The following is a 288358-nucleotide window of genomic DNA, read 5'->3' on the forward strand; positions in this document are numbered from 1 at the left end:
TTTTCAAAAATTCTGCACAGATGTGAAAGGGGAGCACAATGGGGCAGCAGGTAGTGTGGCTGCCTCATGGTTCCAGCAACCCAGGTTCAATCCTGACATCTGGTGCTTTATGTGTGGAGTTTGCACATTCTTCCCGTGAACATGTGTGTGTTTCACCTGGGTGCTGCAGTTTCCTCCCACATGCTCTTTGTTCAGTTAATTAGCTACTGTAAATTACCCCTAGTGAAAGGGTGGGGCAGGAGCATCATCATGAAGTTGATGGTCATGTTGGAGAGAATAGGTGACTGGGAAATAAACAGGGGAATGGGATGGCAGGGATTGCTCTAAGAGTCTTTGTACTGTTGTTACATTAATGCACTTTGTACTAACTCAATGTAACTGCACTGTGTAATGAATTGACCTGTACGATCTGTATGCAAGACAAGTTTTTCACTGTACCTCGGTACGAGTGACAATAATAAACGAATACCAATATCAATAAGATATGAGATAATCTGCGTATTATTGCAAACCTCTGCTCCCCTAGAGAGTTATGAGGTCCGGCTACCCCCCCCCCCCCCCCCCCAACCTCACACAATTTTAAAGTACAATTTCGGACAAGCTTTGGAGGTGCATAGGAGATTCAGTGAGCTGCCGAGATACAATCTCACTCGGGTCTTAACCAATGCAAAGTCTGAGTGAAGAGACTGATCTCTCGCCAGGATCTTGTATCCTTGGACATGTTAACATGCAGTATACTGAAATTAACTCAGGGAATGCCTTCTGATTCGCGGTCACTTGGTGGAGAGCTTGGAAGCTGCACTTCATGGACTGAAACTCTCTCATCAGGTAGCTTCGCCTGACCTTAAGAGTTGATTCGCCTCCAAACTCTAGATTTACGTGAGAGTAAGAGAACGCAGAAGCCACATCTGCAGCCGTGATAAATACGACGTGGAAAAGCGCCACAATGGAGAACCATTATTGATTCTCTCACTTCTATTGTCCGAGTCATTTTTCCACTGCGCATTTTGTTCAACGCTGCGTTTACAGTGGTTCGATAGAATCTGGACCCAATCTGCTCTCTGAGATGTCGCCATAATCTTCTGTAAATGTTAACCATCAAGTTCCAAGACGACAATGTTCTTCCACTAATAGAAAACAATTTCAATATCCGCAGTTACTGAATCCACCGTGATATCATTTGTTTCTACTCATCTCAGAGTTATATCTGCTGGTTTAACGATGTTTAATCGCTGTACATTTGGAGATACTGAATTTAGCAGTTCGTTGTTTCTGCTTATGTGGAATATTTGAACATAGTAAAATATTTGCTCTGTCTCAGCTGTATACATTGCAGAAATCTGTTTTAATTTTATAAAAGCAATCAAAGCAATGAACAGGGTAAATATTTTAGCATTGTTTTTCTTCGTGCTAACGTAATAAAGAAAATGCAATAAGCAATTTTCTTTCTAACCCCAAAGACCTTTGCGATTATTGTAATATCTCCAACCTATGTCATACATTTCTTATCACGTTCTTGACATCGCCGTGCTTTTTATTTGCGCCAGAAACATTAATGCTAGTTGACTCTCGGTGTACAAGAACGATACTTGACAACAGTCTAAGTGCCGCCCTGAACGACAAATGAATTTCATGGCTTTGAAAAGAAAGCTTAATCGGATCTTTCAAAGCAAAGCGAAAGATCAATCCTGCAATGTAATTCGTCTGAAGTTGATGGGAAAGTGTGAAGCACTTATCACTAAATCTCAAACTCTATCTAACTGACGATTTTCAATGCAACAATGCCTCTCCAGTGGATTCTGGAAACTGGTGTTCGATCTTGGAGCCAATTGTTGCACAATATTACAAATCATCAGGATGTTTTTTATGTGTGATACACATAAAACACTGAAAACAGATTTATTACATCGAGTGACACAGCACAGAAGGCCAATCGGTCCGTCTTGTGCGTGCTACTCCAATGAAGTTTTGCAATTCCCATTTCCCCAATCTCCCGCTACAAGCCTGCTTTTGTCCCTTCTAAGTGTTTATTCAATTCCCTGATGAAAAATGCGACTGAACACGCTGCCACCAGGCGACAAGGCAGCGCATTCCAGACCACAGCGATCTGCTGCCTCATTTGCCACACGCTGTTGCTAGAGAATTAACCTTCAGAGTGCAGCGGCTCTGGGAGAAGGGTGGGTGGTACTTCCTGCCGTCAGGCTGAATGAGCCGCCGCTTCCTGAGTAACGTGGAATGGAGATGGAGTGTGGGCGAGCCCAGCGAAGGTAAACTGCAGCGGTGGAGTCGTCCCCGTACAAGCGCAGCGCTCGGCCGTTCACTGCCCGGCGCTGCTGCTGTTGGTCCCCGCTGCACCGGGACTGCAGAAGCCGCTGCGTCTGTCCGGGAGGCCGACTCCATCCCGGGACGGGCCTGGTGCCGCCACATTGTTGCTAATCTTCCCACTTCGTTACCGTTCGCTTTAAACGGGAGGGAGTGGGGCAGCGGCCGGGCTCCCGCACCTTGCTGAGCGTTCATTCCGGGTGACGGAGCCCTGGGACGCATGCAGGGGCGGGAGAGAGCTCTGAGTGGCTTTGGTGGGTGCATTGTAGGGAGGGCTGTAAACGTGAGAACATGAGAAATAGGAGCAGGAGTAGGCCATCTGGTCCGTCGAGCCTGCTCTGCCATTCAATAAGATCATGGCTGATCTATCCGTGGACTCAGATCACCTACCTGCCTTTTCCCCATAACCCTTAATTCCCCCACTATCTATCTAACTGTGTCTTAAAGAAATTTAATGAGGTAGCCTCCACTGCTTCCCTGGGCAGAGAATTCCACAGATTCACTACTCTCTGGGGAAAAGCTGTTTCTTCTCATCTCTGTCCTAAATCTACTCCCCCGAATCTTGAGGTTAAATCTCCTAGTACTAGTCTCACCTACCAGTGGAAACAACCTTTCTGCCTCTATCTTATCTATCCCTTTCATAATTTTATGTTTCTATAAGATCCCCTTTCATTCTTCTGAATTCCAGCAAGTATAGTCCCAGGTGACTCAATCTCTCATAAACTAACCCCCTCATCTCTGGAAGCAACCTGGTAAACCTCCTCTGCACCACTTTCAAAACTGCAGAGGATGCTGCCAGTCACTGCAATGGTACAAATTCAAGTTTGTTGTTGTTATGGGCATACATACACAGGGTATAAATGCCATGAAAATTAGTTTTTTGCAGCAGCAGCACAGTATATTACGAGATGAAGACAAACATAAGTTAACATAAACTTAAATTAACATATATTTTACAATGGTACTAGGAATGGCAACTCTAGTTGGAGATTTTGAAAATTTGAAGTAATAACAGACCCAGGAATACTCAGGAGAACAGGCAGCATCTTTGGAGACGGAAACAAAGTTAATCTTTCATGGCCATTTAATGAAATGGAATTCATCAGAAAAGTCTGCCCTGAAATATTAACTCTGTTTTTCTCTCTCCACACATGCTGACTGACCTGCTGAGTATTTCCAACATTTTCTGCTTTTATTTAAAGAACAATTTGAGAGAGAAAATTTCTTGTACATTACTGGAATGGAGGCCCATGAGAAATTATGACTCAGGGAAAGGTCGTCTATTTAGGATTGTTGTAAGGAATGAGTGGAGTAGTTAGGATAAGTTTCTGTGCACAATGAAATTTCAGATGATGAATATGTCGTTGGAGGGATTAATAGAAGTCACTTGTGTTTTATTAAGGGAAGGCTAAATACATTTGGAAGATGTGCAGCTATGAGCAGGGAGTATGCAAATGGGACTGGGTTGACCAACTTTTCAAAATGCGAAAATGGAACTTATGCCATTAAAGATGGTGTTGATGGAGCTGTTTGTAATTGATGGGGTGGCTACGCACATTAAATGAGGTTAATTTGTTTTAAGCATTTTTTCCACTCTTTTCCCCCCCCCCCCCCAATTCACTTGCCCATCTATGTTATCCTGCTGTTGTAATTGCTGTCCTGAATTCTGTTTTTTTTTCCAGATTCCAGATTTAAAATGATTAATTGAGCTAATATCAAGTGTCCTTTGGAGAGGATTACACATTTAACCATCAATTGTATGAAGTTTCCTCACCTATCCCCATGACCTGGTTTCAATTTCAAGGTTTCTTCCCTCTTGTCCTCAATTGCTCACATCTCTACCCTTGCCCCCCCTTCAGTAAAATATTCTCTCTATCCCCCCAAAAAAACATTGATTAAATCACTGCTGAACATTCTAAATTGCAGAGGATGCAAGACTAGTTTATATAATTTCTCACTGTAATCTAACTCTTAAATAGACACATGAATGATAGAAAAATAGGGGGCTATGTGGGTTAGATAGATCTTAGAGCAGGATACATGTCAGCACAACATTGTGAGCCGAAGGGCCTGTACTGTGCTGTAGTGTTCTATGTTCCTTAGATGCTGGTTAACGTTCCGGGGTGCCCTGAATTGAACTCTAAGCTGTAGTGCCCAGAAATGGAAGCTGTACTATAAATGCGGTCTGCATGGTTTTGTACTGGGGGGTGGGGGGGGGGGGATCTTCTCTATAAGTAGTGCTTCCTCATTCTTTACACCACTGACTAACTTGGATATGCAGTTCTCTATTAAGCCAGTAATAAATGCAATAGCTGTGGGCCAGTAAAGATTCTTCTGAGAGAAGAGTTGTTGAATCGGCCTTTTGGCTTGTAACTTCATTTTGATCTCTCTAATGTCATTTCTAACATTGACTCTTCCTGGCATTTGGTCTTTATCCCTTGAAGTTTATTTTGTTTTTTTTTCCTCAAAAAGTAAGAAAATAATTAATAGGAGTATAAATCCATCATATGGGAAGAAAACAATCATTTAAAGGATGTGTTTTAAATACATTGGTCTTTAACTCCCATTCAAGATAACATACAGTTCCTCTTCTTTAATTTGTTGGAGAAGTTTCCAGTTTTCTCCAGCATTATATGTTCTCTCCTCTAAGCCAACCAATTTGGCATGGTGACGCAAAATGCACTTTCTTTATTGGATGATTCTGGTTAAAACCCATTTGAGCAAGCCATCCATTCCCTTCATTATTACAAACTATTTCCACTTTTTATACAAAATGTTCTCGTTCCCATGTCACTTCAGATTATTTATATATCGAAGGACATGATGTGATATTTGGATGGGAACTGTTCCTACCAATCTTTTGTTATCATGTTCTTGGGTCTGTAGACTTGCAGGTAATCACATTTAACAAATGAAAAGCAGTGTCACACATGGATCATACTGTTAAAAGGAACACAAATAATTTACAATTGCCCATTTTAACTTTTCTTTGATTCACAGTCTTTTACAATGCCTTGGCAGGCAAATCTATCCATCTGCTTAGCTCTTGTGCTGCAATGGCACAATTTCCTAAAGCTCAATTTAATCAAAACCTGTATAAAAGTGCAACTGCAATTACCTTTTAAGACTATTTCATATTAATTTCATTGTAAAGTTGTGAATCCAAAATATTACTCAAGGGAAAAGCTCATTTTAAAACTTCTACTATGGCGAATTGCTTGACTTATCTCATGGCAACAAAAAATGAAAGGTCTATAACTGGAGTTGTTTGTCCAGTGGTACTCAGATTTGCTTACAGAATAAATGATAAGAAAAAAAATGACAGTAATTCTTGTCCAATCAGTGTCCTGAAATTGTAAAAGTAAGTTGGGGATTTAATGAATGTACACCTACCCCAGCTGGATGGAATGATCATCTCCACATTGAGGTGAATTTTGACATTGATACAATGATATAAATTTAAACAAAGAATGGACCTGCAGTATGTGCAAACTGTTAGTGCAGAAATTATCCTCCCAAGTGCTTGCTTTAAATTTGGGGAAGTTTCTCTGCCACCTATTGTTTGTGTGGCTTTAGTTCAAAACTTCCAAGTTAGTAATGCACAACTTGGTTGTTGTGGGTGGCCTTTGCTACCAGACTCTATAAGGTTTATAAAAACAGGAAAGGCTGGAAATATTCAGCAGGTCAGGCTGTCTCTGTGAGAACAGAAAGAGAGCTGATGTTTCAGGAGGAAGACCCTTCAGAATGATCTGAAACATTAACTCTGTTCCACTTCCCACAGATGCTGCAGACCTGCTGAATATATCCAGCATCTTCTGTAATTTTAGATTTCCAGCATCTGCAGTTTTTGTTTTATTTTTCTATAACCTTTATTGAAGATCATTAAGTTCCCTGTGGTTAAGCGGTGCCTTGACTTTGTTGCAAACTCTTGGTACAAAGGGAAACATGGGGAAGTTAAAGTTCATAAAGCCACAGAGGCTGTGTTGATGTGATTGTCAAGGGTAGCATTGTTGCAAGTTCATGGACTGTTGCACAGAAGGACACCTCCAGTTGAATCCTTGGTCAGTATTGAGTTGTCTGATCTCAGGGCAATGTTACAATATTACAGTTCTGCTGCTAAGGACCAGGAAAAATCAGCCAGATTTCTCCCTTCTTGATTAGTTCCACTTCCTGCTTAGTCTCTGGTGCAAAGCTGGAAAGTGTATGAGAGTAGGTAAGGACAGCTTGGGTGTGATGCTGAGCATGCTCAGCTAGACTCATTTTTCTATTATGTTCTAACAGCTCAAAAGTACTTCATGAGGCTGCAAAGTTCACTGGAGAATTCTTAGGGAATGAAAGGCATCAAATGAATCCAAGCCTTTTCTTATGTCAAAATTTCATCATTAGCCTATCCAGAAATATGGATGTGGCCCCCTACTAGATCAGATATTAATGTTTGGTAGGCTTGAAATTAATGATGTCACTAAATCTTTGCCATTTACTTTGAATGAAATGCAAATTGATACATGGGAAGATATTTTCTCTTGGTAAATCTGTGAAACAAGTATAATTTTAAAACCTGGAAATCAGAGGTACAATCTTATTTCACATCTGACTGTAAACCTTTTAGTATATATCAAAGAATATCATGCAGCAATTTTTACCTTTACAACTTATCCAAGCTCTAGGATTTAACACCTGCTGCACTAATATGGGGGTATACCTTCTTTGTTTAATATGACAAACCAATGGCAAATTACTCATCAATGTCATAAAATATGAGACAGAGTCAAATAGGTCAGCACAGGAAACTCTGACCCAGAGTGTATTAAAGCCAAGGTGTATGGATATGTGTGTTGAATTGTTCTGGGTCCACTAGATTGTCATGTAATTACTTCCATTAAGCTTGTTAAACAGCACTTAAAGACTAGGCACACAAATTCAGTTTATTGGCCCTGAGAACAGGAACAGAAGGAAGAGCAGAGATATTTAGTAAACTGAGGTAGGTAAAGTGGATCAGAATGGTATTGGAGTAATTCCAGGGAACAAATGGTGAAATGGACAGCAAGATAGAAAATGAAGAGGGAGGAGTAATGAATAGCCTTTTACAGTGGTGTTAGTTGGACTCAGAAACTATCTCTGCTGGGGCTATGGTTTACATTTTATATCACTATTCTAATGTAATATTTTAGAATTTAGAGTCAAAAACACAATGTCTCAATTTGGAGGTTAGTTCCTTAGTTTGGGAGCATCAAATGAGAACTAGAAAGACACATTAATAAAGTTTAAACATGGGCACATCATTGCATGAGTTTCAGTGGCTGAGATATTTCATAAGAGCAAGAAATAAAATGGCTGCTTGAATCTGCTCCACCATTGTACAAGATCATGGGAGATTGTCCACTCAGCACCATTTTATGGCTTTATCCCTATAGTGTATCCCTTGATTAAAGCTCAGAAATCTCTTGATCACAGCCTTGAATACCCTTCATGACTCAGCATCTACAGGCCTCTGGGTAGAGGATTCTAAAGATTGGCAAGAAACGAGGTTGCATCTAACTTGGCAAATACACATCTAAAATGATGTGAAAGAGAAAAAGGGGTCTGGGAGGAAAAATGCACTAAGATAGTGGCATATACAAAAGGTAAACCAAGCTCTAGGGATTATTTCCAGAGAATAATATTAAAATGAAAATAAGTTCTGCAAAACCTGCTTTGAATCTTGGTTAGATCACCCTTCAAGTCCTTTGTCATGAATCTGGTCTCCATGAAGAAATATGTATTGGGATGTTAGCAGAACTGCTAGGTTATTACTTTTGGGGAAGGATGAATGGACAGGGTGTCTTTTGAAAAGAGGGTGACCCAATAGACATACTTGTTAGAATAGGGAGAGTATTCTTCAGTTTTGGGGAGAACAAAATTAAAAGTGATCAATACAAAATGTTCACTAGGATATGAAATGTGAAATTCAGAAGAAACTTTACCTAGAGAGCCATGAAAATGTTGAACTTGCTAACATTGGGAGTAATTGATAAGTAATATGGGAGCATTAAAGGGAAATCATGGGGAGAAGGAATAAAAAGTAAAGCTGATCAAGTTAGATGAGGAGGGTTTGATCAGTGCATGGATGGCAGTGTGGTTGCTCTTTATTTTTTGCCATTCTAATTTTGTAATTTTTTTGTGCCTTTTGACGTGGACCATTTTGGTTTGTTTTGTACTGAATTTTGTATTGAAGCAACTTGTTAAAGAACATATCAGTTTGTGTTTCTTCAATTCGGCATGCATTGTTTGATGATTAAAAACTTGCAACTAACATTAAGGCAAGGTAATTTTCTGATTGTGATTCTTATACAATCAGAAAATAGTAATAGTGCAGGAGGAGGTCATTTGCCCATCTAGTCATTACTGGCTCTCTGCTAGAGCAAAGCAGCCAAGCCTGTTACCCCTGCTTTTCCCTTGGGTCCACAATGTATTCTCTCTAAAGTACTCTTATAATCTCTTGTTGAAATTGGTAATTGGCTTATTATTGTCTCATGTACCGAGGTGCAGTGAAAAACTTTGTTTTGCATGCCATCCATACAGATCATTTCACATCAGTACATTGAGACAGTACAAGGGAGCAGCAATAACAGAATGCAGAATATAGTGTTACAGTTACAGAGAAAGTGCAGTGCAGTCAGACAGTAAGGTGCCAGGCCATGACAAGGTAGAATGTGAGGTCAAGAATCCATCTTATTGTACAAGGGAGCCATTCAATAGTCTTATAACAGCAGGATGTAAACTGTCCTTGAGCCTGGTGATATGTGCATTCAAGCTTTTGTATTTTCTGCCTGATGAGAGGGGGGAGAAGAGAGAATACCTGGGGTGGGTGGGCCTTATCATCCATTCCGGATACTAATGACTTGCTGCAAGAAAAATGTTTTTCCTCATTTTGCCTTTTTTTTGGTTGTCTCTTTAAATTTGCATCCTCTGATCACACCAATAGTAACCGTAGCTCTCTCTCTAGATCTGTCATTACTTTCAACACTTCCATCACATCTTCCAAACTTCTGTGCTGTATGGAGAAAAATCCAAGTTCTCCAATGTTTTCCTGTAATATCCCTGGAGCCATTCTCCTAAACATTTTTGCATCCTCTCCATGTCTTTTGCGTCTTTTCTGGAAGAGGAGACAAATGAATGTTTTTAAATAAATCCTCGCTTTATTTATCCATGCCTCTGTGCAGGGATCCCAATAAGCAACTTGAGAGTCATGAGTTACAGGCCTATTCACACAGTGGCACATAGTAGTGGGAACTGAGGAAGATGTTGTGTGCATCACTTGAGAGTAGTATATTAGATTCTTTAAAATCGGTGGACTTTAAATGAATGCTGACTTTAGATGCCATGAATATTATTGGACCACATGCAAGTACGTTTCAGCCAGCCATTCTCCAATTTTTCTTTCTCTGTAGGTACGTACAGTGACAGGCTAAGACCAAAATACTGGAAAACTCTGCAAAGGACCTCCAGACAACAGGAAGAAAAATGGCTACAGAGTTTGATTTGACACCGCCAGAAGTACCCGAGCCCACCTTCTTTGACAATGTCCTGCGATATGGCTTGTTCCTAGCGGCAATTTTCCAAATCGTCTGTATATTATCAATCTTGCTGCCTTCTAAATCATCAGAACCTGTAAGAATTGCCTCCAATTACACTTTCCTTCTAGTCTCAGAATGTGGAAAGAGGCAGTGCCATTGTTGGCTTTTTTCAGTTGCTGTTGTTAACGGACCACCAACCAATGGCTTTGCCTGAGGTTTATTTAGTTTAAAAAAAAATTGTTTAGCTCAAAAAAAATCCCTGTTGCTTTAAATGTTCTTTGTGCCTACTGATTTACCACTTGGGGATCAAGTAGATAGCCACGGAAACACAGGAGACTGCAGATGCTGGAATCTGGAGCATCGGTCTGCTGGAGGACTCAATGGGTCGAGCAACATCTGTAGGAGGAAAGGAATTGGCGACGTTTTGGATTGAAACCCTGCAGGTTTGGACCCGAAATGTCAACAATTCCTTTCCTCCCGCAGATGCTGCTTGACCTGCTGAGTTCCTCCAGCCAGATTGCTTGTTGAAGTAGATTGTCATTGTAAGAAGGTGGCTGGGGTAAGGGGAGGGTGCAAGGTTTTCCTTGGGGACGGGGTACTGCCAGAAATATGTCAAGGTGTGATTTTTGCCAGATGTTCATGATTGTGATTTATTTTCCTGGGAATACAAGATGGATTCCCAGTAGAGTGTCCAATTTTCAGTGAGTGTCCCCTGTTACTGAGATGTATTGCTGTTCACCATCAGCAGTGAGCAGGGGCAGAACTCCTTGTATGATTTGGCATGAGGTTCATCGTTGGCCCATGGTGAGCCTAATGGCCAGATGACAGACAACCTGGGTGTTGGAGAGATGGAATGCATGAGGTTGGGAGCAGGCACGCTGCCCAGCTTTCCCATTTTGCAATCCATCCTTTTGCTTCAGTCCTTCTAGCACCTTTCTGCCGTGTCCTTCTTTCAGCAACAGTGGCAAGATGAGAATGGGGAAAACTTCAGCTCAAGTCCTGAACCCGTTTTTCAGGCAGTGGTTTATGTAGTGATGGGGACAGGGGAACTTTGTTGATCTTTGGGTGTGTTGGATCCGGTTATTTTCGAATCCACAGGTTCTTTCAGGAGTTCAGGAATGAATTGAAAACAACTTGGTGCTTCACAAAGTTTTATTGGAAAGTTTAAAACAAAGAAAGAGTCACAGAGCACATGGCACTGGCTTTGATCAGCCGAGACAAAAGGAACAAAAGATGAGCTAAGGCCAGGGGGGAGGAAGAGCAAGAGAGAGATTAACAAAAAGCGACACCTTTTATACTTGAGATAAGAGATGCTCTTTAGCTAACAATAGTCCAGTCAGGAAACCTATTAGAAACTTGTGGCCAAACCAACCAATGAAAAAACCACATACTCACCTGGTGGACGAACCGATAAGCTAGTAAATGGCCATTCCTTGTGCTGCCACTTGAGGTGTATTAAACATTATACATGTTTAAAAAACTAATTAAAACAGTTGAATCCAACAGGTGTAAGGGCATTGCCATTTTTCTTTGACTTTTAGCCTCAGGACCACCTGTCATTTAGTAATCAAAAGAGGAGGGTTTACTTTGCTTCACCTAATAATAAGGGGGAGACTCAGCGGTCTGCTTTCATGTTAGTGGTTAATCATTTTCCATTAGTGTGGTCAGTGGCTTATGATGGTGGGGAGTTGTGCCCGAACTGTTTATTGGATGAAAGCAGAATGTGGGGATTAAATTTTATCCCATTTCCTGATTCAGTGAGACAGAATGTAGAGGAACAAAGCAATGGGGAGACCTTTTGAATTGGTGTTTCTTTCGGAATCTGGCAATTCAACAATCCTCGAGTAATGGATTTCCTCATATGACCTATTCAAACATTTCAGCAATTTCCTTGCAAATTGGCACATATTAATTAGAAGTATTATTTTCAGCATGTTATTGAAGAAGATTTTAAGTTCTTAACAGTATACTTGGCAAGATGTAAACAATTTGAGTTTCCAATCAAGAAAAGCTGAAGATAAAGGTTAATTAATACATTTTGCTGGCAGCTAATTTCGGATCTTAGAACATTGCACGTAAGTATAAAGGACCTACATAGTCACAGGGCCTTGTTGAAGCTTTCTATTAGTAACTTGAAATTATATCTATACGGAAAAAGAAAGAAATTTTCTGTGAAGCCTAAAGTAGGATATATTTCTCCAGTGAGTAAAAAGAATTCCTGTGTCAAATATATCAGTATTATTACCTGTGAAGACATTCAAACCCAACACAAATCATTCAAGGCAACACAAAGGAAGGGTGCAGAGAAATGCTATTGCATTTTTCTCAATGTATTCTTGCTGTGAGCAGAATTTCTTTCTAAATGGAGTCAATGGATAGTTAACCTAGGAGTCATTGATCGGCCTGAGGAAATTAAGCAGAGAAAAGAAAATGAAGTGTTTATTCAAGGGGTGAATTATTGAATGGCACAGGGAAGTGTTAGCAATGAGTTTCTAAGAATGAAACACCTTTGGAAGGAAAGCTGAGCTGAGGTAATTAAAATGTAAACCCTTTTCCATATAGCTGGCCTATATATGATTCCACACCCACCTATGTGGTTGCTTCTTAAATATGACCTTCTTAAATGCCCTGGCAAGTCACTCAATTGTAGGTGGTTCACCCCACCTTCCCAAGAGAAATTAAGGATGGGCAATAAATGCTGGTCTTGCCAGTGACACCTAGATCCAAAAAAAATTAATGAGCTGTATACATCTTGCCTGTAAATATGGGTGAAGTCAAAAATATTTAACTGGCTTCGCGGTTAGTCTTTGAGGAAGAAATTTCTAGAACTGCAGTTAGTATGTATAAGCTAGATCATAATTTTATCAATGGGTGGGATCTGTACTTGATTACCAAATGCAGAATCAGCTTTGTGTTACAATGATGTGAAAATTGACCATCTGCTGATTACTATTCAGTGTGCACATATCTGAAGGCACTGAGTGAAGGCAGGATTGGTTCACAGTAGTCAAATTATTTGCAGTTTCATCTGGACGTGCATGAAGAGGGGAGCTTGGGTGGTACCCAAGGATTGCTGGCATCAGTGAAATTGTAACCCATTAAGGAATCAGTGGAGAGTTGCTTAAAAAAAGAAATTCAGAGAAATCAATACCCAAAAGGGAGAAACTGACTGCTATCTTGAAATAACCACTACACATTTTTTTTCCCTATCCAGTTATTTTCACACCATTTATACCAGGAACATTAATATCAACACAATTTGGCTATTCTATGCAGTGCATGTTAAAAATATAAGGTGTCAAAACAAACTCTAAAATTCTGTTTCTAGACATAAAATCAGGTGTTTTCCAGCTGTGACAAGTCAAAGGCAACAGCTGTATGAAGGGATGCTAACCACATGTCTGGATCAATCATGCATAATAATTTTGAGAGTAGATCTCGTGCTGGTCATTGGTCTTCACAAAAGGCTCAGATTGACACCTAACTACTGCAGATACTGGCATTGCATTACAAAGGCACTTAGCTCTTCAGATGAAAAAGTAACAGGACTTAATTTGACCATGAATTGCCCAAAATCACCAACATGTTTAATGTGTATGAGGCACCTTTGTAATTAACTTCAGTTTAAATGACATAGGGTTCATACCATTTGCTCATAAGTGGGCAGCTGACTGACATCAGTGCAAATGTTTAGTATCATACATTTAAAACCAAGTATTGTAACATAAAATTAGGGCATTAGTGAAGTGTTCTGGTGTTATAAAATACTGCATTTTATTGTTAATATACTCTGAAATCCATCCTTCACTTTACATTTACCTCTGCTTTGGCATCATTTTTCCTCATCTTGGCAACAGCATTTAGTGGGGTTCAATTCCTTGACAGATACTGCTGAATGTGACACTACTGATGGGGCTTTTCTCACAGAGTAATATTGTAAGTGTTGGTGGATGCTCAAACCTGCGTAGCTGTCAGAGTTTAGTCTGCTCTAATCCTCTCTTAATGCGGCATGGGTGCACTTCCAGCAATGACCACTGGATAGCGATCAGGAGCAGTTTATTTCCCAGTTTTATCTGTTCTTTTTGTCCCAGAACGCTGAAGTTAATTGTAGTGGCCATGCTATGCACTGGGTGTAATTAACTAACTCAACACAAACAAGATGATCAAATCCAGTAGCTTCGAGATCTGAATGACAATATTGAGCAACTATGAATGCATTTTAGGCATCCAATTTGAATGGTTTCAATTTAGTGCAGTCATATAAGCATTTCCTCTCTTTCCTGAGATTGCAAAGAAAGGAAATTTAATGTTGACAAAAAATATGTTTTATGAATATGTACTCTGAATTTGATATGTGCTTATTTGTGATTGACATATGTTTCAAAATATTTGCCAAAGAGATACTTGCCATAAAGATTTTATGTTGTTTGTACTGGAGTGAATGAAGGTTAAAGATATTTCAGTTTTCATGAATGCAATATTTAATTTTGTACATTGGATTGTGTTAATCCATTTTTGTTTCTCATTATTGTTTTACAAACAGAAGGCCCTGTGTTTCCGGCATCAAACAGAGGGCTTATCTCATGTCTCTATAAATAGTATTTCTCTTTCATTTCTCTTTCACTCCCCATACCACCTTGGGTTAGTAGATATGAAGAATTAGATAAAATGTACAGTCAGTTGTTGGGATGAATTGCTGATATCATGCGTAAAGTAAGCCTTACAGCTTGCTGCATCAGTTCTTGTCTGACCTACTGCTAGCACTACAGGTTGTCTTGCCATACATGTGTGTTCGAAGGTTGGTGGTTTAGCTGAGAGCCTGAATAAAGTGAGTACTCCTTGACGGAAACGTCTCTCTCTTAATTTCCTCTCACAAAACCTGTTCTATGTTGGACCCTAATGGGAACAGTTAGTTTCCCTCACTAGTTCAAGAGAAAAATATTTTCTGTCTTGCAGGAAAACCCCCATTATGGTTGCTCATGGAGTTTTCCGAGGAGATGCAGGAAAAACACCAAGTGCCACTATTCTATCGTACCGTGTAGTTGCCTTAAATGCCTGAATTAACTCAGTTTGACATAGAATGGGGTGCTTTTATTTTCTATTGTTGGTGGTAGTGGACGTCAGAGATCATTGTTGATCACTTTAAAAAAAAATCAAAATGGAGTCTTGGAACAGTAGAGTTATTCAGCACAGAAACGAGCCCTTCGGCTCACCGTGTTCCTGCTGACTTTTTTGCCCATCTATGCTAATCCCATTTGCCTGCATTAAAATCATATCCTTCTATGCCTTCCCTATTTAAGTGTTTGTCTAAATCCCCCTTAAATGCAGTAATATTTTTAGTGTTTGCTAATGTCACAGATAGATTTGCAAGGCGTTGGAATGCTGGTAAAATACTACCAGGATTAGAAAGCAACAAAAGGCTTACTCTCTGTCTTCAGTAGCAGTAATATAAAATAATGGAGTCAGTCATTGGTAGTAAGCATGGGGTTAACGGTATGGTTGTAATGTGGACTTGAGAAGAATCCAGTCAGAGAAAAGTTCTTGGCCTAAATTTTTCTAGGAAATATCAATAGATTTTTGTGTGTCTGCTGCAATTTCTGAATAATTGTCTGCAAGTTTAGGATTCCTGCACCAATATGGAAGTCCCAAAGCTGTGAGCATCTGTTGACAATGGTTTTACCAGTGACGTTGGAATCTATGGTGTTCATCTTGGGAGTGTGAAGCTGCATTAATTCTCCAGCATCTTTGATGGGGAATCTGTTTAAACAACTTTTGCAAGGTTGGACCAGCAGCGTCATTCATTCCATTGGAGGAATGTAGTTATGACAGACTACGGTATTAATATTTTTAGTTTTAGTCGATTTAGTTAATTATGTGCGTTGTTGGTTTTTCTTATTTTAATATTTTAACTGTTTTTAGAGGACTAAACAGGTCATATATTTGACAACTGGTTTAGCAGGGGGCATGTTGTCAGTTTACTTCTGTTCTGTGAGTGGGGGCTCTTTCAGTCCATCTCCTTCCCCCAGTGCCATGCCATTACATTGCAGAAGGCAGTATCATTGAGTAGTATCTTACCTTGAGGGCATTACATCACAGAATGCAGTATCATTGCACGGTGCACTATGCTGAGGGATTGAACAGGTTCTCTCAGCTGGTTCCTGTTGGGGGATCGCTCAAAGTAAATGGGAACTTTAGTCACAAGATTAGTGCTGGGTACAGGGAGTCACTGCTGACAGCAAACTGGGCCAATAACTTTTTGTCAAGTCAACTGTAGTGAATCTTACGACAAGATGTATCGATAAATGGATATTTCCTTCAAGTTTGAGAGGAAACTAATTTTCAATCACTTTATAATTTAAATGATAGTGAAATTATCAAGAAATTGGTTATAAACATTTATAATGCTTTCTGGAAGTGGTGATAGGATACTTGGGAAAAGAGAGGGGCAGTTAGATCTGGAAGTGCCCACAGGTACTGAGCAATGCTTGGAGCAAGCTTACTGAACCTTCTTAATAAGCACACAGTAATGAGTAGTTTATAGTGTGCCTATGAAGGATTATGATGATATGTCATTTCCTAAAGATATAATTAGTTTCTAGGTGGTCTACAACAGATGAAGCTTAATTTTTTTGGCATTTATGACTTCTGCATGTCTGTCTATTAAAATAAATGTCTCTCTGTTAAAGCATATTCTAGAAGCTGTGGTTCAAGTTTCTTTCCTTCAGCTAAGCTTTTTGACATATTCGGCATGTGCCTGACTGGAAGGATTGAGCCAGAAACCGTTTTTCCAATCATTTAAAGCTTGTTTCAAATGTAGTTGCTTGGCATTAAAGAAAGCATGTTCTTCAGTATTCCATTTTAACAATCATCCCTCAATTCACTTTGCTCCATTTTATCAGCCTCTTTAGGGTTAAATCCATCAAATAATACCTTGGATTTTATAATAAGAGCTTAGAATGCAAAAATTAAATGCTAAATACCTGCAGGTAATTGTGTAGATCCCAGTTAGAACATTGTGCGCCCTGTAATCATTGAGCCTTAGGATGGGTGGAGGATAATGACATTGAGAGATTAAGGAAAAGATTTACTGAAATGTTACCTGTATTGAGAAGCTTTAAAATGTGAGAATTGCCTAATAACATTGGAGTGCTGACTGAGATGTTTGATAAAGTTAGAAAGTCAAACCTCTGGTTCCTATAGGACATAAATTTATCATCACCCAAAGATGGGTGTATTTTTTTAAACAAGGAGCAATCAGGACTCTTAGGAACATTGGAGGTAGCAGCGTACATAATTGCTTTTGGGTAATTTCTTTAAAGTACATGGGAAAGGAGCAGATTAGTGGGATTAAATAGCTGGTTGTTTGACAGCCAGTGCAGGTGTGATGGATGGAGCAGCCTCCTGTGTTCTCTATTAACTCAATAATCAGGTTCCTTCCTTTCACCTCTCTCTCTTGTGACCAACAGTATTCTCCCCTATCTGGAATTGCTTTGAATACACAACACAGAAAACAGTCTCTACATCTATTTATCAAAACACTCCATCATTCTGTCCTCTGCTCTTGTGACGCTCCTTGACCTCTTTCCAGCATGGACTTCATAAAATCAGGAAAATTCTGAATGTTAGCCAAAGAGAACACTGAAGCTCACAGAAGGGAAATGGCATGGAGAGCGTGTTGTCAGCAAGGTGGTGCAGGGGAGGAGGAGAAATTTCTTCAACAAACAAAAGCGAAACAAGAGTTGAGGCCAGCGAAGATCATCCATGATCATATTGAATGATGGGGCAGGTTTGCAGGCCCAGAAGGCCTACACCTGCTCCTATTTCTTTTCCAGTATTGTGGAAAATACAAGGAAGGAAATAGGGATCTGAAATAAAAAACAGAAAATGCTGATAACACTTCACAGGTCAGGTAGCATCTGTGGAGGGAGTGGATTTTCTTGCTAGCATCTCTGCAGTATTATTGAAGTGACAGGGATTGAGAGGCATTATCCAGTATTTCAGTTAAGGATAAAAGATCTGTGTTCCTGCGTTGGCTCACCCTGCCTTTAAGTATTCTGATGTAAGGTTATCAACCTGAAACACTAACGCCATTTTTCCCTTGCTGCTACCTACGCTGCTGAGTATTACTAATATTCTCTGTTTATAATTGATTCATTGTGTTCAGAACTCTTCGCGAACCCTCAAATTTTATTTAGCTACCATCTGTTTAAAAGCTAATAATAATAATGACCTAGCACTTGGAGAAAGGCTTTGAGCCCATTGTATCTTACCCAGAATACCAATCCTTCTGTTTTCTTATTACAGTATCAAGCTGTTGCTATGGCCCTGGCACCTTGTTGCAATTATTTTGAATGTAAAAAAAGGAGTCTGACAAGTATACTAAATTTTTCTTTCACAGCCATGAACTTACTCTGCAGTCCTGACAGATCTGAAGGCATTGTCCTGGGTTTACTTTCTCACCATCATGATTATACATGGTCCCCCGTGTGACATTAGCAGTTGTAGATGAAGAATCCTAGCTTGTCCAGTTGTTCCTTTGTGCTCTTCTGATTGACACTGACACTGTGATGTGCTTTTAAACATCCGGAGCTATAATGAATTCAGTCAAAATTTGCACTTGCTCTTGAGGGAACTATTTCTTATTCTCATTAACTTTAAGAAAGGCGTGATAATTTTCCATTCAGTGGTGTGATACATGTATCAAACCACAGAACTAATCCTACATTTTGTCTTCCTTCTTCCTAGCAAGTCATATTATTAGGTATTCTCCAGAAAACGTATTTTAAACCCCTTTTTGCATCCTTTGGCAATGTAGACAAGTGTCATCCTTTCTCATAAGATTAGATTCCAGAGAATGTGTGGCAATCCATAAGTTTTCAACAGCATTACAGAGGGAGAAGAATTAAACTTTTGTAAAAATTAACTAGTTGGGGTGGAAAGGGGAGGAACGTGTGGTGCTGTCATAATGGTCTGGAGACAATCAAATATGCAACTGTTTATACAACCTTCCAAAAAGTATTTGATGTGTGACGTTCCAACGATTTGGTTAAGTGGATTGCATAGTGATTACAACCTCAGAGTGATCCATTCATTTCAACTAGGTAAGCAAATGGCTCTAATATTTAGCAATTTTAACTCATTTTCCTTCTTCTACCTATCCATTGAAGTTCTAAGTGTTTCAACTACTTGTTTTGAGTAAAATTCCATAATTTCACATCCATGAACAGAAATGTATCCTCTCCTTGGCTCTGGATATTGTTCATTTAATGTTGCATTTGTGGTTCCTCGTTATTGGAAGCCATTTGTTCCAATCTATCCTGAGGTATCACTTGCTTTGTGGTTAAATATTATATTGTCCATTGATGTGTGACTGAAATAATGCAGTTTTAAGGTGGGAATGGGCTCCTTCTCAAAATATCTCATGAATGTCTCAAAATATTTCTCAATATCTCAGAAATATTTCAAAATATTTCTGAGATATTTCAAAATATCTGAGAAATGTCTGAAAGTGGAATTTCAGAAGTGCCAATGCATCGTTAGGTGTTGTTACTAATGCTATCTCTTAAGAACACAGACCTCACTAAGGTAAGGTGAGGAACTGATCGAGCTGTATCAAAGCAGAATTGTACATCTTCTACTCTTAATGAAATGCTGATTAGTATCTCTCAATCAACCTGAAATGTTGATTCAGTTTTTCTCTTCAAAGATGCTGCCCAACCCGAGTATTTTGAACATTTTTCTGCTGTTATTGTAGGTTTCCAGCATCTACCAATATTGGCTTTTTTCCTCCAAATTACTGCCACTTTTATCAAGTCAAATCAAGTTTATTGTCATGTACACAGTACGGTTAGGTACAGGTACAATGAAAAACTCGCTTGCAGCAGCATCATAAGTACGTAGGTATAGACAACACAGAATATAAATTATACAAGACATTGAATAGAGAGAGGCAAAAAAAAGACTGCAGAAACAAGATCTTAGTGCAAAAACAAGACACAATCAGAACCAGGCTCATGGTAGTGCAAGAGGTGGTCCGTGGTGTTCCTTTGCTGAGGTAGTTATAGAGTCACACAGCATTGGAAACAGGCCCTTCAGCCCAACTCGTCCATGCTGACTATGTTGCCCATAGCCCTCTAAACCTCTCCTATCCATGTACTTATCTAGATGGCTTTTTTAAATGTTGCTAATGGTGCCTGCTTTAACCACTATTTCTGGCAGCTCATTCCAAATATGCACCACCCTTTCTGTGAAGAACCTGCCCCTGGCCGTTTTAAATCTCTCACCTCTGATCTTAAGCCTATGCCCTCTTGCTTTTAGCACCCCCTCCCTGGGAAAAAGACTATGTTCTGTCACCCTGTCTATGCCCCTCATGATCTTGTATACCTCTATCAGGTCACTCCTCAATCTCCTATGTTCCAGTAAATAAAGTCCTAGTTAGTGCAACCTCTCCTTGTAACTCAGGCCCCCAAGTCCAGGCAACGACCTGGTAAATCTTTCCTGCACTCTTTCTAGTTTAATAACATCTTTCCTATAACAGAGTGACCAAAACTGTACACAATACTCCAAGTGCGGCCTCACCAATGTCTTCTGTAACTTCAACATAACTTCCCAACTCCTATACTCAGTGCTCTGACTGATGAAGGCTAGCGTGCCAAGTGCCTTCTTCACTGTGATTGTGCATGTTGTATGTTTATAACATTGTGGGGATGCTGACAAGAAAATCTATTCCACTAAATTTCAGTAAATGTCATTATATTGGGGGGAAATAGATTTGTGTATTTATGGTTATTATTGAGAAACATCCCAATGCAAATGATACAGAACTGCATTGCACTGGGATGAACCAAATTGTTCTCCTCATCATTGGAATTTATTTGTGTGCTGCTGTAATTGAAAGAGAAGTGCTTTCATAGATTAATAGTCATTGGCACATTGCACTTCTGACTTGAAGACTGAATTTCTTTTTATTAAAGTTATTGCATTTCAGAAAGAGATTGCAAGTTCAGACCCATCTGAACATCATATCATGAATGTCAATGTCTTACAGCTGCATTTTCATACTGGGGCACTGAGGTGTAGGAGAGACTGCCAATTAAATTATGATACTTTTTCAATGGTTTGATGACAGTGGAATTATGTTGAAGGATAAACTAGAAATCACTAGGGCAAACATGGAAAAGTCTGTTTACAAAATGAACAGGCACTTCAAGCATATAGCATTTTTCTGCATTGTACTTTAAAAGGCTTTTGGCAGCATGTGTACATTTCCACAGTGAAGAATTATTTGACATGCACTATTTTGTAATAATAGTTTAACCATGTCCCAACTTGCACATCAGCTTATATAATCATTCATTGAGTTGGAATAAGATTAAAATTAAATCTTCCTTGACTTGCAGTGGTACCACTGGAGTTCTGAAAGAGTTAAATTAATTACAGCCCATAAAGCAATCAGGAAAACCTTTGCATGCCTTTGAAGTTGGATGCATGTCTGCTGCAAATTTAAACCTTGCCCTTGCCTTAATAAATTATTTGCTGAATGTCATGCACAAATATATATCCACATATCTGGATCTTGATTGCGTATGGAAAGACAGTTGTATTTTCAATCCTATTTGTAGTTTTCCTCTAGGTGGCAGCTGCCTTACATTTCCCTGTTTAGTTAAGTTCTCCCCACTCGATCTCAGTTGTATTCATTTTGAAATTATATTTCATCCTCTTTCTCCTTTTCCTTGACTTGTAAAATCGCATTGTTCAGTATATACAAGTTGTCTTCCTATACCTATTTTCCACATGATGGATATAACAATTGTTAGACTATTCAACCATAAGGAGCATTGCAGCTGTATCTGTTATTGTCTCTCCACAGGAGTCTTCCTGCAGGGATAAATGGATCCATTAAGTACTGGAAGTATTGCTTGATTATACCCCAAATCCTTCCTTTTATGTCATGGCTGAGGGACTGTTGTAATTAATAGTCATTGGTGCTTTGCCTTTATGAGTCAAAGATTTTCTTTCCATTTATTTCATTCCAGAAAAGGAATTCATTCCCATCATCGTATTCCTTGTTCCCCTTCAGATTCATTAATACATTGAACAATCAACCCAATTTTATTTAATTTGTTCAGTTGCCATCAGTGTTAAGGAATGTAATCTTGTCTCAATGAGATCTTCTTTGGTTTTGTAAGGAATTGCAAGCAAGGGCAGGCCCCCCTAACAATCATCTTTTCATAAAGCATGTGTGATTGTGAGATAATGGACGTGTGCATCTTTTCCAACCATAAAGTTATGGATTAGTGTCTGTGCCCCTCCAAAAGCTGGCAAATTTAAATTCCTGCACACCCTTCTGCTGAGTTGATGACATCCTTGGGTTAACAGACTGACAGTAAGATCAGCAATTTCACCCACTACCTTCCCAGCTCCAATGCAGGCATGAATATGGTGTAAAGCATAATTTCAACATCTTTCTCAAATCCCAGCTTCGGAGAACTACTGCCAAATCTCATTCTAAAAGAGACAAGTTTGAATACCTTGTGTTTATTTTATTTGCTGTCCCTGTTGGTGTAAGCTGAGAGAATTCCACTTCTTTCTCAGTTTAGTATACCGAAAACTAATCCACTCTCTTACTTATACATCGAAAGAATGCCCTTGTTCCCTCATCTCCAGATGTTCCATGGCCCATGATATATTTACCATCTGCTGGTAGTTTGATATAGAAAACCTTTGATGAGGTGCCCTTCATAGAACATAGAACGTTACAGCACAGTACAGGCCCTTCAGCCCACAATGTTGTGTCGCCATTTTATCCTGCTCTATTATCTATCTAACCCTTCGCTCCCACATAGTCCTCCATATTTCTATCATTAATGTGGCAATCTAAGAGTCCCTTAAGTGTCCCTAATGTATCTGCCCCCACAACGTCTGCTGGCAGTGCATTCCACACACCCACCACTCTGTGTAAAACAAAACTTACCTCTGACATCCCCCTTATACCTTCCTCCAATCACCTTAGAATTATGCCCCCTCGTGTTAGCCATTTTCGACCTGGGAAAAAGTCTCTGACTGTCCACTCGATCTATGCTTCTTATCATCTTATACACCTCTATCAAGTCATCTCTCATCCTCCTCCTCGCCAAAGAGAAAAGCCCTAGCTCACTCAACCTATCCTCATAAGACATGCTCTCCAATCCAGGCAGCATCCTGGTAAATCTCCTCTGCATCCTCTCCAAAGCTTCCACATCCTTCCTATAATGAGGTGACCAGAACTGAATACAATACTCCAAGTGTGGTCTAACCAGAGTTCATCTTGCCTCTGATTCCATGTTTGCACATCGCAATGCGAAAGGCAAGACAATACCTGGAGCATCATACCTCCCACTTTGTCGCTGAACTTGGCACTGAGACCAGGGTGGAACTTAGTCATGTTGAACTGTGGGGGTTAGGACAGGAGTTTATAGTGTGACTGCATTCATTTGAATAGGTTTGTTGGCTGGATTGAACAGATAAGTGTTTTATTTTAACTTATCTTAATGTTATTTATTGGTATGTCATTTAAATGTGTTTTAAGCGGATTTGTTCTTTTTTCAGATATTTTAGTTCTTTTGAATGCATCTAAGAGATTTTCAATAGCAATTCATAGAGTTATACAGCATGGAAGCAGGCCCTTCAGCCCAACTTGTCTGTCTGACCATGTTGTCTACATTTGGCCCATATCAATGGCCTTTGATAACAAACGGCAAGCTGGCAAGAGGTCATCAGGGTGGTGCAGGAGCAGGGCCTCCACATGTCACCCAGCTTCCATTTTCTCTGCATATTTTGACTTGCAGGACTGCAAAAAGTAAGTGCAGCCATGGGAATAGTGTGGTCAGTGAGTATGTCAAGCAGATTGGATGGATCACACACAATCCAGCTCCATCTCTTTTTGTGATTTTTCTGTAGTCTCAGCAGAGGATATTGCTTTAATTTTGGAAACTGATTTAATATTATCCACCCACCTCCACTCCACAGATCACAGTACAGCACAGGAGGTGACTGTTCAGATCTGTGCTCACTCCTCTGGAAGAGCAATCCAGTTACAGACAATGTCTTCACTTACAAGTCCCTCAGGACTGAAGATGACTTGATTCTAACCCAGTTCTGAGGTGGCTGAAGGATCCCCTGTGGATCCACAAACTCTGCCACAGGTAGGCCAGGTGCTGCTTCATCAGGTAATGGGATAGTTTGGGATGTTGTGCACTGTTTGCGTCTGATGTCCATGTGCTCTAGTTGGAGAGAGTGATGGTGAATCGTGGAAAGTTTATGACACAGAAGTAGGCTATTCAGCCCATCATGTCAGTACTGGTCAAGAAAGAACTATCCAACCTATCTTCCAGCACTAGATTTGTAACCCTCTATCTCATGACTGAAGTACTGTCTGGAGGTGATGATGGTCTATGCATCTACCACTTTTGTAGGTTGACCCCTGCCACAGACTGTGGGTGGGGCTGGTGGGGGTATCATCTCCCTCTAATCCTTCCACTCATTACTTGTCCCTGGTTTTTGCCTCAACTTGCAAAGGCAAGTAAGTCTTTCCTATTTACTCTGCTTAGGCTCCTCATAATTTAAATAAATGAATCTCTGCTCTGCCTTCCCTGTTCCAAACCCTGATTTATTCAATCTTTCCTCATAGCTACGATCTTCCAGTCTTGGTTACATCCTCATAAAACCCTTCTGTAATTTCTGCAGGGCAGGCATATATTTCCAGTGGTGACCAGACTACATGCAGTACTCAAGCTGTAGCCTAACTAGTGTTTTATACATTTCTAGTTTAACCTCCTTGCTCTCATAATCTATACCTCAGCTAATAAAGGAAAGTATCCCTTGTCTGCCTTTAACTGCATTGTTGACCTGTGCATCTTTTATAGATCTCTGGACCTACACTGCCTCTAACCTTCTACACTACTCAATATCCTCCCACTTATTGTATGTTTCCTTGTATTTTATGATGTTGTACCTTCCAAAATGCATTACCCTTCACTTCTCTGGATTAAAGTCCATTTCCCAGTTTTCTGCCCAGCTGGCCAAACAATGTGTGGCACAGCTAGTAAAGCTGCTGCCTTACTGCACAAAACACCCAGGTTAAGGATATTTGAAGTCTTAGTGTTCAAGCACTCATTACCTCAGTCAGCTGAAGACTGTGCTGGTGCACTGGAAGCAATAATTAATTTTAACACTCATATCTGCCCTAGCTTAGGGATTACTCCTGAGAAATGGAAGGTGATCTTGCTAGTCAGGGGGCAGTGTTGTGCAGCAGAGAGCAGCTTGTTTGAGAATCTTTTAAGTTACAGATGTTTAATGTAGGGCCCATCCTTTTGTACATTTCAATGATGGACTCAACAATGACTTGGAGCTCGGTCTCCGAATATAGGCATATGCTGCTGTCTCTGCGATAGATTGGACAGCTGAGCTAAGCAGGATCTGCGCCATGGAGTGGACTGGCGAAGACTGAATATTTTCCCATTTGTCTAAATGAATATAAAACACTCCAGTGTGCAGCTTGTACAGCGCAGGAGGTGACCATTCAGCCTATAAAGTCCGCACTGAATCCATTAATAGAGCAATCCAACAATCCAAAATAACTTCTCTTCAGTTATGTACTGCTAGCCAAAATGTGCTAGAGCCATAAACTAGAAATGTAACAGGCAAAACAAACTGCAGAAGCTGCTAGGAGGTGCAAATTTTTATTAAAGCTGGGATTTACTTTTCAATGTCAGCAAAAATCAGCATATTACAAATTTTCCCTGCTGCATTTGGCCAGATGAAGAGGAAAAATATAGTTGTTGCCCTGAGGTATACAGTCTAAAGGTACTTGGACTGAGAACTGTATGAGATGTATGTAGACCATACTGAGGTCCACCCTCCCCAGTGGAGAGGGTGTGGAGTGAGAATTTTGAACAGGATTTGGTATTTCAGCCAAGGCATCAGCTGAACTGACAAAATTTCATGTAACAGTATATCTCCTCAACAGGAATTCTTTTTAATTCCTTAGTCTTGTCTGCAAGAATAAAAAGAATTAGCCCTCACTCCCTGAGTTAGTATTATTTGAACCATGTGCAAAATCTGTTGCCCTTTAGTCTCCAAGTATCATTTATACAAGTCTCCCTGTAGTGTGTAATCAAGGCAGTCAATTTCTGGAAATATTTGCCCTCATTAGTTATCTCCAGTAGCAACCAGTTATTATGTCCCCGAATATACCAAAATGATTCTTGTTCTTTTGCTCTTAGACTGTGAATGAAAAAAATGCACCAAAATGTATCATTTCAGATTCATTTTTGTCTTAAGTATCAGTTACAGCTGATGATCACATACAAAGCAGTGATTACTTTATCAAAACAGTTGCAATAATAGAGGTTTGTTTGTGTTAAATACTTATTTTTCTTTCTGAATTTTGACACCTTGTGATCACAGGAATTGAAGTACAGTGCGTCCAGCTGAGAAACCATTTACAGTTTTAGCTGACTTGTGAATAAAACTTAATCAGTTTGTTGGCAGACTCTACAGTTATGACTAAGGTGGAGGAGTGGAAACCAACTTGAAGTTCCCTGGCTGCTTCTCATTCCAATCCGGTTACAATTTCGATGTGCTTGAGTAAAAAGAGATTTATTTTCATGCCCTGACACTTCTGGTAAAATATGTTCCAACAGAAAGCTTCTGTGTGCAGTTGGAGAATATCAGTTTGACATTAATTGACTGCTTGTTTTCTTTGCATATTTACTATTCCTTTCCTGATGTTTGAAGACGCACTGGAGAAGTTAGACCCCAGTGAAATGTTGAGTGTGCCCGGTGGTCTCAACTGATTTGGCTGAAGGTAAACGTGACCATTCAACTCCCAAATATGATCCCTGCTATGAAATGTATGCCAGATCAGAACAGTAGAAGCTCTTGGTATATCTGTAAGAATATGCTGTAAGTACTCATCAGCTCAGGTAGACTCCATAGTGAGAATAAATCTGATCTTTCATCAGAAAGATGATGAAAGATGCTGCTTTGTAAGAAAGGTGCAAGAAAGGCAGTAAATGGAAGGGGGGAAAATGTCATGATCTTTGAATGGATGGAAAGGTGGAGAGATTAAATTGGAAATAAGGAGATAGAAATTACATAAGTAAAGAAATAAAAAAGGGTGCCGAGGAAGTTTAAATGGCAACTATGGTCATCATTAACCCCCTCTGTCCAAAACAGATTGGAGCAGTGGTTATAACCAGAAGGTTGGAAAGTGCCTAATGAAGAGTTGAGAATACAGGATGCTTTCCAAAGCTGAATAAGCTTGATGTCCTTATTTGTGTGGGTGTATGATAAACTGGTGAGCCAGTCAGTGCAAGAATAATTCTACCAGATGGGAATCGACAGGACCAGGACTGGAGGCAAAAAAAGTAATGAAAAATTGTAAAATGAATAATACTGAGAGGTCAAATTTTTCTGTTGAAAAATAGAGAATGGAGTTTGATATAGTTTATTATTGAACAATGCTCATTTTAAAATTCCTGCATTTAAGACTAAATCCTGGTTGGTTAACCCCTGTCCAGGATCACTGCCCATAATCTACCCGACCCCCACCCCCGTGTTTATTTGGGCCAATCGTATTGGCCTTCCACACCCAGCAATGGCAAGGTCCAAACTATGGTAGAACTGTGAGCAGTGCAGCGAGGAAGTCCCAACAGCTTGTGTCACCTACCAAAGCTCAGGGTGGAGTTTTGCAGCTGTAGAAGTTGTAATTGACTTTAAAGAAATTTTAACTAAAATACTTATATAATTAAAATCTTGAAAATTATCATTTTATTAAAAAAAAGGAGTTTGCCTTTGCCATTGCTTCCTAAATCTATGCTCCAGAATCCTGAAAGTCTGGGATAGGATTGGAGGGGGGCATTTTCTCCCCCTCATCCACACTTTCTCTCATGTCCCCATCTCCCTATCCCTAAAGCATTTGGTCATTGACATCTGCCTGCAAGTCCCATGTTTTGCAGCATGTCCAGAAGTCCAGGATTTAATGCAGCTTCAGTGACTGCCATTAGTTCTGACTAATAGTCAGTAAGTCCTGACCAAGTTCCCCAGCCCCCTGCTTTGCCAGCTGTCAAAGACTGTCAGGAGTGCTTTGGAAGTGGGACTTCCTTATTGCATCGCCTGGGGCTTTGTCACCATTTGGTCTGTGCTGCTGGATTCCAGGATGTGGAGGGCCAACAAGGTTGGCCCAGGTAGGTGCCGGCAATGCGGGGGAGAGGTGGGGGAAGGAGTCGGAGGCAGTGATTTTGGAAGGGGGTCAGGAGGTGAGATCTGGTGCTACGGGTGAAAGTTTTGAATTAAGTGAAGTTCACTGTGGAAATAGTGTCAATAATAAATTACTGCCTCAACAGTCACACATGTAATAATTTCACCTCTATTATTCACTTGCATCTTTTTTTCATTCCTTTTTCTTCTCTCCACTGCTGAGTCCCTTGGGCAGAGTATAGTTGACAGTCTTCTTGTACCTCACCAGGCAATCAGGCTTCCTTATCAGAGATAGTAGTTAATTCAGCTGTTGTTTATATTTCTCTCTAAATATTGAATCTGGTAATTGATGTATCTTTTTTCAAAGGCATTGAAAATGAAAATGCATCCACTGCCATTCACTAGTTTTAGACTTCAGTATTAGGAGGTTAAGCTAATATGTTCTGCCCTCCATACAAAAGAGACATTGTCTCATTACATTAATCACGATGCAAACCTTCCTGATAGACTTTGAAATTTGGCCATTTGGATATGTGGTCTGTTTCCGTTGCCAGTTTTCTGATGTAATGTTTCTCTTCTGATCTCAGGAAGGTACTGACTTTTTGATCTACTGCTACAAGTTAAATCCTCTCCAGTATGTCATCAGATGCACTCCGTATAAACAAGTAGAAACTTCATTAGTTTCTAGTCCTTCCGATGAAATAATAATGGACAAGATAGAAGAACCTTGTGCCTGTTACAACATGCATTTCTATCACAGCTTAATACGCCTATTCAATGATTTTCAGTTTTCTCTAACTGCAGGATCCCAAGTGCCCTTTTCAGATGTTAACTGAATGAAAGAGAAATCATGTTCTGAATTCAGCTCCTAGTTATGGTCTTATGACAGAGCAGAGAGAACAGGAATAGATGAAGGCTATACCTGAAGTTATGGAATGTATAGGCTGGACAGTAAAACTGAAAACTCCTCTGATTTTAAAGTGTGCCCTGATACCTGGGAGCTTTCACCACTAAGGTTGGAATGTATGCACTCAGGTTCAACAAGGTTAGGCAAGATATGAACAGGAGAAAGGTGGAGGATTTAGAGAACTAATTTCTTTCATTGTCTTGAAATCATTATACCTGCTGCAAATAGAACTTGTTAACATAGATATGCAGCTGTTCATCAATTGGAGGAGGTCAGTGTTCTGAATTTATCCACTCCAGATTTAAAGGGCAGCTTTGTGTGGCAGTACACGGAGTGCTTGTATTTGAGTTCTTCAGTATTTTACCTTTGATTTGTAAGTAAGGTGAGGACAGGAAAGCTAAAAGAAATATACTGCAATCGCAGTTGCAATATTTTCACCAAAAGCAATAGAGTGCAGATTTTATGTATGTAAGGTCGCTATTCTCTTGGATTCATTGCAGTGGCAGCTGCAGCTCAGCTGTGATGTTGCCATGGAGCTAGAAGTTCCTGAGTTCAATCCCACCATCTATTGAAGCTTATTTTGAAAACTGTACTGTTATTTCATCTATTAATATAAAATAATCTGTCTCACCTCAAAAGATACCATCAGTATTTCTTATGACATAGCAGTGACTAGATTTCATTGGCTGTAAGAGTGCTGGAACATTCCAAAAAGGATGTGAAACGCTCTATGCAAATACGAGATTTTTTTCCATTGAGTGTCACAGGTCACTCCTGCAAATAGACCATGCATACTCAGTACTTTGACAATAGCTCTGCACTTCAGAAGTTCTGTTCAAGTTTATTGCCATGGGCATACACACCCAGGATATAAATGTCATGAAGGTTAACTATTTGCAGCAGCAGCATAGTGCATTACAAACATGACTAACATAAATTAACATAAACTTGAATTAACATAAATTATACATAACCCACGGGGCAAAATAAACAGGACAACATTAATGCAAGTTGAGTGAGAGAAAGAAGAAATATGGTAGTATTAGGGTATTTCAGGTCGGTTCAAGAACCTGATGGGGAAGAAGTTGTTCCTGAACCTTGCGGCTTGGGTCTTCAAGCTCCTGTACCTCCTGCCAGATGGCAGCAATGAGAAGAGGGCACGGCCCGGATGGTGGGGTTCCTTAATAATGGGTGTCACCTTCCTGAGACATCGCCTCTTGTAGATGTCCTCGATGGTGGGGACATCTGTACCTGTGATGAAAATGGCCGAGTCCACCACTCTCTGTAACCTCTTGCATTCCAGGCCATAATATAACCAGTCAGAATGCTTTCCACTGTACATCTGTAGAGGTGTGTCAGGGTCTTTGATGATATGCTAAATCTCCTTAAACTTCTAAGAAATGAAGTTAAACTTCTAGAGATGCTGGCACATCTTCTTCATGGTTGCAGCTATGTGCTGGGCCCAGCATAGATCTTCCGAGATGTTGGCACCCAGGAACTTGAAGCTGCTCACCCTTTCCACTGCAGACCCTTTAACGAGGACTGGTGCTTGTTCGCCTGACTTCCCCTTTCTAAAGTCTACAATCAGTTCCTTGGTTTTGCTGATGTTGAGTGCAAGGCTGTCATGACAGTGTCTTTTGTATGGGTCGGTAGGTTAACATGGGTGGAATTGGGTGGAGTGGGCTCGTTGGGCCAGAAGGGCCTGTTACTGTGCTGTATAGATAAAGTTTTTTAAAAAATGTCAATAAGTTTATGTCAATAGATTAACTAACAAAATGCAGTTTTCAGAATGAGCTTTAATTCATTATCCACCTTCATCAAAATCATCGCAACAATTCTGTTACCAGTTAGTGCTCCTTGAGCGAACTGGCAATAACTTTCTCTCAGATGGGCAGCTTACATGCATGTCAGCCTGCACTGTTTAAACACTGAGTAGAAACACATTTTGTCTCTGTGTGCCTTAGACGTTAAGGCATTGGTGGAGATGAAGGGTGAAAGAGAAGTAAAGCAGTTGCTTTGATCCTCCCTATGTGTGCTGTGATTCCAGTGAAAGTAACCAACTTGGAATGCAATGTCTCCTGCCCTCCCCTCCCCTCTGCAGATAGTAATGAACTCCATTGTCTTCAAACTAATATGTCCAAATGTAACTAAACAACTTGACGTCTATACTGATCAGTACCCTGGAAGCCAGCCCGGAAATAGAGTTGATGCTTTGTAAGCTGAACCTAACTTTGTAGCAATGTCAGGAAAAAGTAAAGAAAAATTCTTCCCAGCTGATTAGGTAAAAGTCACAAAAATGTTACACAGTTCATTGCCAAAATCATATGCTGGTACCTGGTAAATACAGGGTCCTTTGTGAAAAAGAGTCAAATTTGGCTTTTTTTCATTTAGAGAGAGAGTATCCACATGAGGAGAAATTTCTTTAGCCAGAGGGTCGTGGATTTATGGAATTCATTGCCACATACAGCTGTGGAGGCCCAATCATTGGGGGTGTTTAAGGAGGAGATTGATAGGTATCTAATTATTCAGGGTATCAAGGGATATGGGGAAAAGGCCAGGAATTAGGACTAGATGGGAGAATAGTTTAGCTCATGGTGAAGTGGCGGAGCAGACTCGATGCACTGGATGGCCTACTTCTGCTCCTTTGTCTTGTGATTAGCTTCTTTCCATTATTTGTGACATTGCCATTTCTTGGATGTAATGTATTTTGTTATGGTGCTTCCTTATCTCTTTCCAAGCGGTTTAAAGTGCAAGAGTTAATGAAGCTTTAATTTGCAGGGCTAAGGTGAAACCACACCTACAGTCCAGTGTATAATTTGGGCATCCTGTCAAATGGAGGCAGTACAACAAAGATTTACAAGATTGATTCCTGGGATGAAAGGGCCGTCTGTATAATGGGCCTATATGGTCCGTATAATGGTCCTTGTATGTCAGTATAATGGGACTATGTTCTTTGGATCTTGGAAGTACAAGTGGTGACCTAATTGATTCTGAAGGAGTGTTTTTTCTTAGCTTAAGAGAGTTTACAACTAGAGGACATCAATATCAGGATAAGGGGCAAGGTAGTTAGAGCAGAGGTTTCTCAGGGTAGTGAATCTTTGTTTATATTCTCGGTAGCTATTGATGTTTAGTTGTTAAATATAGGCTGGGAGAGATTCCTAGATTTTTTGGAATCAACTTTGATCTTATGGAATAGCTTTGCTCTATGCCCAATTCCTCCTCATTCCTACGTCCTTGTCTTGGTGTATTCTATGGAAGTGGAAAGATTTAAGATATTTCCTTGTTTTCAAACCATTGGATGTAAAACAAAATCAAAACTAATAATAATTCCGTGAAGTGCAGTGTAAATGAGGAAAGGTTATTGGGCAGAAATATGATGTTGCCTGACCTGTTTGTTTCCAGCATTGTTGTATTATTGAAGCTCATTGTGTGTGGTCTTATCTACTGGTACAGATTTGCTTCTCCAAATTGATTCTCAATCACTTTTTAAACATTAGGATGATAAATGTACATATTAGAAATTGTTTCTGACAATATTAATGGATGAATACATAACACTTGTATGTTCATCTGTTACAATGCAGGTATTTCAAAAAGCTTATTGTTTCCATTAAAGTTAATGGACATATCAATGACAAAATATGAGTTTTCTGTTTAATAATTCATGCACTAAATTCAAGTTTTAGTATATTGATCTTTTAAGTTTTAACACTCATCTCAAGTTGTCTGGTATATAATTGATGGTACTTGTTATATTGTTGCTTAGCTCATGATAGCATCAATTTTTGCTTCACATTCTGAGCTATCACCAGAAAATGTGTGAAAATATTCTCTTTGCAAAGCTTTCTGTTCTTATTTTCCAGGGAACTCTACATAGATTTATTAAAGCGTTTTCAGCTTAATATTATAAGCAACTTAATGTTCAAAAATGTTGATAGTATCAGCCAACTATACTGGTGTTTGGCTGACTCTTTCTTCCATATAATTGAAGAATAGAACATGTCTGCAGCACTGAAGGCATACTATGATTCCTTTGTTACAGAGGCAATCTTTGTTATGAAGTGTTTGAAGGTCAGTTCAGGGTTGCAGAGAGTGATATAGCTTGAGGCAGTGGTCACAGATGAGAGAGGAATTTGGACCAGGAGTCAAAGACAGATTCCCAGGAGTCAGTCGATGTTTCATTTCTTCAAAGAAGCTTTGAACATGTCCTTGATTCTTTTTGTCATCACCTGGTGATCTCTTCCTGGGACAGAGCTGCCAGCAAGAGACCAACCATAAAACAATAGCGCGATTTTTTTACTTGCTGGAGGGTTGTATTATGAGAAATGAAGACTATTGAATCTCCAACACAACGTGGAGAGGCTTTAAATATGTAGATCCCACATGATCATAACTTCAATAAACTGTCCACAAATTTTACCCACTACTGAGCCAGACCCTCTGCTTGGTGACTTCCTGGATCTCTTCGGGAGAAAATTGAGAATTATGTCTTTTCAGTTTGTAGACACCTCTAGTATTCAGTGTTTCTGTTAAATTTGTATAAGGGTTTCTACAAACTTATTGATTTGTTCTTTTGGGGTGGTTATATGCATCCAATTTACACATTTATCTTAAATATGTACAGTTGTTTAACTGTTGCTAGTCAGGTGGTCAGTGTCTGACTTATTGGTGTGCTACATTCTTTAGTTCCCTCTCCAGATCAACCAGGTTACACAAAGTGATCACTTTTGACATTGCAAGGACTTGGCAGATTATGAAGATGTGAAGCTGCCACACCTTAAGAGAATGAAGTCTTTCTGCACTGGTATAAATCTGGGTAAACTTCAAACAATACAGTACAGGACTAGGCCCTTCAGCACACAGAATTTGTGCCGATCATGATGCCAATTTAAATCAATCCCATCTGCTTGCACATGGTCTGTATAATCCATTCTCTGCATGTTCATGTGCCCATCTACGTGCCACTTAAACATTGCTGTCATATCTGCTTCCATCACCACGTCTGGCAGCGTGCTCCAGGCACCTACCACTCTGTGTAAAAGAAACATGCCTCTTGAAATCTCCTTTATACTTTTCCCTTCACACTTTCAACCTATTCACTCCAGTATTTGCCATGACTATCTACCCTATTTATCCCCCTCATAATTTTATATCAGGTGGCCCCTCAGCCTTCAATGCTCCTGAGAAAACAATCTAAGTTTGCCCAACTTCTCCTTATAGCTAATGCTCTGTAATCCAGGCAACATCCTGGTGAGCCTCTTCTGCACCCTCTTGAAGGTTTCCACCTCCTTCCTGTGATGTGGTGACCAGAACTGCACGCAGTACTCCAAATGTGGCCTAACCAAAGCTTTATACAAGTGCACCATGACTTCCGAACTTTTATACTCAATGCCCAGACCAATGAAGGCAAGTATGCTGTATGCTGCCTTTACCACCAAATCTACTTTCAGGGAGCTATGGACTTGCACCCCAAGATCCCTCTGTACATTCATGCTCCTAAGCGCCCTGCCATTTACTGTAAACGTTCCTCTTACATTTGACCTCCCAAAGTGCAAAACCTCACATTTTTCTGGTTTAAACTCCATCTGCCATTTCTCTGCCGATATTTCTACTGATCTGTATCCTGCTATATGCTTTGACAACCTTCATCACTTCCCACAGCTCTGTCAATTTTTGTGTCATATGCAGACTTACTAATCAGCCCACCAACACTTTTGTCCAAATCATTTACATATATCACAAACAATAGAGATTCCAGCACTGATCCCTGTGGAACACCACTGGTCACACCAGTCAGAATAACACCCTTCCACCACTACCCTCTAGTCTCCGTGGATCCCTTGTGCCTTAATCTTCTGGATCAGCCTACCACGAGGGACCTTGTTGGCACTTTATTGAAGATATTTCTATGTAGATAGTATTATAATAAAAGATAGATAGCATCCCACATTGTGATATTGAGCATCCCACAACATTAGATCACTTCTACAACGAGCTGGGTCATCGGACCCTATTTCAGAAGCTTACCTGCACGTCTCCTCCCTCTCAACCACTTCCAAATCTTGTGATCTGGCCACCTAATCTCAGATCCTCAGACCTTGATGCTATTGCAACAGACCCCATGAGCCAAGCAAATCGATTGATGTTTCCAGATTACTGTAATCAATAGCAAATTTGTTTTTTTCCTCCAATTTTGTCCATCTTATTCAAAAATCAACATGGAACTCGGGTCCTTTTTTTTTAACTTGACCCGAGAGCAGGTAGGACCTTAAAAAAAAGAAAGCAGTGGAAATCTTGGTCAGATTGAGTTTGGCTGATTTGAATGTGGTGCAGAAACTGCGGCATTCCTCCTGCAAGGAAGTGATTTTTAAAAAAAAATACAGTTGGCTAATAACAAAGGCACCATGTTTAAAAGCTTTCTGGCTTGGTTTTGAAATATCAAGCAACTCATTTTTAAAAAAAGGCGTGAAGGCCCTAAAGGAAAATGACACAAAAATACAGATTGAATACCCGGAAGGATACTGTGGAAAAAAAATACATCAGTTTGATTTGTCATTCTGATCTGAATATTTCAAGACGTGGTTAATAATAAACAGCATTTGGCTTCATCTAAAAAAGGAAAAATGAGCGATCAGCCTTTGAACAAGGGATTAGAGAGGGGTATCAAGTAACATTTATATATTAGATATTGCAAAAGCCCTAAACAAATAGGGGTTTTGGTAATTGGTTTATTATTGCCACATGTACCGAAGTACAGTGAAAAATTTTGTTTTGTATGCCATCCATACGGATCATTTCATCACATCAGTACATTGAGGTAGTACAAGGAAAAACGGACTGCAGAATATAGTGTTAGAGTTGCTGAGAAATTGGAGTGCAGGCAGACAATGAGGTGCAAGGCCATGACGAGGAAGAATGTGAGGTCAAGAGTCCATCTCATTGTACAAGAAGTCCGTTCAATATTCTTATAGCAGGGGATAGAAGCTTCCTTGAGCTTGGTGGTGAATGTTTTCAGGCTTTTGTATCTTCTGCCAGATGGGAGGGGGGAGAAGAGAGTATGTCTGGGGTGGGAGGGGTCTTTGATTATGCTGGCTGCTTTATCTACTTAATTGTGGGAGGGGAAGGGTGATTGTTGGATGGTTGGCCACTTTTTCACAAGGAGGAATTGGTAACATTTGATCTGGAGAGGACATGAAGTTGCAGCAATGAGTTATCACACTGATCACCTAATTGCCAATTTACCTGTTGAACAGGTGTGCATTTTTATGATCAGTAAACAAGATGATCTGAATATCTCCAAGGAACCAGTAGAGAAAATTGTAGGACTCCCAGCTGATCTAACACAGGTACTAGAGAAGTGTGTACAATCGTAATTGACAATTGATTCTCATTTTTCCCCCAAAAGAGATGCAGGAAATTTCAGACCAAAGAGACCAATCAGTTGTGGTTAAAGTTATGGATACTATTTATAAAAGATAATATGCTATGTGTATAGAAATAAAATCAGTTGGAGGAGTTTTCAATGTACTTGGCTGGTTGAAGAGGCAGAGGATCTTAGCAGTTGATATCATGCGCTTTAGGTTTTTGGAAAGGCCTTGATTACAATTCCCGTGGAAATACTGCGGTTAAGTATTGAAGAACATTGAGATATTTTACAAAGGATATGTAATTGATGGGCTGATAAAATCTTGTAGGGTTAATTGGTGACAGTGGAGTCCCATAAGAGTCTCTTTTAGGCTGTCTTGATGTTTAATGCCTTCATAAGTGATCTTGAGCTGGGAGTTACAAGGATATAAAGATAATGCAAAGCAAATGAAGATGGTAGTGTTCAATGCTAAGTGGAGTAAGTTACAGGAAGATTTAAATGTACTTTAATCAGTGGCGGGGAAAATATTCTCAAGGATAGAATTAATCTGCATTTAGAAAGGCAGGGATTAATCAAATCAGCATGGTTTTGTATGGGGAAAGATCCTATCTGACCAATTTGATTGAATTTTTTGAAGAGATAATAAAATGCATTGATGAGTGAAGTTAATGTAGTGTACATGCAGTAAGGCGTTTGACAGGGTCGAACATCAGAGACTGATCCAAAAGTTTAGAGCCCATGGGATCCAGGGCAAGTCCGCAATTTAGATCTTAAGGTGAAGACACAAGACACTGCAGATGCTGGAATCTGGAGCAAAAAAAAAACAAACTGCTGGAGGAACTCAGCAGGTGAGGCAACAAATGTGGAGGGAAGTAGACAGTTGAGTGGTTTGGTAACAGGATGCACCCTTTCACACAGAGCTGAACATTGTGCAAAATGGCCAGCTGTGCACATAAGAGCAGCTGTGGTTTGCCAGCACCTAACATTCCCCATTACCATCGTATTCCCAATTTTGGGAATTGTTAGACAAGAAACAAGGCAATCTAGTTCACCTACAATCCTAATACAGTAGTAATGGACATGTTGACTAAGTATTGGAATTAACCAATTAGTCTGCAACAAACCTAGCCATGAGGTGAGGAAAATGCTCAAGTGTTGACTGCTTTGGGAATCCTAGCTCTAAAGTTACCAATGCCTCCAGCAGGTGCCACTTACACTTGTGATACATCAGGTCTCAGATTACACACTTCCCTAAGTATTTTCGGGTGTGGATCTAATTTGCAGCTGAATGAATCAACAGTATCTGCTTTCATTGTACCCTAAAGGAACCAGTTCAGTACCCTTATCCCTTAATCACTTAAGATTAGTTTGGAACTTCCTGCTCCCATCCCTCTTCAAGGATAGGACACACTCAGTCATTCTACTGTTCTGCACAGGTAAAATAGATGGACTGTATTATACAGCCAGTTTAGAATCCCAAAAACAGAAGATGTGTTGTCTCTCAGCCACTGAGAAAATACTTCATTTATGTAATTCCATGTTAGTTATCTGTTCCTAGAGTCATAGAATTATACAGTGTGGAAACAGGCCATTTGGCTCAACTGATTCATGCCAACCAGTATTTATTAATACCATCACCCAGCACTTGGTCCATAGCCCTCTATGCCTAAGCAATTCAAGTGCTCATCTGGAAATCTCAAGGGTATCAGTGACCCAGCCTCAACCATACCCCCAAGCAGTTCATTCCAGGTGCTTGCCACTCAGATCCCCTCTAAATCTCCCCCTTACCCTAAATCTATGTCCTCTAGTTTTATCTATCACTGATATGGGGAAAGGTTTCCTGCAATCTACCCTATCTATACCTTCATAATTTTATGTACCTCCGTCATGTTCCCTCTTCACCTCCTCCACTCCATGGAGAACAGACCTAGCTCTTCTAGTCTCTCTTCATAATTGAACTGCTTCATCCCAGGCAACCTCCTGGTGAATCTCCTCTGAACCCTCGCCAGTAACATCACATCCTTCCTATACCTTGGTGACCAGAATTGCATACAGTATTCCATCTGAGGTCTGACTAAGGTTTCGTAAAGTTAGAGCATATTCTCCCTACTTCTGTATTCAATGATTCAATGCCCTGACTGAAGGCCAGGATCCCATATGCCTTCCACATTATCTACCTGCATTGCCACCTTCAAGGATCTATGGACATCTATGGGCAAATTCCCCCTGTTCCTCAATACTCCTTAGGACCCTACCAGTCATGGTCTATGTCCAAGCCTCATTAGTGCTCCAAAATACATCACCACACATTTGTCTGGATTAAACTCCATTTGCCATTTTTCAGTCCATTTCACCAACAGATTGATATCTCTCGGCAGTCGAAGACTACCTTCCACACTATCGACAGCTCCACCAATCTTTGTTTCATCCAAAATCTTACTGATCTTGCCTCTCACATCCGTATCCACATCCTAGCCATTCACATATATTACACACAACAAGGGTCCCAGCACTGATCCTTGTGGGACATTACCAGCCACAGGCATCCAATCGCAAAAATACCCCTCTACCTTCGCCCTCCTGTTCGTGCCCAGGGTCTGCACATAAACCCTGTCCGTCTACCTGGGGATCTTTGCAATCTATCACTTTTGAATCACCTTGTTTAACATAGCCCAATCACTGAATCAGAGTCTGCACGTATTGGTGTTATGCTGTCAATATTGCAATTATCTATCAACTGTTAACATTCGTAGAGCTCTGGGCATTTTACCAGAAATGTTTTACCCCCTGACTGAAAGCTAATCTGATTTAGAGTCCAATATTAACATCCTTTTTGGAGATTTCAACATTTTCTTTTGCTTTTCCTGTTAATACTTCTGAACCCTGGAGTGGTTCCTTGTATATTTCCACAATTGGGTAACTTTTCAGTGAATGTTAACTATTTTCAGCCATCCTCAGGAGGTCCTTTGTAAGTACAAATTCAATCTGTGTGTTCAGAATGCAGTGACGATAAGTATTGCTCCATTTCCAGCTGGTGGTGCCACTGATGTCCCTCTGAAAATTAAAGGAAGGGTTCAGCTGCATCAAGGATTATAGAATGTAAATTAATACTAAAGCTAGTTTGGTGAATAGATATGAAGATGAATAATTACTGCACCTTCATAGTACTTTAGTAAGACTTTACTATACAGCATGTATAACAAGAGGAAGGATATATAAAGTGCATTTTCAGTTTCATTGTGCTCGCTGCTTGGAGAGCCAATGGTAGGTTTGATTTCTGATGGTGTCCCAGTGAGAAACGAAACCTTTGAGGTTGCCATTAAAGTGGATATTAAAGTTGTAAGCAATCATGTTAGTAAAGTAAGTTTTATAGTGGAAATCTGGACTATTTTAAAACTTGTAGATCTGATTCTCCATGTGCTGGCATTATTTTCAATAACTTCTAATTTGCATGAACGGTCAGTTCATTTGTTCAGTCACATTTATGCTGATACTTTATTAGAAAATGCTAAAATGAGGAAGTTGAAACTAAATTAAATATTTTTGTTTTCATCTCAACCTTAACCTCACCAGGAGTGGGAACAATCTGAGTTGAAGCCTTCAGATATCGCTAAAAAGCAGAAGCCTACGACTCCTTCATCAGGAAAGAAAACAAAGAAAGAAAGCAAGAAAAAGAGATAAATGACTGGAAGTCAACCAGAAGAGAAATAGCAACAACGTTTCTGTCATGGTTCATGTTTTGCATTCATTGTTCCTGAATTTCTTTTTAATTCACTACTATTTATACATTAGAGTTGCACAGTTGTTTTTCACAAGTGTTTGAACTAAAGCTGTAATTTTCATATACTGTCTCTCCTGCAGCCTCTAGAGAATTAAAAAGATACCAACTTGTAACCATCTTTGTTATGCTAGTCACTTGAATAGTTACACATGAATCACTAAGTACTGCTACGGGTTCTTCTATATTTCAATTGCCCCATTCTTATATACTACAGTGCAACTGTTCTTTTATTATTAATAATCCCTGTATAGAAACAATGCATAAATTTACCACTGGACAACAATACTGCATCTTTTATAATGAGCAGGGACAAATCATCCATCAAGTCACTGTGGGCAGTGATACACTAGACATGACTTAACATTTTTATTCTGTAGGAACCATTAGAACTTCAAGACCTTAAACCTCCATGAGAGTGCTCTTGGTCTCCTGTAGTAGACGTATGACTCCTCACTGGAAAAGCCCTTTGTTTTGGTTCCTTCTCTAATAACGTCAGCACCAGAGTTTCTATTACTTAGAGAAATGAAATTTTTAACTTGATGTTCTGCTTGGCTGAATGGAACTGACGCATTGGTAGTGTTATCAAACACATTAAAATTAATTTCCAAATGTGCACAAAGCAGCCCAGCAATGTGTTTTAGAAGATGAAAGAGCACATTGGCTTTGTGCTTTCTGTTTTGGTCTATGAAACAGTAAACCAGTTGAAATCTATTTCTTATCCTCTCTGCTCCTTAAAAATCCTCCTGTCCATGGATTTAAAGGCAGAAACTTATTGGCTATTTTGTCTCTTGTTGCATTTGATTTTCATTGGCATTCAATTTGAGATTTCCCATTTATTTTGCAGCAGATGTTCATTGCACAGTTGTTCATATGAAAATCATAAATTATAACTAAACACGAGATGGAACTTTCCTCTGCATTTCCAAAGAAATTAATAAAATGGAGAGCTTCTCATCATCATGTTTATTTTTTCCGGTTTAATTAATTTACTATACTGAAATGGTTTGTTCATTGGATTGAAACTTATTTTACTTTTAGTTGATATTGTTGGTACTGTGGTGATGGGCTACGCACTGAGCTAGGGATAACAACACGTAGTCGGTGGGTTGAACTTGAGACTGGTTTATTCGAATCTTGCCGCGCTGGCTTTTAAGCAGTTAAGTTCCCGCGCTCGACGCGTGGCAATGACGTCAGAGGTGCGCCAACCAAACCTCTTCCTGCGCGTGGGCTTTCTCCCCTTGCTGTTGAAGAAGGCGGCTCAGTGCCATTTTGTGGCTGGCCTGTCTGCCGACGCGCGCACCGACTTCGGAGCCGGTTCGCTTGCGTCGAAGGTGGGTCGCCACATAAGCCCCCCCCAGAACTGGCGATAAACCCCCAAAGTCCACAGCCTGGATCAGTCGCTGTTTGGGCGGTCTACCTCTGCGCCACGAAGCCTGAACCTCGACCGGCTGCGCCAAGTCCACATGGGCCGGTTTGAGCTGGTCCACCATGAAAACCTCCTCTTTCCCCCCAATGTCTAGAACGTACGTGGACCCGTTGTGCCTGAGCACCTTGAGTGGCCCCTTGTACGGCCGCTGTAGCAGTGTCCGATGTGCGCCCCTCCATACAAATACAAACTTACACTCCTGCAGGTCTTTGGGTATGCAGGTGGGGATCTGTCCATGCTGTGAAGTCGGTACGGGGTCCAGGTTGCCGAGCCTCTCGCGTAGTCTGTCCAGGACTGCCACAGGTTCTTTCTCTTGCCCCCTTGGGGCTGGTAGGAACTCTCCTGGGATGACCAGGGGTGCACCATACACCAGCTCGGCCGACGAGGTGTACAGGTCCTCTTTGGGTGCTGTGTGGCTTCCAAGCAGGACCCAGGGGAGCTCATCCGCCCAGTTAGGCCCTATCAGGTGGGCCATGAGAGCCGATTTCAAGTGACGGTGGAAACATTCCACTAGTCCATTCGACTGTGGGTGGTAGGCAGTAGTGTGGTGTAACTGTGCTCCCAACAGGCTGGCCGCGGCTGACCACAGGCTGGAGGTGAACTGGGCGCCTCTGTCAGAAGTAATGTGGGCCAGTACCCCAAAACGTGCTACCCAGGTTGCGATCAGCGCTTGGGCGCAGGAATCGGCAGAGGTGTCAGTGAGCGGGGCCGCCTCTAGCCATCTCGTGAACCAGTCTACCATAGTTAGGAGGTACTGCGCTCCTCTCAACACTGGCAGGGGCCCCATGATATCCACAAGAATGTGGTCGAACCTCTGGTGGGTGGGTTCGAACTGCTGCGGCGGGACTTTGGTGTGCCGCTGCACCTTGGCTGCTTGACACTGCACGCACGTTTTGGCCCATTCACTGACCTTTCTGCGAAGGCCGTGCCACACAAACCTGCTGGAGACCATCCGGATGGTTGTCCTGATGGATGGGTGTGCCAAACCGTGTATGGAGTTAAAAACTCGCTGCCGCGATGATGGGGCGAGGTTGGCCGGTAGCCACGTCACACAGGAGGGTCCTCCTACCTGGGCTTACTAGGAAGTCCTGCAGCTGCAAACCCAAGACTGCAGTCCTGTAGCTGGGCAACTCGTCGTCTGCCTGCTGTGCCTCCGCTAGCGCTGCATAGTCCACCCCCTGGGACAGGGCCTGGATAGCTGGTCTGGAGAGTGCATCCGCCACGACGTTGTCCTTTCCTGAGACATGCTGGACGTCCATCGTGTATGCGGAGATGTAGGACAGATGTCGCTGCTGGTGGGCCGACCAGGGATCGGGCACCTTCGTGAACGCGAAGGTCAACGGTTTGTGGTCCGTGAATGCGGTGAACGGCCTGCCCTCTAAGAAATACCTGAAATGTAGGATGGCCAGATATAGTGCTAACAGCTCCCGGCTGAAAACATTACCTGAGTTCGGGTTGCCGCAGGTGCTTGCTGAAGAACGCCAGGGGTTGCCAGCGCCCCTCGATGAGTTGCTCCAGCACCCCACCGACTGCCATGTTGGATGCGTCCACTGTGATGGTGGTTGGAACGTCCGTTCTGGGGTGCACCAGCATCACGGCATCTGCCAAGGCTTCCTTGGCTTTGACGAAAGTGGCCTCTTCGTCCCAAGTAATGTCCTTGCCTTTACCCGACATCAGGGTGAACAAAGGGCGCATGACACGGGCTGCTGAGGAGAGGAAAGAGCGGTAGAAGTCGACTATACCCACAACTCCTGCAAGCCTTTGACTGTGTTGGGCTGGGTGAAATGGTGGATCATGTCTACCTTGGCGGGCAGGGGCGTTGCCCCATCTTTGGTAATCCTGTGGCCCAGGAAGTTGATGGTGTCGAGTCCGAACTGGCATTTGGCCGGGTTGATCGTGAGGCCAAAATCACTCAGGCGGGAGTAGAGCTGGCAGAGGTGAGACAGATGCTCCTGACGATTTCTGCTGGCCATGAGGATGTCGTCCAAATAGATAAACGCGAAGTCCAGGTCGCGTCCCACCGCATCCATTAGCCGCTGGAACGTCTATGTGGCATTCTTCTGGCCGAACGGCATTCGGATGAACTCGAACAGGCCGAATGGGGTAATGAGTGCTGTCTTGGGGATGTCTTCAGGGTGTACTGGCATTTGATGGTATCCCCGGATGAGGTCCACCTTGGAAAAGATGCTTGTCCCGTGCAGGTTTGCTGGAAAGTCGTGTATGTGCAGCACGGGGTAGCAGTCTGGGGTTGTAGCCTCATTCAGTCGACGGTAGTCACCGCATGGTCTCCGGCCCCCGGCTGCTCTGGGCACCATGTGTAGGGGGGAAGCCCATGGGCTGTCTGACCTCTGTACGATCCCCAATTCCTCCATCCTCTTGAATTCCTCCTTCACCAGGCGGAGCTTGTCCAGGGGAAGCCGTCATGCGCGGGCGTGGAGGGGTGGTCCCTTGGTCGGAATGTGGTGCTGTACTCCATGTCTGGGTATGGCTGCCGTGAACTGTGGTGCCAGAACCGATGGGAAGTATGCCATGATTCTGGTGAATTCGTTGTCCGACAGCATGACGGAGCCCAGGTGTGGGGCCGGCAAGTTGGCTTCGCCCAAAGAGAACGTCTGGAAAGTCCTGGCATGGACCAGCCTTCTCCCATGCAAGTTGACCAGTAGGCTGTGAGCTTGCAAGAAGTCCGCCCCCAGGAGTGGTTGCGCCACGGCAGCCAGTGTGAAGTCCCACATGAACTGGCTGGCACCGAACTGCAGCTGCACTGTGCAGGTGCCGTAGGTGCGTATCATGCTGCCGTTTGCAGCCCTCAGGGTGGGTCCTGGCTCCCTGTTGCGGGTGTCATACCCAGTTGAGCGTAAGACGCTGATTTACGCTCCAGTGTTGACCAAGAGGCAGCGTCCCCACTGTTTGTCCCAGACGTACAAGAGGCTGTCCTGGTGGCCAGCTGCCATAGCCATTAGCGGCGGCTGGCCTTGGCGTTTCCCAAGAACTTGCAGGGTGGGCGACACCGGCGGGCTTCTGCACCCCACCGCTGGTGGTAGAAACACCACTGTACAATGGCCTCCTCACTCCTGCCTCTGGGTTGTGTGCGTTCCATTGCCAGGCCTTGTCTGTCCTGGCATGGGGCATGTGGCTTGGTAATCTGGCCGACGGACGCCCTGCTTTCCTTCTTGGCCTTCCACAGCACATCTGCCCAGGCCGCTACCTTCCGGGGGTCACTGAAATCTGCGTCAGCCAGTAGCAGATGTATGTCCTCGGGCAGTTGCTCTAGGAACGCCCGCTCGAACATGAGGCAGGGTTTGTGTCCGTCAGCCAGGACCAGCATCTAGTTCATTAATGCTGATGGCAGCCGCTCCCCCAAGCTGTCCAAGTGCAGCAAGCGGGCACCGTGCTCCTGTCGTGAGAGGCTGAAGGTCCATATGAGCAGCGCTTTGAATGCCGCATACTTGGCTTCCTCTGGGGGCGACTGTATGAAATCCTCAACCTGGGCAGCTGTCTCCTGGTTAAGGGAGCTCAGCACGTAATAGAAATGCGTGGAATCAGAAGATATCTGCTGAATCTGGAACTGGGCCTCTGCTTGGTCAAACCACAGGCGTGGTAGCAGCGTCCAGAAGGGTGGCAGCTTCAGCGAAACTGCGTGAACAGATGAAGAGTCAATCATCTTTGGTCCAAATCCTGTTTGGACCGTCGGGGTCACCAATGTAGTGATGGGCTACGCACTGAGCTAGGAATAATGACATATAGTCGGTGGGTTGAACTCCAGACTGGTTTATTCGAATCTTGCCGCGCTTGCTTTTAAACAGTTAAGTTCCCGCGCTCGACGCGCAGCGATGACGTCAGAGGTGTGCCAACCGAACCTCTTCCTGCGCGCGGGCTTTCTCCCCTCACTGTTGAAAAAGAAGGCCCAGCGTCATTTTGTGGCTGACCTGTCTGCCGATGCGCACACTGACTTCGGAGCCAGTTCGCTTGCGTCGAAGGTGGGTCGCCACAGTACTTACTTGTTTTCCTTAGTGCTTTTTATATGTTTTGAAGTGTAGGAATTTTTTTTTAACAGTAGTTGTTTTTATTATTACAGGAATTTTCTTTATATTAAGAACAAAAGTTCTTGCTTTGCGTTTATTAGAACACAGCACAAAATTGGCACAATACCATTAGAGGACTAGAAAGTAATAGTACTAGAAAGGACCTTATTGTAAGCAATAATGGTTGAATATAGCTAAGGATAAAAATTAAAACCAATTAGCTGGAACATTTGGATCTGGTGCTTGAAGTTACAATTATATTGCAGCTCGCAGTCTCAAATTGGTAATTGTGGACTGTGGTGCACAATCTAAACCTGTGTAAAATGCAAACTGTGAATTGCCCTGGAGTCAAGAAGCTGCATGCATAATTGGTTGTTCAGACTGCTTTTCTGATTTCATCCAATTGTCTTTACATAAAATTTAAGCTAAAATGAAAATAGTTTTGCTGCATTTTATAAACTTATGGTGCATATTGAAGCCAGTGTTACAAGGGTCTCATCTATTTGTCTTTGGTGTACTTTGTGGCTAAATCCTAATCTGACACTCAAATCATATTTCCATTTTTGTGTTGACAAACTCTCATATCGTTTCACAATTTTGTAAAAGTACTAATAAATCTGCTCCATGTATTTCTAAAAATATAATCGCTTATGCTGCAGAATAGATCTTTAATTTTCAAGCTTTATTAAATGCCTTTCTCCTTTCAGGTTATTGTTTATAGAGAAACTAAAAAGAATTGATAGCTGCATTGTAAGTAAATTGATTCACTAATCTGTATGAAATATGTGTATCGCATTGTCTGAATGACAGCAGGCTCTCAAGAGATGAGTAAGAATTGAATCTGGGGCTTTTTAGGAGACTCCATTTTATTAAAACTAATCAAGTCCACCATTAGTAACAAAGCTACATTTTAAAATACATTTTGTAATGTTTAATTTCTTTTACCTCAATCAGATAAAGATGAAGGAAGGCTCTGCTTAAATTAAATAACACCAAACAATGAATAAGGAAAATGAGGAATTATTTCATTCTATATTAAGCTAGTTTGTTTTTCAAGTGCTTTTATTTATACAAAATAAACTGCTGGAATAAGTGAAGTTAAATGGCAAGGCAGTCTTTTTTTACATTCCACCTGTACAGCTAATATAGATTTTGTTGATTCACTAATAGAAGAGATTCGAAGCTGGACTTTTTGTCTAAAGCCTACCATCCTTCAAGAAAGTAGTGTCACAATACTGCTGGTGTTGTCCTAGCCTTCTCTAACTCTGCAGATATGAAGCCCTGTCGTAAGTCATATCTTTTAATCTTGTTATTCATTTTATTAGCAGCAGTCTCATGAATTCCAGATCAATAAATTGTGTAAGTGTGCAGTAGTCAACAGAGAGTCTTCTAGTTCCGAAAAGGAATTAAGGCAGTTAAAAGGTAGTCTTAACGGGGTTCCGTAAAATGCTTGTCTTATGCAGTGTTCTGTATTTGATTGCGTAAAGACTTTGGAAGGGAGCAGAGTCGAACAGAATTTTTGCAATCATGTCATAAGTCTGCTCCACCCATGATTCTGGATTTGTTTGACACCTATCTGTCAGATGCAAGTTCTGTTCAACTGCCTGAACTAGTGATATTTCTGAATGATCCAAATGGATTTTGAAGTTGGTACTTTGGATCTGACAGTAGTGCCAGATCTCGTCACACTGAGCTGAATGTGCAACAGATCAAAATGATCCTTGTCACCAAAGGAAGAAGAGAACATCAATCAAGGAATCGCTTTAACAGGATGATATTATTCATGTGTCTTTGCCCACACAGACCTCTTTGCAATATATGATTAAGTAGGTGCTGCAGTGCCTACAGATATTCTAATAGTTCCTGTCTGTAGTCTCAGCAAAGGACAGCTTGTTTTTCTGCATCCACTGAAATGATCGTCATTGATATTTGTGGAAACCCCCCTTTTAAAAAGAAAACTAAATGGTTGAGATGCTCGGATTAGTGGGAATCGTGTGTGACATTCTACAAATGTTGTTGCATATTTATTCAGGTACACTGAAGTTTCTATGCAAGCAAATTCCAGAATGGTACTGCTATTGTTTATAGACCACAAAATACATAGGAATGTATGTACACTGTTCATGATCAAATTGTTGCTGTGGTCTCCAGATGCCTATGCAAGCACCTTGAACGCTCAAACTCTGCATCTACACATGTGTATACACATATTGTGTATGGGGATACCAACTTTTTCTATAGATCTCTCAAAGTATTTGAGATCTACCTTTAACAGAAAATGAGGAAATATGATGAGAAGTTATTAAACAGTTTTAAGACCTTCCCCAATTACTCAGTTGCATCCAAAATGTGTGCCATTGGGCCATCAATTCCAGAAAAGTCGATTGCATCTTTTTTTTTCACTGAACTAGAACATAGTGGTAAAATCAATGTCAGATCCTTTCCAAACCTTGTGAGATTGGCCAAGGTCCATTGTGAAATAGACTTAGGGTGGTTTACATCCAGAAGGGAGTCAGTGAGATTCATGCCAAGAGAAAAGGTACTGTACTTGGAGAAGGCGCTGGGAACTCTGCTGGGCCCACTGTCAGTCAGGGCATTGAAGACAAGAGTTGGGATGGCATGTTATAGCTGTACAAGACATTGGTGAGACCATACTTGGAGTACTGTGAGTACTGTGTGCAGTTCTGGTCGCCCAGCTATAGGAAGGATGTCATTAAGCTGGAAAGGGTGCAGGAAAGAGTCACAAGGATGATACCAGAACTGGAGGGCTTGAGTTATAAGGAGAGACTGGGTAGGCTGAGGCTTTTTTCCCTATGCATAGAAGGCTGAGGGGTGACCTTATAGGAGTATACAAAATCAAGTGGGGCATTGATAAAGTGAATGGTCACATCTTTTCCCCAGGGTAAGGGAGTCTAAAACTAGAGGCCCTAGACTTAAGGTGAGAGGGCAACAATTTAAAGGGTACCTGAGGGGCAACCTTTTCCACCCAGATGGTGGTGGGAATGGGGAACAAGCTGCCAGAGGAAGTGGCAGAGGTGAATACAATTACAATGTTTAAGAGACATTTGGACAGGCACATGGATAGGAAAGGTTTAAAGGGATATGGGCCAAACGCAGGCAAATGGGACTAGCTCAGGGAGGCAACTTGGTCAGAATGGACAACTCGGGCCGAAGGGCCTGTTTCCGTGCTGTATAACTCTCTGACTCTCTAAAAAGCTGAAGGGACTGTAGCGCAGCTGGTAGAGCTGCCGCCTCCCTTGGGCCTCTGTTCAAGGAAGAAATGGATCATCCTGGTGTGGATGGAGGTGTGGAAGAATTGTGCGTCCATAGTGAAGATAAGTCGCTTGAGACTAGATAACTGGAACTTATCAAAGTGGTGAAGGCATCAGAGGTAAGTGGGAAAGGACTGGACCAGGGGCATCTATGAGATACAGGTCAGTTCACCTATCCACAATTCCAGTTGCCTGTCACTTTAATCCTCATTCCCACTCTAACCTATCTGCCTATGACGTCCTACTCTATTCTAATGAAACTTAATATAAGTCTGAGAAACAGAACCTCACCTTCCATCCAGGCACTTTGGGACTCAATATCAAATCCAACAATTTTGGATAACTCGCCTTTTTTTAAAATTAGAACTGGACAGCTCTGCTGGGAGGTAATCCACCTGTAGTACTGACTCCACTTTTCTCTCTCCACAGGTGCTGTCTGATTTGTTGGGCATTTCCAATATTTACCTTATGGTTTATTTCGGCAACAGCCTTAACCTGCATTTTATAGAATTAATATGTCCCTCTGTGTGTTTCTTCTCTCTTTCACTCTCTTTTAATCAGATGGCTTTGTAAACATTGGGATCACTTGGGCAACCCTGGCTTCAGCCAATCAGAGATGTTTCATTTGTCCATCCCATCCCTCTTGCATCTTCTCTGCAACCTAACACTAGCTTGTTTGCTCGATTTCCTAGTTCTGAGGAAGGGTATACGACCTGAAACATTACCTCTGTTTCTCTTTCCAAAGATGTTGCCTGTCCAGCTGGATATTTCCAGCATCTTCTGTAATTATTTCAGATTTCCAGCATCTGAAATCTTTTGATTTCAAAGTAGATGAAACCATTTATCTGTGAACAGGGTGCCTGGGTGACCTCTCTAAGGCAGCAGGGAACAAACAGTAAGAAATGCCAGAGATCTGCACTGGCTGTTTGGAAAGACCCTGGAGTGAGGAAGTTGAGAGCCAATGTGACCTCTGTCCATGGAGTGAGCAGTCCAGGTGTGGAGAACGTACCTCGACTGCTCGGAAAACCTGACACTGCAACTACTTTATTCATCAGAAACTTCTATATAGAGTGTGATGTACACAAAGACTTTCTGGGAGCACGTTCATTGCTGACAGGCATGTCTTTACCTCCAGCCTTGAGGTCCACAGCCCATTCTGAGTGCCAAATCATTTGTCGTAACCATTCCTCCGGCAATGGAACTCTGCCAGCACTGTCTCTACTGAGGCATCCGTGGAATGAATATCTTAGAAGATAAGTGCTGGACAAAGTACACTCTGAGGAAACTCCCCATTCTGATCTCCAGGTGTCCCTTGAAATCATGAGAAAACCAAAACATTAGCACGATGCACTCCTGCATTTACTGAGCCTGTTCCATGACAGCCTTAGTGTGCAGCTCTGAGCTTCAATGTATATAGAGAAGTGCAGAAATGAGCATTATAACATCATTAGCTGTGCATATAATGCCAGGAAAATGTTAAGCTCGATAACATGGCATAGCCAATCCAACTTCACATGACTTCATCCAGATATAATCACCTGCACTATCTACTCCATGTAAAATCAAATTGAGTGTTACGTGAATCAATTTCTCGACTGACGTTGGGTGCTAATTTAGTAGATGACAGCCAAAAGTAGCCAGGTGGCCTAGCAGTGCAGCTAGTAGAGCCACTGCCTCACAGTGCCATAGAACTGGGTTCAATCCTGACCTCATGGCGCTGTCTTTGTGGAGTTTGCATGTTCTCCTTGTGATGGTGGGGGTTTCCGCTTGTTTCCTCCCACATCTCAACGACACGCAGATTGGTAGGTTAATTGGCCACTGTAAATTACCCCTAGTGTAGGTGGGTGGCAGAATCTGGGGGACATTGATGAGAATATAGGCAGAATAAAAAATAGGATTGGTATAAATGGTTGATGGCCACAGATATGTGGGCTGAAGGGCCTATTTCCATGCTGTATGTCTCTGTTACTCTATGTAATACAATCGAGCCCTGAGTAATTATATTGGTTTGAACTATTTCTATCTCACTATTTCTAATTTGAAGAAGCCCAAAAGCTCAGGAAAATTCATTTTCAAGTGTATGGAGCTGGAAATTATTGCCACTTGGCCATTGTTTCCATTATTTTACTTCTGAATCAAATACTTTTTCCTCCATCCACAGGGGATAAACATTTCTTTCCATCTTGGAAATGGCATTATATTTTGTCTCTGAGGCAATTACAAGCTTATCTTTCATTTGAGTTTACTCCTGCGGCTATCTATGATTAACGGTCAGATTCCCTGCTGTGACGAAATAGCTCTAACCAGTATTTTCAATTTTTCATTTGATCACTTTGTGCAAACTGTAAAGGTATATTGGTTGTAGATCATGTTGAATCAAAAACATGATTTGTGTTTCATTGTGTCTTGACTGCTCATTAATCCCATGCATTAACTGGTGGTTATAAGTTTAAACCGTCTCTTTCTTTGTTACTGGCTTTTGTTTGACTCTGATGTTCTACCCGGTATTCATAAATGTGGCAAATATTCTTGATTCATGTAAAATTTGTTTTGTCTTTATGTTTAAATAACCACCAATGTGATTTTCTGTAAATAAATATGCAGACTCCCTCCACTGCTTCAATAGAGTTTACATATTTACATATTTTATGTATAGTTTAAGTATAATTTATATTCTGTGTGTTGTCTACACCTACATGTCTGTGATGCTGCTGCAAGTAAGTTTTTCATTTTACTGTACCTCACCTACTTGCACACATGACAATAAGTTCGACTTGACTTGATTTGACTTGATATGAATTAGTTTTACAGAACAGATTTTACAGGCAGTCCCCAGGTTACAACAGGATTCCATTCCTGAGAAGAGTTTGTAACCCGAACTATCTGTAAGTTGGAAATGAACAAAAACAGTGTGTGGGAGAAGATGATCGAAACAGCTGTGACAAGAGATCGAGCAGTGGTGGGAAAAGTAGCCGCCATCTGGCCTCACTGGCTCAGTTCAACGCAGCTGCTCGACTTGTGGCTCGGGGTGGAGGTGCTGGGGAGAGACGGCATGCAGAAATGCCCTGTTTCCACCTGGCAGAAGATGCCTGCAGCCTCACAACAGCTGGCAAATCCATCCCTATCCATCCCACTAGTCTCCCAAATGCTTATCTGTATGTCCAGGGTGTTCATAACCCAGGGAGGACCTGTAGTATATTTTTGTTATAGCTAAACTGTTATTACCAGCTTATTGATACATGGTCTTTTCTCACCACAATAGATTTTCAGTTCTATCTTTCTTTGAACTCCAATCCATCTGCATCAGTCCATCTTTTAAGGTACCTAAATTTCTGCTGACGGAATTATGGATATAAATGATTCACAGCCATATCAAGACCTTGTAGCTCAGTTAAAGTTTAATTGAAGTAACTTTCATTGTTCCCATGGGTGCTATTGAACAATAAGACTATAGAGTCCATTTCTTTTTGTAAACTATTTTATTGCAGATTCAAAATTAGACTGGTATTGTTAAAGGTTAATCCAAGCATCACAATCCCATGAAGTGGATAGTACAGTAAATGCCTGTAGTTTTTAGGATAATTGGAGTCTCCATCCTTTTTGACATCAACCACTTTCCAAATATTCTATCTGTTGGATTCAGGTATCTAAATAACTAATTCAGTTCACAGTTTAGTACACAGCTGTTCAATCTGTAAAAAGCACTTTGCCTTCAGAACCTTCAGGAACCTCAACCTTTTGAGCAGAAGGCTTTCATTTCCTGTCTTGTCAGCTTCCGTACACGGATGCACAATGTAGTTCACAGAATTGCTGCTGAACTTTTGTCGCTAGATATTCTACTCCTAAATCGTGGCTCATGTTTTGAATTTATAATACATTAGTAGCTACATATTACTGTAGTGTGTTCGAGAAAATAGTTCCATCTTTCAACTGACAGTTATGGAAGGGAAGAGTTATTGGTTCAGTTCAATTGATAAATTCACCATTTTAATGGCACAAGAGGCTAGAGGAAGGATTTAGTCTACTGAAGAATGGTACAGGTGTAGGTAAAGGGCTAAAAGGGTTATGGACAGGATGCTTGAACACATGCTTCAGCGCAGTGCTGCGTTGCTTGAAAAGCCATCTTACGGATGAAACATTAAAGATGAATATCAAAAAATTCTATTAATTTATTCTAGGAGAAGGGATCTCTCCCAGTACCTTGTCCAACATATTCTCTCACTAACATCACTAAAAAACAAATTGTTTGGTAATTTATCTCATAGCTGTAGGATTTTGTTATGACAAATCAGTTATTGTATTACTTTACAAATGAAGTTCAATTGGCTGTTAAGTGTTTTAGGGTGTCCAGCAGTTATGACACGTCCTATATACAATAAAATTCTGATAATCCCCATGGTCCGACTATTCAAAAGTCCTGATGTCTGTGGCTCTTCCTTCCTACTCAACAGGGCACTGATTCCCATGCTGCCTCCCACTCACCGAGGCCCTGGTTCATATGCTCCCTTTAAATTTATCTGGTTCACTGGAAAATTTATTATAATACTGTGTATCATCTATAAAATGTGAATTAAAAGTGTGTTGAGATATTTATAGAAATACTATTTAATAGTCTGGAAAATCTGCCACCAAAATCCTGATTGTGTTGGATTATCAGAGTTTTACTGTAACCAGTATGTCAGTGATACTAAATCTGACCCTGATTCAGTAGTTTGTGCTCTCCCTTATACTAAAGAGAGCAATGATATGCTCAAAGTGGTGGGGAATTAGCACTAAGCTCTGGCAGTGTTCTGAAATACAGAATTGCTCCTACTGCACCAGAGATGAGGAGCAATAGGTCAATTGGCCATGTCCCGCATTACCCGTTTATCTTTCTAATGTAGTAAGGAAAATTTGCAGGTAGGTGCGAAACATTCAGCTGACCCATTGAGCTGTTGCCCATTTGATGTGTTCAGTGACCTCTGGAATGAATACACAGGAGAGACATGAAGACATAACAATCATCACAAATATTCCTTTTTGCACTTGTCTCTCCTCGAAAGGAAGGAAAAATGCGTTTGTCGAGAGCCATACTAGATCTCAATCTCAGTTAAACAATCGTAGGGCTGGTATCTTCTCCTGGGTATTAGTAACTTGAAAGGGCTGGTCACAATTGTAGAGCTGCACACCTTAGAAGATAAAACAATAACAGTCACTTGAGTGGATTGGCAATTTGCTGGGATTCTGAAACAAGCTCTGGGAATCCAAACTGTTAATAGTGAAAAAGATGTTCGGCAGTGAGAAACAAACATGACAATTACTTAAGTGTTTTTTAATTGAAGGTCAGAACTTCAAAGGTTTCCTTGACTGTGTTTATATTGGGGATGTTGATTTACAGTGGCAGCACTTGCTTCTAGTGGATTTGAAAACTTAACAGGTTATCATTACAGTCGATCAAAAATACTAGAGCAAGCAGCAATTATCCCTGCAGAATCTATATAAGAATTACCATTTGATAGGTTTGTCCAATTGTGAGGTGCATTTTTAAAATAGTCACTTAACAGAGAATACCCTTAGTCCAAACTGTGTCAATAAACTTAATGGAATATTGCCATACTGTATTCTGAAAAGATGAAAGGTGAAATTAAAAGTTAATATATACGTCAATCATCTTTGAGTGGCACAGAAGCATTGCATCTGGGATTATACCAAGGCAGCTTTCAACTCCAGAGCAATTAGAGATGGGCAACAACTGCTGGTCTGACTGATGACAATCTTGTCCCATGAATGAATGATAAAAGAGGCCAAATAAACCCTCACTAAAATGAGAAAACCTTCAGGCATCTGACAAACTTCTGCATCAAATGGGTGTTTTTTCTTCATTCCATTTGATGTCGTCCTGTCAAACAGGACACAGTAACTCTTAGTTTTGTCATTAGTGCCCGAATGTTACACGATGCAACATGCTCTGATCTTGTTTGGTGCTGATGAAAATTCCCATGGACCCAGTGTACCATCACCCAGGTTGTGATCATGTTGGAGAGGGTGCAGAGGCAATTCACCAGGATGTTGTCAGTGATGGAGCATTTTAATTATGAGGAGAGACTGGAGAGGCTGGGTCTGTTTTCACTGCAGCAGAGGAGGTTAAGAGGGGACATGATTGAGGTACATAAAATTATGAGGGGTATATATAGAATAGACTGCAGGAATCTTTGCCCCTTAACAGAGGTGAATAAAACTAGAGGACATAGATTTAGGGTAAGGGATAAAAGATTTAGAGGGGATTTAAGTGGGACCTTCTTCACCCTGAGAGTAGAGAGTACCTGGAATGCACTGCCTGAGAGAGTGGAGGAAGCAGAGTTGCTAACAGCATTTAATAGGTGTCCAGATGAGCCCTTGAATTGCCTTGGCACTGAAGACTAGGGGACAAGTGCTGTAAAAGGGGATTAATACAGATGGTTGCATGCTGGTCTGTGTGGATGCCGTGTGCCAAATGGTCTGTTCCAGTGCTGTAGAAGTCTACTGAGATATTGGTCTAATTTTGTAGGCTTTTAGTCCCACTCTACCACAGAAAATCATCTCATTTCACTTCAGTTGTCTTCAAGTAAAGTCTTGATTGCCAAATTTAAGATCCACAGATTGAATATTCACTCTGAGGCTTAATCTTACAAGGTAGATTTCACATCTGTATATAACCTAAATGGTTTTCATTCCATTTAAACCAATGGTTTATACCAATGCTAAACTTGTAGTGGAATGCACCAAGGTATAACTGAATAAATGTTATGAAGCATCACACATTATACCACACCTGATAATACCTCCTCCATTACATATTTAGATCGAGTCTTTCTCCCAGGATGGAAATGTCAAATAATAGAGGGCTTTTTGGTAAGAGGTGGAAAGTTTAAAGGAGGTTTACAGGGCAGGTTTTTTTTTACACAGAGAGTGGCAGCTGTCTGGAACGTGCTGCCAAAGGAAGTGGTGGAAGCAGATATGACAGTCATGTTTAAGAGGCATTTAGACAGGCACATGAACAGGCAGAGAATGGAGGAATATAGACCATGTGCAGGTATATGGGATTAGTTAAAATCGCCATGGTCAACACAAACACCATGGACCAAAAGGTCTGTTCCTGTGCTGTACTGTTCTCTATTCTGTATTTGTTGAATTTCATGTTAAGGGCAACATGAGCTAATAAAATAGCACAGTGGGAAAATATCACCCAAATGGTGTCAGACTATTCACTTTGTTGTTTGCATCAATTTAGATTCAATTTATTGTCCAGCGGAAACCAAAGGAAAACTACATTCAAAAGGGAACTGGATAAATTCTTGAAGAGGAAAGAGAAAAAATGAAGGGATTATATGGAAAATTCTTTCAAAAATGTTTCACATGAATTGAATAATTTCCGTATGGTGCCAATCTATAGTTTGAAATGAAGATTTACGTTATTTTTTAATTTTATTTCCCAAACATGCAGCATACATAAAATGCAGAGTAGCTGCCTAGTCTTACTCATGGCACAGCCCATAACTGATTCACAAACTCTTAATTACTGTGTTTTCCAGACATTCGACTAAATCGAGGTATGAATCATATCTCATATTTCCTTATGATGCTTGGTCTCTTTGCACTTCATAACACTGATTTTAATGATAAATTTTATTAGACAACAAATGTGTGCTTTTGGAGATGGGACAAATATTCCATTTTTTAAGCCGTTCTCAATCAAATCAATTCCTTAAGTGCAGGTCAACCTCAAGTTGCAAATCCTATTAATTTGATTTTGTCATGTTGAATTAAAAAGAGAAAATGTTGGAAATACTCAGCAGGTCAAGCAGTATCTGTGGATAGAGGAATGTCAAAGGTCAATAGCCTTTCATTCTCATTATTATTCTTTCCATGTTAAAAATGAATTAATAATGTACATTGATTACTTACCGAATGCACGTTCTAATGGCAGATTATTGGCTAACCCAGGTCGTATCATAGTTACATACAGAGAGCATTTCTTGATCCTCCATTAATCAATTACTTGTCACCATTAATTTATTTAATTGGAAAGTACTACCTGTTATTTTTGCAGTTTAATAGTTTTTTTCTGCTAAAGCATCTGATTTCCTGACACATTTAAATTAGTATTTCTCAGTGCATGATAGCATAAAATCAAATCGTTTTGATAACTCTTGAGGATTAGCAGTGATTTTTATCAGAGCCTTGTCTTATCAAGGTTAAACAGACAATAATGGAACCAACAATAACCAAAGAAGAATTTACTTGTCAATGAGAATATAGTAAACTCTTGCAATTTTATTAATGCACTTTGTGCTGGATTATGCCTCTATTCTGTTTGAAAACTTGAAAAATAACCATATTTATTAATCTATTGACTTTATATAACCATTAAGAATATCTGTTATGTTTTGGGATAATAATTACCTGTTCTTTTTTACCATAGTTATAACTTAATGTGTAGAGTTAACATGTAACATCTCCAACATCTTCTCCTCGCTGACAATCAACACAGGCACACCTCAGTAATATGTGCTTTGTCCACTGCTCTACTCCCTTTGCACTCATGACTGTGTGGCTAAGCATAGTTCAAATGCCATCTATAAATTTGCAGATGACATCACTGTTGTTGATAAAATCTCAGACGATGACAAGGAGGCGTACAGGAATAAGATACTTCGGCTGGTTAAGTGGTGTCGCAACATCAACCTTGCACTCAACATCAGCAAGACCAAGGAACTGATTGTGGACTTCAGGAAGGGGAAGTCGGGAGAACACACACCAGTCTTCATTGAGGGGTCAGTGGTGGAAAGGGTGAGCAGCTTCAAGTTCCTGGGTGTCAACATCTCAGAGGATCTATCCCGTGCCCAACACATTGATGTAATCATGAAGAAGGCATGCCAGTGATTCTTCTTCATTGGGAGTTTGAGGAGATTTGGTATGTCACCAAAGACTCTTGCAAATTGATAAAGATGTATGGTGGTGGCATCACCACCTGGTATGGAGGCTCCAATGCAAGAGGCTGCAGAGGGTTGTAGACTCAGCCAGCTCCATCACGGGCATAACTCTCCCCACCATCGAGGACTTTTTCAAGAGATGTTGTCTCAAGAAGGCGGCAGCCATCACTAAGGACCCTCACCACCCGGGACATGCCCTCTTCTTGTTACTACCATTGGGGAAGAGGTACAGGAGCCTGAAGACCCACATTCAGTGTTTCAGGAACAGCTTCTTCCCCTCTGCCATCAGTTTCTGAACGGTCCATGAACCTATGAACACTGCCTCGTTATTCCTTTTTGTTTGCACTATTTATTTATTTTGTATTTATAGTAATTTTTATGTCTTGCACTGTACTGCTGCCACAAAACAACAAATTTCACGTCATTAAAGTCAGTGATAATAAATCTGATTCTGATTCTGAGTACACAAGTAGTAATTAAGAACTACTTCATGAACCTGCCAATAACTCATTCAAACTTTCTTAACTGGTCCATTATCCAGGCAATTTTTGAATGTATTCAATATTAATAACTTGCTATAAAATGATAAAGCATTTTAGAGTTGAATTTTGTAAATTATGATATAAAAGATATCTTCCATAGATGTTAGATAGAATGCGGAGTAATTAATAGCGAGTAATCATTTTCCCAAAGGGGCTAAAATTTTGAATGCTATTTCAAAGCCTATCTATATTGAAAACTACTTGCTTATTGCACTTGTCTTGTGAAGGCCTTGGCAGTCTATTAAAGATTAAGGTGAAGTTTACCTTCAAGAATATGAGAAGGAAAACAGTTGAAGGTGGAAATCAGAACTCACAAAACCCTTGGAAAATAAAACAGTGACAATTATTAATATTCATTCTAAGAGATTAAGCAGATATAGTTAACAATTTCCAATTGAGCACCAGCAATCGTTGACACATATGCATATATTATAACCGGAAATACAATTAACATGGCATATCAAAGTTATTCAACATTAATTGAAATCTTTTCACAAAGGATTGCATTATTATGGTCACAGCTTATTAAAACAGATAATGAATTAGTTGTAAGACTGAAGTCCACTGAAGTAATTTTTCTGATGCACTGAAAATGGGAAAAGACATAAGTAATTTATTATTATCAGTCACTCTGTCAATACTTACATATTCAGTATGTTAAATCATTAATTAGATTTCATTTTTTCCAGATTTTTTTCTCCTTTTGTGTTGTCTAATTTCTTTAAGGTGTTTTCATTTACTATCTTGGGCCAGCTGCACTTAACTTAAGAATCATGAATTTGGTTAGAACTCTTGCACTAAGCTGCAACAGAATTTAAAAATCAAGTGCTATGTGTATGAGAAGTTAGATGGAATTTTCAACCATGTTGCGGTTTTGAACCAGGCAGCCTAATCAGGCTGAAGACTTAACTCGAAGCATTTCTAGAACAAGAAGGAATAGAGGGACTATAGTTGAGGGTAGAGGAAGTTGCACTATAAAGAATAGTTTGGATTTAATAGCCTTTCCTAATAGTTTTATATTGCTCTATTGTGATACAGCGCCATTAATTATAAAAATCACTGTGCTACAATGTTAACAGTTCCAAATTAACAACAGGAATACTTTCTGTTTATTCAGTATGATTATTAGGGCAATTAATATTGTGCAGAGTGTAATAATATTGGTATACTTTTCTGTTTGTACTGCTTAGTATATATTCAGTCTTTCTTTCAAGGCTTCTGCTCTGAATAATTTATGCCAAGAATAAACATCCAGCAAGAAATATTGAATGCATTGGTTAGAATGTGTGAATAGTATCACAGCACAATTGATCTTTATTCTCCACTCTTTATTCACTTGTAATTAGGAGCCAGACTACAGGGTCAAAAATCATAGAATGAGTGTCATCAGTGGCTCAATAGATCGCTCAGCTTTTGTCAGAAGATTGAACCTATGACCTTCCAGTGACTTCAGCACATAATCTTGAGTGACAGTTGAGTACAATGTTGAGGAAGTATTAAATTGTCAAAGGTGTGGACTTTCGGTTTAAACATTAAACTGAAGCTCAATCTGCTCTCTCGGATGAATGCTGAATGCCCCTAGGCACTAATTTCAATATGGTAGATGCTAAACACCCCCATTTCAAAGAAGAGCAGGGCAAATCTTTCCATTTTCCAGGACAACATTTTACACTCACCAAATATCACTAAGAAAGATCATCTGCCCACTATCTCATTGTTCTTAATGAACCTTGCTGTGTGCTGATAGGCTGCTGCCTCTCAAAACTACAGCAATAATTTCAGAGCAAAAGTATGTTATTGACTGTAAAGCACTTTGGAATGTCCTGAGGTCATGAACAGCACTACAACAATGCAGGATGTAGGTGTCATTGCCATGTCCAGTGTTTATTGCCCATTCCTAATTGCCCCATCTTTAACAGCAGCAGTTCACGTGGTGAAGATACTCCCTCGTGGTGTTAACTAGGGAGTCCAGTGCCTGGTGTTGCTGGCCTGCTAGGTGGTAGGAGTTACAAATCTGGGAGGTGCTGATGGTGAATGGCAGAAGTTGATATAGGTGGCAGTTATGGAGCACTGCTGCTGAACGTGGAAGGTGGCAAAACGAGTACCAGTCAATTAGGCTGTTTTCTTCTGGCTGTTTCTAATTTCAGGTAACGTGCACACTCTGTGCTCCTTGCCCTCTCCTATTGATCCACACAGGTTCTCCCAGCAAACCCCCCCCCCCCCCAGTCACATTCTCCTCCCCCACCTGTCTCCATCTACCTGTCACCCACAAACTATACCTACTTGGTCTCCTGTTTCCTTCCCCATTCTGGCTCTATCATCTGCCCATTCTGGCCCTATCTGCCCATTCTGGCTCTATCTGCCCATTCTGGCTCTATCATCTGCCCATTCTGGCCCTATCTGCCCATTCTGGCTCTATCTGCCCATTCTGGCCCTATCTGCCCATTCTGGCTCTATCTGCCCATTCTGGCTCTATCATCTGCCCATTCTGGCCCTATCTGCCCATTCTGGCCCTATCTGCCCATTCTGGCTCTATCTGCCCATTCTGGCTCTATCATCTGCCCATTCTGGCTCTATCTGCCCATTCTGGCTCTATCTGCCCATTCTGGCCCTATCTGCCCATTCTGGCTCTATCATCTGCCCATTCTGGCCCTATCTGCCCATTCTGGCTCTATCTGCCCATTCTGGCCCTATCTGCCCATTCTGGCTCTATCTGCCCATTCTGGCTCTATCATCTGCCCATTCTGGCCCTATCTGCCCATTCTGGCCCTATCTGCCCATTCTGGCTCTATCTGCCCATTCTGGCTCTATCATCTGCCCATTCTGGCTCTATCTGCCCATTCTGGCTCTATCTGCCCATTCTGGCCCTATCTGCCCATTCTGGCTCTATCATCTGCCCATTCTGGCTCTATCTGCCCATTCTGTTACTGTTTTCTTTTTGTACTACCTCAATGTACTTACATATGGAATGATCTCTCTGGCACACAAGCAAAAGCTTTTCACTGTATCTCAGTACATGTGATGATAATAAACCAATAATCAATTACCCTCACTTATTTGGTTCCACTTATTACCTTCCAGCCTCTGTCTCTTCCTCCACCCTCGCCTGGTTCTATCTGCCCCTTTTTTCGCTTTTTTCTCTCCTTATCTACCTCTATCACCGACCAGCCACTGTCTCCCAATTCCACCTTTCCCCTCTCCTGCCTGGCTCCATCGGCCCATCATCTCCCTCTTCATCTGGTTCCACCTATCTTAGAGCCATAGACCACGGATACAGGCCCTTCAGCCCAATGAATCTGTGCCGACCACAGTGCCCACCCAGCTAGTCCCAATTTCCTGCATTCAGCCGATATCACTCAAGCACCGTCCCTGCATGTACCTATCCAAGTGATTCTTAAATGATACTGTTGTACCTGCCTCAACCACTTCCTCTGGCAGCTTGTTCCATATACTCAATACCCTCTGCATGAAAAGGTTGCCCCTCAGATCCCTTTTAAATCCTTCCCCTCTCATGCTAAATCTATGCCCCCTAGTTTTGGACTCTCCTACCCTGGGGAAGTGACAGCTACCATCCAGCTGATCTATGCCCCTCATAATTTTAAACATTTCTATAAAATCACCCCTCATTCTCCTACGTTTTAAGGAATAAAGACTTAGCCTGGCCAACCTCTCCCTATAACTCAGGCCCTCTAGTCCTGGCAACATCCTTGTAAATCGTTTCTGCACTCTTTCCCATTTAACCACGTCTTTCCTATAACAGGGTGACCAAAACTGTACACAGTACTCCAAGTGTGGCCTCACCAACGACTTATACAACTGCAATGCAATGTCCCAACTCCTATACTCAGTGCCCTATCAGCTGCCAGCTGTTCCCTCACCCCTCCCTCCCTCTCACCTCCTTATGCTGTCTACCTCTCCTCTACACTCTTAGTCCTGATGCTGTGTCTCAACCCAAAACAGTGATGAACCCTTTGACTCCTCAGATGCTGCCTGACCTGCTGGGTTCCTCCAATAGTTTGTTTTTTGCTCCAGATTTCAGCATATGTAGTTGCTTGCATCTCCAGACTCTTCTTTTAAATGACGTTGAGCATTTTAACATTTGAAACAGGTCTCATGGTCCCTATTGTCTGCTCTGCCATTCAATGAGATCTAATCATGGCCTCAACTCTATGTTCATGCCTGATCCACATAATCCTTAGTTCCTCTGAAAATCTCAGTCTTGTATCTATTCAATGACTCTACCTTCACAGTTCTCTGGAATAGAACCTGCCATAGATTTGTGAGCCCTTGAGTGAAGAAATTCCTCCCCATTTTCATTTTACATGGACAGTCCCTTATTCTGAAACGATGCCTTCACGAGGGGAAACGCTCTCTCAGTAACCACCCTGTCATTCCCCCTCAGCTCACCTTTCATTCTTCCCAACTCCAATGAGCATTGGCCCAAACTGCTCATAGATGCTAATCCCAGGATGCTCTGAATGGCTCTTGATGTTACCTTATTATTAAACAAGGAGGCCAAAACTCTATGAAATCGTGGAATGACCAATGCCATGTGAGGTTGCAGCAATTCTTTACCACTTTTGTACTCAATCCCTCTTTGCAGTTTTGTAGTCATCCAGACAAGTAGATAATATTGGTTTATTATTGTCACATGCACTGAATAGTGAAAAGCTTTCGTTTTGCATGCCATCCAGCCAGATCATGCCATACATAATTACATCAAGTTAGTAAAAAGAAAACAGAATGCAGAATATAAGATATCTTTATTAGTCACATATACATCGAAACACACAGTGAAATGCACCTTTTGCGTAGAGTGTTCTGGGGGCAGCCCGCTAGGGTTGCCACGCTTCCGGCGCCAACATAGCATACCCACAACTTCCTAACCCGTACGTCTTTGGAATGTGGGAGGAAACCGGAGCACCCGGAGGAAACTCACGCAGACACGGTTAGTGCTGCAGTTACAGAGAAAGTGCAGTGCAGGTAGACAAATAAAGTGCATGGGCCACGACCAGATAGATTGGGAGATCAAGAGTTCATCTTTTACGATATGAGAGGTCCATTCAAGAGTCTGATGACAGTGAGATAGAAGTTGTCCTGGAGTCTGGTGGTACGTGCTCTCAGGCCTTTATATCTTCTGCCCGACCAGAGGAGAGACTTATTGGGGTGGGAGGCGTCCTTGACTACGTTGGCTGCTTTCCCAAGGCGGTGGGAAGTATTCACAGAGTCAATGAAGGGGAGGTTGGTTTGTTTGATGGACTGAATGTTCCATCACACTTATCACTTCTTCCTTGTAAGAGCGGGGGAAGGCTTTTGAGGAATGTGGGGGTGACTCCTTTCGCTGCACAATATCCCACCTACCTGTTCGTAGATGGTGTCCTCATGATTACAAACCTGCCAGGGGCTGTAATGAGGGAACAGGTCACGAAGCAATGGATTAACAAAAAAAAGGTGGTCAAATAAAGGGGAAATGGGGCAAAGAAGGCTGGATCAAATTCGATGGGAAAACGTACATCTAAGAATGAGTCGCAAGCAAACAGGATGTAACCAAAGCCCGGTGCCCGGAGAATGAATGAATCAGACAACAACACAAAGAAAACAGATGATACACTGTCTCCGTGCTTTAGCTTATAGTCGTGACGCTACACCACGTCCTAAATTCTAGTGGATTCCGTCTCAACCACGAGTGGAGCTGTTTGCTTTAATTCCAAGGATCAAAAAAGGTGGTTTCTGCTGTGAAGCGTTTCCGGAGCAAGACTCGGCAATTATTGAACCGCCCCTCCCGCGGCTCTAACAGACTTGCACTGTGCTGAGCTGCAAAAGAGTAGTTTTCAGGTGTAGTGGCATGCCTCTTTTGCACAGATTCGACGTTCATTTACTTGAGGAAGAATGAATAATTAAAAGTGCGGATCGCGGCGTGAATCGGGGCGGCGGTCCTTCACAGACATCAGCTGGGACTGGGAGGAGGTTGGTCCTGTTCAGCTGCCGCCGTTTGGGAGAGAGGTCTCGCCCCCCTCCAGCACGGGCATGGCGTCTGGTCTGTGAACCTACATCAACTTGGCGTTTCAATGACCGTTTCGGTCAGCGGCTGGAAGCGGAGACACGTGTACAGAGCAGCTTCGGCGGGGAGAGAGGCGACGGTAAGTGACCTATTGTGGTAAAATTGATCAGCCCCTTGAACGGCAGCCAATCACACCCAGCGGCGGCGGACCGAGAGCCACGGGTCACATCTCCCCGGAACCCCGTTCACTCTCTGATCCGAACCAATGTCTGATCGATAGCCCCTCACCCAACCCCACCTCCCCTCCCAGCTGAGACCCAGACCCCGCTACTTCCATTTACCCCTTTGGCTCGCTAATCTGCTCTGATTCCGCAGCGCGGAATATTTCCTCGGATGTGTTGTGTTGCTGTAAAGTTTGGTGCGTTTCTTGCATTTTGGCTGCATCGGAATGCAGTTCGATTGACAACGGGAGAGGTCGGGCCGACTCCCCTCCTTTCTGCAGGCTTCCTCCTTATTCATTGACTGTGAGAAAAGAAGTCCGCTGGTTTAGCTCACTCCAAATAACCGAGCCTTTACCGTTAATTAAGTGGATTGACAAGAGTTAGGAGAGAAGGTGTCACAATATCCAAATCTTGCATTGAAACTGTCGGCAAACTTTCGGCAACCTTGCTTAATTTATCTTCCCGTTAACAATATGATTGTGAAGATAGATTTACAACGTGGGTATAATAGACTTCGGCACCATCTACTTGTAATCTTACAATATGGTATTTACCAGGATTGAGAGCCGGTGCGCGCACCATAGCCGGGAGAAATAGGCAAATCGATGTAATTATTCAGTATGAGCGAGTTTAATGATGCTTTTTTTTCCATGTTGGTGATACACATTTGCACCATCCAGGGTGTGACGTATCTCAGCAGGCACTCCCAGTATCCCAGCGCAACGGGCTGTGCCCAGTGTACATACGGATAAAGATAAACCAACGTGTTCATTTGCACAGATTCATGCTTAAGTACCGCAAGAATCTTGTTGAGTAAATGCGTGATAGATGTCCACTAAACTATAGCACATCATCCCGTGACGCCAGACACCGAAATAATCCCTCAGTGACTGTTAAATCCCAGTTGAGGTTGACCAGTTGATCATCTGCACCTGGTGTGTGTGTTTTCGGTCTGGGGATATCTGCAGAGGCACAGGATTCAAAACATTTGATAAAATGTCTGTTTCACGCCAATATTTCTGGATGTTCCTCCGTGGAACAAAGAAACTTGTGCAGTGATGGTGTTTATTTCTATTGGTTGGCCCACAACACTTTGGGGAGGTGTCAATGACTGCAAAAAGATCTTCCAGGAGAGAGGAAAAAATGAATTTTAAATAAAAAGCAGAACGTGTTGGAAACACTCAGCAGGTCAGGCAGCATCAATGGAAAGAGAAACCGTTCATGTTTAAGGTGGAAGGACCTTAGATTTTATTGGTTGACAGGCTCCCTATGTAAATCCGGGTGCTTTAGAGTCCAAAGTGCTGGGTCTCGATAATCACCAATCTCTTGGTATTTGCACAGCTGTGCCATCTCTGGTTTTCACTCCTATGTTGGGTATATTTTATGAATCAATATGATTAAAAGCCGCACACTTCTTAAAATGGAAAGAAATAAAAGCTACCCTTCTCATTTCTCTGTAACTTGTGAGTTTCTGAATGTGGGGTACTTTTACATGGTTAAATATAAGTTTGCTATTTTAAAGAAAAATACAACGTGAGAGATGTGGGTTGAAGCAACGGGGAAGTTGAGCTCATTGCTTGAAGTACCAGTTCCTGATTTAGGTACTTTAACAAAAATATATTTAAACAGGTTAAAAAATGAGAGCTGTGGGTTGAAGCAGGAGAGAAGTTAATACGTTCAATTCATTCCAGAAGAGGAACCAATAATACCAATGACTTAAATTTATAGCTAATTCTGTTTCAGAGCTTTGATTTTTTTCCCCCCCACCAACTTTGAACAATTGAGACACAATTGAGGGGTGATCACACTGAAGCACACAAAATTCTTATGAAGCTTAACAGGTTAGATGCAGGGGACAATGATTCCTCTGGTAGGGGTGTTTAGAACCAGAGGTCACTATCTCAAAATAAGGGGTCAGGCACACAGCTGAGATGTGAAGCAACTTCGTCTGAGTGGAAAAGCAAATTGCGCAGAGGATGCAGAGAAATACAGATAGTTCAAGTGAGTGGGCAAGGATCTGGCAGATGGAGTACAATGTTGGTAAATGCAAGGTTATCCACTTTGGAAGGAAAAATAGAAGATCAGATTATTATTTAAATAGTGAAAGATTGCAGCATGCTGTTGTGCAGAGGGAATTGGGAGTGCTTGTGCATGAATTGCAAAAGGTTGGTTTGCAGGTACAACAGGTTATCAAAAAGGCAAATGGAATGTTGGCCATTGCTATTATTGAATTTAAGAGCAGGGAGGTTATGCTGTAACTGTACAGGGTACTGGTGAGGCTGCACCTAGAGTTTTGCGTGCAGTTCTGATCTCCTTACTTGAGGAAAGATATACTAAGGCTATGCTTTGGTGGCGGTGCAGAGGAGGTTCACCAGAAGGAGATGAGGGGGTTAGCCTATGAGGAGAGATTGATTTGCCTGGGACTATACTCACTGGAATTCAGAAGAATGATAGGGGATCTTATAGAAACATATAAAATTATGAAAGTGATAGATAATATAGAGGCAGGAAAGTTGTTTCCAGTGGTAGGTGAAACTAGAACTAAGAGACATAGCCTCAAGATTCGGGGGAATAGATTTAGGACAGAGATGAGGAGACACTGCTTTTTCCAGAGAGTAGTGGATCTGGAATTCTCTGCCCAGGGCAATAGTAGAGGCCACCCCATTAAATCTATTTTAGACACAGTTGGATAGATTTTTGCATAGGAGGGGAATTGAGGGTTATGGGGAAAAGGCAGGTAGGTGGATCTGAGTCCACGGCTAGATCAGCCATGATCTTATTGAATGGCAGAGCAGGCTCGATGGGCCAGATGGCCGACTCCTGCTCCTAATTTCTTATGTTTGGAATTCTCTATTCAAGAGGCTGTGGAGGCTTGGTCACTGAGTATATTCAAGAGAAAGATCGGTAGATTTTTGAATGTTAAGAGAATCCACAGATATGTAGTTGGTTCAGGAAAGTGACTGAGGTAAAAGATCAGCCATAGGCTTATTGAATGGCAGAGCAGGCATGAGGGGCTAAAATAAATGGAAATTGCATGCAAACACATGCCTTTCTAATGGGTGTTTAGAGCTGTTCAGAAGTAAGTTTACTTGGCATAGTTAGTGTAAACTGAATTAGTTCCCAACAGTCTGTTTATGACACAATCATCAGACCTTATTCTAACATCCCCAACTGTTATACTAAAGGCAAGCGAGAGGTTTAACAGTGCAATCAACACTGTTGTATTTTTATGCTTTGGTATTGAAATTGTGGATCTATAATCTCCACTGTTTTGGGCAGACAGCATTTTGGACTGGGTAGCTGGATTAGTACTGGAGCAAAGAAAGTTGAGAGGAGATTTGGTAGAAGTGTATAAGTTCATGAGTAGTTCAGGTGAAGTAAATAGGAGGATGTTGTTCAAGAATCAAGATATGCAGGTATAAATTTTGGGCATACAAGATACAAGGGAGGATGTGAGGATTTTTTAAAATGGAGAGTGTTTATGATGTGACATTCACGACTTGCATGTGTGATGGAAACAGAATCAATCAGTGCTTTCAGAAGGAAATTAAATAGGCACTTGAGAGAGAATAACTTATCGGGCATTGGGGATAGAGTGCGAGAATGGAACTGATGGGACTGTTCCACTCAGAGCCAGCATAGGTTATATGGGCTGAATAGCCTCCTCTCTGTGCTGTTCTGTGATTCTGGTCACTTCTACACAAAATGAAGTTGATCCTCCTGACTAATGAAGTAGAACCTTTGCTCACATTGACTAGATGAGCTGAATAGCTTGCATCCTTTAATAAAAGGATGTGTGTTCTGATTTATGTTAGGAGCAGTTTATCAAGAGAATGAATCCTGTTGAGTCTTGACAGGTTATACAAAATAATAACTTTAAAATGTAGATCTTTATTCTTTGTTTTGAATTGATCATCCTGTACCTCTCCCTATCCAGAATACTTGTAATGGGGCATGGGGGTTGGAGGTGAGGAAGGAGATGCCATTTTAATGAAATTATGATTACATGATGCTTCATAATTGTGATTATTTTAGAGGTGTTGAGATAATCTTTCAGTTTTAATGTGAGGGTACAGATGGGATAACTAGATTCCTGCCACTAATTTCCTGACTTTATTAATTGAACCAAGCTGAAATCTCGTGAAAGGTTAAATGTTGATGATAGACATTTACTGAATTTAACAAAAAAAATGAATGTGTTTTGCTGGTGTCACTAGAAATTATTTTTTTAAGTAGCCTCCTTCTGAAGTTAATCAAATTCTTGCTATTTACATAGAGCCGGTGAAGCTGTGTATTAGATCCTAAAGGTGAATTTCTTCATTTCAGTGACCCTTCTACTCAGGTAGCCCTGAGTGATTGGAGATAATTTACTTCCAGTCTGGTTTTGTGGGGTCTGAAGTGGTTAATGAGGCCATTGTGGGAACTCCATACTCTTCCATGAGTGGGGTAGGTAGTTTGTATGGTGGGACACAGTTCTCTCTTCAGTAGGAAGATAATTTAGAAACCTTTGTGTTTTAATGCCGCATGGTCAATATCAAAGCTTGGAGTTTACTTTCATTCCATTCCAATATCAGTCAGAAAGAAGTGTAAAGAAAACCTGAGGAGAATAATGCACAAAGGGCAACATTTGCTTTAAAATTTAAAAAATCAAGATCTGGGACACTTGGAAAATTGTTCTCTGACTCCCAGACCTTTACTAGATAATGCAATATGTTTGCTGGATTCTTCATTCAAAGACATTGGTTAAAGTTGTCATTTTCAAATAGAATTTGATATTAGAGTTTTAAAATGCCATAAACATTTAAATCTAAGTTTCATCCATATTTTGTGGAAATAGAGCAATGATGTTCAGCAGTTAATTATAATGAAATTTGGAATTTATAAAATATTTTCTTCGTGAAAATAGAACAAAAACATTGAAATCTTGATTTGATGTTAGTGAACAAATCTTTACATCTTAATGAGCACATTGTAATAGTGCACCTTTCTCCAAATAATACAGTATTAGTGATCAGATTGTGCACTGTAAATGTTTAACATTATTCATGGATTTTTATGAATTACCAAAGATATTCAAAGGGTACAGGGCATTAATGAAATTAACAAGATTACAACTATTACTGGTGTTCTTAATGATTAAGGCATAAATGCAACTTTATTCAGTGAGAATTAGGAGGGGAAGGAACAACAGTGGAAGCATCATGGAGAAAATAGCAACTGAATGTTTAATGGTATTACAAATAACATCTTTATATAGTGATAGTATTGTTGAGTAAAATGACATAAAACACTTCACAGAAGAGTAATCTGACAACAACTGAGCAAAGGAGGAAACATTAGGTGACAGGGTTGCCAAAAGCTTGGCTTGGGAAGTAGATTATTTTAAAAGAGAGAAGAGTTTATGGAGGTCATTCCAGTGCAATGAGCTTGGATGGCAGAGCCATCAGTCACACTATTTGATGAGAGATGTCAATGCCAGAGATATTTCACCTGCAACATTAACTTTACTCGGCAATTACTTCCACGTTGGCGCTCATATCTTCATCTTTGATACTTAGCATTGGGATGATGTGGCCTTGTGCTTGAGTATACTGTGTCTTCTTGGATGGAGAGAGAATTCCAAGTTGCTATTTACTTAAATTTTGATGTACTAAAGATACTAGGGATGACCAATCACAATTCCCATTTAGCAAAAATAACTGTAAATGTCTGTGAGCCATAAAAACGTACAAAAACCAAAATATATGATCTGTTATGCTCACTTTATTAGAAAACTACGGGATGTAAAATCACTTTGAATATTTTTAACTCAAAGCAAATTACAAGCACCTATACTTTTATTTTAGACATGATAGAATTTGTACTATAACAAATTATTAAATAAACCAACATGTTAATTGGAAGTGCGAAATGGTTTCCCATATCTTGTTAGTAGGAGACATATTAGTTAAATTTAATGCCACTTCTGTACACATTTTAAAATAAATTTAACAGTAATATTGTTGCATTGAACTAATAATAACTCTCAGATTTATTTTAAGCAGTTGGTTATTTATTCCAGTTTTCCATTGCCTGGTTCTTAACTTGTCAAGATATGTTAGTGCTGGAGTTATCTAACAAACCTGATCAGTAATTGTCTCATCATAAGATTTCATTTTGTGAGGTAGCATGGAATAATTCTGTACATAATCGTAGCAAAGTACTGACCACTGAAGTGATGCATGCTGGCTGTTAATCACAGGCAGAAAGTTAGGTCTGGATTTTGCATTAACCATATCCATGTTGCCATCAGCATTACTTTCTTAAGGAGTAAGCTTACACATGCTCAGTTAACTTTGAAATCAAAAGGTTGCCGTCTGCATTGCACTCCTCTTTCACCAGCTGTACCTTGCTGGGAGATGAGAAATCAAAGCAGGGAATATGTGTAGTTGCGGTACTTGCACTCCAAATGTGCCAGGAGTAGGTAGGGCTCTTCTGATCAGTTGTAAATGAACTCTTAGCCAGTGTGATGAGTCTGTTAATTGCAGAGGTGTCCAGGAGGGCACCTGACAATCAAGCAACTCATGGGAAGAACTGAAGGAGGGCACTGACTATGAATTGCTGCCAAACAATCTCTCTGGTACTGAAAAAAAATTTCTTCAAGTGTGGTATCTCAATCCTTCAGATTTTAATTGTTGTTGAAGTTTTTGCAAATATTTTTATACTTTTAATTGCACCTTTCCCTTTCTTTTGCTTTTCACATATTAAAGTATTAAATGTAAAAACAAAAGTGCTTCTGGGTTTTAGTGAAGTACCTATAGGGTGATTGGTTGAGGAATCACACTTCTTCCTTTTTACATAGGTCCCAGGTCCCCTGTAGACGGTCTCACTTTGAATAGGATCTTAAATGGTAAAAGTTGACTTACAAAAGCTGCCAAAAAGACTTGCAGCTGGCCACAAGCACCATTCCTTTATTGTTGACCACAACACCTTAGCCATCGAGCAAAGGCAAAACTTTCCTCCCACAGAGACTTAAAATCAGAGGGTAAGTCACCCTTTGGCTCCACTACCAGGTTCTTGAAATGGCTGAAATCCGGCAGCTTAGCGTTGAGATAAAATTATTCTTCCCTGAATTTATTTGTATATCTATAGCAATTCCTAAACTCGTACTGATATAAATTTTGGAAAAGTTCTGGTTACTGAATGGAGTTTGGTGACTTCACTGAGATGTTTTAAGCAGCCATTAATTGAACTGTTTACGAATATATTCACAAGTAAACAATCTTTAAGTAAAGCCCTTTTGAGTAATTATAATTAAGTGTTTAATTACTAGTTTAATTAGTTTGACACAACATTGTGGGCCAAAGGGCCTGTTCTTGTACTATGTTTTATAAACCAAAATGTCAATATGCTTATTTTTTTTGTCATCATTTCTTGTCACTTTAATAATCCACTTATCCATTGAAAGCAATCTTCCAGATTTGAATTTTGTGTTTCAAGATTAAAATAGTTTCTGTACTACTGTACTGTACCACATGGTTAGATCTTTCAAGCTTGACTAGTTTTGAGGTGTTGCTATACGAGCAGTAGTTTAATAACCTAGCTGCACTCTGCCCATATTTGTTTCCCAGAGCTATGGTTTCGTAATCTAGAATCACTAATTCAATTTATGAAGGTCAAGATAGTTGACATGGATTTTGTCATTTTTGTTTTGAATGCATCTAGTGATTCAGTAATGATTGTCAGTGTTGAGAGCAGGTCTTGAATTGCAGAAACTTGCATTGCAACATCTGTCTGCTCAATGCCAAAATAGCTGCTGTGTTTACCTACATAACAACAGTAGGTATTGGATGTGAGGTGCTTTAGGATGTCCTAGGGACATGTTAAGGCAGAAATCAAGTGCAACCTCTACCCTTGCCAATTCTTTCTGTGTCAAGTCACTGTACAGATTCAGGACTTTAAAAGATGGAGGAGTTGTGGAGCCCTGAAATGGAGACCTGTGCCAGGATGCTGCTTCATCCACCCAGGATGGTGGGGGGGGGGGGGGGGGGGGCGGTGGGAATTGGAAGAGACTCGACTTGGATGCTTTTGTGGAGTTTAAATCGTGCAGCACTGATGACAAACCAGACAAGCTCACCCACTGTAAATAATGCTTTGCTGGGGGTTGAGAGGAGAGGAGGGGAAGATTGTCGCTGGGGAGGATGGCGGTAAGAACAGTGAGGTGATTGAATGGGAGGTGGTTAATGGAAGTGGTGCTCAAAAAGATGCTGAAAAGAACAGATGCTTTTATTTTGAGCATAACCCTTGGCCAACATTTTAGGAAGGGGAGGAAGAAAGGAATAGAAAATGAAATTGAAATGAGATGAGGGTGAGAACACTTGTATCTAACTAATAGATTTACCCAGTTAACTGGTTGCACACTAACAGGGTTTGATTGATAATTCCCATCAAACCTTCTAAAATCTTAATTGTTCTGATGTTAGATTTGGTTTTCCCCCAGTTAAATATATTTGGCTTGCATATCTTTTTTGCTTTTTACTTGGGGGAAAGGGTGGGGGGTGAAATGTAGTAAACGTACAGGTAGTAAAAAAAAACTTTAACTTTAGTAAATTCAACAGCAACTTGCATTTGTGTATGCTTTTAACATGGTGAAATGCTACCTTGTAGCACCATAATTTGACATTGATCCATGTAAGGAGATAATAGTGCAAATGATAAAAATCTTGGTTAGAGGTAGGTTTTAAGAAGCACCTTAATGAAGGAAAGTAATTTATGTCAAAATGTTCTGTATTGACACAGTAAGTTAGCGGCAGGCACAATTTTTATCATTTGATCATTTGTTCGGAAGTTAATTCTGGTTTAGAGTTATTACACAGAGTTCTGCCCACCTTGATTTAAATATTTAGACTTTTATTTGGTGTTGTTTTAATTCTTTTGTGGTGGTGAAATTTAACATTGGCTTTTAAAGTAAATAATTAAGAAAGGAAATAAAGCGATGTCAATTAGTTTGTTAATGATTCTGGGGAAAATGTGTTGACAGTGAAAATTGGTGCTCTGATCAAATTAACCACCATGGGGAGTTCCTTAAAGCAGCATTCGGGATGATCCCTACCTTATTCCTGAACAAATTGCCAACTTGTGGAGTAAGAACAATTAACTAAACAAATAAATAGAGATTGGTGTCATTTTAAACCACACACAGTATTAAAATAATTTAAATCCAAGGAGATGTTTGAATGATGATTTTTGGATCTCTTTTTCAGTTTTCTACCAGTGCTTCTAAATTATTGAAAGTAAAGACTATGCTTGCAGATCACAGAAACAGCATATTGTTTGATTTTGATCTGCTCAAAATATTATGAAACCTGATTCTATGTGTGGGTCTGCAGAAGCAGTACTCAGTTTGAAAATGTTGCTTTTTCAGTGTTGCTGTCGAGAGTCAGGAGAAGACTGATGTGCCACTTTTACTTGGACTTGAGCAAGAGGTACGTGCATCAGTGCTGAATACAATGCCCTAAGTATAGAGATACAGTCAACAAGTGGATGATGAGCTGGAGAAGGAAATGTTATGTTGAGTGGCCAGAGGAAAAAGAAAAGAGAGCACTTTTCAGAAACTTGAAATATTCCAGATTTGGCTTTGCATCCAATTTAGAAGTCTGTCCATTGACCTTAATTCCTGTACATAAGTATAGGATAGAAGATTTCCTTTTAACCTGATCTTGAGTATAATGGAGGTGGTAGGATTGTATATTTCTCAAATGATCTGAAACAGGAGTAATTTTCTGGTAGAAGTGCAGTTTCCTCAGTGATTGAAGTTGTTTGAACTCTTGCCAGGGCATTGAAGGTCTCTGATAATTGTTGGAAATGCTTTGGGAGAGAAAATCCTCTGCATTACTGCTGTAATTTAGGAACCAGGGAAGCCATTTTGGGTATAACAAGTTTTGCAAGCAACAATGTGGTAATGACCAGATAATATACTCTTCAGTGTTGGCTGAGGGATAACTGTCATCTAGATGAAAGGAAATATTACCCTTTACACCCACTTCTCTCTTGGCAAAAGATAAAATATCAAATGGGTCACTCTACTAGCACTGCCCCAAGTGTCAGCCTGGATTATATGTTCAAATCAGTTATTCAGTCAACATAGAATATACAGCACAGGAACAGGCCCTTCAGCCCAAAATGTTGTGCCAGATTAATTAAACTAGGAATTAAAAGTCTGCTAAACTAGTCCCTTCTGCCCCTATGCAAGTCCAAATCTCTCCATTCTCTGTGCACATTCATGTGCCCATCTAAGAGCCTCTTAAATGCCTCTTATTGTATTTGCCTCTACCACCACCCCAGCAGTGCATTCCAGGGACCCACCACTCTCTGTGCTTTTTTAGAAAAAACTTGCCCAGCACATCTCCTTTGAACTTTCTCCCTCTCATCTTAAATGAGACATTTAGTATTAGACATTTTGACCCTGGGGAAAAAGATACTGGCTGTCCACTCTATCTTTGCCCCTCATAGTCTTTTAAACTTCTATCAAGTCTCCCCTCAGCCTCTGCTGCTCTAGAGGAAACAAACCAAGTTTGTCCAACCTCTCCTCATAACACATGCCCTCTAATCCAGGCAGTATCGTGGTAAACCTCTTCTGCACCCTCTCCTCTGTGCTGCCTCACAGCTCCAGGGACCTTGGTTCCTTCCTGACCTCGGGTGCTGTCTGTGTGGAGTTTCCACTTTCTCCCTATGATCGCTTGAGTTTCCCAGGTCCTCTAGTTTCCTCCCACATTGCAAAGGCATGTCAGCAGGTGAATTGATGACTGTAAATTACCCCTTAGCATAGTTAAACTGCAAAAGAATCAAAAGAGAGTTGTTAGGTATGAGAGAGAATAAGTTGTAGGGATACAGGGAAACAAAGGGAGGGAGAATGGGATTATTCCCCTGGATGCCCAAATGGACTAGTGGGCCAAATGAAGGCCTCCTGCATCCACGTGAGTGAGTTCCAGAACTAGGATTTGAATCCAAAACCTCTTCTCCAAACATGGTCACACTTTACAGTTTTGACTGATGGTTATTGATGGGCAGGCACGGTAGTGTAGCGGTTAGCGTAACGCTATTACAGCACCAGTGACCCCGGTTCATTTCTGGCCGCTGTCTGCAAGGAGTTTGTGTGTTCTCCCCGTGTCTGCATGGGTTTCCTCCGGGTGCTCCAGTTTCCTCCCACGTTCCAAAGACATACGGGTTAGGAAGTTGTGGGCGTGCTATGTTGGCACCAGAAGCATGGTGACACTTGTGGGCTGCCCCAGAACACTACACAAAAGATGCATTTCACTGTGTGTTTCGATGTACATGTGACTAATAAAGATATCTTATTGCATGGTAGAGATGTAACTTACTTTTTTGACTATCCCTTCAGCAATCTGCCCATTGACCTTAATATGAATACTTAAGTATAGAAAAGGAGGTTCTCATTAATCAGATCCTGAGTATAATGGAGGTGCAGGAGCTGTGTATTCACCAAGTGATTTGAAGCAAGAGCAATTTTCTGTGGAAGTGCAGTAGCCTCATTGACTGAAATTGTTTGAACTTCTGCCAGGGAGTCGAGGGTCCATGATAATTAATGGAGTGCTTGAGGAGAGAAAATCTGCTGCTTTACACAGGCCATGAGAGGTGGTGCTCATTAATACTGTTCTGAATTGTATTGTTGGGATATGCAATCAGCTCAGAACTTAAGCCGCCTTCACTTCATTTTCTAATAATATAAATATTATGAATGTAACCGGTATTCTTAAAGGGGGTAAGTGACTGATGGATATAAAGGAACCCATGATATTTACTGGGCACTTCTGGGGCTTTGAAAGAAGCTTTTTTAAAGAGACACTGATTTATTTCTTATTGCCAAAAGATGAAGAAGCAATTGATCCTGTTGATGGTTTCTGTGTCAATACAACATTTAGTATCCATAAACAACAGATTGAAGGTTTGGTGATAAGTTACAGTGGCATGCAAAAGTTTGGGCACCCCTGGTCACAATTTCTGTTACTGTGAATAGTTAAGTGAGTAGAAGATGAACTGATCTCCAAAAGTCATGAAGTTAAAGATGAAACATTCTTTTCAACATTTTAAGCAAGATTAGTGTATTATTTTTGTTTTGTACAATTTTAGAGTGAAAAAAGGAAAGGAGCATCATGCAAATGTTTGGGCACCCCAAGAGATTTGAGCTCTCAGATAACTTCTACCATTAGCTTCTTAGGGCTATGGCTTGTTCACAGTCATCGTTAGGAAAGGCCAGGTGATGGAAATTTCAAAACTTTATAAATACCCTGACTCCTCAAACCTTGTCCCAACAATCAGCAGCCATGGGCTCCTCTAAGCAGCTGCCTAGCACTCTGAAAATTAAAATAAATGATGCCCACAAAACAGGAGAAGGCTATAAGAAGATAGCAAAGCGTTTTCAGGTAGCCGTTTTCTCGGTTCGTAATGTAATTAAGAAATGGCAGTCAACAGGAAGGGTGGAGGTCAAGTTGAGGTCTGGAAGACCGAGAAAACTTTCCGAGAGAACTGCTCGTAGGCTTGCTAGAAAGGCAAATCAAAACCCCCGTTTGACTGCAAAAGACCTTCAGGAAGATTTAGCAGACTCTGGAGTGGTGATGCACTGTTCTACTGTGCAGTGACACCTGCACAAATATGACCTTCATGGAAGAGCCATCCTGCGTCCTCACCACAAAATTCAGTGTCAGAAGTTTGCAAAGGAATATCTAAACAAGCCTGATGCATTTTGGAAACAAGTCCTGTGGACTGATGAAGTTAAAATAGAACTTTTTGGCTGCACTGAGCAAAGGTATGTTTGGAGAAAAAAGGGTGCAGAATTTCATGAAAAGAACACCTCTCCAACTATTAAGCACGGGGGTGGATCGATCATGCTTTGGGCTTGTGTTGCAGCCAGTGGCACAGGGAACATCTCACCGGTAGAAGGAAGAATGAATTCAATTAAATACCAGCAAATTCTGGAAGCAAACATCACACTGTCTGTAAAACAAAAAGCTGAAGATGAAAAGAGGATGGCTTCTACAACAGGATAACTGTCCTAAACACACCTCAAAATCCACATTGGACTACCTCAAGAGGCACAAGCTGAAGGTTTTGCCATGGCCCTCACAGTCCTTCGACCTAAACATCATCGAAAATCTGTGGATAAACCTCAAAAGAGCAGTGCATGCAAGACGGCCCAAGAATCTCACAGAACTAGAAGCCTTTTGCAAGGAAGAATGGGCGGAAATCCCCCAACCAAGAATTGAAAGACTCTTAGCTGGCTATGGAAAGTGTTTACAAGCTGTGATACTTGCCAAAGGGGGTGTTACTAAGTACTGACCATGCAGGGTGCCCAAACTTTTGCTTTAGGCCCTTTTCCTTTTTTTGTTATTTTGAAACTGTAAAAGATGGAAATTAAAAAGGTAATCTTGCTTAAAATATTAAAGAAATGTGTCATCTTTAACTTTATGCCTTTTGGAAATCAGGTCATCTTTTACTCACTTAGCTATTCACAGTAACAGAAATTTTGGCCGGGGTGCCCAAACTTTTGCATGCCACTGTATATGATTTTTGGTAATTTTATTTTAGCATTTTCAAGTGTGTTATCCCTGTGACCCAAGAGAAAGTGAGTGTGAAACATAAACGGAATGTTATTTACTGGAATCTCAAATGACAGTTGAATTGAGACCAATTTATAGCTCGTATGCCAAGAAATTGCAGGATTTGGATTCTGGTTCTGCTTCAATCAGTATTTCTATATAACTGGTGTGATAGATTAAAGTCTTGTGTTTAGATTGATGTCTGTTCAGGCACACTTTTGTTTTCAATCTTTCCCCAGCTTTGTGCAATCTTTATTAAATTTCAGCTTGGTTGTGAGTGTTTCGCATGTGGATGCACATTTGACAGCTGCTGCCTTCTGCATTCTTCACTGTCCCTTTGTAATATCCAGAAGGCTTGTGACCAATATGTTTGAGCAAAAAAAAAAATTTTGGTGGTGTTAAACTAAGTTTGTACTTAGATTTTGTCAGTTTTAACTACAGTTAAAGTTTTACATAGACTTCATTGTTGACACAAAAGGATTACAACTGAAAGCAGGCCTTTTAATTTCTGTTGATCAAGGTAAATAATATTTAGTCTTCCTGTTGTTTGGATTTCATTTGTTTATTTACCCATGTATTGGGACCTGGGCATTGACTATGTTTATTGCCTATCCTAAACTGTCCTTGAGTAGGTGATGATAAAGCCACCTTCTTAAAACCACTGCAGCTTTCAGGTAAAGGCATTCCCACAATACTATGGAGAGGGAATTCCAAGATTTGGACTCAACTACAATGAAGAAACGGCAATATGTTTCCAAGTCAGGATCGTATGTGTAGGTGGTGATATTCCTATTCATCTGAAGCCCTTGCTCTCCTTGGTAGTAGAAGTCATGGGTCTAGGAGATGCTATTAGAGTAGCTCGGGTGAATAACTGCGGTGTATTTTGTAGATGGTACAGCTGCAGTGTTGGTGGTGGATAGGGTAGCAATCAAGCACACTGCTTTATCTTTCATGATGTTGAGCTCCTTTAGTCCTATTAGAGCTTCACTCATTCAGTCGAGCAGAAATTATTCTATTCCGACCTGTGCTTTGTAGATGGTGGAAAGGGGCAGCATCTGACCCACTCTTGTATCCATGATGTTTACGTAGCTGGTCCACTTGAGCTTCTGGTTATTGGTGGTTTCCCAGGTTGTTGAAGGTGGGGGAATCAACAATGGAAATACCAGTGAATATTAAGGTAGCTGGTTAGACTTTTTTTTTGTTGGAGCTGGTCATTGTCTGTCAAGCTATCAGCCCATGCCTGAGTGTTTTCTTGTTGTGTTGCATGCAGGCATGGCCTGCTTCATTTTGTGGAGTAGTGGCAAACAAAGTTGAACATCGTGTGATACCTGTAGATGATCTTCGCTGCTGATCTTTAGGTGGGAGAAAGATCAGTGATGAAGCAGCTGAAGATGGTTGGGCTTCCTGGGAACCAACTTTCAACAACCATAACCGTTTTCCTTCGGACAAGGTACGACTGCAACCGTTTGGAGTGTCATCCTTTTGATGCTGATCGACCTGAATTTATCACCTTGATGCCAGACAAGGTGAAATGCTACCTTGATGTCAAGGGCAGTCACTCCCAACTCTCCTTTGGAAGTTGGCTCTCTAGTCATTTTTGTTTTGGACCAAGTCTGTAATGAGGTCTGAAGCAGAGTGGTCTCAGTGAAATCCAAACTGAGCATGAACGTGCAAGTTATTAGTGAGTAAGTGCAGCTTGATATCCTTGTCTTTAGAACTTGTATGGTGGGCCCAACTATTACTTGAGGACGGGGATGTTATTTGAGCCTTCGCTTCTCATCTCCTGTTTAATTGTCCACTAGCATTCATGACTAGATGGGGCAAGACCACATTTCTATCCTATTAAATGTTAGATGCATAATTGGATTACATGCAGACTATTGCAGTCAAGAAGTTTCAGATTGAGTAATGGCAGGTTTCTAAACTAGATACATCAAATTAATTTATTTCAGAAGGAATGAGTTGGACATGCAGTCATTTAATAGCTTTTTTCAGATTTGGCTCGTGTAGATTCTCGTAACATTTTGCAATGCTTTGTGTGTAATGTGATCATATTCATTTTAACTCTTCTTTGGGTGTGCTTTGCATATACAGTAAATGGTGACATGTTTTGGCTCTGTCAGAATTGGTGAAACTGATGCAACTTGCAGCTTAAACAGTGCCAGGTTTGAGAATTGTTACTGTACCCCATGAGTTTTTGCCCAAACATAATTACATCTCACTGAAAATAAAATCTGTCAGAAATCAATGTAGTCTTGCATGTTTAAAGATATACTATTTTTTAAGGACAAAAGTAGCCTAATACATATACCTTGCTCTAAATATAGCTACCAGACTCTGCTTAATCAACGCAGCTGAAAATGGGTTTATGTCAGATAAGGATTCTTAGTTACAATGTCAATCCCATCACCTGTCTGTACCCTGATTTTTTTTTAAATAACTGAAAATGAATTTTAATAATGTAAACCATTTCCTATTTATGGTGGGACACTGTAGTCAGTATATTCAACAGCTGTAAAGAACTAGAGCAATTTTTAGAACCTCGCTGAAGTCCCATAATGGACCCAACAAATGAATGCTTGTGGAAAATAATTTGATTTGATGTTGTGGCTAGTTTTGTGAGCACAACCTTCTCCCAGCATGATGTTTGTTAAATAAGCATAAAAGATTGTGAAACTCAATTTCTGTTGAATCTTATATGTGTTTAAAATTCCACGATTGTAACTGAATTACTGACTCTTTAAGGAAATCAACTGAATGAAAACTCCACAGCAGTATATTCTTTATTGTCTCTCATTTGAGGAAATACTTAACAAATCAGTTTCATTTTTCTGTTTGACTATAAGCTTGTTTCCTTTTGAGCTATTTCTACAAGGTTGGCTTGTTATCATCTTTGCAATGCAACAACTTGGTATAGAATCACACTAGGACTTCAGCATGTGATCTAGGATGATTTAGAAAGATGCCACTCTGCTGCAGAGATTAAGCCAAGGTCTATGGGTAATTCCGGTCCTCAGAAAACAACGAAGGCATTAATTGAAGAATATTTAAGTTCTCCCAGAACCTTGGCTGATGCACTGTCAGAGATTGCCAACTCTGATTCGGTTGGTTAAGTCCTTTGCATTGTCATTGCACTTGCCTGGATTAAAAATGACAATTTTTGTGGCCAATTAAAATTTTTCTGAATATTTTGTTACCACATATTGTGACAATAATTGACTTAGTGTGTTCAAGCTAAATCGCTTGAAGAGATGGCCTTATCTAGAAATTATCCTGCTATATCAGCCAAATTATCAATGTAAAGATGAAGTACATGCAGGATGCAAGCCTCCTTTTAATGGCCCTTTAATGAACTCTGTTGCATTAAGTACACTGAGTAAGGGAAATAGTGGGAGTGGTTGTCACAAGCCTGTTCTTGACTGTTGTTCACTATGTGACATTCTGAAAGTACTTTAAGTCTTGGGAAGAATTTTTGGTGGCAGCATAAATACTATCAGCAATTGCTACATGAATTCTAAAGCCTATCAGCTACTGTCCATGTACCACCTGTGTTCTAAAGGAAGTGTACAAATGATTGACTTGTTTCAACTTTTGAAAAAAATATTAGCCAACATGTACTTGCATACATATTGGAGCATGACTGCATTATGAAATGCAGTGGGATCTACTAAATGAATAGAAATAGATTTAAAGTTTGTATAGTAATGGGTTTGAAGCATTGATAGAACTTATTTCTGTGAAAAAGTATTATCCTTAAATTTGTAGTTTAATTTTTAAAATTTTACTTGTTTTAAAGATTTGGAGGTCATTACTGAAAATTTGAGAGAAGTATTTGAATTTAAGAGGGCAAGTTACGTTGTCCTTCAGCTTGAATGGGAGCCAGTTGGCCAAAGACTTTTCTCATTCCATACTTTGTTTTAATGGTCTTATGATTTCTAGCACAGTATTTAAGTCTTTAGTGAAAGCTTAGCCTGTGGAATTCATTTGGGGATTTCCAGATTTCTGTGGTACATTTAGTACAAAGGTTTTGCTTAGATAAATGACTTGTTCCAGTGATTGGATGCTTGTATATTTCTTGGAGCTGTATACTACACAAATTTTATAATTCTTATTCCTTCTGGGTCAAATAAACTGTAAATGGTATAAAGTTATTGCTCCAATGTGGAATGCAGCTGGCAACAGTCAAGAATACACACAGCAACTTGCTGCTTTGCTTGACTTAGATTGTTGCCCCCTAGCTATCCACCACGTGACGCACAAATGTGGTAGGAGTCAACATTCTTTCAGTCTTTTCCTTTAGCCCCTCTTGGATTCATAATAAGTTATTCTAAAGCCATGGAAAATTCTATAAAAGTTTTTAGGTTGACAAACACTCATTAGGTTACATTGCAGTGCTGCATTAAGCAATGGCTGCAGAGATAAGTTCCATATGTTTGGTCTTAAACCCACACTTTCTGATTGGAGGCATGGCCCCCAGCAGCCTGCTTTACTGTGTACAGTTTGTGGAGCATTGCTTGTTGTTGCCAACTACGTGGAATTTGCACTATAATTCTACCAGGGTAAACTCCCAATGACTGACAGCCAAGATAATAAGCTCCCTTTTAAACTAGTACTTGTTTAAGTTGGGAGTTTGTTTTCTATTTCTTGTATTTACACTACTAGACCTTTTCTCACTTATCAGCACACCCAAACGCCCCTGAAAACTTGGATCAACAGATCTGTCATTGACTTGAGTAAGCCAGATTTAATAAATTAAATGAAAGACTGATGCAAAGATGCTCGTCATTTGGAATCGCCTGACCAGGTGCTAGTGCAAAGGTGAGCATAAGAAGTAGAGACAGGAGTAGGACCTTCAGTTGTTTGTGTGGCTTCACCATTCAGTAAGATTGTGGCTGATCTTTTACCTTGGTGGTGCTTTCCTGCAGTAACTCCATGTCCTATGATTCTCTTAATATCTAAAGATCTATTGATCTCTGTTTGAATATAGTGACTAAGGCCCACCAGCCCTGTTGGGTAAAGAATTCCACTGACTTACCACCATCTGGGTGATGAAATTTCTTCTCATCACTGTCCTGAATGGCCAGCTACTTGTTTTGAGATTGTGACACCTTGTTCTAGAAACTCCAAATGAGGGAAACTTGAACTCTGCATCTACCCTCCAGTCCTGTAAGGATATTGTAGGGTTCAATGAGATCACCTGTGATTCTCAACTTGAGAGAGTGTTGTCCCTGTCTGCTTAATGTCTCTCATGTGACATTCTCCCTAACCCAGGATTCAATCTGGTGAACTTTGGTTGCATTCCCCCTACTGCAAGTATGCCCATTCTTAGGTAGGGAGATGATACCTGTAGACAATATTCTAGATGTGGACTTACCAGGGCCCTCTATAATCGGTGTATGACATTTTCAAACTTGCACTCAAATTCTCATGTAACAAAGGCCATCACACAGTTTACCTTCCTAACAGCTTACCGAATCTATGCAGTAACATTCAGTAATTTGTGTACAAGGATACCAAGTGCCTGTAAACACCAACATATTTCAGTATCTTACTGTTTAAAATACAATTGCTACCAAAATGCATAACCTCACATTTTGGCATTACATTCCGACTCCCTTGCCTGTTCACTTAGATAAAGAAATAGATAAGCTCAAGGCAGCTTTACATTTCAAGCAGAAACAGCTGTGATCTACCTGTGTGAATTACCTCTCTGTCAATGTCTATCCAAGCAAAATGTGACCATCACATTTCTGAAGTGTCAGGCTTTGTCCCATGTGGGATGTTTCAAATGTCAATTTGCATAAAACAGAAATTTTAAGCTGAGTAGTTGTTAAACCAGATGCTTCCAGTGGGTTGTACTAAATTTGGTCTCCTTCAAAAAGAGTACCTAAGGAATGATTAAAGCTGCCAATCTAGAGAAACTTCCCTTGGGAACACCAGTTAGCATCCACACACATCATTTCCCTAAGGAGCAGTGATGGTAAAAGGACAGGCCATATTACAAACAGTTCCACATTTATAGTGAAGGGCATGACCAGTGTTCCACAGCTGGAGTCTTGGACAACATCACATGAATTTAGCTATTTTGTAATAAATATTAATTATAAAAATGAACATTCATATCTTTCCATGCAATTCTGTGCAGCTTTTCACTGGTCATTATAACGTTGCATTGCTGCATTGAAATTGGCTGACTCATTTTTCAATATTACGGCAGTGACTACAGTAAACTCTGACATTTCACTGTATGATTGTTCATGAGTCCCAGTGAGTCAGCATCTGGCTCACTGGCTGCTGATTCATGTGCTCTCTTTAGCACTCTGGAGGCCCCAGTTTGTTCATCTCCTTTAAACTTCTCTGAATCATTTATTACATTTCTGTGTAACGTCTGCAAAAAAGTGAATTAAAAGTACTTGGGAATATTAATTGAAATAATATCCAATAGTGCAGAAAATCTGCCAGTCTGGCACCACTAAAGTCCTGAGCATGCTGGATTAACAAAGTTCTGCTGTTCTTTGAATTTGCTCTAGCACACTTTGGGACATCCTAAAAAGGATGTGAAAGGCACTATGTAAATCAATCTTGTCTTAGATGTTGAGATAACAGGTCTATGATTTCAAGGTTTGTGTATCAGCCTGTTTTGAATATTTGCCATTGCCCAGATTTGGAGTGTAGCTTCAAAATATGAATTGAAGTTCCACTACTGTGCTATTTTAGGACCTTAGCTAAAATATGCCTACACACTAGCAGTTGCATTCTAAATAAATTGTCAATGTAAAGCCCTGAGCCATTTCAATAATAAGGTTTTATTTCAATTTAACTTCAATCTACTGATGACTCCAAACACTAAAAGAAAATGAACAATCCCAATTTGATTTCAGTAATATTGTTATCAGAAGGATTCTGCTATCTCCCTGAAAAAGAGATGAGGCAGATAGTTCTCTGCCCCAAAATTGCTAGTCACTCATGCCTTGGGCAAAGCTATTTTTTAAATCCAAAATAAACTTTATTCATAATAAAAGACAAACTATATACAATAATAAAACAGTGCAAACCTTTATATTCGTGTACAGATCAATTATTAGTGTTACTTTTTACACAAGCCACAGCACCGATTCCACTTGTGTGGCTCACTGGGGTGATACCCCAATCCCATATTTACAATCTTTAAAGGGGCTTTCTCGCCTGACCCCGCCCCTCCCTCTCCTGTGGCAGAAGAACCCTAAACTGTCGTCCTTCCCCACCGAGCCCTTGCATTGGCTGCACCCAGCTTCAGTGCGTCCCTCAGCACGTACACCTGCAGCCTGGAATGTGGCAGTCGGCAGCATTCCCCTACGGACATCTCACAGTGCTGGGAGACCAACAAGTTTCCAGCAGCCCAAAGGGCATCTTTCACCGAGTGGATGACCTTCCAGCAGCAGTTGATGTCCGTCTCTGTGTGTGTCCCCGGGAACAGCCCGTAGATCAGAGAATCCTCTGTTCTGCAGTTGCTGGGGATGAACCGTGACAAAGACCCTTGTATCTTTCGCCACACTCTCCTCGCAAACCTGCAGCCCACAAAGAGGTGGGTGACCTGGGAGAACGGCTTTTTTGTTTCCCCTAGCTGTAGTCTTGCACAGCGAGGTTGGCTTCCTTTCAATGGATTCAGCCCAGGTTTGTGCAAGTCGTCTCTCAACGTAACTCAACATTCTAAATCATTCTGAGTATGTTTATAAAAGATCCATAAAAATAATGCTAAAAGATTAAAGTTATTTCAAAAAAATTACGTAAAAGACTTAAAAACATACACACCACACTAAAAAGAACAAAGCATATTTAAATTACCTTAATTAAATCAAGTAAGGAGTTTTTGCTTGTCTTTTTCATAGCAGTTTATTTCCCCTACTCATTCCAATGGGACTGTTGTATTTGTGCCAGGTATTATCACTCACTCAGTCATTTTAATCTCTTCCCCCTCCTGTGGTTTTGCAGACCTGTCCATGTGTTCTCTTTTCCCCCCACCCCCCGCATCTTAACGTGTATTTTATCTCCCCTTTCCCAACTTTGGTCAAAAGTCATTGACTGGAAGCATTAATTCTGTTTTTCTCTTCACAGGTGCTGCTTGACCTGCTGAATATTTCCAGCACTTTTCTGTTTTTAATAAATAGTTCAAATTTTTTTTGCAGATTCAGCATACAAGTCCAGCATTGAAGCAGATTTCTTAAACTCTTTAGCACTGCACTTTATATTTGCCTAGGATATTTCTTGTATTTTTTTTTGTTTGCTCATTTCGGCCGTGTTACTAGACAGTACAAATGATGCTTTCATGAAACATTTGCTGTTTCATACATTACAGTAATTTGCTTCATGGCTTGTTATAACTGTAATCATTTTGTGGGAAATCCAAAGCAAAGAGTGATTATATTTATCTCACTTAATTCTGAGAAGCCCTAGGAAGAGGATTATAGAATAACCTTCCCTGAACCCCACTGCATAATAACCACAGTAGTTTCCTAATACATTGTCAGACACAAATCTAATGATTGATTCTAGAGGTATGAATTTCCTGACATTTGTATCCTGCGCATTAAATATCTAAACATAAGTAGGAAAAGAATTATATTCAAATACAAAATTTGTGGATGCTGAAAATCTCAAAACGTTTGCAAACCTCGGATGGTCAGGCATCGTCTGTGATGGAAGAAACAGAGTAGATATGTTAGTGTATGATCTGTCATTTATTCTTATAGGCTACTTTCCTTTTAAGAATACAATGTCTTATTAACCTTTTCAATAATTGACAATATTTTTATATTGCAAACAATATTTAAGGAATGATGCACATTTGCTCTGAGAAATTTGCAATTTTTGTGCATCTGTGATAAACTGCCAGTTTTCACTAAGTTCCCAGGAAGGTGTAAACATATAGTGCAGAAATCTGTCAGTTGAACACTGGGCAAACAAAAATAGCAACACCATTCTGTCAATTCAGATTTGAGCTTCCTATATCTACCTTCCCCTTTCTTTGAGTTATATTGGTTAGATGCTGACTCTGGTCTTGAATACATTCCCTCTTTCCTTCCCACCACAAGTTGTGGCAGAGAGTTGAGCTCAGTTGTATCAGCCTTTTTTGGACTTCCCCACTGATCTCCAACCTCATTATTCTAAGTAGTTTATTTTTGATGTGCATCTTTTCAACAAAGCTTTTCAACATCCCTCCTTACTTTCCATACTACTCATTCCTATTTTATGGCAAAATATGTTATTGCTGGTTTGCACATTAAAGGCATTTAAGGAGAATCAGCAGCTGAAGGTGCAGTCAGCTTTGACCTCTATTAGACTGTGGAAGTAAGAAGAACATTTATAATTATAAGGGCTGACTGTTGGATGGGGTTCAAGCCCTGTATTTTGATTTCTCTCTTGCCACCTTCTCTTCTAGACTAGATCTTTCTCATTGCCTCTCCAGACTTCCATGCAGGCAAGTGAAAAATCAAAATCAAAAAAACAGATGCTGAAAATCTTAAAAAAACAGAAAATGCTAGAAATACTTAGCAGGTCAGGCTGCATCTGTGGGAAAAGAAAGTTAATTTTTTTAGGTTGAAGACCCTACATCAGAACTGGGAAGGAGAACAAAGAAGCTTGTTAAGCTGTAGGGTTGGGAGGTGAGGAGTGTCTGAGGGTAAAATGGGGGTGACCATGGGGATAAGCTGTAAACAAGATATCTAGTCATTGAGTGAATGGGAGCAGCTAGAGAGAACAACGGACAGAAAATGTGGGATGAGGAAGACGTGCCTGGCAGGTCAGGCTGGGCAAGTGCTCCATCCCTGAAGGGGAAAAACAAATGCAATTAAGTCTCAGGAGATTACAATAATCTTTAAATAAAAATTCTCCCAAATAGCATATTATTAGGCTGCCAATAATTAACCATCCAGCAAAATAAATTCCATCAGGAGTATAGCAATGCCTGAAATTTTAAACACAACTGTGCACTACTTCACCATGGAAAAATTTCACGTTACAAAGCCAGATATAAGGTCAATGACTTCTCTAATGTTGAAAAGGGCAGTGTTGGTGAAAGCAAAATTGAAGGGAGATCACCTCTAAATTGAAGTTAAAGGCAGAGAGTGGTGGGAATGGGAATTTGAACTCAAGTCAAGGAGTAGTAGTATTGAGATAATAACATGAAATGGGAAGTATCATTAAGAAATAATTGTTTTAAAAATAGAATGAGCACCTGAGGAAACGTATTAGAGAGCAAATTGAAGACGAGCTCAGTGAGATGCAGATGGATTGGGGATAAGGAAATGTTCAGACACTAGAGGACTGTAGCAAGTTGCCTGAACACTAGATGCTTCCAAAGATGCCAGACAATGCTATTAACATATCGAAAGCATAACTATGGAGGATGCAACAAACTGAACATACTATTTTTCTGGTACATCAATGACTACCTTGTTGCTCATTCAGAATACGACAATTTCATTACTTTTGTTGCCAATTTCCTCTCTGCTGTCATCTTCATGTGGTTAATCTCTGGCACTTTCCTTTTCTGGATCTCTCTGTCTCCATCTTGAGAGAGAAGTTAACTACTAACATCTATTACAAGCCTACTAACTCCCATAACTGTCTCATCTACTCTTCATCTCATCCAGTCTCCTGTAAGGATTCTATTCCATTCTCCCAGTTCCTCCATCTCCATGATATATGCTCCGATGAGGAGATTTTTCGTACAGGTGTCTCCAAAATGACTTGCTTCTTCCTGAATGGCAGCTTCCCCTCTACCATTGTGAATGAAGCCCTTGACTGCATCTCATTCATTTCCCACTCTTCTCCTCTGGGGCAGAACAAGGGCAGAGTTCCTCTCGTTCTCACCTTCCACCTCATCAGCCTCTGCAATCAACAGACCATTCTACTGTTGCACTGTTCAACCTCCTACAGACTTGTAAATTATTTAGTTAATTCACCAAAAAATTGACAGTATAACCAAGAAATAATTAAATTCAGAATGATTTTTGGGTCAAATATCAAGGATCTGGAGTCAGTCATATAACTTTAAATGTACAAAGTTCAAATTGAAGAAAATTTTAAACATGTTGATTCACAGCAAATCATCAAAGAACAGGACACCTTTTAATCGATTAATATTAAACAAGTAAGATCAGTATGCACTCTTCATGACAGACCCAAGTACACAAATGTGTCTCTAAATAGATTGTTGATGTAAAGATTCAAAAAACAATTTTGTGATAATTGCTGGGAGAATAGAGGAGAAATTCTTTAGAAAAATTTTAACAAAATGAAGAAACGCATTAAAATGTGTTCAGGGGACGAAGTGAAACTGGGAACAGGGGAATAAACTTGTATCTGCAGTAGCAGGATGCAGCAATAAGATTTTTACTGCTGCTCAAATAGGACGTCAATTAGAAAGAGGTGAAAGCCATAGGAAATGATATTTGGCTTGAAACATGGAATGAGCACAAGATTACTTCTGGTTAATATGTAATGAAAGATTTGAGAAATGTACCTTCCCCAAGCAAAAATGATATAGACAAAATTAATGACTTGGGCGTGAATGAAATGGAAACCTTGGACGAGGCAAAGCCTAATCCAAGTAAACTGCCTAAGGAATGAAAGTGACTGGGCAGGAGATTTATAAGGGATTGACCACTATTGTTGTTAGTCAATTGATACTTTAAACACTAACATTGTTCAGTTATTCCAAATATATGACCAACAAATACCATTATTAGATTCACTTCAATTCGTTATAAATATAACAGAATTGATTGAGATAAAATTTGTATGTTTAGGGAAACTACCTAGGATGCAGTAGCAGGCAAGGATTTAGAAGGGGATGAACCTAATTGACCAAACACTCTTCTTTATGGGGACACAAGGGACTGCAGATGCTGGAATATGGAGCAGAAAACAAATTGCTGGAGGAGCTCAGCAGGTCAGGCAGCATCTTTGGAGGGAAATGGACAGTCGACCGTTGAGGTCGAGGCGCTTCATCTGGATTGAAAGAGTGGAGGGGAGATGGCCAGTATAAAGAGGGGAGGGATGTAAATTAATGTGCAGTCTCCTTCAGATCCACCCAGGTCCTCCTACGCACACCTAATCTCCCCCACTCTTTTTCCCCTCCCCTCCCCTCCCCTCCCCTCCCCCAGAGAGCCCCAGTTTCTATCCCCTCCCCCACCTACTCCATCTGTCCATCACCAACACTCACTATGTCCCCTCCCCACCCACTGTTCCCATCTGCCTTATTTAGTTCTATGCCTCACCTTCCTTTCCTGTCAGATTTCATCATCCACAGCCCTTTGTTGCCTCCATATATCACCTCCCGGTCTCTGTTGCTATTTCCACCCTTCCCCCACCCCCAACTCCATCTGTCAATCACCCCTCCTCATCTGGATCTATCTATCACTTGCCAGATCTTGCCACATGCCCCCTCACCTCTTTATACTGGCTATCTCCCCTCTAATTTTTCAGTCCAGATGAAGGGTCTTGACCCGCAGTGGCAACTGTCTATTTCCCTCTACAGATGCTGCCTGACCTGTTAAGTTCCACCAGCAGTTTATTTTTCACTCTGATTTATGGAAAGCAACCTGAATCCAGGTAAGGCCCATCCTCTTGTACTATAGTTAAAGCATGGATGATGGCTTGGAACTCAGCTTCTGAACATGTGCAAATGCAAGCATCATCTACATACTGCAGCTTGACAATGGATGTTTGTATAACATTGGTTCTGGAGTGTATTTGCATCCTAGATGTACTACATACCTGAAGTGACTTCATTACACTTTACAAATATGTCACCAGTTAATACAACCTGTGAATAATAGATCGGTTTGTAGATTTGAAACAAACCAGGACAATGCTAAGTTTAAATGTTAAAGTTAATGTATAAAGTAAAAGGTAGAACTTAACATAATTGAGAGAGAACCCTTCATTTCCTGTTGAATTAAATCTGTGTGTTAGGTGGAGCCATTGATATTTACATGTCAACTACATCCACTGAGGACTTAGAAAATGCTCTAATGGATCCTTTATGGTGGGAAACTATGGACCTTGAAGGTGTAGAAGGATCACTGAAGGTTAGTGGACAGGTTTTAAAAACAAAATTAAAATGGTTGATGGAATGAAAGCTTACACCTTAAGTAGAGTGAAATTCAAAGTTGTGTAACAGTTATAAAAGCTGGGTTTAGACACCATTTAGAGTTTTGAATAATATTCCAGTCACCTCCGCTCAAGGGACTCATTGGGCTTGGATGGGTACAGTAAATGGTATCCGTGTTAGAAGCATTATATTGGAGCAGGTTGTGTAGATGAGGTTTGCACTTCCTTAGTGTCGAAGCTTAGGAGGTCCTACAGTTGTTTTTAAGATGATGAAAGATTTTAATAGGGTAGATGTATTCCTCCAGCGGGGAATCAAAATGATCTTTAAAATTCAAACTAAGCCTTATGGGCTGATGCCAGGAAACAATTCTTCTTGCAGTTCTGTGGAAATCTGAAGTTACCTCTGCCAATAAGCTGTTGAGGCTGGGTCAATGGAAGCCGAGGCTGCTAGCTTCTTGCAGGCAAATTTCATTACAAATTATTGGTATTGGCTTATTATTGTCACTTGTACTGAGGTACAGTGAAAAACTTGTCTTACAAACCGATCTTACAGGTCAATTCATTACACAGTGCAGTTACATCAAGTTAGTACAGAGTACATTGATGTAGTACAGGTAAAAAAAACAATAACAGTACAGAGTAAAGTGTCACAGCTACAGAGAAAGTGCAGTGCAATAAGGTGCAAGGTCACAACAAGGTAGATCGTGAGGTCATAGTCCATCTCATTGTATAAGGGAACTGTTGAATATTCTAATCACAGTGGGGTAGAAGCTGTCCTTAAGTCTGGTGGTACGTGCCCTCAGGCTCCTGTATCTTCTACCCGATGGAAGAGGAGAGAAGAGAGAAACCATGGTTTCCTTTCATTATAAAACCATTCATAGTGTCGCCATGCTTCTGGTGCCAACATAGCATTCCCACAACTTTCTAACCTGTATGTCTTTGGAATGTGGGAGGAAACCAGAGCAGCCAGAGGAAACCCACACAGACACAGGGAGAACGTACAAACTCCTCACTGACAGTGGCCGGAAATATCTTTGACATGTACGGTACATTATGGAAAGTAAATGCCACAAAGCTTCCTTTAAGGGAAGGACGGGGCCAGTTCCCTTGGGTCCTACCATATGGTAAATTTGATGGGTTCTGTAAAAGATAAGTATTTTAAATTGCAGGGGACGGCTTTTCTTTTGCAGCCCAGCCTGTCAAAACTGAGAGTAGTTGGCCTTCATGAGTTTTACTCTCTGTGAAGGAATAACATGTTTTTGCATTGCAGGGCTGAACATTATGTTGGCAGTTTTGATGCATTTTTGTGTTAGTGAGCCTACAGGATGGAATGATATATACTTGGGTGTCAAGGAAATCCAATTTGAGATGTGACTTATTATTTTTCGGTATATTTTCCTTTGTTTGCTTGTATCCAGGTTGCTCCAGTCTGAGTCACTATCTACAGAAGGCAAAACTTTCGGCAGTTTCACCAAAATTCTTTGAAGTAGTTATTTTTCTTTAAAAAAAAGCAGCTGCCTCTGCTGTTGGCAGGATGTAGAAACTCACTGGAGAAGTAGATTAATGCAGATGTTGATCAAAGGATACACTGCGTGAAAAGAATGCTCTGTCTCAATTGTTACAGTGTCAAATATACTTTCTATTGATTGGGAACCCTGCAGGGTCCTGAATCCAGGAGTGACAGAAGCGCTCTTAAATATTTTATGAAGGATTTCGCATTCTTTTGAATAGTTACATGCAGCTCTTGTTTTAAGATGCTAGTGGGAATTTTTTTTAATATCCTAGGCTATGTATCATTTTTGTAACAACTGAAGAGTTCTTTTCAAAAGTGGGCTAGGTATCAGTGGCTAGCAATTGATTTCTGTCCATAGATTCCTCAGACAGTAACCTTGATTTGGTTGTTCAATAGAAGGAATGGCCCCTATTGAGGGAAGAGGATGATTGAATTATGGAAAGAGAGCCAGCACAGATATGATGGGCTGAATGGCCTACTCCTGTGCTGTAACTATTCCCTGATTCTAATCCACTTGTACATTCGAGGGGAATATACACTGGAGATGTCTTGCAATAGGCTGCCTACCACCTCAACTGACGTGGGGCTAGTATCGATGGGGATAAAGACACAAAATGCTGGAACTGCTCAGCAGATCGGGCAGCCTATGAAGAGGACAAAACAGAGTTTGCATTTTGGGCCAATGACCATTTAGCAGATGAGGATTTGGGACATTTTCTGTCTTTTAGATTACCAGTACCTTGTGGTATTTTGCTTCTGCCTGATGTTGGAGGGAGAGAGGCAAATTGATAAAACCAATCTGCTGAGAGAGAATTTTGGGTACTTTCATTTGGATGAATAGCTTAAAAATGTGCATGTTTTTAGGAACCACATGCCTATGGAGTTTTGATCCTCCTATTCCTGGTTCTTTAGCATTTTGTGCCTCTGGTTATTAAGCCAAGGATTCTGGAAAATTTTGATCCATTTACAAGATAAGTGTTGGCTGCTAAGATTACAATTGACTGCAGACACTTGTGCTGCAAATAAGATTTGGAGAAAGCACGGCTTGGAGAAGAAGTTAGTTGCCTATTATAGAAAAAGGATTATAGTCCTTTCCAGACATGACATTGAAATAAAAATACAAGAGATTGAATCTTTGTAACGGGGGAGAGGCTGAGTGAATATACGGAAGATGTGTGAGGAACACACAGTAAAAACATATGTATCTCTCAATGAGCAGGAATTCACACATTCATTTGGTAAACAGATCATTGCGGCTTCTTGTGTAACAGCCTGGAGTCTTACTACATTATTTTAATGTTTGCTGGTGGTAGAGGAAAAACGACAATTATTTCAAAGACCTTTTAAAAACCAAATGACAGGCTGGAAAGGTTGCAAAAGGCATCTTTAACTGGAATAGCGGGCTATTTCCTGATATCAACTTTATTTTTTGTATCTTAATGCTTAAGGAAAAATATATGTAGTCACAAAACAGTTGCTGCGTCAGATTGGGCAGGGCAGGAAAAAGAGAATTGAATTTCAAATACGATTTAGTTACCTATTTTTTATGACACCAGCATATTGACTTTCTAGTGGCAGCTAAGTCTAAGGATAGCTTTGAAAATTCCACCAATATTCCTTTTATCCAAGTGCAAAAGGCTTTTAATTTTAATATCAATAGGGACATTGCATTTTGTTACTATAAATAAACTGGTCTCAAACTTTCCCAATGTGGTTCCTCCCACCCCCTTGTAGAATGTACAAAGGAAAGGAAAGGAAACTGGGCGCGTTTTGATAAAGAATATTGAGAAATCTAAAGCACAAGTCTAAGATATGTGGTTGGTCTCTTGCTTTGTGCAAGTGTGTTAAGAGATATTAAGTTCATTGCTGTCCATTTAATCCTCTACTCATTTTTGAAACTTATCTTGGTATAATGACTGTCTGTAATTTTTTTGACAACACACGGTAGCAAGCAAAAAATACCCAAATTGGAAACAATGTCACTTGGTTTTCCTTTTCACAAGGGAATTATAGTGGCCTTAATGGCAGTGTTTCCTAAGCGTGGAGTTCCAGCTAGTTTCAGTGTACACAAGTGTAACGTTTTTAGCAGTACACAATGAGGGGTTCAACTAAGACAGCAGTATCTGAGCTGTGAACAGGGCATCTGGGCTATTCTCTGTAATAAAAAAGTCTTGCATTTATATAGCACCCTTCTAGGCCACTGATCCAAATTGCTCTACGGTCAATGAAATGTATTTGAAGCTGTTGTGATGCAGGAAAATCAGCGGCCACTTTGCATATCTCCACAAGCAGCAGTGAAATGATGACCAATTAGTCAGCTTTAGTGCCTTGCTCAAGGTTCCAAGGTGAACTGTCTTGCTCTTGGCAAGTTCACAAGAGGTGCTTTCCGTACACCTGAGAGGTCAGCGTAGATCCATAAGTTAAGGCCCATCTGAAAGATGGCATACTTCAAAGTTGCTTTTAGGAAGTATTTCAGAATAGAATAGATGGCCACTTTTTTCCCCCATTATTATGTGCCTTACTGGGAGTACACTTCCAACCTTATTTACTTTTGTGTGTTTTCTTTCTCTTGCCAGCATGGGTTGGTCAGTGTTACACCTTTATTTGGTTTTCCACTGATATACTCAGTTTAGTTCCACTGCTAATGCTTGTTGTTGGAGATAAAATGATGGTGTTATGTTCACAATGTACTTGTGCCACTCCACTCCTTCCATCCCTACCTTGCGTACAGACCAGCAACACAGTTTCATTGTCATTCTTCCTTGGCCCTCAATGAAATAAATATCATTGGCAAAATATTAGCTTACAAGCACTGACTTGTATCTACAGATGGACAAATCCATATGTGAAGGGCCAGTCAATCCATTCTGATTTATTATGCTCGAGGAGAGGCTGCATTCTCGCTCCAGCATTTGGTTGTCTTTATAACTTAACATGCATCCCAGGATAAAGTTGCTTACCAATTTGTGTGTTAAATGTATTCTTTCGTGGACTGAGTGCAGACCTGCAGAATCACGGAAAGTAACGGCTTAAGTGTTAGCCATACAATTCTACAGCACAGAAACAGGCTCTTCATAGAACTCAGAACATAGAACGGTACAGCACAGGAACAGGCCCTTTGGCCCATGATGTTGTGCTGAACTAATTAATCTAATGACACCTAATCCCTTCTGTCTGCACATGGACCGCATCCCTCCATTTTTTTTTGCATACTCATGTGTCTGTCTAAGAGCCTCTTAAATGCCCCAATTGTATCTGCCTCCACCACCACCCCTGGCAGCGCATTCCAGGCACCCACAAATCTGTGTGTATGTGAATAGAAAAAAACTTGCCCTGCACATCTCCTTTGAACTTTTCCCCTCTCACCTTAAGTGCATGCCCTCTAGTATTAGACATTTTGACCCTAAGAGAAAGATATTTTATTCTTACCTCTCATAATTTTATAAACTCCTATCAGGTCTAAACTTCTTCAGCCTACCAATTCTATGGCGACTAATAAGCACTCCTTTATACTGAGACAGTATAAATCCCGTTTATATTCTTTCCACGTTAACGTCCACCGTGGAAAGAATAAAAACGGGATTTATGCAGTCTTACTGCACTGGAGGTCAGTGTCAAACCTGGGTCACTGGCTCGTGAGGCAGCAGCTTTATTAGCTGCACCACATTGCTGCCCGGATTTGGAACATGGAGGTCATTTTCATGGAATCTAAAACTTAAGCAAAGAAAATACAACAAAAGCAGTGAATTCCCTTCACTGTAGTACCTGAAGATCAGTTCCAGGTGTTGATCACTCCTGCAGGAAGAACTTAAAATATTAAGTTTGCCTTTGCTAGCATGGGCCTTTGCGCTGTGCTCCAATAATACCAATTACCATTTATTTATACTAATCACTATATTGCAGTTGTCATGAGGGAGTTTAACTTCCCCATAGATTGGGTGAATCAAGTTGGTCGAGGCAGTCTTGAGGAGGACTTCGTGGAATGCATTTGTGATAGCTTTCTTGAACAGCATGTTAGCGAACCTACAAGGGAAAATGCTATCTTAGATCTGGTCCTGCACAATGAGACAGATAAAATTAACAATCTTGTAGTTAGGGATCCTCTTGGAAAGAGTGATCATAGTATAATTGAATTTCTCATACAAATGGAGGGTGCAATAGTTTGATCTAAAACCAGTGTATTATGCCTAAATAAGGGAAACGACAACAGGATGAGGGAGGAGTTGGCTAGGTAGACTGGGAACGCAGGCTACATGGTGGGACAGTTGAGGAACAGTGGAAGACTTTCAAAGAGATTTTTCATGGTGCTCAACAAAAGTATATTCCAGTTAAAAGTAAGGACGGTAAGGGTGGGGAGAGCCAGCCTTGGATAAGTAAGGAAATAAAAGAAGGCATCAAGCTAAAAGGGGCGGCACGGTAGCGTGGCGGTTAGCGCGATGCTATTACAGCACCAGCGATCAGGGTTCGATTCCCGTCACTGTCTGTAAGGAGTTTGTACATCTTCCCGTGTCTGCGTTGGTTTCCTCCGGGTGCTCCGATTTCCTCCCACGTTCTAAAGACGTATGGGTAGGTTAATTTGGGTTTAAAATGGGCGGCGCGGACTCTTTGGGCCAGAAGGGCCTGTTACCATGCTGTAAATAAAATTTTTTAAAAAAATTTAAAAGCTCATGCATACAAAGTCACCAAGAGTAGTGGGAAGCAAGCAATAAGGAAAGGGAAGGCAGATTATGAAATTAAATTAGCACAAAATAAAAAAAAATCGTAAAAGTTTTCATGATTCTATAAAGCGGAAAAGAGTGGCTAAAGTGAACATAGGTCCCTTGGAAGATGAGAAGGGGGATTAATATTGGGTAATGTGGAAATGGCCGAGACTTTGAACGACTATTTTGTGTCAGTCTTCATGGTGAGGACACATCTGGCGTGCCAAAGAGAGATGTGATGGGAGGTGAGGACCTCAATACAATCGCTATCACTAAAGAGGTAGTGATGAGCAATCTAGTGGGCCTAAAGGTAGATAAGTCCCCTGGTCCTGATGGGATGCATCCCAGGGTACTGAAACAAATGGTGGAAGTTATAGTAGAGGATTACCAAAATCCTCTGGACTCTAGGCAGGTCCCGGCAGATTGGAAGACAGCGAATGTCACACCACTGTTTAGAAAAAAAAGGATGTAGGCAAAAGGCAGGTAACGATAGGCCAGTTACCTTAACGTCTGTAGTTGGGAAAATTCTTGAAGCTATCAATAAGGAAGAAATAATGAGACATCTGGATAGAAGTGGTTCCATCAGGCAGACACAGCATGGATTCAGGAAGGGCAGGTCCTGTTTGACAAACTTACTGGAGTTCTCTGAGGATATAATGAGTGTAGTGGATAGAGGGGAACAGGTGGATGTTGTATATTTGGATTTCCAGAAGGTGTTTGATAAGGTGCCGCATAAAAGACTTACCCATAAGAATGCATGGAGTTGGAGGTAATGTGTTAGCATGGATAAAGAATTGGTTACCCAATAGAAAGCAGAGAGTTGGGATAAATGGGTGTTTCTCTGGTTGGCAATCAGTGGTGAGCGGGGTGCAGCAGGGGTTGGTGCTGTGCCTGTAACTGTTCACTATATTCATTATAAATTCAAAAGAGGGGATTGAGTGTAGCCTATCTACGTTTGCTGATGACACTACATTGAGTGGAAAAGCAAATTGCGGAGAGTCTGCAGAGATATAGATAGATTAAGTGAATGGGCAAGGGACTGGCAGATGGAGTAAAATGTTGGTAAATGTGAGGTCAACCACTTTGGAAGGAAAATAGAAGATCAGATTATTATTTAAATGGTGGAAGATTGCAGCATGCAGTTCTGCAGAGGGACTTGGGAGTGCTTGTGCATGAATTGCAAAAGGTTGGTATGCAGGTGCAACAGGTTATCAAGAAGGCAAATGAAATGTTGGCCTTCATTGCTGGAGGGATTGAATTTAAGAGCAGGGAGGTTATGCTGCAACTGTACAGGGTACTGGTGAGGCTGCACCTAGAGTACTGCCTGCAGTTCTGGTCTCCTTACTTGAGGAAAGTTATACTAAGGCTATGCTTTGGAGGCGCTGCAGAGGAGGTTCACCGGGTTGATTCCGGAGATGAGGGGGTTGGCCTATGAGGAGAGACTGAGTCGCCTGGGACTATACTTGCTGGAATTCAGAAGAATGAGAGGGGATCTTATAGAAACATATAAAATTATGAAAGGGATATATAAGATAGAGGCAGGAAGGTTGTTTCCACTGGTAGGTGAGGCTAGAACTAGGGGACATAGCCTCAAGATTCGGGGGAGTAGATTTAGGACAGAGATGAGGAGAAACTGCTTTTTCCAGAGAGTAGTGAATCTGTGGAATTCTCTGCCTAGGGAAGCAGTAGAGGCTACCTCATTAAATATATTTAAGACACAGTTAGATAGATTTTTGCATAGTAGGGGAATTAAGGGTTATGGGGAAAAGGCAGGTAGGTGGATCTGAGTCCACAACCAAATAACCGATGATCTTATTGAATGGCGAAGCAGGCTCGACAGGCCAGATGGCCGACTCCTGCTCCTATTTTTTATGGGCCATCACTTGAAGTCTGAAACACCCAGCATCTTAAGATTGTTATGCTACCATTAAACTCAGATCAAGTGTTGAGGAAAAGTTACCCTGTGATGCCAATGTGAAGACTTCTATAGTACTGACAACTGTGAAACTGTTCTGCATTATTCCTGCTTTCCAAGCTTTTGGCCAGGGAATTCCAATTTGAATTCCAGCCATCGATGGTGTTCACACTCCACTTTTCTTTCCAGTATGTCTGCTAGTCTTGGGGTTCTTGCAGCCAGACTGAAAAACAGTTTTGTAGTCCGGTCATGTCAGGTCCAGTTTTTGTTTGCCTGCGTTGATTTTGTGTGGGAATGAGTCCACGTGGAAAATAGGCACAGCAGATGCACAACAAACCCGCCAATTGGCGCAGCAGCTATCTGACTGCTGGTATGATCTCCATATGTGCAGATTTGAGTCATTGACTAATATTTGTGCAGAATATCATTTTCCCTGCATTGTAGAGTGGCTGCCTGGGAGAAGGGATGATTTTTTTTCCTTCTGTTGCTTCACATTTTTAGAAGTCTTATTGGTAAGAATTGAACCTTCTAACATAAAGCATTTGCTGGCCCCAATCTGCCTTTACCCCTCAATGCAAGCTGAGGGAGCAAGCACAGTATGGCTGATGAAAAGTATTCAGTGCTGGATTAATAACAAATTGTTTTATTTATGTGGAAAAAAAAACAGCGAGCTAATTTGTGAGCAACCTTTGTTAAAGTAGGCCTCTTCTCAATAATTCTTTCCATGAAAACTAGAATGCATTATATCGGGAAAGCACAGTGAACATATCAGATGGATAAAACCATCTGAAGGTCTACAGCTCATTGACATTTACTGAGTACACCTGCCTTAGCGTATCCTTTTGAGCAGAGACAAAATATGTTCAACTGGGATTTTCCTCACATTGGGGAACCCTGCCGAAACCACCAGGATAATGCCTAAAATAACCAGGTTATAATCACATTTTGTGGTGGAACACTAAATCACACTTGTATTTAATAACTGAAGTATTGCTTTGTCAAAATGATGCCACAGAGTCGATCAGGAAGTCTATGCTATATAAGCACAATAAGATACTGTAAAATATCTACTGGACACAGTTGGTGAACACTTAAAGACTTTCCTCAAGTACACTGGAACTGGGTATATCCAGCTCTAAATATCCCGTTTTGTTTGAGCACTATATTCACTAACTGACCAATACAGAATTTTAAAGGATTGGTCACTATTGACAGAAGTACTCCAAGACAACCTTTCCCATTTCTCCTTTCTCTGTTTGCATTCTGATCCATCCTACTGCACTCTAGATTGTTAAGGGGCTTCCTGCCTTCCTCCATAAATGTGGTTTGACCTGTCCCCCTCTCCTCCCTGCCCCATCACTCAACTGTATTGCTGTCGTGTTTGACATAATTAGTAAGAGAGGCACTAATACAGGTCCTGGATCCCGCACTGAATAAATTGAGAATTGTATACCCAAAGTAGGACTAAATTGCCCAGCTATATGAACCTTTCCCTAATGATCTAATGCAATTAGAGTTTTGAAAATGCTTAATAATTTTATAACGCAAAATAAGTACTTCTTTGAAAACATTAAATAGATCTCCAACAGCTTCCTTTTTTGATTGATGCCTTCAGCATCTGAGATATGAAATACTTATCACAGGATGTGTCAGGACTGCAGACATTTAACTTAATCCATTTGTTGTGGGATCACACTGCTGTTGCATATGAAAGAGCATTGGTCCTGTGTCACTTAGCTCCTTTGCCACATTTGAACTGACGGTAAGAATATTCTTATGAATTAATGTGGTTACTGACCCTGGCTTTGGGGGAGCAGGATTAATGAAAGGGAGGAGAAGAGAGGAACTAAGGAGGGGGGGGGGCTGCAGAATGGTGAGAGCGTAATCTGGAGGAGCAAGGGAAGAAGCGAGAGGTGTGATGGAAGAGGTAATGGGCAGGACTCTGTGTGCGTCGAGACCATGCAGTAGACCCTGATCTCCAATTGCCTTGGCTCTCCTTGCCAGTGGATCAAAACTTCACACTGTCATGTCCATGTAGTAGTCTGTGCACAATGGCTACCCAAGTTAAAAGTAATCATTTGGAGGCCTCAAATGCTAGGGTGGAAGTGTCATCCTCAATCCTGAGGGACTGCTTACAAAGGTTAGTAAGATGGATACAAGATGAAGGAAGGATGAGAGAATAAAAGTGAAAGCAGCTTCAGTACAGAGATTTATGTCTGATGTACCTTTTTCCTGCTTGGGTTCATATACTTTCCTGACATTTTTTCCAATCAAGATCAATCCATTATTTTGCACTGTGAATTAATCTACCACTGTCTTCCCACCATTATTGAAACTGAAATTCCAGGTCCCAACTAGACTCATTACAGATGATGTCCTTGTTTGGCAACAATGAATCTTTCTGTGGATCTAAAGATGCAGATGTTGTCAGGTGGAAGGGAATTCTGATTAGGAGTGAGTTTCAACATTCTGACAGTGCCGAGATACTTCCATCAGATTAACTCCTAATTTTCTCATACAATCGAGAGGTTCCCATGATCAAAATGGTTTTGTTGAGTTAAATGGTTTTAGCTGGGGCTGCTACAGGGTGTCTATAATTGGATCAGCACATTTGGAAAAGGAAGTAGAAGACACTAATTGCAATCAACTTAGTACCTTTCTGTGAACTTCTCCACTGGCAAGTCACAGGCTGATAGCCTACAGTTCTGCTGCCATAACCCCAATGGATGATTGGTGGAACCTGCCAATTCCCATTCCTGAAACCTGGTAAAAATCAGCCAGTTTTCCAACTTGCAAAGTCCTGTTCTCTCATCACTCCCGTAATTTCTCAGTTACGTTAATTCCCAGATAAGCAACACATTGATTTTACAATTCTCAATCTTGTTTTCAAATCTCTGTGGTTTTGTTCCTCCCTCCCTTAATCTGCTCGAGTCCTTTCTTCCTCAGAGATATCTGCACCCATCCAATTCTGGGCCCTTCAGTTTTCCCAGATTTCTTTGCTCCATCAGTGGTGGCCTTGTTCTCAGCTGCCAAAGTCTTAAGTTTCCTTCCCTTCCTTTGTTCTATCCCTGCCTTGCTACATCTCCTTCTTTTTAAGCCACACTTCAAAACTGATCCCCTTGACTAAACTTTTAGCCATTTGCTATCAGGCCAAAAAAAATGAGATATTGGGACAATTTATTCTCAATTGGCAATACTCCAGTGCAGTTCCTAGGGATGTCATTTGTATAAAAGAATTTGTGTAAATAGCTAGTGCAAGTTACCTCTAAACATGGAACCGTTGCCTCAAACTTTGAGTCAGGAGTCCATGTACCTCAGGAGGGTAGCAATCTGAGGTGGTCTAGAAAGTGGCCTAGGCAGCCAAAGAAATAGCAGTTTATTTAAAATGGATTGTCTAGTTTACACAAGTGTCAAAGTTATTGTCGTCTGATTTGAGGGCATGGATAATGCCTTTCTTTCCTCCCCCTCACCTTGGTGGGTGAGTCCAGGACCAGAGGGCACAATCTTAGAATTAGAGGGTACCAGTTTAAAACAGAGATGAGGAGAAATTTCTTTAGCCAGAGGGTAGTGAATTTATGGAATTCTTTGCCTCTTTGCCATGTACAGAAGTGGAGGCCTGATCATTGGAGGCATTTAAGGAGGAGATAGATGGGTATCTAATTAGTCAAGGTATCAAGGGATATGGGGATAAAGCTGGAAATTGGGACTAGAAAGAAATAGTTTTTTTCTTTTTTTTAGCTCGTGGAGCAGACTTGATGGGCCGAATGGCCTACTTCTGCTCCCTTGTCTTGTGATCTTGTGATCTCTCAGTAAGCACTGGAGTTCCCAGTCACTTGAGACATGCCCATTTACTCTTCTTGTGTCTACAGGCTGTGGGCCTCTTTGGGAGTTTTGGACACAATTCTGACAGCTTATTAAGTCTTGAGAAATTTTGAAGGCCTGTGTGTTCAGACTGTAGTACGAAGAATGCCATGCGGGTAGACAATTGAAGGGCTTCTAATATCACAGTAAAACTACAAGGCAAGATGAGTGATTCAGAAAAGTCTGGTGGAGTGGATTGAATGCCCATTGTACACTTTGTTCACAGTTCATTCTGCTGAGAAGTCATTGATTTAAGGAAGGTTTTCCATTTGAGCAAATAATTTTCAGTGATATGTTTCACTATTACTTAGAAACTTTTTGAATTTGATGTGAAACTGAAGAGACACTTGATATTCACCACCTGACTGGTAATCTGGTAGAGAGGTTAATTTCACTGTGGCAAATATTGCTGAGGTTCCTGCGATAGATGGGTGACCATTCTCCTCTTGGTCACACCTAGTTACTGAAGTGGGAAATTACCTCAATAATGCATGTGTCACAATTCATGTTGCATGTAGTGCCTCTGGAGTAGGCCCTGAACACTATATTTTTCACTCCCAACTCAGAAGCACTGGTATTACATGGAACACAGCTGTTTTGTCAGGCAGACAGTGTTTAATACAGATTGGTCCAAACTAGCAGTCATCTTTTTAAAATCAATTTAATCATCATCTATCACAATCCTACTTGCAAGAATAACAAAATTGGCTATGAAATGTTGATTTGATTGCACTTGCTACTTTGAAAGGGAGTGAACTAATCACTGTCTTGAAAAAGGACAAGGAGTACAAAGGAGTAGAAACTGTATGTAATATCGATGGACGTAACAAAATCAGTCTTTTGATGTGGATTCAAGTTTTTATACACAATTCTTTTGTTTAAACAAAACAATCAAAATGTTAAACTTTATTAAATCAGATGTAATTGAGCTTTTAATTGGTTACCAGTAATAATTGCTCCTTCTTGAATGATTAGTTGTCCCTAGAGGGGCCTTTTGCAATTAAAAATATGAGGATTTTTTGAAATAAAATTCTTATTTTTAAAGTTTGCTTAATATTGCAGTGTCTCCCTTAACACTATGCACATATTCCAACCTTTCTTTTAGTTTCTTTGCAGTGATTACAATGTGATTTTATAATCCCTGCTTTTTACCTTCTACTTTGCTTCCTCTAATAATTCTTTAGGCTGATTTGGCTGATCGGTGCACAATGTAACTGTAGACCCAAATGACATCAAATTCATAGTCATATCAGAACAGATGAAATCTCTTGACGGACCCTGAGATATCTTTGCAGGCAAGCTTATTTCAAGGCTGGAACAAGTGCCGCCCTTTTACTGCTGATTGCCAATTCTTCTCGCTTCCCGTGAGCAAGATGGAAATTTCTCTTCCAGTGGTTAAAACCTTTTGAGCAAATCAGTTATAGAGAGTGGTAGGCACTAAACTCTTTTGTCAATATTTCCAGTGATTAGCACACAGAAAAAGGCAAAGAACAAGGGAATCCTAACTTGATGAATGATGGGGAGAAAAAGATTTTTTTATATTATAATGCAGGAACAGAAACCAGACAATTTGCGAGTAAGCCAAGAAATATAGTTGGAAATTGTAATTAATAGTGTGTGACTCAGTATTATGTGAAACAGCTGAAGAATGTGGTTGCCTGTATGTTCCTCATGATTTATTACTCCTGACAGAAGTTATCTTTTCTTTTAATGCATGTTGTAAACAACTAAGGATAACTTTTTTATTTTTTTTCCTTTGCACAATATTTGTAGGTATTCTTCGATTGAATTTGCAAATCATACCTTTCCAGTGTCACATGCTTCAAGAGTGAAAGTCTTTAGCTTCCACCCAGATGGCAATAACATGTCACAACATATGTGAACTGTTCTTCAGTATGCAGAATAGGAATGCTGTGAGCTGTCTTCCAACTAGCAAAATGAATTATCTTTCACCGCACTTACTTTATTGGTCACCTAAAATGCCATTGCTCCAATGATTACCATGTCATTAATCCTGGAGGATAAATGTGTTGCCTTTCAGGATTTTGCTAATGAGGAAAGTATTGTGTTGGGGGTGGTGATGTTTGGTGTGTGTGTGTGTGAGAAGCAATGATAATGTACCCTCAGCCAGGGGCATATTTTATAGATCTTGTGGATTGTGAGGAATGCAGGCTGATTGCTGTAAATGTTGGCTGTGAAAAGAAAAGACACACCCAGACATTTTAAATTGGCCTGGCATTGCAGGGAGCCTTGAGAAGAGCTGGCGTTCTGGAAATTTTCCTGCAGACCTTAATGAGGAATTATTTGTGCAGGAATAGTGCCTTGTTTCACAAGGAATGCTAATTTGCTAATCAGTGGCAGATTGCCATTTAAAGTGCAAAGTGTATGCACAGAGAATCCAACTGTATAATCAGCCACCTATATACACATTATCTGCTGCAGACCCCTTGACCAAGTGGACAACAATGAGGGAAGCAGATTTGCAAAACTCCCATAAACGTCAATGAAATAAGTAAGGGGTGAACCTGTTTTTGGTGCTGAAGTAGTGTGGTGGAATATTTTGCATCTAATCTGAACAGGGAGTTAATCTGAAAGATGAAAGTACACATCTTCTGGAATGTGTATTTTTTTAAAGAAAAGAGTATGTTTGCTGGAACAATCTCTCTGCAACAGACTTGTGCAGTGTAGGTAAGTGACTTACAAAGGCTAGTTGGTATACTTTAAACGATGATAAAAAATCATATAAAATACAAGTTATTTTATAAGACAAGATATCTTTATTAGTCACATGTACATTGAAACACACAGTGAAATGCATCTTTTTGCGTAGTGTGTTCTGGGGGCAGCCCGCAAGTGTTGCCATGCCTCTGGCGCCAACATGCCCACAACTTCCTAACCTGTACGTCTTTGGAATGTGGGAGGAAACCGGAGCACCCGGAGGAAACCCACGCAGACACTGGGAGGACATACAAGCTCCTAAAGACAGTGGCTGGAATTGAACCCGGGATTTCTTTCAAAAATAATACAATCAGTATATTCAGGAAATACAATACAATCAGTATATGTTGTTCTTTACATTCATAGTGTCATTAAATGAATACATTTATTCTTTCGTCCATCTAATAAATTCTATCTATAGTGCATCAAAGCCACTGGTGTTTTTTCCTCTTTGAGTAATGCACCTGTGAAGTGTTTGAGAGGCTGTTACACAGGGCCCAGCCCTCTGTGTCCAGTGGCAGCAAGATTTGGTGTGCTCCTTCCCCACAAAGCCTTTGTGGTGGCTGCACCAGGATTCAGTGCATCCCTTAGCATCTCCTAGACCAACAAGTTTTGGGCTATGAACGTACAAGAGTTTGTACATTCTCCCTGTGTCTGTGTGGGTTTCCTCTGGGTGCTCTGGTTTCCTCCCACATTCCAAAGACGTACGGGTTAGGAAGTTGTGGGCATGCTATGTTGGCGTCGGAAGCGTGGCGACACTTGCGGGCTGCCCCCAGAACACTCAACGCAAAAGATGCATTTCACTGTGTGTTTTGATGTACATGTGACTAATAAAGAGATCTTATCTTCTATCTTGTACCTCCTTCCCTCTTATTTTTTATATTACGATGCAGAAGGATCCCATCCAGCCCCTTGACATGCCAGCTCTTGGAGGAATCCATTCCCCCATTATTTCTCTGCAATCTATTCTTTCATATGTGCCTAGTAACACCTCCCTGATTTTTCTACCAGTCATCTACACTGGGAGTAATTTACAGCAACCAATTAATTTACAAGCCCAGGTTGCTGGAGTTATGATACAGATGCACTACCTGCAGTGCCAGTGCTGTTTAAGGTGAACAGAAATATCCAATCCAAGAATGCCTTGCATATGTAGTTACATAGCTCCTAGATCTCACATTGATTCCTGTCAGACCAGTCCTGATGTTTTCTGGCAGAAGAGCAAATTCTCTCTTGGGAGACCCTCAGAGTTGAGGATGATTTGCTTCCACGCTGGTGATGTGGTTTCTGAAGTGGCTAACGAGGCTAGTGTGTGAACTGCAGATTCTTTCCCTCTCCTACGTAAATATTGTTCCTTGAGGCCTTGGTCCACGTGTTTAGCATCAGCAGAGTATTAGTGCTAAGCATTAATATAATACAAATACTCAGTTAAGGCCCCTTGGATTTCAAACTGAACTCCATCCTCTGTGATATTTCATTCCTGTTCCTACAGTGGCTTTCTGCATTGCATTTATCTTGGATGAAAATATGTTGCTTATTTTTGTAGTGCAGGCTGTTCCCAGGTAATGAATGGGTCTTATTTTTACAGATGTCCTTAAGTCACTTTTGTCTGTAAATTGGAAAATACACAAAATTATGACATGATAACTATACGTCCACAGTATTAAAATGAATGGCATCAAAAGCTCACAGGACTGATAAGAAAGAACAATTACTAAAAGTAAAGAGAAAGCGGAAATTAGTTCTGCCGTTTACAGGAATGAAGGTATGTACGTACATCAGGCTTTTGTATTTAATAATATTATGGGAGCTTGTTCGTACGTAGGGGTGTCATTCAGTCGGATGTTCATAACCTGGGGACGGCTTGCACTGGTTTGGAATGGATTTTTACCAGTCACAGGTACCTGACTGAATTGTACCAAAGCTATATTTGTGAAGTGTAAGCCCTGATGTTATGCTCTGCTCTGGTGCCAATATGATGCACAATTGTGATGCACAATTTGACTATGCTCCAAGTAGACTCAGTAGACATCTCTTTGTGCACCCTGCCATTGAATTCAGGCTGCATTTAAACTGACTGACTTAGTCACCAAAACACAGAGATTTAGATTGGGAATTCCAGTGTTAGGGCCTGGAATATCACTCTGTTTGGTAGCACCGACTGCACTTTATTGTGTTCTCCCTCCATTAATGGTGTGTGATGAACTTGCTTAGAATACAGTGTTTTCAGTTGCAGCTGGAATTTTTGTTCCCTTTTCTTTTCCTCTTCTTTTCCTCATCTTTTTTACAGAGTTGGAGCAAACTGGGAGGCTGACCAGTCCAGTGCAGCAGGGATCAGTCCTGGGGACCCAGCTGTTCACAATCGATATAATTGATTTGGATGAGGAGATCAAGTGTAATATATTCAAGTTAGCTGATGATTGCAAAGCTAGATAGCAGTGTGGGCTGTGACGATGCAGAGAGGCTTTTGGGGGGGGCAGAGAAGGGGCAAGAACATGACAGGACTATAATGTGAAAAAATGTGAAGTTGTTTACTGGTAGGAAAAAAATAGAAAGGTGGAATATTTTTTAAATGGTGAGAGTTTGAAAAGAATTGGAATTCAGGGAACTGGGATGGTGTTGTATATGAAATCACTGAAAGATAAAATGCAGATTCAGCAACAGGCAGAATAGAGTGACAGACAGAATGTAGTGATGGTTTACCAGATTGATTCCTGGGAAAGCATCTTGGTCCTGTGAGGAGAAAATGTCTAGACAGGGCTTGTACTCGCTTGAGTTCAGAAGCATGAATAGTGATCTCATTTAAATGTACGATATCCTTAAGGGGCTTGATAATGTAGATGTGGAATTGATGTTTCCCTTGTTGGGGTATCTAGAACAAGCCGAAAAGTAAAGGGTCAGCCACTTTGGTTAGAGATGAGAATAGATTTTTTCATCTGGAGAGTAGTGAATCATTAGGCTTTACTGAGTATAATCGAGAAAGTTTGAAATTTTGGGTATTAACCGAATTGGGGATGTGGCACTGCTGCAGAAGGACAGCACTGAGGTAAAATATTAGCCACAATCTACTGAATGTTAGAGTAGGCATGGAAGGCTGAATGGCCTACTCCTTTTGTTATTTCTTGTTGCTGTTTTGTTTCTTATCTCTCTCTTTGTTTCTTTCCCTGTATCTTCCTCTCATTCTCCCTCCCTGTCTCTTCCCTCCTTTGATCGTGTCTCTGCCTATAGTCTTTCTGTCTCTTTATCTTGGTATCTTGTTCCACTTTCTATGCTCTCCATAAAATTAATCTTGATGGCAGTGCACACTTAAATGCATTTCCTTTTAATTATTTCAAGTCTATTTCTAGGCATTCTCTCTGGATAATATTGGTTGCCATGCGTATAAACCCCAGGAGATGCATTTTAATTCACAAACCCTTTTTGTACTGTAATGCAAGCTGAATTCATGCTTGTGTTACTTTGTAAAACTCTAGAGAGTTGGATGGATGTGGGTTCAAGTCCCACACCAGGACCTGAGTGCATAATCCAGGCCGACACTTTAATAAGGTGGTGCAGCAGTTACAGCAGCTCCAGGAACCCAGGTATAGTCCTGATCATGAGTGCTCTCGGTGTAGAAAATGCACGTTGTCTTTGTAACCTTGTGGGTTTCTGCTGGGTTCTGCAGTTTCCTCCCATGTGTAGGTTAATTGGCCACTGAAAAATACCCTTCTTGTAATGGGTTAAAAAATAATCAAAGGCGAGATGTTGGGCATGTGAGAGCGAGAATAAACTGCAGGGAAATAGGGGGAGTAGTGCTGATGGGATTGCTTTGTTGGCAGCTGGCATTGAATGGCCTCCTTCTGTGACATAATAAGTAAGTGTGGCACTGCCAGCTTTTAGATGAGACATTAGCCAATATCTTGCTATTATTTCTCTCCCTTCCCCTTCTGTCTCTTTTCCTTCCTCCCTTCCCTTTTATCTTTCTCTCGTTCTCCCTCCCTTTCTCTTCTGTTGATTCTTTCTCTCTGTATCTCACTGTTTTGGTTTGATGTAGAAGTTAGAGAAATTAATTACATAATCCTGGATTTTTATGGAGCATTTTTAACACCTAAAGATGCTTTTCGGGAATATTGGACATCAGCCACAGAGAGATATTAAGAAGATAACCAAAGGCTCAGTAAAATAGATGCATTTTAGGAGCAGCTTGCAAGAGGATGGAGCATTAGAAAGGTAAAGAGGCTTCAGGACTGGGGCTTGCACGTCGGCCATAGTGGAAGGATAGAAGTCGGAGAGGTACAAAAAATCAGATTCATTGCCTCATGATTTTTGTCTTTTGAACCATGTCTCCTAAAATGCTGTAATGTAGAATAAACCAATTCCAACCCATGAAGAATAGGAATCTTGGACAGGGTGATATAGTCTTTTTAAAAAAAAATTAGAGCCAAGCCTATAGGAATGAAGTTAGCAAGCACAGAGGATGATATATATTTGGAATGTTCTCTTCCTCCAACAACAATTTGTGCCTGGTCAGTTGTTAAGTTCAAGTCTGAGATTGAAATGCTTTTGTTAATTTTGGGTACAGAGGGATGTAAAGCAAAGGCAGACGTGTGTGGTTGGGTCACTGATGCACCACGGTCTCACTGAATGGCAAGGAGGGATAACGCAGCTTACCTTGATATCTGAAAGGCAGGCTGAAAATGCTGGAAACTCCTAGCAAGTTAGACAGCATCTGTGGAAATGGAAATGGTTCATGTTTCGGGTTGAAGAGCCCTCATCAGAACTGGGAAAGGGGGAAAACAGATTACTTAAGTTGAAGAAAGGTTGGGGAAAGGTGGATAGACAAAGGGAATATCTATGTTTTTATCAGTTAGTAATGGGGCGAGGTGGAGGGGCAACGTGTAGTAGAGTTGGGAGAGTGAATTGTGAGTAAAATCTTGGCTGGAATTTTTGTCCCTCTAATAGTAGGCACCAAAGATTTGTAATTCCAACTGCCATTTTGTTTCAAGAAATGCTTTCTTCTAGGATTATTTAAAACATGATTTCCTTCACATCTATTTGGAACTTGTTAAGTGCAATAAGTTTTTTTTCGTTTAACTGAATGAAATGCCTGGAGGCAGAAAAGTGCCCTGATTGTCATCCTGTCTTGTTGCTTAAAGGGTCCTTAACCCTTGAAGCCCTGAATGCTAATTTCGAGATACTATAATGATGAAGTTCCTAAGAATTAATTTGAATCTTTAGTCTGCAGAAGGATCTCATCCACTGTAAAATTCTAAATTTAGCTCATGGCTATTATATTTTGAAAACATTCAATGCTTTCCAGGAGAAAGGGTGTGCACATATGCCTATGGATGAAGTATGCCAAGTATTCACAGAAGGGAGAGTGACGGAGACAGCATTTGGAAAAGTTGAATATATTTAGTCTCCACATTCCTATTACTGAATGTTAATTAGCTTTCTTCCCAAAAAGCCATAATTAACATATATGAGCCTAAATGATGTTGATGACCAAGTCTCCCATGTAGACATCAACCTTTTCGCAAAAAAGGAATTATTACAGCATAATAGGAGGCCATTTGAGTCATTAAGTATGTGCCAGCTCTTTGTAGAACAATTCAGTCAGTTCCACTCCTGCTGTCTTTCCTCATTCTCCTGCAATGTTTTTTTTAATCTTCAAACATTTATCCAATTCATTTTTACATTTAAATTTGCATTTCAGGCAGTGCTTTTAGATTGCATCCACATTTTATAAATATGTGATTTTTTTTTCCTTTGTGTTACCCCTGCATGTTTAATGAGACGGTTTAAGTCTGTCTCTTCCAGCAATGGAAACTATTTCTTTCTATTTGCCCTACTTAATCCCGTCAATATTTTGTACATGAAAATCAAATCCTCCTCTCGCCCTCTTCTGCTATTGAGCCTCTGCTATTGACAGCTGTGGAGGCCAAGTTATTGGGTATATTTAAAGTGGAGGTTGATAGGTTTGTGATTAGTAAGGGCGTCAAAGGATATGGGGAGAAGGCAGGAGAATGGGATTGAGAGGGAAAAATAAATTGGCCATGATCGAATGGCGGAGCAGACTTGATGGGCCAAATGGCCTAATTCTGCTCCTATGTCTTATGGTCTTGTGCTTCAAGGAGAACAAACTCTTCTTCGTCCTGATAGCAGAAATTGTTAATTCTCTCCTTGTCCCACAGTTACAGGAGTTTTAACATGACCTTATGAGTCACTATTAATTGGGAGGGAGCATCCTGGCTCTCATTGTAAAATCTGACTTCCCACCCTCTGTGACTGTACATTGATGAGGGATACTCTAGACCTGCGTGTCTGATTCAACGGTGTACGAGGCTGTCAGAGAGGCTTAATAGATGATCACCAAGATTAGTGGAAACACAGTTACATTACCTTTATTCTGTCAGAGTCATTGTCAAGCTGCTTAACTTCTGATATTTTCCTGAGAGCTCGAGGCTGTTTGGGAATGAGTGTGTTGCATTTGTCATAATGACATGGGTGTGAGGAGAAAAGTCGATAGTTGAAACTGTAATCAGAACTTTCATTTTTAGATGCTTTTGTCAGAGAAATACTCAGTGATGATTGCATCCAGTAACAGAATCAGATAAAATGTGGTTTTTGTTTGGATGATTTGCCGCTGTTTGATGGCACCCTTGCCTCTGAGTAAGAAGGTTGTGTGTTCATGCCCCACATCAGAGACCTGGCACAAAAATCTCCAGGTTTAAGTTCCAGTAAGGTAGTGTTGCACCATCCCTGTTTGCCGCTTTTCGAATGCTAAATGCAAATAGAGGCCCCTTCTCTTGTGTGAGTGTGAAAGGTCCCATGGTGCAGCTTTGAAGACCAGGAGAGTTATTGCTGGTGTCTTGGGTGTTAATTATCCCTCAATTAACATTTATAATGCAGATGATCTGGTCAGTATTACATTGCTGTTTGTATAGGCTTGATGCCTACAATTAATTTACTGTGTTCCCCCCTTCCCCCCCCCCCCCATGTTAAAAGTATTTGTGGTAAAGCTTTTAGTTGTTCTGAAATGGCTGAGAGAAATTCTGCATCAATCTTTCTTCTTTATTTGACATTTCAGCAGTTGCTTAGGGTTTGGAAATGCAAGTTTTGGTTGTTGTGGTCTGGTTAACATTTCATGCCCTTCTCAATTTTCCCTTGAACTGAATGGCACTGGTGAGGGTTTGGAGTCACATAGGCCAGATCCAGTAAGGGCAGCAGTTTTCTTTTCCTTGAGGGCATTTGTGAACCAGTTAGGATTTTTCAAAACGTTGTTGGTTTCACAATGGCTTCTTATTCCACTATTAAAGGAGAGACTGAACAAGGTAGGTATGTTTTACCTGGAGCAGGGAAGGGAAGAGGAGGCTTGATTGTGGTATATAAGATGATAGGGTAGATTGCAGGAAACAGGGATACATAAAACTAGAGGACATAGATTTACAGTAAGGGGTAAGAGAATTAGAGGGGATCTGAGGGGGGACCTTTTTCACCCAGAGAGTGGCAAGTACCTTGAATACACTGCCTAAGAGAATGGTGGAAGCTGAGTCACTGACAGCATTTAAGAAGTGTCTAGATGAGCATCTGAATTGCCTAGGCATAGAAGGTTGGGGGCTGAGTGTTGGAAGGTAAGATTAATGTGAATGGGTTGCCACTGGTCTGTGTGGATGTGGTGGTCTGAATGGCCTGTTTCTATGTTAATGACCTTATGACTAAATACCTTGATGTCGTGTTAGGATATAACATGGCAGGCACGATATATAACAACAGGGCAGTCACGGTAGTGTAGCAGCGTAACGCTTTACAGCGCCAGCGACCCAGGTTCAAATCCGGCCACTGTCTGTAAGGAGTTTGTATGTTCTCCCCGTGTCTGTGTGGGTTTCCTCTGGGTGCTCTGGTTTCCTCCCACATTCCAAAGGCATACACGGTAGGAAGTAGTGGGCATGCTATGTTGGCACCGGAAGCGTGGCGACACTTGCGGGCTGCCCCCAGAACACTCTACGCAAAAAGATGTATTTCACTGTGTGTTTCGATGTACATGTGACTAATAAAGATATCTTATCTTAAACTCTGGATTGCTAATTCAGCAATGATATTGTACCCTGAGAATGCTTAGTTAAGTGGTGATCACACATGGTGTTCCACATTGAAGGAAATTATTTGAAAAAACCATGACAAAAATTCAGCCATAGGATGATGCTGACAGCAGTGCAACATTTATCTGGCACAAAACTAATTATTCCTAAGCGAAGCTGCTGACCCCAGTTAGACATATTCCTGGAGGTATGATCACATGACTTTTCACTGCCATCTGCCTTGGCCAGTGTAATGGCTTTTTTTTTGTTACTCATCATCAATATTTTTATTGCTGAAAGAAAATGTTACAAAGTTCCACATATAAATTTTTTAATGCTCCTATGGCTTTTCACCAGGATTGCTTGCAGCACCGTCCGGGTCATTAATCTTGTATTCCCGAAGATTCAGTCCAAGCTGGAGGATTGACAACTCTGGTTTCAAGCTGGGTCTGCAGAGCAAGTTGCTCCCTGAAGTGACCCTGTCTGGGGGTTGGGGTGGGAGGGGGGGGAGGTGGGGAGAAAACATGCAATTTGCCCTTGAAATTTCAGTGAAGTTTCTGCTGATTTTACATCAGTCCATCAGATGAAAGATTCCTTCTGACTTGATCTTTTGAAGAAATATGATTTGCTCAATTGAGGTTTATTTCTAATAAAATTCCAACATGTGGGGATAGCTCTTGGCATTCAAAGGCCTCTGGGATATTCTGGCTACGGTGTGTGCCAAATCTCTTGTCTCAACAAAGGCAACTGGAAATGCCCCCCAGCATTTGCAGCTCATTTTATTGCTTAGATAAAGCTGGAAACATTGCACCTTTTGCTCACTGTGTTGTCTAATAGTATAAATTTGACACTGTCATTTCAAAGATATCAGAAATTGACTATAAATCTTGGGCAATCCCTTGGGATTACTTCTACTCTGTTTTCATGGGTTCTGAGGTGGTTAATGAGGTTGATGTGAAAACTGTAGATGGGCCAAGCAGTGGCTGATGTTGCGATGGGTGGGCAGTTTGTGAGGTCCATTCCTAATGTGTGCTTCCAATGCATGGACTTGAGCTGCTCAACACCATCTTACTTACTCCTTCTCCAGATTTCCAAGAGTCAGTCAGGGGTGAGGGCGGGGTCTTGCATTTTTTTACAAGGAGGTTCTAAGAACATCCTTGAATCCATTCCTCTGGTAGTTCCTGGTAATCACTTCTCATGAGCTCAGAATGGGGTATCTGTTTCAGGAGTGAGTGTGGCCTGTCCAATTTGGTTGACTGATTTGTTATTGAGTGTAGACTCTTCAATAAGCAGGTGAAACAAACAAAAACAAATTAAAAACACACAGAAACATTCAGTAGGTCAGACAGAATCTGAGGAAAGAGAAATAGTTAATATTTCAGGTCCAGAATACTTGATTAGAACCAGGAGAGTGGGAAAACCTGTTAGTTTTCAGTAGCATCGATGGTAGGGTAGGGATTGATAGAACAAAGGGATTATCTCTGATAGGGTGAGACCAAATGAGTAAATGTAACATTTAGGATGAGATTATGCTGCTTTGTCTACGTAATGTACTGTGAATAGTAAGGCTTTGGGACATGCCCAGCAGGCTAGACTATTAATAGAAGAAGGAAAGACTGAGCAAGCGTGATAACGGGCAGAAATGGCCAGTTCTGATATCAACACAAAGAAAGAGAGAGTACCTAAAATTGGATAATTTGATGCAGATTCTGGAAAGCTGCAATGTGCCTAGATGGAAAATGAGGTGCTGTTACCCAGCTTGCTCCTTCTTGACTTTGAGTAGTCACAGGGTAGAGATTTCCAGGAATCATTGGGGTGTTGCATTTCTTCAAGGAGGCTTCAGGCACATCCTTGACCCCATTCCTCTGTCTGCTTGGTAATCTTTTCCCATCAACTCAGAATATGGTATCTGTTTCAGGAGTGGATGTGGATTGATTGCATTGACAAGGCACAGTCTTCCGTTCTTAGAAGAAAGACTTTAAATGTCACTTTTGATGTTCCCCACAAATTACAACCAATGAAGTATAATTGAAATGTAGCCTCAGTTGTCAGTTAATTGTTACATCACAAATGCCAGTGTAATAATCATCACATAATCTGTTTATAATAAATTTGATGGAGGGATAAATGTTGGCTGGAAGACCAGGGGCAGTTCCCCTGCTCTTTAAAATTTATTCCATGGGATCTCGATATTGGTTTTAACATTTCATCCAATGATGGAAAGTCAGATTGGGTTTTGTGCTCGATTCTGTGGACTGGGATGTGAACTCTGACCCTTCTGATTTGGCAAGACTCAGCCACAGCTGGTGCATAGTGGAAGGAAAATATTTTAAAAAAATTTAATTGCTAACTTGGAAATGTTAAACGCAAACAAAGGAGGAATAAATGAAAATATTTAACTGGTTTCATGGAAATGCTTTTTATATATAAAATCTACAGAAATTTTTGAAGTGATTTGAAAATTGCTCCTTTAGCATTAAATGGTTCTGGTTAAAATCACAACTTTGTCCCTCTGACCCTGTGTATTATCTGTTCCCATCACAATTGGTTACAACACTCTCCTCTGTCCCCCTCCACTGTCATCCAACTCAGAGGGTCTGCACTCACTGGGTTCCATTTTGTATTTACTTGTCTGTAGAAACCAAAGCATCAGAAGTGGTTACTCACTCCTTGCCTGTGTTGTCACCTCAAGTGTCTTCCACTCTTGGACCTCTCCTATTTATTTTGTTCACATGGTGCCCCTTGGCAGTATCTAGTGAATGCAGAGCATGTACACATGTATCATAATGACACATCATCACCTCTCTATGCTCTCCATCATGGCTATGTTGTCTGATAGTGTGACATCTAGTATTGATAAACTGAAATTTTCTTTAACTAAATATCAGAAGATCAAACTCATCATCTCTGTTCCCTCTCACAAATCATTCATTAGCAGTGATTCCATCCCTTTCTCTGGCAATTGTATGACACTGAGCTAGACTATTAGCAACCCTCGTATCATATTTGACCTCATGTCTAAGCTATCACCGAGAATGATAAATTCCACCTTCAAAATATTTCCCAACTCTATTCGGGTGCAGCTGAAACCTTCAACCATGTCTTTGTTATCTGAAGATTTGACTATCCCAGTGTTCTCCTGGATTCCTTCATTTTACCCTCAATAAACAAGCTTATCCAAAACTCTGCTGCTGTGTCCTAATTCACACCAAGTTGGTTGTCTATCACCTATGTGCTTGCTGACTTACATTGGTTTCCATTAAGAAGATTTTCCATTTTAAAGTTCTTGTTCTTACTTTCAAATATTTCTTGCTGTCTCTGTAACTATTATCACTTCCAGAACCATAGCTATTGGTATTGGTTTATTATTGTCACTTGTACCGAGGTACAGTGAAAAGCTTGTCTTACAAACCAATCGTACAGGTCAATTCATTACACAGTGCAGTTACATTGAGTTAATACAGAGTGCATTGATGTAGTACGGAGTAAAGTGTCACAGCTACAGAAAAAGTGCAGTGCAATAAGGTGCAAGGTTACAACAAGGTAGATCGTGAGGTCATAGTCCATCTCATTGTATAAGGGAACTGTTCAATAGTCTTATCAGAGTGGGGTAGAAGCTGTCCTTAAGTCTGGTGGTACGTGCCCTCAGGCTCCTGTATCTCCTACCCGATGGAAGAGGAGAGAAGAGAGAATGTCCCGGGTGGGCGGGGTCTTTGATTATGCTGGCTGCTACACCAAGACAACGAGAGGTAAAGACTGAGACCAAGGAGGGGAGGCTGGTTTCCATGATGCGCTGGGCTGTGTCCACAACTCTTGTCTTTGGGATGTTGTGTTGCAGTTGTACAGGACATTGGTGAGGCTGCATTTGGAATATTGTGTTCCGTTTTGGTTGCCTTGCTATAGGAAAGGTGCTATTAAACTGGAGGGAGGGTAGAGGAGATTTACAAGGATGTTACCGGGACTTGAGGGACTGAGTTATGAAAAGAGGCTTAGCAGGCTGGGACTTTATTCATTGGAGCATAGGAGAATGAGGGATGATATTATAGAGGTGTATAAAATTATGAGGGGCATAGATAGTGTGAATACACACAGATATTTTCCCAGGGTTGGGGAATCAAGAACTAGAGGATATAGGTTTAAGGTGAGAGGGGAGAAGTTTAACAAAACCTGAAGGGGCAACTTTTTCACCCAGAGGGCAGTCCGTATGTGGAATGAGCTGCCAGACAAAGTGGTTGAGGCAGGTACATTAACAATATTTAAAAGACAGTTGGACGGGTACATGGACAGGAAAGGTTTAATGGGATATGGGCCAAACATGGGCAACTGGGACTAGCTTAGCTGGGTATCTTGGTTGGCAAGGACCACTTGTGCTGAAAGGTCTGTTTCCGTGCTATATGACTTTATTTATAGCATTAGCAGCCTTGATCCCAAATTATGGAATTCCCTCTCTACCTCCTGAGCTTGCTTTCTCCCTTTAAGAATCTCTTACCTGATTGGCCAAGGTTTTGGTTACCTAGCTTCTCACTGTTTCAACTCTTTGTTTAATAAAGCTGCTGGGAAACTCCTTGTTTTTTTTCTTGTTGTATTAAAGGTGGTTTACAAAATTTAGATTGCATTTGGAAAAGCATGGGCTTGTTAAGGAAAATCAGTATTGCTTTATGCGAGGGAGGTTCTGTCTCTCAAATGTGATTGTTTTTCTTTTGAGGAAATGATGAATATAATTGATGAGGGTAGGACAGTGGATATTGTCTATGTGGACTAATGTACTTGATAAGGTTCCTTATGGTAGGCTGGTCCAGAAGATTAAGTCACATGGGATTCATTTGGGGTATTGGAGTATTGTCTGTGATTCTGATTGCCACACTACAGAAAGGATATGGAGGCTTTGGAGAAGGTGCAGAAGAGGTTCACCAGGATGTTGCCTGGATTGGAGTGTATTAGCTATAAGGAAAGGTTGGATAAACTTGGGTTGTTTTCTCTGGAGTGCTGGAGACTGAGGGGCAGCCTAATAAAGGTATATGACATTGAGAGACATGGAAAGGGTAGATAGTCTTTTTCCCAGGATAGAAATGTCAAATACTAGAGGGCATTGGTTTAAGATGAGAGAGGGGGAAAGTTTAAAGGAGATTTGTGAGGTGTTTTATTTTGCACAGACTGGTAGTTGTCTGGAACATGCTGCCAAGGGAGGTGGTAGAAGCAGATACAATAGCAATATTTTTCAGAGGCATTTAAGACACGCATGAACAGGCAGGGAATAGAGGGATAAGGGCCATGTGCAGGCCGATGAGATTAGTTTAATTTGGCATGGTCAGTGCAGGCATGGTGGGTACTAGGTCCTGTTCTAGTACTGTTTTATTTTATGTTCTGTGTTTTAAAAGGAAGTTGTTGCTGTATTGTTCAGCAGAACATTCATTACAGTGATCCATAACATCCTACCCCATCATCTCTTCCCCCATTGGGAAAATTTACAGGGCAGCCTTCCTCTCTCTGTTTTTGGAAATGACTTCAATAGTTTGTCTTTACAGTAGTGCAGTAAATGCTTTTTCATTGGTAGACTGCCCCACAGTAATGTTCCCTGCAAACACGTAATCCGAATTCTGCCCCGTACCATGCATCTTTTATGATTAATTCTATGATCTGAGGTAAATCAGACGAATCGGTACTTTTTTCAGATGGACATCATAGAAAGCAAACTATCTTTATTTGCACTGCTATGAATTGTATCACTTTACTTGTTACCACGCCCACTGCCCCAGCTATTTTCAGCTAGATGATGTGAAACTTTTGATGTTGTTTTGGAAACTGAGAGCTTCAAACACATCATATAGAATGGCAAACCTGTTTATTGTTCATGCAGCTTTTCCTGACTCCCTTCTTTGCTCCTGTTGAAACTTTTCTTATCTATAGGATTGATTATTCCAATGTACTTTTAGCCGGTCTCTTATCTTCCATAATTCAACTGAACAACTTGTCCAAAACTCTGCAGTTCGTATTCTGCCCGATGTTCAGTTTCAGGTTGATATTTCTTTCTTCCTTATGGCATAGCATAAGGTCAATCAGCTTTTTAACCTGTTTTCCCATATTAATTTTCCTTGTAACCTTTTCTCCCTTCTTTCCCATCAATTCTCTCCAGATTTTACCACTCACCTATACACTAGGGGCAACTTACAGTGGCCAGTTAATGTACTGACCTGCACATCTTTGGGATGAGAGAGGAACCCCATGTGGTCATAACGAGAATGTGCAAACTTCACACAAACAGCACCAGAGGTCAGGATTGAACCCTGGGTGGCTGGAACTGTGAGGCAACAGCTCTACCAGTTGTGCCTCTGCGCCGTGTCAGTACTCTCTTTGGTAAGTCATACTAGTTTGGTGCCTCTCAGTGCAAACTGTTTAAAAATGTTCACCCTTGTCTTCACTCCCATCCTCTGATCCCTCACAGGACTGATTCTGCCCTGCCATTCCATCTTCTGAGGCCTTGTTGCTTTCCCACAATATTAAGTTCACTGGCCATACTTACATCCCCTTTGCCAGATTCCTGATAATAAAATCTCAAGACACCTCTGTTGCTTGTTTAAGCCAAAACGCTATGCCTTGAGTTCGGTCTTCAACTCGATCCCAACTGACCAGCCAAGCTTTGCTTCCTACGCCTAGCCACTCCTTTCCATGACATTTTATACATTCCTTTTAACTAACTAAACATCTTGGCCATTGTTATGTTTCAAATGTGAAATAAATGTAAGTCATCACTGTTGCAATGCTTACTTATTTAAGCACACAGTGAGACCATTCAGCCCCGCTGATGCATGTCTACTGCTGACCTGCTTGTTCTGTAGCTTGAGGAAGCATCATGAACCAACCAAATGATGTCCTTTTGGGAGAGTAAGAAGGATTACATTTGACAGGACCATTATTTTAATTTGTGTTAATGAAGTTTATGTTTGCTTAGCCAGTTATTAAAAAAAATATACTTTTGGAGAAATGGATGAAGCCAAAATAGGATACACTGTTGAATCACGTCCAACCAACTCTCTGAATGAAACAGGCTAAACAAAGTTTGCATCCATTTGAACTCTTTCTTGGGTTTGGGTCTCTGACCTCTTCCTGTTTTCCACCATATTGAAATCTCCAAATTGTCTGATAGTTCCTTACTTATTGAACTCTTTGGGCTCTGTGCTTTGATATTTGTGGGAATCCTCTGATATAATAAAATGCTAGTTCCAGTAGTTCCAGATTGAGCAGATTGGTATGTAGTGAACTTGTGAGACAACACAGCGAATGAAGACCTAGTTGCCTGCCCTGACCCATTGTAAAGCTCCACTCTCCAGCATCCTGGTCTGACAATGTTTTCAACAGGATCTACTAAAAAAATATTGTTTGCTTTTCATTCCATTGATTGTGACCTTTTTTTAAAAAAAATTAGACTATGTACACTGTTCTGCTATAAAGTGAATTGATCTTGTGGAAAATGATGTGGGGCATTTAGAAAGGGGTAATGTCCAACCATTTCAAATGATAACAGGTAGAAAGATTGAAGACTGCCTAAAAAAACAAGACTTCAGTTGTTTTTTTTTCCCTTCATCCCTCTACTTTCCTAGAGTTACAAAATCATTGCCAGTTGTAGGTTAAAATGCCAGCTTTATCCAAGGTATTATCTTTCCTGTGACAGCTTGGGTGGTGGGGTTTGGTGATTTTTGGCGTTGGTGGCTAATTTGGGTGTTGGGTGCTGAATGGCTATTTGGGCATTGAGGGGAAGGTTTGTTCGATACAGGTCTGGGTCTGCCCTCCCAGACTGTCTGTGTGGGGTTTGCATGTTGTCCCTGTGACCCTGTAGGTTTCCTCCAGGTACTCCAGTTTGCTCCCATGAACATGTAGGTTGGTTGGCCACTGTAAGTTGCCCCAAGTATGTCGGTAAGAGGTGGAATCTGTGGGGGGGGGGGGGGGACTTGATGATTATGTGGGGAGAATTTTAAAAAAAGTTGTGTTAATATAAGATTACTGTAAACGGGTGGTCGATGATTGTCATGGACTTAATGGACGGAAGACCCTGTTTTCATGCTCATTTCCCTTTGACTCCTATAACCTATGAGATATGCCTGCTTAGGTCTGACCTTTCTCTGCCTCTGCAATAGAGGTGGGGTCTGTTGTAGGTCCTCTGTCGCAATTAAATATTAGGCATTCTTGACCTATGCAAGTCTGCATCATGCTGATTGTTGCATCTACTGAGTGCTATTTGATGTGCAAATTTTTGTTTAAAATTGAATAAGTAATTGATGCATGTCATATCCCTAAATGTTTTGGTAGTTTATTGATTTAATTGAGGAACGCACTGATGGGGCTGATGATATGAGATTGTTTGTAAATGAAGATGGCTTTGTGGGGTTGATGAGCCTGTCCTTGGAGATCCTTGTCAGTAGAAATCGGTTCAGCTGTTTCAAAAGGGCAGAAAGCTATTCCATGCAATTCACAGCAATTGTCTGAATGCAGACGAGCAAATTCAACAATACCAGCGGGGAGCTGTGATCAAAGTGAGTGTAGATCAGATGTAGTGCTACAAACCTGTAGTGCTGCTCTGGGGCCTGTTCTGCCCACTCTGCAGCTCTGTGTGATCCATGAAATATAACTTTAAATGATAGACTCGCGCTTTATAGATCAGCTTTCACAGCCTCTGGGCATCCTAAAGCCAACCTGAGACGCACGACACCCCCAGGGGCACCATCGATTACAGGAGGGGGTCTGTGGGACTTTAATAATACTGAGGTAATTCAGTTACAAGTTTTACAAAAGGCATAAAGATAGATAAAAATACATTTGGCACGTGACCTGCTCTGGCTGTGGGGGTGCTCGCTATCCTCTAGGATCCCCAGGGCAGTCCCAGTGCTTTAAAAGGAGCAGCCTTTACTAGGTTTTTATGGAGAGTGGTTGCAATGTCTATTTGACCAAGTATGAACAAACGAGGCTTTCAGACAAAAAAACTTGCAAACTGTACCTTATAAAAGCCTCAGGATCCTGTGAAGGGACAGGGACAGCAGATGCACACCCCTCCTCAAATCATCTAGCAAGTTAAGGGCGCGTGAGTCATACAGCACAGAAATAGGCCCTTTAACTCACAGAGTCTGCGCTGACCATCAGGCACCCAACTACACCCACCTGCACTGATCAAAGTCAAGTTTATTGTCATATGCACAAGTACATGTATGTATGGGTGCAATAAAAAAACATACTTGCAGCAGCATCACAGGCACATAGTGTCATATAAGCAGCATTTACAAGAAAAGCATAAATATAAATTACACATAATTTTTACAAGAAAGAACACAATTAGAACAAAAAAAACACTAAGTCCATTTTAGTGCAAAGTGGTCATGGTGTTGCTAAACTAATGATTAGAGTTGTGCTGGTCAGTTGAAGGGAAGTTACTGTTCTTGAACCTGGTGGTGTGGGACTTCAGGCTTCTATACCTCCTGCCTGATGGTAGCTGCGAAGAATGATCCTACAGCAATTCTATTTTATTCTCCCCACATCCCATCAACTGCCCCCAGAGTGTACGCACACACACACCAATTAACTTACCAAGCTACATATCTTTGGGATATGGGAGGAAATTGGAGCACCTGGAGGAAACCCAGGTGGTCAGACAGAGGACATGCATGTGTGAATTTTCATAATATGTTTTAATGCATGTTGTGAGAAAGGTTCTTTTGGTATCTTAAAGATAAAGGTCTGGACACATAGTCTTTGTAATTTAAAAATGGTTTATTAACAAAGACAAAACGCGGGACAGAATGAATGGGAACAGATGCACACGCACACACTCTCAAGCAGGAGATCATGAATGTGGAGGGAAATCGCGACAGAGGGTGAGGTTCACACACACACACACGCACACACACACACGCACAATAACTGGGTACAAATGATCAAGGAATAAACTATATAATGTTTGGACACCCTGATTCTGGACAAACATTGGCTCTTTGGTCTCGGGAATCCTTAACTAACTGCCCTGAAGTAGTGCACAGCTTACCTCAACATCCTTGGACACAGAAAAAGAGAAACCAAACATGCAGCACTTTTATGCTGCTGGGGGGCTGGGTAGCCCAGCAAGGACAAAGGTTTTTAAACAGGCCAATCCGAGTGGTCCAGCAAGACAAAGGTGTTTACCTAATGGGGCGGAGCCGGACCCCTGATTGACAGTGGTATAGCTTCCGACCTGATAGGCAATGCTATCATCCGAACATGGGGGTCAGTAGTGTTGTCACTGTCATCTGACCCCTGGCCTTTCATACTACAATGCACCTCTCTACAACGGTAGAAATTAAATTCCTGCATACAACTTGGTAGATTAATAGTATCTTACTCTTGTTAATCCAACACATATTATTTGCTACTGTAGGGGGAAATGATTTTGAATTTGACAACATTTTAATTTAATAAAAACTCTGGATTCTTGCATAAGGGTTCATGCCTTTGTTTGCCCCCAGATCTCTTCACTTCTCAACTCTATAAAATATGTTTTGTATCTGAAGGGGTAATTCTGGAATTTGTAAAGGAAACTCAAATTAGCAATTGTAAAACACCTGAAGGACTTCCCCATTTTATATCCACTGTGTTGGAGGCTGGGTGATCAACAATGCAAACTGTCCACGTCTGGCAGCTTTAGGACTGCCACATAACTTTGTTTTAATATTGGCTGGTAGGAAACTTGGGATAAATTTTCTTCCATCTAATAGTTTCACGATTGAATCTCTGCTGGGATCACTTCAGTATGCTAAATACCTTTTGTTCTCTGTTATATGAAGAAATGGCTAAGCCGCAGATAGCCTTTTATGTTCCTCTGGAGGGCTTTCACTAGACCTTCCATAATACTTGATGAATAACTCATGAGACCCTTCCGAGGCTGTTTACATCAATCTAGATTGGTTTGCATGAAGAATGAATTGATCACCCCTTCCAATTTAACTGCTGCTGTGTGAAAGAAAACTGAACTGGGAGTGCTTAGCTGACCAGGCAAGCTGAGAAGAACTCCTGACTTACAACCTGTTTATACAATGAACTATTACACCCATTACACTTATATGCAGTGAAATAATCCACACTGTGCATTACATCTACATTAGCCAATGTTATTCACTTGTATTACTCTTTTCATGTTTATTTCAGTAATAGGATGCTATTGGACTCAGACACTGAATTGCATTACCATTATAAAAAGCTGAATGTTATGCACTTTCGACAAAATGTGTACCTTGTTTGCAGTTGCATAGCTTCATCTGTATGTATAAAATGAATCTTCTTCTTTACCGATCTGTATAATCCATTCCAGTTTCGACTCACTGGACAGCATGAAATGGTTGAGGAGGTTTACTTGATTTCTTTGCTCCTGAGGTTTTAAGTTTTTGGCATATTCTGTTGTCTGGAAAAGTATTTTGGGTGATGAGCAGCTGTGATATGAGTTTAGAAGTAGTCGCCTTGCACGGCAGCTCATGATTTGACTGCTTTCAAAACATTTTGTAAGGAATCATTGCATTTCCCATGTAAAACTCTGAGCAACTTCAGAATTTCCAGATATGTGCAATTGCGATGAGGGACCCCAAAAATTCTCCACCGGTTATGATAGTGAATCCATATGAAATACTGTGCAAGATCATTTCACTGAATGGGGAACAACTGTGAGGGACTTTGGTAAGTATAGAATTTTGAATGCTTCAGGTTCTTAAATACTTTTCAAGCTTTTAAAAGCTTTAGTAGTTTTTGAATAATTCCGAATGATTTTGAATGTATGAACCATTATAGTGCTTTATTGCATCATCAGTTCTGTTAAGCCAGGGAAAATGGATTAGCTTGGCTGTTGAAGCTTTCTTTCATGGTTGCCCCTTATTTGTACGGACAGGGAGAGGGGGAGGGAGACTATCGTGCAGGACTTCACCTAAAGATCTACCTGGCTCTACACAAATTATGATTGGCTTAAACACTTCAGGTTGGTTCCAACTTTATTCAGAAGTCAGCAGCAAGCTGCTCACAGGTGAACACAAATTTTGCTTTCGTGTTTGACATGTGACGCAAGCTGAAATGCTTTATTACATTAAAAGCACAATATAGATGGTAATTGATTCTCTATGTTAATCAAGATGGTTTGACATTCTCAGTAGATAGTTTTACAGTGGTAGAATTGAAGATTGTCATACAGTTGCTTGTTGTAGTTGCATGCAATTTATGGGTAGAAGACATCTTTTAATTACATACATAGACAAAAGGTCCCTTTGTCTCATTATTGCAGGCAGCACTGCAGTAATTAATGGGTCCTTAACTATTGTTGACAGGCCTTTACTATTAAGAAGGAAGTTAACCATTTGCCAAAGCAAGTGATTTTACTGTACAAGAGTTTGCATTATAAATAAAACCATACTCTACATGAGTAAATCAGGGTTCATCATCACATCATACAGTTCCTTAAAGTATCAACTTCAGATTTTTTTTATAACAGTTTTATGTGGTTAATTGATTTAAAACAATAAGGGAGTGTTATTAGGATTGTTAGTGTATAGTTACATTCACAACAAATCCAGTGTGAGCCATATCAAGTGTCTGTAAACTCTAACAAAGAGGTTAGTCAGCACACAACAATTAGGGATTATCCTTTCAAACGGCAGCTCAACTGAGAAAAGCAAGTGTGGTCAGCTAGTGGCAATGGGCACCAAAGCATAAAGTGCTTAATGCTGATTGTAACACTGGCAATGCTGAAACAATCCTTTGAAAAGTATAATCGCTGTGGAGCCCTATAACACATTTTGGGTCCATTTAATTAGCTGAGGAAAATCCAGCAATGGTTACTTACTGTCATGAACTTGGAGAAATTGCCATTTTTTTTAGGGCTTGCATTTATTTTTGTTTAACTGGTAATAATGGGGGGGGGGCAGTGGGTGGAATGATCCAAGAAAACCCCCTTTTTAAAAAAAAATATGACTTTTTACAGGCTGATAAAACTCTATTTTAGAATGTCAAACATTCATTTTGCTTTAAAAGTGCAGCCCATGAAATATGACTATAGTGCATAGACTACTGAATAATTGCAAATCTTTGTGAACCTGGAACATAATGTTAATCCATCACACATCTAAATTAATCCATCACACATCTAAGTAACCTGGGACAATAAAACCTGGATTAGTAAAATGTAGGCAGCAGTGGATGAGTGTGTATTCATGAGCATTTCATTCTCAATTTAGCTGCAATATTGCACAAATTAAGACTTCAATCTGCTTAATTTTTCTAAACTGAAACTACCTGATATTGCCAAACAAAATGATAGTAAACGAGAAAACACCCACTAACTGAATCAAAAATAAACCCTGGGAAACTGAGGGATGACATTTAGCCAAACTTTAGCTTGGGAAATTTTTTATTTGTGAGGCTCGGCATGCTGGATGTTGTAGTCAGATACCAGTCTCTCGTTAGATCCACTGTGAGCTCTTCACTTTTTGCAGCATTTATTATGCTTTTGATTTTACTTTAGTTAAATAAATACATTGCAGGCCACATCTTCCATTTAAATAGCACAACTCTTTAAAGAAAATCCTTACTTTGTATATAAGGGTTTTCATACCAATGCAACTCCCAGATTTTTTTTTGATTTGTAAATGTAATACAGGCAAATACTGAAGCAAAATGCCACAGGCAGCCATGAGAATTCTTGCTTCTCTTTGCTAGTGTTGGCTGGTGTGTAAACATTGTCGAAGTCACTGGAAAGCTGCTTTGTGCTTTGTTTTACTGCTGTCGAATCCTTCACTTGCACTTGAACACGTAAATGGGGCCGTAGTTTAACATCTCATCTGAAAGACTGCATCACTCTTTCAGTGTTACTGAAGGAATGAATCCATAATCCTTCTAAGCTGCAGTCACTGAACCAAGACTGGCTCGAGAGGATGCATGACGTACTCCTTGTATTTCTTGAATTTGAATGTTCTTGTGACACTTTAAATTTAGCATTGAATTTTCAATCTTCTTTGAAGCCTGAGTAGGTTCAGATTGAAAATTCTGTATCATTTTTGCATTGCTCTGCCTTTCTAATCTTCATTTATTTTTGTAGAAAGTGCATTCTGTTCAGCAAAATTTGTTGCACTGTGTCCTTGAATCATAGCATTTGCAACTTTACTTTTAAGCTGTGCACAGAATGAATTTAACCGTATCCTGATAAGCTTGCATCATAACTGCCAATTGGCTCCAAAATCTGAACAAGGGACCAGAAAGGCCACATTGATAAAGTGGCAGGTGATGTTAAGGTGTGGTGTTAATTAATATACCGAGCCCTACATTTAATTAGTGTGAAATCTGAAGAAAGAACACATTAAACTATTACTAAATGAAAGATAACAATAAGGTTAGCGATGAATTTTCAAAGCCCAAATGCTGAGGTGTTTGGAAAGGCCATTTTGAAATGGTTGTTCAGATTCTTGAATAAGACAGCTTTGTAATAAAATGTAATAAGCTAATGAAAGGAGAGCATGCAACCATTATGTCTATCAACATCAATGACCATTTAGTCTTCAATAAAACTTGGTACATTTGTCTTTGAGTACAATTCAACACAATGAATGAACAGTATTGAATGGTTCCTGATGAGAGCTGTGGCTTTGGTATGAAATGAAGTGAGAAGTAGTCAGTTCACAGGGTAGTAAAGCACAAAGCTAGCCAGATGTCAGGTGCTGAATCTTCCTAATGATGATGCTGACAGACTCCTTTGATGGGACTCCAAGTGTTTTCACATCTGTTTGTAGTGAACTCATGGAAGTGCCCATGGTAAATTCTGCAAGACTCAACAATGTGCAGTAGGTGCATTAATTAGATCAGCCCTTGGCAATACATTTTTCAAAGGTTAACAGTTAACTGTGAATATTTTTACCGCAAGTGATAACCTTGACAAATCCTTAAAGCTTTGCTAATTAATATATTTACTGTTATGAAGCATAACAAATCTTCGTATTTGAAAATTTACTTTCATGTTTGTACTCTACATAAATCCTGATTATAATTGTAGGAAGAAGCAGCTTCATTTCCCTCCATGAATGACTGGATCATTTTCAAGATTTATTATCCAACATCAAACTGTTTGCTCTTTGAACCAGGACCTAATAATCCTTGTTAAATGGTATAGATAGTCAGTATTTACAACACTAGGTGATGGTCTAGACCATAAGTTGCTATTAAATGCAAAAAAAAGTAATCTTAACGTAGTAGTATTGAAATAATTTACAGCTGAAAGAGCGATGAGTCACATATAGTGCATTTAGCTCTATTGACTGGGGATGAATTTCTATGCAGATTTTCACCTTTTTGGTGACCTGAACTTGAATGGATCTTGTGTTAATTAATTCAAACTGTCTGCAAAGAATCCATTCCCTTGCTTTATTTCTCTTCACAACTTAATATCATCCAAATTTAAAATGATAGTTTATCAGTAATTTGGGAATTTTGCTTGTTAATTGATTGCACGATGTGGGAATTGCAAAAATATGGCCCAGGTTCATGGAAATTGAGGAAAAGGAGTTTCCGATTGCATCTAATCACCTGGTTCTTGGCATTGACATTGAGAGGGTGTTCAGGGTCTCAACACTAAAGATCATGTTCCTCAAAATTACCAGTTGCCACAGTGACAAAGGGTTCAGTTTAAATTGTCTAGTGACATGGAATTATTGTGCAGATACAACTACAACAGTTTCCTGTTGAAGAGGCATTTGGCATTTTTTATTCAGTAAAGTCTCATTTTTGCAAGATGTTTGCAGTTCAAATCCTTAAGTCCTCTAACAACTCATAGGGGCAAGAATTTGGTTTCCTTCAGAATTCATTTTATCAGCTTGTCTTATACTAGAACAGTCAAATGGAGTCACTTGTTCATTGATCTATCATTCATTTTGTGTGTCCAATATTGAGAGAATGAAATTTCAACTTTTGCTCAGTGGTAGCACTGTTGCCTTTGGCTTGGTTCAGATCTTTTATGGCCTCTTGATAGGACAGATGCTGCTAGTGTTTAATGTTTTATCTGAAAGGTGACAATATTGATGTTACTTTACTCAGTTAGCTTAGCAATGAAGCACGAGAGCAGATCATTCATTTGAACTTCCCATCTGCAGCTTGAACTTGTGGGCTTTTGATGTGTGAGGTGAGGGTATTATCACAAGGTGATGTCTAATTCAACACAATATCATCTGAACTGAATCAGCTTGACATCACTTCCTTACTATTGTTTAATCTGCAATCTTGCCTTTCTTCCCTGAAATACCAGTTGTATTTATTTATCTATGCTCTAATTGCCCCTTGTTTGCTCAGTCTGAATGGAACTTAAACCCAAATTGAAATTATTTTAGTCTTTTGTTTAGGAGGGGGGGGGGGGGGGTTGGTGCCTATACCAGTTTCTCCTCATCCAGTCCCTTGGGATTGAGGGTAATGAGGTGGCTGATGAGGCCAATGAGGGGTCCACAGACTCTTCTATAGATGGGACAGGAGGTAACCAACAGGACGAGGGAGGATAGCTTGGTCTGATCCTTCTGCTATGTGTGCTTCTGATGCATGGCCTCAAGGTTTTCAATGTCATCCGGACTGCTCCGTCACCACTTGGAGTGAGCATGCTCCAGAAGTTCCCAGGAGTCAGTGGGGATGGTGGACTTCCATAAGGAAGCTTTGAGCACCTCTTCTAATCTTTTTCTCCGTACATCTGGTAAGCTACAACAACAGATCTCAGAATAGAACGTTTGCTTTGGGTGTCTTGTGTTGGGCATGCAAGTGACTTGGCCTGCCCAGTGGAGTCGACTGAATGTAATTAGAGTTTCAGTGCTGGGGATGTTGGCCTGAACAGATACTGATGTTTTTTTTTATTCCAAAATAAACTTTATTCATAATAAAAGACAAACTATATACAATTATAAAACAGTGCAAGCCTTTACATTCTTGTTCAGATCATTCATTAGTGTTACCTTTTTATATAAAAAAAACAGCACCGATGCCACTCGTGTGTCTCCCTGGGGGGCTACCCAGTCCCGTATTTACAATATTTAGGGGCTTTCTCACCTGACCCTGCCCCTCCCTCTCTAGTGGCAGAAGAACCCTAAACTGTAGTTCTTCCCCACCAACGGATACTGATGTTGGGTCATTTATCCTTGCAGTGAATTTGTAGAATTTTGAGGAGACTTTTTTTTCTCCCCAGTGGTTTAAGATACCTCCTTAAGGTAGTCCAGGTCTCGGAAGCATGGAGGAGGGCAGGACGTTAAACTTCTGTGCCATTGCCATCTCTCAACCAACATCACTGCAACAGATTAGCTGGTTGTTTATCTTTTTTCATTGTGGCATTTTGTGTATGCAAATTAACTGCTACATTCCTTATGTTATTACAGTGAGTACACTTCATTATAACAGTGGCTGTGAAGTATCTAGGGATTCCTGCAGCTGGTAAAGGCACTTGATATCCAAAGGGTGAAAATTGAGAAAGAAGGAACTTAAATGTATGTTTTACTTTATCTCATCCACAGAATATTGCAAAATGCATCACTGGTCATGATTGGCTTCCAAACTGTAATTGTTACATTGGTAAATATGGTGGTCACTTTGTCAGTAACAAAATTCCAATAACAACAGAGTTAAATCTGTTCTAATGTATTTGACTTGAAGGAAGTATATTGACCAGGACACCTCTTCGTTCGGCTTGTGGGATTTTCCGTGCATGTTGAGATGGGGCTTCATTTGTGTTTCAGCACAACACAACACTCCTTCAGCACTATGCTGTCAGCCACATTTATGTAAAATATTAAAAGGCAGAGGAAAGTGCTTAAGCCGGTAGCTTTTCTCACTAAGCACAAATGCAATGAATGAATGAATGACCTGCTTCTGTATTGTAGTAATCCATGATTATGTGCTGGAGTGGATTTTGTGTCTGCAGTGGTCTGGCTGAATTTTAGTGTTTTTGTATGTCAGAGTGAAGAGTTTCCCCAGGAAAAAGCAGTTTCATTATTAATGGGTGTGCTGAAATGTATCATCATTACAAAGCAATTTTTCAGCAGTCAAGTTAACCTTTTGTCTCTGCCTTTCCCAGTGTTCCTTTTCACTTCTATTGCAACACTAATTAATGATATAATTGCCTCTCGTACCTTATTGTTTTCTTCCCTGTTCTTCTGAATCTCAACTTAAGATATGCTTAGTGTTATAAATGTAATGCATCTCCCCTCTTCTCTTCAAAGGCAAATCCATGTTAGCAACCAGTAAGGAAGCTATCGGAAACCTTTCTCAATCTTCTGCCTTCACTGTTTTATTACAAAGACAAATTATCCATAAGAACCTACATGTTCTGTTTTATATAAATGTTTCATTCGTTCCTCGCATCAATGACCAATGATATTCTGATGTTTAAAAAAAAGAAAATGTTATCCTTTTGTGTTTGATGGGTTTGTGATGTAGCAAACCCTAACATTTTAAACTATTTGTTACAAAGCATATATCCTGCATCACTCTTACTACCTGCTGGATATCTTTTTGTGCAATGTTAAAACCACCAATGGTGGAAGATAATCCCAGTCTCTGTAGTCCTGAAGTAAAATTCTGCTGCTATAATTTGCCAGTTGTGCCAAATGTAATTCCTTGATAATGGATGCCTATTTTTATTACTCTATTGGATCTGCAAGACAATTTAGTTGTTTGTCCTTCACCAGCAATGCTCTATCCTTGACTCCAGCTCACTTTTCTTCTGTAAACAGCAATGTGTTGGTGGTGTTAAACAGCCATCAGTTGCAGATGCCACTTGAACATTGAGAGCAATTATTCATCTTGTTGGCGTTCTTATTGGCAGGTCAAAATCTCACTGGCACATCAGTAGCAGCACCTGCCCACTACCTTGACCAAGAAGTTATGTGCAATCCATTAAAAAGTAGAAACTTCAATCTTTAAAATGAATCCTTTCAAGGTGCATATTAAGGTATCTTTATTAGTCACATGTACATCGAAACACACAGTGAAATGCATCTTTTGCGTTTGAGTGTTCTGGGGGCAGCCCACAAGTGTCGCCACGTTTCCGGCGCCAACATAGCATGCCCACAACTTCCTAACCTATACGTCTTTGAAATGTGGGAAGAAACCGGAGCACCCAGAGGAAACCCACGCTGTCACAGGGAGAAGGTACAAACTCCTTACAGACAGTGGCCGGAATCGAACCCGGATCTCTGGTGCTGTAATAGCGTTAGTGTGGGAGAGATTAAAATAGGAGAGACGTGGCCATTGCAGCTGTCTTGCTTTTACTTTTGCTGCTGCAAAATGATAAATTGACTATTGTGGCTCAGCAGTGAACCATTCAGCCACTGGCTGCGTTGTCTATCGAACAGAGTTACCCTCTTTTTGTCCCACTTTTCCACTGTTTCCCTATCTCTCTATTTCTCCTGGTTATTAACTTAATTTTTTAAAAACAATCACGAACTCTACAGTTGTTCTGGCAGAACATTCTGTTTTCAAGCAGCTCGATGGATATAAACAAAACATCCCTGACCACCACCTTCAGTGTTTTGGTAAAGTTTTGTATCTTTTTAGGAGGGAAAAAAAAGATTGACATGTTAACCAGCAACATATTTTATGGTTAAATTTGATGAACAATTCAAATAACAGTTGAAAATAAAGTTTGTGGTTCTATTTCTGGTTTCCCAGTGGTTCTTCTGGTGAAGACCGTGATTAACAGAGTTATACAGGGAAGAATGGGCTAGATTCCTGACTTAAGCTGAGTTAACAGACCTCAACAAAGATCATGCTAGGTCAATGACAACAAAAGCTTGCATTTAAATGGCACCTCAAGCATAGTGAAATATCCCAAGGCACTTAACACAAGTACTTTCAGACAATTGTTCTACAAAAAAAATGACACTCTACCACAGAAAAAGATTATCAGGAAAAATGATGAATGGCTTTGTTTGAGTGGGAGATTGTAAGAATACAAAAAAGACTGCAGATGCTGGAATTTGGAATTTGGAATGAATAAAAGAACACTGGAAGAACTCAGCAGGTCAAGCAGCATCTGTGGAGGCAAAAGATGTAAGCTGATGTTGCAGGTTGAGACCATGCATCAGGACTCCTGACATGTCTTGATCTGAAACATCGACTTATAGCTTCTGCCTCCACAAATGCTGATTTTAAACTGTTGAGTTCTTCCAGCATTTTGTTTTTTTGTGAAAGGTTGCGGCATGGTAGTGTAGTGGTTAGCGTAACGCTATTACAGCGCCAGCGACCCGGGTTCAATTCCCGCCGCTGTCTGTAAGGAGTTTGTACGTTCTCCCCATGCGTCTGCGTGGATTTCCTGCCACCTTCCAAAGACTGTCCAGGTTAGGAGATGTGGGCATGCTATGTTGGCGCTGGAAGAATAACGACACTTGCGGGCTGCCCCCAGCACATTCTCAGTAACACAAAAAGACGCATTTCACTGTGTGTTTCGATATACATATGACTAATAAATAAATATCTTAGGGGAAGCATGAAGGGTGAAGAGAAAGCTAGGGAGACAGTGAGTTAGGGGAAGGAATTCTGGAGTGACCAGAAAACTTGGACACAATTATTATGATTGTGAAAACATAAACTGCCAGAATCTGAGGAGCGAATCTACTAGGCTTGTCAGTGTGGAAGAGGTTGCAGAGATGTGTTGGGGAAAGTGAGTCTCTGAAAACAATGTTGAGCACTTAAAGGTTAAGAAATTGTTGGACAATAGCCAAAGTACATCAGAAGGCCAAGAAGATGGTGCGAATTGAATTATGGGCAGCATTGGAGGAGCTCAAGTCTATGTGGGGTAGACGATGGAAGAATGGCCAGCACGTTGCAGTAATTAGTCTAGAAACAACAAAGGCATGGATCACAATTTCAGCAGTGGATGAGCTGAGGGAGGGCAGAACCAAAAAATGTTACAGATGTAGAGGTGGGCAGGTTTATCGACAGAGCTGATATTGGATCAGAATCAGATTTATTATCACTGACAAATGACATTTGTTGTTTTGCCGTACAGTGCAAAGACACAAAGATGTATAAATTACAAAAATAAATAAATAGTGCAAACAAAAAAGGAATAGTGAGGTAGTGTTCATGGACCATTCAGAAATCTGATGGTAGAGGGGAAGAAGCTATTCCTGAATTGTTGAGTGTGGGTCTTCAGGCTCTTGTACCTCCTCCCTGATGGTAGTAACGAGAAGAGGGCATGTCCCAGATCATGAGGGTCCTTACTGATGGATGCCGCCTTCTTGAGGCGCCGCCTCTTGAAGATGTCCTCGATGGTGGGGAGGATTGTGCCCGTGATGTAGCTGGCTGAGTCTACAATCCTCTGCAGTCTCTTGAGATCCTGTGCATTGGAGGGTCCATACCAGGCTGTGATACACTTAACTCTGTGTCGGTCATAACACCAAGGCTCAGAACTGGCCAGGTGATGGAGTGCAGAACCTGAAATGCTCCAGGCAGACCTGGTGATGCATATTTAATCCAATTTTCTGCCAAATGTTTTCAAACCAACATCTCTTCAGATAAAGTATGTAGAGATGATGAGTATACTAAGGTTCTGCTTGGGTATATAATTAAAATCTGGTCTGACCACAACTAATCTATGACCAACATGTCCATTAGCATTCATGTTTTTTTTCTTTGTGGGACCCAGCTACCGCCATGAATATAAAAGCCTCGGACATATTGTTTCCATATTTTGTATTTCCTTACAAAGTAGAAGACAGCCATTTTGGCTCATCCAATCTATTCCAGCTCAAAAATTAATCTCATTTCCCCACCAATTTTTCCTGTAATCTACTCTCCCCACACTCCCGTCAACTCCTCGCAGATTTTACCACTCACCTACATACACGGAGCAACTTACAGTGGCCAACTAACCTATCAACTCACTTGTCTTTGGAATGTGGGAGGAAATTGGAGCACCAGGTGGAAACCTACGTGATCTGAGGGAGAACGTGGAAACTCTACACAGAGGACGCCGATGGCCAGGATTGGAGCTGGAGTTATGAGGCAGTCGTTCTACTAGCTCTACACTGTGCACTGAACTGTCAATCTGTTTGATGAAATACTGAATGGTGAACAAGGACAGAGGCATATGAAGCAAATCATCTGGATCTGGAACTGAGCTGGCTTGGTACAGCACTGTCCACCATGAACCCAACTGTTTTATTGGAGTAGACACTTGGCTTGTAGGTCCTGTTGGGTTCAGGTCAGGTGGCCATATAGAGCAACTTGGATAAGGGAGTGTAATTAAAGATATTGGACAAAATGCTATTTAGCAGAGCAGTATGCACAGAGAAATCATGATAGATGTAGTCCAGAGGCTAAAAAGTCCACTGGAGATAGTTTGTATTAAGGAGGAGAATATCTGTTAATGTTGCCCCTCCTAATGGCTTTCTGCTGATCGTTTGTCCGTCTGAAGACTTCATTTGTGCTAATACTTTTATGTCCTTGGGGTGTCTCATCGAAGCCACTGAGCCAAGGAAATGAGTGAGAGTTTTTTATATATTGGACAAACCTGCGTAGGTAATGTTGGCAAGAACAAAAGATCTTTATTAGGTTACTAATCTATTTCTATGTGACGTCAAACACCGATCTACGTACTGCACTTGTTTAAGTGGAATGTAGTTTTTCTACATTAAACATTTGTCTCTTTCTTTTATCAGCCTCTCTGGTACTTATTTAAATGTTTTTTTTAATGTACAGAATGGTCTATAAAGGATTGCAAAATGAATTTGTTGCTCACCTCAGGCTATGGAGGGACAAAGGACAATACTAGATAGAATTTAGAGTGGTTGAATGGGTAGTAGAGTTTTTCTTTCCTATTATTTGCTTTCTGTGCACTAATTTTTAATGGTGGAGGATGGAGAGAGTCGCATACAGGAACCACCAAGAAGAGAATGGGTATTAAGTTGAGAGAAATAAAAATTGAAATATTGCAAGTACTTTTCTAGATAGATCAGCTGAAATAAATAAGCCTTCACAACTCTTAGCCAGCTAGCAGCACAACCACTTGTATCATTCAATTTCTGCCCTACCACAAACATTCCTTTGTTCTCTCCACCTTTTCCTTTCTCTGCAACTTTTAAACGTGTTTGATTTTTAACTTTTCCTAGCTCTGGTCAAAGATCATTGACCTGAAACATTAACTCAGTTTTTCTTTTCCCAGAAGCTGCCTGATCTGAGTATTTACAGCACTTCTGTTCTTTTAGATTTCCAGCAACTGCAGTTTTTTGTTCTTCAATTAATTTAAGGGGTATCCTTAGCCAAAGAAAGTATCTGTCTGTACTTTACCTGTCAACTAACCGGGAACCAATATGTCAAGTCTGAGCTTGCATCCATTTCTCTTTTTAAGTGACTTAGGTGGTGAAAATGGTGTCTCAAGACTTTTACATTTTGCAATCCGACATTTCCACTCCAGTTCATACCCTTTCTGGATTGGAAATGTATTACTCCTTCATTGATGCTGGGTCTTAATTCTGGTACTCCCTACCCAATAGCACCAGAATGCCCTACCCCAGGTTACCTTCACCAGAAGGACTGCAGTGATTTAAGCCACCTTGAGGGTCAATAGAGACTGGCAATAAATGCTTGCCTTGCCACTTGACAACCACATTCCAAAGACTGAATAAAGAGAGGTCTATGATGACATGACATCACAATGCATCTAAGCAATGGATGCATTGAATGCTGCTACTCCAGTAATGTGACCACAATGCCATAAAACTCCTCGATCCGTGCTTCCATGTGGCATTTTGGTTTGTTTTACTGTGTTAAGTGCTCTGTAAGCATGAACTGCTGTTACTTTATATCAACTGACTAAAATAATTGCTGAGTAATTCCATTTCCTGGTGCAGCTGGCTGGCATGTGAAACTGCAGATTTATCTTTGCTGTGGAAAATTTTACAAGGTTTTATCTATTATAACATTTTTATTATTTTCATAAAAGCTAATGTTAAAGCTAGCAGTTATCCAGTCAAGCAGAGGAAATGGAATTTACCTATAAACTATTGCTCTAAGAAAACTGTTATCACTATTAGTAATTAAAGTTCTGACTCTCTAGGTTTAACAATGGGGAGTAGTAAGAGCAAGCTGAAAGACCCGTCTCAGAAACCAAAGGCTGGGGACAACAGCATTTCATCCAGTACACAGAATCTACGCTATGGTCTTGAGGCACCACAGGAGTCCCACACAACCCCTGCTAAAACGTCGGGTCTGGATGAGAACAGCTCCACTATTGCACCATTTGGAGGGACCACGGAACTAACACTATTCGGAGGAGTTATTTCATCTAATGCATCTTCACCGTCACAACGAACGGGCCAACTGGCAGGTTAGTGTGGGAATCGGAGTTGAGCCAGTGGTCATGGAAGAGAGAGAACTTTTGACTAATTAATCAGAAATTAATTTGAAAACATTACCTGGAATGGCATTTTTAAAATCGGGAGCTTACTTAATCTTGGTGCTAATTCTCTAATAATGTATTGGTATTGGTTTATTATTGTCACTTGTACCGAGGTACAGTGGAAAAACTTGTCTGGCATACCGTTTGTACAGATCAATCCATTACACAGTGCATTGAGGTAGTACAAGGTAAAACAATAACAGAATGCAGAATAAAATATTACAGTCACAGAGAAAGTGCAGTGCAGGTAGCCAGTAAGGTGCAAGGTCAGAACAAGGTAGATTGTGAGGTCAGGAGTCCATCTCATCATATACGGGATACAGTCTTATCACAGTGGGATAGAAGCTGTCCTTGAGCCTGATGGTATGTACCCTCAGACTCCTGTATCTTCTGCCTGATGGGAGAGGGGAGAAGAGAGAATGTCCCGGGTGGGTGGGGCCTTTGATTATGCTGGCTGCTTCACCAAGGCAGTGAGAGGTATAGACGGAGTCTACGGAGGGGAGGTTGGTTTCCACTTTTGTGCTGAGCGGTGTCCACAACTCTGCAGTTTTTTGTGGTCCTGGGCAGAGTAGTTGCCATACCAAGCCATGATGCATTCAGATAGGATGCTTGCTATGCTAAGTTGAGCAATATCCATAATGTGATGTTGGCTGATTGTAGCACAGATAACCAACCTTGGCAAGGGTGTTGTGTGGATTCACCAGCAAGCTACTGGGACTAAAGTGGTTAAATTCTGAGGACAAGTTCGGTAAACCAGGCTTGTATTTCCTTGAATGTAGAAGACTAAGGGGTGTTCTAATTATAGTTTTAAGATGCTGAAAGGTTTTGATAAGGCAGATCGAGTGAAGCTGTTCCCTCTGATGGTGTAATCTTTAAATTGGATCTGGGTCTATTTGGAGTGGTACCAGAATTTCTTCAAAAATGTAGTCAAAATATGGAACTCTTCTTTAAATAATAGTCAAAACTAGATTAATTGGAAAAATTCTGAATCTGAGATTGATTGATTTTTGTCAGGGAAGGTTCTGTAAGTGAAGGAACCAATGTAAGTGATACAGCTAAGGTACAGAGGAGCCATAAGCTGACAGAATAGTGAAGCAGGCTAAAGTGGGGTAAGTTGATCTATTCCTAGATCTTCATACAAACACTAAACTTAGATTAAATCTTCCTATTTTATTGATACATCTGCATGTTGCTAATCTTTGGCATCAAAGGAAGACCATGTCATTCTCGGCCAACATAAGACATGCAAACAGACTCGCTTAATATTTGGCTAGATGTTGTCTGTGTGATCTTGCTTTATTCACAACGGTTGATGGATTTGTCTACATGACAACAGCTAAATGATAAATTTGTCACTTGGGAGATGTGATGAGGCTGTTTATTTTTTGCTTTGGAACAAATTGAGTCAAAAGTCATAGAAGCCCAAATTCCATTTCTGAGCTAGCCCATCTCAGCAACACTTGTACCTCAATTAGTTTAAGGAAATGTTGACCTTGTTGGCCTGTGCCTGACCTTCCACCTTGATGTTGAATATGGACAATCCATTTGAATTGTGGTGGAATTTCCAAACAATTGATACTAGACTGCAATTTGTTGGAACCCAGCTTTTTGCACCTTACCCTTGCTGAATAATCTTGAGTTAGATCTTTTAAAAAAAAATTAATCACCTTTTAATCAGCAGTTTAAAGCCACCAGCGTTTGCACCTGTGTATAATTGGAGGTAGGAATTGCTCACATAATGGAAGATGGTTGTGGTTATTGGAGGTCAATCATCTCGGTCCCAGGACATTACTGCGGGATTTCCTCAGGCTCATCCATCTTCAATGACCTTCCTCCCATCATGTCAGATGTAAAAATTGCCACTGATTATTACGCAATGTTCAATTCATTTGGCAAAACTCAGCAAAATGAAGCAGCAAAACCTGGTCCACATTTCAGACGTGGGCTGATGGGTGGCAAGGAACATTTATGCCACCAAAGAGTCATTCAATGACCATCTCCAGCAAGAGAGAGACCAATCACCTACATTTGATATTCAGTGGCGTTACTATTGCTGAGACCCCTACGCTCAACATCTGGAGGATCACCATTGATCAGAAGCCCGACAGGACCAGCCATGTAAACACTGTACAAGGGCAGGTCAGAGGTGGTCAGTGACTCCTTTCCAAGCTCTTCTACAAGGCACAAATCAGGAGCATGATGCAGTATTTTCCATTTGCCTGGATGAGTGGATCTCCATCAGCTCTCATGAAGATCAACACATCCTTAACAAAGCAGACTATTTGATTGACATCTCATCTACTACCCTAAACATTCATTCCATCCGCACAGCACACCGTGGCTTCAGTGTGTTCCATCCACAGAATGCCCAGACTACTCCAAACCTGCGATTCCCTACCAGAGAAAGGACAAGTAGAATGGGTGTGTGGGAGAGCCATTGTCTAAATGATCCCCTCCAAGTTGCATGCCATCCTGATCTGGAAATGTGTTTCCACTGGGTGTAAATTTTGGAAATCTCTCCTCGGCAGCACCTTGGGAATATCTGCAACAGAAGGACCACGGTGTGACTTATCACTGCTTTCTCCAGGGGAATTAGGGATGGGAAGTAAATGCTGGCTCTGTCAGCAAAGTCCAGATCACAGAAAATGAATGAATTAAAAAAAAAATTAGGGTTGGTGGAGGGGGGAGCTTTTTGCCAAGCAGTTGCTGAAGTAAAAAAGCACTATCCAATAATGTTCTATGTGAATGATGACCTTTAACGTTCTCTCTAACACAGAAACATTCAACCTAAATGTTTTCGCTCACCTTTTTATGGCCTTCCCATCCAACTTGGAAAGTGGTTACCAGAATCGGCCACAAAACTTAAGTCAAATTATCCTAGTTTCATCACGCATCACCCTCTTACATCTCTTAAACTCTCAGCTTTGGTGACTTTCTTTTTGCCTCCCATGAGTGGAGAAGGTGAAGAGGAGGGAATGTTTGATCGAGAGTCTTTGGCCATCCTGGTGTAGCTTGGTGGAGAAGCTGGTATTTCTCCTCTGGTTCACGTGTGATTACTCTTTTGTCTAGATGCCTGTGGCAGTCATTTCTGTACAGGATGATCCCACAACTTCTGGAGTCACATGACTGAATAGTTGATCTCTTCTCGTTGTTAGTAGTTGAACAAGGAATGTGGACCAGGCCCTGGTGGAAACACTATTATGATTGTGCTCTAGAGCCATTGACATCCACATAAATCCATGGATTAGCACTAAGGGTGGCAACTCTTTAATATAAACCAGATGAGTTGATCATGTGGCATTTAATCCCAAAGACACTCATATGATGTTAAATCATATAACATTTGGTTATGTAACATTTTTCCAGTATTTATAAAAGTCATTAGATTTGCTTAGTTGAATGGCTCAATGTCATTAGGCTCCAAAAAAAATATTTACTTTTACATCTTTGTGTGATGAACAAATATTATTTCTAAATTAAGCACAAAGGACTTCAAAGGATGAGAAATGTTTAAACAAAATACTTCCGCCATGAATTAACCACAATGAGAAACACCATGTATGTACCACCATTACAACAAAAATATGATTGAGAAAAGGAATCATTAGCTCCAAGGAGTTGAGGCAAAATTCTCAGAAAGAAGCACCAAGGCTACTTAACTCCCAGACGAAAACATATTACACAATAGTGCACATCACAAGCTGATGTGTACTCTCTCACCCCGACTATGTGTCTGTCTCTCTGTTTGCCTGTCTGCCTCTCTCCATGTTTCTCTCATTAGTGTTATTCTTTTCTGCCTTCCAAGTTTGCATTTCCCTTTGTCTTCCAGCCATGTTCGTGTTTTCCTTCCACATTTGTTAATTTTTCTCATGTTCTCCTTTCCCAATTTGAGTTTCTCTCTTCTTTTCACCTTGTCTCCCCAGCTGCTCACCCTCTCCCTTAATCGTTCATGTTTGGCTTCCTGTCTCTCTCTCTCCCAGTTTGGTTCCCTCTTCCCCTTTTAATTGTGTTTCTTGTTCCCTGGTCGATGTTTCTTGCGCCCATACATTGTCTTTCTCTCTCTGTTGCTCTCCTTCCAGCAAAAATAATACATGATTTATCCTCTCAACTGTCACTGAAGTTCTGAATACTGTGACAAATAAGTTTGGTTGCAAGCCATGGTCACTAGGTTGCCTGGCAAACAAGAACCACTTCTGAGCACAGGGCTTTGGGCAAATGGTCTCTTTGTGGGTTCATGCCTAAAGTGGGAGGATTGGAAACTTGATTAATAATCCATCTAAAGGACAGAATCTTTGAAAAAAGCATTGCTGCCTGAGAACCACACTATAAGTGAACTTGCTATTAATACTTAAAACACATCAACTGGACTGAAAGAAAGAAGAAGCTCAAACTAATTCATTAATGACAACAAGCACAGCCTACATGATCGGGAATCCAGTGTATTTTTTCCTCAGTGTATTCTTAGAAGAGGCCACTTTAAAATCTTGCACCAAGTCTTGAGTTAAAATTGACTCAGGCCAGAGGCTGAACATGTGTCATTCCTGAATCCCTTCTGAAGTGAGTCAAACTGTGCCTGAAACATTTCATGACACATGATGTACTCAACCACTGGCTACAGAGAGAGGCTGGCATAATGGGGACTCTAACTGCCCATTGCCTCTGTAGCAATGTCTGAAAGCTCCTGCAATGGTCTTTCTCTCTTGCTATTTCATTTTAAATTTTGCTTTTGAAGTGTTTACCCTTCCAACGAATGTTATTATGTGGAAACTCTATTGCCAAGCAGACCTTGGCATAAAAATAAATCTGCTAACAGCTTGCAATGTATTTTGTTTGTGACAAACTCCTGGCCTTTTGTTTTAATTAATGTAAGAGCTGTGTGCATTACTGTCCAGGTCAGCACTTACTGCCCTCCTGTCCTAATTACCCTTGGGGAAACTGATGGTGAGGCGCAGCCTTGAACCACTGCTGTCCTTTTGTTACAGGTACCCCCACAGTGTGGCTGGATAGGGAGTTCCAGGATTTAGACCCAGAATCAATGAAGGAATGGCTACATTTTGCCAAATGAGCTTGCTTTTACTGATTTAAAAGAACACAAGAAAATAGGAGCAGGAGTAAACCATCAGACCCCAAAGCCTGCCCCACCATTCAATATGATCACATGAGATCTATGCTGGCCTCCTCTGTCCCAGTTTCCCACAGCCCTCAATTACTCAATCTTTCAAATTGTTATCCATCTCCACCTTAAATACATCTAATGGCCTCTATCACTCTTGGGGGCAGAGAATTCCAGAGATGCGTGACTCTCTGAGAGAAGAAATTTCCATGCACTTTGGCTTTAAATGATGTGCCCCTTGTAACTACGTCCCTTTGTTTGTGACTCTCTCAACAATGGAAGTAATTTCTTCCCTTTTATTTTTTTCAAATCTTTTTCCTCATTTAAACATTTGAAGAAGCCCATCTCTCATAGGTTATCCAACATACTGATACGCCCTCCCAGATTCATTTTCGGTTTATGCCTTCTTCCGTGTGTTTCTCCGTCTCATGAAGTAATCTGTTCTTATCGTCCCTTTCTCATATTATCCATTATGTAAACTAATGTTATCGACTGCTATGGGTTGACTCATCGCTTGTGTGTTAGCAATTGCGATTCAGTTGAATTTCCCTGTGGTATCAATTCAATTTGAAATGCACAGGATGAAGCCCAGCTAAGCAGATACTGCATCTTCACTTCATTTAAGTGATCCACAATGCAAAAATAATGAGCATTGAAAGATGAGAAGTAATTTCCCTCTGTATCACTTATCTCCTAAAATGAAGATCTCTGGTAGAATCCTCTGGCCATCAAATGATTTTGTACTTTGAAGAGGTACTCCTGAATGATCGATGACACAAATGTACAACGATCAATATTACAATCTTCTTCACTGGCAAGCTTGTTTAATATCTTGAAAGAAAGGGGTTGCTGTCTTGTGTGTGGTTTTGGTGTAGTTTTTAGAAATTATTCACAGTTAAATATTATAGGCTGAGATTAGGTAATTAGATGAAAGTATTCCCTCATCACAGGGATTCCATAGCCCGTCATTTAAGAGTCTAAAAACATCAGAAGGAAAACTGTCCTAATTTTGCACCAAATTAGTGAGACTATCTTTTAGGACTAATTGAGAATTGGGCGATTGAAGTCCCACAGTAGATTTATGCGCATCATCTAGACTTCACTGGAGTGCTACAACATCAGAGAAGCTGACTTTTGGATGTGACTTTAAAGGGAACTCCCATCTGCCTGTTCAAATGAAAGTAAAAGGTCCCCTGGTCCAATGTGTGGCAGAGAGTTCTGCTTTGTTCTGACCCACAACCCTTCCTCAATTGAATCTTGAGATGGAATCTGAGACCTTGATGTACATTATCTCAGCACCTTTCCTAATTTTTCCATTCCACTACCCAGCTTCTCTGCCACTCATGGCACTGGACTGCTTACTTACCTGAATATTACTCTATCACAATAACATCATTAAATATGGAACTGGGCTTCTATTGTTTATGAAGTTCCCAGGAGTGTGTTCCCTTATGTATTTAGATCTAATTTAGATAAGATAGACTCTTGACCTCACAAGTTACCGCATCACGACCTTGCACCTTATTGTTTGCCTGCACTACACTTTCTCTGAAACTGTAACACTATATTCTGCATTCTGTTGTTTTCCCATTTGTACTACCTTGATGTACTGATGTGGTGAAATGATCTGAATGGATGGCATGTTTTTCACTGTACCTCGGTACATATGAGAATAATAAATCAATTACCAATTCTGAAAAGGTGCTCAGTACAGAAAAGAGAACTAGTCTGTTGGTATAGTGAAGGATCTTGTTGTGAGCATTGGTTAAAGCACGTCATTGAAGGAGAGTCCAAGAAGCATTCGTCTACATCTCAAGAAGCATTCGTCTACATCTAAGTCATCACGTCTCTGACCAGGAACTCCTTGATAGCCATTATTTGCTAATATTGCTCACCTCAATGCACATAAAAGCACAAGTCTTCACACAAGAGGTAGTGTGGCATTTTGCAATTAACCTAAAGATTCTGAATAGTCCTTCACTGATGTGTGCTTAATGGCAGAATGTAATTGGAAAACCAATTGCTTTGTACTTTGTGTAGGGATGACTTGTTCACAGAGCTCTCAGATGCAAAATCATGAACTTCAGAGTACACAGAGGTGCCTAGACATGCAGAGTACTGTTCAGAGCCATGGAAGGCATATCTGAATGCTCCTTCCATGTACGTAGCTGTGAGAGGCATTCAAATAGAAGCCAGCCTTTATTTTCGGTGTAAGGCATGCTTCAGTGATACTTAAAGGGGGCCCAAACCATGGTGTCTGATGTTGGGCACTAGCTGAACTCGGGGGGGCCTTTTAAATTAAAGTCTTAACTATTATAGCACGTTTCCATCAGCCCCCTCCCCCACCCCTGTCCCTTGATAGTGACCTTCAATGATTTCCTGCCACCCAGTTTATCCTCCCACTCTTTTCTCAATGCTCCAACCCATTGTGACCCCTGCCCCCCAATCCCAACCTGAAGCAGCAACCATTCTCTCAAAACCCTTTTATCCCTACATCTAGCCACCAGATGATCTTATCGAGAGGTCTTTATGCATATCAAACGTGCAAGGCCAATTCTATTGACCATGACAATTTAAGGCTCATGCACACAATAGAATTTTGCAGTAGAAGGCCCTCGCAATAAAAAAACCTCTATTTAGAACATCTTTCCCAATGCAGGAGAATTTCTAATCCTTAATATTTTTTTCTCAGCTCTTTTCTTTTGAATGAGGTATATACATCATTTCTACATATCTCATCTCAGCCAGTTTGCAGATGGAGCGGACACAATTGTTAAGCACAGATTAAGTCTAGTTAAAGCATCTAGTTTTGATTTTTGTGATCTGTGCACAGAAATAAATCAGAGACTGAAGTTTTAAAATGGTTGCTATTGATGGCTTGGAGAATTCCAGGCCAGCCTTTGCCTTGGGGAATGAGGATTCAGGTGCTGAGGGTTTGATGCAGTGGGAATTAATTTGCAGCTGATGATCATGTCATTGAGTTGGGAGATCATCAGCAAGTCAGGCAACTTGCTTCCATATTGATTTTACTTTCTCCCGCTGGCACTACTGCAGTGTTTTGTTTCTCTGATTCAGCATCAGGCTGTCGTGGTTGGAACAAATTATTTTTTGTAGCAGATTTTGTTTTCCTGCTTTGCAATGTGAGCGCAGATCCAAACTTGCAGATTTCTTCCAAAATGACCTCCCAATGTCTGTTGTTTAATTGTTACTAGAAAACTCATTGGCAAAGGTTTTGCATTCATTGCTAATATTGGCGGCAAATGCAACCAGTGTGGCGCAGGCGGCTCCACAGTGCTGCTGATTAAGTAGTTCCAGGATGTGGACTCTAGAACATTAAGGGTGAGGATAGTGTGCATGGGGTGCCTGCAGGGAAGTTTAAAAGAAGATTGAGTTTGAGTGACCGACAGGATAATGGGAGACTGAGCTCCCGGAAGTGGTAGGGACTGTGGGAGACAGTGTCCCTGGGAGTGGTAGGAGTGGAAGGAGATGAGCAAATGTTATTTTGGATTCTTTAGGGAGGCAGAAAGGTGTTTCTGTGTTTGCAAATGTAACTCCAGATGGTGTGTTACCTCCTTGGATGCCAGGGTCAAGTATGTTGTTGAGCAGTCAAAAAAAGATGGTGACAAATTATTTGCCTCAGGATATTGGTCTCTGACCTGTTCTTGCAGCCACAGTATTTGCCTGAGTGGTCCAGCCACGATTCTGGTGAGTGGGACTCTCAGAATGTTGACAGGGAGGTTCATGGTGACAGTAATGTCTTGAATGTCAAGGGTAGGTGGTTATACTTGCTTTAGTTGGAGATGGTCATTGCCTGGAACTCGTGCAGCACACGTGTTACTTGTCACTTGATCCATCCATTTTAAAATGTTGTCTAGTTCTTGCTGTTTGTTGACATGGACTGCTTCATGTCCTGAGCATTATGCAATCATCATTGAACATCCATACTTGTGGCCAAATAATAGACATAGAGTTGTATAACATGGAAAGGGCCCCTTCAGCCCATCTCATCCATTGCCAACCAATGTATCTTCCTGAGCTAGTCCCGTTTGCCTGCATATCCCTGTAAACCTTCCCATCCACATACCTGTCCAAATGTCTTTGAAGTGTTGAAAACCCCCTCTCGCCCTTAAATTGTTCCCATCTCGCCTTCAACCTTGGCCCTCTAGAACATAATGCCTTCTAGAAAATAATGGTGGGATTATTGTTGTCTTTCATCTTTATTAATGATGCATTCTTGGGAGGTGCAAGCCAAAATTTCTAAATTTGAGTATGACACAAAACTTGGTATTGTGAACTGCAAGGACTACACTGATAGACTGCTACAGGATATGGACAGGTGGCAGAATGGGCAGTTGTAAGGCAGATGACATTTAATGCAGAGAAAAGTAAGGATTTGGATTTTGTAGGAGTAATGAAAAGAGACAATATAAATACTGTTCTAAAAAGAGTGCAGGAACTGAGGAACCTTGAAGTTGTGTGTGCTGGTTGAGAATGTGGTTACTAAGACAAACACAGTTTAGGCCTTTATCAACAGGGACATCAAATATAAAAGCTGAGAAGTCATTCTGATCTGGCCTCAGCTGGAGTATTCTGTTTGATTCTGGTGACCATATTATAGAAAGGATGTGGGTGTCTTCAAGCGGGCCAAGAAAAAGATTCACAAGAATAGTTCCTGGAGTAATAGACCATGATTATGAGGATAGAGTAAAGAAAATAATCCCCACATCTCTCGAGAAGAGAAGGTTAAGTGGCGACTTGATGGAAGTGTAGAAAATGATGAGGGGTCTGGACGGAGTGTATAGTGGGAGACCATACCCTTTGTGGGGGTGGGGGGGGGGGAAGTTTGAGGACTGGAGGTCACAGGTATAAAACAAAGGGGGAAGAGGATTAAGAGTGATGTGAGGAAAAACTATTTTGTGCAGAGTTGGAACCTGAAATGCACTGCCTGCTGATATGGAGGGGGCAGGATTCACTGTGAACTTCAAGAGGGAATTGATAAAGATATGGTGAAGAAAAATCTGCAAACCAGTGGAGAAAGGTCCATGAGTTGCTCTGTTAGAGAGTTGACACAGACAGGATGAGCAGAATAGTTTCTGATTATGTAACCTTTTTATGATTCTATGAAAAGGCCAAGCTGGATTGTTGGCAAATATCTTCAGCTAGAAGTTCTGCAGCTGATTGACCTTTTGAATTCTTGGTCATTGCACAAGCCGGCTTTCAGCCAATCTGAATCACTGTACAAGGTATCAAGAAATTTCTGAGTTGACTGCTTAGAGGAAAAGCTATGGGACCAGACAACATTCTCGTTCTACCATTGAGGGCCTGAGCTTCAGAACTAGCCACGCTATTCCATTGCAGCTGTAAAACTAACAACAGCCATCCAGCTAGTGTGGAAAAATGTTTTATGACCTGTCTGCATAATTCAGGAGATGTACAATCTAGGCAATTACTGTCCCATCAGACAACTGTCACAAACCAGCAACAAAAGAAACACACTGAGCATGATTCAGTGTTAAAAACTATTTTATTAATCACTACTTATGATAATACGTAAAATAAAAGTAAAAAAAAATGTTAGTATGTTAGAATTCAAGAATGTTAAACCTCGAACGTTAACCCCAAAACTAAACTCTTCGTGTGTGTGTGTGACAAAGTCCAAAACTCCCAGTTCCGGAATGGTTCTTAAAGTTCAGTTCCGCAAGCCATAAGGTGAAACATGAGCAAGGGCTTCTTCAACAACCACCGTTGTCTGAAGATAAGATGTAGATGTAGAAAAACATAGAGAGAGTACATACGAAATCCAAATGTTCCACGATGGAACCCAAACGACACTTCAGTGTTTACTCGGTAGTGACTTCCTCACCCCGAAAAGCATCCGAACCGTGGTCGTCCACATACAAATACTTGTTTCCTTCTACAGGTCAGCAACAAAGTGAACTCCACCGGATTACTTCCAACTTCCATACATGGATTTCAGTGGCAAACACAGTTATTGTTTCTCATCCATCGATAGAGAAAACAAGCAGGCTGGTGTCTCTCTCCCTTCTCTCTCTCTCTTTCTTCTTCTTCTTCTGACTTCTTCAACAACGTCATTACGTCCTTTATCTTCTATTGACGTAAGCACGCCCCACACACACATACACACACACTCTCTATCTTAAAGGGACTTTCACTGAGTCCATAACACAACCCTCAAATGTCAGCAAATTGATGGAAGGAATTGTTGACAGTGCTTTTGAGCATTAATTAATCAATAACCTGTTCACCAAAGCTAGGTTGGGATCTTATCTGGACCACTTAGCCCCAGATCTTACTACAACACAGCTTAAAAAAAATCTGAAGAACATTCTGCTGGAGTTCCTCGGGGCAACGAATGAGGCTTGGCTACCTTCAGCTCATAGTTCACAACTATGTCAATTTTCAGAGGTTTATACTGGTCTGTATATTGCACACTGCTTCCAATTATTAGCTCTAGATCTAGCTTCAGCAGGCTGGCTGCTCATTTTTACATGCACCATGGACACTCCTGGTATGAATTAGATTGCTCCTGAATTGTTATCTAGTGTTTACATCAGGAATGCTTTACGGTTGTGAAGTGTTTTTTCTGCTGTCTCTTAATTAGAGTCAGGCACTTCATGGGGACAGACTCAACCACTACTCCCTATGGCAATTTGGTAAAGTTTAAGAGTTTATCATCTGTACCATGTGTTCTTTCCCACTCTCCAAAGTAGAAATCTAATCTCCAGAGGAAAAAAAATGGATGCATCAGATGGGGCTGTTACAATTCTCTGCTTGTTGTAAAATTGCACCACCTGAAGATTCATAACCCCAGCCTTAATTCTTCAAGGATACATCATCAAAGTAGTTTGGCCAAACAATTTCATTACAGCCGTATTCTTAGGAAGAAGCTAAAAGTGTAAGCAGTAATCATTGCACGTTAATTGTTCATTAATGTCTTCTCATTAATCTACACTTACTTTTGTGACTGTTTCTCCAGTACAGACCCATTACCCGTACATTTTATTTCCAAAAAACAATCACGGTGGAAAAATGCACAAAATTGCTCTGTGTTTACTTCATATCCATTTTCCAATATAAAAGTTATGTTAAACCATTAAATGTTATCAGCATGGATCTAATTCCACACGAAGCAGGAGATATTGACAAATGGAGTATTTTTATAGACTCCACAGCAAGGAGGATTGCACTATCTGTGAGTTTCCCACAGAGGCTGTGTTTTAAAAGTACTTCATTGGTTGTGAAGCACTCTAGGATGCTTTAAGGTTGTGAAATGAGCTGTATAAATGCTTGTGGTAGATACTTAATCAAAAATGAGAAAGAAGAGTTGACAGCCTGGGATATTCAAGACTATAGGAGGGAGACTTGCTACTGGTTAATGGGGCAGGACTAGTGCCATGGTCATTCCATTTGCTGGTCAACCCTGTGCAGAAAGACCTGGTAATTATAGTCCTGTATCAGAACCAAAGATGGAAGCAAACTGCGCATATCAATCGTGTCTCACACTTTCACCAAGAGTGATGCATGATTCTGGTGAATGTGCGGGACACAATTGATATCCTCCAGAAAGCAAGAGGAAATGTTACATGGTCAATCTGCATCCAGGTGGTTAAGTTTATTTGTGAGATATGTAATTGGTAATTTGCCTCAAAATTCGGCTTGGGTCAGCACGAAAGACATAGGCACCTGGAACAGCAGAAGAGTTCCTATTGATGTGGCTCATTTCAAACCAACCAAGTGTGGAAGTCAGGGCAAGGGAGGAGGTAGGACATTGTCAGTATGGACTGATGATCAGACAGTAAAGTTATTAGAGCTTGAGAGAAAGTTTTAAGGAATGAGCAATATTAGTGCTCTTTTGACGAGAGAGATACCATAAAAATCTAACAAGCAGATTTTGGATAAGCGGCCTACTGCTGATTTTATAAAAAGGAGGGTGATTGCTGGTTCAGGTGAGGCTTGGACTGATGGTGGTATTCTCGGAGGGAATAATGTTGGTATTATGGTGGCAGCAATGCCAGCTAAAGCCATTCAGGTGAAACTTACTATGGAGAGATTATCATGAACTCCACTCCGATTAGTATTTGTGCACCGGCATATAACTCTCTCCCTGCTATTGGCACCACTGTGGAAAGAAAAAATAGTGCTAGACATTGCAGAGAGTGTTTTTCTTTATTTCTTGTGGAGAAACTTGCAGGTATTGGGAAGCTGTGTAAATATGCTGCTCTTGTTCAGTCTGATGGTTTAAATCTCTATTCTCCTGGCTTTCAGTTTACATGGAACTCTCTCCACCCCAGTATCATTCATTTTACACCAGCAATCCTCTCCCAATACACTGCTAAAATTCCCTACCTCTGGGACAGATGATGGAGGAAGGTCACCTCCAACTTACTGCTCACCAGTATTCCTGACCCTTCGCTGAAGCAAGAATCCAGATGGTTTGATTTCCAGTTCCCAACACAATTGATAGCAACTCCAAAGAACCCTACATCATAAAGAAATAACTTATCAGTATGAAATATGTAGATCTCTGTAATGATGCCTTGCAGTATGAGCTGGAGCAAGGTGACAGAATGATTTTGGTAGGCCACACATTATTCCTGTTGAATAGTCACACGTATCCCATGAAGAGAAAATTACAATAATGCAGATCACTTCAACATGAAGTAAGAGAACGAGAGTCCCTGTGGCAGACAAGCCAGTGCTGAAAGCATGTTTGCATCCTCACTGAGTTTCTTGCTGGAAGTGGGATAGAATGCAGAGCTTCACGATTCTGTTTAACTAAAACTATCCAACATTTTTCTGGATATGGAGCACATTCCCCACCCCTACTGTTTGTAGATGAACATGCCAAGAGTTTGCTGGGAATGTAAAGGCTAACTTAGTAGATCAGTCTTTATTTCTACTTAAATAACCAGTAAATGGTGGCAGGGAAGAAATATGGCAAGGGTTGCAAATCGCTCCAATTTGCTGGATGGTTTTTCCTTGGCCTCACAAAAGTGGGAGCTCACTGTCACTCATCCAGTCTGCTTCAAGATAATACTGCATTTAAATTAAATGTGAATTAAATCCACCTGGAAATCTAGGACTGATACTTAACAGTGTAAAAGCACTACTTAGGATGAGACTTCTTGCAATACCTGTCAACTTTAGCAGTTGAACTTGTGGAATCTCATTCCTGCGGGTGCTAATTTATTTATGGAAATATCTAAAATAAAAAAATTAAAATTAATGAATGACTTTTAACAATTTTTCTCTCTTAATCTGCTCTTACCAGTTACTTTCCTCTCTGTACCGTATTTGACTCTAACTCATCCTATTTCTATTAACTCATCCTATTTCCATTTCCTCTTAAATCTCATTGATCAAGGAGATATACTACCAGTCTCAATATTCAATGAGGTCCCTGTTGTCTTCACACTTCCTGCAAAGCTGAAGGGTGATGCAACTACAAGAATTCACAGCTTGTGCAAACGTGATGTCTTTGCAAAGTTGTTTCATGATGCCATTATTGGAACTGTGCCACTAATCATTTACATGCCCTCAAAGACCAAAGGGGAGTTGAAGAGACTTGGTTAAAATGAATATGGATCCTCCAGACTGCAATTCTCAACAACAAAAATCCATTGCGCTCAGCATTCAGCTGATGGGGTTGTGTGGGACCTGCACCTTAATGACTTGTGGTAGAACTAACTAAAAACTATAATTTCCACACAATGTTCCAAGAAATTTGCCAGTTTCTCTTTTGAAAATTAATGATCTGCTGGTGAGATTATATTTTCAGAAATTGGCAGTGATTCTGTTGGCATGGTGTTAATTAAGAGAGAAAAGCCGGCAGCATCCTAAAGAATTTTATCTCTTAACTTGTGAGGCTGTTTTTGTAGTGCTGGCAGGAGCCCATTGCGCACGTTGTAAGATAGCAAAATGGTTATTGTCTTCTCCTGGTGTAATCTGGCATTATTAATGTTTCAAAGGACAGGTCACAAAAAGTTCACTCCCACAGTTCCAGAGGCTGCATTTCTTTTGTGAATTCAAACAATGGGCATAAGAGCATTTTTATCCTAAACTAAATACTATAATACCCAAACTAAAGAAAAATCTCTCCTGTTCAATTGTCCATTGGCAGGGCAGGGATGAGGCATTTTGTTTTGTATAGTTTGAGTGAGTCTACTTTCCTTTCCTATCACTAGACACAGTGGGGTAGCGGTTAGTGTAATGCTACCACAATGCCAGCGACCCCGGTTCAATTCAGGCCATTGTCTGTAAGGAGTTTGTACTTCTCCCTGTGTCTGTGTGGGTTTACTATGGGTGCTCTGGTTTCCTCCCACGTTCCAAAGACGTACGGGTTAGGAAGTTGTGGGCACCGGAAGCGTGGTGACACTTGTGGGCTGTCCCCAGAACACCCTATGCAAAAAGATGCATTTCACTGTGTGTTTCGATGTACATGTGACTAATAAAGATCTTACCTTATCTTGGTTACCATCCAAGATGAAAATGTTGTTGTCTTGTCAATTTTTCTTATCTGGACCCTCTTTGTTAATGCACCATAATGCAAGTTCTTTACACAGAAAGCGGTAGGTGTCTCGAACTCGGTTTCATGGGTGGTGGTGGAAGTAAGTATGATATTCGCATTTAAGAGGCTTTTAGATGGACACATGAGCATGAAGAGAATAGAGGAAAATGGATCATGTGCAAGCAGATGGGATTAGTTTCAATTGGCATAATGGTCGGCAGACATTGTGGGCCGAAGGGTCTGTTGCCATGCTGTATGTTCTATGTTTTATTTAGTTAATGGCAGTTGAATGGAACATATCCGCTCTACATTGGAAACTATTTAGTTTGTATGCTGTGCCTCATCCTGACAAGATCTGGTTATCTTTGCCCATAAAACTTACAGGAAGTTGTGGACAGACTTGATCCGCTCTACACACTGGAATATATTCCTCCCGAGTGATCTCTGAGTGAGTTGTGTTTGGAAATAATTTGGAATTAGAGAATGAGTAATATTTAAAGTTTAAAAAGTGGCTTGCAAGGGAATTGTGGTGATCAATTGAGTGATCAATTGTGCAGATGAGGTTAGGTTCCTTTGTGTGATCATTGGAGTGAATTGGATTCAGAGTCAGAGTTAAAGAGAAATACGTGTGAGCAGGAGTTGGAGATAGTTGAGAGTTTGAGCTGTGTAAGATGATTAGTAGTATCTTACATTTTCAATAGACGTTACAAGAAACTAATGTTATTATTTGCAGGGCTTGCTTGTATTCATGTTATTTTATTTGCCGTATTTGTTCAATGATTCTTTAAAGAGTCAAGGAGTCCTATCGCACAGAAACAGGCCCTTCAGTCCACCCTGTCCCTGCCAACCATCAAGTACCCATTCTATACTAATCCCATTTGCATCATGGTCCTCTGTTTGCAGGCAACTCAAGTGCTCATCTACATACTACTTAAATGTTGTGAGAGTATCTGTGTCCACCACCTTTCCAGGCAGTGCATTCCAAATTTTAACTGCCCTCTGGGTGAAGAAATTCTTCCTTGCATCGCTGCTAAACCTCTTCATCCTTACCCTAAACCTTTGTCCTCTGGTTATAGACAACTCTGCCAAGGGGAAAATTTTACTACTGTCTACCCTATCTATGCCCTTCATAATTTTGTACACCACTATCAGGTCTCCCCTTTGCTTCCATCACTCCAAGGAAAATGATCCCAACCTATGCAGTCTCTCCTCATAACTAAGACGCTCCATCCCAGACAACATCCTGGTGAATCTGCTCTGTGCCCACTCCAGAACATCACCCCCTTAAGTGTTGTGTGCTGGGTTGTGCTGCTCTTTGAGTTATGACTGGTTTTACTTTGCCTGAATGAATTCAAGCTGAGCTCTGGGAATAGATATACGATACAAATACTGACAATTGTCCTTAATAGGACAATCCTCAATGAATCAATCTGGTAAATCTACACTGCACCAACTCCAAGGAACATATCTCTTCTTGGATATGAAAACTAAAACTGCACACACTGCTCCAGATGTGTACAGTTGTAGCAAGGCTCTTCACTTTAGTTCTTCAGCCCTCTTGCAATAAAAGGATTGTGTTTTTTCCACCCTGCGCACCCCCCCCCCCCCCAACCTAGGCAAAATGTGTTTCTAAGCCACTGAGCCCTTCTGCGACTGGGAACTGCTTTCTGCATCATTACCAAAACATGATATTTTATGTCTCATTATTTTCCATTTGCGAGCTAGGAAATTCTGCCGATTTCTGGAGTTCGGTGGACTAGAGGAAGATTTAAGTATGTCAATGTGAAAACATTTCTCAAAAACAAGAAATAGTTAATATTGACAGCTATTACATCTTTCTGCAAAGCGGTGATTTTATTGCATTTTTCCGTCTCTTTTTTCAGGTGGCGTGACCACATTTGTGGCATTGTACGATTATGATTCCAGGACAGCGAGTGACCTTTCCTTTAAGAAGGGGGAGCGACTGCAGATTGTTAACAACACGTAAGCATGATGTTAGCGTACCTTACTGGTATTCGTTAAGACTACAGTGTATGTTGAATGTCCATAGACAGTTTCTTTCTAGTTCTATAATTATTCCCTCTTTCTCCTGCTCCACATAAGTTTTAAGCTTCATTGGTATTGGTTTATTATTGGTATTGGTTTATTATTGTCACTTGTACTGAGGTGCAGTGGAAAAACTTGTCTTGCATACTGATCATACAGGTCAATTCATTACGCAGTGCAGTTGAGATTCAGCTAAGTTGGCTCATGTTGGTTCAAAGCTTCCAGACGAACCCATCTCCATTAGATTACTACAATTATTTAGGGTTTATTTCAAACTGAATAATCAATGCCTGGGTTTGGAAAAATTAAAATGTTTGCACAGTTTAGGTGGCTTAGGTTCCATGACTTTTCAGCTGCTCATCATAGCGGGCTATTTACCAAACACTGCTCAGTCTCCATATGCCTGATGAGAAGTTGTCAGTTACTTAGTATTCACCCTTCTCTTAGCAAATTGGATATTGTCAAATACATATTAAATTGCTGAATAACTTTGATGGAATGATGGCCCTTGAATTATTTCATTGTGGAACACTTTGTTCCGAACATTCCTTTCACTTGCCATCTAGGGAATTACTCCAAGTGACTGCTAATTACTGTATGAGATTTGACAATTAAAGTTTTAATAATTCAATTAATCTGAGAGTTCACTCCTAATGATTTTATTTAACCCTTTTGTGTCTGTCCCAGTTGTTTCACTCAACCTGTCAATGCTTAATTGTCTGTGGCAGGATCAAATCCTCAACATTGTGACATCCTTTATATTTCTTCATTTTATTTTTGAGACACATCAGCTAAATTCAAAATGAAAGTTAATTTTTAGTGGCTTGTACAGTTATTACTGGCAGAGTACATTATAAGCCAAATAAAATTCAAACTTTACACTTTTTGGTACAGTCTCGAGAGGAAAATGTTTAAAACAATAATAATGAAATCCCATGACCTGCAGTTAAATAAATCACCAGTTATTCTGCTTTGCTAGTGGTGGCTGAAATACTTTCTCTTTTAAACAGTGGTTTAATGTTTAACAGGCTGGTTGCCCAGCTATAGGAAGGATGTCATTAAGCTGGAAAGGGTGCAGGAAAGATTAATGAGGATGTTTCCAGGACTGGAGGGCTTGAGTTATAAGGAGAGGCTGGATAGGCTGGGATTTTTTTTCCCTGGAGTTTAGGGAGGGTGAGGGATGACCTTATAGAGGTTTATAAAATCAAGAGGGACATAGATAAGGTGAATGGTCAGTCTTTTTCCCAGGGTAGGAGAGTTTAAAACTAGAGGGCTTGGGTTTAAGGTGAGAGAGGAGGGATTTAAAAGTGACCTGAGGGGCAACTTTTTCACACACAGGGTGGTGGGTATATGGAACGAGCTGCCAGAGGAAGTGGTAGAGGTGGGTACATTAACAACATTTAAAATATATTTGGACAGGTACATGGATAGGAAAGGTTTAGAGGGATATGGGCCAAATGCAGGCAAATGGGACTAGCTCAGGTAGACGAGTTGATCGGCATGGACGAGTTGTGCCAAAGGGTCTGTTTCCATGTTGTTTAACTCTGACTCAACTGATGAGTCAATTTAATTTTCCCTGCTCCCTTCGGCGAGTTTCACAGCCCCTACTTGGCCTTCAACTGAAAACACAGTCTGGAAAAAGAGCTGAGTCAAGAGGAGAGATTAGGCCTCTGGATGTTCATTCACTCTGTGCTTTCAAAAGAGGTTTACCAGTCAGTATAGCACAGTTTAGAGGTACACTTTAAGTAACAGAAAAACTTGGACTTGTAAAGGAAGAAAAAATACTTTGAAAATAAAAAGATAGTAGATGCTGTAAATCTGAAATAAAAACAAAATGTTGGAAACACTCAACAGCTTGGGCAGTATTTGAAACATCTTTGACCTGGAATGTTATCTCTGTTTTGTCTTTCCATAGATGCTGCCTGACCTCCTGAGTGTTTCCAGCACTTTCTCACTTTATTGAGAAAAAAATATTTTGCTTATTAACCCAGTTTGTGCAGCATTGAGTATAAGTGTAAGTGAGGAGGATGTTGAAAACATTTTGCACATTGTGCACAATATGTTCAATCCATAATCCTCCTTCCCACTGCAACTCGGTGTTTACTGAGTTTTTAGATGGGGAAGAATGATTGAACTTGGAGGTCTGTAAATATATTTTAAATCCTCAGTTCAATGCAAATTCAAATGGCATGTATAAATTTTAATATTTTATGTTATTTTACATTATAGTGTAAATACTTGATTGCATTTTGCTGTCTGGTAAATGCTTAATGAGCCATTTATCCCCATAAATTATACCTGTTTTTAAAGAATAACCTTTTCCCAAAGAACTGCATGATGTGAGTCAAATTGCTGCTTCTCAGCTTTTAGTTGAGGCTTCTGAAAGATTTATACAGTGACAGATTGCATCTTTAAGGAAACTTTGTAAGATGGTGTGTAACAAATGATACAGGTTTAGCCATTTCACATAAATTCATCCCACCCAGCTGACAAGATGAAAATCCAGAGAAATGTGTTGTGCACAGCTTCCTTTTCATGCCATTAAATTAGGTTTAAAATTAAACACTGAGCTGATGTTTCCCCAAGTAGTAGGGAACAAGATTTTGATAATGGCCTGTGGTTGCTGTTAATGGCTGTCCACTAGTGAATGGCAAATCTGCTGACCTCATTTAGATTAGCAAAGATTGAAACGTGAATTGTTAAGAAATGAAGTATGGTGAACGGAGAGGTTCAGTATTGCTTTAATGAATGATATATTGTAACCACTGTAAATCTTAAAAGGAGTGACATATTACATTGGATATAGTCTAATCCCTTTTTCTCTTTCCACATGCAACATTGATTAAATTTAGGAGATTGGATGGCAGGTCTGTATTGCCTCTCTATTCTTTTGCCATGTTTCTCCTTAGTATAATTCTCTTTAGTATGTTTCTCCTTACATGATTCTGAATGTGAACAGAGTTGAATTGTTTCTTCAATGTTAATGGAATTTTTAATTATATAAATGGAACAGAGGTTTCCAAGCTTTTCTCTGTGGAGCGACCTTTTGTAAATATTATCACACTCCTTGGGACTCCCTCTTCCACTATACTATCAATTTTCAAGTTCAATGGGAACCATAAAATCTGGGGTTAATGGCTTGAGTGTTGGTCACATCCTTTTTAATCCACAGTGTGTATAACTAGCAGATGTTTAACCATGATAAAATTGTAGAACTGCAGTGCCATAGAACGATACCATTCAACTCCTTGACTCTATATTAACTCCTTGCAGAACAATTCAGTCAGTCCTGTTCCCCTGCCCATAAACACTTCCTTCAAGTGCCTGCCAAATTGGGAATTGCGATTGACATATTGCTGAAAGTGATGGTTTTGGCTATTTAAAAGAAAGTGGTGCTACGAATGTGTTAAGCTGCACTTGTTGATGCCCAAAAGCAGAAATAACTGCTCAAGTAACTTGACAAGTAAGAAAACCTGTAACAGGCAAAAATCTGGTGACCGCAGTCCCTAGAATGCAGGGACATCAGTTTAAAAACCTGTGCTGTAGAATTAATAGATTTTACAGTTGAAGTCACAGGTTCTGGAGACAAGTACTCATTGCCATTCCATGACCATGACAGCTTCTGTCATTTGGAAGCAAAACAACCTGCCTGGGAGAAATCAAGCCTTAACATTTTTTGTGCACAGTACAGTAGACAATTTGACTTATAACTATCATTAAAGAAATGTAGACTTTTTAATATGGTGTATCAAAATGCAATGTACTCCTGAAGCTATAAAGCCTCTCCACAGTCGATCCACTGAGCCAGGTCATAGATGATTGATTTTGAGCTGGCATCTGGCATAATTTTCCGAGGCACATGATGTCAGTGCAGTAGATTCCTAGTCAGCCTGTGGCTATGACTTACAAGTGCTGCAGAGGAGTGAGCCTGTTGTGTAGTTTCTCCTTGATCAGATGCAGGAGAAACATTTCTGCTCACGACATGTGGCTGCATGCTTGAAATAATTGAAGTACATATTGTCAGTGCAGAGACGGTCCTGAAAAATGTGTTGAAAATTCACAAATACTTGGTGCTGAAAGATCTTTTGACTTCTTCCATGCGAGTGTTCTGCATTTTAAAATAAAGCTGCCTTAGAGAGAAAGTGATAGAATTCCATCCTTGGTCACCCTGTGCTAAACCCTTGTACGTGGTGGCAACTCCATATTGAAAATCTGCTTCCAAAATCTACCTCTTTAACTACAGTGGAGCTGAATTTCAGAAGAGGAGTTCAATGCACATGCATTTAATACAAGTGACTGCAAGTGAATTAGAATCATTGAGGAGAAACCTGCAAACATCTGAAGGGGGGTTGCTACTTTCTGATCGAAACTATTGAGGATGAGGGGATGGAGATTTTCCTTTGTTCATGCTTTTGTTTGGGAGCCCCATACATCTGTGTGGCAGGTGGAAAAATGTGAAGTCATTCACTTGGGTAAAGGAAGATATTTGTTTTAAATAGTGAGAGACCAAAAGGTGTTGGTGTTCAAAGGGACCTGGGAGACCTTGTACACGGGTCACTGAATGTTAATACAGATGAAATTTGGATTAGGTAGGCGAACAAAATATTGGCCAATATTGCAAGAGGATTTGATACAAGGGAGAAGGAAAGCTACTGAAATCAGATGGAAATGTAAAAATAGGAGTGGCTGTAGGCCATTCAACCGTCCAGGTCTACTTTACCATTCAGTGTGGCTGATCATCCACTCCAGTACCCTGTACCTGCTTTCTCCACTTATCCCTTCAGCTTTTTAAAAAAAAATACATTTAACCCCTTCTTGGATATATTTAATGTCTTGGCCTTCACTGCCTTATGTGGGAGAAGAATTCCACAGGTTCACCACTCCCTTGAGTGAAGGAATTTCTCCTGATCTTGGTACTAAATGGCATGCCCCATAACCCATGGTTGTGACCCCTGGTTTGAATTCCCCAGCCATCAGGAGCATTCCCCTCTGCATCTAGTTTGTCTAATCCTATTAGAATTTTGTAGGTTTTTGAGGTTCTCATTCTTTTAAGCACTAATGAACTTTAGTCCAATCTATCCAATCCCTCCTCCTACATCAGTCCTGACATCACAGAAAATGCACTCCCTCCATGGCACCATGGCAAGGGCATCCTCCTTCAGGTAGGTCTTGGTGTGTCCAGGTCTAGTCCCTCCATATAAGGAAGGATATACTTGCGGTAGACAGAGTGCAATAAAGGCTTATAAGCTAGATTCTGGAATGAGTGGATTGTTCTTTGCAAAGAAATTAAGCAGGCTGGACCTATGCTTTCTGGAGTTTAGAAGAATGAGAGGTGATCTCAATGAAACATACAAAATTCTAAAGGGGCATGACAAGGTTGATGAAGGGATCAAGTTTCCCCTGGCAGGGATGTCTAGGATCGTGGTGTCAAAGTAAGGGACTTGGCTGAAAAGAAATTTCTTCATCCAAAGGATGACAAATCTTTGGTAGTCTCTTCCCAAGAGGGCTGTGGCAGCTCAGTCACTGAGTATATTCATAAGATAGATTTATAGATTTTTGAATATTAAGAGAATAAAAAGATATGGGGGTTACTTCAGGCCTGATCTTATTGAATAGCTGAGGAGATGCAAACAGCCTAATGCCCCACTCCTCCTTCAATGTTGTATGTTCTTACAAATTGGAATATTTCTACATAAAAGATTGTGAAATTTCAAACTCAGGTTGTGTTCAGTGCAAATTACCTTTTCACAAACCATTGCATTTGTTTTCAAAACTTTGCTAATAAATTGTGGTTCCCAGTCTTGAGGTCACAATGGGGTTGGAAAGGTGCTTGACAGTGCAATTTTAGTTTTTTTTCTGGCTTGGCAGAGTACAGATTTCTTACCTGTATCATTTTGACATTGTAGAAAAAAGTGCTGTTGTTTAAGTTGAGACGTGCTTCAGTTGAGAAGCAATTCCCACTAGGCCACTAGATTGAATTAGTCATGGTAGTGGAGTTTCCATTAATTGTGCCCATTAGGAGGAAGCTTTTAAAGTTAAGCTGGATCTCTGAGGCACAAGAATACTGACAGAATTTAGCAAAAAACAAAGAATTTAGTAATTATTTCATAAAAACACATTCTATGAAATGACAGCTGTGCTCCAATATGATCTAACAAAAGTTTTATCTGCATAAAATTCGATTACTTATACCTGGTAGATTGATGCCAATTAAAATTGAGTGCATTTTATGAACAAATCCATTACTCATTGTGTTAATCAAACTGCATGTAAATATATCAAGGAATATGTTTAAAGCAAAATCTTAAACAGAAATGATCAAAGTAGGCAGAGAGGAAGGAAATCTGGGGAAAGTGGATCATTAAAGGTAGCAGTGCAGGTCCGTAAGGCCATGAACTAAGCAAACTAAACTCCATGCTGTATTTTTGGTAGGGTAGCATTAAAAAGTGGAAGAGTTTGCTACATCAGACCTCAATTTTTGGATGATGGCAGCAGTTCAGGTTGCCACATATGGCAAGGGTGTAGGGAGAGGTTGCAAGAACAACTGAGAAGGATTATACCAGAACCATGACGTTATGCCTATGGAGAAAGAAGAAACAGGCCGGGTGTCATTATTCTGGAAAAGAGAAGGCTGAGAGGTTTTTAAATTTTATGTAATGTCTTGTTAAGAGTAGACAAAGTGGAAAAACTGTCAACATGGGGGAAGAACAAGAGGCCACCAATGATGATCACTAAGAAATCAAAAAGTCAATTTGGAAGTCAATTTAGAATAGTGCGATTGTTATTCACTACGAGAGAGTATTTGAGGCACGAGGTTTGAATCCATTTATTGCGAAGACAGACATGCACAAAAGTGCAGGGAATAGATGATTATGCTGAAGTTATAAGAGGAAGTCTGGGAGTTGGGTATGGAATAAACAACTGGTTGGAATCAAAGTCCTGCCTTTATGTATCCGATGTAATTCTATGCAGTGCCTATTTCTACTCATTGTGCCAAAGATGGGATCAGGTAGTGCATGGTGAAGGTAGGGTAGTGTAGGAACCCATGGGCAAGGATGACTTGCTGTAGCATGAGCTCAGGCATCTTTCTACATGTTTAATTTTCCAAACTGTAACAGCATGTACTTGCCATTGACAGAATCCTGAATGACTGACTACTTTAAACCTTTATTACTTAATAACATTTAAAAATAAATTGGGTAGGCTCAAAAAAACAATAAGAAATCTACAACAAATCTTAACCTTAATCCATTGGGGCCATTCTGCTCTTTTGAACTCCCTACAGCAAGAAATGTTGAACATCCAGCTACATAGTTGGGAAAATGCCAGCAAGCTACTGTCACTGAGTATGGAACTTGCATGTTTATACATGTATGGGTGGGATTCCTGAACTCTCTGCAACTTATGTTGACATTTCTTTGCAAATTCAGGCTTGGTAATAAAATTACTCAGATGTTAGGTCTAGGTTACTAGTAATAAAACTGATAGCATTTACTGTGGGTGTTAGATATCCCAGGGTGTGAATATATCTGGCGGCTTTTATTCAACAATGTTACAAGCTTTGTTTTTCTTTATTGTAACAAAGCAAGAAATCAGCAAAAAATAATGCCCCTTGTAAATGATGAATGCTTACTTCCTGCAGTGGTATTCATTTAAGGCCACATTGAATTGTATGCCTTTAGATTACAAAGGAAAAATATTTGATGGCCTTAATCTTTTCACTCGCATTCAGAAGAAATCCAATATTCACAGTTGCATTGGAAAAGTCAGTGGGGAAAATATCCTTCAGTATGTACTGCACTGATCTGATGCTGCTGGGGAGGGGGATAAAGCAATGAACAAATGTACAGATGGACTTAAAGTTAGAAAAGACCAGTGTCAAAGCACTTCTGCAAATGAGTAGAAAACATTTTTAAGCAGAACTGTTACTTTTTGCAAATGACTTGTTGATGCAAAGGCATATTATGTAAAACTGCATTTATGTGGCTTTGTCAAGCTGCAAAAATGGAGTCAAGCATATTATTAAATGGATTTTTAAAATCTAGTTTCTGTCTATCAAAAGAGAAAAGCTGATTATTTAAAGGATCAGATCTTCATAAAACAGTGATGAGCAATCTTTCCCTTTTGGTAGATAATTACACAATAACAAAAAACAAATTTCATTAATACATAATATCATGTGCTCTTTATTTTTAGCCAATTCTGCTTTTTCTTGGAGAGACAGCAATTCCTTAAATCAGTCACACCAGCCTAATAATACTGATTATAGAACAGGTCAAAAATTGCAATCATCGCAGGCATTGCTCTAAGCATTAGTTTTCAGTTTGTGTTCTGGCAGTGATTATGTTGCAGTAAAAACATTTACTCTCCTCAAAACTTCAAATGAAAGTTCAAGAGAAAGGAACACTGACAGCATCAGTTTTCACCGACCAGACAGAATTTTGCTTGTTACGAAGTACAACTGGTGTCACTTGAGTCTCTGCTGTGTCCGCTGTCTGAAATCAATGATGGATATTGATGTTTAAGTTAGTTGCTTGTATTTAATCAAAACACATTTAATCCAGTCAGAGTCAAGTGCACTATATATTGCACTTATTGCAAAGCTAGATAAGCAGGAGCATAAAGTTATGATACTCTGAAATATCGTTAGTGCTTGCACTAATAGGAAAGCAAGGGTTTTCGGTGAAAGTTATTCCTGCATATTTTCAATTTCAACTCTTCCTTCATAATGCTTTATTTGAAGCCAATGATACACTTATGAAGCAACCAACAATCTGCTGGAGGAACCCAGCAGGTGTGGGGGGAGGGTGAGGAATTGTTGATGTTTTGGGTTGAAACGCTGCATCAAGACTGAGAGGGGAGGTGGCTGGTATAAAGAGGAGAAGGGAAGTGGTTAGACAGGAACCTGAGGTGATTGGTGGACTGAGGAGGGGTGAAAGGTGATGGGCAGGTTGCACCAGGTAGAAGAGGAAAGGGGGGGCGGGGGGTGGGTGGGTGGAGTTGGAAGAAAGTGGGAGGTGGATGATAGTAAATAAAGGGGTGGGGGGAACGATTGAGAGGCAGATGGAGCAAGTTGGGAGGAGGGGAGGGTTAAGGTTGGAGACAGCTGCTGGAGGGTAATAAGCAGGAACACAAAGGGCTCCTAGTGCTGGAATCTGATAAATAAAGGAAGTGAGAATGGGAGCCATTAGGGGAGAGGTCAATGGCAGATGGAATCTGAACCAGATAGTTGGGGGTGGTGGGGGGAAAGGAGCCTGTTAGTGAACTGTGTGTGTAGTGGCTGGAGAGGGAGGGGGACACAGATAGAGATGGGTGGTGTGGGGCTGGGGGATTGGCGTTACCCTAGTCCTCCCTATGAGCCTCCGCATCCAGTATATCATCTTTTTATCATTTCCGCCGGCTACAACGAGATCCAACCACCAGCCACATCTTCTCCTCCCTACCCCTTTCCACCTTCCACAGGGACCACTCCCTCCATGACTCCCTGGTCCACTCATTCCTCTCCACCAACCCTTCCCTGACCCCTAGCACTGCAGGAGGTGTTACATTTGTTCTTACACCTCCTCCCTCACCACCATCCAGGAACCTAAACAGTCCCTCCAGGTGAGCCAAGGATTTGCATGCACCTCCTCCAACCTCGTCTACTGCACTCGGTGATCCAGATGTGGCCGTCTTACATCAGCGAGACCAAGTGCAGGTTGGGCGAATGTTTGCATGCCATTTGAATTCACCTTCGCGTTTCCACAACGACCTTCCCCACTGCCAGGGTGAGGATCAATGCAAACTAGAGGAACAAACCCTTGTATTCTGCCTGGGTAGTCTACAACCCGATGGCATGAACATCGAGCTTTCCAATTCCAGGTAACTCTCCCTTCCGGAGAGGGTTGTCCCACCCCGCCACTTCTGACCCTTCTCCGGCCCTCCTGTTTTTGTCCCCTTTCCCAATCCCCCCTTGCCCCGGATCACCCATCTTCATCCTCTTCCTCCTCCTGCTTCCATCCACCTACGACACACACAGTTCACCCACAGGCTCACCCCCTCCCATATCTGGTTCCATCTGCCATGCACCTCTCCCCTAATGGTTCCCATTCTTACCTCCTTTACTTATCAGGGTCCAGCACTGGTATCCCTTTGTGTTCCTGCTTATCTCCCTCCAGCAGCTGTCTCCCTCCCCTCCTTCCACCTCGCTTCATCTGCCTCTTATTTTTCTTTGTCTCTATCTATCATCCATCTGCCACTGTCTCCGAACTCCACCCCACCCTCCCCTACCTGACACAGCCTGCTCATCATCTTTCACCCCTCCTCTGTCCACCAGTCACCTCTGGCTCCTGCCTCACCACTCCCCCTCTCCTCTATATACTGGCCATCTCCCCTCTCCACTCCAAGTCCCGATGCAGGGTTTCGACCCAAAACGTCGACAATTTCTTTACCCCCACGGATGCTGCTCGACCCACTGAGCTCCTCCAGCAGGTTGTTTGTTGCTCCAGATTCCAGCATCTATGGTCTCTTGTGTCTCCAGTGCACTTATGAATCTGTATGGGCTGCATGACTGGATATTTTCGTGTTAATGTTTATTTGAAAGTTGAACAGGAATGGTTAATTGTAATGTAATACTTCTTTTGTCTCTCTTGTATCTTGCAGGGAAGGTGATTGGTGGTTAGGCCGCTCCCTCACTACAGGAAACACTGGATATATCCCCAGCAATTATGTTGCACCTTCTGACTCCATTCAGGCTGAAGAGTAAATAATTTGCTTTAGAAATGATAATCTGTTCTTTTTAAGTTTTGATGCAACATTGTTTTGAAGGGAAGAATGTTTATGATATCTGCCTTTGATATTTTATGGATAGAACATGACTTGTTTGTGATAAGCAGTCCCCTCCCACTTCGCCAGCTGCCCCCTTGAAGCTTGGTAAAGGCTAGGTTGCCTTGCTTGTCCAAATGTTGGGCTGGTTATGTGGTGGAGCGAGACAGACATCTAGTACGACTCCAGTGTGAAATCTGTGCTTTTCACACAATGCTGACCTTTTAGACCAACAGCATTCTCCCAACAAATGGAACCATTTTTGCACAAGTTCTAGCTTTAAACATCTTTCATATTTGTAGATGTTACGCTGATTTTATTTTATCAAGATGTTGACTGAAGTGCGGAAAAGGAGCATGCTTCTTTTCAACCTTCATTCTTGCCCTTCTGCAAACAGTGGCTCACAATCCAACATATTCAAGTATCTTTCTTTATCTGCAAGCCAGGCAGGCTATTTAATTGGAAGGGTGGAGGAAAGAGAGACCATGACTGCAGATCCAGTTCATCTTGTTCCCTGATAACAACACTACATTCCATATGCAACAGCCTGGCATTCTTTAGCTGGCCTCCAGCATTTCTGCTGCTGCATCTGGTACTTTTGTCCCAATGGCGGATTTGCAGCCCCAGGAAAAGAAACAGGACTGTAATATTAACAAAGCAACCAAGGATCAAATTTAAAACAACCCAATCACAAGTGCAGTTGCATGCAAATTAACTGACTAATATAAATGGGCTTCATTGAATATATACCACACTGAATTGAAATCTGTTGGCTAAAGCATGATTCCCTCTATGGTAGCGATATCAAAAATAAACAGTTTCAACATTGAAACTTCATAGAAACCACATTTCCTTTGAGAAGTGGTGCATAGTTGAGTTTATAGCAGACCTAACAGTGAAAATGAGCAATGACAGAGCAGATCATGAGGTACCTAATGTCAACTATTGCAGCACACCAGGGACTCCACAGGAGAATTGGACAAGTTTCCTACTCATGATCATCAACTCCTAACCATTATTCTGCATCTTTGAACATCAGGTGAAGATGAAATTGAGTTCGGCTGTGATTAACAAGAAAACAAAATGTTTGGGATGGTTGCAAGGTGGTAGTGGAATTCCATTCAGTCAGTAGCACTCTGCTTGTACTCGCCCCCACAGATTCATTCACTTCAAATAGCATCAGTGGCCAATACCCTCATATGTGTGTAGCACTAGTAACTGAAGATGAGATCTTCCCAAATATTTAAACCATGTGGCCCTTGAAGCTCAGAGTGTCTAACCTTTTTTTCTCATTTGCCTTCTTTTTCAAAAGTGAGTAAAATGATTAGGATAGATGTTTGTAAAGGCATCCTATTAGTGCTGTTGCTTTATTAGTGAATACATTTTAGATTTTAAAAAAATTAAGTCTGGCAACTTTAGAGATATAAAGAGCAATATGAACATGAACTTAAACCACGATGACCCACAAAGACTCTATACAAATAACCTATATGGTTCCCAAAGCCAGAAATCTTGGACTTCCTTAAATAAAACCAGCCTTGACTACAGCTCAAGTATGTATGTTTTGAATTAAATATGGCTTTAATAAGCAGCAAGTTATTTGTGGATGTTAAAGAACCTTTGGGAATGGGAAAGATTGGGAGGAGGCAGGAGAAATGTTTCTTTGTGGAAATGGGGACAAGATTAAAAAATAGAATATTTGGAAAATAATCCTTTCAAATACTAGAGAAGCTGCTTTGGTACTTCAGAGATTAAGCATGCAGCTCAGAGAGCTCCAGCCCTGGTGGAAAGATTTCTTCAGTTCTTTCAGCTCAGTGGGTTATTGGTGCCTTGGCTGTGAGCACAGTGGGAGCTGCAGTGAAGGAATCAGTAGTATCAGTCCTCAGATGGGAAGTGCTGGTACAGGAAGAAAAACTACTGAGATGCTACAGAAAATGTCATTATCCAAGAACCACCTTACTGGAAAATTTATGCTCCGATGTATCTCCAAATCTACGCGTCGAGGCAAGCCACCTCCTAAATTATTGAAGCTGCTATCTAGGGGACATATGCATTATTAATGGCCTGTAGTGTGTGGTCTCAACACAGTGTATGATTGACAATTTGAAGATACATTTGAGAGAAAGGTTAATATTTGGTTGAATTAATAAGTTAAAAGAATTTGAATGGGTTAGCTATGAGTAAGGAATAGTTCATTCTGACTTGCATTGTTGATGGCCAAATTTTAGAACCACTTGAAAAATATGTATTGGTAATATTGATTACCCTATCCAGTTATTTATCGAGGCAACTACTATTGCCATCTCAATGATTTGTCATAGCTCGAAATCCATTGTCAAATATTGACAATCTTCCCGTTTAATCAAAGTGCACTTTAACTTGTCATACATGTACAGGCTGTAGATTAGAAGGCACAAGGGACTTGTACAACAGCAGTAGCTTCCAAGGTTGCTGTCATCCTCCTAATATCTCCAAATTACCAGCATTTAAAACAAGACATGAAACTACTCCCGTACACCCTCACCCCATTTCCAAAGAAGGTGTGGGGTCACAACAACAAGTGCATTCAATGTTGGGTGAATCACTGCAGCTTGCTGGGAGAGAGGTGGTGTAGACAAGCTGCAAGGATACAATGGCTATTCTGTTTAATAAACTCAAAAAAAAACCCAATGGTTTTAAAAACCATTTTAAGATGGCTTTTTTAGATACAAGTAGAAAATTTGGATTTACCTCTATCAGTTTCTGAGGGATTTCTCAATGAACTTCACAGTCAACAAGTTATTAATGAAGTGTAGGCACTTATTGCATAGGAAACGAGGCAACCAATTCATGCACAGCCATGTCCACAATTGCAAAATTGTAGAGTGTCTTAAGGGCTGAACCTTGCCAAAGTCCCCAAGAGAATCCTACTTTTGTTCTTCAAATATTGCAATTAGTTCCATACTAATGAACAGGGAAATAGTTTATAATCTGATCTAAAAGACAATGCTATGCTTTTGATACTGAACTCGATTGTCATTTTGGATTATGTGTCACATCCTGAAGGGAAACCATAGACCAGAGTTGAGCCAAGAAGCAAATGTTCTTAAGATCCCCATCTAGAGAACTGAAAGGATACCTTGCATGGAATCGAAAAGGCATCTAATCTTTGAACATCATAAAAATAGCCAGGAAGGAAAGCTAAATCGCCATTTTATGCATTATTTTTATAAAGTCATTCAAAGAATTGGTTACCTGTTTAAAAAGGCTGCCTGGGGAACAATTCTTGGGGTGAAATTCCCCCGTTAACAAAGCTAATGGGATGGTTGATTCATCTATATACAAAGTAGGATTCTTTGTTTGCCCTGCTGTTGACTTCTTTGCTGAAATTCCAAACAGGAGTAGCTTTAACTTTGTAATTCTTAATAAGGCTGCTTGCTTGAGCCATTCTGACAAAAATTTTGGATCTTGTTTCATATTCAAGAGGGGTTTCCTGAACTAATTTTGAGAGCCAAAGTAATGGCAATCCAACAATTTAATGCACTATATACTTTTTTCTATATCCACTCTGTTACCTTGTTGCCTTACTAACATAAAGCCAAGAGTTGACCCTTTAAAAGAAAATTGTGAAATGAATTATTAAATGCAGTGTCAGGAAAAATTGCTCAAATTTGCGATGAGGTTGATGAGTACATTTGATGGCCAGTGTTGCCAGTCTCATTAGTGAAAACTCCATTGTTTGCTTAGAATGATTTATGATCATTGAACTATGTAATCCTGTTGGAATTTGCAGCAAAATGGAGTAGAAAGCACCAGGTTAGTTGAAATGGCAATAAATGTATACCTTTCGGACCTGCTTGTTAAAATTATTATAACTGTCATTGAACTGCAACTGTTTGACTCTTATTCTTTCAGGTGGTATTTTGGGAAGATTACTCGTAGAGAATCGGAGCGAATGTTACTAAGCCCTGAAAATCCCAGAGGTACCTTTTTGGTCAGGGAGAGTGAGACCACAAAAGGTAATTATTTCTGATAATTTAATGAATGAGATTTCTTTTATAAATGTACTGTTTTCTTTCACTGTGGTGCTTGTTAGACTGTTAAAATAGATATTTTTCTTGATTTAACATGATATTCACAATCCATGATGCACTATGACAGTGTATTAATGCACCTAGGAGTAGCGGGCTTAAGTTTGCAGTTTTGCACTTACTGGGTGTAACATCCCAAGAATCTCTTCAAAGAACTGAGCCAAAATCAGTTGAAATCCATCCAGTTGCTGAGCTCAATGCATTCTTGTGCATTTGGAAGTGAATGTGTTACTAAAGAAACGAGGGCAGATCATCTTAGCTTGTGAATGGTTAATTGCTTGGGGAAAATCAAAAGAAGAGCTATGAATATCATTATTACTTTGCCCAGTTTTTCAGCAGCCGTGGAGGGTTTCTCAACTTGAAACTCAATAGTGACTGTTAGTTAATATTGTGTGCTGATGATGTTGGTGTGTAGACCTAAAATATCTGAGCTGCTGTTTATACTGGCTAGGCTAATAACCAGCAGTAATTTTAATCTTCTAGCTGTGCTAGTGACCAAATAGCCAATAGTGACCCTGATAACCATAAGATAAGATATCTTTATAAGATATCTTTATTAGTCACAGGTACATCGAAGCACACAGTGAAATGCTAGGCAGCAAAGTCCTATGATGAGATGCGTGCTGCTTTCAGAACTTGAATAAGTGAATGAGGTGGGTGTGTTCTCTTCCCTGGAACATCAGTGATCTGACAGCATTTTTCTCCAACATTATATACGCGGCACGGTAGTGTAGCGGTTAGTGTAATATTATAGCGCCAGCGATTTGGGTTCAATTCCTACCGCTGTCTGTAAGGAGTTTGTATGTTCTCCCTGTGACTGCGTGGGTTTCCTCCGGGTGCTCCGGTTTCCTCCCACATTCCAAAGACGTACGGGTTAGTAGGGCATGGGTGTAATTGGGCGGCGTGGGCTCATTGGGCCAGAGGGCCTGTTACCGTGCTGTGTAAATAAAGTGTTTTTTAAAGTTTTAAAATATCCTCAGTGAACCTGCTTGGACTTGTTAAAGAACAATGAGCATGGCTAAAAGCACTTGAACCTGAAAATCAACCAGAATGGAATGGTGGACCATGAAATTTAAGGGCAGGGGAACAGGGGAAGAAAGCAAATCCATTTGTTAGTCTTTTATTGTGTGTGGGGTAGGGGCGAGGGGTGGGGGGAAGCAATTCTCCATCACTTACGTAGACAAACCTGATTCAGATGTCTTTTAACTTTTATGCACTTGAGTAAACATTCTCAATTTGTTTCAGCAACCTGACATGCATCTTGCCTTCACCAAAACTCTTTATTCTTGAGCTCTTACTAGTGTGTAAGAATGTAGGATGTGGAAAGAGGTGCCCTTGGGCTACAGGTTGACAGCTTCTCACTACTGCATTACTTCTGTTTCATTGTTACTGTGCAGAGGGCAGATGTGTGTTCCTGTCACTTAGTACAGTGATGAAAAGAACAATATTTCACAGGAACTGTTGACAGTAGGAAGCAAATCTTTTCCATTTCAACATGTTTAGCATTCCCCATTTCATATACTTTTAGATGACAATTTACAAAGCAGCAGGCTAAAAGAAAATAAGTGTGAGATAGAGCTTGAAATGTTCTCTTGGCTTCAGTTTTTTGGAATGAATAAGAGTATCTTCACTCGGCAACAAGATGAGGATAAAATTCAAGGGAATGAAGATGAGACTTAATTATAAGCCATACTAAATGTGGGGTTGTCCCTCAGCAAAAATACTGTAACAGGGAGGTACAACAGTATGGCTTCTGATGCTATCAAGTCCTAAACAATATTTGGCTTAGTGGTATAACTGCAAAATATTACAGTCAAGGTCTAGTTCACTGCCAAGTCTGTGATGGCATTGTGGGAATCACATTGCACTGATTTCACTATGGCAATTTTTGTTTTAAGTATTTTTTTTAAGTTGAATCTGAGTGATGTTTTGAACCAACATTACTGGTTGAACAATGATTGATTATTATAATGAATTCAGCAATCTAGAACAAAAGTAAGGCTTCAGCTTGCAGCAGTGCTATGGCCTTTTAAATATCCAACCCCGGGTAAAAGTCTGGAATCTTGGAAGTGATTGGGAGGATTCATTTCATCAAAATCTTGTATATAAAATAAGAAAGTTCAATAAAGAAAATATTGATGGTGCTAGTCGAGGTCAGACATCTGTATCACAGAGGGAGTGCTCATGAGAAACCCCATATTGGCTAGAGGCAGAGTAGTGTGAAAAGTAGGTCACTGAATAGATAAAAATGAGTTTGTTTCCTTGCTGTCAAAGCAAAACAAGACAGACATGCTTCATTTCCCAACTGTAAGTTCAATTATCAGGGTCCATTAAATACTACGCACTCAAATATCATTACACTTGTTGTGTAAAGTCACCAAGAATGTCAGAATATTGTTAATTGAATATAGCATTGAAAATTTATTTTCAGCTAAAATAATTTGGAGGTTTTCATTCCCATGATTAATGCTGCATTTCAGAAATAAACATGAGGAAAATGTTTTTATCCAGAGAAAAATTGATATCCTGCTGATAAACAAAGAATCCTGGGAATAATCATAGGACTCGACAAAGTAAATTCTGAGTGTCAGTTTTCCTATCTTTGCACCTGGACAAAGCCAGTCTGTTGCCAAAGGCACCTTTTGCAACCATCCCTGCATCAGACAGGATCAAGCAGCAAGAACCCTCCAATCTGGTATGCCATTTACTGTTTATGAATTCCTGTGTTTAACAGAATGATGACCGAGAAATTGGGCATTTGGGTTAGCACTCCATGTGAACATTGAATTCTTCCCACTTTAGGTAATCCCCGCCCCCCCCCCCCCTTCCCCACAACCCCCTCCCCCCCCACTTGCTGCTTCCCATTCCTAGCCTCTTTTTTTCTACCTTTTATTTCCCCTCTCTCTCTTTGCCTTTGACCCATTCCCCTAGTGGATCTGCTCTCCCCTCCTCCCCCGCATCTACCTATCACCACCTTGTGCCCACCCCCCTCTTTTGTTCACCTATCACTGCTCTGCTTTTCCCTCCTATATATTGGGCTTCCCCTTTTCCTATCTTCAGTCCTGAAGAAGGGTCCTGACCCGAAACACTGACCACCTGCTTTTCTCCATGGGTGCTGCCTGACCTGCTGAGTTCCTCCAGCAACATCGTGTTTTTCATCCAGATTCCAGCATCTGCAGTCCTTTGTTTCTCCACGTGGTGAACTGGCTCCAGATTGTAGCACAAAGAACATGTGCCCATTGTCAGCCTAACTTGTGATATTAAGCAAAATGACAAGCATAGTAGCTCAGGCCTCACTGTACCACACTAGAAGAGCGCAGAGTTAATGTCAATCCTAATGCAAAGTTAATTCAACAATAGTCCTGCCCAGTTGGACCTTGCCCATGCTCATGGCAAAATCAGCAGGCACAAAGGCCTCACCCTCTCCCTTGCTTGCGTTACTTAAAGGGATCAGCACTTCATTGCAGGTTCAACTAGGAGCTGAGACAGATTTAGACCCAAGCCTTGGCCACTGAGAAAGTGTTTACTGAAGCCTTCAGAGCCAACTGATAGGTACAGGCATGTGGCTCTGATGCCGGTGTCATCAGGGCAAGCTTACGAAAGGGAAAATGAGGCATGCATCATCATGGTAGCTATCCAGAGCCATCACTTCCACAGCTACAACTGACCTGGAAAATTTTCCATAAGAATTTGCCTTTCTAATTTCATACATGAGAATGCGTCAAAAGGGGCTGGTTAAATTAATCTAAAGATCATTTTTAAAAAAAATCAGAATAATTAAAACCCTGTCACCTAGCAAATGATCACAATGTCACACATGTCAAAAGCATCACATTGTCCATAATGTAGAAAACAAATTATTACTACCTGTGAAATGAGCAAGTTAAAAAGCATAAGATAGATCTCAGAGCAGGATAAAATGTTGGCACAACATTGTGGGCCAAAGGACCTGTACTGTGCTGTAATGTTCTATGTAAGTGGGATGCCAAAAAATGCTCTGTCTCTCAACTTTCTCAAGGTTGTTTTGGCAAAAGTATTTCTCTCCACTATAAAGCCTTTAAATTAGATGATTAAGTTAACCCATGTTTTAAATGCATTTAGTTTATGTAACACCTAGTTAATACACTGCAACAATTTTTCCCAGCCCAGGCCAGACTTTCTCCCCAAGTATGTAGTTTAACTCTGTTTTTAGATCTTGCAGTCTTGCTTCATTCTCAGGGGATGTAAATGATTGCCATGGTACAAAATTGAAGAGGAGTTACCCCGTTGTCCTGGCCAGAGTTAATCCCTTACTCAATATTATTGAAAGAGATAATGTGGTCATTATTCTGCAGCTGCTGTGAGGGATTGTTGTGCTGGCATTTTTCCTACATCCTAACAGTGACTATACTTTAGATGTACTTCCTCGGCTTTAGGGGGGTTTAAAAATGTACGTGTAATGCAGATCTTCTTTTCCATCCTTATGCTGGATTGTGCCTTTGCACAGATTGTTGCAGCCCATTACTGCCACTTCATACATGCATGTGTCAAGGCTTGAGCTTCTCTGTTATGCTTTTTTACGTAGCATTCTTCTCGCACTTGAGAGTGTACTGAGCTTTACTTATATCTAATCATTGATCATACCTTGTTTCTCCTGTTGTTCTGCTGCATAGCATTGATCTCACACAGTTTTGTTCCTAGCAGTTGAATGTACTGATGGACTTCCATACATTATCCAGGATTGATCTTTGATTGTATCTTTTCCTATCTTCACATCTGTAGTATGCTGCTGATACCCATGAATCATTTGTTGTATAACAGCCTGCTCAACAGCAAGGCATTGATCATTTTAAAATTCCTCCACTTGACCACTGGGAAGTCTAAACCCAGGATTTTGCTGTCCTGCCAGTGATTTTGCTGTCCTGCCAGTGATTTTGCACACTCTGCAACACTCGCTCAAGCTCAACCAAATGACTAACAAACCTCAGTACCCTGGTCCATCACCATTACATTTCCATAATATTGCCTCCCTCCATCATATTTCAATTCCAGTCAATCCTTTATCCTGACTTATTAGTTCTTGATTTATTTCCTTCCATGTGTTCCTTGCTGACCTCTCTAATGTTCCACTCTCTGTAAACTCTTAACATGTCAGCCACCTCTACCTTGTCCCATACACTCCTATCCCTGTTGCACTGCATTGGCTACCAGTATAAATGGTTTGATTTAAAACCCTCCAAGCCCATTCAACTGTACAACATCCTTCGGCCTTCTTGTCTTGTCCTGTGACGAGTGGTCCAACAACTGGCTTTTTGCATATGCTGTTCTTCCTACTCTCCTCAATTCCTTCAATAACATGGATCCTACTGTCTGGAATTACCTCAAACTTACTGTTTTCTTTCCCCACATTCAAGACCTTTGTCAATACACATTTTTTTAGACTTGGCCTTCTAACACTTCTCCTACCTTTAGCTTAATGACATTAGAGTCCATTATTTTAAGTATTTAATTTATTAAGCCCCAAATACTACTTTGGGATGCTGTATAATGTATATATAAATAAAAGCTCTTTTATTTTTTGTCTCTTTTCTTCCATCCACCCTTCTTCTTTCTGAAATTTCAGCCCCAGCCTGGAGTTGCTTATAGTCAGTGATGGTTCTGTGATTGACGTGTTGTGTCAGTGGGGGAGAGCTATTTATAGAGGAATGTCATTCCAATTGGTAAAGCAATTCACAGTCCAAAGGACAAGCATCAATAGTTCACAAATGCTGTGAAAAATGAATTGTTCACTTGCAATTTTTGTCCATTACTCCAATAGCTCCAAAACCTTAGCTACTGCCCAAGTCCTACTGTTCCATAGGGGCAGTTACTGAGTCCTAATGCCAGAGACAAATTAAGATAAAGGCTGATACAAACCATCTGCTGGAGCCCCTGTACCAATGCTAGGCATTAGATTACAAATTCTTTAATGGTCTCGGCCCTGTGCCCTAATTTCTTTCTGAAAGTCTTATAAATATGCAGTTTGTGATTGAGTATAATGCTAGATATTGTACACGTCCTCCTCTTATTGTATTGCTTATGATTATTGAGAGTATATATACTGCTTGTCAGATCCATGAACATGTAACCAGACCTCCAGTGGTGGATTTCACCAGGCTAATGTGATAAATCTGAACTAAGAAGTCTCTAAGAGTACTAAAGTGAATTCTGACTTTGTTTCTTGAGGTGCATCAAGAGTTGATACAGTAAGTAGGTTAAAATATAATAATTTTAAATGTTAATGAAGTGCTCAATAATGATGTAACCAGCACAAAGATTGAATGCTTGGAGAAGAACTTAGAGAAAGAAGGAGGGAAATGTGCAAGTTAGGGAGGTGAGAGGTCACTTTGAGGATTAGGACGTTGGGACAGAAAAACCAAGTGACAGATACAAGGCGTGACTAAACTGAGAAAGGTATGACACTGACATGCATTACCACTCTCATTGGTTGACACTGGGTGGGACCAATCCACTACTAACAAAGAAGCAGTTAGAACGTGAGTGGAATCCAGAACTGCAGCAAGCAGGCTGGGTAGGTAAGAGGTAGTGCTAACTCTGCAGAAATGACTTAAAAACGTTGGAAAGCGGTCAAAAAGATGACTCTCAGAACACTGCTATCAGGTGGATGTCTGCATGTACTTCATAGCAGCTGCATGTTCAACCAAAGTTCGTCATATTGCAAAACTTATCTTTATATTTTCCTTTTTTAAAAATGTTCACATGCACACTTTTGAACCAGACTTAGCTTTGCTAATGTGGAGAAAAGTTGTATGGTACATAGCTTGGTTTGACATATTGGTGTATGTATGTTATACAAAATATTACAATACTTGGTAACATACATATCATTATAAATCAATATGTTTGCTGTTATTTTGGATGGTCTAAGCTATAGGACACATTTCTTTTCAGAAACCCATTTGCAAGTCTATATAGTTCCTGGATTTCTGAAAGATGTTCTCACTGATGCAGCATATTGATTTTTCAACTAAATTAGTTCAATCTACCGGGCAAAATAGCATGAAATTCAGTATTTCATGCCTTGATGTCTTGAAGAATGCTCGGATCTTTGAAGCATCTGCAGAGTTGATTTGTATGCGAGTCCTGTTCTAGTATGAAGGAAAAGTTTATCCCAGTTCATTTAATGGTTCCTCTTGTATACAGGTCACGTCAGTTCATAAATTTGCTTCCGTCTGGCTAAGGCAATGCTGACAGGCCTTAATGTTTCTGCACTTGGGCTGTGTGCTTCTCTGAACAACCCCGAGTTAAACATCTTGCTTTTGTGGTCACATGATCAAAATTGTCTCAGCAGACCTCAGTCCTACCACACTGTATTTCTTAAAGTTAGTGTTGCATAGTGAAAATTTGGAAGATGTTTATGCTTGGCATTGTTGGGGCTACGAAGCAAGGAAATATCCAGGAATTCCCTTGTCTTCTCTTTTACTGCAATCACAGTCTTTTGCAATGATCCTCCAGTGCCCCACCTAAATCCATTGTGTTGACATCAATTATTTGCAAGAGCAATCCACCATCCAATCTCTCCCCAGATCTTTGTGACTTCCTGGTCCTTGAACTATATCCCATTTTTCTTTATAGGCCAGGACCATCTTTGTTTACTAAGTAAATGCATTTCCCTTAATCTCTCTCCATAATTTCTCAAGTATCCAGGCTGCAATTTACATATGGCTCACTATTAAGAATTGTTTGAGTGCAAATATTAAGCTGAGATTGTTATGAGTTGATATTTTGTGCAGTTGTTTTCAAACATCAAGTAGGTATGTTCATTTTTTCTCTGTCAACCCATGCTTGTCACCCTAAGCTCAATAATTCAGTTGTGTTGTCATTATGGTGTCAACCCACAAGTTCCAGGAATGCCCTGAATTGATCTCTGGAATGTACACAGACAACTGATCTGCACTCGGGCTAGGGAGAAGGTTATTACTCGCGATCACAATTCAGTGGCCTTTGTTGAATATGTGTTTATAATGCCTTTAACTCTTTAACACACACTGTCTGGGCTTGCGTCTAAAGAATGGTCACATGGGTGACAAATGGATCAATGATTGTGGTCAATACATTTTAATGACTTTCCTTGTTAAACTGAAATGAAGTTCAGTCTATGCATTCTGATTTTCCTCCCTAAACAGAACTCTACCCTAAGGCAGTTAATTGCACACACAAAACCTGGATGTTTAAGAAATGTTCTTGTGGTTTATTTCCAGATTTTTGGTTTGAAATACCAATTCAGAACATGCAGTTGGTGTAGTTGTTTAAAGTGCCATTCACACTGGCATTCTGCTGTACAAAATTGATAACTACAAAATTTAACCCCTGATCTGTGCGTACTTATCTGATGTGAGCCAGTTAATGGCAAGGACGCTACAATTAGAGATAACTGGAGCACTATAACAGACTGGGGTCGGTGAGGGTAAAAAACCATCTAGGGCATTGCTCTTCCTTGCTCTTTAGTGACCTTTGCTAGAAACAGCATTTGAGTGTTTCTATTTCATTCTGTCTGTCTGATGTTACTCTTGTGAAATAGTACTCTCATTATACAGTTTTACCTGTGAATAATGCTCACTTGACTGAAACACCCATTGGATACTGGGACCAATGGGTGCCTCGCAAGTAAGTGTTACCCATGAGTCTCTAGCCTTCTGCCCAATATGTCCTTCAAGCAAAGAGGGAAAAAATTGAAATGATGATTAAACATTTTACATTTTGCAACTATTTTTCTTAGCAGCTTTAAAGGTGTTTTCCAAATCTCCAGACATTATAGAATTCCATATCTACAATAACAAGGCTCTCTTTGATAGATTTTCCCAGGAGGTTTAAACACAACGAAACATTGAGTAAAAATAAATAAGGTTAGACAAAGTTGCTGGAGTGGATTTGAAAGGAAGCCTTTCTCCCAGCCTTTTATTTTTTATATATAATATATATATATTTATATTTATATATAATATTTATATATAAAAAATATAAATAAATAAATAAATAAATAAGCCATGTCCATGCAATGACAGCAGCTGCAAAAGAATTTCTGGAATCACAAACATTGCATGCTAACAGCCTGTGCTGTCAAGAATTTTGGCTTGAGAATTGGATTCTGCAGTGATACCAGGAAAGTAACCAACAGGGCAATATAAAAGGTGGCAGCGGGCAGATTCAGCCTCCAGTGGATTTTGTGCTAAATCTAATTTAATGGTCTTGAGAACAGTTTCCCTGTAAGTGCACAATGCATTCAAAATGATTTTCAAGCAGAGTGTTGCTCAACATAACAATGAGCTCCCATCTTTGGTATTACTCACAGTTTCTGCTGTCTCTCCCAGTAAATTGATGCTTCTGGTATTGCAAACACTTCACTGAACAATTTTGTGCCAGACCAATTTTGTCTGCTCTGTTGGAATAGAGGGAACACAATTTGGAATATACTTTCTAGTTGCTCTTTGAGAACTGTTGAAAGAAAATGAACAACTTTGTGCTTGCACGAGTCTTCAGGTAAACTGCAGATAGTCAATCTGGAATTTGAATCAGCAGGGACTTATTGGGAATGTTCTAAAGGTGCAGTTACAATCTCTCAGCAAAATTCATTAAGTATTCAGTGCTCTCAGTTTTAAAGTTTCATTGCAAGTTGGTCCAAAATAAATTTCAGTGAAGCAGGGCAGGTGGGATATTCAACCATCTTAAAGCTGTTTTTTAAGGTCAAGGTATATGGCATCTTGTTCATGGGCTTTCTGTAAATGTTTGATTCACTAACAACAGCGTGCGAACCTGAGAGCCTAAAGATCCATTTGGGCTGAGGAATTCATCATTAGGATGGGGTAAAGGACCAAGTACAATGAGAAAACAAACAGTATGGGAAGCAAAGGCTTCTGCTTAAATAGACGAAATGACCGTAAGGACTTTGCAAAACTTTGAAATGCAGGTGTTCTCTACATAACAAAAGTGAAAGATTGGGGGAAGAGATGGAAATGTTAGGCATTTTTAGGAAATTTGCAAGGTTCTTTATTTCTCAGCATGTCCAAACAAGAACCTAATTTGCTCAATGCTGCCAGTGTGTTAATCCCAGGCACTCCTGCTGGTAGTGTACAACTGGTGATGATAACATGACTTGTTTACTGGATATATTTATTTAAGGCAAGCATTTTTTTTAGTAAGATCCACCTGAGCACTACCTGTCTTTTTGGGGCTAGGCAGCTCATTAAAGTATTGTGATATTTTGACCCACAGAAGAAATTCTTCTTTCTGTGGTGATGTCATGCTGGTAGCATTTTAGGTATGCACAATGGGTAAACCGAGCCTGCATTTTTGCAGAATAATCGGCCAGCCCCACATTCATCATGTTTCTTGAGCAACACACAAAATGCTGGAAGAACTCAGTAGGTCAGGAGCATCTATGGAGGGAAATGGACAGTCGACATTTCTCGGGTCGAGACCCTTCATCTGGACTGTTCCTCTAGCCTTTTATGTGTCTCCAGATTCTAGCATCTGCAGTCTCTTGTGAAACCAGGTTTCTTCTTCACTTCTTGAATCGAAGAAGGGAAAGACAGTGACTTATTTTTACTCCAATTCTGTAGGCTCTGAGGTAGCTAATTGAAGCCAGTGTGGGATTTGCAGACTTCCACAAGTGGGGCAGGAGGTGTTTGACAGAGTGGGAGAGAAATTTGGGAGCTGGTGTCTTCCTCCTGCTGTTTATTGCTGGGAATCTGGATTAGAGGGCATGTGCTATGAGGAGGAGTTGGACAAACTTGAGTTGTTTTCTCTGGAGCAGTGGAGGCTGAGGGGAAACCTGACAGAAGTTTATAAGATTATGAGAGGCATAGATAGACAGCTGGTATCTTTTCCTGGGATCAAAATGTCTAATGTTAGAGGGCATGCATTTAAAATGAGAGGGGGTAAGTTCAAAGGAGATGTGCGGGGCAAGTTATTTTTACACAGAGTGGTGGGTGCCTGGAGTGAGCTGCCAGGGGTGGTGGTGGAGACAAATACGATAGAAGCATTTAAGAGGTTCTTGGATAAGCACATGAACATGCAGAGAATGGACCTTGTCTAGGCAGAAGGGACTAGTTTAGTCCGGCATTTATTTAGTTCATACAACATCATGAGCTGAAGGGCCTGTTCCTATGCTGTACACGTTCTATGTACATTGGACTTTGGGATAGTCCAGATGCTGTGGAGACTTTGTAGATCCCGTTGACTGGAACTCATCAGGTTGTCTGTGAGATGCTGTCTTTATGGGGCCCCCTGAAACATTCAACATTGATTTTCATGCAGCAGTGTTTCTGTTACCACCATTGACTTGGGGCCAGGCTAATGGAGATAACAGACATCTCTCTAGAGGTTTATGTGACACCTGGGTATACTATCCACAACTAAATGCAGGAGAATGGCTTTGCTAACTGACTATCCAAGAACCTAAACTGTAATACAATAAAAACTAAACAAATGACGGTTGTAGCTTGGGAGCAACCCACAGTACACCACTCTGGGCAAACCAAAGATCCGTTCTGTTTCCTTCAGCTAAGTCACTTCAGTAACTTGATACTTATGCATCAGGAGAACCAACCTAGAAGTATAGGGTTATACAAAGTATGCTGCTTGTAAAGTAATACCTCTTTCCTTCTATCCAGGTGCTTATTGCTTATCCGTGTCCGACTACGACAATGCAAAAGGACTGAATGTGAAGCACTACAAGATTCGCAAACTGGACAAGGGTGGCTTCTATATTACATCACGAACACAGTTTGAAAACCTGCAGCAGCTGGTAGTCCACTACTCAAGTAAGTTCTAAAGAAAGCAAGGGTTTTGTACAGGCTGTGGTGAAGATCTCTTTCCACATTGCAATGGTGTCTTTGAATGGGTGGATTAACATTAGTGTTGTGCATCTGTCAACAGAATTCCTCAAACAGCTAGAGTGGCAGAAATAAAACATTGCACTGTTGTATATGTTCCTGGTGCTCCATTCGTACACTGCCCACTTCATAATGCTGATTCCATAAATATGTTGTCAGGAAAACAGATTCTGAGGCTTCTTGCGCCAGACTACATCAATATTGCTCTTCAATTGAAGATAAAAAGCTCCTCAATAAAAATTCAATTTGAATAAGGGCGTACGAACTAACCCATGCAAATGTCTTGATTATTCAAAAGTAAATATCGGCAAATATTTCAATTTGCTTATATTTTTAAAAATTAGGGATGGGAAGCAAGAATTATTGGCAATGCCAGAGTGAAACTCCAAAGAACCACTTCCCCTGGAGTCTCATTATAATCTTGAGTGAACCTTTATATTTGTGGAGAGCACATGCCTTTGAGATCTGCAGAACAAAGCACATACATCTAAATAGAATGAGCCACCATTATCCTGGCTGCCTAACCATCCTCTGAGAGTCTGTGAAGGGAATATTGGTGAAACCTTGCTGAAAAATAATGAACCTGCAAAAACTCCAGACCTGAAAATAAATAGAAAGCTGTTCTCAGCTGAAATTCTTTGTATGCACAAATAAATAAAACAACTTATGTTAACGTAAGAAAGAAGGAGCTTGTGAATCTCTCCAAGGTGCTTTACTTGGAACATTCTTTGTAGTGCTATTCATGTTGTTTGACATGTATGGTGTTTGCTGACCTACATTTCTTCTTTTGAAATAACTCCTCAGTTTTAAAATAATCCATCCTTGTTTTCAAACCACTTCAAGACCTTGCCCCCTCTGTCTGTAATCATCTCTAGCCCTGCAACCCCTGATTTTCTGCAATCTGTTTCTGATCTTTTGATCATGCTCAAATTTAACCACTCCACCTTTAGTAGCTGTGCCATCAACTGCCAAGACTCTAGGCTATAGAATTCCTTTTGGAAACCACTCTACATTTCTATCACCCTTTCTGCCTTTAAGACATTTCACAAACACACTTCTTTTGATTAGGCTTTTGTTCAGCTGTTCTTATTTAGACTGGCATCAATTTTTACTTGATAGTGATTCTGTGAAATGTCTCTTGAAGTTTTGCTGCATCTAGCGTACTCTATAAATGGAAGTTGGTGTTGTGTATAATTTATACACAGCCAGATGACACAAGTAGCACAGATCACACAATTCTGGTCACATCACTATAGGAAGGATGTCGAGGCTTTAGAAAGGGTGCAGAGGAGATTTACTGGGATGCTGCCTGGATTGGAGGGCATGTGCTATCAGGAGAGGCTGAACAAACTTGGGCTCTTTTCTCTGGAGCGGCGGAGGCTGAGGGGTGATCTGTTGGAAGTGTATAAAATTATGAGGGGCATACTGTAGATAAGGTGGACAAGCAATATCTTTTTCCCATTATTGAGCGATCCAGTACCGAGGGCATCCATTTAAGGTGAGAGGGGATAGGTTCAGAAGAGACATGAGGGGCAAGATTTTTACTCAGAGAGTGGTGGATGCCTGGAATGCGTTACCTGATAGGGTGGAGGAGGCAAACTCATTGGGGACTTTTAAGAGGGGCTTGGATGGGCACATAAATGAGAGGAAAATGGAGGGATATGGGCATCCTGTAGGTAGGAGGGATTAGCAATGTTGGCACAACATTGTGGGCCAAAGGGCCTGTTCTGTGCTGTACTGTTCTGTGTTCTAGCTCATGAGATGGGCATCTGATTAATCTACTTTTCATGCTTTTCACTGAGGATCAAACACTGAGCAGGCCACTGGGAGAAATTCCTGCTCTTGTTTGAACAACGCCTTTGCCTTTTTTATTCTGCTCAACAGAGGGTGAGAGAGACACAGTTTAACTTGCTACCCAAGTTCCTGACTTGGGTCAAGCCATTGGAAAGAGGCATTGACCAGAGGCAATAATGTTCCTGAAGGTGGGGGATTCGTCTTACCATGGTGCCTACCAATTGTCAGTCAAAGGGGACCAACGGGAATTGTTCACCTTTCTGCCAGTAGACAGTGAAAGATAAAAGTGTCCTTGTTATCATTAAAATTTATGCATACATGTCTTTAGTGGGGTGGAAAATGTATCATAAAATTTTCTTAAGATGATGAGAGTATTATATATGTAAACTAACTGCGTGTTTCAAGATAGTATATTGGAAGGGATAAATGTATAAATGCATCCTTGTCACAGATCACTCTGTTCCCCAGCTCTATATACTTAGGTGTACACTACATATAGAGCACACTGGCCATGTGCTCCCAACATGTTAGCTGCAAAGTTAGGAGTTTTTCCCTATTGTGCATGTGTCTGTTACTCAAACAAAAGAGTTTAACTGCAGCACAGAGCTTGTTTAGAATGCTTCCATGCTCCAACTGGAAGGTCACGCTTCCCTGCTCCCGCATTGGGTCCTTTAGGATCAGCTGGGTGCAGGGCAGAGAAGAAATCTTAGTTCCTCACTGCGTGATTTTCAATTGCACACTTACCTGAAGCCTACTTACACTTGGGCATAGGTGAAGGAAGTCTTACTCTACTCTTAAATGATGCTGTACATTAGGATAGGTATAACTTTTGTTTTGCTGGATGAAGGGTTCCACATTCAAGTTCCTCTTCAGAGACTAAAGCACAAAGTAGTGGTCTGACTGTCCACTGCCGCACTGAGATCATCAGGTGAGACAACAAGCTGAAGCTCTGCTCTCTCAGTTGGACATAAGATCCAGTGGTACTATTTCAAAGAAGAGCAGTAAGGTTATCCTGAAGACTTGATCAATATTTAACCTTTAAACAGCATTTCAGAAATGAAACATGTTATTGGGTGATAATTGCACTGGTATCAGTGGGAGCTTAGTGTGTGCAAATTGCCTAAATAGATACTAGGTAGTCTGTTTGGTTTTTATTCTTTATCTGCTTTAATGTGGTGGCTTGGCAGTAGTGCCATTGACTGAGCTGGTCGAGTCCCGAAGGATATATCCTCGTGTTCCGGGTCAGTTAGGTGATTGATGGTGCTTGAGTGCCCCCCCTTTTGTCCTAATCAAGTGACTGATTGCTTGGACCCCCGATTCCCCCAATACCATTCCTTCTTGTGTTAAATCTGTTCCTTTTTCCATTCGTTGTATTAACTCTTGTTATAAGGAATTGACTCATATCTGGATCCCTTGGAAATCTATCATCTTCATGAGGGATTCCCAGTACTTGCTCCAGTCACCACATCATTTATCAAACTGTGCATATGTTGGTGGTACTGGTAACGATTTACCCCTATAGCATGCACTGCCCCATGGAGAAGTACATGTACTAGGCTTCGGCACATTGCATCCAGCCTATCATTATAAATAGGGTGGGTTGAGAAATATGAATATAATTTTGTCCCTCATATGGGTGTATTCCCTCTTTCTGTAACATTACTGCACTTTTAGGGGCTGGTCTTGTGCTGGAAATGAGGGGTATTCCAGAGATCATTTATAATCTCTTACCTATAACGCTGTGATAGAAGAACACATGCCTTTGGGGTAAGTGATACAATCACACACAATCTCCTAGCATCTTCCAAACTGTTCCCCACTAATAATCAAGGTAGTATCTCACACCTCTGATTTTTAAGAACTATATCCATCTGTCCCTACAGGGGTAAGATGGGTCCCTTATTGAATCATACACGACTATATTGCAATCACTTTTTGCCATGTCACACTTGTAGAAATTCAACAGAATATTGCCACCTCATCACCCTGCATATTTGACTATTCTTCCTAAGGTGATTATACACTATCACAGAGGTTAAAGCTTTGCTGTTGATCCAATTTCAACCTGTTGTCTAAATTCTGGCCCTTGCATCAGTCCTACCACTCGGGAATCAATCTGCCCTTCCTCCATCATAAGAACATCCTTCCTCGGGTAAGGAGATCAAAACTATACATGATACTTCAGTCCCACCAAAGCCCAGCACAACTGCACTAAACATCCCTGCTCCTGCACTAATGCTGCATTGCCTCTCCCCTACCTCGGGCAAAATCTCTTTCAGTATCCTGCCTTTCAAGAGTCCTACATCTCCACCACCTCAGCCCCACCACCCTGTGACCATCTCTTCTGGCAGTCTCCTTGCCTTGCTATCATATTCATAGGGGGCAAGTTAGGTTGTGCTTTCAGGTGTTCTAACCCGATTGTTTCATAATTAGCCTCTCCATGGACCACACATCGGTATTCTGATGAGTTGAACAGATCTCCCTCTTTCTTCCTCTTGAGCCCCATTAACCATTTCTTGATTTCTGAACCACATCAAGCATTTCCTGATGTTAGATAACTGCATGTCCGAGACCCATTCCTCAGTACAAGCTCATCATGCATGTCCGTAGCTCATTGCCCCCGTCACAACCAATCACACCAGCAACACCCACTGTGACATCCCAGTGCTGCACCATATGTGCCATGCAATACAATCCATCCTTTGATCTTCAAGGGCGCAAACTTCTCCACAAGAAGTTAATTAATTACCTATCCTTAACCACACTTTCCTAATTTAAATTTAAAATCAGACTAATATCCATTGATGAATTGTCCAAATATATCCTGATATATTGCGATTTTGTTCTTTTCCATTTCTAAACCAAAGACAAACCCTATTGTTGGACTGGCAAGATTGGTCAAAGTTCATCCCTGTTTCCCATTAAGCCTCGATTCTCTGGTATGCAGAAGAAGAGAGCTGTCAGTGGAAAGGGTTAACTTCACTGCACTTATTCACGTTGGCAGTATTTTAAGCAATGGAGTGTGAGTCTGATATTGGAGTAATTTAATTCTTTTACACTGCTTTTGGATTTTAAAAAGTTGCATAAAGCTTATCTTAAGCATCCAAAATCAAAAAGAACATTTATAACTCTAGCTAACATCTTTAACTAATCAAATTTGTAGTTCCTTGTGCAACATAACCTTTGTGTGGGAGGAGACAATCTAAGAGAAGCCAATCTCACACTTGCGGTGACTGAGTTAAACTGCATCTAAATGTATGTTTGGATTAAAACCAAACTATGTCACTCGTTTCAATTTAGACCAGATAAAACAAAAGCAATTTCTTACAGTAACCAAATTAAAAGCACCAGTTTTAAAAGCTCCATTGACTTAGAACCAGTCACCATAACTGAATTTCGACTTCAAGGCCACATCTTATCTTTAATTCGCTACAGCTGTCAAAAATTCCACTCAGTTAAAAGAAAACACACCAGTGTTTGCAATTGATATTTCAAAATTCCTTCTAAGACTCAGTTTACAAACTTAGGGAAATCAACCAATAAAGGAAATATACACTTCATACAATTTAGAAACCTTGCTCTTTGTGAAGGGTTAGGAGTTAAACGTTTGCCAACTTTTAGGAGCATCTGAAGGTTGGGAGCCCCAATTAAAAACCAAAAGTATAATGTAAAGATTCCAAACAGTGGGATGTACATATACAGAAATGAACACTTAAAACAATAGACAACACAAAGTTAACAGCATCCAGCTCTCAGCATAAGAGTGACTGACACTGAAGACAAATTGCATACAATTCTATGGACATGGTTCCACGCAAGGATTGACCAGGTAAACATTCAGACTCATCTTCACTATCCAGTGAAACTGCCATGAAATGCTTTGATTGTTCAATCTCATCACATACTATCGAACTAGAACTCATACATTCTTCCCCTTATTCCTGTGCTGTTTTTGCTGCTGTTTCACTGATCTTCAGGATCACACGCGGATGCCACCCTTTTTTTCCATTTGGTCTATTATCTTTTGGTGCATTTCATTGAATACTCTAGTAATAGCCTCTCGCTCTGGTGTCCTATCTTTTGTGGTCATGGCCGTCTTCTATAGCTTGCATGCTACCTGGATCAAAACAGACCTGTTTTACCTTGCGGACTTCTTTGGTAGGGATCTCCCACTAGGTGTGCAACAGTTGGTCGGTTTACATCATTTATACTCACCCAAGTGTCCACTCACGGAAGATCCTGCCCACTATACCAATTGTTGTGGGGCAAACGAGTCACTCACACAAGTCTGTACATGGGTTAAACAAGGAGGTGTTTATTTTACCTACTGCAGGAGGGAGAGGACACACAGTCTCCCTGACTGTAGAGCATGGCATTTTATACACATTTTGGAGATGAAGTGTAAGAATTCTACCAATATACAGAGGTTCATTTATCTCCTCATAAATTATCCAGAGTCAGAAATGCTTTGATTATCCACTTCTGATCACTTTCTCTGGGTGATCATCATGTGCCTTGGAGACTCCTACCACTGGTTAGTGTCAAGTGGTCTGACTTACTGTATGTTATTAGTTGCATCTCTCCTGGGGCTGTTTTTCCAAGCCTCATTTCCTCTGGTGGCCAACAGATCTGTCACCTTTCTCTGCATTTCTGCAGAGATTAATTATGTTAGGAACAAGTCTATCACTTCTTTCTTCCCACAGGGACCAACTATTTCAGGAGAGGCTGGTTGTTTCTGTTTATGCTCCTCTCGAGGCTATGTGTGACAATATCTCTTGCTCCTTCCACCTTTGCTATCCTAAAGCCATGTGCCCTCAGAAAACATGGCATACACTTTTGACTCTGAATATGTCAATTTATTCTTTACATCTTTATCTACGTCGCCCCATACGCTCTGATCTAGACGTCTAATGGCCGTGGACCTTGCGCGAAGACTGCTATAATTCTGTGGCATCTGGTGGAGATGAAATTATCCTCAAGAGAACACTCCATTGAGCTGTTTATAATTCATTTGTATTGCTGAGCATGTAGCTCAGCTACACAAACCAGGTCTGACTTAGTTGGTGGAGCACAAATAAACCTTTTGTATTGCAGTATGCCTTATAGTACAATACGTAAGATAACCCTGCGTGTATTTCCTACGTCATCACAATGTCCCACTTCACTGGGGATCACTGTTGACCAGAAACTCAAGTAGACTAGTCACATAGCTACAAGAGCAGGTAAGAGGCCGGGTACCCTGTGCAAGTGATTCAACCTCAAAGTTTCCCCCATCTACAGTACATGAGAGAGGAGTATGCTGGAATACTCTGCATTTGCATGGATGGATGCACTCCAACGATTCTCCAGGACAAAGCAGTTCCCTTTATTGGTGGTCCATCCACTACTCTTAACACTCATTCCCTCACCTACCAGTGCACAGTGGCTGCATGTGTACCATCCACAAAATGAACTGCAGTTACTTATATAGGCTACTTTGACAGCTTCTCCTAAGCCTGCGACCTTACGCACCAAGGACAAGGGCAGCAGATGCGTGGGAACACCACCACCTTCAGGTTCCCCTCCAAAAGATACACCATCCTGACTTTGAAGTATATTGCTGGTTATTCATTGCTACTTGGTCTATATCTTAGAATTCCTTACCCAGCAGCACTGTGGGAGTACCTTCACCAGAAGGTGTCGGTGTTTCATGAAAGTGATTCACTGCCACCTTCTAAGAGCAATTAGGGATGGCCAATAAATGCCAGCCTTCTCTGTGATGTCACAAAATGACACAAATCATTTTGGAAGTTCTCAAAAGGTTCTTCCCAAATGCAAATCGCATTTTCCCCTTGAACCTTATTTGACTGGAGTTTTTCCTAGGGATTTCTGATGCTGAGATTGACAAACCAGATTAATGGCCTAAAACAAACTGCTGGAGGAACTCAGCGGGTCAAACAGCATCTGTGGAGGTGATGAGATGGTCAACGTTTCAGGTTGAAACCTTACATCAGGAACTTCTTCAAAGTCGGTTTGCCGTGAAGGGAATTTGCAGAGTAGTAAAATGGACTTGCAAGACACTGCAGATGCTGGAATCTGGAGCATAAAACAAACTGCTCAAGGAACTCGGCGAGTCAAGCAGTATCTATGGAGGCAAAGGGATGGTTGACATTTCAGGTCGAGACCCTGCATGAGGAGCTTCTTCAAAGTCAGAATGTCCTTAAAGTGAATTCATGGTAAAATTTCTGAACATATCGCTGATACTTTGTGCCAGATTATCAAGTTGATTTACAAAAATAAAACATGGAAATCTACCCATATTCAAATCTGACACAGTGACCTTGAGGTCAAATTTGTGCCCCCTTTCCACATAGCTGTAAGGAGAGATGAATTTGGAAAATTCTGTCTATATCTCTGACTTGTAGGCTTGTCCTTTTTGAATTTCATGTGCTTATAGTTTAGGAGACTATGTTGCCTCCTGGAATAAATCTTAAATAACAATGCAAAGATTTGCCAGTAGCTGCAGCTTGACAGACATGGAAATTAAAGCAACATTATTTTTAATCCTCAAGTACAGCCTGTGGAATACCACAGTATTTTCTGACACAGCCCATGAAGATGAGAAGGTTGGCAGTGTTTGTGCTGGATGATGGGAGCTGGCCAGGGTTTACATAGTATACATCGGGCCAAGAGCTTTGAAGGTTAATGAAGTATTTATGCTGCATTGTGGTCGTCTTTTGCAGAACACTCTGATGGCTTGTGTCATCGGCTGACAACTGTCTGTCCAACAGTGAAACCGCAGACCCAGGGATTAGCTAAAGATGCTTGGGAAATCCCACGGGAATCATTGAGATTGGAAGTGAAGCTTGGGCAGGGTTGCTTCGGAGAAGTGTGGATGGGTAAGAGACTTGATGTTTTTTCTGTTAACAGTGGTGGAGTATTTAATCGTGTTAGTGGAAAATTTACCTTTGATGGTAGAAATAAAAACTACTGTTTTAACAACCTCGGTTAATGTCTGTCAGCAATTTTAAATGTTGCCTTTTAGAATAGATAAAGACTATTATGAGTCTAATTTGCTTATTTTTGTGATTGCACATTTATATGCTGCTTCATCCATGGTACCACTGAACATGTTAAATAGGGAGAGGAGTAGGCCACCTGGTCCCTGAAGCCTGCTCTGCCATTTAATATAATCATGGTTCATCTGCTTTAGGCCTTGATTTCTCTTCTGTGCCAGCTCCTCATAGACCTCAATTGTCCAATCATTCAAACGGTTACCTACTTTCACTTTCAACACCCCAGTGACCTAACCTGCACCATTCTCTATGGTAGAGAATTCCAGAGATTCACCACTTCTGTGGGAAGATAATGATTGCCTGCTTATCTTGTAACCATATCCCCTCATGTGAGACTCTCCCACAAATGGAAACATCTCAACGTCTACCATGTCGTACCCACTTAGTATCTGATATGGTGCAATAAGATCATCCCTCATTCTTCTGAACTCCAATGAACGTATGTCTAGCTCTTCCAGCCATTTGTGATAGGACAACCCTCTCATTCCAGGAATTAGCCTGGTGAATGTCTTGGAGTATCTTCAATGCCAATATGTTTTTTAAGTAAGAGGACTAAAACTGTACATTGTACTCCAGATGCAGCTGCACCAACTCCTTGTACAATTGTAACAATACTTTATTGCAAGGGGAATGGAGTTTAAAAATAAAGGTCAGTATATTGTTTTCCTTCCCAATGACTTGCTGCACCTGTCTGCTGACATATTGTGTTTCATGCACAAGAACACCTTGATCCTTCTGTACTTCACTTACTGAAAGTCTCCCCATTTAGATAGTAGCCTGTTATTTGATTGCTCCACAAAATTGTGTAACTTCACACTTTCCTACATTAAACTCCACTTGCCAAGTTTGTGCCCACTCAACCCAACCTATCCATATCCTATTGCGGAGTACAAAGTAGCCTCATCTCATTATGCCTTTCTGTGTCATCAGCAAATTTATGCTCTGCCCCTTTCTCCAAATAATTAATATAAATAGTAAATAATTGTGGACCAAGGACTGATCCTTGTGGAACTCTACTAGTTACTGCTTTCCAGTCTGCAAAAGACCTATTTATTCTGACTAATTATCTTCTGTGCAATATCCAGTCTTCAATCCATGTTAACATACTTGCCCAATACCATGAGCTCTTTGGGTTACAATTTAATGAGTTTAAGAAATTAGATAGTAGAGGTAAGAGCAGAAATTTAAATGTACTGGCTTCTGAAGATGCATGTGTACCCATGTATAATGATGTGGCTCAAACGTGGACATGTATTCTTAACCTCAGTTTCTACATATTTTGGAGGGGGGTGTGTTATTGGATGGGGTATGGTTTATGGTCCTACTTGCCCCTTGCTTGTGCAGGTCCCTGAGGTAAAATAGGCCTCAAATTGTTGCACATACTGCTCCATTCCCAGCAGGAGTTTTGCTTTGTTATTCACTCTGACCCCCGAAAGGTCAAAGTTACAGTTGTGGATTGAGTATCAAGTTCGATGGAATTTTATGTACTCAGTAGTCCTGCTATGTCCAGTGTTGGAGATCAAAGGTAAACTTCTCCACCACCCCTCCTCTCCCCACCATGGGGCTAGTTATGTCCTTGTTATGTTATAGATTATGTGAAATATCGTTTGAGATCCCCAAATCGTTTGGTAGTTGATTTCATCAAGATATAAAAGCAAACTTCAGTTTAGGGTGGGTTTTGGATGTCACACACTGTGATCACAGCATGGCAACAGGCCCTTCAGCCCACCAAGCCTGTGCTGAACATCAAACTCCTATTTTCACATTAATCCTGCTCATCTAAAGGCAGGCATGATAGTGTAATGGTTAGCGTTATGCTTTACAGCGCCAGCGACTGGGTTCAAATCCGGCCGCTGTCTGTAAGGAGTTTGCATGTTCTCCCCGTGTCTGTGTGGGTTTCCTCCGGGTGCTCCAGTTTCCTCCCACATTCCAAAGACGTACAGGTTAGGAAGTTGTGGGCATGCTATGTTGGCGACGGAAGCGTGGCGACACTTGCGGGCTGCCACCAGAACACTCTATGCAAAAAGATGCATTTCACTGTGTGTTTCGATGTACATGTGACTAATAAAGATATATTATCTTATCTAATTCACTTTATTCTCCTTGCATTCCCATCAACTCTCCCCTCCCAGATTCTGCCACTCACCTATATGCTATCGGCAATTTACAGTGGCCAATTAACCTAAAAACATGTATGTTATTGGGATGTGGGAGGAAACTGGAGTACTCAGAGGAAACCCATGTAATCACAGGGAGAGTGTGCAAACTCCACACAGACAGCAGTGGAGATAGCTCTAGGAACAAGGGTTCAATCCCTATGAGGCAGCTGCTCTACTAGCTGTGCCACTGTGTTGCCTTAAATGTATATAAAGGAGCTTTATAAGAGCTGATGGAATTATAAATCAATGTAGTTACAAACTTACTTCTGAACAGTCCCAATGCTACCTGAAAGCTTAGCTCTTTGTGGCTGGTCAAGTCTTCACTGGAGTCCTAATTGGAGCTTATCAAATAGTGCGCTGTCAGTCCTCACTGAGGATAGGGGAATTGAAATTAAAACAGCAACTGCTTGAAATACTGAGCAGGTCAAGCAGAAAGAAACAGAGTTAATGTTTCATGCCCTTGACTGTTTATCAGAACTAGGAAACTCTAGAGATACAGCCATTTACGAAAGGAATACATTTCTGGAAAACATTTCGTTCAATGAAATCTGTTGTATTGGTTTTTTATTGTCACTAGTACCGAGGTACAGTGGAAAAACTTGTCTTGCATACCAATCGTACAGGTCAATTCATTACACAGTGCAGTTACATTGAGTTAGTACAGAGTGCATTGAGGTAGTACAGTTAAAAACAATGACAGTACAAAGTGTCACAGCTACAGCAGAAGTGCAGTTCAGGTAGACAATAAGGTGCAAGGTCACAACAAGGTAGATTGTGAGGTCAAGAGTCCATCTCATCATATAAGGGAACCATTCAATAGTCTTATCACAGTGGGTAGAAGCTGTCCTTAAGCTTGGTGGTATGTGCCTTCAGGCTCCTATATCTTCTGCCTGATGGGAGAGGAGAGAAGAGAGAATGAACCAGGTGGGTGGGGTCTTTGATTATGTTGGCTGCTTCACCAAGACAGTGAGAGGTAAAGACAGAGTCCGTGGAGGGGAGGCTGATGTCTGTGACATGCTGATGAGTTGTAGGTGTGTCTACAACTCTCTGCAGTTTCTTGCGGTCCTGGGCAGAGCAGTTGCCGTACCAAGCTGTGATGCATCCAGGTAGGATGTTTTCTATGGTGCGCCAATAAAAGTTGGTGAGTGTCAAAGGGGACATACCGAATTTCTTTAGTCTCCTGAGGAAGTAGAGGCGCTAGTGAGCTTTCTTGGCGTGGCGTTTGTTGAAAAGGCAGGGTGATGTGCATTGTTTTCTACTGGGTGAAGATTGCCACATTATTAGTGATCGTGAATAGAAAACCCAAGGGTCATTTGCATCAAAGTGAAAATTTGTACTTTGAATACATGTAAATCGAAGAATACCTGATGAAAGGTTTTATGATCCACAGGAAGATAGGTGTGGGGAAGGGAATTAAAGGGAATGTGGTAGAAGGTGAAAGAAAGTGGAGTTGCTATAAAGAAATGAGAGCTCATCCTGGAGGATTGTAAGTGATTGGCTTCAGTTCATCAAGGAAAATGCTGGAGAACTGGAATAAAAGGTCTGGAAATATTGATCCTTGACTTGAATGTTGAGTTGGGATGGCCAGAATGTGCTGAATCAGAGGATGAGGTGCACTTTCTGCAGCTTGCATTGAGCTTTGTGAAAAATTGTAGAAGGCAGAAGACAGAATTTTGAATGAGAATGTGGGATGGAGAATTAAAATGATGGGTGACTGAAAGGTCAGGGTGCTTTTAGAAGTTAAATATCAAATTCCTTGATGTTTACCAGCGATTTGGGGATCACAAATAGTGATCTGCCTCTGAAAAGTTAAGGGCTTTGTTATTGTTAAGGCCAGAATGATTTTGCTGAAGGCTCTACTAATGGGATGAGAGGTCCTTGTAAGTGAGAAAAGGCACAAAATATCATTCTTTAGTATTTGTGCGTGGAGAAAGGAAGCAGGAGACAGGGGGTTAATGAAGAGCAGAAAGTACTTGAGTTGCTTTTCGGTTTGTATTCGCCTTTTACATATTTTGTGTTCTGTTATAGGAACTTGGAATGGAACAACAAAGGTAGCAATTAAGACTTTAAAACCTGGCACGATGTCTCCAGAGGCTTTTCTGCAGGAGGCCCAAATCATGAAAAAACTTCGTCATGACAAACTGGTCCAGTTGTATGCCGTTGTCTCTGAAGAACCAATCTACATTGTTACTGAGTACATGAGCAAAGGTATTTACAAATGGAATCAAGCAGAGCGTTTGTTACTAACTAACACATTTTTATATTTATCATCACTAAAATAAAGCCTAGCATTCTGTAAAATCAATTATGAAACTGGTGCAAATATAAATAGAGTCTGGGCCAAAGTATAGGACAATTTTTCTCGCTCAGAGAAAAACATCGCTTTACGATAGTTATACCTTTTTATTGTGCGAAGCTTTGTTTACCTTGTGTAGAAATTCATTGGTAATTGAATGTAAGAGGTGATTTCCTGCATGGATTCCAAATGGGTTCTAATACTGACATATCTTCGAGTTTGCAGTTGTTTAAATTATGCTCCTTTGTAATAACTAGCACCGTTCAGATAAGCCCCCAAGGAAGGAAATCTGCTATCTGTACTTGGTTCAGCCTGTATGCCTTTCCAGACCTACTGTTGTGTGGTTGGCTCTTAATTTCCTTCTGAAATAGCTTGGCAAACCACTCAGTTGTTTTCCAAACTGCTGTGACAAAGATTGATCATTGACTTTCAGGATGAGGACAGCAGCAGTTAAAGGAGGGCATTTACCACCACCTTGTCATGAGTGGGTGTTAAGTGATAAGTGCTGGTCTTGCTTCTGGCATGGCTTTTACCCATCTATGGCACTGTCCAATTAAGCTTGTCAGATTCATTGAAGAAAAGTTTTAAAACAATCTATTTAGTTTTCCTTGATAAATCCAGCAACTTAACTTTGGACTTATGTTTGTGCTAAAGCAACCCATAAGCATTGTTGGCAGAGGAACCATAGGGTTAGTGAGCATTCTTTTGGGTTCTTCCCCCTTTATTGGTATTTATTATACCTGGAAAAAGTATTTTATTGTGTAACAAAAAAATAGAAATAATTCCAATAAATGTAATGGAAATGGGCTCTCACAGAAAATCTTTGAAATCTGCTGAATTGGCAGAGGAGGTAATCCTGTTTGCTTTAAATGTTTGTTCTCAGTTCAATGCCCTGAAGAGTTCATCTGACTTTAGTTTCTCTTCTGTTTTGCACCTCTGTGCAACCAGTGAAAATTCCCTATCACCAAATACCCAGGAATATGTAAAGCAGGTGCACATCAAATAAAAAATAGAGGAGAATTACTGAGAAGGAGCTGGTTGACAGAGTGATGGGTCATACATTAAGCATGATTATGCAGGAGTCTGAACTCCCTGTCATCTGTTAGGTTTCAAAGGCCGAGACCACTGTGAGGAGCATGAGTGTTGTGGTACCAAAGGGCAGGGGAACAATGTTTTCAGCGCTGAAAGACCTTTAAATGTGTCTACATTTGCATATCTTTCCCTTTGCTTGTTATCTGAAAACAATTCTGTGTGAATGAGCTTCTGATGAGCATTGTAAGTGCTGGGAAGGAACTTGCAGATTTAGGAGTTTTTTTTGCATCAGGATCAGTCAAGTGTTAGGTTTTGTCAGCCGCTCTTGTAGTCTGCATTTAAAACAAATACGCCAGTTTTGCTGCAGTTGACTGATTGGGAAATTGGTGTCTGGTGGGTATCGTGCCTGACTGCATCCAGTGCTGAAGCAGCTCTGAGAACTGCTGGTCAGCTGCAATGCACCACCACCACATTCCATAACTTTGCACCAGCCCACTACGATGTGGAAGCACACATGCATTGAGTGTATCCGGCATCTTGCTCTGCTCTAGTCTCACTGCTCGGTCAAGTGCATTCTCTAATGTGCTGAACTGAAGGGGGTGGATGCACTTCATATCTGGCCCCTCAGCCTTACAACATCCATCGTTAGTGCAACCAGCACAGACATCACCAACCTTCCTTCATCCAAAGATATTCATTTAAGTTTATTATTTATTTTTCTTAATTAAAACATAGAGCTAAAGAAATTAATGGTAGTTAGTTTTACATAGAACATTACAGCACAGTACAGGCCCTTCGGCCCACGATGTTGTGCCGACATTTTATCCTGCTCTAAGATCTATCTAACCCTTCCCTCCCACATAGCCCTCCATTCTTCTATCATTCATGTGTCTATCTAAGAGTCTCTTAAATGTCCCTAATGTATCTTACCCCACAACCTCTGCTGGTAGTGCGTTCCATGCACCCACCACCCTCCGTTTAAAAAAAAATCTGACATCCCCCTTATACCTTCCTCCAATCACCTTAAAATTATGCCCCCTCATGTTAGCCATTCTCGTCCTGGGAAAAAGTCTCTGACTGTCCCCTCGATCTATGCTTCTTATCATCTTGTACACCTCTATCAAATCACCTCTCATCCTCCTCCTCTCCAAAGAGGAAAGCCCTGGCTCACTCAACCTCTCCAATCATGCTCTCCAATCCGGGCAGCATCCTGGTAAATCTCCTCTGCACCCTCTCTAAAGCTTCCACATCCTTCCTATAATGAGGCAACTAGAACTGAACACAATACTCCAAGTGTGGTCTAATCAGAGTTCTACAGAGCTGCAACATTACCTGGTGGCTCTTGAGCTCAATACCCCTACCAATGAAGGCCAACACTCCATACGCTGCCTTAACAACCCTATTGACCTGTACGGCAACCTTGAGGGATCTATGGACGTGGATAAATGCATTTATCCACGTTTAAATACATTTAAATACATTTATCTGTTTAAAATAATTTTTTAAATTACTTTTAGTTACTTAGACCAATTTCAATTAATAATCAGAGACAGTTTAAAAAAAATCAGGCCTTTGTAGCACGAGCTGTCACTGTCTGCCAGGACCCTGCAGGATTTAATACCTAATAGCCAGCTGGAGCCATAGAATGGCTGTGAAACCAGAGTCAAGGTTGGCAGCTGAACACAGGTTAAGTGCAAGGGGTTGGTGGGGGTAGGGGGTGGTGACTTTGGGGAAGTGCAGGGGTGGGGTGGTGACTGTGGGGAGAGTACGGAGCTGGGGGCAATATAGAGGGTACAGGGGAGGTGCGGGTGTCATGGAAGGTCCAGAGTGCAGCTGGCACTGGACAAGTATGGGTGGTGTGGTGAGGGTGCAGGTGGCTCAGAGGTGGTGCAGGGGGCGGAGGGATTACCAACGGTGTCAGGTGGAGCACCGTTCCGTCCAGTGCTTACAAAACTGTGAGGCTCATGCACTGTTGATGCCAGGATCACATGTTGTGGTGAATTATGACGACTCCGTTCTGTGGGTGATGCTCACCAAATTAAGGCCATTAAATAATCTTCATTTTCCTTAGAATTGTCAAAAAATGCCTTTAATTCCTTTTTGATGCCTGACTTTATTTCATGGGTGCTTGGTCTGCCAGTCACCTGGGTTCTGACTAGGTTATGGTAAATATGTCCCCCTCTAAAATGAAAATCGATTAAATGTTGATGGTTTTGGGAAATGATTTTATTTTCAGTTTTGAACAAGTATTGTGGTCTGTTACTAATATCGTAACTAGTAATATGATTAACCCATTTTGAGAACTTAGTGTCAGAAACCATTTTGTACTTGCAGCTTGAACTCGAAGAGGATCAAGTGTAGACCCAAGGACTCCAGATTTTGCCCTGTAAGCTAATCCTTGCTGTAGGCTGGAAAGAGAACCTGACCACCCATCCCTGACATACACTGGCATTATCAATGCCATGTCTCCCACCTAAAACATCCTGGGGGGTCATCATTGACTAGAAACTCATCTGGACCTGCCAAATAAACACTGTGATCTGTACTTGCGACCAGAGGCTGGATATCCTGTGGCAATAACTCATTTCCTGACACCCCCAAGCCATTCCACTACCTACAAGACACAGGTCAGGACTGTGATGACATGCTCTCCACACGCCTGGATGACTGCAGCTCCAGTAGCTCCCCCCAAAAAATTGACACCACCTAGGATAAAGCAACCTACTTGAGTGTCAACTCTAAATACTCATTCCTTCCACCACCAGCACACAATGGCTGCTGTGCATACTATGTACAAAATCCACTGCATTCACTTACCTAGGCTATTCAGACCTCTCCCGCCAAGACCAGGGAAAGCAGATGCATGAAGAAGCCACCATCTCCAGGGTCCCCTCTGAGTTGCACACTATCTTTATTTGGAAATGCATCAACATTCCTTCAATGTCACCAGTTCCAAGTAGAGTCATAGAATTGTGCAGATTAGTAACAGCCCCTTCGGCCCATTGCATCAGTACCTACCACCGTGCTATCTATACTAATCCTGAAACTCTCTCCCAAACAGTACTGCAGGAATACCTTCACCGGGAGGATTGTAGCAGTTCAAGATGGTGACTCACAATTACCTTCTTAAGAGGAACTAAAGATTGATAATAAATGCTGACCTTGCCAGTCAGGCCACCTCCCAAAAAATGAATAATTAAAAACAGAAAGGCTTGGATTTAGCTCAGTTTTAATCTCCACCTTTTAAAACCAGAAACAGTTCAGTGCCAGTAGCTCAGGGATTGCCGAGTATGTTTGCTTTCTTTTTATATTGGGCTGTTGGCATGAAGTCTGTTACTGTCTCCAGCCAGCACATAGTCCTGTGTAGAGCAAGTCAACAGCAATGCATCCATGTAACAAAGCACGGCTATTAAATTTGGTCTATTGCTAAGATTCGTTTATTGTTCTATGAGATATTGTACATCTGTGCTTTACTGGGAAACTGCGTGGCACTGGGATTTTGTAACTGACTTTCACTTTTAGTATCTGATAGCAAATCTGGACTAGAGATATGGAATGAAGATCTGTTTTATCTGGGGACTGTAAAAGTCTAATGTAAACATCAGTGCCAGTGAGTTGTTACAGTCTGAGGGACTGAAGGATATTTGGTGTGGAGAATAGAAAAATAGTTCTAAAGCAGGGCTCCTCAGAGGTTGAAGGCTATGTTATTTCTGGTATTAAAGTGGAATGAAACTTGGTGCTGTGTCTGGATATGCTGCACCTGACTCAAGAGTACTTGGCAATGACATTCCTCAGTTCAACAAGCATGAAAAAACAAAGACTTTATTGTGGCCTGCAACACACCTTTGATAAGCAGGCAGATAAGGATCAGAAGGAAAAACTGTGGAAAGGAATTCAAGTTGAAGCCTGAAATGTTATTGTATTCTTATCTTTTGACTCATTTAATATTATAGGAAGTTTGTTGGATTTCCTCAAAGGAGAGATGGGCAAATACTTGAGACTTCCACAGCTGGTTGATATGGCTGCTCAGGTTAGTGCTAACGTCATTAATTGTCAAAGAAAAAGTATGGTTTTTAAAGATTCTAGTGGTCTCGATGGATTTTTTAAAAACTCTATACAATTATTAGCATGATTATCTATCATAAACACCTCGCACAGGAGATCTCAGTATATAGGTGCACTTTATCTGTAATAACATACACCCTGTACAACAAAGGACAGCCGGGAAGATATCAGGAATACAAACAGATCATGCTGGAAATACTCAGCGAGTAAGGCAGCATTTATGGAGAGAGAAGCAGAGTTAACACCTTTGGTCGTAGACCCTTCATCAGAACTTAAATTATCTGGATTAAGAAGCTCTGGTTTCTGGGGTGGGGGGGGGGGGGATAATGTTAAAACAAAACTTGATACATCTAAATCTTCCCCTGAATTTTCACACCCATGCTGGGAAAACTTTGCTATAAACGTTACTGCGATTTCCAGTTGTGAATTTGAAATTTTTTGCATCTAAAATTTGTAATTAGTTAGTTGTATACGTACTGTTAGTTAAGCATAATGGGTGCAGATGTCAAGATACTGTATAAAGGTCAATTAAAGTAGTGACTTTATCTTCCGACTGCTTCTCATTTCTTTTATTAACAAGGTTTTCCCCATATTTTATCCTATTTATTTCAGTAAACAAATGTTTTTTCTTTTTAAAAGTCAGCTCGTTTAGAAAGAATTGAAAATAGCATCATGTTTCTATTAAATTAGCATATTCACAGCCAATTTATGATCTTGATTCTACTATGAGCCATTTGTGGGAACAATATTATTTTTCTTAATGACGAATGTCCATTTGTTTCACTTCATACATTTGCTCTTGGTTGGTGGGAACCATTTATGAAAAATATAAATCTGCTCAAGACGAGCACTATTTAGAACGTTAAAGGGTATTAAATAATGGGGCAGAATCCAGGCATACCATAAAAATCATTTGGACATGTATCTAGAATTATGACTGGTTTTCTAAAAGCACAGATCATTGAAGAGCTTTCTAGAGGAAGAGTACAGTCTCGAATTGAAATGAGAATAAAATACTGAAAATCAATAAAATGCAGATGTTGAAAATCTGAAATAAGATCAGTGCTGGAAACACTCAGTAGGTCGGGCAGCAGTCTATGGAGATAAAAAAAAAACAATGCTTCATGGCAATGACCTCTCATAGAGAGCTGGAGAAGTGAGAAAACACTTGTGTTTTAAGTTGAGAAGAGGGGAAGGGGTGGAGAGGACAAAGGGACTGTCCAGAATGGGCTTAAGGGAAATATTGTCCAGGTGACACAGCACGTTCGGAGCCATCTAGTTAATAAACGATGAAAGAAGTTAGAGAATAAAAAAACACCCCTGAACTATGAGTGACAGAAGATGGCAATTGCTGGAAATCTGAAACAAAAGAAAATGTTGGAAATGCCCAGGAGACCAGGCAGTACCTGTGGGGAAGCAATAACTGAGTTAAGGTGGATGACCTTGCATCAGAACTGGCCAGTGCTGACACAAACAGGAAAAGCTGGTTATCTAAAATTGTTGAATTTGATATTGAGGGAAAAATATTGCCCAAGGGATGTTTGCATGTTGAATGGTGGTTGAACCATTTCAAATAAATACTGACATAGTCCTCTGACCTCAAATTGCTTCTCTGCAGTAATTGGAAGAATGCATGACACAAAGACTTTTATCTGCTATCTTCCACAAGCATTTATGGTTTCCAGCTTTGAGACTACTGATAGGAACTTACAGCTCAAGTTCATAGAACGAGCAAGCACTGTGACTTTGACTTGTAGAATTTGTACCATAATCAGCTGAGCAAAACTGTTATATCTCATTCTCTGAAGTAAATGGACTTTGGAACTAAATACTTGACTCCCAAAACTTAATTGTACCTACATACAAAAAAGAGAAAATACTATCACATTCATTCACTATCAGACATTTCACCCATAATTTTCTGTAACCTTATTGAAGGAGAAATACTTTGGAGGAATTCAATGGGTTGAGCAGCATCTGTTGGGGGATAGAAATTGTCATTATTTTGGGTTGAAACATGCATCAGGACTGAGTGTGGAGAGGGAAGTTGGCCAGTATAGAGAGAGGGGGAGTGGTGAGACAAGGGCCAGTAGCTGATTGGTGGACCGAGGATGGGTGAAGGATGATGGGTAGATGGAACCAGGTAGGGGACGGGGAGGGGTGGAGTTGGAAGACATAGGCAGGTGGATAAGAGGTGGAGGCAGGTAAAACAAAAGGCAGATGGAGCCAGGTTTGGGGAGGGGAGGGTGAAGGTGGAGGCAGCTACTGGAGGATGATAAATGGAAACACAGAGACTACCAGTGCTGGAATGTGATAATGGGAACCATTAGGGGAGAGGTATGCAGATGAAACTAGATGGGGGAGGAGGGATTCTGTGGGCAAAATGTGAGCATCGTAGGTGGATGGAACCAGGAGGGGTGGGGGATGAAGATGGGTGATGGGGGACTTGGGGGGGTGGTTTGGAAAAGGGGACAAAAATGGGAGACCAGAGGAGGGGTGGGGGAGACCATTGGGTTGTAGACTACCCAGGAGGAATACTTCAGTTTGTGTTTCATATTCCAGAACTTTACCACAGATGACACAACCCTAGAACACAGGCTTTGATCTCAGGGGGCAAATAATATGTGATATGCCCCTGTTGTTTTGTCTCAAATTCAATGGTATATTAATTCTGATTTTGCAGATCTCGGCGGGCATGGCCTATGTAGAAAGGATGAATTATGTTCACCGAGACCTGCGAGCGGCTAACATTCTTGTGGGTGAAAGCCTTGTGTGTAAGGTTGCTGATTTTGGCCTGGCTCGACTGATTGAAGACAACGAATACACAGCCCGGCAAGGTTAGTGCTGGACAATTAATAATGACTAAAATGATTCCAATCAATGCCATTTTGGACACATCCTGTCAGAATCAATTAATTAAAGTTCTTTTTTATCTAGCTTCAGCAGAATACGGATGCACATAACAGAATAGCACCAGGGTTTGAGATTCATGTTTTGGAACAATCATATTCCCAATCAGGAGTTTTTAAAGTCTGAGTTTAGAGAGAGATCATTGTTAACCATCTCGGGTGCATTCTCATCACACATTGGCCCAGGAATTAATTTTAAGAATACATGATGCTTCATTGATTTTAGCTCTGTATCCCTGGAATTCATCCCCATTTAAACCAATGTGAAATTTCCATTGCTCAGCCCTGCCTCTCTGATTGAGATTATTATATTATTTCCAGTAATAAGCATCTTGTCCATTGTAGCTAATTGAAATAGACTGTAGCCCAGATTTTGCAGTTGATGATGGGGAGAAAAACCTGCGAAGTGAATCATTATTGTACTAGAAGCTGACACCTGTTTACGGATTTCCATGCATGGGTGATTTCACAGAGTAATGGTGGAAAAGGCTGAAAATTTATTTATCAACTTTCCAGTTGTAGCAATAACAACTTTAAAGTTTTAATCCTTGATTTACAATACTTTAGCCTTTATTTCACCCTCTGTGGAAGTTTTAAAGTATTAGTTAATTAAAACTTGTGCTGCCTTACTCTTGGTTTGTCGTCTTTAGGAATTCTTAATGGCATTGATTGCTCAGCCAGCTCAATAACTGTAATGTTGTCGGGTGTCAGAGATCCCTTTTGAATTGATATTTAGCAGCAACCAGCATCAGAAAAGAAGAAGTCAGCATCACAGAGATCATCAGATCTTTATGAGTAATTTTTCTGGAGATTAGCTGTGACTGTTACTAACCACAGAATTCAGGCCGTGGATGCTTGAGACTGGAAATATTTGTTTATTCCACCAATCTGAACCAGAGCTACCTTCTCACTCTGATATAAAAGTGCATAAAACCAGACCTATCCCATATTTGTTTCATTTGCCTCTTTCCTCAGACCCCCTACTACCATTTTGACTTTGTGGAGCTCAATCACATCGGGCTGGTTCAGATCCTCGATGAGAAAGCTGGGATTTTATTCCTTTTCACCCCAAGGCTATGGCAAGCATAAAATGATAAAATTGCACATTGCTTTAAGCCACAATTTCATCTTGTTTCAATGATTTGATCTTATCAAGATTTCACTGTATTATATACTGAATTATTAAAAATCTTGTGGATTCTGCAACTGTATTTGATATTAGGTCAACTAATCTCTGAAAAATACAGCAGATGGTAATTATTATTGGATAAATTAAATAGTGATGTGTGAAACAATGTGATAAAAGGAATTGCTGGTTTCCATTAAGGAAAATAACATAGACATTGAGAGTTAGGGGACTGTTCTTCTCCTCCAGCCACAGTGACCTTTAACTTATCTTTCACCCAGAATACTTAATACAAAATTGGCATATCCAACCATGAAATTAAACTGACAGACTCCAAATCAGCTTTGTTTTAAAAAATATAGCTGCATTTCTTGTTTTTGATGCATATTAACAGTAAACTCTGAGAGCTCAAAAATCAGTGAGTGAGAAATATGGTGCAAGTTGGAATGTGCACCAGCTTCCAGGTCTTTGGGTCTCTCGAGCTGGAGGGTTCGAGTTCTGATCCAGGACCTGGAAACATCAATCAGGGCACACTCAATGGTGAGGGGTGCCATCTGAATGGCAGTGTACATGGATAAATAATTTCATAAGCTTTCAATCTTAAGTGGGCTCTCTAAAGTACAGAACAATCTGAGTCCCATTGATTTAAAACACATAAAGCATACAAAATTATTGGATAATAAATGTCTATCGTTTTTGCAAAGCATTCCTTTATCCCAACCCTTTTACAGGTTAATGTATTCAACAAATCCGTCATATCCAGTAAGGAATCTTACAAACACTTATTGGGAGTGGATAATTCTGATAGACTGACTGACTGCATTTCACAACAATGTACATCAAATCTAAACCATTATCAAGTCTTTATTTAGCAATCTGGTGTTTGCCTGTAGCTGTCAAGAACAAAAGATGTAAAATTGCACAAACGCAAAATTATGCAGTTGCTGAAAACTGAAATTAAAATTGAAGATGTTAGAAATACTCGGGTCAGGCAGCATATGTGAAGAGAGAAAAATTTTGTTAATTATCGATGAGGATGACCACTCAACAGACAAAGACTCGTGTGACTTTAAGATATTTTTAATTCTAAGTAACATCTTATTGATGGAAGAAATACTTTGTCTTGCTTTAAGTGAGTGTAGTGTAGAATTTATGGGTATATAAATGAGTAGTCTCTGTGATAACCTCACGGAAATTAATCTGTGAAATATTCTCAAGTGGAATACATAAGTCTTCCATATTATTTCAATCCCTAGTTAACTCGTCTTCTACCATTCATAAATCCTTATACTATTTCCATATCCCTATGGAATCATTTGCCCTTATGGTTAAGCAAGTATAATTGAAGAGAAGTATATCATTTTCTGCAGCATTTTTGAATTTTACAATCATATAAGTAGTTTACAATACAGCATGGAGTAATAGCTCCCAGTAAATACCTAAATCCTATGTGGCATAATAGTTTACAGTCGTGCAGGCAAAATATGAGTTTGCCTATTAATTTCCTTTCTTCGTTTGCATTTATGTGATGTAGGTGCCAAATTCCCTATCAAGTGGACAGCTCCCGAAGCTGCACTGTATGGCCGTTTTACCATCAAATCAGACGTGTGGTCATTCGGAATTCTGATGACTGAACTAGCTACAAAGGGCAGGGTGCCATATCCAGGTAAATCCTGAAGTACAAAATAAATCTACTGGTTAGCTGTATATTAAACAATAGTTGTGGAAGTCACACAGTGAACAAGCTCTTTTGAATACAAAATTTATGAATGCCACGTATACTTGCCTTGTTGATGTTGCCATCTGTACCTGGGCACATGTTAGCTAACAACTTTATAATATTATTGGAAATACAGGATTCTGGGCTTTATAACTAGAGGCAGAGAGTACAAGTGCAAATAAGTTGGTTAGAACCTTTGTAAACCACATCCTGGAGTATTATGCCCCATTCTGGGCACTACACTTTAAGAAAGATGTAGAGGCTTTGGAGAAAGAGCAGAGGAGATTTTACCTAAATGATTCCAGGGAAGTGGAACTTTGGTTATGTGGGTAGACTGGAGAGGCTGTGGTCACTCACCTTGGAAGAGAAGTGGTTACAGGGGAGTCTAATATGTGAAAATACAGATAGAGATAGGTGGATGGACCAAGAACTAGGGGACAACAAATGAAGGTGATTAGTAGGAAAGCTAAAAGTGATGTGAGGAAAAATTTATTGAAGAGTGGTTTGACTTAGGATGTTTAGCCAGGAGTAGTTGTGGAGACATATTCAACTGTAATGTTCAAAGTGAGTATATGCAACAAAAGAATCTGCAGGATTGTAGGGAGAGAATGAGGGCATGGTATTAGCTGCATTGCTCTTACAAAAGGCAGGCATGGACTCAGCAGACTGAATGGTCTCGATGCCTGCTGTAACCATTCTATGATTCTGTGAAATCCCAGCTAACAATTGGCCATGCTAATTGTTATCAGTTATAGCCAAGATCTTATTATGAAAAAGAAAAGTTGTTTAATAAGCTGCTAGTGGATATCTGAAACAAAATTTGCCTGAAAGCCTTTTAAATCTGTAAATACAGGGCAAGAACTCATTGAGGTGCTCCAAGTAGTCACCACACTTAATGAATTAGTGTAAAATGTGGGTAATGTAAGAAGTGTGGACGTTATCTCCATGGAATGTTCTGTCTACTAAATCAATCACATAGAACCAAATTGCACAAAAGTGTCAGCAACAGAAATGAATTGTTAAGGTTGATTCCTGTACCTTTCTTGCCATACCATTGGCTGTGGCCAATTGTGAGAAACAGTTTTGTCGTGTGTTGAGTTAGCTGATCTGAACCAAGAATGGCACACAAATAGCTTTAATTAGAGTCCGTCTTTGATACCCACTTTTGATACATTAATATATTTTAACAAAGATCTGGAGTCCCTGTGCTCAGGAAAGGCAAAAATCAGGTAAAGCTTCCAGTCATGTTTGCTATATTGATCCTTCCTGTGTGAATTTTGGATTTAGAGTGGAGCAGCCTCCACTCTCTTGTTCTCCCTTATTTGCATATCCTCATTTGCCAAGACTGGATGAAAAATGGCACTAGTGACCAACTTGTCACCCAAGCAATATTCCAATGCCTTTAGGACAGGAATTGAAAATTACTCGGGGTAAATGCTTTTGTAGGTTTATTTCCTAAACTAGAGCTAATGTTGGCAGATTGGGCAGGGACAGACAAACTAATCCATCAGCCTATTTACATTGCACAATCATGATAATTTAAACAGCATGATTCACAACACAACCACCACCCAATGACCATGTCACAAGCTGGCTCTGGCTGGTTGAGCAAACTGAATAGATGTAATTTTTTAACTTCAGACTTTTATGGTTATGGTCACAGATCCTCAGTCTCCTAACATACCTGGTATGTTCACTGCACATAATTTTTTTAAGAATTGCACCAAATTAATTTCTGAAAAATGGAGACACAGGAGACTGCAGATGCTTGAGCAACAAAGTCGAAACCCTGCATCATTTCTGAAAAATATCTGTTTTGACATCTTGTAGTTGGTGGCTTTCAGTTTAATTGCTTTTTCTTAAGCTGGTAGCTTCAGATCAAGTTTTATAGCATCATAAATTCACAGGTTGTACATTTGAAGAAGTGACATCTTGGTTTGAAAACGAGTGTCCCAACAGGTAATGACTGCAGTGTGTTACCCATCCATCAGTGCTGTGGCATGTACAAACAACAATCCAGACAGCATGCACGCCCACCCAATCAAGTTTCACCTGCCTCATCTGTGCCAGAGTCTGGGTATCCCACATGGGACTCATTGGTCACCTTGGAGCACACAGAACCATAGTGGATGTCAGTTAGACTCGTGTTAGGAAGGCTTTTGACAAGGTCCTTCATAGCAGGCTGGTCAAAAAATAAAAGATCTTGGGATCCAGAATTGGCTCAGTGGCAGGAAGCAAAAGGTAATGAGGGACATCAGAGTGGAGGCTGCTCTGCTTTAAGTCCAAAATTGCCACAGGAAAAGCACCCATCAACAGGGTGCAGTGCTCAATCCCTTACTTTTTGTGGTATATATGAATAATTTGGGCTTAAATATAGGGAGGATGTAGAAGAAAAGTTTGCAAATGTTACAAAAATTGGCCATGTCACTGATAGGAGGAAAGCTTTAAACTGCAGAATGATATAGGACAGTTGAGCAAAAATAATGGGAAATGAAATTCGTTATGAAGAAGTGTCAGGAGATGTAATTTTGAGAGTGTAACAAGGCAGGGAAGTACACAATAAATGGGAGGTTACTGGGAGATGCGGAGGAAGGGAGGGACTTTTTAATAGATGTCCACAAAATGATTACGTAGCTGAAAAGGCATCCAGGATGTTTTCTTTTAACATGTCTGGGGTAAGAAATCTTTTTCAACTCGCCTTGTATGTGACACCAATCCCGTCTGAGGCTGAAATGGCCCAGCAAACCATTGAATAGAAGAGCTTGGAGTCTTGCCAGAAGTGTATGGGACACTAGTTAGGTTGCAGATTGGGTAATGTGTACAGTTCTGTTCACCACTTTACAGGAAAGATGTGATTGCATTGAAAAGGAGCAGCAGAGAAGTACAAGGATGTTGCCGGAACTAGAAAATTTTGCAATGCAAGTAGCTTGAATAGTCTATGGTTGTTTTCTTTGGAATAGAGGAGGTTGAGGGGAGAATTAATCGAGGTGTATAAAATTGAGAGGGGCCTTTAAGTCCATGCCCTCTGAGCTAAAGGGTTGAAAACCAGAGGGCATGGATTTAAAGCAATTAGTAGAAAGATGAGAAAGGAGATGCTGCTTTATTTGTTCACTCAGTACTTAGCAGGGTTCTGGGATTTACTACCTAAAAAGGTGGTGGGCCAGAAACCCCTGTCACATCTAAAAGGTAGTTGCATATGTACTTGAGCTGTGACCTGCATGGCCTTGGACCAAGTGCTGGAAGATGGGATTTTTTGACTGGCACAGACAGTATGGGCTGAATGGCGTCCTCCAGTGTTGGAACTTCTTTTTGATTCTTTGCTCCCAAGGGACTGCCCAAGAAGAAAAATAGCTAGACAAATGTAATATGATTCAGACCACAACATTTCCAGCTGCAGCCACTCCCAAGTGACAACTAAACTGCTCACACTGACCTCTCCCATCAACCAGGCTTTTCACACCAGCAAGACAAATATCTCTTTCATTTGTAAATATTCTGGTGAATCAGAGATGTGTTGTACCAATGATTCTTTTGGAAATTGGGATGGATGCTTTATCAGAGAGATTGGGAAAGAATTCTGAATTTCTTCAGCTGTGCTCATCATGTTATTCTTTGCATTATGTTTACATTCCCACTGTTAAAGGATTAAAGGTGCAACAGTTTTCTTCTGGTAATCCTTTGAGATTGAGGATGACTTGTGTCCTGGTTTTACTGGTTCTGAGGTGGTTGATGAGGCCAATATAGGAACAGTATATTCTTCCATAGATAGGGCAGGAGGTGGCCCAGGGGGTCAGACACATGGTTAGTTTGTGAGGTGATGCACTCCTTCTGTTGCTTACTCAGGGTTTCTATGTGCTCCAGAGCTTTGAGATTCTCAATAGTTTGTTGCTCCAGATTCCAGCATCTGCAATCTCTTGTGTCTCCATACCATCCTGAATACTCCCTCATTTTAAGGGTCATGGGCCAGAGAGTCTTGGGAATCGGTGGGGATGTTGCACTTCATCTAGGAAGCTTTGACCACCTCAACATTTGCGTTTGTGCAAGCTCAGAGACTGAGCTTCAAGCTATCATTGGTACATTCACTGAAGCTAATGAGACAATTGGCCTTACGCTCAACATCTACAAAACCAGGTTACAACATTACAGCCTGACTGACTCGCTCACTCACTCACTGTTCGTATTTTGTTCAAATACACTGGACAGTAAAATAGCAGTTCAAGTGCTGGGCCACAGAGTTAACTACCTGACAGAGTTTTTATAATTTAATGCAGTTTCGTACCTTATGAGGAGAAAGGATTTTACATTTACATAATGCCTTGTCATACAAATTGCTTTCCATTCAATTAATAGCTTTTTTTGAAATGTCATGAATATTATTGGAATAAGCACCGCAGGCAATTAATCTGCAGCTGAAATTCGTACACCTGGTTAAATAATTAATGGCCCCAATGCAGTTCTCCATTCATTGCTTGGTCTGAACTTCACTTCTTGTCCTTGAAGGGGGCCTGAACAGTGGAGCAGATAATGTGCGTCAACCTGGGATAGTCCCCTGATGGACATCTTCTGTTTATTATATGCATGAAAGACAAACTAAGCACTTTGATGGGCTGGTTACTTAATAGTGTGCACTGAACTGAATCTGACCAGTCATTATTTTTAAACCCTGAGAGACTGCAATCAGTTCACATAAATCATCCTGATTCAAGCTGATTGCTGTGTTTGCTTATAAGGCTGAAGAGGCATCATAGTGTTCTTCAATGCTTGTTGAATAAATTTTAGGATTAATGCACCTATAAATTGCAAGTTTGTAACTATTGTTCTCCCCTCCAAGGAGAAATATTTTGCAGAAGTTGTTTGGTTGGATATTAGTCAAAGGTATTTCAGAGTGACCCTTTTCGGCCTTCTTGGCTGAGGCCATTTATTTAATGGAGCTGCCAAGATTACCCCTGCTCCTCCCGCATCTGCCTACATTTTGTTCCTTATCCAAGTATTTATCCAATTCTATACTTACCCAGTTTTGTTCCTCTTTGTAATACCTCTGCCCCTTTATGTGGGTACTTCTGTTATGAAGCTCCAGTGGAAAACCTTAATCAAATAGCTAACTCACTGAGTCAAACACATTCCCGCTTAGCTGCTGTGCTCTAGCCTGCTGCTGCAGTCTTTAGTCGGCCGTGACTTTTAATTATAATTTTGAATGTAGCTAGCATGGCACTTCCAGTTCACACAGCAAACAAGATTTGAGCTGGAGAATTGCTAAATGACATTTAAATAAATGAACCCAGTAAATTACGAGTGATTTAGCTCACAAAAAAATTATTGGTGTTCAGAGACTCCAGCTCGTTGGTATAATCTGCTGCAATATGCCACGTGGAGAAATGGAATTTTAAAATACATCTGGAAACAGCATTCATTTCTACATGTACACTGATGTCACTCAGCTCAAAGCTCACCACTGCCACTTTGAACTCCAAGATTGCTTTTCCAAAATCCAGAAGTCTATAAGCATTTCTACCAATTACTGAAGCCAATATCCTCATCATAAACTCCATTTTCCAGCCCCACTGATTCAATCCCTCTCCATGGTGTTTGAAACTAAACCAGACTGTTCAAAATCTAGGCATTATTTTATAGCCTGAGATGAGTTTTGGACCACTAAGATCAGCTATATCTGCTGCCCAGCTCCATTCCTTCCCCAGCTCATTCACTGCTGAAACTCTCATCCATGCCTTTTTATCTCTGGACCTGACTATTTCAAAGCAGTTATGGCCAGCCTCCCACATTCTACTCTCTGCAAACTTTATCCATGACTCTGTTGCTGAAGTACCGCCACCAAGCTCTATTCCCTCATCACCCCTGTGCTTGATGATCTAGATTTTTTCCTGATTAAACAATGCATTATTTTTAAAATTCTTGTTCATTTTCAAATCTTTCCATGGCCTCGCCACTCACTATCTCTGTAATCTCCAGCCCTCTAATCCTCTGGGGTATTTGCTGTCCTCCACTTCAAATCATGATGGAATTTAATCATTCGATTATTAGTTGCCAAGGTCCTGGAACTCCTTCCTTGAATATCTCCATCTCTGTACCTCTCTTTCCTCCTTTAAGACACTTCTTGAAACCTACCTCATTTGACCAAGCATTGGGTCATTTGTTTTGATGTCTTTATGGACTTGGTGTGAAATTTCTGGTTGATGATGCTTCTGACCCTTGGGACTTCTGGCTTTGTTAGATGCATGATATAAAGGTACATTGGTGTAAAACACATAATTTGAAAATAAAAATGTAAAAGATCAAGTCCCACAATGAAGAATTCTGCTAAATTAATGATGGGATAAGATAACTCGTGGTTTTTAATTTGATTCTGAGATCAGTGTTGTATAATCTGTAAGTAATCAGATCATCACAGTAGATTAAATTTACTAGATCATAGAGAGGAACAGAATGTCTTGAATTCCAGTTTTCAAATTGCAGTCTTTTTGTCTATTTTTGTTATCATTTTACAGAGAAGGAAAATGTATTACATATCAAGTCACCTGACAAGAGGCTGAGTGGCTAAAAGATGCTAAAATTTTCAACTCTTACTCATGTCGATTTCTTCTAATTGACAGGAATGGTAAACCGGGAGGTGCTGGATCAGGTGGAACGTGGTTATCGAATGCCGTGCCCACCTGAATGTCCCGAGTCTCTCCACGATCTCATGATTCAGTGCTGGAAGAAGGAGCCAGAAGAGAGGCCAACCTTTGAGTATTTGCAGGCCTTCCTAGAAGATTACTTCACTTCCACAGAACCTCAGTACCAGCCAGGAGAAAACTTATAGGCCCAGTCATTGAAGGCAGCATTGGAGACATTGTGCAGCTTGAGAATGCAAAAATTCAATCAGCCTAGCTGCACGCAGCCCTTAAATCTGCTTAATAACTGGAATTCCCGTGCACTGTGCACTACTTCATCTTTGCATATTGCTCCAGTGTATAGATAATTTTGTTTATGAGGCACTATAGATATTTAATTTGAATTTCAACACCTGTTGATGGGTAAGGTTCTGACTAAAGAGGTAACGAAGAATTTCCTTGTGCAAGCAAAGCCAAAACACCAAATAAGGAATTCTGTCTCCTTAATTAATTTTTAACCTTCTCTCAAACCTATTGACTGTCCCTTCTGTAGTCTACCTACAAAAACAAATCTAGAATGATCTCTTTACAGCAGTATTTTCTTCCTCTTCATAGGTTGGGAAAATATAGTAGTCAAGCAAGGATTAAAAGGCACCAGAGGTCTATCGTACTTTTGGTGCTAGACTAGTTTATCTAGAAAAAAATGTTCTTATATACAATTTACTTAACTGGAAATTGCAACAACATTAAGACATTTTGCACATTTCCTTTTTTTATTATTGTTGGTATAACATGCCTTTGTTATCTTCATTATTATTTATATTTTTAATCCATATGAATTGTAGAAAGCTGATTCTGATTGATATGGTGGTAAAGCCTAAGCATTTCAGTGTTTTGTCTCCCCTGCAGTACTTTATGTATATAATGTTTTTTTTTGCTGGTGAGAGGAACGAAAACATTGGATAAGCTGCCATCTTTTATGACTTGATATAGCAATAATGTGAACAAGAAAATGAAACATTTTGCTGTTTCTTAAGAATTATAAGTGAGTTGGTTAGCTTGCAGAGATAGTATTAATTGGTTATAGCAGGTATATTAGGCAACAGTGATGCTCGCATCATGGTTTCAGCTCTGTGTGTGTGCAAACCCAAGCCCATTGTAGTAGGTGTCCTCAGGACTGTCCTCTAGTGGTCATAATGAATATGAGATGAACAGTTCTGTTTCCAGACAGAATTAATGAGGTGCCAAACATGAATGCTTATTACAGATGCACATTTGATGCCACTGGATATATGAAATATTTACAGAAAACTATGATAAAAATCTTTCTATTGCGAATAAACCAGCCTCAATAAATATTCGCTTAGTTTCAAGCCAAATGTGTACATGTTTGGCCATAGTTATGTGAATATTAAGACATGCATTTGTGTGAAAATCCTTTGTCTGGAGAAGTTAACCCATTTATTTGAAACCTGTTAACACTTTTAAAAAGGAATTTCATACAAATCCATAAATTATTTCAGCACTAATATTTGCACAGTGGGATTTCAAGGCCTTGCATTTTAAGGTGATAAAAGTATTTTTGCACAGGCTGTAACATATTTTGTTTTGCACACAATAGCAGGATTACATGGTAGAGGTATTCCCATTCCCTGCTGAATGTCTGAAAACATCCTTCACTAGGTGTTGAAGGTTGTTTCTTGGATGGGCAGTGACAACTTACTTTTATGATTATCTGTTCATTGTTGATAGCCAGGTAAAGGAGAAAATTGAGGGCCAATAGACACTATTGCTTTGGGGGTACAAAAGATATATTGGACTGCATTAAAATGGCAAAGATCTGTTATAATGCAATAGGGGGATCATGGCTTTATTGATGGCTCTTTATCAAATCACCTTTAATGTATGTGCTGTGTCAAGGCATTTATAAAGTTGGATCCAAAGAGTTTTGTTACCATAAAATGCTGTAATGATTTTAAAAAATGTATAAAGGTCCAAGAAAACCCCTTAGCCCCAAAAATTGCATTTCTCCAGTCTAAACAACTTGGTTCTTTTTCACTTGTGTTACATTGATTCCTGAATTCCACCACAATAATTTTTGAGCAGAATGGTGTTTTATCTGTATCTCTACTAGTAATTGTTACTATGGTCAAACTAGTGAACTCGTGGCAACATTTTGCTTCCCTTGATAGCTGCCTTCTCAAAATAGTGAAGATGGTTCAAGCACATTGGGAAGAACAGGCTATGCCTTTAACTCTGTAGATGAGCACAAAGATGGAGACTAAGGTGGTGAAATGGATAGATGACAAAGGAATGATCCTGTGGAAATTATCCCAACTTCATCGTCAACTGAATAATCTTGGCTGTTAACTCATGCAAAGTGAATTTTAGCTAACATGCTAAAATGAGTTTAGCCTGAACAGCACATGAGTTTTTTGTTTCCTTTTCTGGCTGACTATCGAGCTAACAATAATCAGTGCATGAGAGTTTAAATTTTGGAAAAATAAGGCAAGAAATGGTACAACTGAAAATTCTTGTTAATAGTCCCCTGTGAATTCCTAATGAGTGTGAATAATTATTTTGTGCAAATTAAATTTGTTATTCATTAGCAACTAACTGTATTTGGTAATGCCTCTTAAGTCACAGGCCTATCTCTTGTCATTTTCTCACTGTGATCAATGACTGCACAGAATCTTAAGTATGCATTTGGAATAAACCAATATGTGAGGGAAAAGTAAAGTTGGTACTGAATGGGAGTGAAGACCCCCCCCTACAAATTGGGGGACTATTCTAACTAGCTTGGTGAATTAGTATAAAGACACTGGAGTCAAATGGTGGAATAGGTTCAGTCAGTCCTTTGTATATAATATAAAGTATTACAAAATTTTAGGGCAAAATGTATGCTGTTCAAATTTTTACTTTCCAGCTGCAGAAATTGGCAACACAGCTACAAAAGTGATAATTTTAATAATTTCTCTTTGAATCTTTTTTTTATTGCCTATAATAATACTGAAATTCCATCTTCTTTTCTTTATGAAAAGAATGAATTGTGTATGTAATGTTTTGGTTACTATGGTACTTATGACTTACTTATGCTGTACACATTCCCATGGCCTGTGCAGAGAATATATTGATTTTCAATTCTGATTTAATTTTTTTTTTACAAAAAGAAATGCAACCTTTGCATTTTGAAAACCTTAATATTCACCTTTGTATGTATTTCCACATATTTCTGCTGTGTATAATTATGTTTGGGTGTAAGCTCTTTTGTAATTTTGGGGAGGGTGGGGAGCAAGTTAATTTTTTTTGCAAGTTCATGTTCCATTTTTGTGCAATTAAACAAAATGATTAAACTATACTGATGTCATCACAACTTTTTTTTCTAAAAGTGGAAATATCACAATGTTTACTGTGTCTGATAGTTGGAGTAATATCTTTACTAAATCTAATGTACAAAAGGTGGTAAGAGCAGCAGTTGGCCACTTGGCCCCTCAAGCCTGCCTTGCCATTCAACATGGTTGGTCTGCCCCAGGCCTTATCTCTTCTGTACCAGTTCCATGTAGCCCTCAATTCCCTGAACTTATCTACTTGCTCTTTAAATACCCCCAATAGGCTAGCCTCTGTAACTCTCTGGGATAAGGAATTCCTGAGATTTAACCACCATCTGTGTGAAGTAGTTCCTATGCCCCTCAGTTTTAAATGGCCATACCCTAATCTTTCAATTATGTCCCTCTTTCGAGATTCTCCCACAAATGGAAACATTTCTACCGTGTCGTGTCCCCAGAGGATCTTGTGTTTAAATAAGATCACCTACCATTCTTCTAAACTCCAAAGAGTATAGATCTAATTTCTTTAGCAAGTTGTATAGGTCAACCCTTTCATCCCAAAAGTTAGCCTATTGAATTAACCAATAGAATCTCTTTTGGACTGCCTCCAATGCTAATAAGGGGACCAAAATTGTGCACAGCACTCCAGATATGGCCTCACCACTACCCTGCACAATTGTAACACTACTTCCCCGTTTATAAACTCCAATCTTCGTGCAGTAAAGGCCAGAATGCCATTTGCCCTCCTACCCATTTATTCTGCCTCTGTCTTCAATCGTCAATCCATGCTAACATACTTCACCTAATACAATGTGCTTTTACTTGTATGCTAAGCTTTTTATCTGGCATCTTGGCAATGCCTTCTGAAAATCCAAATAGAGGTTCTCTTCTATTTACTCTGCTTGCTACAAAGTACTCTAGCAAACAGGATTTATCTTAAAACCATGTTGATTTGGTTTGATTGATTACATTAAGCTTCTCTAAATGACTAGCTATTTCTTCCTTGAGTGTAGAGACCAGCATCTTACCAACAACAGATGTTAAGCTAAAAGGTGTACAGTTACCTGCTTTTTGTCATCTTCCCTTGAGCAATGGAGTTACATTTGTCATTTTCCAATTTGCTGGTATGTCCCTGGAACTCTGAAATTCAGACTCGGTTCCACTCCCTCTGCAGATGCTTCCTTTAAAATCTTTGGGTATGGGCTGTCAGGACCTGGTGATTGTCTGACTTTAGTCCAAGTGGTGTTTCTAATACCTTGTCCTTGTGATTGTTACAAATTCTTCCATAGCATTTGAGACTAGTCCATCAGAAATCTTTGGGATAGTTGCAATGTTCTTCACTATGAAGATTGAAGCAAAAAATTGATTTAACTTGCCTGCCATTTCTTTGTTTCCCATTATTAATTCCCCAATCTTGCTCATGGAGGGTCCCACACTTACCCTAGATAACACCTTGCTTTTTATATATCCATAAAAATCCCTGCTGTTTGTTTTGAAATTACTTGCCAGTTTTCTCACATAATCAATTTTCTTCCCCTTACTAATATTTTAGTCTCTTGCTGCTGGTTCTTGTAAATTCCTCTAATCTACCAGCAGCTCTTGCCACTTTATATACTCTTTAATTTAATGCTTTCCTTGACCTTGCTAATGTGATTGGTGAGCCACATGGTTCCCTCACTCTCCTGAATTCTAAACTCTCCATTTCCTGACTGCAGTATATATCCTCTAATGGAAGGCCTATTGGGCTGGAAAGGCCTGATCCTAATCAGAGAAGCAAAGCAGACTTGGGTCTAAATCATACTTGAATGGGAAACCAGCAATGAACACCAGGATTTACTTAGGGAAAAGATGGATGATGCCAGGTCACTTTGCCTTAAAATCACCTCTGATGTTGCAGCATTTAAGGTGCCTCTAGTGGCTGCAGGAGTCTTGGGGCTGACTGACCTCAAGGGTGAAGTGCTGGAAACACTCAGTGGGTCAGGCAGCATTTATGAAAAGAGAAGCAGACTATATGTTCCCAGTCAAAGACCCTTTAGCAGAAGTTATTTTAGGCAAGGAGAAAGCAATCTGAAATGCTCTTTCCCCATCCATTGCTATATCATCTGTTCAAAGTTTGAGTGGTAACAGCGGCCTTGTTTAGGAGGAATTTTCTCACCGATGGCTTTAGTTGAGTAGGCTAGTTATGCTTCATGTTGAGCCTTACACTTGAACGATGACAACACCATCACCAGCAAGGAGGCAACTTACTTGAGAGAGGAGAAAGGAAGGGGAGAAATTGATCATAACAATAACAATTAATGAAGCATATTGAACATAAATGGGGCACCATTCAACCTGCCTGGCTTATGGCCACATTATTCATAACATCTGACTACTTGCTCAATAATTCCAGACTTTATCTCCACTGACCTTCCTGGGAAATCAATTTGAAATTTGTAAAGCATAAGAAATTCTCCCAAGTGTAAAATTGATTCTGGCTGTCTGCAAATTGACAACACTTGGTTATTTGTTTGGTTTCTTCAAGTTTGTCATTTCTTATGATGTTTGTTTTCTCTTACTTGGTTAGGTTTCAGAGTGGAATGTTACATTAGCTCCTCTCCAACATGATATGCAAAACCAAATCACAGGATCGATAACTGGAATTAGATTTACAAGTTAATAAATTTGACACACTCAGATAACATTTGATATAAATTAATTTTTCACTTTGTGTAATTTTCAGCTTTCTCAACACTCTTGCTTTTACCTAGATTTAATTTTCTGAATCACAATTTAAAAATTCCCAATAACTTATTAAAAATGAAATATAGGCACAGCTTAAAAAAAAAAGCAGATTTCTTTTTAAAACATCTGCTCAAAGAGGTTTTCGGGTCATTTCGGCGAACTTCGGAGCAGCTAAGTTTTTTTTCTCTAATCGGGAATAGTGGGGCAAGACTACGCAGGCGCGTGACGTAAGCGGTTAGCACGCGAGCAGTTTAAAAAGACCGCCATATCCAGCGGGCAGTGGAGTGAGAGGGAGCAGAGTGATTGGGCTTTGGCTCAACGGGCGTAGGCGGTAAAGGGGTGAGGCGGAATCCACTTATCTATCATTCTTTTTGGCATCAAGAGGTGGAGGCCATCTGCAACAACACTGGTGAGTAGCTGGTAAGTAAGGGTAAGGTTGACTTATTATCATAGATTTTTAAGTAGACTACAGCTAGGTAGGGGAGCAAAGAACTATTTCAGATGGAGGGCATGGAGATGTGCTGCAGCTGCTTGATGTGGGAGCTAGTGGACACTGCTGTGGTACACAGCGAGGCTGGAGGAACTTCGGCTCAGAATTGATGAGCTGGAGTCACAGCTTCAAATGCTGCGGAGCATCAGGGAGGGAGAGAGATACGTAGATGCTGTGCATCGGGAGGCAGTCACCCCCCCCCCCCCACCCTTAGAGCAGGTATTTCTAGGGTCCAGGAGGCAGATAGAAGGGTGACTGTCAGGGGAGAGAAAGAGAAAGGGAACAGGCAGCTAGAGCAGAGGACCCCGGAGGCTGTTCCCCTCAGTAACGGGTTTTCCGCTTTGGATGCTGTTGAGGGGGATGACCTACAGGGATCAAGCGGCAGTAGCCAGGTCTCTGGCACTAGGACTGGTCCTGCTGCTCAGAAGGGAAGGGTGGAGAAGAGGAAGGCAGTAGTGATCGAGGGACTCGATAGTCAGGGAAACAGACAGGGTTCTGTGGACGTGAGCGAGAATCCCGGATGGTATGTTGCCTCCCAGGTGCCAGGGTCCGGGATGTCTCTGATTGGGTCCACAGCATTCTTGAGCAGAAGGGAACGCAGCCAGAAGTCGTGGTACATATCGGTACCAACGACATAGGTAGGAAGGGGGATGAGGTTCTGAAAAGGGAGTTTAGGGAGCTAGGCAGAAGGCTGAAGAACAGGACCTCAAGGGAGCAATCTCAGGATTGCTGCCAGTGCCACGTGATAGTGAAGGTAAGAATAGGAGGAGATGGCAGCTGAATGCATGGCTGAGGAGTTGGTGCAGGGGGCAGATATAGATTTTTGGATCATTGGTATCTCTTCTGGGGAAGGTGGGACCTGTACAGAGTGGATGGGTTACACTTGAACTCGAGGGGGACCAATATCCTTGCAGGCAGGTTTGCTAGTGTGGTTCAGGAGGGTTTAAACTAGTTTGCAAGGGCCATGGGAACCAGAGGGATAGGTCAGTGGAAGAAGTGCATGGAGTAAAGTCAGATCTAACATATAGAGAGGATTTGAGGAAGGAGAAGCAGAGTATAGGGTATAAAAGTAGAAAGGTGGATGGGCTAAAGTGCATTTACTTAAATGCAAGAAGTATCAGGAATAAGGGTGACGAACTAAGCCTGGATAAATACGTGGAACTATGATATTGTGGCTCTTGCAGAGACTTGGCTGTCACCAGGGCAGGAATGGATACTGAATATTCCTGGATTTCAGTGTTTTAAAAGGGATAGGGAGGGAGGGAGGAGAGGAGGAGGGGTGGCGTTACTGGTCAGGGATACAATTACAGTTGCAGAAAGGGTGGATAATATAGAGGGATCCTTATAGGTAATGAACTGGGTCAGGTGACAGATCTCTCAGTGGGTGAGCATTTGGGGGACAGTGACCACCGCTCCATAACCTTCAGCATTGTAATGGACAAGGATAGGAGCAGAGAGGACAGGAAGATATTTAAATTGGGGAAGGGCAAATTATGAGGCTATAAGGCTAGAACTTGCGAGTGTGAATTGGGATGACATTTTTGAAGGGAAATGTACTATGGAGATGTGGTCGTTGTTCAGTAATGTCTTGCAGGAGGTTAGGGATAAATTTGTCCCGGTGAGGCAGAGAAGGAATAGCAGGGTGAAGGAACCATGGGTGACAAGAGAGGTGGAACAACTAGTTAGGAGGAAGAAGGCAGCATACATAAGGTTTAGGAAGCAAGGATCAGATAGGTCTCTTGAGGAATATAGGGTAGCAAGGAAGGAACTTAAGGGGCTGAGGAGAGCAAGAAGGGGACACGAAAAGGCCTTGGCGAGTAGGGTTAAGGAAAATCCCAAGGCTTTTTCCACTGACATGAAGAGCAGAAGGATGACGAGAGTGAAGGTAGGACCGATTAGAGACAAAGGTGGGAAGATATGTCTGGAAGCCGTGGAAGTGGGTGAGGTCCTCAATGGATACTTATCTTCAGTATTCACCAAGGAGAGGGGCCTTGATGACGCTGAGGACAGTGTTGGTAAGGTTAATGTTCTGGAGCATGTAGATATCAAGAGAGAGGATGTGTTAGAGCTGTTAGAAAATATTAGGACAGATAAGTCCCCGAGTCCTGATGGAATATTCCCCAGGCTGCTCCGCAAGGTGAGGAAGGAGATTGCTGAACCATTGGCTAGGATCTTTGAGTCCTCGTTGTCCACGGGAATGGTACCGGAGGATTGGAGGGTGGCAAATGTTGTCCCCTTATTCAAAAAATGAAGTAAGGATAGTCCAGGGAATTATAGACCAGTGAGCCTTATGTCTGTGGTGGGCAAGCTGTTGGAAAAGATTCTTAGAGATAGGATCTATGGGCATTTAGAGAACCATGGACTGATCAGGGACAGCCAGCATGGCTTTGTGAAGGGCAGATCATGTCTCACACGACTGATAGGATTCTTTGAGGAGGTGACCAGGAAGGTTGATGAGGGTAGTGCAGTAGATGTGGTCTACATGGATTTTAGTAAGGCGTTTGACAAGGTTCCACATGGTAGGCTTCTTCAGAAGGTCAGAGGGCATGGGATCCAGGGAGGCTTGGCCGTGTGGATTCAGAATTGGCTTGCCTGTAGAAAGCAGAAGGTTGTGGTGGAGGGAGTGCATTCAGATTGGAGGGCTGTGACTCACGGTGTCCCACAAGGATCGGTTCTGGGACCTCTACTTTTCATGATTTTTATTAATGACCTGGATGAGGTGGTAGAAGGGTGGGTTGGCAAGTTTGCAGACGACACAAAGGTTGGTGGAGTTGTGGATAGTGTGGAGGACTGTTGAAGATTGCAGAGGGACATTGATAGGATGCAGAGCTGGGCTGACAAGTGACAGATGGAATTCAATCCGGAGAAGTGTGAGGTGGTACACTTTGGAAGGACAAACTCCAAGGCAGAGTACAAGGTTAATGGCAGGATTCTGGGGAGTGTGGAGGAGCAGAGGGATCTGGGGGTTGCCTCACAGGTGGATAGGGTAGTTAAGAAAGCTTATTGGATGTTAGCATTCATAAGTCGTGGGATCAAGTTTAAGAGCCGCAATGTAATGATGCAGTTCTACAAAACTCTGGTTAGACCACACTTAGAATACTGTGTCCAGTTCTGGTCACCTCATTACAGGAAGGATGTGGAGGCATTGGAAAGGGTGCAGAGGAGATTTACCAGGATGCTGCCTGGTTTAGAGGGTATGCATTATGAGGAGAGACTAAGGGTGCTAGGGCTTTACTCTTTGGAGAGAAGGAGGATGAGAGGAGACATGAAAGAGGTGTACAAAGTATCAAGAGGAATAGATAGAGCAGCCAGCGCCTCTTTCCCAGGGCACCAATGCTCAATACAAGAGGGCATGGCTTGAAAGTAATGGTGGGGGGGGGGGGTGGGGGGATGGGGGGGAAGTTCAAGGGAGATATCAGAGGAAGGTTTTTTACCCAGAGAGTGGTTGGGGCATGGAATGCACTGTCTGGGGCGGTGGTGGAGGCAGGTACATTGGTCAAATTCAAGAGATTGCGAGATAAGCATATGGAGGAAGTTAAAATAAGGAGGGATATGTGGGGGGAAGGGTTTAGATAGTTTTTAGGCGAGGTTTAAAAGTTGGCACAACATTGTGGGCCAAAGGGCCTGTATTGTGCTGTACTTTCTATGATTCTATGATAAGGCAAACAAAATAAAGGGCCATCAATTGTTTGGATCTGAAACCAGGAACCACTGGATTTCTAACCAGAGTTGTTTATCAGAGAACATTTTTGAAGTCTGATTGACATATCTTTTACATATACATCTGCAATTTTTGTCTGCATATTGACAACACTGGGAGAGTTACTTGAATTCCTCAGGTTTGTCATTTCTTATGATATTTGTTTTCCATACTTGGTCAGGTTTGAGAAAGCAACGTGGCAATAGCTCCTCTCCAACAGAAGGTGGAAAACCAAATTGCAAGAGCAATAGTTAGATTTACAAGCTGATGAATTTTACACATTACACACGTGTGCACACATAAATATGCAGGTTACATTTTATAAAAATGAATTTTCCACGCAGCTTTTTCTACCCCTTCATTTTTATCTGGATTTAATTTTCTGAAATAACAAGTTAAAAAGTCGAAAGAATTGATTCTGAAAATAAAAATATGGGCACAGTAAAGAGAGCAGCTTTTATATTAAAAAAAAATCTGCTCAAGACACAGTGGGTAAGACAAACAAAATAAAGGATAATCAATTGTTTAGAACCAGAAACAACAAGTGTTGGGATTGGGTTTCTAATCAGAGTTGTCTTCCGGACACATTTTGAATTCTATTTTACATACATTTTGCAGGTTCTTGTTGTTGATATTTTTATGTGAAGTTATTATTTGGTGAGTTGCACAAAACCAGTAGCTCCTGAGCTTGGTGCTCGGTCTCGGTAAGTTAGTTAATTCTTACTGGGGTTTTGCTGGAGTTGCAGCATTTAACTTCAGTGATCTTGGACCAGAAAAGGGAAAATTAACGATGCTGTAAGTACGTGTGCATGAACATTTGAAAAGGGCAGGACACAGCTTTGATGAAATAACAGAATAATCAAAACAGAGAATACTCAGCTTTCAACTTTAATTGACATGTGCTATCTGGTGTCAATTGCAAATTCCAGCTCCTGCGAAAAGAAGCTCCTCCAAAGATGGCCACAGTGGTTGTCCTGTAAGTTAAGCAAATGCCGCTATTACTATAAAGTCCTAATTAGTAATAATGGCCATTTTAATCAGCACTCCGTGTGAAGAGGAACAAGCAGCATCATTCCCTTATTTTGTTCTCAAAATAGGGCGAAGCTGCTTATTTAATATCTATCATTCGAAAAACTTTAACAAATTGTTAAGTAAAACAGCATTTTGCTTGAATTTACATTGAGTTGCCCATAAACAGGATGCGAACACTCAGCGCTCTTCCACTCCATACCTCCAGGATTAATGAGGGTGGGTGGGAGGTTGGGGTGGAAGGTAGCTGCCACATCCTGCTGTATTGTATTTATCCCAATCTTGTGACCTCATCCACCTGCCAATATTCCTGCCTAGTTCCTTTGATTGGCCATTCAAGGTCTCCACATCTCTTCTTCTGTTTTGAAGTGGGATACTTGTAGATGGTATATTTGACATTTATTGTATTCAAATTGTCATAGTCATAGAGTTATAAAGCATGGAAACTGACCCTTCGGCCCAACTGGTCCATTAGCCCATAATCTTATAAACCTTTCCAATCCATATACCTGTCCAACTGTACCTGCCTCAACCACTTCAGATACCACCCTTTGTGTAAAACATTTTCCCATCAAGTTCCTATTAAATCTTGCCCCTCTCACCTTAAACCTATGCCCTCTAGTTCTTGATTCCCCAACCCTGAGAAAGGGACTCAGTGCATTCACCCTATCTATGTCCCTCATGATTTTATACACCTCTATAAGATCACCTCTCAGTGCCCTACTGTCCAAGGAGTAAAATCCTAGCCTGTTCAACCTCTTCCTATAACTCAGCTCCTCAAGTTCTAGCGACATCCTTGTAAATCTTTTCTGCACTCTTTCCAGATAGGATAAATGCACTGAGTCTCTTTCTCAGGGCTGGGGAATCAAGAACTAGAGGGCATAGGTTTAAGGTGAGAGGGGAAAGATTTAATAGGAACTCGAGGGGCATCTTTTTTACACAAAGGATGGTATCTATGTGGAAATGGTTGAGGCAGGTACAACAACAACTTTTAATAGACAGTTGGACGGGTACATCTTCCTTATAGCAGGGTGACCAAAACTGAACACAATGCTCCAAGTGCAGCCTCACCAGCATCCTATACAACCACAGCATGACCTCCCAACTTTTATACTCAATGCCCCGACTTATGAAGGCCAGTGTGCCAAAAGCCTTCTTCAACACCTTGTCTACCTGTGACTCCACTTCCAGTGAACCATGTATTTGTACTCCAAGGTCCCTCTGTTCTACAACACTCCCCAGGGCCCTGCTGTTCACTGTCCAAGTCATACCTGGACTTGACTTTCCAAAATGCAGCACCTCGCCCTTATCCAAATTAAACTCCACTTGCCATTCCTCGGCCCACTTACTCAGCTGATCAAGATCCCCCTGTAATTTTTGATAACCTTCTTAATTTTCCACTATATCATTTATTTTAGTGTCATCTGCAAACTTAATGACCATGCCCTGTACATTCTTATCAAAATTGTTGATATAGATGACAAACAATCGGCCCAGCACCAACCCCTGAGGCACACCACTAGTCACGGGCCTCCAGTCCGAGAAACAACCTTTCACCATCGCCCTCTGCTTTCTACCACCAAGCCAATTGTGTATCCAATTAGCCAGTTCTCCCTGGATTCCATGCGATCTAACCTTCTAGAGTAGCCTACCATGTGGAACCTTATCAAAGGCCTTACTGAAGTCCATATAAACCACGCCTACTGCCCTGCCCTCATCAACTTTCTTGGACACATCATCAAAAAATTCAGTCAAGTTCGTAAGCCATGATTTCCCATGCACAAAAAGCCATGCTACCCCTGTCTTTCCAGATGTATGTACAATTTATCCCTCGGAATCCTCTCCAGTAACTTACCCACCACAGATGTTAGACTTACTGGTCTACAAGTTCCCTGATTTTTCTTTGCCAGTCTTCTTAAATAAAAGGCACAACATTCGCTACCCTCCAGTCTACTGGCACCTCACTGGTGGCTAACGATAATGCAAATATTTCAGCCAGGGCTCCCACAATTCCTTCCCTCGCCCTGCAGTGTTCTTGGATTCAGGAATTGGATTCAGGAATCATTTTTAAAGATATTTGGTCAACTAGAAGAGAACACTTACCATCAGTTTAATGTCTTACTGAAAGTATGCCAAGATATGTGGTAAATTCTCCCAAGTTTAAAACTGATTCTGGTTGTTTGCAATTCTTGTCTACAAATTGGCAACACTTAGAAAGTTGTTTGGATTCCTAAAGTTTTGTCATTCCTTATGAGGATTATTCTCCTTGCTTTAGGTATGAGAATGCAACATAACATTAGCTCTTCTCCAACACAATGTGGAAAACTAAATCATAGAACAGTACAACACAGGAACAGGCCCTTCAGCCCACAATGTTGTGCCACTAATTAAACTAATGACAGCTAATCCCTCCTGCCTGCACATGATCCCTATCTCTCTATTCTCTGCATATTCATGTGCCTATCTAAGAGCCTCTTAAACACCTCTATCATATATGCCTCCACCACCACCCCTGGCAGCAAATTCCAGGCACCCACCACTCTGTGTAAAAACCTGCCCCGCACATCTCCTTTGAATTTTCCCACTCTTATTTTAAGTGCATGCCCTCTAGTATTAGACATTTCAATCCTGGGAAAAAGATACCAGCTGTCTATCTATGCCTCTCATAATTTTATAAACTTCTATCGGGTCTCCCCTCAGCCTCTGGCGCTCCAGAGGAAACAACCCTAGTTTGTCCGACCTCTCCTTATAGCACATGACCTTTAATCCAGGCAGCATCCTGATAAACCTCTTCTGCACCCTCTCCATAGCCTCTACATCCTTCATATAATGGGGTGAGCAGAATTGAATGCAATACTCCAGATGCAGCCTCACTAGAGTTTTATAAAGCTGCAACATAACTTACTGACTCTTGAACTCGATGCCTCAACTAATTAAGGCAAGCATGACATATGCCTTCTATACCACCATTTCGACTTATGTGGCCACTTTGAGAGCATTGGACTTGGACACCAAGATTCCTTTGCATATCAATGTTGTTAAGGGTCCTGCCATTAGTTGTGTACTTTCCCTTTACATTTGATCTCCCAAACTGCAACACCATATGCTTGCCCAGATTAAACTCTATCTGCCATTTATCTGCCCATATCTGCAGCTGATCTAAATCCCACTGCATCCTTTGGCAATCTCCTACACAATCTAGAATGCCACCAATCTTTGTACTGTCTGCAAACTTACTAACCTACCTATCCACCTTTTAATCAAAGTCATTTAACAGCAGAGGTTCCAGAACGGATCCCTACGGAACACCATTAACCATGGACCTCCAGCCAGAATAAGACCCATCGACCACTACCCTCTGTCTTCTATGGGAAGCTAATTTTGAATCCAAACATCAAGTTACCACAGATATTATGCATCTTAATCTTCTGGATGAGCCTACCACGGGGGACCTTGTTACTTACTGCCCTAAGTAATAAGATTGTAACAAGATTTACGTGACAAGGTTCCACTCATAACGCAGTTTTCAGCTTTTTCAACCCTCATTTTTACCTGATTTAACTTCTTGAGGAATTAATTAAAAAAGTAAAACATTGGCATAGCAAAGAGCACCATTTCTAAAAAAAAGGTCTGCTTGAGGCAGACTGGGTACAATAAACTAAACAAAGGATTATTGTAATGTTTGGATCCTATATCAAGAAGTATTGGGTATTGGGGTTCTAATCAGAGTTGTCTTCCAGACTCATCTTGAATTCCAATTTATATACCTTCTGTAGGTTCTTTTTGTTGATAATATTTTTACATGACATTATTATTTTGCTGAGCTGCACAAAACCAGTGGCTCCTGAGCTTGGTGCTCAGTCTCAGTAACTTAACTAAGTTTTAGTGGGGTTTTGCTAGAGTTGCAACAGTTAACTTCAGTGCCCTTGGGCTAGAAAAGTGAAAATAAATCATGCTGTAATTATGTGTGCATAAACATTTGAAGAGGACAACTTTGATGTCATAATAGAATAACCAAAACAGAATTATCTTTTGGCCTGCTCTTCATAATCGACAATGACAAGGTACTAGAGACACTGACATCTTGGCACCTGATATCTGAACAAGGAGTCAATGTCCTGAACAGAGTGAAAAGATTGGAAAGGAAACAAGATCACTAGCACAAACATAGAATGGGTCCAATATTTGTAAAGACAACGTGGAAGTGGACTGTGTCCACAGACAATACACAAATAAAACGTTCATTACCTGGATTCCAAACAGATAATATTCAGTTTTCAACTTTGATTGAAAGCCGTGCTATCTGATGTCAATTGCAAAGTCCAGCTTCTGCAAAAGGAAGCTCTTCCAAAGATGGCCTCAGTGGTTCTCAAACTTTACTGTCATTATAAAATTCTAATTAATAATAATGACCATTTTAATCAGCACCTAGTGTGAAGAGGAACAAGCAGTATCATTCCATTATTTTTTTCTCAGAATAGGGAGAAGTTACATATACATGCCATTAGAAAATCTTTTAACCCCACATCAACCTGCCAAATAAAACAGCATTTTGCATGAATTGGATGTTAAAATGGTAAAAACCCATAACAACCCTGGCACCCTGAAGGTTGGGACAATGACCCTGCTCCCAGGGCAGTTGGTAATTTATGCATATAATGAGGCTATGTTTAGCCACCATTTTAAATTTTCTTCTGACCTGTTAACTATTCCAAGGCACAAAAAATTCAGTGACTAAATTAATGTGGGAGGTAGCTGCCATTCCCAATACTTACCTACTTTTCCCAGTCCCAGTGACCTTATACACCTCCTGATCTTCCCACCCGATTTCTTTGATCACCCTAACATGGTCTCCAATCTGCTCCACTCTTTCACTTTTATAATTTGGGATAATCACAGCTGGTATATTTGACACTTACTGCATTTAACCCATCTTCAGGAATCAGCTAAAGGTCACTATTAAAGCTACTCGGGCATTTGGCAGAGATTAATTACTGTGAGTTTAATGCCTAACTCAAGCTGTGCTAAGGTACAAAAACGAGGAATGAAATGTTATAACTGTTTACAGAAAAGTTTCCACTAGCTGACAGGAACAAAGTGCAGAGCAAACTATGATCAATCGGCCTGGTATTCTGGTAGGTTACTGAAAGCAAAAATGTTTGGAACATTCTAGGTTCAGTTAACTGACCTAATGGGATTATTCTGCATATAGAGTCACAGAGAGATATGGCACGGCAACAAATTGTTTAGCCCACCGAGTCTTCACCAACCATCAGGCATCCATTTATACACTAAACCTATCCCAACCCATTTTACTCTCCCCGGATTCCCGTCAACTCCCCCCCCCCGACCCAAATTTGACCATTCACCTACACACAAGGGACAATTTACAGTGGCCAAGTAATCTAACAACCCTCATGTTTTTGGGATTTGGGAGGAAACTGGAGCACTGGGAGGAAACCCATGTGGTCACAGAGAGAATGTACAAATTCCACACAGACAACATCAGAAGTCAAGATTGAATCCGGGCAGCGGAAGCTGTGGGATAGGACCTCCATTAGCTATGCCACCTGCATGATCTTTATCCATGAAAGTGAATCTCCAACTGATGGGGGTCGAGGAGGGTGGCTGACACTTATCTCCTTTCACATGATGGCGGCAAAATAAATCAAATACTCATCTCCAAGTCAGAAATTTAGAATGAATATCTCACAGATTGCCTGTGAGGTTTCTCTGTGGGCAATGGATAATCATGGTCTGAACACAGAACAGTACAGCACAGGAACAGGCTCTTTAGCCCACCACATGTGCACAGACCATGATGCCAATGGAAAGCAATTCCATCTGCCTGAACATGGTCTGTACCCCTCTATTCCCTGTCTGTTCGTGTCTCTGTTTAAATACGTCTTAAAAGTTGCTATCATATCTGCATCTACATCTCCCCTGGCACCTACCACTCTCTGTGTAAAGAAAACTTGCATCACAAATCTCCTAAATTACCTTAAACCTATGCCCTCCAATATTTGACATTTCCACCCTAGGAAAAAGACTATCTATGCCCCTCATAATCTTATAACCCATCAGGTCACCCCTCAGCCTCCAACACTCCAGAGGAAACAATTCAAGTTTGTCCAACCTCTCCTTAGCTAATACACTCCAATCCAAGCAACATTTTGTTGAACCTCTTCTGCATCCTCTCTAAAGCATCTACATCTTTCCTACAGTATGACCACCTGACATGCACACAATACTCCAAATGTGGCCTAGCCAAAGTTTTTTTTGCCGTGACTCAGAAGCTCAATTGTTACTGCAACAACAAAGCTAGAGTACAGGGCATACACTGCATGAAGAATAGTATTTCCCACATTTGACACCAGAGAACATGGTTAATGCTCTTATTTATAATTTTGGTCAGCTAATTCCAATTCTTTTGAATGAAATGAATAATGAAAGTCAAAGAATAAATGCATTGAAAGGGAATCCATTTTGTGTGAACTATAATGTGAAATCTAGATAAATCCGATTAGAGGATTAAATGTCACAATCCTGGGAATGCTTTCAATTACCACCTACAAAGTGGCAGTACCTTTCATGACTAATTCTGATTCATCTGATCATTATCCACCATTTGTGAGGGAAGTTTGATGCTTCAGGCTACAAGAAATCTACTTGAGAGCAGTAGTTCATTGAAATAAAACACCATTGGTAATCAAAGTTGTGGGGTGATCACTAAAGGGGTTTAGTTAATATCATAAATGTTCTATATTTATGACAGATTGGTGGTAGGTTCACCCAAAATGACAGGCTTTGTTGATGTAGAGGCTACATTCTCTGGAGACTGTTGCAGAATAGGTGAATGCAGTGATGATTTCACATTTAGGTAGATAGGGAGTTGATAGCAATAGAGTTATGGAGTCATAGAGCTACACAGCACAGAAAACAAGCCTTTTGAAACAACTCACCCATGCCAACCAAGTTGCCAAACCGAGCTGGTCCTATTTGCCTGTGTTTGGCCCATGTCCTTCTAAACATTCCCTATTGATGCACGTGTCCAAATGTCTTTTAAGCATTGTAATTGTATCTACCTCTACCGCTTACTCCGGCAGGGCAGGAAGAGAGCACCAGCGAAGATTTTCATTCTGAATTTCAATTGATGGATTTGATGTGATGTGATGTAGCGCAGAGCTCCACCGTAAAGTACCAGAAGGAGAGTGTGGAAAAGCCACTATCTCACATCTCCAGCAACCTGGGTTCATTCTTGACGTCTGATTTTGTTTGTGTGGAATAGAACTGTTTTGAAAAAAGAAACAAAAAAGAATGTAAATTGTAATTTCCCAACCTTCTCATGAATAAGAATGAATTATTAACTTCACTTAAGCCAGTCATCTATAGGCTACACACACACGGAGGGTTCCAGGTCTTCTAAAAACACTACAATGACTGTGTGACAGACAAATGCTTTGTTAGGTTTGTGCCTGTGCACATACAGTGAAGAATAACAGTTTTGGAAACAAAAACTGATAAATTGATGTGCATCTTTTGCTCTTTTTGAAGGATCTACTATTCAAGCCATTTCCAAGGACCAATTACACATTGCAAATCTAGATTTCATTTGTAGTTGACATAAAAAGGATTCCCTTTCAATGCATTCATTCTTTGACTTTCATTATTCATTTCATTCAACAGAATTAGAATTAGCTGACCAATGTGATAAAAAAGGGGATTAACCATGTTCTGTTGTGTCAAATATGGGCATTACTATTCTTCATACAATGTATGCCCTGTACTCTAGTTTTGTTGTTGCAGTAACAATTGAGCTTCTGAGTTGTGGCAACAAACTCAAGACTTCAATAATAAGATAAGATTTCTTTATTAGTCACATGTACATCGAAACACACAGTGAAATACTTCTTTTGCGTAGAGTGCTCTGGGGGCAGCCCGCAAGTGTCACCACGCTTCTGGCGCCAACAACCTCCTAACCTGTACATCTTTTGGAATGTGGGAGGAAACCCACGTAGACATGGGGAGAACGTACAAACTCCTTACAGACAGGGGCCGGAATTGAACCCAGATTGCTGGCGCTGTAAAGCATTACACTAATATGTTTAACCTACTGTGGGCAACTAATTGGTTGATACTGCTTATGATTCCTATACTGGGTTGATAAAAGTTACAGGTAAGGAAAAGGTACAGGGCTAGTACATTTGAATGACATTCCTGTGGTTCTAAAGCAGAATACTGAAGATGCTGGAAATGTGAAATAAAAACAGAAAATGCTGGCGCCAACTGCTCAGCCAGGCAGGCAGCATTTGTAAAGAAAGAAACAAAGACCTTTAATCAGAACAAAAATGATGCATGTTGGATGGCATGTCCGCCTTCTTTTCTGGAAAAGCTAGATGTAGCTGTTATTGATGGCTAAACAATAAGTGCAAGTTGCCAGCTCTGGTGATAGGCATGCCTCTTTGCTCATTTTAACCAAGAAATAATACTTTCAGAACATTTTGAAAACAAACTGCATCATTAACTTGAACACTTGAGAGCAAAAAGAGATTCCTGTGAAAGTGTGTTGAAAGTATCCCCTTACATGTCTTACACCTCTCTTTCTGCTCAGGTCTTGCAAATGCATCAGTTACAGCCAGTTATCTGGTAATTCTACAAATATCCTTCAGTTTCTGCATCAAGGAAGAAAAACCCTTTAAAAAAAAATTGAAGTTTAAAGAAACATAAACAAACCAAACAGAGCTGTTGCCCCTTTCCTCAATTTATTCACCCATAATATCTTAATTTTTTGTGTGGAAGCTTAGCTTTTGTTTCTGGCTGCAATAGATGGCATCACTTTCATTTCCTGGTTTGTCATTTACCATTATGTACCAGCAAGGTTGGCCAAATATTATGGCAAGAGAAACAGCTTCATTATTTTCACAAAAGAAGTGTAAACCAGAATGAGACAGCACCAGCATTCACCACCATTGCAGGCTTTTTGAGAGGGAAAGCTACTATAGTTTGCATCCACGGAGCTTCTGTCATCAAAATAGCATCGTTCTAAATTGAAAATAATTCCAATGTCTCAACCCGCAGCACGTAGGCAGTGTGTCGTACTGTCTAGGTTCCTGACATGGTCATGATTCATTTATGCTGCACTAGTCATCTTTGGTGTTTTGATTCCAAACATAGTTTAGTTTAGTTGCTGGGCACAAGGACTAACCCTTTCACATATGTCCATGGCTCAAGACTTCTGTCAGAAACCTATGAAGAGCTCACTGACAAGAACAATGCTGCACTCAAGCTTCTACTACCTGAGCCATTCAGGAAAATATTTGCTGCAAACTACCTAAAGCCAATCCAAACTGCAGGTAGAGGAAGAGGAGGAGCAACAGTGTCACCCAGTCCCTCTAATTAACAGATCTCGCTCATCCAAGATCATTTCATATAAACCATGTCCAGATTTCTAATAAGCCATCAATTCCCCAATCTATATCACCAGCACTTTAAATAGCATCAATGCTCTTCCTAGTTTCAGTCCATTTTAAAAGGACTCTTTGCCCACTGCTGTGCCCAAGTCTCTAAGAGTTGAAGGTATGATCATTTGACCCAGAGGTAGGAGCGCTACCAACTGACCCACAACTGCTCACAAGATCACAAGACAAGGGAGCAGAAGCAGGCCATTCGGCCCATCGAGTCTGCTCCAAGGAAAGGGAAATAGAATGAGAAATGGGGAATGGGGGAAGAAGAACAAAACCTATTCTAATCCCAATTTCCGGCCTTATCCCCATATCCCTAGATACCCTGACTATTTAGATATCTATCTATCTCCTCCTTGAACACCCCCACTGATCTGGCCTCCACTGCTGTACGTGGCAAGGAGTTCCACAAATTCACCACCCTCTGGCTAAAGAAATTTTTCCTTATCTCTGTTTTGAAACTGTACCCTCTAATTCTAAGATTGTGCCCTCTGGTCCTGGACTCACCCACCAAGGGAAACAGCCTAGCCACATTTACTCTGTCCTTTCCTATCAATATTTTAAATGTCACTATGAGGTCCCCTCTCATTCTTCTGTACTCCAGTGAGTACAGTCCAAGAGCCCACAAACGCTCCTCATACGTAAGCCCTTTCATTCCTCGAATCACCCTCGTAAATCTCCTCTGAACCCTCTCCAACGTCAACACATCCTTCCTAAGATGTGGGGCCCAAAACTGCGCACAATATTCCAAATGAGGCCTCACTAGTGCCCTGTAGAGCCTCATCAACACTTCCTTACTTTTATACACTATACCTCTCGAAATGAATGCCAACATAGCATTCACTTTCTTTACCACCGATCCGACCTGGTGGTTAACCTTTAAGGTATCCTGCACGAGTACCCCCAAGTCCCTTTGTACTTCCCTGCTTTGGATTTTCTCTCCTCCTAGATAATAATCTGCCCGCTTATTTCTGCTTCCAAAGTGTACAACTGCACATTTCCCTACATTGAATCTCATCTGCCATTTCCTTGCCCATTCTCCTAAACTGTCTAGGTCCCTCTGCAACCTTCCTATCTCTTCAATACTCCCTTCTCCTCCCCCTATCTTGGTGTCATCCGCAAACTTAGCCATGAAACCATTTATTCCATCATCCAAATCGTTAATGTACAAGGTAAAAAGGAGCGGTCCCAACACCGACCCCTGCGGCACAGCACTAGTAACCGGTAACCAACCAGAACGAGATCCTTTTATTTCCACTCTTTGCTTCCTGTCAACCAGCCAATGCTCCACCTATTCTGTTATCCTACCCGTAATTCCATGACCTCTCATGCAAGGCCCCAAGGGCTAAAATTGTCTCACCGAACCCCATCTTCTGTCTACCTCTCTTTACTCCCATAGTGGACTGGAATAATAGGAGGGAGTTAACACCAATAACAAGCCTAGTATAAAAAAACAACTGCTCAATGCTGTGTATAACATCAAGTAAGAGTAATTGAATCACCACTGTGAAAGTCCTGAGAGCCTGCTCATTGTGCTTACTTACTCATTCGAAAGCTCCTATAAAATGCATGCCCAGTGTCTGCGGCTTCGAAGTGGAATTCCACTGGGCTTTCATTGATAGATCTGCAGATGGCGGCACTGAGCAATCTTGTGCACCCCTGCAGTTAGAGTCTAGCATTAGAGGATTGATTCTCTTCACCCTCTGCTGAGAGAAATTGGTGGCTTCCAAGCTTTGGCGGAACTGAATTCAGCATTTATATAAGGCTGCATTTCCACTCTGTTTGCTGCTATGTAGCATGTTCTTTCCATGCCACTATTTTTTTCCTTTCTCATTTTGTGTCTTTAAATTAATCTGTTTTGATCATTCAGCATCAATATTGTTTATGAGAACTACTGGAATAAAATGACTACTTTATAGTTTAGGGTGTCATTCTAACATTTTCTAAATGAAACATGATGTAAACAGATGACTGAAAAGTATTTATTTTAAATCTCAGGCATGTGTATCAATAAAATATGTAGAATTGGTGCTTAAACATGATGTTCTGTTCCAGTCAGCTCTACAGCAGTGATTTCAGCTGTTCTTTCATTTTGCATTTTATCAGATAACAGTTTATTGTTTTTTTTCCATTGCTCTATCCTATCACTGCAATATTTTGTCTGTTTGTAATATAACTACTCCAACACTGTAATTTCAGTGAAATATTTGTACAATTCTTTTTCACACCAAAGAATTTTGCAGACATAATTGATCTTATTCTGCAATTGCAAAGCTCTAGTCTATCACTGTTTTAATGCTGCAGTTACGGACTTTAACAAACAAAAATTAGCATTTGATAAAGACAAAGCAGTTGTCATAAAGTGTCAGATTGAACGATAAATCATCCCGGTTTTAAAATTGTACATGACACTTCTGGCTCAATTGTTACACTTGACGGATGTGCCAAATACAAAGCCCTCAGTTGGAACTGTTCTCCAGGGTACAGGTTCATCAGCATGTTTGACATTGTCAAGGACTCGCCTTTATTTACTCTCCAAAAATCTGATTGTAAAATGCCAATTAAACTAGACGACCAATGTTCGTAACAGTTGTTTAAATAGATTAGAATAATGTCATATGATTTCTGCCAGATTTGAGAGGCATCCATTTGTAAGTCTCTGGTATTCCGATTGTTTGTGAAACACATTAATGAATGAAGCACAAGACAATATGTTAGTTACAGATTTAATATTTTAATCTCTTTCTGCCCTTTGAATAGAAGGCAATTTTTCATTTCTATTCACCTATGAGCCTCCGGTATCTGTAGTCCAAGACATCTTGATTTAACACGATAAATATAACATTTTACCTGATGAAATAAAACCAAAGCCTAAATTTACAATGTAGCTTCAAAAGGCCTTTTGCAAAGTAGGGATCGATCACCATCTGATGCTGGTGAAGATGTCTGCATATGTTTATGACTTACTGTCCAGAAATGCTCTATGGTAACCTGGTTTGGTCAGTTTATTGAACAAGACAGAGGAAATCCTCCAGGAACTGTGTGCCACATGTTCTTCTTGGGCAGTCCCTTGGGATCAAGGGTGACTTGCTTCCACTCGGGCTTTGTGGGTTCAGACTACATGCTTCCACAGATGGGCCAGGAGGTGAGGTGATGTGGCAAGCACAGTAGTGTAGCGGTTAGCGTAAGGCTATTACAGCACCAGCGACCCAGGTTCAATTCCCACCGCTCTCTGTAAGGAGTTTGTACTTTCTCCCTGCGTCCATGTGGGTTTCCTCCAGGTGCTCCAGTTTCCTCCCATATTCAAAAGACGTATGGGTTAGGAAGTTGTGGGTATGCTATGTTGGCGCTGGAAGTGTGGCGACACTAGCAGGCTGCCCCCAGAACACTACGCAAAAGATGCATTTCACGGTGTGTTTTGATGTACATGTGACTAATAAAGATATCTTATCCTTCCGCTTCTTTTCATCAGCACTAAGCTGCTCTGTTTTAAGTTACATGAAAAATATAGCAACCGAGAGAATCATAAGACCCATATAGAGCACTGAAATTATGGTATGAGATATTATATGCCAATGCTTAAAACGGGGTCCATCTCTTCATTAGCTTACTGAATATATTAATTTATTTAATATTATGGATTTTGAGTAATGCCGTAAAGATTTTTCATTTTTTATTTCCCCCATTTCTAATGGTCAACACCAAACCCAGAGCAGTGATGAATTCCAATACGTTATTGAATCTTGCCCTGACAGTACAGTCCAGACTTTGTGTTCTTGTGTTGTAGCAGCATGCCAAGGTAAACTGTGATTAACGTACGAGATAGCTTTTGCATCAGAAAATTAGAACAAAATAGATTTGAAACAAGTGAGACAAAATTATTGTTATAACCAGAAATGTAACTGTTATTTGCACTTGTATCCCTTGGGCAAAACTAAATTGCACAACCAATTCTGGAATAGGTATATTATGCATCAAATACCTTGCAAAAGCTGCAGAATGAATGCTTTTGAAATTTAAAAAAAACACTAGTCTCAGTAAGAGTATCCATGAAACCACCACACCATCATAAAAATGTCTCTATGTCCGACATACAAGGATATCTGGTGCCCAATGTGAAAATCATGGAACTCCAGATCCACCAATGTAGTTGATTGACCCTTAATAACGTCTTCAGCTCAGAGGTGACAAGGGATGGTCAATAAACACCAGCATTGCCATTGATGTCCACGTGAATACACAACTTACTTCTGAACTTTTGCTAAAACAGCTTCAAGATTTAGAAGACCAATAAGCCCAAAACTCTTGGTCCAGAAAGTCCCGATCGGAAACTTATCATTTTATGAAGAACACGGTTTAATCTTCACTGGAATAATATGATTTTTTTTCCAAACAGCAGGAATGAATGGAATTAGGAACAAATCAAACTACCAAGATCTGAGGAGTGGCAACCAAATGCTTTTCATTTGAAGAAAGTGGAAATAAAAGATGAACTGATTCAGTTCAGTAAACTTTTAACCCAGATAAATTGTTAATCAAAACAGTAACTGGTCAGCAATATTTTTATTATACCCATTTCTCTGACAATAGTTCAAGAAGTGTTCAATAATCTAGTATTATTTGAATGAGGTAAACTCTCCCAATCACTAATTATGTGCCATTCTTCAGCAAAACAGAATAAATGGCAGAAGGTACATCCATGTCCAATGAAGTGCAGGGGGTTGGAGTTTCCCGTAACTCTCCTGATCGCCAGTGCTCTCTTTTGGCTGTTTCTGTCATAATTATCTTTATTAGGAAATGATAAAGAGGCAGTCATTTAAGATTATCTATGTAAACTTCATAAGGCAATGACTACCGGTGTAAACAAACACAAAGAAATTGGAGGAGTACACACCTGATCCCTCAAGCCTGCCGCGCCATTCAATATCATGTCTGATCTATGCTGGCCTCAATTCCTCTTCTGTGCCAGTTCTTCATAACTATCAATTCCTTGATCCTTTCAAATAGTTATCCACCATGGAGTTGTATTTAATTAACAGCTTGATTAATTTTGAAGGCTGTATCAGACGAAGGGGAACCAAGTCCCTAACCTCCAAGGAAAGATTCTGCACAGCCCTCACGCTCAGATGGGAGAAGCCACCTGGCAGGTGAAGTAACGACTTGCAACTGCCACGTACATACAACTCACCTGTCAACAAAAAATTCAGCCTGCTCCACCCTTTATGTTTGTTTTAAGCTAATAAGTGAAATCATTTGCAAAATATACTGAATGACAGCCAACAGGGATCATATTATATATACCAAAAAAATCAGCTCTTAAACTTTTGCAGCGATCCAGAAAAGCAGGCGAGAAATACAATAAATAAAAATTTTAAAAAAACTGCAGACACTGGAAATCAGAAATAAAAACAGAAAATGCTGGAAACGTTCAGCAACAAAGAACACCTTCATTCCGTCCGCCACAACAGGCAGGGTCTCCCGGTGACCAGCCATTTTAATCCCACTTCCCACCCCACAGCCTCCTCTACTGCCACATTGAGGCCAGGTGCAGGTTGGAGGAGCAACACCTCATATTCCATCTTGGTAGTCTCCAACCTGATGGCATCAACATCGATTTCTCTAACTTCCAGTAAGCACTCCCCTCTGTTTCCCCCCCCCCCCCCATTTGTTTTCCCTTTTCCTGTGGCCACTTCACCTTCCCCTCCATTGCCCTCACGACCTGCCCACCTCCTTCCCTTTATTCAATGGCCTACTGTCCTCTCCTATCAGATTCCTTCTTCTTCAGCCTTTTGCCTCTTCCACCTATCACCTCCGAGCTTCTCACATCATTCCCTTTTACCCCCTCTCCCACCTACCTACCTTCCCCTCTCACCGGGACTCACGTCACACCTGCAAGCTTGTGCTCCTCTCCCTCCCCTTTTATTTTGGCTTATGCCCTCTTCCTTCTCAGTCCTGATGAAGGGTCTCGGCCCGAAACATCGACTGTTCATTTCCCTCCATAGATGCCGCCTGACCTGCTGAGTTCCTCCAGCATTTCGTGTGTGTTGTTAATACAGGAGGTGGCCACTTAATGCCTTCCCTGATCTCATCCTAAAGTTTACAATGACCACCAATTAACATGAACATTCATCTAGAGAAACAAAGGACTGCAGATGCTGGAATCTAGATGAAGAAACAAGATGCTGGAGGAACTCAGCAGGTCAGACAGTATCCGTGGAGAAAAGCAGATGGTCAACGTTTCGGGTCAGGACCCTTCTTCAGGACTGAAGATAGGAAAAGGGGAAGCCCAATATATCGAGGGGACAAAAGAGAGGAGGCGGGGTGGGCTCAAGGTGGTGATAGGTAGATGCAGGTAAGAGATAGTGACAGGCAGGTGCGGGGGAGGAGGGGAGAGCAGATCCACCGGGGGGATGGGTCAAAGGTATGGAGACAGGCAGCATGGGGGGAGGGGAGGAGAGAAAAAGGAGAGAGAGGGAAAAAAATGGTGTGGAGAAAAAAAAAGGCTAGGAAAGGGAAGAAAAGAAGAGGCAAAGTTGGGGGGCGGGGGAGGGTTGGTTTACTTAAAGTGGGAGAATTCTATGTTCAGCGCATTAGGCTGTAAGGTCCCAAGACCAAAGATAAGGTGTTGTTCCTCCAGTTTGCGTTTGGACTTCTCCCATCAGCGGAGGAGGCCGAGGACTGACATATCAGTGATGGAGTGGGAGGGGGAGTTGTACTGACTGGCAACAGGGGAATGCAGACAGACAGAGCATAGGTGTTCTACTAAATGGTCACCTAGTCTGTGTTTGCTCTCGCCAATGTAGAGGAGGCCACACTTGGAGCACCGAATGCAGTAGATGATATTAAGGGAGGTGCAGGTAAATCTCTGCCTCATCTGAAAGGACTGTTTGGGTCCATGGATGGAGGTAGTGTAGGGGCAGGTGTTACACCTATGCCGGGGGCAGTGGAAAGTCCCCAGAGTGGGAGCAGGATGGGTGGGGAGGGAGGCATGAACTAGGGAGTCGCAGAGAAAACGGTCCCTACAAAAGACTGAAAGAGATGGGGAAGGGAAGATCTGTTTGCTGGCGGGGTCCTGTTGGAGATGGCAGAAAATGATATGTTGGATACGTAGGCTGGTAGGATGAAATGTGAGGACAAGGGTGACCCTATCCCTGTTGGGTCTGGGAGGGGTGGGGGTGAGAGCAGACGTGCAAGCAGAGGTGCAGGAAATGGCAGAGATATGGGTGCGAGCTCTCTCGACCACAGTAGGAGGGAAGCCATGGTTAGTAAAGAAGTTGGACATCTCAGATGTCCTGGAGTGGAAAGCCTCATCATAGGAGCAGATGCAGCGGAGGCAGAAAAATTGAGAGAAAGGGATAGCGTCGTTGCAAGAGACTGGGTGAAGGGAGCTGTAATCAAGGTAGCTGTGGGCATCGGTGGGTTTGTAGAAGATGTCAGTGGATAATGAATCTCCTGAGAAGGAGATGGAGAGATCGATAAAGCAGAGAGAGGTATCAGAGATAGTCCAAGTGAATTGGAGAGCCAGGTGAAAATTAGTGGCGAGATTTATGAAACTGTCGAGTTCCGCAGGGGTGCAAGAGGTCGCACCAATGCAGTTGTTGATATAGCAGAGAAAGAGTTGAGGAGTGGGGCCAGAGGAGGCTTGAAACAGAGACTGTTCAACATTCATCTATTGTCTTACCGTGTAGTTTCAATGGAACAGAATTAGAATGCCCAACACCCAATGATTGGTTTCAATAGCCTTAAAGTATCAGTTGAAGTTGAATTGTGAACAGGTTTTATTCCCTGAAAACTGGTTCTCATTTTAATTAATATCTGCTATCCATAATTTCGTAACTCCAGAATAATCCCTAACACAGGGAAAACAAGTTACCTGAAGTTATAGACTTTGATAGCAAGTGCAGCAGACCACAGCTACAACCTACACTTCTGATCTACTGAACTGTATTCAGTGCTCATGATGTGATCACCACTACATTGGAGAAACTGAATGCAGATTTAGCGAGCACTTTATGGACCATCTAACTTCAGTACACAGGGACAACACTGAGTGCCCTTATGGCTGCCATTTTAATCCTCCATCGCACTCTGACATGTCTGCCCGTGGCCTTCTGCAATGTTATAATGAGATCCAACATTAACTTGAAGAACAGCACCTGCTCTTCCATCTGGGCATTTTGCAGCCTTCCAGATTCCATGTCGAATTTTACAACTTCAGGTAAATCACTTTCTCTGTCTGTATTAGAAAAGACCATTTCTGCTGTAAAACATTCACCTGTGATATTGTTTCAGTCTTTTCTCCCTCCATTCACACATGCTGACCTGCTGCTCATGTCCCACAGCCCTGCATTTCACCACTTTTACATTCCTTTATGTTCTCACTCTTTAACTAGCCTTATCACATGCTTTTGTTGATTTTTTTTTCCACTAATATGCCTATGAACCTGTCAACCAGGTGACCTCTATAACTTACCCTCAAGGCAATCCTGGCCTCACACTATTAGAGATGTTCTCTTTGCCCTGTTCATCACACCCAACCCTTTCTGCAACTTAAAAACATTGTTCTTCTCTCTTCCCCAGTTCAGAAATACAAACTTTTCTCTTTCTACTGTTGCGGCCTGACCATCTTCTATTTTATTCAAGAAAGGCCAGCGATGCCTTTTTATGTAATTTAACTCCACAAATCTGAAAGTAAATCCAAGTCACTCCAGACTTCAACGTAATAATCCAGGTACTGCTCCTAATGGATGTACTTTTGCATTTAAGGCCGTAACATGGGGGTGGATTAGATCACTTGTTCCTTGCACCATTAACATACATAACATATATAGGTTATTGTCCCCATGAAATAAAAAGCTAAAATCTTAAAATAGTTCAGAATAATTCATGTGCCTTTATTCAGAAAATTAAGGTACATAGGATCCACAGAGACTTGGTAAAGTGGATAAAAAATTGTTTTGGCCATAGAAAACAGAGTGTAGTGGTGGAGTGGTGTAATTCTGACTGAAGGTCCATGACCAGTGGTGTTCTGCAAGGGTCAGTGCTACGACCTTGGTTGTTTGTGATAAATAGAAATGGTTTGAATGAAAATGTAAGTGGGCCGATTAGTAAGTTTGCAGACGACAAGAAAGTTGGTGGAGTTGTGGATAGTGAGGAAAGTTGTTAAAGGATGCAGCAGGATATAGGCCAGTTAGAAATGCGAGCAGACAAATGGTAGGTGGAGGTTAATCCGGACAAGTTTGAGGTGTTTCATTTTGGGAGGTCAAATGTAAGAGGAAAATATACAGTAAATGGTAGGATCCTTGAGAGCATTGATGCACAGCAGGATTATGGAGTGCAAGTCCATAGCTTCCTGAAAGTGGAAACACAAGAAAATAGTCTTTTTCCCATCCCAGAGTGGAAGTGTCAAATACTAGTGGGCATAGCTTTAAGGTGAGAGAGGGAAAGTTTAAAAGGAGATTTAGGAGGAGTTTAAAGGAGGAATTTTTACGTTAAACACAGAATGGTAGGTGCTTGGAACGTGCTGCCAGGGGAGAGAGTGGAAGCAGATATGATAGCAATGTTTAAGGAGGTATTTGGACAGGCATATGAACAGGCAGGGAATAGAGGGATACAGACTTTGTGCAGGCAGATGGGATTAGTTAGGTTGCCGTGGTTGGCACAGACACTGTGGGCCAAAGGGCCTGTACTGTTCTATATTCTAATGTTCAAACGGTTGCACTGATTACATTGATCCTACCTTGGATAATTAAGTTGGCAGGATATGACCTCAATGAAAAAAGTTCTAAATTATGGCACTTTCACAAAGGCAATGAACAATGTTGTGCTTTTAGTATAAGCAAAGATCAGTGCTCTGGGAAAACAACTCTCACAAGATGAAGCAGGCTCCATTGCTTGAGAAATCACATGCTAAGACCCATCAACCCAGCTGCATTGGGACAGACTATCTGCCAACATCAGGCAGCAGCTGATGCACACGTGGAGGGGGGACAGTTAAAGATTCTCCAAGGGAGGCCCAGGGGATCGTGAGTTTGGGCTAGGCTGCAGAATTTGGGTAACATGGCTGTTTGGATCAGGGAACACAGGAGGGTGAAGATGGAAGGCAATCAGAAAATCAGGGAACAGTCCTGAAGAGGCGCTGGTCAATGGTGGTGTTGTTCCTGGATAGAGTCAGCAGCTTGCAACCAGAGAGTGGGTGTAGGATGGGTGGTGGACACTGCAACAGTCTTCTTGGTGAATCTTCTCTGCTTTATAACTGATCCAGCTTTAAATATGGAGAACTGTTTGTGTGGACCTGGAGTTTTAGTCAGAGAAATGCCAACCATCCCCAGTTGAATGACAGACACCTATATTTGCTTTTTATGACATCCGGTTGTTTTAAGGTTAGCCACCAACACTAATAGTTTTGAAGTACAATCACTGCTACAGCTCATTTGTTTTTCACTATAATCAATGAAAAACAAAAATAAATCCCTTGAGGCCTACCTAAAGAAAAATCTCTTAATATTAAGACTCCATTTCAGCAATTAAAGTGTTGACCATTCAGATTATACATTTTGCTTAAAGAATGCTGAGTTTCAAAATGTTCATACCGGTGCAATAACCAATTCCCATTGATTTGTTCTACGTGATGGTCAGTAACTTCACTTGATGACCCGATAAAAAAAACTGTTAAAGCACAGAAATGGGCCAGAGGTGTTTATGATTCGTAAAGGAAAACATTTAAACCTCAAACAATTCTAAATATTATGAAGTTGTGACTTAGTTGCAATTTATAGAGATAAAAAGATAATGCACAATGCTTGTAAAAACTGAAACTAAAAAAAATCACCAGAACTAAACAAGAAACAAAAAAAATGAAAGAGTTCAAACCTTGACTATACAAAATATGACAGCCATTTTACACAAAAGATCCCACAAACAAAAATAAACGAATCAGCAGATAATCAGTGGCTGAAGGATATTGCCCAGGACATTAAAGATAACTTCCTTAAAGCTTTTCAGGGTATGCCATGGAATTTTTTTTACATCCACCCAAAGAGTATATTGGGTATCTGTTTAAAGCCTCATCCAAAAGCCAGCATTCCCAACTGTACTGCGTTCTAGCAATACAGCAATAAAATCCGAGCTAAGTTATGAACTCAAGTTTCTGGAACAAGGCTCCAAATGACATCATCCTCACTCAAAAATTGCTAGACCAGTTGGTTAAGGCAGACACCCTAAAATACTGACTTTATTCTGGCAACAACAGTTAATTTATTTTTGGCTTAGTCTATGCTCATTTTGAAGATTTCCATCTTTAGAACACCATGTATGCTCCAATTTCTCATTCAAGTTGGCTGCACATCACATAGAGCTATACAATGAACACTTGTTCAGTCACATAATTTGGGTCCCACAAAAACATCTCAGTAAAAAATTATCTTTGATTACATGTGAAATAAAGTATGGGTGTTGTATTTTACTTCTGAAATTCAGTTTCATTGGAGCCAATGGAGTGCAGACAGCAAATGTAACTGAGTAAGAGTTTCTATCCCATCATTTCCTCACTTCATCTATATTGAAGCCTTTAGAACAAGGTCCTTGAACTACGTTGAAACAGAATCCGAGGGGGAATAAAAAGACACTCTGTACAGGAAGAATAAACACCAACAAGTCTGCAAAGGGTGAAAATTTGTGTCAACAAATACTGGGTGGTAAAGCTTGAAAGTGCAGACAAGAAGGGCAAGATTGATTTATTTTTCCTTGAGTCAGCCTCATTTCCAATAACAAAATCAAAGCCGGAACTTCCTAACCAATGAATCACCTGGCAAATTCAAGACCTCATCCAAGGCAAAGTTACACCCTGCCTTGTAATAGCACAGCAAATTGTGCCCAGCTCCAATTCAAATCTCTCCTCAGGAAACACTGCAAGGACAAAAGGACCAAGCTTTAAGGTTGTGAATTTAAGAACAACCTTAAAAATAGGAGGAGGAGACCCTTTGAGACTGCTCCACAGTTCATCACGACCGATATTCTACCTCAGTGCCTCTTTCTGGCACTAAGACAATTCACGGAGGGTGTGGAATGGGTGGGGGGGGGGGGGGTTGGGGGTAGTAGAAGAGTGCAGCAATCTCTATACTGAATGAATTCAATGCCTGAGTCTCCACAGCCCACCAGGGGAGAGAATTCCAAAGATTTGCCATCCTCTGCATGAAGAAATGTCTTCTCATCTGTCTTAAATGGCCCTGCCCTTATTCTGAGACTATGAACCCCTAGCTCAAGACTGCCGCGCCAGGAGAAGCATCCAACGTGTTGAGCCCTGTAAGAATTTTGACAGTTTCAATGAGATACCTTCTAAACTCCAGAAAAGAAAGGTTTAACCTACTCAGTCTCTCCTCATATGGTATATCTGCCGTCCCTAGAACCTGCCTAGTGAATTTTCACTGCACTCTAGCTATAGTAAGCATATCGTTTATCTGGTTAGGAGGTCAAAACTTTACATAATGCTTCAGATGCTGTCTTATCAAGGCCTTATATACTGGCAGAACAAATAAAACTACAGATGCTGAAACCCAAAACAAAAGTGGATTTTTTAAAAAAAGTATTCATTCAAGAGAGGTGGGCTTCACAGGCTGAGCAAGCATTTAATTGCCCATCCCTAGTTGCCCTTAAGGTGGTGATGATTTGCCTTCTTGAACCGTTGCAGGCCTTGAAGTGTGCGCATACCCACAATGCTGTTAGATGGAGTTTCAGGATTTTGATTCAGCAACAGTGACGGAATGGCAAAATATTTCCAAGTCAGGACGGTGCGTGGCTTGGAGGGCAATTTTCAGATGGTGGCATTCCCATGCTTTTACTGCCCTTGTCCTTCTAGCTGGTAGAGGTCATAGGTCTGGAAGGTGCCGTCTCAGGACTCTTGGTGAGTTGCTGCAGTACGTCCAGTAGATGGTACAAACAGCTACTACCGTGTGTCGGTGGTGGAGTGAGTGAATGAATGGTTGTGAATGTGGTGCCTATCAAGCAGGCTGCTATATCGTGTATAGTGTTGAGCTTCTTAAGTGTTGTTGAAGCTGCACTTATCCAGGCAAGTGGAGAGTATTCTATCACACTCCTGACTTGATCCTTGTAGATGGACAGGCTTTGGGGAGTTAGGAGAGTTACTTGCCACAGGATTTCTAGCCTCTAACCTGCTCTCATAGCCAGTTACATATATGGGTACACCAGTTCAGTTTCTGGTTAATGGTCACCCTACCCTAGGATATAGATAGTGGGGGATTCAGCGGAAGTCATGCCATTAAATGCCAGTGGTGATGGCTGGATTTTCTCTTGTTGGATATTATTGTATGGCACTTGTGTGGCATAAATGTTACTTGCCACCTATCCAGCCCAGGCCCAGATATTGTCTTATTGTGCATTTGTTTGTGGACCGCTTCAAGAAATGCTGGAAGAACTCATCCAGCATCTGTGCAAAGATAAACCAGTTAACATTTGGGGTCAGAAACCCTTCCTCAGAACTGGGGTGAGAGCAGAGCTTTGTGGGGGTGGAGGGGTAAAAAGAGTGAGATGCAAGACAAATGCCTGCATGGAAGTAGATCAGGTGATAAGGAGCACGAGTATTGACAGTAAGAAAGACACTTTAAAGAAACTGAGAAAAGGGACAAATACATGATAATGGGAAACGATGAGAGAACAGGTTACCTGAAGTTGAAGAATTCAACATTCATTCCAGAGGAATGAAAACTGCCTAGACAGAAGACAAGATGTTGTTCTTCTAGTTTACATTGAGCTTCACTATGGCAGTGGGGGCCACAGACAGATTGGAATGGGATTGAGAATTAAAGTGGTATGCCACAGGAACCTCAGGAGCATCCCTGCAGTTTGAGTGCAAAGCAAGCACTCAATCTGCGTTTGGTTTCGCCAATGCAGGGGAGACCACATTGTGAACATTGAATGCACTGGACTAGATTATAAGTGCAAGTGAATCACTACTTACCCTGGAAGCCCTGGATGGTGGAAAGGAAGTGGAGAGATGTTGCATTCTCCTCTGGTTGCAAGAGAAGATGCTATGGGACAGAAGAATGGACCAGGGAGTCACAAAGCGAGTAGTCCCTGCAAAATGCAGAAAGGGGACAGGGGAAGATGTGAGAGGTGATGGAATCATGTTGGAGCTGGTGGAAATGACAAAGGATTATTCAATGAATGTGGAGGTTGGTGGGTGGAAAGGGAATACCAAGGAAACTATCTTTGTTCCGTCACAGTAGAGAGAGGGAGCAACAATAAATGTGTGGGAAACTGGAAATGGAGTGGAAAGCTCCATCAACTATGGAAGAGGGGAAGCCACATTTCAGGAAGGAGGACATTTGAGAGGAATTACTGTGGAAGGCCTCATCATAGGAATGCATACAACAGATGAAGAAACTGGGTAAAAGGAATGACATCCTTACAAGAGATAAGGTAAGTACAATCAAAGCAGCTGTGGGTGTTATGTGGGCTTGTAAAAGGTGTTGGTAGTTAGTCAATCTCCTGAGATGGAGACAGAGAGATCCAGAAAGGGAAGTGTCAGAGATGGGCCAAGTGAATTTGAGAGGATGGAAATTGGCAGCAAAAGTGATGAAATTGTCATGTTCTGCGTGGGTGCAGAATGCAGCACCAATGCAGTTGTCAATGCAGTTGGGGGAGTGGTCCCAAATGAGCCTGGAACAAATCCAACAAAAACATATCCAACAAAAAGATAGGTGTAGCTAGGGCCCATGCAAGTTCCCATAACTACACCTTTAATCAGAAGAGAGTGATTGGAATACAATTGCAGTAAGGCATCTCTAATCCCGTACTCAAATCCTCTCATAAAAGAGCCGACATACCATATTCCTTCAGGATTGTTTGCTGGATTTGCATGTTGGCTTTCAGTGACGTGTACAGGGGTGTGTCAGTCCCTTTGGGTAATGTTAATGTTCAATCCCTCACTGTTTAAAGAGTGTTCTGCTTTAGGCACTAAATAGTTTCAATTTTTTCCCCACATTTTTTCCATCTGCTATGCTCTTGTCCATTCAAGAGCACATGTAACACAGAACAAGTTTGTATCTGCTCCAGTCTTCCTTTGACCCCATTTGACAGAGTTTACAAAGTGGCCAAGTGCCACTACATATCTGGGTTTGTACTGCCAATACTATTTTGTGCAATCCACGTTACACCAAAAAGATCAAAGTGCACAGAACAGATGCAGTGTTCTATTACTCCAATGAAAAACTTCTTGCATGGAGATAAGAAAGGTTATGACTGTTAAAGCATAGTATTAGTAGTGAGAGTTTTATTTAAAAAGATTAAAACTCACTAGAGATAATTGAAAAGGTTATATAAAAAAACAAAATCACAAACCTGGTATCCCATTAAAATGCAAGTATTTCTTACTTTAAGTACATGTCACATTGACTGGAGCAGAAAAAGATAAATATAAATATCCATTTTAACATTCAAGCTGCACTCTGTGGATATGCAAATACACCTGTCAAGATAGAAGTATTAAGAAACTTCAAGGACGATCAAGTTAATTCTTATGAAGGGAAAGACAAAAATCTCTTTTCCTCTCCCAAAACTCAGCCAATTATAGTTGGTTGACACCTGGTCGTTTCAGGATTAACACATTTATCATGTTAAAAACTCATCGTGTGAAATAGCAGAATACTGCCACAGAGGAGTGGAAAAATCTGGAATTTTCACACGTAATTGAAAAAAATCAAAAAACTGCAGGACCTAGACACCCTAAACGGAAACAGGAAATGATAGTGACACTCAAGTCAGGCAGCATCGATGGAAAAAAAAAACAAAGTCAAGTTTCAGGTCAAAGACAGTTCTGGTGAAGGGTCTTTCATCCAAAACGGTAACTCCATTTCTCTGTCAACAGATGTCACCTGACCTGCCAGGTGTTTTTAGTACTTTTTTTTTGTTTTTATTATAATTTTCAAATGTAGGCTTACAACAAAGGTGTCAATGTTCACCAAAGGCTATCTTCTGCTTGTTCCTGGATGTCACGAAAGTAACAATTAGATACAAAAATTCTTAAAATACTTTAGTTTTTAAAATACAGTAAAACTCCAAAAGTCTGTTATTCCATTGTTTGGAAATCCTTATGATTCAGCATCTGGCTCACCAGGTGACGATTCCTAACACTCCTTTTAAACTCATTGGGTTCCGGGTACCCACCTTCCCTTGAAAATCACCTAGTTGCAATCCCATGCTCCCTTGAAACTTAACAAGTTTGATAGAAAATTCATACTGCTGTAACAGCTAAAATAAAAAAGTGTGTTGGAGTATTAATTAGAGCAACATTCAACAGTCCAGAAAATCTGCCAGTCTGGTACCAAAGTCTTAAGTGTGTCTGATACTGGAATTTTACTGCAGCTGCAAACATGTCTAACCAAAAGCCTAGTTAATTTGTGGGATACACTTCAAAAAAAATTGTGACTGAATTGCAGATGTACAACATTCCAGCAATGTAATTTATTATTAATTTGCAATTTATCTGGCATGTGCTTGTCTGGAGGGGCGAGGGGAAGCTATTTCAGCTATGTGCCAAGTGTGATAAAAAGAGGTCTAAAATGCAAAGGTTTCCTATAGCTTACTTCAAACACATGGTTTAATATACATCCCCTGGGAGCACTGTTCACTGCTCCAATTCAAGAATGTGATTAGTTTGAGTGATGGAATTGCTTCAGAAATGGGCAAGTCTGTGGTCTGGGATTGGGTTAGGGGACAACAAGTCTCAGAAACAGCTGAGAATGAGGTCAGAATCACCAGCAAAGTTGTGAGCCAGATGATCTCGTCCTCTGTGGTAGCGGTCTGAAGTTGCGGCAGATGAAAAAATCATAAGTTAGCGAAGGCCTTAATCATTTTAGAGATGAAACAGCAATATTTTTCTGCCATGGTTGACTGTAACAGTAATCTTGTAACATTTTCATAAATAAATCAAACTATAAATCTGAAAAAGTTTGCGTAGCTGCAAAATATTAATGTTGTAATTTCCATTAGCTATATTACCAGAGCCTTAAACGTCCATCGTTCATAATTACTCTCCATGTATATATTGCAATTACCAGTCCTTCTTCATAATGAAGTTAACTGTGGTCCAATCACTATCAAAGCAAATCACTATTTGTCTCACTAAAGCTGACAACCACAGCTGGTTGTTCCAATAAGATTGCATTACTAATAAATCTGACAGATCCAAAAGGGCATCCACCAGGAGTGATCACTCCTCATGTTGTATGCAGCTTTGCACCTCATTTCGATGACATTCTGGCTCACAGGTTGGGGAGTTCAGGAAATTAACTACTTTCTTTCTACACAGTTTGCTGACAAACTGGGTTTAAGGCAATGAGGGCAGAAGAGATTCATAAATTCATAGCAATGTGCACTTTATTCTTAATGGGTTCAGGAATACTCCTAATCTCACACAGCCCTTCACCTTCAAGTAACTTTCAAGCTTAGTCATTGTTGCAAATCTGGAAAAAGAAATGCACAATCAAAATACAGGAAGGTGCAAGAAACATCCACGCGAGAACCTATTTTAACAATGGTGCTGATGGAATAACTATTAGTCACGTCATAAAGAAAACCCAGCATGGTTGTCAAAATTAGGTGAAGCTGAAGAGGAACAACAACCACAGCTTGACATTCCATGGCAGCATTTCTGGTATTGCTACCTTGTACAATGTTGAAATGTCAACCTAGATTACAAATTCAAATTTCTGAAGTGTAAATTCAGTCCTCAACATTTGTATTGCTGCTTCAGCCACCACTAGTTAAGCCAAAAAAAACAGATGCCAACAATGGCCAACAAGCCTACCAACCAGCATGTGTTTGGGATGTAGATGGAAACTAAAGCACGTGATGGGGGGGTGGATTGGTGGAGTGGAGTGAGACTGGATGGTAGGAGCAGGAGAGAATCCCATGCAGTCACGGGAAGAACGTGCAGACTCCACACAGACAGCAGCCGAGGTCAGGATCGAACCCAGTTTACTACAGTGGGTGCTGCTGTAGCCTTAACTGTTGTGCTTCCATGTTGCCCTATCAACCATTTTTCTCATTAGATATTTGAAAACTCAATGCAGTTAATTGAATTTCTTGCTGGGGAAAAAAGTAAACCAAACTTCTAGTGGTTGCAAAACTGGGCAGAACAGAAACATTATAGAACAGTAGAACGTGGGAAGAGGCTCTTTAGCCCACTATGTCTATGCCAACCATGCCAATCTAACAGATCCCATCTGCCTGCACAAGGTCTATATTCCACTGCTCACTGCCTGTTCATGTGTCAGTCCGATGCTTCAAACATTACTATTGTATCCGATTCCATTACCTCCCATGGTAGCACATTCCAGGCACCACCACTCGGTGTGTAAACAAAAACTTGCCTCGTAAACCTGCTTTAAACGTTCCCCTTCTCAGCTTAAACATATGGTCTCCAGTATTGGACATTTTCATCCTCAGTGAAAGGCTCAATCTACCCTATCTATGCCTCTCGTAATTTTATACACTTCTATCAGGTCGCTCCTTGGCTTTAGTGCAGCACAGAAAACAATCCAAATTCGCCCACTCTCTCCTTACAGCTAATACTCTAATCAAGGCCTGTATACAATGCAGAGAAGTGTTACTGCAGCCTCATCCATTGAACGACTAGCTATTTAAGACATTAACTGAAATGTGAAATTGCTTATTTATTCTTGGTGTATTTAATTGCACATTTTTACCATGAATGCCTGATAGTCATAGTACAGCACAATACAGGCCCTTCGGCCCATAATGTTGTGATCTTTAAACCTTGCCTAATACGATCTAACCCCTTCCTACCATATATGCCTCTATTTTAAATTCCTCCATATGCTTATCTAGCAATCTCTTGAATTTGACCAATGTACCTTCCTCCACCACCACCCCAGGCAGCGCATTCCATGTCCCAACCACTCTCTGGGTAAAAAACCTTCCTCTGATAGCTCCCTTGAACTCCCCTCCTCCCTCCTCCCTCCTCCCCCCCCCCTCCCCCCCCCCCCCCCCCCCCCCCCCCCCCCATTACTTCAAAGCCATGTCCTCTTGTGCATTGGTGCCCTGGGAAAGAGGCACTGGCTGTCTACTCTATCTATTCCTTAATATTTTGTACACCTCTATCATGTCTCCTCTCATCCTCCTCCTCTCCAAAGGTTGAACTGTGTCACAAATCCAAAAATGACAAGCTTTTAAACCCAGAAATCAAGACAAATTGCACCTTGGTATTTGTCAATATAACCTCAAAACCCAAAATGATCCACAAGTTTTTTTTAAATGTAATTTACACAAGTTAAACCTCAGATGGAAACATTGTATTGGCTTTACTCTTATGCCTCATTTGCTCCTTACAGGGAAAGTTTGAGGCAAGGTGGGGGTATGGCAAGTGGAGAAAGGAAACCTAGTCATAGTTCTGCTGGAGTAATCATTACCAGTATGCCTGGTGGGAAAATATATTTACATGAACACTGTAGAAGTAGTTTGGTTTTAAGGGCTCTCCATCATGGGATTATTTTGCCTACTTTTATTTGGTCCACAGAAAGGGGAAACTTGTAAAAAAAAACAGCTTGCATCTCAGATCAAACTGATTGCAGTTTGCATTTTAGAAACTCATTTAATACACCCAAAAGAAATAAAATTAAAAATAAAAGCAATTTGGTTACAAAATGTGATACCCTCTGTTACTTGATCTAATAAAAACAAAGCCAATACTGTATCACTGATCAAACATGGAGGGATGGACAAAATTTGATGCCAACACACCAAATTTTATCAACTAATTTAAGATTAAAAAAATCATAAACAATGCAAATAATGCTGTAAACCCGTTTTATTTTCTGAAGCTCATTTAAAAACATTTGGTGCGGTAGACTGCATCATGCAACACACTCCCACATCACAGACGCAGATGGAAGTGCACTAGTGGGTTTAAACATGATCAACAAAGATTAAGTGGAAATATCACAACTGAACAATCTTTCATCAAGTAGCTCATTTCATCTACAAAAAGCTAAAACAATGAATGAAATGAGCTTCCTGGTGGCACAAAGATAATGAACTGGAAGTTTAATATCCATATTGCCAACACTATTTATAATATCCAACTTGTACCTTTCACAAAATCTCAAACCCACTGTGCAAAAATAAACTGGATATGTAAACCGTGAAACAATTCCTTTAATTGCAACCTACACTAAAATCCCTGCATTTTTAAACACAAAAGCGATACTATTTCAGCTAACAAAATTGTGCAAAAATAGCATCATTGTCATAGGAAGGCCAGGAAACACGCAAACACCAAAAGAAATGTGTGTATGATACCCTAAGTTAACCAATGAACACCAAGACCTCCCACTGAATGAAATCCTACACATTATTAGCCATAAAAGTATCTTCCAAGTCATCCTCAAGAACTTGAAGATTAGTAATAGACATTAGGTCTCTGCCAGAGGTTCATCATTTCAGACTCTGAAAACCGATACCGAACACTTCCACTAAATAGAGATTGCAAGAAGGCCACTTCTTCGGGGGGTGGGGGGCTTGGGCGAACAGTGGAAATACTGAGTTTCAGTAATCATTCACAGCGCAGGCTCTAAATACAAATCCATGCAAGAGTCTTGCTTCACGCCGGCAAGTTATCCTGTGCAGAGGAAGCTGCGGACGAAAATCTTCCGCTTGGGGCCAGCATTATTTGTTGCTTGGGACGCAAGAATGACGATGAAAGGAAGATCCGAGTTTTCTCCTCGGGCCAAGAGTCCGAGATCACCGCGTCCACTCGCCTAAGGGGAGTCGGAGAAGAGACGGCCACCAGGAAGGTGAGAATAATTTAGAGGCGACTGTGTGCCGGGGAGGGTGGCTGGGTGTTGGGTGGGCAGTGGGCTCGCTGCAACTAGGTGCCCACGATGCTGGGGTCGTGAGCCGAGTCGGGCAGCGGCGCCCCGCCGCAGTGGTAGAGGAAGCAGTTGCCCCAGCAGCTGTAGCAGATGAGGAAGAGGGCGGCGAGGAAGACCAGGGCGCAGATGGTGCACGGCTTCCTCTCCAGCAGGAAGCTCAGCAGGTAGAAGCCCATGAACATGGAGTGGCTGAACCAGAGCGCCGGGTTCAGCGGCTTGGGGATGAGCAACACGGGCAGCAGCCACTGCAGGCAGTACATGGTTGTCAGGGCGTGGGGGCCGGACACCCCGGCCACGCCAGCCCCCGGCTTCAGGGCCTGCAGGCAAGCGGCCCCCTCTTCACTCGCTTGGAGCTCAGCCCTGTGCCAGGAGCCGCTCCACGAAGGCCGTCACCACCTCCTCCTCCTCCTCCTCGTCCTCGGACGGCGCTGCTGTTCCGGTAGGCGGGCGGTCGCGTCCTCAGCGGCCGCTCCTGCACCCACGGAGCCGGCCGGCTGCGCAGCCGCATATATACCGCCAGGACCCCTATCCCGGCTCGGCCAGGCGTCCCGCGCAGCGCCTGTCTCGCCGCTCCTCCGGCCGGCTCTCGTTGCGATTTACCGGGAATTGGCGCCCGCGTTCGGTCTGCGGGTTTTGGAGGGACGGAAAACGTCCCCGTTCGCCTCGCCTTGTTGTCGATGTGGGCGCATGCGCGGGAGGGGGAGTCGCTCGGTGACAGGCGGATGATAGGCACCCGGAGAGGATTGCTGGGGGAGGGGGAGAGGGAGGGGGGAGAGGGAGGGGGGAGAGGGAGGGGGGGAGAGAGAGGGAGGGGGGAGAGGGAGGGGGGAGAGGGGAGAGGGAGGGGGAGGGGGGAGAGGGAGGGGGGAGGGGGGAGAGGGGAGGGGGGAGAGGGGAGGGGGGAGGGGGGAGGGGGGAGGGAGGGGGGAGGGGGGAGGGAGGGGGAGGGGGGAGGGGGGAGGGAGGGGGGAGGGGGGAGGGAGGGGGGAGGGGGGAGGGGGGGAGGGAGAGGGAGGGGGAGGGGGGGGGAGGGGGGGGGAGGGGGAGGGGGGGGAGGGGGAGGGGGGGAGGGAGGGGGAGGGGGGGGAGGGGGGGGGAGGGGAGGGGAGGGGAGGGGAGGGGGAGGGGGAGGGGAGGGGAGGGGGAGGGGGAGGGGAGGGGAGGGGAGGGGAGGGGGAGGGGGGGGGAGGGGAGGGGGAGGAGGGGAGGGGGGGGAGGGGGGGGGAGGGGAGGGGAGGGGGAGGGGGGGGGAGGGGAGGGGGTGGGGGGGGAGGGGAGGGGAGGGGGGGGAGGGGAGGGGAGGGGGGGGAGGGGAGGGGAGGGGAGGGGGGGAGGGGAGGGGGGGAGGGGGGGGAGGGGAGGGGGGGAGGGGAGGGGGGGAGGGGGGAGGGGAGGGGGGGAGGGGGGGGATGGAAATCAGGGCCCAGGGCTGCGGGGGATTCAAGCAAAGCCCAGACCAGAAAGGCAGCAGAGACCATGGAAATGAGGGAAATCAAACCCGAGGAACTGGGGGAGAGGAACGAGAACCTAGGGGTAGCTGATCAGGGGCAGTGGAAACAATTCTAGAGCAAGGGAGTTGGTGTCTGGGTGGGAGAAGGGGATGAGGGAGTGCGTGGGGTAATCAGAGCCTGCTCAGGGCGTCAATATGTAGAGAAGCAAGGCTCACAGGCTCTGTACATTTCTGCTTCTTCAGGTGTGAGTTGCAGACTGTGTATTTCACTCCATTGCAAATGTGAATCCAAGAACTGGTATCCAAATGTGCAGTTGATGTTGAATATCACTATGCACGTTGGAGTTTCTGTGCTTTAATTGTTTAAATCTGTTTAAATTGTTTTTAAATATCTTTTGACAATCAGACACAAATTCCTGGATGGCTAACCAGCTGTGAAATGCTGTCAGGACTTTCAGTGGGCAAGGCTTCAGAATGTGCTGCCTGAGATCTGTTTGCTGCTTGGAGCCTGGTCCCCTCACAGGACCCCTTTTGGGGGCAGAAGGGCAATTTGCCTAGCTTTCTGCACCCAGAAAAAGTAAATGCTGACAGGCAGAGATTGCAGGCAGCTAGTTGAGGTAGTGAGACAGGTCCAAAATAATCCACCTCTATATTTCTCTACAGTATAAAGAGCGCTGAAGGCTCTCCGAACATCTCGTGGGAACAAAGGTGCTATAAGCTTTTAAGTTGCAGTCTATATCAGCAGCTTTTCCAAATCACCCTACATATCAGAACATCAAAACCAGGGCTAACCAAATTCTACAACAAATGTTTTGATTTATAGTGAATAGTCAGGTAAATAAATCCAGTCCCGATGCAGGGTCTGGACCTGAAACGTCAACTATCCCTTTGCCTCTATAGACGCTGCCTGACCTGCTGAGATCCTCCAGCAGTTTGTTTTTTTGCTCCAGTAAAAGACAAACCTCCAGCCATTGTTTCGCATTGGACACAAATCCTCAGGAGAGAATGGATTTGGATGCTTGGTCACTCTCTCTCCATGGAGGTTCCCTGTTTATTCTGCAAGGATGCATGACACTTCAATTTTCCAAGTTAAATGCAGGAAGCAGTCTCAACCCCAGTTCCCCAGTGTGTCTAGGTCTCATTGTGGTTGAGCATTGATTGTAGTCTTGACTCTTGCAGGTATCACCTGCAAAATAGCATTCCTTAATACTTGCATCTTGATTACGGTAGCGTAGCGGTTAGCGCAACGCTATTACAGCACCAGCGATCGGGGTTCGATTCCCGTCGCTCTCTGTAAGGAGTTTGTACGTTCTCCCCATGTCTGCGTGGGTTTCCTCCGGGTGCTCCAGTTTCCTCCTACATTCTAAAGATGTACGGGTAGGTTAATTTGGGTTTAAAATGAGCGGTGTGGACTCATTGGGCCGGAAGGGCCTGTTACCACGCTGTAAATAAAATTAAAAAAAAATTAAATTAAAAAATATTGATAGAAATTTTATATGGTAATAGTCCCTGTGAGGCAGCATCTCTAAACAGATTCAAACTGCATCAACAACCGTTTTTTTGCCTCTAGGCAATCAACCAGTTATTAATAAAGCATAATTGATTATCATGAATAACCAAGGCTTCAAACAGTGCAGCTAAATACTGAGAAACTGAAGTCATCGTTTTCAGTGCCAGTCACTAACTCCATTTCCTAGCAACTGACTCCATCCTTCTCCCCGAAAACTGAGCCAAACTTTGCAACCTTGTAATTCCGCGTTGAAATTTGGACCACGTGTCTCATGATTAAAATTGCATATGTTCCTCTCCACGTAGACACCATGGCCAAGAAAGCACACCAGCACTGCTACTTCCTCAGAAGGTTAAGGAAATTCAGCATGTCCCCATTGACCCTCACCCATTTTTATAGATGTACCAAAGAAAGCATCCTATCCAGATGCATTGCGGCTTGGTATGGCAACTGCTCTGCCCAAGACCACAAGAAACTGCAGAGAGTTGCGGATCCAGCTCAGCACATCACAGAAACCAGTCTCCCATCCTTAGACTCTGTCTACACTTCTCGCTGCCTTGGAAAAGCAGCCAACATAATCAAAGACCCCCCCCCCCCCACTCCTGACATTCTCTCTTCTCCCCCCCCCCTTCCATTGGGTAGAAGATACAAAAGCCTGAAAGCATGTACCACCAGGCTCAAGGACAGCTTCTATCCTGCTGTTATAAGGCTATTGAACAGACCTCTTGGACAGTGAGATGGACTCTTGACCTCACAATCTAGCTAATCATGGCCTTACACCTTACTGTCTCCCTGCACTCTCTCTGAAATTGTAACACTATATTCTGCATTCTGTTATTGTTTTCCCTTGTACTACTTGACATACTGATGTGAAATGATCTGTATGGATGGCATGTAAAACAATGTTTTTCACTGCACCTCAGTACGTGACAATAATAAATCAGTTACCATTGCCCGACTCTGCTCCTGCCTCAACTTACCTGCTGCTGACACCATCGTGGCTTTAGGACCTCTCAACTGACTCTTCCAGTTCAGCTGGCCAGCCTACCTTGTTCAATTCTGCAGAATCACCCAATCCTGTCATTTGCTAATTCGCACCAATCCATTTTGTCTTCATCCCATTTAACCTTCACTCCCTAAGCTTGCTGAACTACACTGGTTTTATGGATGGTGATGAGTCAGCGTACAGGAGCGAGATAGGAGACCTGGTTGAGTAGTGTCGTAACAACAACAACTTGCTCAATGTTGGTAAAAATAAAGACTGATCATTGACTTCAGGAAGAGGAAGGTGGGTGAACATGCATCAGTCTACATTGGTGGATTGGTGGTGGAGAGGCTCAGCAGCCTTAAATTCCTGGGCATTAATACATCAGATGATTTGTCCTGGACCCAGCACAGAGATGCAAATCACAAGGAAGGCGCGCGAGCATTTTTACTTTTTTAGAATGTTAAGGAGGTTCGGTATGTCACCAAACACTCTCGCAAACTTCTACAGATGTACTTGTGAAAGTATCCTGACTGGTCGCATCATGGTCTGGTATGACAATTTGAATACGCAGGAATGCAAGAAGCTGCAGAGAGTCCTGGACTCAGCCCAATACATCATGGGTACATCCCTCCCCACCACTGAAAGTATCTACATGAGACACTGCTTTAAAAAAATGTGGCATCTATCAAAGATCCTCACCATCCTGGCCAGGCTATCTTCTCACAGCTACCATCGGGCAGGAGGTACAGAAGCCCGAAGCCCCACACCACCGGGTTCATGAACAGCTACTTTCCTTCAACCATTTGGTTCTTGAACCAACTGGCACAATGTGAATCACTACCTCAATTTAGTAACACTATGATCACTTTGCACTACAATGAGCTTTATTTTTTGGTTCCAATTGTGTTCTTGTACAATTTATTTCTCTAATGCTATGTGCCTGTAATACCGTTGTAAGCAAGTTTGTCATTGCACCTGTGCATATGATAATACACTTGACTTCTGGTTAAGTGTTGGCTCAATTTTAAATTCTCATATTTGTTTTTAAATTTCAACATAGTCTTCCCTCCACCATTTCACAATCCCTTCCCAGCCCTTAATTCTACAGGGTTTCTTTGACTTTGGCCACTTGCTTATCACTGAATTTAATGGCTTCAGCTGCTATGGTGTAAAGTTCTGAACTTCCCTGACTAAACTTCATTCCTCTTTAAAACATCATTTAATACCTTCATCTTTGACCAAACTTTTGGTCACCTGCCCTAATATCCTTGTGGTTTGGCAACAATTTTCAGTTTAGAAATGCTTCTGTAAGGCACATTGGAAAATTTTAGCTATGTTAAAAATGCTTTATAAATGGAAATTATTGTTGAGGCTTCACTCTTTGAGAAAGCTTCTTGCTTTCTAACACATCAAAAGCTTTTTGGAGGATTACATACGAGTTAAGTGGAAAACATTGACCAGAATTAAGTAACCAGTATCTTGTTGACCTTCAGACAAAGCAATCAAATGAGTAAGCCAAGGGCTGTTTCTCTTGCAAGAATGCACAGTGTTTCTGAAATGTCCTTCTCTGTCAATTCAGGTTCAATTTTTAATGAAATACACTTTTGTGAGGAGCCCTAGGATAATTTTCCAGGTTGAAGATGCTGTGCAAATACAAATCGTAAAATTTACCGACGATTGGTATAATATTTCAAATCACAGAGAAATAAAAAGATGGAGCAAAATAATGTGTGGCTGGAGAGATGGTGCAGGAGGTCGGGTTTTAAACTTGTGACATTCCAGAACCCTTTCTGGGGTAGGTGGGACTGTACAAGTCAGATGGATCACACCTCAACAGTACCAGGACTAGTATCCAAACGGCAGATTGTAGGTACATTTGAGGAGGGTTAACCTAGCTTGGCATGGGCTGAGGAACCTGAGAGAAGACCACCTTGGAGAGCAATAAAGCTGGAAGTGGGAGTTAGAAATATGGTAAGAATATTAAATAGGCAAAAGGAACAATGGCAAGTAGCAAATAGTCTAGAAAATTGTATAAAGGCCAAATTTAAAGGTACCACATCAAAGTGGATGAATTAACGGCACAAATAGTAGCAAATAGTGATGATCTAATTACCATAACGGAAACATGGCCATAGAGTGACCAAAACTAGGAGCTAAATATTCTAGGACATTTGACAATTGGGAAGGACAGGCAAAAAGGCAAAAGGAGATAGGTAGTGCTGTTAATGAGGGGGACATGAGGAACATAATTAGAGAGAATCTTCTCCACCCAGTCTACCTGCAACTCCACTTTCAGGGAACCATGTGAAAGTCCTACCCTGTGAAAGTCCTACCCTGATCTGGCTTTCCAAAATGCAACACCTCACACTTATCTGAATTAATCTCCACTTGCCATTCCTTGTCCTACTTAGTCAGCACATCAAGATCCCCCTGTAATTTCTGATAACTTACTGCACTGTCCACTATACCACCTATTTTAATGTTATCTACAAACTTCCTAACCATATCTTGTACATTCTCATCCAAATGATCGATATAGTTGACAAACAACAACAGGCCCAGCACTGACCCGAGGCACATCACTAGTCATCAGCCTCCAGTCCAAGAAACAATCTTCCACCATAACCCTCTGCTTCCTACCATCAAGCCAATTCTGTGTCTAATTAGCCAGCTCTCCCTGGATTCCATGCAATCTAACCTTGCAGAGCAGCCTACCATGTGGAACCTTATCAAAGGCCTTACTGAAGTCCATATAGACCACATCTACCACTCTGTCCTCATCTACCTTTGTGGTCACATCATCAAAAACTCAATCAAGTTAGTAAGACATGATCTCCCAATCAAGTTATTAAGACATGATCTCTCATGTACAAAACCACGCTGAAACCCCAAATCAACCCTCGTCTTTCCAGATGCATGTGTATCTTATCCTTCAGAATCGTTTCCTGCAACTTATCTACCACTATAGTTCTTACTGGTCTGTAGTTCCCAGGTTTTTCTTTGCAGCCCTTCTTAAATAAATGCAGAACATTTGCTACCATCCAGTCTACTGGTACCTCACCCATGGCTAACGATGATGCATGTACATGTATAATGATATACTTGCTGTAAAGGATATGCAGACTGGTTCCTCAGCTGGTGGGTCTGCCAAATGAGGAGAGAGCTGCATAGGCTTGCACTCTATTTTCTAGAATTTAGAAGAATGAGACATGATCTCATTGAAGATTCTTAGCTCAAGAGGGGAGATCCAGGGAGGATATGTTTCTAGATTCAGGAGTCTAGACTAGGGACCACAGTCTCAAAAGAATTGGTGTGGGCCATTCACAATTGAAATAAGGATAATTTTCTTCACTCAAAGGGTGCTGAATCTTTGAAATTCTCCATGAAAGAGGGTTATGGAGGCTTAGTTGGTGATTGCATTCAAGGTAGAGACCAATAGATACTTGGAGATGAAAGGAATCGAGGGATACACGGACAGAGCAGGAAACGATTGAGGTAGATCAGCCATGATCCTGTTGAATGGTGGTGCAGCTGATCCAAATGACCTGCTCACGTTCCTACTGCTTATGTTTGTACATTCAAAATAACTTAATTCAAGTTAAACCATCAAATAGAGTCATAGCTTTATACAGCATGGAAACAGGCCCTTTGGCCCTACTGGTCCATGCCGACCAATTTGCCCCATCCAAGCTAGTCCCAATACTAAGGTAGCATTTGTGGACAGAGAATGATCCTCCATCAGAATTAGAGAAGATTAGGAAACAAGCAAGAATGAGGAGTGGAGAGAACAAAAGGAGTACCAGTGATAGGGTAGAGACAAAGAGAGACAGTGGTGCAAATGGTGGTGCTATCAGTGGAAAGAGGGAGCTGAAGGCTTATTAATTGCAAATGTTCAGTATGCAGGGACTGTAAATAAGATGAATGAGGACAGAGGAGAAAGGAAACAAAACTGCTGTAACTTTGACTCCCATGCAAAACATGTTCCTTATTTTCTATTGTTTTCTTAGGTGGGAATTACCTACTGGACACAATTAACCGTGCAATGCAACTTCCTATTATCTACCATGGCAGTCCTCCACTCACTGCATTTTCCTGGAGAAATGATCCTGCGTTTATTGGGAATAGTTGCTGCAGTCTCTGCCATGAACTCTGTTTACTTTGCTCTTTAACCAGACTGCCTTTTGTAATTTCATCTTTGCTGCACTAGTGACTGTTCACTCTGGAGACACAGAGACTGCAGATGCTGGAATCTGGAGCAGAAGGTAAACTGCTGGATCAAGCGGGTCTGCCGGACTCAGTGGGTCAAGCAGCATCTATGGAGGCAAAGGGATGATTGACATTTTGGGTCAAGACCCTGCATCGGGACATTCTGATACCAGACATGGGACCACCCTGTCATTTCTCAGCAAAATGCCAGCCAGTTCGGCACTCACCTGTAAACCTGAGGTAGTGATCTCACTTGCTGAGCTTTGCCTTCAGTTTCCTATCTGTGCTCTGCCCTTACACTCTGAGTGGAATCCAAAGGTGGAACGTGAACATTGAAATTCCCTAACCTTTATCTTAAGGAACCTGCTCATGGATTTTGTTCTAGGTTAGACCTGGTGCACTGCTTGTGAGCCCATTCACATGAATTGAAATTTTATAACTGTTAAGAAAGGTAGACTACCTTTTTTAAGTTACTTGTGCTTGCTATAATATTACTTAAAGGTATAGTTAGCTTTTTGTTCAAGTTTAAAAACATTTAATTAATTTTAAATAGGGTTATTCAGAAGCTTTAAAAAAATGACAGTTTTGACAGATGCTGTGGCTTTGTGTTCTCGGCTGTTTTGTGGCTGGAACTTGTGAACAAATTACCTTGGACAAAGCCTTGGTATCACACAGGTCCTTAGGGGAAGTGGACACTCAACCTGTATGTGCCCTTAATGGATACACACAAGGCAAGTATGGTATTATTGTGTGTCCTGGCAACCATACTTGCATTGGGCAGCAACGAGTGAACTCCAAGCCTGCAATATTGCCTCATTCTGATAGTGCCACAAGATGGCAGCAAAGGCAAACATGATGGAATGATTAAGGGAAACTTATGGAATTCTGTATAGATGTAACACATGCAAAACAGCCTCCTAATCATGCTAATGATGTTATTCCTCATTTCCTTCTTCATCATTTCCACCAGCTGCAACATGATCCCACCACCAGTCACATCTTTCTGTCCTCACTCCTATCTGCCTTCCTCGGACCACTCTGAGAGTTCCTGGTTTGCTCGTCCCTCCCCATCCCCGGGCACTTTCCCCTTTAACCATAGGAGGTGCAATACCTGTCCCTACACCTCCTCCCTTACCACCATCCAGGGACTAATAAAGATGTCTTACCTTCCTTTCTTATCAGATTCCATCATCTACAGCCCTTTGTTGACTCCACTTATCACCTCCCAGCCTCAGTCGCTATCTCCACTGCTCCATCCCCCACGACGCCATCTACCCATCAAATCCTCCTAACCTCTATCCATCTATTGTTTGCCAGCTCCTGCCTCACCCCTTTATACTGGCCAACTCCCCTTGGCACTCTCAGTCCTGAAACGTTTACTATCCCTTTGCCTCTGCAGATGCTGCCGGACCCGCTGAGTTCCTCCAGCTGCTTGTTTATTGCTCCAGATCCCAGCATCTGCAGTCTCTTGTGTCTCCATTTTATTCCTCATGTTTCGCATATGGAAGTAGATATCATCTTAACAGCCATTATTTTTGTGTGCATTTCATTTTATTTTTTCTCATTTGCAATATCTGCCAAAAAATTATCAGCCCAAATTCAAAATTTTGGCAGTGCATACAAAGCTGGGTCGCAGAGTAAGATCCCAGTTATGAGAAGTTAATCGGCTAACCACTTAGCTATAGCATCTCCTTATATATTACTGCTTAACTTCACATGCTGAAACAGAATGAAATCACTTAAATAGAGTGATCTATCTTTTTGAACATTTGTTTTACAGTCATTGATCTAATCCTGAAACAATCTGGGGTAATAGAGCAATGAGATTCTGCAAAATGTGAATTATTTCTCAGCTTTTTGGATTTACCTTCAAAGAAATAGATTGCCCATGACTTATACGGAAGAATTCGCATTAGAATCAACAGCCATAATAAGAGCATTGGATGTACACAAGAAAGAAATAATGCTTGTTCTTGGCCCACACAGAGAAGAGGCCTTGAGGGAGGAGAGGAGCAGCAAACAAGAAGAGCTTGGTAATGGCAGAAATATGGCTGAGACTAATAAAGTGCTAATAATCAAAGAAAAATTGGCCTGGAAATGTATATGCACCAGATGTGGTGGCACTTCAAACAGACTGAGGAACTTCTGTCCTTTTCTGCCCTAAAATGCAATTTTAGCTTGGCAGAATCAAACATCTTTCCTGTTACTGTATTAATGCAATCAAATTCCTTTCTGCTGCCTGTAAGCTTTACAATTGCTCATTTGAAAGGCTGGAGAGAAATATTCAATTTACTTGCATCTATAGTGGAACCATGTAGAAAATGGTTTGTAGGACTTCAGATCAGAATCAGCTGGGCTTAGAATAGATGGTAATTCTTTCACTGAAAAGACCTTGGGAGTGTTAGTTGGTTGAGACACTTCATTTAGCAGTGAGAGGAATCTACAGAACTCCAGTCCCAGACTTCAGATATGAAAATGATCAATCCAGTATATATGCCCTAATAATTGCATTTCAAATACACAGTGGATGCTTGATTGAATCAGTTCTTGAAGCTAACTTCTTCAATCAAACATCTTCCACTTGGTCTTTCTTTTGTTAATGACTCATCTGCTGCCGCAGAATCATGAGAGGTTATTTGCCAAAAGAAATAAATTGTACAATACAAACTGAAGAGCACTAGATAATGCAGCAAAACAGGAAAATAGTGAAAAATAAAATGCCTTTCCTTCTTTTCTCACCCTTCTGCAAAGAAAATTCTTATATCCTGTGGCAAATGAAAATGAAAAAAAACGGCAGGTGCTGGGAATCTGAAATAAAACAGAAAATACTGGAAACACTCATGTTCCATTTCAGAATGTTGCTGGGGAAAAATGGATTTGGTCACTTGGAGATGGAATTGTTCATAAGGGACAAGGTAATTGTTTTGCTTTTCTTAGTACTTAGTTGGAAATATCTGCTCAAATGTGCACTGGACATCAGATAAGCCATCTCCCAATTTAGAGACAGTGCAGAGGTCAAGGGAAGTGGTGTTGAAGTAGACTCAAATCTGGAGCTAAAAGCATGGGTGAAGGTTTCAGCAGAATAGGAGCTGGGGCAGGGGCAGCATCAAATAACGTTATAGAAATGGAACTAGGCAGTCTTGGTGCTGTGGGGAGATATGTGGTTAGAACCTTCCATCAACTTCAGATATGGTCCAAGGTTGCAGTCGAGTTAAGCTTCAGACAGTTGTCAGAGAGATTTGATGGTAGGGATTTTGTGGAAAATTCTTATCTGTCGAATATTGAACGTCAGACAAACAAGTGACAAGTGTAAAGACAGTGGGGGGGGGGGGGGGTCCAGAGAGCGGGTGTAAGATGAAGCTGGGTGTCATCAGTATAAATGCAACACTCTACATGGTGTTTTTAATGATGTTACAGCTGAGAAAGAGGAGGATCCAGAATCGGATTCTTGCGGAGCACCAGGGGTAAATGTGTGGGAAGTGACGGGATAGATGGGAAGGCAATCAGCCAATGGGACTCCAAACCAAATGGGCAAGATGGAGATGCATTGGAAGAGGAACTTTTTTTCTTGTATTTGGATGTATTCTGTACATTCATGTCCTCACTTTGATGGCCTTTTAGATTTTTGTTACATCATCTGAGTTGATCACCACCTCAGTATCTGTTGTTGAAACCCTGATCCATGCCTTAGTAGCCACCAGACTTGCTTCCAATGCACTCCTACCTGGTTTCCCTAATTCCATCTCTGTGATGTCATCCAAAGTTCTACTACACATTTTCTAACTTGCACCATCCATTTCATCCATCATCCTTGTGCTTCCAGAATTACATCAGCTCCTAGCTAAGCAATGAGTTAATTTTAAAAAAACTTCCCAGTTCTCTCCATGGCTTATCTGCTCTTGAGCATTCCCAAATATAATTTCTCCACCATTACCAGCTGCGTCTTCAGTTGCCAAAGTCTGGAAATTCCTCCCTAGAGCTCTGCACCTCTCCTTTAAGATTCATTGAAGTGTTCTTTTTAAGACAAGTTTTTAAGCATCTGCCACAATATCTTCATTTGCAGCTCTGAACAAAAATTTTTTGCTAATCCTTCTATGAAGCAACTTGGGATATTTTACAATGCTATAAGTGCATATAAGTGGAATTTGTTGTGGTTCAAGATGCTATATAATGGATGATGCTTTTAATGTTTTGTTCCAATGTGAAGATCCTTGCAATTTTTGGAAATTCACCCAATTTTTAGATTGCCAGAAATAATAAGACTTTTGACTTGCTATAGGGCGGCATGGTAGCCTAGCGGTTAGCGCGACGCTATTACAGCGCCAGCGATCGGGGTTCAATTCCCGTCACTGTCTGTAAGGAGTTTGTATGTTCTCCCATGTCTGCGTGGGTTTCCTCCGGGTGCTCCGGTTTCCTCCCACATTGCAAAGATGTACGAGTAGGTTAACTTGGGTTTAAAATGGGTGGCGCGGATTCATTGGGCCAGAAGGGCCTGTTACCACGCTGTAAATAAAATTTAATTTAAGAATTTAAAATTTAAAATAAGTATTGGAAAGTGGACAAGGAATTGTCACAGTAAAGAAGAAAATTGACTGCAAGTTCATGGTGACTGTGACAGGAGGTTCTCCAGCTGGAAATGAGTTGAGGCAACCTCATGGACTGTTGAGAAAGTGTTGCACATTGAAATCTTTTTTTTAAATCAACAGTATCAGCATGTTTTCTGTCAGGGACTGAGAGTGTTGATGAGTGACTAGTGTAACCATTATTTTAGCATAACTTTCACATCAGATTTAGTGGATTCTGTAAGGCAGAACTGAGGAAATGCAATAAATGGAGAGAAAACTGCACTCTGGAAATTTAAAATTAAAGAAAGGAGAAAAAAGTCATTGAACACGGATGGAATACTGATCAGTGAAAGAGAATCCTGACTAATGGGAAGAAGAGCAATACACAAAAAGTGCTGGAGGAACTCAGCAGGTCAGGCAGCATCAATAGAGGGAAATAAACAGTCGACCTTTCGGGCTGAGACCCTTCCTCAGGACTGAAAGGAAAGAGGGCAGAAGCCAAAATAAGAAGGTAGGGGGAGGGGGAGGAGGACAGGCTGGCAGGGAATAGGCGAGTTCAGTTGATAGGCGAGTCCAAGTGAGAGGGGGAAGGTCGGTGGGTGGGAAGATGTAATAAGCTGAGAGGTGATAGGTAGAAGAGGCAAAGGGCTGAAGAAGGAATCCAGTAGGAGAGGGCAGTGGACCATGGAATAAAGGATGGGGGCGGGGAGGAGAGGAGATGGGCAGGTCATCAAGGTGGAGGAAGGGAGCCACAGAAATGAGGGAAGACAAATTGAGTGGGGGAGGGGGCAAAGAAAAAGAAGATACAGCATATGCAGCGGGCTTTATAGCTATTGTAACATCGCAATGAAAATCAAAAGACCACAGAAACTGGAAATCAGAACTAAAACAGAAAATACTACAAGTTCCCAACAGGTCAGGCAGCATCTGTGGAGAGAGAAAGAGATTTCACTTATCAGGTTGAAGATGCTTCATCAGAACTGGAAAAATTAAAAAAGAACAACTTAGTTTAAGTTGCAGAGATTGGGGAAGGATGGATAGGTCAAAGGGAATAAAAATGAAAAGGAAAATAACAAAAATGTATTTGTTGGAAATCTAATACAAAAACAGAAAACGCTGGAAATACTCAGCAAGTCAGGCTGCATCTGTGGGGAGAGAAACAGAGTCAATAGGTTGGACACCCTTTGTCAGAATCAAAAAGGAGAGAAAAGATCGCAAAGCCGCAGAGAGGGTGGGGAAAGGGGATGTCTCTGAAAGGGTAAAATGGGGGTGATCATAGGGATAAGGGGATATAATGAGCACAGTGGATATAGAGGGAACAGGTGGATGTTGTGTACTTGGATTTCCAGAAGGCATTTGATAAGGTGCTGCACAAAAAACTTATCCAAAAGATAAGGATGCATGGAGTTGGGGGTAATGTATAAGCATGGATAGAGGATTGGTTAACCAACAGAAAGCAGAGAGTTGGGATAAATGGGTGTTTCTCTGGTTGGCAATCAGTGGTGAGCGGGGTGCCGCAGGGGTCAGTGCTGGGCCTGCAACTGTTCACGATATACATTAACAATTCGGAAGAGGGGACCGAGTGTAGCGTATCTAAGTTTGCTGATGACACTGAGTGGAAAAGCAAATTGTGTGGAGGATGCGGAGAGTCTGCAGTGAGATATAGATGGGTTAAGTGAGCGGGAAGGGTCTGGCGGATGGAGTACAATGTTGGTAAATGCGAGGTCATCCACTTTGGAAGGAAAAATAGAAGATCAGATTATTATTTAAATAGTGAAAGATTGCAGCATGCCGTTGTGCAGAGACTCTTAGGAGTGCTGGTGCATGAATTGCAAAAGGTTGGTTTACAGGTGCAACAGGTTATCAAGGCGGCAAATGGACTTGGCCTTCATTGCTAGAGGGATTGAATTTAAGAGCAGAGAGTTCATGCTGCAATTGTACAGGGTTACTGGTGAGGCCGCACCTGGAGTACTGCATGCAGTTCTGGTCTCCTTACTTGAGGAAAGATATACTGGCTTTGGAGGCGGTGCAGAGGAGGTTCACCAGGTTGATTCCAGAGATGAGGGGATTAGCCCATGAGGAGCGATAGAGTCACCTGGGACTATACTTGCTGGAATTCAGAAGAATGAGAGAGGATCTTATAGAAACATAAAATTATGAAAGGGATAAATAAGATAGAGGCAGGAAGGTTATTTCCACTGGTAGGTGAGACTAGAACTAGGGGACATAGCCTCAAGATTCAGGGGAATAGATTTAGGACAGAGATGAGGAGAAACTGCTTTTCCCCAGAGACTAGTGAATCTGTGGAATTCTCTGTCCAGGGAAGCAGTAGAGGCTACCTTATTAAATCTATTTAAGACACAGTTAGATAGATTTTTGCATAGTAGGGGAATTAAGGGTTATGGGGAAAAGGCAGGTAGGTGGATCTGAGTCCACAGCCAGATCAGCCATGATCTTATTGAATGGCAGAGCAGGTTCGACAGGCCAGATGGCCTACTCCTGTTCCTATTTCTTATGTTCTTATGCAAACTGTAAACCAGGTTATCTGGTCAATGAGTGAATGGGAGCAGTTAGAGAGCAAGAACATAGACAAAAGAACCTAGACAAAAGAATGTGGGCATTGCAAATGCAGAGCTGGAGGATATGCCCACCAGGCCAGGTTGGGCATGTCCTCCTCCACTCCCAGAGAGAAACAAAGAAAAAGAAAGGGCGGGGGGTGGGATATGCTGAGCTATATTAGAGATGGATGACTGATATAGAGAATCAATTTACCTGAAGTTGCAGAATTCAATATTGAAAGTCAATACAAGACTGAGAAATCAAGTTACCTGAAGTTGTAGAATTCAATATTGAGTCCAGAAGGCTGCAACATGCCCAAATGGAAAATGAGGTGCTCTCCCTCCAGCTTGTACTGTAACAGTATAGGAGGCCACAGTGGGAGTGGGATGGCAAATTAAAATGGCAGGCAATGGAAAACTGCTGTGGACTGAACGCAAGTGTTCCACAAAGCGATCACCCAATCTGTGTTTGGTTTCTCCAGTGTAGTGGGAGTGGGATGGCAAATTAAAATGGCAGGCAATGGAAAACCCCTGTGGACTGAATGCAAGTGTTCCACAAAGTGATCACCCAATCTGTGTTTGGTTTCTCCAGTGTAGTGGAGACCAAAACGTGAGCGCGGTACTCTAGATTAGAAGTGCAAGTGAATTGTTGCTTTGCCTGATAGGGCGAGGCCAGGGTTGCCATGGTGATAAACTGTTAATGCAGCCATCTGGCTGATACATTAATGAAGACAGTTAGAGAGAGAACACAAAGAACGAAATATGAAGAAATTGTGTATTGCACAATTGTTGGAAATATCCAGCAGGTCAAGCCATATTACTGAAGAGAGAGAAACGGAGTCAACATTACAGTTCTGCTGTCGGTCATCCTGCTGTAGGTCAGGACTTCAGTGCCAGATTTTTTTCCCCTCAAAACTATATTTTATTCATAACACTGGCAAACAGACAAGATGAGACATCCATTTGTTGCTGTTCACTGTACCCAGCAAATCCTTATGATTGCTTTCAAGATTTACTTTATGTCAACACAGCAACAACTTTTTTTTTCCCCCAAATGTTCCATGAGTAATGAGTTTGAGAGGTTTTTGGAAAGCACCCACACTGTCAGTGGCATGATGTCCTAAACTTCTGTGAGAGCTGTGCTGAGCTTCAGTATTTCCTTGAGAATGGCAATATGCCAGTCCGTAATATTTGACTGTGGACAATGCCTTACACTGGAAGTTTTGGACAGACCACATTTGCCTTTCATTGAGCTGATGATCTCCAATTAGCAGATGAGTAGTTTGTCTTAAAATGCATCTCTGGAAACAGCCCATACAACACAGAATGAACCTCAAAGACTCTCCATTTCCCCCTTGGACAATGCCTACAGAAGAAGATAGACAATGGCCTCATCTCTACCACAGCCAGTGAGTGGCAGCACCAAAACTCCAGCTGTGCATGAGGTATCTGACAGGGAAGACCCCTCTCACCAACAACGAAGCAAGGTCTTGGTGCTTGTTTGAAAGTCCAGGTGATGCAGCGTTCCGCCAAGTAACCTTACCGGTCTACTCAGGGAATCACCCCATGTGATCCACCTTCTCCTTTCTCAGCAGAGCTGTGCAGACCACTGCCTGACTGCCTTTTGGTCAATGATGGTCTGCTAAAAATGGCAATATGCAACAAATGTCCCAACTAGCTGCTCCTGACTGACAGTCAGCAGCTGCTCGTCATCTGCTGATGAGGCAGCACAAGGAAGTTGACACCACTGGCAAAACAGCAGCAAAATGAAAGGGAAAGAAAGGAGGTAGAATTACTTTACTATGTTTCATCCTTATTAGTCTATATTCCATATTTTCATTACATTTGCATTCTTAATAAGACTAATATCCAATAGATTAACCCACATAATTCTAATTAATAACTGATATTATCCAATTATTTCATTCAGGTTGGTAAGAAATCACCAAGATCCTGCAAGAGAAACAAAGAGCCTGCTGCACCTCAGCTCCAGGAGCACTGGAGTCTCCTTCACATTCCCATTTCTGAGACTAAGAGTTGCAAAGACCCCTTCACATCATGTTCTGTAAAATCCAGGAGCAGTGCAGCAGCCAATGCATCCTAGCGCTGGAATGCCAAGAGGCGTGGATCTGATCGAGGAGACAACGATGACTGAGTACCAACCTTGCTTCCTCTCAACAAAGCTGCCAATGACACTGCAGCAGAAGTCAGCCCCTCAGGGAGATCAGAACTGGTACCCTGGGGGAAATGCAACAGATCGTGTACATCAGCAGCCTGCCGGGACAGAGTAGCCAGGACTGTCAGGATAGAACATTAGAGCTTATATTTGCAGGATAATGGATTTAAGGATTGCACCCATTAATGCTCGCAGTGATACAAGTATGATGTCTTGCAACCTGGCCAAAGTCAGACTGACCTGTTGGTTTTGCAGGACTGTGGCTTACCACATCTCAGCAACGATCCACAGCGGTCTCGATGGTGGTTCCTGTGGTAATGGGTATGGTCAGGAGTTAACGAATGCTGTTCTGCAGCTGTTTCATGGAGAAAACTTCACCATCATTGAAGTTAAAGAGATGGTTGGCAGTCATCTCACAGAAGATGCAACACGTAAAGACAATCTGCTCCAGGTCATGAATGTGTACTCGCCTGCTATGGCTGCCTGTCACCCAGCAGTACCCATCGCTGCTGGCAACATCCTGGCTGGGACTTCTGAGCCACAACTTCAAATGCACACTGGATGATCTGGCAAAGCTGACAGCAAACCTATTCCAGACTCCTAATTGAAACAGTGAATGATATCAAGCTGCATGACAGCTTTGGTAGCCCTGCAGATGCAACGCTGCATTAATGTGCCACTGGAGACCTGACAGGTCAGTTTGATTCTAGATAGGCTTCTGATTGGTGTCCCAAATGCACTTGGTCAGATCCACAAATACTTCCCTGGTCAGCTTGGCCTTTGACAGAGTATTGCACAGACATGATGGATGTGCCCTCCAAAATGGGGATTGAGGAGGGAATCTGCAAGTGGAAATGATTCCTCTACACAAGACATCAGGAGCACAGTCCAAATTAATGGGTGGAAAATGGAAAGTTTCCTAATCAAATCTGTTAATTCCTCAACTGCAAACTATGATCATTCCATTTTCTGTTATTTTATATGCTTCACTTTCAAGTAGTTACATGATGTTAAAGGCTCAGTAAAGAATTGTCTAATTCAGAAATGAGAATGTTATATGGATAATACTTAATATAAAATTCTGCTACATTGAGACACCATTAATAAATATTGATGAATAAATACAAGACATCTTCAGTTCCATATATTTTTCTAGTTGATATGCATTCTTCATGCAAATTTGTCATAGATTTAAAAAAAACATTACTGTGAGAAAATATTATGGAATATAAAACAGATTCTCCCCCAGGGCTGTTCCGTCAGGAATGCATTATATTTGCATTTGCACCCTATTTTACATTTGCTAACCAAAGGACGTGTAGAAAGCATTGAGAAAAGCTCTCTCCATATATTTCAATATAAAGAATACTGAAAAGTATTAAAAGCAAATGTCAAAAATGGATGCTTTAATAAGTGGGAGTGGATCAGTACATGCAGAGGAGGTTAGTGTCTACACAGACACTAGATTTCTGCCAAAAGGAAATGCTGTTCCATTTCTGTAAGCAGCACTAATCAGGCTATGTTAACATGTGGCCTGAAACTTACTGTAAAATCGGTGCATAAATCGTTCTCCACCCCCTCCAATTTAAAAAACATTCTTCCTACAGTTAGCTTTTCCCCTATAAGTGTTTGAACAATAATAAAAAATAAAAATTACATTTTGAAACCCTGTTTACTCCCATTCATAATGGACTGTAATATGTTTTGCAATTTTGAGGCTTCAAGTTTAGCATAAATATAAAATGACATGAAAATACAGCTATCAAGAAGTAGTGTTTTGAAAAATAAATGTCAAATTCAATCACTTGAGTCACGGAACCATGGAGTTGTACAGTGCAGAAACATGCACTTTGGCCCACTGTGACCACACCTACCATTATACTTATTGATACTAGTTCTATTTTCCCACATTTGGTCTGTAGCCTTCCATACCTTGGTGATTCAAGTGCTTGCCTAGCTGCTTCTTAAATGTTCCGACAGCACCTGACTTCACCATGTCCTCACGCAGCACATTCCTGATTCCAACCACTCTGTGTGAAAAAATTTCCCCTTCGATCTCCTTTAAGCCTCCTACCTCACTCTTTTAACCTATACCTTTTTGTTTCAGACACTCCCATCATGGGAATTTTATTTTACTATCTACCCTTTCTATCTCCCTCATAATTTTGTATACTTCCATCAGGTCACCCCTCAGCCTCCCCCGCTCCAGGGTAAACAAACCTAGCCTAGTTTACTGAAATACTCCAATCCAGGAAACATCCTGGTGAATTTTTTCTGCACGCTCCAGTGCAATCATATCTTTCCCAAAGTGTGGCGACCAGAACTGCACACAATACTCCAGCTGTGGCCTAACCAATGTTTTATAAAGTTGTAACGTGTCATTCCTGCTCTTTTATTCTATGCCATGGCTGACAAAGGCAAGCATCCCATGTCATTAGATAAACACAGTCATACCAGTGTACAAGTCATATGCAGCCCTGCTTTTTAGCCCCTTTCAAAAATACCTAGAAAGTACCTTGCCGCCCCCGCATATGCCTGTACTCTCTGCACTATTCTTCTCTATGTCTCTGTGCTCAGGCCAACCACTTATATAGAACATAGAACAGTACAGTGCAGTACAGGCCCTTTGGCCCACAACGTTGTGCCGACCTATATAAACCTTATCCCCACCCCATTCAATCTATCCCCCTCTCTATTTCACCTCCCATAACACTCTATTTTTCTTTCGTCCATATGCCTATCTAATAGTCTCTTAAATGACCCTATTTTATCGGCCCCTACCCTCACTAAATGACCCTCACTTACCCACAACTCTTTACTCATACACTGTAATGTATTAAGGATTCTTCTGGTGATGTGGTATCAACAGTGAGGTCTTCAAGTAAGTTGCAAGCATGGTACAGTGTAAGGAAATATAATCACATGACACTGAAGATACCAGCAACACATAGGCTTCACTTTTGTTAGCAATTAATATGCATATACCACACAGACTAAGCACTAGTTATATGACCATTGACCACTTTTTGATACTAATTTAAGTCAATAACTTTGGGCCTTTAGCAGTTGTCTACTTAAACAAATATGGCAATGGTCACAGTTGGAAGGAAATCCTGACGTGATTTCCTGCAGCACAATTTGGAATTATAATAGAATTTAAAATGTATTCTACATGGCTGAGTTTATTGGGCATTCAGTTCTTACATCCACTCCACTCATTTTTTAATGAGGTGGTAAGATTCCTGAATAACACTGTTGTATTCCTCCAGACAAATCAGCTCTGCAAAGCAGAAATCTTTACAAAAAATGGCTAATGGTGGAGTAATCAATTTTAATATTTGCAACCTATGATTTTGTGCCAATTGCTAATTCAGACATTTTTAAATGCATTTCTCTCATAAATTCTTCATTGCTGCAGACAGCCAAAGCTGTCAGATTAGAGTGACTTTCTTTACAGACCTTCCTGCGGACTGGTTTCTGTATTGGAACATCGGAATGTAGCTGATATTGTGTAATGGTATCAATCCATAACTTACATATAGCAGATTACAAAATGTAGCCAAGAGTTCTTCAGGCCAAGCAGTTAGCTTTATACTTTACAATTAAATGGAAAGAAATTGAGCTACAGATTTCAGTGTTACTTAAGGGCAAATCTAAAAAAAAGGTGTGCTCTGCTATACATTAAAAGACAACCTAAACCCAACCAAATTACAGTCAATCGGAACTCAAGCCTATGCATATGTAATTTCTTCCATAGCCAACCCAACCTAACTGTTCTCATAAGTATAACAACCTCAAGCCTGGTAGGTGGGGTTATAGACAGCAGGCTGATGAGGGAGCTGAAAACATCAGCATGGTGGCTGTGATTAATCAGTCCATGATGAATGCAAAGGAGCAGGTAGAGGGAGATACTTTATCAAAGCAGGATCTTGTACTTCATTTAAAACATCTCCAACATACTTGCACACAAAGTATGCCTGGTTGAATATTCTGCAAACAATATCAAATGAGTTTTGAAGTCATGATGAAGTTATAGCACTCTGTGTCACTATGTGGATGGAAGTGCCAGCAAACATTTCAGTCCAAGGTCTTCTGCTCTGACTTAACACTGGCTCCCCTCAACCCCAAAAGTTTGTCACGCTTGGTTTAGATTAAGTCGATTGATCTATCATTAAGTTAAACTGCATCTTTCAGGTCTGAACAAATTCATTCAATATTGTTTATTAAGCTGCCTTTTGTAGAAATATTGGGCTGAAAAGTATTTTGTGCAATATTTATGTATGCTGTGCAACTAAGTTTTATCCAGAAATTGACTGCTAAATCCAGCACTGCATGCCAAGGACTCACCAAAAATTCATTTCTGGTGCTTTTTGGGTTTAGTTCGCACACAGAAAAATGTTTACTGGCGTGGGCAACCAGGTAAATGCCAAGCAGTGCATGTTTTAACATAACTTATGCAAAAATCATTAGTTTATTTGAGAACTGTGAATGAATCTGGCCGTTGTCACTGAAATAGGTCTTAACTGGAGAGTTGAGGCCAGCTTTGGCATTTGTTAAAGGGAACCAACCTTCGCTGGTCTATTGCTGTGGAGTTTGAGGCATTCATTGTCTTGCAGGGAAGTCTTCTTTGGCCCCCTGCTCCCACCCGCTCTCAACTGAGGCCTCCCTATCATCACAATGGTGGAATGAGTGAACTAAAACTATCAGTTTAATATCTCATCTGAAAGACAGCACCTTCAACAGTGTACCACCTCACTTCTGCAGTGGAGTGTCACTCTAGATGATATGCCCAGGACTTGAACTCACGGCATTTTGACTCAGACATCTTGTGGCATTTACACAGAGGGTAGTTCTTCCAATGCTGATTTATATAGTTGTGAAATTCTTTCATTACCTCACTAAAAACTCTTTTCTAAAGATCTCTGTCTTCACTTGTATTCCCAATAGAATTACATGTACTTTGCTAGTAACAAAGGGAGAATCTTGATTAATTTCTTGCTCACTGGGTTTGGGAAATAATGCTGGCTGTGTGATTTTGATGTGAGTTAATACCCACACAAAGGATTTCCTATGAGTTCCTATCTCTCTAATTTATTTCTTTTCTCTGCTTCTTGAACTAAAACAAAAGTATGTGACACAGCTTAAGACTGCCCTATTCAGTTCAATATTAAGCCAATGATTCTGATAAACAGTCTGAATTGGATGGTTGCTGTAGAATTATTCTGACTCAAGGGTATCAGCAATCTCAGATATCAACGGTGATTTCAAATGCTATTTAATCTCCCAAAAAACATAGATTAGAAAGAAATTGAGTGGAAACTCCGGTAAAACCCTGCACTTAATTCAGGACTTTCCACATTATGTTGTGAATGTAGACCATTTGAACTTGTAAAGACTTCCTCAGAAACATCTGTTGACAATGGGAGAATTGCCCCTCAGACTTCTCAAGTTTGACACAGTTATAATTACAAGATCATGGTTTTTATGAATGGCCCCAATTTCCTCTTCATGAGCTTTGGGTATGTTGCATCTCTATAGGTGAGAACATGGTCAAGTACTCTCATCTCTTGGATTGGTCCACTCTGCAAGTCTGCTAGCTGGCAGGATGGACACACCAGGGTAGGTCGTGCAGTCCTGTTCAAATGGGAGCAGTGACCCTGGGAGTCCTGAATGGTAATTCAAGAGCCCATGGAATCTTATGATATCAGGCAAGAAAATCTCCAGATGTCTCCCTAAACCACCAAGCTTCTCCTTGAGCTGATGAATTAATGCTCCTTAGCTGGGAGGACTGAAAGTAGCAAAGTCCCAAATGCACACTGTATGGTACATTTTGGTATTGTTTTATTATTGTCACTTGTACTGAGGTACAGTGAAAAACTTGTTTTGCATACCGTTCGCACAGATCAATTCATTTCACAGTGCAGATACATTGAGTTAGTACAGAGTGCATTGAGGTAATACAGGTAAAAACAATAACAGAGTAGAGAGTAGAGTGTCACAGCTACAGGGAAGTGCATTGTATTTCCACGTTCCATGTTCTTCACCTAGAGTGGATTAGTTGCACCATCACTGATTGAATTGGCCGAATTCAAAAGCATACAGCTACCAGACCTGTAGAGTGAACCAACTCAGGGGATAAGCATACTTGACTTTGTTCCCACTATATGTGGAACATGCATCTGTTCATAAGAGTATTGATAGGAGTAACCATTGCAGAGTGATTGTGAAGACCAAGTGCTGTCTTCCATCTGAGAAGTCCTCCATGCTGGCACTCTGTTCAATGAAAGGGATTCAGAACAGATCCAACAGCTCAGAAGTGAACATCCTCAGAATGCTGTGGGCTACTGGTGGCAGCATGATTGTATTCAACCACAGTCTGTAACCTCAACATCTGGCATATCCTTCACGTTTGCTTTATCACCCACTTTGGTTCAATAAAAAAAAGAGTACGGAAGGATTTAATTGGGCACGCCACCAGGCATACCCAAAAATGAGGTGGTATTCTGTTGAAGCTACGGTGTAGGTAAGCACTGATGCTGAACACTGAATGCAGCACACAATTAATGATCCCACAACCAATGGATTAAAGTCCTGCCACATCCAGCCATGATTAATTGTGGAGAATTCAATAAGTAACAGGAGCTGGAGCCTCCACAAACATCTCTATCCTCAGCTGTGGCAGAGTGCAGCACACAAGTGCAAAAGGCAAGAATGGAGAATTTGCAACAATTGTCTTCAAGAAGAGATGAGTGGATAATTCATTTTGGCCTCCTCCATTACAGGAGAGAGTTGTTGGCTAATTCACTCCACACAATGTCAAGAATCAGCTGATGCCCTGGATGCAGCAAAGGGCATGTTCCTTGATAGCACCCTGACTGTAGTTTGGAAACGATGTTCTCCAGAACCAGCTATACTGGAACAGCTTGGCTAGAGACAAAGTTATAACACTGGCAACGAGCCTATAATGGACTAGAATTCAGTTAAAACAACTCCCAATAAAAATACTGCCATGCTGTTTAAAATCAGCTTAACATATACTTGAGCAATTTTGTGTACATTTACAAGTATCTTAGTATTTGTAAGAAAGTTTGTCTTCTCATTCTTTGGCAGGATTTTCTTCTCCCTAGAACATTTATTCTAGTGCAAAGCTCTGCCAAATGGCATTAACAAGAGCACCCAGTGAGGTTTTTAACTGCACTATTCTGAAAAATTACAATTCTCATATAGTCACAGAACAACTACATTTTAGAATCATACAGCACAGACACAGACCCTTTGGCCCATAATAAACTAACCATTTACTTACTTGGTTTTCACTGAAACCAGGCTACTTAAAGGGTCAGGACTAAAACTGCAATCTTTTTTCCTCACCGAGATCTGTCGCCTCCTATGACTTCAAACATAGTCTCATGTGTTCCTTGACTACTTTGGCCATGGAGGTCAAGGTCATGGTCACTCTCAGCTTTGTAGCTTCAGGCTTTTTCTGGGCTACCATTGTTGGTTTCTGCCACGTTTCACAGTCTGTTGCTCATTGCTGTATTAAGGAGGTCATCCAAATTCCACAGTCGTGGAGAGAAGACTTCATTTGCTTGCATTGCACTTTCCCAATCCGCAGGCATTCATAGACTGTGCTCACATCCTTGCGGCTTTCTGCCAGGAACATCTGGCTATGGTTTGGAGGGTCTCCACACTTCATTGCACAAAAAGACATACATGCTCGTCCAGCTCCCTCTGAACCCTGATGGCCTCTGCTATCTACCCTCCCCTCTCTGCAGCATCCATTCGTTCAGTTGAATCACTCCCTTACTGCTGGAAGACTATAGCTTGCAAGTCCCTTGAAGAACAGGCTGCAAAGATTGCACTTGCCATGCAACATGCTGACAACTGTAAGAAAGTGCAATGCTTCAGTAGGGAATGCCCTGATGTTTCGCAGGGAAACCGGACAATGCTGTTCTTGGCAATTGAGGCTCATGCTCCAAATGTGACTTTCCAAAGCAATGTTGTTACATTCAATAATGTTTTACAGCCAGATGGAAGGGATGGAACAAATTCTACAGCAATGCTTCAAAAGCCAGGAACCTATTAATCTTTTTCGCTGTGTTGAATCTGACTGCTACATTTTGATGATGTGTTCATGGACTTCTAAATTTTTTTGGATCCTAGCATTGCAAATTTAATAAAATACTTAGATCTAGCATTTCTTTGAACCAAAATGGACTACCTGCATTAAAATCTATCTGGCCCAGTCTTGTCCTTTCACTGAATCTATTAATCTTTGTACTTTTATGAGCAATCGTAAGGTTAAGAAATGGCAGATGCTGCAAGTCTGAAATAAAAACAGAAAATACTGCAAACACTCACCAGAGTCTCCCTGACCTGTTGAGTATTTCCAACATATTCTGTTTTTATTTTTAACTTTATTGTATTGTTTACATCTCTAAATATACCACCGATCTTTGTTCCGTCAGGATACATGGCTTGTTATTACATAATTGGTCTTTCCTTAATATAGAAAATAGGTTAGGCCCCAATGCAGAATTGTGCAGGGCAGTTACGTGTCACGTCCTTTCAGTCTCTATACAAACCTTACACATTGTTGATTTGTTAATCTGTATTGATATTTGCTTAGGAATTAATATTGGCTGAGACTCCTGAGCTCTTTGAAATATTACCAGGGGATCTTTTATGCCCATGAGAGAGAACAGATGAGACCTTGGTTTAACATCTCATTTATAGACTGCACTTTAAGCAATGTAGCATTCCTGCATTATACAGGAGAGTCAACCCAGACTTTTGTGTTCATGTCTCTGGCAAAAGTGGAACCAGCTGACACCAAAACTGACCTTTGGTTAAAAACAGAGAACATTTAACTTCACGACTTTTCGCTTCAGCTGAGAAGTCTCATCAGATTAGAAATCTGTGCCAGCACATCATGTCATTCTGGCAACTACTTCAATCAATAATCAACAAACAATGTCTGGTGTATAGTTAAATTATCAACATGTGAATGAAGCAGTCACAGATCTCCACTGGGAGCATGGTTGGAAAATTATTCCTTCATGGTTGACTACTTGGAAGAAATGAAAAGATCTTCCATATGGCCATTGTTTTATGTACTCTCAGAGCAGTGGGCATTCTGAAAAGGCAGTTTCACCATGTTGCATAAAACAATTGGTTGGAATTATTTGAAGGCAATTCCCCAGAAGTGAAAGCTGATTTCAGTAAGAGAGGCCTTTGGTATTGATTAGGATTAGACATATGCAGTCTTTAAAGTCATTAGTTTGATATGAAGCCTTCTGTGACTGCTGCTCTCTTAGATAAAACATTCTGCAATTTGTTACATGCACAGGAAACTTTAGAATTCATGAAGAGTCAGTAGAAGATTAAAAATACCTTAACTTTTGAAACCATAATAAAAATTCACTGTTAGTATATACATCCTGTATCTATCACTGAGAAGAAAACATCAGAATTTTGGAAGTCAAGGAAGTGGTTCACTCCAGGAGTGGCTGTGGGGATACAGGTCCTCCCCAGCTTACAAACACCTGATTTATGTACAGCTCGGACATACAATTGAGTGTTTGGGAGACCGGCAGGATGGATTTGCCGGCTACTGCAGGCATCTTCTGCCAGGTAGGAACTCAGTTCGCGGCTGCATTTTCGACTTGCGAACTGTCTGGGTTCTGAACAGTTCACAGAAATGGAATCTGGGACAACCTGTACCTCAAAATTCCCCGCACTAAATCATCAAAATCAGCTTCTCTGCTAAACTCACTAATCCCAGCACTGGAGAAAATGATTCACCTTTCAGTTTGACAATCAGGATGTCAATTGCCATACAAGTACGTTTCCTTTGATTTAAATCTCGAGTTAAGAATCACAGATGCATTCATTTTAATCAATAATCAGCCAACAATGCACCTACATTTTCAGTATGTGATAAAACAGGTCACAGCAAGCAAGATTGGATGGTTTGATGAGATTAGGAGACAAAACTTGTCCCCTGGCTCCCTCTGCTAGCTTTTTGTAATCTTATGTGGAGTAGAGGAAAGTCTCTTCAGTTGTTTGCATGGAGCAACTGAAGCACTAACGCAGGCACAAACACCAAGATTTGGCTCGGCTATAGGGGGAAAGATGCCAACTTCATAGTACGAGGTGGGTTTAAATATACCTGCCTAAAAATTGGATTTCACCCTTTATTGATGGAATAAAAGTGCTGCAAGTACTACTAAGCCTCGGCATTAATCTGTGAAATTGATCAAAGGAACAGCACTCAGAATCCTGCACTAAAACACCACCTGTACGTTCCTCATGGGGACTGCAGGAACAGTTCCCAACTCTCTACTTTTCTGCATGCTTATATCTCAGAAGGGTTTCAGACCATAAAACAGTCCCCATGGCAGCCATAAAAAAGGTCGCCATTGAGGGGAGGGAAAATGAGAGGGAGGAACAATAACGTAATCCTCACAATAGTCTGCTGATTGTTTCCTTTTTAATGACTATTGGTAATTTAAATATGTTGAGTGTATTTTAAAACTTTAAAAAATAAATTAAAGAAATCATTTTAATCATTTATGTGCATTTCAAATGTATCTCCAGTGCCTAGTCATTACTTGTGGAACATCTGTGGTAATGAGGTCTCAAGGATGTTGGGAGCTGCAACCGATATGTGTGACCATGGGAGGCAAATGCAAAGTGCAGCCCTGTTGAGCATGATCCAACCCAATAGGGTGAATTAGTCTAGAAATCTATCTGTGTAACTCCAAACAGAAGAGAGATGTACAGTAGAAAATTGTCCTAACTTGGAGCAGAGCAATTCTGGGCAACGTAGGGCCATTGGGAAATTCAGCTCCTGACTTTTAGCCAGGTTTTTGGTTGCCGTAGCACTTTTTTCTTTCTTCCTGTAAATCTGCCCCAGTCAATCTCAGTACAGTGCAACATACAATATTAATTTACAGTGAAATTTTCAAATCACTGGCCTGGAAAACAACAGCCCTTCTTTTCTCACTGAAGAACCTAGCTTTACTAAACTTGTTTTGTCTAAAAATGTGCTATTAAGAGAGCCAACACCCGAATTGCATTCTTTGTTCTCACTGAGATCTGTGATCTCAAACACAGCCTTACTGTACATATTTCTGGACTACTTAACCTGCAGCGGTCAGGGCCACGGTCACACTCAACTTCCTCACATCTGGATCATTCCAGGCTGCTGCTGCTTATCTCTGACGTATCTCACAGTCTGCTGCATTAAGAAAGTCATCAAATCTCCACACTCAAGGAGAAAAGATTTCTTCTTTTCCTTCAGCTGACAGGAGGAAGCAAAGCAGGCACAGTATTTGCTTTTTAAGATATCTTTATTAGCCACACGTACATCAAAACACACAGTGAAAAACATCTTTTTTGCGTAGAGCATTCTGGGGACAGCTCGCAAGTGTCGCCACGCTTCCGGCGCTAACATAGCAGACCCACAACTTCCTAACCCGTACGTCTTTGGAATGTGGGAGGAAACCGGACACCCGGAGGAAACCCACGCAGACATGGGGAGAACGCACAAACTCCTTACAGACAGTGGCTGGATTTGAACCCAGGTCGCTGGTGCTGTAAAGCATTATGCTAACCACTACACTACCGTGCCTGCTTACCTTGCAGGCTTCCCCCAAAGTGCAAGCATTCATCCTCACATTGACCTCCCTGGCAACCTCCTGCTAAGAATGTCTGGCTTTGCAGCCTTTGCATGCTTCCTGTCTGTTCAGTTCCCTCTGACCCCCTAGTAGAGCTTTCCCACACCGTCCCAATATGGAATAATTTACCCATTCAATAGCAACATTCCCCAGTTGCTGGTAGAGTGTTGCTTTGTGACAGGGCCCTTCAAGAACTGGTTACAGAGAGTGCACCTACAAGGCTAAATGCAAGCAGCTGTGAGAACTTGCAACACATCATCTGAGAATGCCATGTTGAAATCGACAATATTAGTTTCAGCATTACCTTCAACATAGAAACTGGACAGTGCATTGTTGTGAACTTTCTAATTGAGGATTTTGATCCTGAAGCAACTTTCACAAAGCAGCATTGGGTGACCCATAATTCTGTTCAACACCTTTAAGAAGCCTGCTTGTTTGAAACTCTTCATTGGTAATTTTGGAACACGCATTGCAATATTTCAGGAGGCAGCTCTTTTGGCAGTGGCAATGGATATCCAGGACGGGGTTGCCCAAAGCAGGAGGGATGTGCTGGCTCTGCAAGGAGTGAGGGGTCTACTTCATCCTCCTATCCGTCACTTTCCTTCTGCTCGGCTTCATGTCCTTCATCCCTGTTTCTGATCTTTGCAAATAGAAACTAGGTCCCCCTTCACCACTGTTGTCTCCCTGGACAGGCTCTTCTACACCTTGCTAATAGGACTACAGGACCAGCCTTTCAAATATCTAACAGGACTGAAAAATACAGCAAGTAAAGAGAAAAGAGCATCTCCATTAACATAAAAATCAATCAACCTCTTCACAAAAAAACTGGTTTTCTGTTTATTACTTGCTGCCACGTACAACAATCCTGTAATAAATGCAACTTATCCAACAGGTGTGAGAGTCCTCATTAATCTGCATTGAACATTGATCCATCTGTTAACCATCCTTTAATTCACAATAAACTTCAAAACTCTCTGTTAGCATATTCTGTAGATTCTTGACAAGTCATGATATAAGATTAAATCTGAGTTACTTACAAGCCTGCAGTATAGGTATCCTCCATCTTGGTAACACCCTCTAACCAGGAAGTAGTTGATATTTATTGCTGCATTACTACAAAATGACACAAGATGGTGCTACATCTCCCAAATCCCATTCCCTTCAGGCTTTGACAATGCCTTGTGCTGGGGAGCCAGCTCTTAGCTCATTGCCGTGGTGCAGCCCAGCACTTTGGAGCTCAGGAACTCACACAGCATGAGCAGTTAGCTGTACTTACAGAAAGGCCTCGACTCCTAGAGAATCCCACCTCCAGGCACACTGACTGTTAAAGCTGGCACTGAAATTGGATCTAAAAACAAACTGCTGGAGGACTCAGCTGGTTGAGCTGCATCTGCGGGGGGAAAGGAATTGTCAATGTTTCAGGTTGAGACCCTGGACTAGCAGGGTGTTACCAAGATAAGTCCTGATGTAGTCAACAGTCTGTAGACTCCTCTACTGCAGAATATAATGCACGGGGGCGATTAGTTGTCATTTGTGCACTATCTGGTGGGGTGGTAGTTTGAATTATAAACTTGATTTAGAAATGTAGTTTTTTGTTGGCTTTCATTCTGGCTTTGAGCTGATGCTGTGACTGTCAGCCAGATGGGAGTGAACGGAGAAACAGGTTTTGTATTTGGTTGCGTAGTGTGGTAAGCATGGATAGCATGGAATAAAACAACCCTCATCAGAAAGCAAGCAGCAACTAACCTGAAAACAGTTGACCATCTCTTTGACTTACAGAGGTTGGATGTTACCTTCCTGTGAAGCACGAGTGCAGGGTTCAGATTGGGTTAGTTTCATCACTGACTTCCATTTTTGCAGCACTTGACGCCAAGATTAGGCTGCACTGCATACTTCCAGCGGACGTTGATGTAATCCCTCCCCAAAATTCCAGCCAGCGTGACTCATCGTATAAATAAATGCCGGTGCATCAAATGCTGTTCTGGAAACAAATTGCCCTGCAGAACAGCCAAATAAACAGGTTCCACACTGGGGCAATTTATTGCCATGGTGTGTAAATCATCTGCCATTCAGTATAAGCTTGTCCTTTGCTGTATATTCACAATACAATAATTGTCTTGTGCCCCAGCACAAGAGAGCGACTGTAATGTGTCTCAATATACATCAGCACTCTATCAACAGTGAGCAACACAGGAGCTCAAAGCTCACCAATGCAACCTCTGTCTGGATTGAAAAGGAAAAGATAAGAAATTATGAACAAGAAATATCCATTCCTCCATCAAAATTACTCCTTCTAAGAACTATTTACAAACTGCTCACATGCAGATTCAAACATTCAGGTTCTTCAAAGGTTCTCTGTATTCCTTACAGATAAATGAGCATTGCATATCCTTTTGTTCATTATAGGGCTGATATCACGAAAGCTTGTTACACAGAAGCTGAGGACGCACATTCAGAAAATAAGCCCAATGTATCCTAGACCAGTTCCTCTCCTTGGTATTAGACTTCTCCAGCTAATTAGTACGCTTTTGAAACTGTGGTGTGTATAGTTGCACACAATGCCATCTGACCAGTGATTTATAGAAAGTCAGAATAACTTATTTGCACTCAGATCCAAATGCATTACAGAGCTACCCTTGAGAGCTAATAAGCTTTGTTGATAATCGCTTCATGCTGACTCTTCAGATCACTCTTATAACCCAGTATATTGTACGGATAAATCTGTATATCAGTGATATTGTAGTTTGTGAGTAAGTGGCGTGCCATTTTATTGGAAGGCCATATATATAATTTTAAACACCAAGAATATCACCTTATCTTGAGCAAGCACCTTGCTTTGGCTGAGAATATGTGAAACAGGCTTTCTTTGAAACATTCCTCCTTTACTGTCAGAAAAGAGTGAAACTCAGACTGAGCCTCTAATGAGTAATATCTAAGATGCTTTTTGAAACAATTAAAACCGTCCTTAAACTCACTGCACCAGTAATTGCTTTACTACCTTTTCACGGTGTTAGAACAGCAATTGTGTTTGTGTGAGAGTTGCATAAAAACCAAGTGCTGTTTAATTGAGCTGAATAGTGCTCCGTGTAGCACCAATACCCAGTCAGAACACCTGAAAAACTCATGATACTCGCCAGAGGGATATCACAAAAAGCTGGTGGTTCATTCCTGCATCAGATGCTAAAACAGTACCTTTGTGATTCCTGTCAGGAGCTGCTTCTGAAGCTCCCAGCTGGAGTTTTTCTGTTGTACTGATCATGGGGAAGGATGTTATACCTTAAAGGAAATCTTCCCATGGCAGTTTTAGAACTGCTGCATAAAAGACTGTCAAGGAGGCGAGGGAGAACATAGGGGAGGAGGTTCATGTTATCTTCGGCGTGTGGGGCTCCCTCCCTGCTGGTTGCAATCACCTACACTGATCAAGTCCCTCCTGGGAGTAGCCCCTTGCCACGGTGAGGTGTGGGTAGATGAATGATGTAGAAATTCTGGCACCTATTTCTCACGTCCACAGTATAAAAGGATGTGATGAGCTGTCAAATATCCTGAGTATTGCAAACTGATGCTGGTGGATGCAATGTGTAAGACTCTCATTGAAGATCTCAGCACAATGTGTTCCTTGTTCTTTTGTGAGCATATAATTAAAGTTGTTAAATATAATTAAAGCTCTAATTTTTCTTAGTAGGGAAGGAAATGTGTAACTTCTGACATCATGAGGCACAAAAGTAACATTAGGAAAATTTCAGATACATTATGGTAAATTGCACAAGTAAGAGGAACATGGAATGAGCTGTCAGAGCAAGCGGCTGAGACACGTACAATAACAACAGTTAAAAGACATTTGGACAGGTACATGGACAAGGAAGATTTAGAGGGATATGGGCATAATGTGGGCAAATTGAACTATCTTAGATGGAC

The 288358-nt window shown here is 41.0% G+C and overlaps 3 protein-coding genes across 6 annotated transcripts; 2 read left to right on the forward strand and 1 right to left on the reverse strand.

Annotated features, from left to right (window-relative positions):
- The first annotated feature begins 2136 nt into the window (after positions 1-2136).
- Positions 2137-41129, forward strand: manbal (mannosidase beta like). The gene is made up of 3 exons (XM_052031358.1): positions 2137-2267; positions 9753-9972; positions 39965-41129. The coding sequence occupies exons 2-3, from the start codon at positions 9826-9828 to the stop codon at positions 40070-40072; spliced, it is 255 nt and encodes an 84-aa protein (XP_051887318.1). The 5' UTR covers positions 2137-2267; positions 9753-9825; the 3' UTR covers positions 40073-41129.
- Positions 41130-63939: 22810 nt separating this feature from the next.
- On the forward strand, positions 63940-217027 carry LOC127578691 (proto-oncogene tyrosine-protein kinase Src-like). 4 transcript variants are annotated; one of them, XM_052030973.1, is made up of 13 exons: positions 63940-64525; positions 74011-74071; positions 138132-138401; positions 155998-156097; positions 166802-166900; positions 170858-170961; positions 182685-182834; positions 191423-191578; positions 195943-196122; positions 201196-201272; positions 203991-204144; positions 206877-207008; positions 213671-216994. In XM_052030973.1, exons 3-13 carry the CDS (start codon positions 138140-138142, stop codon positions 213877-213879), a joined length of 1623 nt encoding a protein of 540 aa, XP_051886933.1. In that variant the 5' UTR covers positions 63940-64525; positions 74011-74071; positions 138132-138139; the 3' UTR covers positions 213880-216994. The 4 variants fall into 4 exon arrangements, with proteins under 4 accessions (XP_051886933.1, XP_051886934.1, XP_051886932.1 ...); XM_052030974.1 differs by lacking the exon at positions 74011-74071 and having other exon boundaries at positions 63941-64525; positions 213671-217027; XM_052030972.1 differs by lacking the exons at positions 63940-64525; positions 74011-74071 and adding an exon at positions 90722-90796.
- A 38146-nt stretch (positions 217028-255173) lies between these two features.
- Positions 255174-255997, reverse strand: blcap (bladder cancer associated protein). Its single transcript, XM_052031621.1, has one exon. The coding sequence runs from the start codon at positions 255567-255569 to the stop codon at positions 255306-255308; it is 264 nt and encodes an 87-aa protein (XP_051887581.1). The 5' UTR covers positions 255570-255997; the 3' UTR covers positions 255174-255305.
- Between the last annotated feature and the right edge of the window lie 32361 nt (positions 255998-288358).

The sequence above is a fragment of the Pristis pectinata genome, chromosome 16 (genome assembly GCF_009764475.1).
Source record: "Pristis pectinata isolate sPriPec2 chromosome 16, sPriPec2.1.pri, whole genome shotgun sequence".
In the NCBI taxonomy this organism is placed as follows: Eukaryota; Metazoa; Chordata; class Chondrichthyes; order Rhinopristiformes; family Pristidae; genus Pristis; species Pristis pectinata.

What these genes read in the sequence shown, in the direction of transcription:
- manbal (XM_052031358.1), top strand. Translation starts at nt 9,826, where the DNA reads ATGGCTACAGAGTTTGATTTGACACCGCCAGAAGTACCCGAGCCCACC. An exon ending in CTTCTAAATCATCAGAACCT is followed by an intron (nt 9,973 to 39,964) that starts GTAAGAATTGCC and finishes TAACCTCACCAG; the next exon opens with GAGTGGGAACAATCTGAGTT.
- LOC127578691 (XM_052030972.1), top strand. Translation starts at nt 90,775, where the DNA reads ATGGAAAGCAACCTGAATCCAG. An exon ending in CTGCAGATTGTTAACAACAC is followed by an intron (nt 156,098 to 166,801) that starts GTAAGCATGATG and finishes TGTATCTTGCAG; the next exon opens with GGAAGGTGATTGGTGGTTAG. An exon ending in GGGCAGGGTGCCATATCCAG is followed by an intron (nt 207,009 to 213,670) that starts GTAAATCCTGAA and finishes TCTAATTGACAG; the next exon opens with GAATGGTAAACCGGGAGGTG.
- blcap (XM_052031621.1), bottom strand. Translation starts at nt 255,569, where the DNA reads ATGTACTGCCTGCAGTGGCTGCTGCCCGTGTTGCTCATCCCCAAGCCG.